The 243793-nt window shown below is 37.5% G+C and overlaps 2 protein-coding genes across 3 annotated transcripts; both read left to right on the forward strand.

Annotated features, from left to right (window-relative positions):
• Positions 1 to 34118: 34118 nt before the first annotated feature.
• Positions 34119 to 208513, forward strand: CRIM1 (cysteine rich transmembrane BMP regulator 1). Its single transcript, XM_071575406.1, has 17 exons — positions 34119 to 34818; positions 48541 to 48714; positions 119802 to 120044; positions 126297 to 126417; positions 141233 to 141354; positions 156218 to 156400; positions 159002 to 159199; positions 169508 to 169636; positions 181281 to 181437; positions 187969 to 188090; positions 191948 to 192157; positions 195901 to 196116; positions 197941 to 198162; positions 202300 to 202494; positions 203473 to 203595; positions 204980 to 205167; positions 205580 to 208513. Exons 1-17 carry the CDS (start codon positions 34470 to 34472, stop codon positions 205754 to 205756), a joined length of 3129 nt encoding a protein of 1042 aa, XP_071431507.1. The 5' UTR covers positions 34119 to 34469; the 3' UTR covers positions 205757 to 208513.
• Positions 208514 to 210703: 2190 nt separating this feature from the next.
• FEZ2 (fasciculation and elongation protein zeta 2) lies at positions 210704 to 238122 on the forward strand. 2 transcript variants are annotated; one of them, XM_071575419.1, is made up of 9 exons: positions 210704 to 210986; positions 212433 to 212541; positions 215539 to 215655; positions 216607 to 216751; positions 220239 to 220507; positions 223240 to 223320; positions 227312 to 227387; positions 229627 to 229692; positions 235903 to 238122. In XM_071575419.1, exons 1-9 carry the CDS (start codon positions 210754 to 210756, stop codon positions 235917 to 235919), a joined length of 1113 nt encoding a protein of 370 aa, XP_071431520.1. In that variant the 5' UTR covers positions 210704 to 210753; the 3' UTR covers positions 235920 to 238122. The 2 variants fall into 2 exon arrangements, with proteins under 2 accessions (XP_071431520.1, XP_071431527.1); XM_071575426.1 differs by lacking the exon at positions 223240 to 223320.
• Positions 238123 to 243793: the final 5671 nt, after the last annotated feature.

Genomic DNA, 243793 nt, shown 5'->3' on the forward strand with positions numbered 1-243793 from the left:
AGACTGAGGGCTCACCTCCACATGAATGGAGAATTTCTTAACCCCTACCTACCAGTTAATCCAAATCCCCCCAAATAGGTTAACAGCATTTCTAGCAGTGGATAAGGGTGTGGTAAGACATCAGACTCAGGCTAGACACCATTCCTCTTGAAGTCATGAGGGAGAAAGGAGACCATAAAAACAAGAACTTCTAAGGTTTACTCTCTGGATGCATTTTATTCCTGTATTCAAATTACAAGCTGATATATGTTTTCATTCATTGGTATGACATTAGCTGTGCAGTAGATACAAATATAGACACAATACCTGTGTAGATAATAGCCCACTCACAGCTGAGTAGCTACCTCTTAACATGCAGACTCTTGCCCCCATTTTCCACCTCTTTGATCCCTGAAAATATTTACCTTACACTGAAAGCCAAAACCTCCTTCTACCTAACTAAACTAACAGCTGCACAAATTTCTGAAAAACAGCTCCAAAACTTTTTCTACATAAAAAAAAATAAACCCCAACCTGATCTGTTTAGTAAGGGCTATACTCTATAAACTTGCTTTCTCTGTTTATGGATCTGTTTCCTTCTGGAATGCATCTGCTTGCTTCATAGTAAAGGGCTTCTGTGTGATGAATCATTCACATATATGCCTGTCCTGCATGCAAATTGCATGCTGAGCTGTATCAAAAATCGGCTTAACACTTTAGATCAGCAGCTGGAAGTTTGGGTCTGACTGGGAGCTTCTCAACACTTCATACTTTGGCCTGTGTAATTTTTGTTGTTTGAAGACAAATTTTTGAACTACTACAGAGAAAAAGAAGAGAAAAAGGAAAAAGAAATCACTGAAGTATGAAAAAACAGCACACTTAAGTTAGCAAACTGGCTTCAAATAACTAAAAGGGTTGTCGCTGCATTCTGAGCAGAAATGCCCATGTCCATCAAACGATCTTAGGTCCAGGTGCCTGAAAACAAGATTTTATCAGCTCAATTAGCAAAAAAATAATCCCTGAAGTGGCTGAGAGACTGACTGAAATTCTCTGCGTTTCGCAGTAGACATAAAGGGAAAGAAAACAGAGATGTACCAGGAAACATGGAGGAGAATTGGCACAAGGGGTGGTTATTTTTGGTGGTTACAACAGAATTCCTGCTACCAATTTACACTTCGAATTGACTCATATAAATAAAAAGCATTCATGCAGTTCATCTGTCATGTGCGCCATGTGGCTGTGCTGTCAATTTTGTCTACGGCAGGGATTAGACTGGGACGCCTCCAGGAGCAGTACTGATCTCTCACTCACACTAAGCAGTAAGTAGCTTGCTATCAATAGTCAAGCAAACCATGTTTTACCTTCATTTATCACAGCATGGTTCAGCCAGGAATTGCAGGTTTCAACAAAAGCGAGTAATTTTACCAGTAAGGCACACACAAACTCAAGATGCCCTTCACCGCTCTCAAAATATCTTGTTTTCCTGGATCGCGTCCATAGCCTGTATGTCAGTGGTAGATGTGGTCTAGCTGAAGAGACTGTCAGATCCAAAGCATAAAGTGGGGGGTTCAATATACGTATTTATGTTGAACCTGCCTTTCCTTCATTTCCATGTAAATTTGCGGCATTCCGGGTGTAGTTCGGAGCCAGCTGTGCTCGCGTTCGCGGCACCGCCGCTCCCCAAGGCACCCGTGGGGCCATAAACTGTAGAATCAGGGCACACCCCGTGCGCCACAAGACTTTGCTACGAAGAGCCTAGAAAAATCCAGCGGGGCTGATGGAAAAAGTCCGGCCTGGGCTCGGCCTCCCACCCAGCTGAACAAGCGGCCGATACGGCGGGAGCAGGGCCGGCTCTGCCCCAAGGTCAGCTAATCGGGGCACCATGAAAAGGAACCCGCGGCGGCCGCGGCGCTGCCCCCGCACAGCGCGGCACGGCCCGCGCCCCCTGGCGGCGTCCCGTGGCGCAGCCGCCACTTGCACGGGCCGGGGACACCGAGCCCGGGCGGGAGCGCGGCGGGACGGAACGGGACGGGATAGGACGGGACGGGACGGGACGGGACGGGGACAGGGACGAGGCAGGACCGGACGGGAATGGAACGCGCTGCTCGGGGTCGCCGGAAAGCGGAGTGGGAGCAGGACCGGCTCCCGCTTTACGGGGGTGGAAGCGACTGACTAATCCTGTCCAGGACCTGCTGCCTGAGGGCCGGCCCGCGTAGTCTTCTCTGCCCTCAGGCCCCGCTGTCTCCACAGTCCTGCTGTGCATCCCAGATCTTCTCTCTTGTGTAGGAACAGTTCATTTAGATGAATTTTCTCAAGCACAGTCGTTGGCAGGCTTCAGAGCAAATGGGCAGTCCAGTTAAATCCCTTGATGCTGTGTCCTTTTTATTGCAGCAGACCTGCAATGCTAAACCTTGTGTGATCATGGCCCCCCTCAGCCCTCGCGCAGTGTGCCTTGCTCCCGGGTGGGGTGTCCTGGGAGTGCTTGCTAGTCCAGGGTGTCCCATGAGTTCAGTGGTGGCTTCCCTGGCCTGCGACCCAAACCGCAAGGGCTCTCTGAGCTTCACCAGTTGTTTGTCTTTGGGACAGGGAAGCCCCTCCATGATGCTGTGTGAACACATTCTCAAACCCAAATGTAATTCTTTATAGCAAGAAAATTGCATTTGTGTGTAAGCAGGATAAGCAGAGTGTTTAAATAGACTTCTTTCAAAGAACTCTGCTTAATCTTCTGAATAAATCATTTCAGAGAATAACAGTAACAAGCTATTCATTTTAGTATCAAAATACCAAGAATGTATTTTAAACCAGCTCTTTTTTCTGTCCCAGGAAATGACCAGCCTACCTCCTTTTTTAAATACTATTTTTATAACTCCCGGTGGCCTGGATTCAGGATGGAGTTAATATTTTTCTCCATGACGCAGTAGGCAGAACATGCTGAAACTTTATGAAGCCACAAGTGTATTCTCTATGATAAACAAAAACAAACTAAAAAAAAATCTCTTAAGAGCTCTGCAACTCATATGGCTTTCACCATCTGGCACACAGTCCTGGCACACTGTAAATCTTTGCAAGTGCTATCTCCTTTACAGACCCTTATACATAAAACCCATATGCCAGAGGCTCATAGAGGCCAGCCCCTCAAGCTGCAGGCATCACATAGTGGTGTGAGAGGAAGACAAAACTTTTGTAGCATTTCAGATGGAAAAAAAATCCATCACCTCAAACCGTAACAGTATGGACACTGACAGTGAGGAAACTTTCAGTCATGATTCCTTTCTTTAGAAATGTCACCAATCACACTCAGCACAGAGCGCTGGGAGTTGAGCAAAGGCAAAACAGGAGAGGGGGATTGAATGTTGAGTGCCTTAAAGACAATTCCAGGGTTATCTCTGGAAAAAATTAAAACAACTCGCATTGAGACATTTAGTAATACAAGATATCAAGGTTACATTTGATGAATACCAACCCTAATGACAAATATACTCTGTGTAAATCCAAGCTCCATGACTTTTGGCAAGGATATAAGCCAGCAGCTCAAAAGTCCTGGCACAGAATATCACCATGCCCATAAATTTCCACCGGCACAAATACATCTGTTAAATCATTCCTCTATGCTTCCCTCCAATATATAAAGTCGTAAGTGTTGACCACTTCATCCCCAAGCTCTGTCATAGGCCATACCTGACCTGCCCAGCACAAAGGAACTGGAGCCCTGAGGAAGCTCTGAACAGCTTCCCTGAAGCAGTATGTCTCTTGCCCAGCATCTGAAAGCACACTGAAAAGCCAAAGGCCCTTAAAAAGTTAGATCATGCTGAATAAGGACTGTCCTTATGGATTAGTACTGAATTTTGATGCCAGAAGGCATAATCAGGTCTAACCCTATGAATAATACACATGTAGTAATGGGTGCAGCTCATCTGTTCTCTAGATTCAGAATCTTTTTGATCTGCTAAAAATGAGGCTGATGAAGATACAGTATGTCTGCATCTTCCCCAGAACTTGTTTGCTTTCTCTGAGGAGCCATCACCATTTCTGACCTGAACTGGAGAAGCAGTAGAAGTGTAGTAGGGTAATCACAAATTATTTCATTGGGGCATTTTGCCCAAATATTGAGGTTACACAGGAGCACTTTCTAATAGCATCACTGATGAAGGAACATCCTATTTAGACTGCTGCTGCTGTGACTAGATTATCCTGGAAGGTGGAGAATGACCAAGGGGGTTTCTACACAAATCAGCCTAATGTCTGAACACACTCAGAGGATTATACAACTTAAAGAGTACATTAAGGGTGAAGTATAGTAAGAAAAAAAAAATAATCCAATCTGGAAAAACAGTGTTTGTTCTCTATTCATGCATCCACTTAAAATTTGAAATTAGTTACATTTTTGTTCTTGGATAATTAGATAACTTCATCTCTCCTTTGCATAAATGCAAAACATTATTAGAATTCCTACCATAATAGTGCCAGCAGCAACTTTCATAGCCATTCATGGCCATTTTCTCTGACTAAGGGCTGTACCAAGAGAAGAGGAAGAAAGCACCTTTTCTTCATATGCCATCCAGTGACTTTTAACCCAATGTGCATTCTCCACTATACACAATATTCAAGTACAGCAGCTCTACCAACATTTTGGTACTGTTGTAATATTTTTATTGAAAAGATAAAGAGATTTTTAAATAGATAAAGAGATTTTTAATTTGATAAAACACTAAAGTTTGCCTGGTTGTAAATATAATGCTAGAGCAGTAGTAAAAGAGTTTGGTTATGGTGTATTTTTCATATTCTTAAATTATTAATTGTTATTCGATTATAGGAATTGATTCTTCTTACTATAGCAGCTGAAAACTCTGTCATATGCTAAGATTTCACTATACCAGGAACCATGCCATGGGAAAAAAGAGGGAAAAAATAGCCCATTCCCCAAAGCCTTTAAATTTAAGGGTACATACAGCAAGTCCCTTGTAGCAGAGGGGTTACAAACTGGGAAGATCAAGAAACAGTAGAGCCAGCTTTGATCAATATGATGGATTGACAAGCATTGAGACAATCTAGCTGCCCTCAAGAGGTTTGCAGAAAATTTTGCATAGGAGAGTTTTAAGAAAGTGTTTACAGGCAGATGACATGCTAACTTTGCTTAGGTTCACAGGTAGAATCTTTGGCCTTCTCACTACATGAAAAGCAGACTCAGAAAGGCATATTCCAAAATGTTAATGGGTGGATGATATATGCTAGAATCCTAACGTGACAGCAAGTGGAGGCAAGATCTTAAAGCTGATCTAAAGAGATGAGTGGGAGAAACAATGTGGGAGGAAGCCTGAGTGGGAAGAGGGGGACACTGCTCTGTAGAGATTGAAGAACAGGGAGGCCATGTGTTGATGCACAGGAAGAGATGAGTCTGTCAAAGACAGGAATGAGAAAACCAGTCTTTGCAGGAGAATTTTCAATGAATCTCCTTCCTTTTATCAAGTTTAGAGGGGAAAAAAGATGTAGTTTTGAGATATAGCATGTTTTTCACAAGGTAGGAAGAAACTGCCTGTTGCAGACACTATAATGGAAAAATCTGTAGGATTTAAGCACAGCACTACAGCACAGCTCCAGAGAAGCCTGAGTACAATGGTGTTATTTATTGTCTAGGAAAATCATTTTGGGTAAGGATGGAGGATTACATCTGGGCCTGAATACAAGAAGGTTTTAAGAGGTTTTGTTGGGAGTATGATAAGTGGAATCTCTTTTTCTATTAAGTGTTAAACTACCATTTCTGTTATAAATAGGAAAATATATGTATCATATAATTTTGACAGTAATATCTACCTATGGTAGAGAGCACCATGGTCAAGTGAGTGAGTGAAATCAGGGACAATAGCTGAGGAAGTAAGAGGAGGTAAATATGATTCTGGACCTTATGTCCAACAGATGTTGTGGAAACTGCAGTGAAAAAATATTCTATATATCCCTTGTCATTTAAAATTATTAAGCAAGAAAAGTGAATGAAAGCCCAAGTCAGAGTTGGCTGAGAGATTTCATATCATCAGCATTTTTTATTGAAGTGAGGAAACCAAAGGCTGTCTGTTCAGATCATCTTTTTAGGCATCTTGTTTAAGTTCAATTTCATGATGAATTTAAGCTTATCTAAAAACAGCTTGATGATGAGATGCATGGTCCAGCTCTCATCACATTTCAGCTGCTTCTTTTCCATATACCAAGGTAAACAAGTTTAAAGTTAACCTTGGAAGAACATCACTATTTTTAAGCAATATTAGTGGATTGACCTGATCTTCCCATGACTGAAAAGGTCACAATAGCTAATGAAATGGAGTGTACAGAAATTATTAGTTCTGGGTGCGCTGGAGAGGGGAAATACAGAACAGCATAAAAACAGCATTAGAGCAACTTTAAAACAGTAATACTAGAGAGTCAAAACTTGTGTCAAAAGTAGGTGCTCTGAATGATGATTAGAAGTCTCTAGGTCTTCTAGGCTTTCTGCATTTCTCACCATTCTTCAATGATTTTACATTAGATGAAAAAAATTGCATATATAAAAATAATAGGAAAAATGTCATATTCCATGATTTACCATTTTTCTTGGTAAAAAAAATTGCCACTGTTTTTCTTCCACATTTTTCAGTTCTTACATTCCACAGAAATGCAGCCCTATTCAACATTAATTATGTAGTTCAGATTGTGGGGGATTCAAAGGCTGTAGCAAACTTTCACTTTTGAGGAATTTCTCTATCCTTTTTTTATTTGTAAATTTGGAAAAATACAGTGTTTTAGTCTGAACAATTGAGTTTGCTTTGTTTTTTCCAAAATATCATAAAAAATTCAAGTTGTTCATGTCTTCTCTGTTCTTGTACTTGTTTCGTCATTGGTGTTTTTCCACATAAATAATTTTGAGCTTGTGCCTAATACTGTAATCATTAAAAAAAAACCAAAACAAAAACAAAACCAAGCCATAAACAAAAAAAAAAGCCCCATTATGTAGCAAATAAAAGTTTGGCAGGATATTGTTGCAAAAACTCTGCAATTATTCCATGACACATTTAAAAAAAAAAGCAAATAATAAATACAGACCCAGCACATATTTTCTGGGAATATTTTGCCATTGAAATTTACTGACATTCATGTTTGCTGAACTTTAAAAGTGCAGGCTTAAGCTCATAGAAGTAGACTTTAGACCATTCATTATTTTATTAATACCTGTTTTCATGCTTATCCAATCAGGTAACATGAATAATGTGTGATTTATCATGCTTACACAATTAAGCAAACCAGCTCATAGTTTACATATCTAATAATGACACTTGAGCATAAGTGATTTTAAAAGTGCATTGAATGCATTCCCACTGTGGGTGATTCGGGGAAGACACTGTTATGTGTTGTGGATAAATCTCAAGGAAAATAATTACATTTTTTACTTTAATTAAATGTTTATCTCCAGCAAAATGACACTGAACTGATTTTAGTTGTATCCATAAATGCCAGTGAGGAAAAGCATTGTCTTTTTAGACATATTTTATCTCCTCTGATTTGCTCTCTAATCTTCATTCCTTTTCCTCCTCCTTTTCCCACTCATTTACTGCTACATATCCAACTATTGAGATCTAAAGTATGTTGCCCATAGTTTCCATTATGACTTTATATCACATGGTATTTTTTGTATCTTTCATATCAACATGTCTTAACCCTGTCAAGGTTTCATAAGAAAACATGACATCATAAAAAAAGACTATCTAAATTTAGAAATAGGAAATCAAGTGGGGGAAAAAAACTTGAGAAAACTAAACAAGGGCTTCTATTGCAGTAATCGTACTGAAAATTGTGCAACATATCCATTCTTAATGAAACAATATGCTGAACAGATCTGTTCTAATGATACAAGTGTACACAATATCTTTCCTATTTTAGGAATCCACGCAACATCTAAAAAAAGATGTTTGAAAATCAAACAAATAGAGTATGTAACTTTAAGCTATGCAATTATAAAGAAAAGTGAATTAAAATAGAACTGCTGAAACAATTCAAACTTTCAACAAAATTTATTAGAACAATTAATATATTCAGACAATACAAGCAACTTTGTTGTGAATTCTGTGCAGAATGAGAACTGTTAAAGAGCAAAACCAAAAGGGCATGATCATCCTTGTCATGAGCTGAAACTAAGCATAGATGCAGCTCTGGCTTTGCCTTTGCTGTTGTGATTCTTTTAGTGGCTCTGGAGGTACAAAAGACACTGTTAGACATCATCTCATAACTTCTGCCCTGTTTTATCTGGGGGCTTAGCATATATCAGAATATCCTGTATCCCATTTCCAGAGGCCCATATTAATCCTTAGAGGCCTCCTGTTCAGGAAAGTTAACTTTAAGCACATGCTTAATCAGTTTCCTGAATCAAAACCTAGAAAATCGAGTTTGTTAGTGCAATTTATAATAGATTTTGTTCACATATTTTTATCATACTAGTAGAAACAATTCACCTTGATGCCTTTATCCTTTTTAATAATTGATATTCTCATCTCATATTTTTACTATCCTACATTAAGTGTGAAGATTTCCTACTGAAGTTATAAAATAACCCTTCTGAAATATATGGGAAAGGAAACACCCCAACAATACATTTGCTAAAATTATGCTGATTCTGCTCTGACATTCTCCAAAGATAATGAGATACAGTTACCTTCCTATTTCTTACAACTTTAGTTATTAATGAGGCTGAGGTAGTTTTTTTTCTGATAAATCTTCATGTGTATATTTACAAGAAATCAATAGCTAACAAAAAAAAAAAAGACTTTTTATTTTTAAAGGACATTAATTTTCATGTAGTGCTTATGATGTGATTCTTGGGTCTGTCCTGTGAAGGCCCAGGAGCTGGACTTCGATGATCCTAGTGGGTCCCTTCCAACTCAAAATATTCTGTGATTCTGAAATTCTGTAATATTCGACCCACTCTATTAGACTAAGACGACCATCTATGAATAGAATTAGCTCTATTACCTAGAATTTATGACATATGGTAGGATATAGTGCAGCTATCCCATGATATGAGGTGTTGTGTAAGCAGTGTTTGCATTACTTTAAAAGAAAAAGGGTTCATCTAAATATAAAGCAGTCTCATAAAATTATCTCGTTGGTCTCTGAAGTTCTGATCACTTTATTATGCTTAATCCTTTCATACTTAAGAAAAATTGCATCCTTTAAACAGTATATAAGAAATATACTTCTTTTTGTAAAGAAATTCTTGGCTGTCAAACTTTGTAAAAAGCAGCAATTCATCATACTTCATCCACAGCATCTGTCACTGAATTTGGCTCTTTTCTACTTACTCAAATGTGAGAAATATTTCCACAGGCCTACATTTTATAGAGTTGACATGCCAAAAGTTCACTGACCACACTGTCATCTTCATAATAGCTTTGTTTGCTAGTTAGTTGTTTCTGAGTGCACTTATTCAAAAGGATTTTGAAGCTGCTGATGTGTTGTATTTGGTTCTTTTGAAATGCTGAAAACAGTGTCTTATTATGTTTTGCTTTTAGCTTACCTTTGTAACCAGTTCTAATTGTTTAATTTACTCATGCTCTTTTAAGGTGGACAGCAGAAAAATCCTCTCTTTTCAAATTATCTGAAAATTATCCTTCTGTCAAATGTCATTACATCAAATTATTAAAAAAATAGGTTTTTATTGCAACTAAAATTACAGCTGTGAGGTTCTTGCACTCAGGTGGAACTTAAGAGTTCAGGGCTTGGCCAAGGCTTCTCTGCCCAGCATTGGTCACGTCTCTCCATCTTCTTGCACCTAAGTTTATCCTTTGTAAAATGGAAAAAAGTAGCTCACCTCTTCTTCCCCTCCCTTGTGCACTACTGGAATTTTATGCAATGAGGATCGAGAGAATTCACTAATTATACAAGTAGAACCACAATTTGTGAACAAAACTTAACAGATTTGTGATTTTAAGACTAAGAGTACTACCACTGAGACACTTCCTATGTGACCTATCTTTTCACAGTTTTTAGGACTAGTCACAAAAATGTAAAGATTACTGTGGTATCTTTGCAATTAGGTTGCATTTTTGCTATTAAATTGCCTTTTTGTTCCTATTTTTAAGAAAGACTTAGAGACAGATCTTGACTTAGCATGATAATAGGCAAGACAGAACAAAAAGAAACTGGATTTCCCTTTGTATTATGCCATTCTGAATCCAGGCAGAAGGTTAGATCTAGCCTACCTTTTTATGACACTGAAAATGATACATGTTTATATCTAAATATCAGGTGCACTTTTCTTCAGCTGTCAGTTAGACCTTTTTCTGTTGTTAAAAGATTTGGCAGTTTGCAACTATTAAAAACAGTTTGCAAGGGATATTGTTGCCCTTGGCTGAGTTTTGCATTTTAGCTGTATCTCTATTTTAAACCTCTGTATTTTCCATGTCACATGAATTGTCAAGGGTTATCTTTCAGAAGAATGGACAACAGCCTTCACTACAAGCATATAGAGTATAACTATTTTCCCAATATGCTGTTTATGTATTTTATATATTTGCTTAATGTTTACTTAAATGCACATAAAAGAAAATATTACCTGCCTGTTGCATCCATAAAAAATAGACTATAAAATCATCACAAAAATGAAAGTAGAATGATAAAGTATTCTTTGTATATTCACACCAGCAGCAAAATGTAGAAATAACCTAAATATTGAATATTCCCAGAGCTAAAATTTTCAAATAAAGGACAACTCATGCTGTTCAACATTTCTCATTTTAAAGTAGCATGCCTTGTAGGAGAACAAATAAATCTAAACTATTTCGGTTTGGACAGAAAATGAATTCTGATTTGCAGACACCTTCTCAGTAATTTCTATTCTTAGCAGCAGCAGAATTTCTGAGTACCTCTATGACTTACGTTATCTGATACATAATATTTCTGAGAAGTTTTTGAGGGGGTGGGATGAATTCCCACATGAAGAGACCATGGGTATGCAAGTATTTGCTCCAACTGTAATGCTGTAAGTTTCCTCTAGAAGAGGAGTGTCTAAAGTTAAAAAAAGTCTTTCTATTTAATTGAGATAAACTAGGCCTATCGATTGATCTGAAATAATGAATTTCTGTTTGAAAAATATGCACTATCTGCATTTATATCTTGTTTAAATAAGATTTAAAGTGATTCTTCTGATTCTTCTCCTTCTCACATTTGTTGTAAAGCCCATACAATGGAAAAGAATCATGTCTTGTTCTGATAAAATACCTGTGATTCTCTGTGTTTGCATGAGTAAATTTTACATAAATGTTTACATTTCCAAGAAATAACTAATTACAAAATATGCTTAAAAGATTTCTCCAAGTCTTTTACTTTCTAATATGTTATACTCTTGGTAGAAAGATAATTCTCAGTGTTTGAATATCTAAACCAATATCTGTAAGCATCAAGTATGAAGTTAACTCCAGTTAGGATTACAACCTTCCCACTGGGTAGTCATTAGAAAGTTGTTCTTTCTGGTTCCTATGTAAATATCTAGGTTGGATTCCTAATAAAAATTCTGTGAACTTTAGCTGAAACAAAAATAACAGAACTATTTGAGGTTTGTTACAGTCACTTCTATATCCAGCTGACCTTGTCCCAATTTAGCTTTGTTTCCTTTTTCTGTGTGGCTTCTCGGAAATTGCTTTGTAAACAAAATCTACTCAGAGGGTCAAATCCTGAACATCTTACTCTGATAAAACCTCTATCTAGCTCTGTAATGCAAAAAAATTGTCTTTGCTCTCCTCATTTTTTCAGGATCGGAGCTAAAGTATAACAGCTAAGCCAATGAGAACCTAGAACAAATTAGGATTTATTGAACATAGTTAATTTTTGCCAAACAAAGATTCATGAAAGTGGAAAAAATTCTACCAGTTCAAACATACAGGAATCTTAATAGTAAATAATGATGGTATATTTAACATTAAGAATAGAGGAGTGGGGAGGAGTGGGTTTAAGAGGTGGAAAAATTTGGGGGAGGAGGAGGGGCTTTAAGATGTAGCAAACTAATTTTACCTGAGAAGATAATATTGACTTCAGCAAAGTATTTTCATTTCAGACTATATGTCAAGGACTAGACTACACTTTTAAAAAGCAAGTCCAGAGCACTTTTTCTAGGTTTTCATCCTGAGATGAGAGGGGAGGAAAGGGGTAGTGCACATGTTGCTTCCCTCCTCCATAGGAGAAGGTTACGTTGTCCAGTTTTTAGCAATGGACTGGGCTGTAAAGCAAGATCAGCACAACTCTGTGCCTCTTTGCCCCTTTGTGCCCCATACTGGGAGCATGTACTACTTGTGTTACCTACCTGGTAACACTGAGAAAATCATTCATTTGGGTTGGGTTTTTTTTTCTCTTTCTTACAGTTTCTTGCTCTTCCTCAGGTTCTCTATTCTAATTATCTTGACCTTTTTTGTAAAGTGTTTTAAAATGTTTATCAAAAATGCTACATTGTTTATATTCATTTTTAATTGAAACAATAGGAAACATTTGCAGGATCACTGGCAATTTCTACAGCTGTTTTGGTTTTAAGTAGATTGACAGTCTGTTCCATGGGGATCAAGGATGTATCAGCAAAGTTTAAACTTCTGTCCCTGTTTCTCGAACATGTTAAAAATTTATATTCTGCTCTGGTAAACTAAAAGCATCTCAAAAATTACATCTCGAAAAAACTCATAAAGCGGAATTTGCCCAGGGACATAATATACATTTATTGTGAAATACTGTAATAAAAATCAGAAGGCTTAATTTGTAGCTACCATTGCATTGTGAGCATTTTGTAAGCAGAAGATAGACTTCTAACTGATAATTTCCATGTAAATTCTTCTGATCACGTAAGTGGTCACAATATCCAAGCACAAATCCTCCTGTGTGCAGTCCTGGCCCCTGTAAGTGTTGCAATACTCTATTAATGCAGTTGATTGCTAAGCCTCAAATGCTGCTACTCGGTATACCACCAGTGGCAAAGGATAGATCTTTCACAGCCTGAGGAAGGCACAGCAAATGAAGCACTCCCCAGTGCAGACCTGGGCTGCACTAACCTCCACAGTTGCATAGGTGGACTGTACAAACTCAGTACCTGTCCTTGGCCTTTCTCAAGTCATCTGCATGCTATGGTACAAAAAAAGAATTCTGAGTATAGCATAATGCGTCTGTGAAAGTCATACTTTGCAAACCTTTTCTCTGTCTCCTGTTGTTCTCAGAAACATGGAGGGAAATATAGCTTTTTTCATCCTTCTCACTCTATGCAGAGTAATAAACTCCTAAGTCTTAGAGAAATAGCCACAGGATTAAGACAAGAAGGATCTGTGGGCCAGTATGTCATGCTCATCTATACTTATGTTTGTTTCTTCTAGTAGTAGAGTTGTTGATGATTTGTGGGACTATCAACAAATGCTAAACTGAATGTTACTCCTGCTGAGGTAAATGTTAATGCTACCATAAGGAGAGCAGGTGCCAAGAACTTGTGAAACAGGTGCTACAAAATATATTGCTAAATTTGGAAGAGATTTTTGGATACCACCTACATGGCAGAGTTTGCAGTGTTCATTTCAAACTCTAAACATTCATCTTGCGGAAACCCCCCACAAAAAAGTATTTTGAGAGGAAGTCAGCAGCAGGGTAGATACACAGTCATAAAAACATGGCAACAATTTCATAAGATGGTACACTAGTAGATGAACAATAAAGCACTTATTCAGCATATAAAATTCTGCATTTTTCATTTTATGATCAGAAAAATATTTGCAAGAAAAACACTGACATAGTTAGAGTTTTGAAAAATTACCATCTTCAGCAGCCAGTAGGACATGAGCCTCAAACTCTAAATAGTGGGAGAGAAATATGGCATAAATTAGGCATATAAATTAGCCAAATTAAGGTTACACAAGATGTTATATGCACAGAATTAATGACGCCCATGGCAGAATTTAGTCAGAAAGTTTAAGTGAGAAGGTTTGAGACTTTTACCAGTAAGTCTTCAACTCTACTGACCATATAGAACTTATGTTCTCAAAGGTCTGCAATGCGGACAATTCCACCTGGATGTTCCTTAGATTGGCACATTCATCTGTCTTATTTCAGAATTGTTCTTTCTGTCTTTCAAAATAATCATGATGGTGATGGTAGAGCTTTACAAAACATTGGTTTTTGAGAAGCAAAGATGACTGAACATTTGCACAAATACTTCTTTACTTTTCACTCATTTTTCTTTTGCGTTTAAGTTAAAATATAATATCTGCAGAAGATAAATATAAAAAGAATTTGTTGACATTGGCAAAGACATAGGCAATTGTAATGACAAGGACTATGCAATGTTAACTTTGAATACTAGCACTAATTCCATCTAAAATACAGCTATTTCAATATTACTTACTGCATAATGGAGAAATACGGTGGAATTTAGACTTTTATATTTATGTAGTGTTATAATATATTCTCAATAATTAATTATTAATGAAATTCATCTAAAAAACTGTAAGGATCAAATTCCTCCCAGAATAACTGAAGCAAGGTCAATTCCAATGGTCAGTTTGATCCAGTATGCTTACTATTGCTTCTGCAACAGTCTTTTTGAAAATGCAGTCTTGAAGGATGGAAAGAATGAAGAAGAATTTAAAAAGACCACAAGGTCTAACACTATGAATTCTTCCTTTCCATTCTCTGGCTTGTTTAAGAACTCTTTCCTTGTTCTTAGAAGTGCATTCCCCAGAAATTAAGTAAAATCATTCCCTATTTTGCTTACCAGAGTGCAGAGGGAACCCAGCCAAGGTATGTTCCCGTTCTGCTCCAGCTTACAAAGCAAGTCTTAATTCTTGATGGAGTCAACTGCTCCCAAAGGCATGTAGCAGTACCATAAATATTTCAAATACCAACTCTATGCTGGGAAGCTCCAGGAGGCATTGGGGTCTCAGTGGAACAAGATGCCTCCCCTGGGAAGTCATGAGGTTGTGTAATGCTGAGTTGTGTTTACAGGGATAACCAAGCTTCCTGTGTTGCTTATTAAAACTTAGAATACTTCTTGTTCCTTTTAAATCTACATTTGTGGTTTCTTATTAACTGTTCCTTTAGCATATTATCAAAGTCTGATGATACAAAGTCCAGCGTGTGCATTCCTTTACTTTTAGTCCAGTTTCCACAGGAATGTGTCTTGCAACTGTAGCATTTGTAAGCCTTCAGGTCACCTGTTTGCCAGCCCCTAGTAAATCTGGTAGCTACTTTTCCCAAATTCAAGGAGCTAGAAGACTTATCTGCATACATTTCCTACAAGTCTCATGAAAAATAACTGGACTTGGACACTGGGGAGTGTAGTGGGTTGACCTTGGCTGAATGCTAGATGCCCACTCTGCCACTCTGTCACTCCCCTTCCAAGCCGGAAAAGGGGAGAGAGAATAAGGTGGAAAACAACTTGTGGGTTGGGCTAAGTCAGTTTACTAAAGCAAAAAGCAAAAGCTTGCACGCACAGAAGCAAACCAAAAAATAACAAGGTTTATTCTCTGCTTCCCATCTACAGCAATGCCCAGCCACTTTCCCCTAAGCAGGGCTTCAGCACATGTAATGGCTTCTTAGCAGGCAGCCGTTATGAACAATGAATGTCCCCTTTCCTGCTCCTTTCCTTAGCTTTTATATCTGAGCTGATGTCATATGGTATGGAGCATCCCTTTGGTCAGTTTGGGTCAGCTGGGCTGGTTGTGCCCCCTTCCAGGATTTTGCCCTTGACTGGGTGAGGGATGTTACAGTGCTGATGCTGTGCCAGCACTGCTCAGCAGTAGCCAAAAACATTGGTGAGTTATCAACACCCTTCAAGCTACCAATGCAAAGCACAGCACTGTGAGGACTGCTATGGGGAAATGAACTCCAGCTCAGCCAGACCCAATACATGGTGATACAGACATTGCTGTACTGGCAGCAATGGCTGCAGTGTGAGTGCAGTCATGGTTAGGCATAAGAGAGTCCACATGGAAATTCAGCCTCAGAAACAAATAATATAAAATTGCATTTCATTATTTCCACTGCTTCTGGAACTACTTGATTTAGGTAATATATCTACAGTGAAAAATCAGATGGCAGTAATATCTTTGTTAATTTATGGATCATTAGCAATTTTTTATACTAATGTATATTAACAGAAAGACATATCGATCACCTGATCCAGCTCCCATCAACATCAAAGGAATCTTTTCGCTGAGTTAAGTGGGAACTGGACTAGACCCATGCATAGTATTATATCATAAATAATTATAATAGAAACATTTTAGAACAACATTATTTTGAAAATACTCAAAAGTGGAAACAAAAGGAAGATTTTAATCTGGTTTTAAATGCTGTGGTAGATTTCACTTATATAAACAGCAGAATAAAATAGAAATACAAATTCATATTCATAAAGGCATAAATGAGTGTACCATAAGTGCAAGTAATGTTCACTTCCTTCACTATTCCTGCAACTTTATTATATTTTGGAAATGAAACTTTCCATTATGCTAGTTCTTGTTCAGTTGCATTCTGCTTACAGAGGTGGCTTTCACTGAAGTACAGGATGGCCAAAGTTATTCTGCTGGATGGAAAATTAATGTATATGAGGTATGGGATTCCATGACTTCTTTTTTTAAAACATCTATATAAATTAACATGAAAATTTTCAGAAAACTTGGCTTTCTTGGATTCATGGAAGTCCTACAGAGGCTTTGGTAAATGCCTCCATTGAGGAAATATTTCATATCCTCCAGTAGACTGCTATTCCACCCAAGAGAGCATTCACATGCTTTTGAACCTAAGTTAAGAAGCTATTAACTGTCCAGATTAATCCTGCATGGAAAAATCTTGCATGGGGAAATGGAAATTCCATGGCAAACTCTTAGTAGAGTTTCTGTTGTATTGTTCTTTTAGGGATAAAGAAGTATTGTGTTCCCACAGAATGATCAGTGGGCTCAGTCCAATGGGCTGTCACTGAATTCATAAGGGTCTCGGAGCAGCAATCACACTTAAAACTTCTTTGTCTTCTGATTGCATTTTGGATCTCCATCTCCCAAAATCTGTACTATCAAGTTTTTTCTCTCTTGTTGTGACTTTCACAGAAACAAGATTCTGAAAGTGACTGAAATTTATATAGTTTAAATGTGCTCATGGCAAAGCTAATGTTAGTTAAGAACTCCTACTGGTAGGTCTAGGTCTTTGGTTTTGCTTCTTGTCAAAGGAAATCTTCAGGCCTCTGAAAAAGCATCCAAAATAGGAGGAAGTTCCTGAAAACAAAACACTTTTTCCATGCATAGGATTTGTCTTGGTGTTGTGTTTTTTTGCTGGTAGAAAGTGATTATACTTCTTAAGAGTGCATTAAGCTACTCACCATTGTATCTGTACATATGTGTGCTCACCTAATACTTTTTAACAGGAAAAAAAAAGAAAAATATTTAAATACAAGTTATAGGAATAATTTTCTGTTCTGGAATGTGCCCTGACTGGATCCTGAATTAATAGCAGGGCAAGTGTGTAAGTTAGCCCTTCTCTCCCATATTCTGGTCTTCTTGCCTCTGTGAAAACAAGGCACATACATAGGCCAGAGTCTCCTGAACTGGATAATCATGGGTACCTGGTAGCACTCAAGTAAACCTTGATAGAGCCTGACTGTCTTAGAAGACTAGATCCTGAATTCAAATTACTACAAGCATATAGGGTTTTACACAAAGTGAATTCACGACCTATGTACATTTGAAAATCTAAACTGTGCCTTATTTAAGTCAGATGGGATGTAGATTCTTCAATAGGATTTCTGAACTTAAGTGCCTTAATTAGCCAAGACACTTCAGAAAAGTTTAGATATCATTACCCTGCTAGTGCACTTTTTTCAATCTTTTACTGAATAAATTTTTCATTCCCCTGCCTGTGATACAACTACGGGCTGTGAAGTCTCAGAAGAAAGAAATCTTAAAATTCAATATCCATTAATAACAATATTAATTTTGGTGTTAATTAAATAGGACAGAGAGCAGGATATACTGTCAATGAAACTGTTACTCTATGGTAAAAAAGCAGATCATGACACACACCTGCAATTCTGTTTCTTATGCAAAGATGAATTATTGATAAGAGGTATTTTGTTTCTAAAAGCTGGAGATACTATTGATGATTTTAAAAGAACACTTAGTATGTTTCAGTTCAGTGGATTTTGAATCACTATGTACCCTAATAGATCTTTTTCTTCAGAAACCTAAATATAAACTAAAGTTTTGTAAACTGTCAGGCACTGACAGACCCTGCTTCCGGTTTGGATAATGTATTTTCTTTTCAACAATCCTTGTACTAAAATTGGTAGTTTGACTCCTTTTTTCTTAACTGGTTTTGTCCTATATAGGCCAACTCATTGCCCAAAATATTTTTGGATTATGATTTCTTCAGCAAAATGTCTTTGAAATTTTTTTTGTAAATACAACATAAATTAACTTCATTATTCTTAAAATTAAGCATTAATATATTTTCTACACACTGTTTTAGATTACTGTAGTAACCATGCTATTGAAAGGAAGGAAGAAAAACATGCTCCTACTTCTGTTTGTTTCTTGAAATAAAAATAGAACTGTTTTATTTATGTTTTTAACATTTTCCAGACAAGCTCAGCTTGCTAAATGACATGTATAAAATTATATTAGTAAAAAAGAAAAATTAGGTATTTTGCTGAAAGTGTGAGTATATGAGAGGTCTAGCCTAAGAGAAACTTGTCAACTGATTGGCGATTTTAGTTGAGACTCAATTTGTTGAGAGAAAAGGCTTAGTATGGGAAGGTCACAAAATATGCTGAGTTGGAAGGCACCCACAAAGATCATTGACCCCAACCCTTAGCCCTGCACGTGACCATCCCTAGAAGTCACACCATGTGCCTGAGAGTATCAACAAAACACTTCTTGAACTCTGTCAGGCTCGCTGCTGTGTACACTTCCCTGGGCAGACTGTTTCAGTGTCCAACCACCCTCTGGGTGAAGAACCTTTTTCTAATATCCAACCTAAACCTCCCCTGACAAAACTTCACAACATTTCCTTGAGTCCTGTCACTGGTAATCACAGAGAAGAGATCTGCATCTGCCCCTCCTCTTCCCCTCATGAAGAACTTGTAGACTGCAATGAGGTCTCCCCTCAGTCTCCTCTTCTCCAGACTGAACAGGCCAAGTGTCCTCAGCTACTCGTCACACGGCTTCCCCTGAAGGCCTCTCACCATCTTCATTGTCCTCCTTTGGACACTCTCTAATAGTTAAGATCTTTCCTATACTGTGACACCCAAAACTGCACACAATATTCAAGGTGAGGTTACCACAGTGCAGAGCAGAGCAGGACAATCCCCACCACTGACCAGCTGCCAATGATGTGACTGATGCCCCACCAGACATGGTGGGCCCTCTTGGCTGTCAGGGTACTCCTGACCCACATTTGATTTCCCATCAACCAGGACCTGCAGGTCACTTTCCATGGCACTGCTTTCCAGCCTCTAATGCCCCAGCCTGTACAAACATCCAGAATTGCCCCTTCCCAGGTGCAGAATCTGGCATAAGTGGACTCCTTGTGTTGCAGTAATTCTGTGAAGTTCTTTTTATAAGGAGATCACCATGTCCTCAAAGAACTGAAGAGGACAGCATGCCAATCAGTGCTTAGGAAACAGACCACTGCACTACAGTTTAGTTTACTCCAAAAGTGTCAGAAAAAGAGAAGACTGTAAAGGAGACCTGTCTTGCCACAAAAGAATACAGTAGAGTAAGTGGATGAAATTATTACCAACACAGCAAGAAATCAGACTGCATTAAATTAGTTAACTATGTCTATGAGTAGCTTTCAACAACTAACTCTACAGATGATTGATCAAGAAAGATTATGTGAATGATCATTTTTCTGAAGAAGGCAGAAATAGAAATGGAGTGCTATAAATTCTGGATTTATTCTGAGTAGCAATAATTCTGTAAGTATTCTAATGAAAAAAGAGCTTTACCTGGATATTAGGAATATAATGCAGTACAGTTTTTTGTTTGTAGAGAATCCTCTTATATTCCTACCTTTTGGTAATATTTTGTTTAAGAATCTTGTTTACTATAATTCAGAGTTTGTTTGCCACCATTTAGACTTACTGTAGTGGTTTTGGTGCAAAGGAACTGACATTACTCATTAATAATATTCTGGGATGATGTCACCAAAGCATACAGAAACTGGTCACTAGTTCAGTTTGAATTTGCAAAGTAATTTTAGCAGAAATGTTTTTAAAGTATCAAAAACTAATAATTGACATATCTACAAAACAAATTGTTTCAGAATATCAGTGTTTATGTATGTGGCAGAAAAGTCAAAGAAAAGAAGGGCTACATCATCCAGATGACAAATGGCTATGCATGCTGCACTCCAGCTTCTTGAGAAATTTTAAAGTACTGTTACTGAAGAGTTGCACTATCCCTTCACTGTTCCCTAATATGCTATGAATGAGGCTTTCTTAAAGTCTTTAACTGATACTGTTCATTGTGAGAGCCCTATGTAGAAAAAGAGGGGCATAGAGAGAATATAGTCGTTGGTGGCTGGCAAAGACATGAAACATATGGGCTCAAAATGTTGTGCTTAAATTCAAAGTGGAAGTGTCTCCATCTAAAGAGATGGAGGATCTGCCCAGAGTCATCTCTGCTGAGCTGTGGCCATGCTGCTTGGGAAGGAGGATAATACAGCTTCAAGTCCTCTCAGGTGAAGAAAGGGTCTCCTCACTCTTCCCTCCTTTCTGGCCTGCCTGATTTGAGGAGAAGCCCTGTCAGTGATACCTCTAAGAATCTAATTATCCATCACCCTGACTTTTATGTGTGTGTACCTAAAAATTGAAATACTTTAGAAATGGCAAGCTAATGAATAAATGCTACCAAGATATATCAGCTTTGTGATTTTCCTAGTGTGGGGGAATTGGGTTCAATTCAATTTTCTGGATTTTAATTTTGGTGACAATAAATAAAAATATTCAAATGGCCTTATTGTCTGTGTAATTGATTTGACAGCTAAACAAAAAACCACCACAAACCAAAAGCCAAAAATAAACAGAAGAAAACCACCACAAAGAGTCTTTGCCCCCCAAACAAGGTTCTTTGTGTAATGCAGCAGAAATGAGTGTCACTCTTCAAAGACAAACTCTTTCAGATTGTATTGAATAATTCATTTTCTGTTTTCTGACTGAATTTCATAACAGTTGGTTGGCTTGTCAAGAATCCATGTGATCATGTAGAGCACATTTGGATACATGTAAAGATGTTCAACTTTCTCATCTGTGTTGCTGGGGTATGAAAATTGTCTCATTATCCATCAGATTTCCAGCTGATATTTGCTGATGGATGGTCACAGAGACACAGTATTATTACTGCCATACCTCCTGCACCTTAAAAGACTTTTGTTACTACATTTGCTGCAGTTCGCTTTTGTATAAAATGAAGAGACTTCATTTTCTACTAAAAATGTCATCTGTTGAGCACATATGTTTCTATTCCCAAGAACTTGGATAATTGAATTATATTATCTGTTACAAAGTGTGCTTCATACAAACACTGGTATTTGAAAAAAAATTTTAACTAATACTGAACTTTAATGCATGTCATAAATTGTCAAATTTTCCCAGACAGAATATGCTGGTTTTGACTGATGTGATATGGGTAGATTTATGTGAAATGATAATTTAGTCTATTAACTACCACTTTTGCCAACTGGCAACATTCACTCTCTACCTTTTTTGTTTGTTATGTATTTGGCACCCGTGGATGCTGTATACCAGAACTTACGTTCAGTCTCTCTTCTGAGCTAGTGTTCTTCATTTACTGTTATATCCTTTGCCTATTGCCTCAATTTCTTTACTAAGGTTACAATTTCAGACTGTGCTTCAAATACTTCCAGAAGTCTTTTAGTGAACTTACATATAACAGAGTTAACTCAAACAAGAAATGAGCTCTGTTAAATATCCAAAATATAGAAATACTTTTCAGAGGTTCCTACCCCCCCCCAGGTTCAATATAGATTCAATTTCATAGGACTGTGTGAATAGAGATAGCTACAATTCTATGAAATGTGTAGAAAATGTGTGTTTCTGAACCTGCTTATCAGAAACCTCTTCACACCTCTACATACTTGCCTATCAGAAACCTTCCTCCACATTTAAAAGTAAAATAAAAGTAGAAAGAAAAATAATAAAGAATAAAGAGGAAGGGGAAGGGGAAGTGGGGAGAGGAGGAATGGAATGGAATGGGAGGGGTAGGGGAAGGAAAAGGGAAAGCAATTAAAGCCAGGATGCTAAAGACCAAGGCTGACTATTTGCAGAGGTAAGAAGTGTCTTAGAGCTGCAAAGGCAGCTTACAGATGGCTCCCCTAAGTGTTTAAGTTTCATTACTTTATACAGCATACCTCCCTGTATTTTAGAGAGATTTTGTCTGCATTTATTAATGCTTCTCTAAGGCCACTCCAGAGTTCCAGCCAATTAAAGAAGGGTTTGCAGATGTTGTGTCCAAAAGTTTCAGTACCTGACAGAGTAGACTAGGGACCAGTGGTACCCTGAAGTGTGAAGGTAGTAACTGTGCTACCCAAACAGGACAAAATCACCAGGTACCAACTTCCCTGTCATATCTTGCCTATATGATGCAACAATGTCCAGTCCTCCTCTTCCACCACTGCCAGTCCTTTCCTTCACCAGCACTGCCTCTAACTATATTTAAAGCAACAAAGAATTCAAACTAACATGCAGCTGTGACAGAAAACAGCCTTTATTGAAGTTCAGCATTTGCTAGTAGCCCATAGAAATTACCTTCTTTTCTTATAATAGACTGAGATTATTTTTATTTATATTTGCTGATTTTTCAGTCTTTGTATTTGGGATATTTTAACTGTAGATTTTTAACCCTTATATATCCTAAAGAAAGACCTACAAATATACAGAGATTTAGAAACAGCACTTAGACTAGCATTAACAATGGCCACTTCAGTGTGATTTTTAATGATCCTGGTGACTTTGCTGTTGTTCTAGCAATAGTAATAAAGAGAAAGGAAGTGTTCTACACACGGTGTAGCTGTCAAAGAAGCAGAAAAATGCATCTCAATTGAGTCCTAGAACTACTAAAGAACCCTTTCTCTGCCCCCCTTCACTAAATATATTGACAATTTCTGATTTCCTTTAGGTTTTACCCAGCAGTAAAAGTCATCAATTACCTGTCCCACCTGAGAGAAACTGCCAGCACATGGTAGCACTTGAGCTTTCATCTGACTCATCTGAAATTCATGCCACAACAAGAAACAGCAGTCATCTGCACTGTTCTCAAATTTTTGAAAAAGCTCATTTTATTGTCCCGGTGTACCTTTGTATTGATTGAAATTAATGAAAGCTCTGAACTATAGAACATAGGAAAGTGATTGAGAAAACAGGCAGAAATAAAGAAGTCTTTTGAAATGAAGGAAGGGTACATGATTGCTCTGGTTTAAACTCCTAACAGTATTTTCAGACAATACGGTTGCAATTTAATCAAATATTTCCATATCAGATATGAAGTACCTTGTAGAGACCTCCTGAGAAGGGAAAAAAACAGCCCTATCTGCTTCTGAATGGTCTTAAATACAATGCTGAAGAAGAATCTGAGATCAAATGAACACTATTCCCTAGTGAATATTTTCCCCAGCAGAAGGTTTAAATAGAGAGACACCCTTTGGCATTTAAAGGACTGTAATTTAAAGGACAACTGGCTGGTTTAACCTTTTACATGTCACAACTGTTAAATGGATGAGACTATTGATAGACAAATGTATAACAGGAAAAGAACGACCAAAAAATTGACCTCTATAGCTTATAAGAAACAATAACTAATGTTCTCACATCTGAGAACTGGAAATACCCTGACAATATTCTAAATGTTGATTCTTCCTGAGTAAGCAGTCTTATTTTTTCTAAGTGTCCTATTTTTTCTACATATGCTATCAATATTGTCATGGTTACGGTCCAGTTAAATTATTAATACGTATGTACAAAAATTCTGAGACCTGTCAGATTTAGAAAGAAACTAGGCATTACAGCCCTTGCACATTGCTTCTGTGCCATAAAAACAAACAAACAAACAAACAAACAAACAGGTGCAACACTGAGAAAAAAGGAGAAATCAGAACCATAGTTGAGTGAAGATTTATGTATTTCATATAAGTAATAATTATCCAGAACTTTATGAACTTAATTAGAGCATTTTTGCCAGTTTTGATAGATGTTCTGTCCTTTAGTTATGTGTATAAAGTTCTTGTAATGGAAAGTTAGTTTCAGTGGGGTTTAGGAGCAAGGTAAGTGAAGATTTTTCTATTAAAAATATGGTAATCAGACAGTTATAAACTAAACTCTTTTTGTCACTAATAAGTTTAAATCTCATTTACTAAAAATTGCATTTGAATAGCAAAAAGACAAAGCATGGAATATAAGCTAAGATGTCCATTTGAATTATTCATGGTGATCTGGAAAAAGTAATCGGTACAGAGAGAACTATAAATATCCAAGAAATATTCCTTTTGATAATTTTCACTTTTCTTTGCCTATTTTGTAAAAAAAAAAAAAAAAAACACCAAGAACAATAACACAAACAAAAAAACAAAACAAAACAAACCCCCAAAACTAAACCAATCCTTTTCTTACAATAAATATAAAATATCAAAGATATTATGAAATATTTTTAATATAAATACCCAGATGGACATGAAATACTGAATAATTATGATTTTTTTAAGCTTCAGCTTGAATTAAAAAAAACCTTAAACTATTTATTAAATTATTTATTAATTAAACTAAATTATTAACTAAAAATACCTTATCTTAAAATTTGTATCTCAAAATTGTTATATTAAGAATAAATACACACAGAACTTTTAGAATTAAGAGTTCATTAGTGTATTTTATTTTATTCATTCTAAAAGTTTCTCTGTAAAATATATTACATGATTCTAATTGCATCACTTAAACTGAAACAAGGACCTCGTTTTCTTGTTTAAAAGGGGGAAAAAACCCAAAACCAAATCAAAGAAACAAAAAAACCTCACTAAAGCTGTAAGTTGAGAGATAAGAAAATGTTATTAAAAAAATAATGTATTGGTACCTTGATCTGCTGGAGTTTAGGACGTATTGGATGACCAAAATAAGAAAGTGATTCAAGATGATTTCGCCTTACTTGATGCTGAATATAAAAAATGAATCAGAAGGTGTAGGGAGGATGTGGACTTTACTTACATTACACTGCCAGCTGTTCAGAGTCTCTTTCATCTAAGTCAGGAGAACTGTAAATTGTTCTCTTCCTGATCACCCACTCATGTTCTTGAGACAGTATCAGTGGATTTATCCCAATAAAATCTACTACAAGGAGTAATATGACAACAGGACTGGAGCAGCACTCTAATCTCAATCTGACCACAAGATCAGATTGAAGGCTGAGGAAAACATTTCCAAAATGCAAGTCAAGATGGTGACACTGCTACAGTTTCTCAAGATGGGCTGTAGCTGAGACAATATGAAAAAACTGTATATGACCTGTACCGTAGTCACAAGTGTGATCTGTTTGCTGCTTGCAAATCTATTAATGAAAAATCACCTGCCTAATCAAATTAGCTGGACAGTAAAAAATACCTTTTTTACTCCTGTTCTGCATTGCTGTGGCAAGTCAGGCAGGAAAAGAGTAACAGCAAATCTTTCTCCCTGTTACTAAGTTAAGAAAACTAGGAGCCCTGTAGCAGTGTTTCTGGTAGAAATCAAAGATTAGCTTGTGAGAGTTGATTAACTCTTTTTTTTTTTCAAATTTGTCACCTAAAGTCTCTGTATTTTCTTTTCTGAAAGGAAAAGGGGAAAAAAAAGGAGAGAGAAAAATCATCAGTCAAGCACCCAAGTGAATACATTAATTATATTAAACCTTACAGAGTCTTTCAGAACTATCATAAGTTAAAGCATGTTAAAACCTACCTGCTTAATCTACCTATTCACTCTAGAGCCTAGTTAACCTGGGGGCAGGTTATAAAAGGCTGTAATCAGCTGTGGGGGCTAGACCAACTAACTAGGAAAGGAAGTGGGAATTGTTGCTTGAATATAATCATATGTTAAAGCATGATCATAGTGCCTCATAAATAAGGCATTTCCTAGAATGGGAGATCTGCTTCAGATCAAAAGCAATGATGAGAAGAGAACCCTTCTGCTTTAAAGAGGATTGTGTAGTAGGCTCTTGACATTAATCCCCTATATATTAAGAGGGAAGGACTGGGAGAACAATACCAACGATATATCGTGGTTTTATTCTTTTACATTTAGGAAGTGATAGAATTTGAAACGTCTAGGAAACTGGTAATATATTGCAAGTTCCTACCAATGGTAGGATACTATTCTCCATAGCTGCAACCAACCCATATTTCCTCTGGTTTGAGAAAATTTTTGTTGTCTGCCTATTCTCTACTAGTCTGTAGTAATCAAACCATCCTCTTTCCCACCGTTCTTAGTGCTGAGTCTGCGCTTTAGGGCCTGTTTACTTTCACCATCACTTTTCATGTAAAATGATAATTTGTGAAGCAGAAGTGTTTTGAGAAGCAAGAGATGGCTGTGTTCTCTTCCTAACTGTGTTGCTGACCCTGCTACAATCAAGTGGTCTTACCTTTCTGCTTCTTTGCTTAACCCTCATCCAAGTCCCTAAATTTAATATTCCATAATTGTAAAGATAAATGCTGTTCAAAACATTGGGTATAAAGCTACATTAATTTGCTTCTTTCAGCCAAGCTGGACCAGAAAATCTGCTGAACATGTCTCACTGCAGACTGAAAGAAAAGGTGCACAAACTTGTGTGATGTTGAGTATCTTCTGGTTTAGGACAACTGCATTAATACTTGTTGAAACCTACCACAATATGCAGACTTGTAACATCTCTCAATCTACTTAGCAATTTACAAGATGAGTTACCATTTTTTTTTATTTTGTACAGAAAAAAACCCTAGAAGTTAGCAAATAGTTATTGCTAATCAGCCATGGAAGGTCAATTAATATCATGACATAAATAAGAAAATATTAACAGAAATAAAACTCAGTAATGAATAAGTAAGGCCTAGATATCCTTGAAAAAAATACAGTAATTTGTGGGGGTTTACCCTAAAATATTTTAAAAACTAACACAGACTAAACAATTGTTATGAATAATAATCCCTAGTGCCTTGTTCTCTCACTGTAACCATACCCTAAGAACTGTAGACATATAAGGTATGTAAGCTGTGCATGGCTCTAAACAAGCTGTTAAAAAACTAAGCAGTTAGGCTGTCTACTAATTATCCATCAAGAAAAATTAAGAAGCTCAAACAATTAATAGAAATACTGGTTTACTCTGGGAAAATGTCTCTGCTTTACTCTCATAAGCAACATTATCTTCCTAGGATTGGTGGATGAACTAGCAAAATCTGATTTCCTCAACACACCTGGTAGACACCAGAAGGTAAACTTCTTCATTTGGCATGTGTGAAGTTGTTGCAATCCGAATGGCCATTCAGATTGTCCTAAACATTTTTGACAACACACATCATCATCTGCAGAATTTGAGAAGGAGATTATAGACATAAATTGGAAGCAAGTCAGTAGTAATAGGTGCATTTTATGGCCAGTGATATTTTTCAGCATTAAAATCTAGAGCAAGCTAGAAAAAACACTGGAAAATTGCTGTGATTTCTTTGAATGAAAGCTTCTATCCAGCTTTAATAAAGACATCAAAAATAGTTTTCATTTGCTAAATAAGTAAATGGCCAGGTTCAGATTGTCCTAATAACTTCTGGTATCTGTGAGTTCCAGCAGGCAGAAAACAGCCAGAATATGCAACGGTGCTTGAAAATGTTATAGAAACATTGTCAGAAAACTCACCGTGGTTTATAAAGCCCTCTTGTCATAAAGCGGGATCAGCTATAGGTGCCTCTCCATCAACTGCTGATGGCTTGTCTGGGCTATCGATTAACAGCACTGCAAGACCAGAGACTCCTGAAAGGCTCAGAATGAGCCAGCTCACATTCGTGAGCAGAAGAGTTGTGTTGTGTTGGCAAGACTGATGCCCTGACTGGCTCCACACCCACCAAGTCCCCACACTCCGCCATCACCAATGTCACCAGACCATTCCTTTCTCCATTGCATTCTCATAGTGTGATCCCAAAGGCGATCTTGCATTCATCCTGTACTGCCTGGGGATTTGAGGTAGGCTTGTGTTTGGGGGGTTTGAGGGCTTTTCTTTCCCTTTTCACGTTACTCTTAATCATCCAGAGTGATGTGTGAATCATCCACACATATGAATGTACCTGATAAGCGAAATTTCTTTAATGCAGAAGATATATTTTGGAGGTATTTTATAGGTATAAGCCTTCTAGAAATAGAAAAGGGGGAGGTCTTCATTGTCATTGGCATTATTATAAATCTTTGTTCAGTGGTTGCCACTCATAATTCAACAACCTTCCTTTCAGCATTTGATTGAGCTGAAGAACAGAGGACAAGCCATTTTGCCCCTGTTTGAATCAGTCATTTGAAGAGTTTCAAGTTCAGACAAGTTTTGATGAGTTTGAACTGAAATAGAGAGTATTACAGCTGGGCCCTGACTTACCTTGCTAAGCAGCTACCCACCAGCTTTGTCTGAACCTACCAGCTTCAGCCTCTCCTTCAGGAGTTCCAAAGTGTGTTCAGAATAGGAAGTACCTTGCCCAGAACTCTAAGAACTTCCTGTGGACCTACAAAGCTAGGGAATTAGCTATGACAAACCCTAGTTCACACTCAGAGTATCCCTGATCCTATTTGATCTCATCTATTTTATACTGCAGCTATTGATACACTGCAAATTGCATTGAAATAAAAGCAGTATTTTGAGATTTATATTTTAACATTTAAAATCTTATCAGTATGCAGCACTATAAAGAGGATTATGGATGATGATCTAACCCACCTACTTTTCTGATGGACAGATTTTTTGTAATAAAAATGCAAATAATCCCTACAATGGCATATGAGAATGACTTCTACTTTTCTTCTGTAAAGTGACAGCAAATTGTCTTTCTTTGCTAAGTGTGCTTATTTGTTAAGAATATTTCCTTCATGCTAAAGAAGCTAAAACCAATGTGACCTTGAGCATGATCAATTTAAATACAACACAACATTTCTAGATATAGCAGTTATTTCTCCCAATGCGCTCCTGATAGATAGCCTCTAACAGATATTGACTCCCTCGTTCCTCAACCTTGCAATTTTAAAGTTACATATATTCTAACATGTTAAGATCTGAAAAACTTCTTAGGTCGAATGCAAAATTTGGTGATTTACGTGCAATGTGAAGTACTATACCTGTAAATGGCCATTCCTATTCATTTATAATTTTATTAATATATAGCTTCTAAATTTGAGAAAAAACATTCACAAGTAAATCAGTCATGCAATTGTATTTTAAAATTGCCTATGCAGTTGCTCTGAGGCTGTGAAAAACAGAGGTCCTTTTACCTCTGTGTTCCATATGAGCAATCAAAGATGGATTAGGAGGAAGGTACAAATAATTCTGCCTGTTAGTTATTCCAGACTTGAATTTTGAACTACTGAGCTGTCCCAAGCTAAAGATTCGACTGAGAGGAAAAGCTTACAGGGCTGAAAAAAAGCCCCCCTGAGACTTCCTAATGGGATATTTATTTCTTATGAAATGGTTCAAAACAATTCATAAAAGTATTGTTTCTATTAAAATGAATTCTTAGATTCACTTTCCCAATTTCCCACCATTTTCCATTTAAGGGTTTTGGAACACCTTTCAGCTACTAATGTAATAAGCCCATTGTATCTCTGTGAAGATGAAATTATTCTCATGTGGTTTAGACTGATTCAGCACAGCTTGGATTAGTGGCAGGTTTCATCTTGATCCTTTTTTTTTTTTTCTGGTAGTGGAGATTGCTCATGTGTATAACCTGTTTACGAAAGAGTTTATGTCAAGAGACTGCGATAAAGGAGACATAAATGATCCTAACAGACTAAAGAATAAAAAAGAAATTTAATGTGAAGCAAAGACACAGTGAGGCACAGAACAGAAACAAAGCATTTGTGCAGGGAAGAAAAAAAGTACAACTTTGGTATTAAAACACCAATGTTCCCAAATTTCAAATATATATAGGGAGCTATCAGTATATATTAGCACAGTGGAAATAGTCTTTTAAACTGAAACAGGGACATTTTGATGCTTTAATTAGTGTAAGGGGAGGGAGAGAGATGTTTTTACTTTTTGTAGCAAAAATGTTGTCTTCACCTATGTCATAAATTGTCATTATTTTGAGTATCAGACTTACTTGAGATTTATTCTGAACACCTATTTCTCACATAGGGACATTTACCAGTAAGAAGGGAAGTGAGTCAGGACTGAGGAATCAGTGAAAGGTGTAGTAGTTTTCTCATAGCACTGTGTGGTTTCACAAAAGCTTCACATTCCATGATGACCAAGAAAGCTATACAGCTCCACTCAATTACTGCCACGACTTCATACAGCCTAGATGTGGCTTTGATACAACACTAACATTACAGGAAAACAAGCCCAGGAAATTTCAGCTGTTACAGCCTGTTTATCAGAATGCTTTTCTTCCTCACACAGTTGTATTCAGATTATTTACTGACCTGTTACTAGGGGAAATAAGGAGCTGGATTTCATTTTAGTAGCTGAATCCAGTTACTCCCAAGCTATTTGGATCAGTGAATTCTTAATAAATCAAAAAGAAGGTAGAAGCAGGGATAAGTGTATTTTCCAGTAAGGATCCTTCATCGCTTCTTTCTGGGGAAAGCAGAGATACTCGCTTTCCCTGTAAAGTCATCAGATATCAGATTTGCTGATTTCCAAGGAGTATCTCACTTTCCCTATGGGCTCTTCTCAGGTTTGGGGCAGGAGAATTCTCTACTTTTCTTGTTGAACCTGTGCCACTATACAATGAAGTATGGGGCCAGAAAATGGAAACACGAGCACAAGCATGAAGTTTGTGACTTACACCTAAAGGGCAAGGCATCATGAGACAAGAACCCTAAATTTTGGTCCTTGTTCCATAAATATTTCCATATTTTGCTCCCTTACATGCAGCTATCACTGGACAAACTGGATGAATCAGGGTACTAATGCGGTTCACAGCTGAAGCCTCTCTGACTTGGCAGTCAGCTCAAAAGTTTGCTCTTTTTTTCTCAGGGCCCTACAACATTCTTATCTAAGCTGTCCATAGCTTTCCTCTTCATCTGTTTTTGTACTGCTTCTAGCACTTCTTTGTTCGTTCCCACACAAGCAGACAGGCACAGTAGGTCCAGTGAATTCTTTGTGCATTGAATATACTGCACATCAGTACAGTACATGACTGGTAGGTCTGGCATGTCTGGGAAATATTGAACTGCCTGAGCATGCAATCCAACATGTCTGGGATTTCTATGCTGTCTATGTTCACAAGTCCTGGAAAAATACCGACATATTTTTCATAGACCAATTCATTTTTCCACATGAGGGGATTAATACACTGTAATCAGTTCACTTTTTATCTTTTGATATACTAAGCTTACTAAATTCAAGCCTCTGATCGTGTATTGTATTGTATAGCATCCTCTGTAGCACTAAAATCACTACTGCGATTCCCTTCTGCACCATCTCGGGTTTGCAAACAGTGTTTTAAAAATACAGTCGCAGGAACTTTACGCCTCATTCAAAAAGCAATCTCGGCGATGCTATACATAGAAGGCAAAACCCCTTCATGCGCCCCGTCAGTAAAAGACATGACAAAAAGACAGTGTTTCCAGTACATAGGAAACAGTATGTTTTTACAAACTGCTCTCATCCAAATCACAGTGGGTTTTTTGGTGGAAACTTCTGGTGAACCAAAAGTACTCTGACCCCTGCAGGTGCTTCAGCAAACTGACACGAGAAAGCTGAGCACGAGGGAAGCAAGAACCTGTATTTTTGAGGAAACGGCACAAAATTTCTTGCTTGGTGTGTTGCTTCATCCAGGAGTATCATCCATTTGCCATAACATTGAGAATTTGAGTGCTTGTCTAATATGACCTTCAGGGTGCTTTCCAGACATACTGCTTTCTAGAATTCAGGAACACACAATATTTTTGGTTTTCTCAAAAGATACATTTGGTTTGTTTATGCCAAACATAACACCTTCGGGGACATCAGCTTGACATTTACTTTGCAAATCTGCTAAAACGTATATCACAATATTAGTTCTAGTACCATTGCCCAGTAGATCGCTGTTTGTCCATTCATTGTTATGTTACCTAAATGACCCTAATCCATGTAATGTATACTGTATTGGTAGTGTTTTATCACAATAATGGAGTTTCAGTGAAAAACAGACCAATGTCTTGCAAACTATTAGGGCTCTTGAATAATAATCACCTGCAACTTAGTTTAAGTTCCGAATGGATCATAATACAGCCTGCTATTCTTCTATGATAAAAACATTATTTTTAAAAATAGACAAATATGGAAAAGCTTTATTTTTCAACATCACGTTACATGGCTGCACAGTTTCCATTAGCAATGGGCCTGTGCTAGTAGTACAGAACATCTCCTACTAGTAGGTATTTAGGCTGGAGTGAACAACAGTGAATTACAGTGGTTTTAAAACACCAAAAAGGTCTGCTAGTTCTGACAAAGCTTTACACTACAGTTTCTTCTCTTCCTCGTGACGGCTTGTCCTTTGCCTTGTCAATGGGGAGCTTTGCCGTGCAATAGCAGCTCCTTGGCTGACAAGAGGACTGGCTCTTTCTGCCAAAGTGGATGAGCGTGTGGGACCCGAGAAACTGTAAAACCCATACCATAGCCTCCTCCATAATAACCTATATTTAGTTTCCAAAACCTCTTTCCCGAATCGCTGGCAAGGGTACGCGCAACCTAAGCCTTCCATCCTCAGCACCCTGCAGCTGACACAACCCACCTGCGGAGCCAATGGCTTCATCCTCTGGACGGCCACAGCTCCGCGCATTCCTGACCGCGGGATGCGTTGTTTCCAGAGCTGCCTTCGCACTTTGGGCAGGGCAGGACACGGCCCCAGCAGGTCCTGCTCTAAAATTATACCGAGGGGCTGCCCTGAGCAGCCAACTACCTCTCGTTTCCCTGCCGCCTCCTCCGCCTAGTCGCTGCCGCGCGCGGTTACCGAGCAGACACGGCAGCGACTTGTCCTTCAGTAACACCGTTCCGCCGCCGAGCGCTGCCTCCTGCCGGCGCTCCGGGGCCCCGCCGCCGCCACCGCACCGCCCGCCGCCGCCCTCGGCCCGCGCAGCCCCAGCGCACCGGGCGGCGCACCCGCGGCTGCCCGGCCGGCTCGGGGCAGCGACGGGAGCCGCTCGGCAGGGAGACCGGCAGAGGGACCGGCCGGCAGGCGCGGGCGCCTCTCGCCCGTATACCGGTGAAGACCACCCGCCGGCCCGAGTGCGGCTTTCGGTGCTGAGCTCGACGGGCGAGCCGCGGCACCGCCGCTTGTTTACAAGCGGGCGGAGGGGCGGCCCGGGACAGCACTCGGGGCGGCGGGGCAGCCCCTCCCACCCCCGCGGAGCGGGTCTGCCCCGGCTCCGCCGCGCCCACGGGGCACCCGGGGCTCGGCTGCGGGGACGGGGCGGGCACCGCGCGGTTCTCTCCTCCCGTGGCGCCGCTCCCTATCCCGGATCCCCGCGCCCCTCGAAGGGGCAGGAGGAGGAAGAGGAGGAGGCTCTGGCCGCCGGGCACGGCGAGGCCCCTTTCGCGATTCCCCCCAGCGTCGCGCTGCTGTAGCTGCGCCCTTCGCGGGGCCCTCTCCTTCCCCGCCCCCGGTGTCCCCCGGGCCGCCGCCAGTCCGTCCCCGCGGTCTGGCGCCGCCGCCTCGCTCCGCTCCGCGCCTGCAGCCCCGGGAGGGGGAGGGGAGGGGAGGGTAGCGCAGGGGGAGGCGGCGGCGGCCGCTGTGGGGCCCAGGCTGCTCCTCGGCTCCGCTGCGCCTCTTCCAGCCCCGGCTCTGGGGCTGCGGGGGGGCGGGAAGGGAGGGGGTGGTGCCAGCATGGGCAGCGACCAATGAGAAGGTGCGAACGGGCAGCTGGGGCGGGGCGAGGACGATCACCGCCCAATGGGGGAAGGGCAGAGGGCGCACTCGGAGCGGGGCGAGACTCAGGCAGGAGGCGAGTCGGGACTCGGCAGCGAGCGGGACGCGGCACCAGCGGTAGCCGCTGCAGCCGGGGCTCACTCGCAGCCGCTCGCACGGACGGCGCCGCGGGACTGGGAGCCGGTGGGCGAGGGACGAACGGACTGAGGGGTGCCGCTTGCCGGAGAGGGCAGCGGGCGGAGCCGCCGCCCGGATAAGTTTGGCCGAAGCGACCGCCGCCGAGAGAGGAAACTTTCCTCGGGGGGCCGGAGGCGGGGGCGGCGGGAAGGAGCCGCGGCACGCTTGAGTCCGCCGCCCGGCGAGGGGGCTTCCGAGAGGCTCCCCCCGGCCCAGGCCGGGCTGCGGCGGCTGGGATGTACCTGGCAGCGGTCTCGGCGGGGAGGAGACGCCCGGGCGGAGACGGCTGGCACCTGGCGGCGGCGGGGTGGCTGTTCCTGCTGGCCCTGCTGCTGGGCGAGTCGGGGACGCGGGCGCTCGTCTGCTTACCCTGCGACGAATCCAAATGCGAAGAGCCGAAGAACTGCCCCGGTAGCATCGTGCTAGGGATCTGCGGTTGCTGTTTCATGTGCGCTAGGCAAAGGAACGAGAGCTGCGGGGGAGTCTATGGGCTGCACGGGGCTTGCGACCGGGGCTTGCGCTGTGTCATCCGACCGCCGCTCAACGGAGACTCCATCACCGAGTACGAAGTAGGCGTCTGCGAAGGTGAGAGGCGGCGGGACATCACCCATCCTTCTATCCATCCCCCGAGGTGGGGGTAGCCGGTGGGCGGCGGGAAGGGAAGGAGGGCGCACCGGCGTCTAAGACGTCTTAGACGCCGGTGCGCCCTCCTTCGCTTCCCGCTGCCCGCCTGTCCCATCTGCGACCGTGTCTTTTAACCCTCCCTGCCTGAAAAACAAACAAACAAAAAACCCCAAACCAACCAAAAAAAGCCTACTTAGAAGTTTTAATTTTCTTACCCTGAACTTTAAGGCTCTAGCAGTTCCCCCTTCCCATAGAGCGTTACTGGTTTGCTAATAGCTTATACCAGCTACTGGTGCCCAACTCAAATTCCTTGATAAAGGACTCGGGAAGGGTTTGGCAGATGGAGATCGACGGAGATCAGTCGTGCACACATGATGCCTGTTCCGGATTCCCTCCTCTGTAAGGAAGCAACAAAGGCTGATCATCTGTTGTAAAGTTTTCCTTCCTGTTCCTGTCACTTAATATCTCCCCGCCTGTCCTGCTCGGTATATGATGAAAAGAGGTGTCTTTTTCCCTGCTGGAGCATCAAGAGGGTGAAAGAAATACCCACGGCAGAACTCCTCTCAAAGTCACTTCAGCTCCCTGCTGGATGCTTGTGAGGTGATGAATTGGTATGAAATGTAAAAGGAGTTCACTTCCACTTCAAATCTTTTTACGTATCAGTGTGTTTAAGATTCATTTTTTTCGTATGTTATAATTTAACAAAAGGCCAGAGGCAAATTTTTAGTCTCTCTTTCTCGTGTACCTCCAGTTCCCTTTTCTCCCAAGTTGAGGGAAAACATGGCGCTGTAAAGAGATTACAAATAACCAGTAGTTTAGGATATGTATAAATGTATATGTGACTTGGAGCGGGAGCTTCGACAGTTCTGGAAAAGGAAAAGGAGGCGGTCTCTTCTCTGCGGGTAGAGGGCAGTAGAAAGTCCAGAGAGGTGGTGAGGCAGCATCTGTCCAAAAAACCTGCCTTTACAATGATGCACTATTTTGAGAAAACTAAACTCGGTCATTTTTACTGAGCAGCTGACCTTTGCCATGGCTTTCATTATTAGTTTAAAACTCCATTTGCCTCCATAAGAAATAAATTGCAAACCACGGCAGAGCAACGCAGTGTGTCTTGCCTGTGCTACAACCAATGCCATCGGCCTCAGCAGCTGAGGAAGGATGAGCTCCAGGGTTAAAAGCAGTTTTGCTAAACAATTTAAAATGGCCTTAAACTATTTTGAAGACTTTGGTTGAGACCGTGTTGCTGAATATGTACATCGTTATAGTCTCTCTCTCTTATTTTTAAGGTGTATTGGAAAAGTTTTCAGAAATAGAAAAGTTACAACCAAAGGTACTTTTAAAACTTACCTGACTTTGAAGGAGATTCTCTTGTGTGTTTTCAAGTAAAAGCTTGGCTAAAACAGCTTTCCCCTTCCCCATGGTTAAAGGAGCTAAAAGCCTGCAGTCATTAAATGCCGTAATGTTTGAACTCCCTTACTGTATCGCAGTATGGACGTCTCTGGCAGTTTAGGAGTATTTCATTCCTTTGAAGTGATGCAATCTGTACGTTGCTGTAGTTCATAACACGTCCCATTTACTGTTGAAAATAGTATGAAGCATTTGTTGGCAAGATTGCATTTCAATTAGTGTTGTGGTTAGGAACTAGTTCCAGCTGTCACTATAGGAATAGTCAGGGAGATAACTTATCTATTTAATTTTCATTTTCATTAATTAAAAGCAACTGAGCTGAACTGTCAGCTTAATAAATAGTCCTGGGATACCTATTACTGTATTGTCAGGAAACTTCCTCATTCTAAGGAACAGAAGTAATGTGCTTCATGGTGCGTGTTGTGCACATGAAGTGACAGCAAGGATGAAAGGGGACTTGTACTGCTTCTGATCACAAAAATGAGGTTGAATAGCTGGGTTTTTTTTGATCATGATGACCAAATCAGTTGTGCAGCTTACAGGCACACGTGCAACAGGCTAGGGTGGTGATGCTTGATGGGTGAGCGGCTCTAAGCCCTGCCTTTATCCATTAACAGAACAAAGACTGCTTTTTTTGTTGTTGTCTAGTGGGAGTGCAAACCCTTGCCTACCACAGTTCAGGCAGGGGGAAATGGAAGTGTCTTACAGAACTGTGTGAATAGAAATTGGTGGTTTTGCTCTTCTTGTCTCTAGCCTTTTTTTCACGGCCGTTTTTTACACTGAAATGACCCCTACTGGCTACAGTTATAAGCATGGGTTTTGTGTCAGTTTTGAAGCTTCATCAGTATCTTGTTTCAGCGTATCAATGCATACTAGGCTACAGAAAACTTTGAGATCTGGAATAGCAACAGGTAGAAATAGCTGTCTGGTAACTTAGTATTTAATGCACTTGACAAAAGTGAGTTTTATAACACCTGACGGAGGAGCATCTGTGGCATCTGTTACTGGTAACTTCTCTTTCTGAAATTACAAATGGACTATGCTTTGTTAAAGCATGTTTATTCATGAAATCTGTTGCTGATTCCCACGTGCTGGGGTTTTGTTGTGTTTTGGGGTTTTTTTGTTTGGTTTGGGTTTTGTTGTGTTTTTTGTTTCTTTGTTTGTTTTCCTTTATCCTTCTAAAACCTGAAGGAAGTTCTTGTTTATTTCACCACCTTAACTATTCACATCTCTGTGCGGTTCTAAGGCTCCATTTGTGTCATTATCCTGAAGCAGGTAAATGCCTTTCCTGAATGCAGTTATACCCTTAATAAATAATTCTGAGGTCAGCTTCCCCTGGTGCTGGTGGCTACCCCTCCTGAAGGGCATTCTTGAGAGACTTTGCAGACCCCCAGCCTCTGTTGGCTTTATAGGGGTGCTGCTGGATTGGTTTGATGAGATTTTGAGAGCCTACAACCCTTTCCAAAGAGTCTTAGCATTGGGAAATTTTGAATGCAAGGTAGGAGCTGCCCTTGCTCTCTGCCTTTGAAGGTAGTCCTAGAGCCACCATTGAATATGTCTGAAATTCTCCAGAAACACCTTAGCCTTGGCCTCTACAGTAGTGCAGCTGGATAGGGCTCTGGCTTCCTGGGGGATCAGAGAGCCTTGAAAAAGTCCTGCCAAAGAAGACTAGTTACTTTGTGAAGGCATGTCTTGTGATGACTCTCTTGTTTCACCTTCCATGTTTCCCTGGTTTCCGGTGCTGTTAGATGAAGGGGCATAGGTTGCTTTGCTAAACTCATCAAAGGCATGACAATAGCATATAACATAACACCGAAAATGAGTTGAAATTATTTTTAACTCAGTAATAGAAATATAAGGTTTCGTAATGTATTTGAAATGCTTAGTTAACAAAACTCCTAGTCTCATTGTGTTAAGTTTCTTCTAGGATATACTTCCATATAAATTAGCCTCTGGGTACACATTGAAAAAAGGTATTTCTGTGCCAGTAGCTTACGAATAATATCTAGTACCTTGCTGGGATTTGCTTATTGTTTTGTTTTTAGTTGGGTTTGGTTTTTTGTTTCGGGGTTTTTTGGGGTTTGGGGTTTTTTTTGTTTATTTGTTTGTTTGGTTTGGTTTTGGGTTTTTTTTCCTGGCAGAATGGGAGATACAGTTATTACTGTATTCCTTTTGCTTACTGTAGGTAGTTTAAGGCTTGCCTTAAATACTTGAGCTTGTCTGCCTGGTGCATAACTTCTGAACTGGGGCTCCCTTGGGACCAGGAGAAAGCTGCTGTAGCAGATTTTAGCAAGTATCAGGAAGTATGTAGGTTAATCTAGGACAATGACAGAAGCTTGCCTTACTGTGTTTAGTCCTAGTCTCATTTACTGAACTGCGTCTCTGAGATCTAGAAGCATTACAGTCTGTCTGACTCCTTGTTGAGGCAAGCTGAGAGAGCTTGGATGTGTCTGTCATCCCTTTCCCCACCTTTAAGCCTGCCGTGGACTGGTTTATCTCACTTAGAACTATGTGAAGGCACAATATATTGTATGTAACCAAAGCTCAGTGAAATTCGAGCTAGTGAGAAGAAAGGAAACTTTGAAAACCTATTTTTTTTCCAAAATTTGGAAGAGGAAAGCTAAGTTTGTTTTCCTGCTGTAAGAATAACTTGCTTACAGACTTGATAATATTTTTATCACAAGTAGTGCTGATACTTGTAACTTCTGTAGCTAGTATCCTTGGGAGAACCTTGTTTTCAGTCCTGTGCTCTCTATCTAATGGATCAATGGACCCAAAGCCCTCAACTTGATGCTTTGTCTCCAGACAGACTTACATACAACATGCTTGGCTTCTTGCCTGTGATGTGGTTCAGACCCCTAAAAATCAGGCAGTATTTTGCTTTTAGTGCAAGTTACTGAAGTTTAAGTAATTTAGAAATGGCATGTGGGTAACCCAGTTGTTTATATCTGTTTGGACTAGAAGAGCATTGCCCAGATTTCTTAACTTTTTGTTTTGTTGTGTTTTTGTTTGGTTTGGTTTTTTTTTCCCTTACTGTGTTATGTAGTGAATGGCTGGAGAAGTATCCAAGTGTCTTTGATGTCCACGTGTGCACAAAGAACTTCTTCCAGTAAATCAAGTGTTAGAACTGACGATCCAGTTGGGGACTTCATCAGTATTAAGTAGTGCACCAAATGGTTGTTGGCATGAAGACAGTCAAAACACATTGTTCAAAATGCTGTCAGCAATCCAGACTATCAGGGAAACAAATGGAAAAATTATTCATATTGTCAACAAAAAAGAAAATTATCAGAAAAAAAAATTTAACTTGTGAAACCGGACTGGGAAGCAGTTCTTTGATTGTGAATGTTCAGCTTCTGATATGCTAGTCTTGATCAAATTTAATGGACCCCTTCCCTTACTGCCCCCCAGAAAACACTTCCTATGATATGAGGAAGGATCTTGATGCAGGAATTGGTAGGCTTTTGCTGTTCTGGAGCTTTAATTTTGCTGATGTCATTTCCTTAAACAATTAGTTTAAAACAAGAAATCTCACTGTGGATAGTCTGGATTAATAAATATTTTAACTTCTGTTGGAGAGATATTTTGGTTTTATTCATTTTTACATTTTAAAACCTTGCATAAGCATCCCCTGCTAATGTGAATTTTTCCACACAGAAAGTGGTTATTTCATCAGGTTCCCCAAAATCATGCTGCTTATAAAAATTTCTTTTTTTAAGGTACCTTGAAACTCGCCCCTAGGCATGTTTGCTGGTTTAAGTACCCTCTAGCTGATTCAAGGATTCTTGCATCATTTAACTTCTTGCCTAGTACTTAGTCAAGCAAAATGTCATTTAACTGACAGGCATATTATGTAATAATTAATCCATTAATATAGTTCAAAAATGCTTTCCTCTTCCCTTCCTTTGTGCCCCCCTCAAGCATTCTTCATCTCAATAAGTAAAGTTTGTAGCATCTTGCAGACAGAACCAAATGTTTCTCTGTTGTAATGGATTGAATACTTTGTAGAGGTGACCTATTAAATGTCTCTTGTGACTTTTAAACTGCTTTCATTTGAGAATGCATTTAATCCACAGGGAATGTAAACTTGGAAATGGTGAACCCAGGGTTTTGCCTGAGATATTGTGTGGCACCAGTTGTGTAGTCTTAGAATACTGGAGTTTGGAAGATGACTGACACTAGCATAGAAAGCTTGTGTATATGAAGAAACTTACCAACATAAACTAAGATGGGAAGATAACTTTGTCTAAAGGATATCTAGATTAAATTCCACATAAGCATAGGGATTAAAAGATGGTCCCTGAGGGAGCTCTTGTCTGAACAGACTAGTTTGGCCTTGTCTGGGAAGGGGAGGGAAAGTAAGCCCTTAGTAATGTTTTGAGATGAATGGAAGCAGTTCACACCTTTACCAGAGGCAATGTTCAGTCCCTAGCAGCATTCACTGGGTATACGGGGCACTTAACTTCAGAAACTGCAAATCATGTTAACACCTTGTGGGTCATGAATGTACAAGTCTTTAATAGGAAAGCAAACGGGAACACAGGGGTTGTGGACAGGAGGAAAAGTACTGGCTCACAGGCATGCACCAATTCCCATGTTCTTACTCATTTCCTAAACTTTAAGCCTTACATAGCCAGCTACCCTGATATTGTTAGGCTTCAGCTGTTTGGTTATGGTTTTTTTGCTGTTGTTGTTGTTTTCTTTCATATTGTTTTTAATTAGTGAAAAAGCTAACAAGTGTAATGTTTCTAAATCCAAGAAAGCCCATTTTGTTGGGTCACTTACCGTTGTAATGAATTACACTTGTGTTTTGCTGCAGGCTGTGGGGTACTCTCCTCAGAGTTTTTTCAGACAGGTTGGATGTGAGCATGTTGGAGGTATTTCTTCCCCTCGCTGATGGGCTGTTGATAAAAAGCTGAGGTCATACTGATTACACGTGCTAACTTAAAATGTGCTGCTTTCATAATATAAACACCAAACTTGATGTCTATCTCTTAAGTTTTAGAAAAATAAAAAAGCCTAGAAGCTAATTCTATATCCAAGGTAGAGTTTTTCCTGTAGTCTCCTATGACTCAGAAATTGGGTGCAATTCTTCTGAAACATTCTGAAACATGAACATGCAATTCTTCTCAAACAGTGATGTTGCATTAATGAGTGGGGGGAAAGGTGGCAAAATATTTAAGATACTGGGTTTCTTCTAATAGTGTGGAGTGTTCTTGCTATAGGTTGCTTAATTCATAGCCTTGTTCCAGAATTTCCCTTTGGAAAAACTTTTCCTACTCCTGTCAGTTTTGCCTCTGCCTAGCAGCTGCAGCAATCTGCCAGCCAACTACTTGTTTGCAGTGAAGCTGGTGCGTGCTGCTGTACATGCAGACCTCTTAAGTGTGTGGGTGCAGAGTGCAACTTGAAAAAAAAATGGAGTTTTAACCTCCTTTGGAAAATGGTTGTGAAGGTTTGGCTCTTTTCTGAGGCCTTAGCAATTATTTTTTGTAAAGACTTTTCTAGAGCTAGGGGAAAAATCTTCTACAACAGCTGAAATGACGGCTGTTCGTGCTCGTTCTAATCAGGGGAGTACTGGAAGAGGCTCTCTCTGATCAATTAAACCCTGGGACACTGTGTAGTATTTTTAGTCAGCTACTTACAAACAAAACATGGTTCTGGTCATAGGTTTAAAATAATTATTTGTAAGGCTTTTTTCAGCTGTGTAACTATGTAGGGGTCAGACTTTGAAACTAATGATTTGTCATTTCAGACTATCTTTGGAGAAGGAAAGCTATTGGAAGTACCATTCAGTTTTGTTGTGAGGACCCCCAATAGTGAAAGTCATAAAGAAAACAAAAGCCAAACTAAACACACTTTTCCTTACTCTGCCGACCACCCCCATCAGCACTTTCCTTCCATCCCTCCCCCTGCCACCCCAAAAAGTAAAAAAAAGACAGGCAAGGTACTTGGAGAACTAAAATATTCCAGACAGTGTGGGGAAGGGAAAACTTTAAAACCTGAAATAGTTATCCACATCACATGCTTCACTTAACATTTCCATTTATCTCCTTGCCTTCCTCGAGGCTTCTGTGAAGTTTCTGATAATTGAGTGGAAAGCTGGTCTGTTTAAATACTTTGTGCATTCCTTAGTATGAAATAACTGTCTTGAGACACATGCAGAGCTGCTGCAGTGAAAATATTTCTTGTTACACTGGGGATTTGATCACCTGAGATACATGCTCTATTTTGGATAAGATAAAGCAGGCAGTCAGATTTTAAACAAGCCTTACGTGTATGTGTTCCTGAGGTATCTAAATGTTATGGTGCAGTTTTGCTTTCTAACTTTGACTAGAAATTTTCTCAGGAGGCTGCTAAACCCTTTTGTACTGCTGTACATTCCACATGAAGACTTGGCCTTGGAAAGCAGACCCTTTCAGAAGGTGAAAAAAATGCTTTCTCACAAAACTCTCAGCTGTGTGTCTTACCATAAAAGTTTCTGCTGGCTGTTGTCCTTGATTCATGTCTTCAGTGAAGGAATAAGTTTCAAGAGAGGAAAGGATTGAAGCCAGTATATGAGCTCAAACTCACTTCAAGGCTAGTCTTCCTTTCTGCTGCTTTTCAAGGTCTGGGGCTGGGTTTCAAGCATTCTTTAGTGGTGATTAGTCATTTCTATTGTTCAGCTCCTCCAAAACATGAATTTCCTTTCCATCTTTCTTTTTTCCTGTTCAAAGAGAAGCCAAAGCCTACTGGCAAGAAGCATTTCCTTTTTTTATTTTAGCAAGTCTGTAGGATCCTTTCAGAGTCTCATACCATCTTAATGAATACCACTGATTTGAAAATGCTGTTGTGTATACCAGTGTGGAGTGGCAGGGCTCAGACCTTGGGTCTAGTTTGATGGAGGAGCTTTTGAAAGGTTCCCCCTCCACCGGTTCCCAGAGCGCAGCACCAGTCTCAGTAAGGATTGTTTGTGTCACTGTGAAATCTTTCTTCTCCTTCAAATGCAGGATCTAAAAGGATGCAAGAGTCTGTAAGATGTGACTTGAACTGTTTTGCTTTCAGATCAGCAACGTCTCTACTCTTTCATCATCCTGAGAGCTACCTGTCATGCTAAAGGAAAGGTGGAAATAGCTGAGTAACATGCTGCAGTTAAATGTAAATTATGAGAGTTCACCCAATTCATCCCAGTTAAATTACAGTGCAAGGGTGGGGGGTAAACATAAGATTATTGTGGGTGCAGTGCTTGTATATTACTTTTCAACAGTGATATTTTAGTAACCATTTCAGTGTGTTGTTTTCTGGTTTGAGGTGTTGCATTATCTTTATTAACAGGATAACAGTGTTATGTTTTCCAAACAATAGCTGATATTCCTTAAATGCCCACAAAGAAAGAGAAGGGCTGGGACAGGACACAAAAGAGAAGTTTCTGTGCTGGGCAGAAGGAATTGAGAACTTGAAAGAGGAGAAGGCAATAGTTTAAGGAATGGAGAAGGAGTCTTTGAAAAGGTCTGTCCTTGTACTTTTAGCTTGCACCTGTTTTGAGATGATCCTTTGCATATGGAGATAGTAAACTATAGTGAGGTCCTGTGTGCCTTAAAAATAAGTGTCAAAGTTAGTTTCTCAGTTTCATGCTCTTTTGAAAACACAAGCAGTTCTTCAGGTGAAGAAGATGAATACTTCAATTGTGAGAATCATGCCTTGCATGGTCCTGTGTTGTGAAAGCTGGTATGTAGGATTTAGTATGAAAGAAGTGATGGAATGCTGCTTACCAGAGATAAATTTCTCAGACTGTTTCCCAGACTGGACCTGTTTAAGTACCTCTTGTTCATGCCTTAATCCTCCTCCCTACTTTAGATGCATGCTATGACAGGACTTGGGAGTTCAGCACCGCAGAGAAGTACATGAATTTTTAGCAAGCTGAAACATTTGCTTTGCAGAAAGACAGTGATTACAGGAATGCTAGAAGAAAATGGAAAAATGTTTGGAATTAATGTGAAGTCTCCACTCCCGTGGCTTCCTTAGGGTATGAAAGCATACTTAGGAGACTTAAAAAAGGTATTATGTCCAGGACTTAACTTTGATCTGAGTAAATGCAGAACTACATTATTACCTGAAAAGGGAACTTGTCTGAATGAATTGGAAAGAGTGGGAATCTGCATGCAGATAGAAATTATTTGAAAGAGAAATGACTTTGAAGCTGTAGTTACCAGCCTACTGGGAGTGTTTGAACTGCTCTGCAAATGTATGATTGTATAACAAGAGTCCAGTGACAACTCAGGGCTGCTAGAAAGTATGGCCCTTCCCTTTTTGCCCCTACCTGATCATTCTGGCACAATGAGATGGTGAAAATCGCAGCTAAACAAAGATCAGTTTGAATGCAAACTAGCAGTTTACATAGGCTTCTTTTCAGCTGGATTGCTTCTAAAAACTCAAGAATGTTAAACACCTACTTGATTTTTGTATTTTTAGGTATACTAGAAGTCAGCTAAGAGACAAGATATGCATACCAAGGCTTGACAGGCTCAGATTCTTACATTTGGGTTTTGTCAGCCCTGCTTGCAGAGAAGTAAAGCTTTCACAAATCATTATATCTCAGTTTATTCCTTCACATCATTCAGATTTCTGAGAGGTAGGCATGAAAGACAGGTATCCTGAAGAGGAAGACATAGAGGACATGAAGCAGAGCATGCAGGAAAATGTTTGTGTTGCAGCCTGGAATAGTCCATGAACTGTCCCAGGTCTCAAATCACTGGTGTGTAAAAGTTTGGCTTTTGAAATAGTTCACAGGGCCTAGGTTATATGTTTTGTTCAAGACATTATTCCACTGTCATTTGAAATATTGCTGACCTCTGAAGGACTAAGCTTGCTCTACTGGGTCGTGATTTATCTGCATCAAGGACAGCACTAGATGCTTTTGCATCAAGTAACCAAAGCTTTGAATTGAAGTGAGACACTTGATCTGTCCCTGTAACTCGTGTGAATGTTTTTATCTAGTTAGTTGTACTTCCTGTTCCAAGGAATTTTGTTCTGCCTATACCGATGTGACATCTGAAGGTTTCTTCTAAGTGGTAAATGATACATGCATAAAAGAAGAAAATCAGCTAGCAAAAGAAGTCTTAAGTGTGCATGAAAATTCATTCCAGACTTTGCATTGATTTACTAAACTAAAATAAGCTCCTATTACATTTTTGTTCCTTCATTTAGAAACAAGATTTCCATCAATGAACTTGTGTGAAGAGCAGGCTGCTAGATGATGTGCAGGCTAAAACTGGATTTGCATTCTTCCTGTCTGAATGTAACTTTTTTGTATTCACCCTGAGTAACGAAAAATACGTTGTTTCAAGATTCAGAAGACGTTACAAGTATAGGCTGCAAGTATTACTGAGGGATTTCTCTTCCATGTTCTCAATGGCTACTGAGCTAATTTTTGAAGTGTGTGGCACTGAAGACTTTAGGTGCAGCTAGTACTGGGCCATGTGGTCATTGTGTACTGCCTTTTTTGGAAAGTCATGAGAAGCAGCAGGTGTACTATCAACCATTAACCTGTCCTGGAAATCAGGGTGGGTAGTGCCGTGGTGTGCAGTGCATCTGCATCGAGGTGTTCTGCTATAGATATAAAGGACAACTGCTCTCTGTGCTGAGTGGGTCCCACCTTACGTGGGGTGAGCAGCTTTTGTGTGACAGGGATCCTGCTGATCTGTCAGCCTTGAGAAGATCTAGTAATGAAATACCACAGGGCAAAGTGTCACAAACACTCTGAACTGGTTTGCTAGAAGAGCACCAAGCTCATCAGCATCTGAGTGCTCTGTCTGCAATGCAGTAAGCTGGGAGGCTTGGAACTGTGGGGGCAAGAGCACACGCACTGCCTCTGGTCTGGCAGCTGCCAGGGCAGGCTGGGCTCCTGTCCTGCACCAGGGGTCTGGGAGGAGAGCCCATCTGTCAGAAACAGGGAGCAACTCAACCCCCTTTGTTTGATCTGGATGAAGCTGTGGTTCATGTGGTTACAGAGTTTGAATCGACGAGTCTTGGACCGCAGGTGTAGCTTTTGTTCTTGTTGTTACATGGATAACTGCTGTGATTTCTAAAATACAAGTTGTCCAGGCTGTATTCCGGCTTCTCAAAAACAGGATGTATTATTGTTCTTCAAATTCTCAGGACTTTTTTTTTTCCTTCTGCGTGCATGGCCTCCTCACAATGAAAGTGTCCCAGGCACTACTGGAGAGGCATCTTCTAATGAAAGAATTTTAATAGTTTCTCTTCAGGGACTTCTGTACTTCCTTTGACTTTCATTGATGCAGTTGCTATATGGGATGATAGGCGAACGTTAACTAAAAAAAAAAAGAAATTACTTCCTGAGGTTGATGGCCACTCTTCCTTTGCTATATTTATAGAGTAGAAGAGCCATGAGGTTCCCATGGAAATTCCCATCTTTATGTCTAAAATTGACCTTGTTATTTATCAGTGCTTTATTTGAGCAGGATACTTTGCCAGCTCATAGTAGAAAGCAAGCAGTTGGCTGTACAGGGAAAAATATACCTGTGAGAATCTGCTGTGACACCTCCTGTATATCATGTACAGTATTGAAATGATAAACAGCTCTTTCAAGGTGGTGGATTTTTATTTTACCCAAAACAGGAAAAACTGCAGGTTAGCAGATATTCTGCACATTTCTGAATGAACAGTACTTACATGCCAACCTCAGCATATGTGTGTATATACTATTATTTGCTGTCAGTTTTCAGACTTCGATTGAGCATCAGACTACTGAAAAACAAACAATTTGCATTTGGCTGTGGCCTCTCATACTGGAGGACAGCTTTTGATAATCCCAACAGCAGCAAAAACCCTACCCTTCATAACTTGAAGATGGTTTTACTTTTTTGAAGTATTTCTTGATGGTCTGTGTATTGGAAACTTGCTTGTTGATAGTATATAAAGTTGGGGTGAACTATTTAGAATATACCATGTGAGTGCTGTTGTTGAATCTAAGGACATAAAGATGGAAAATATTTGTTTATTTTGTCATTACTAGAAGTCAGTGGATTCTGTGACTAATTTGTAGTACTTCTTTAATAGACAGACAAGCTTGGAAAATTATCTGGTGCTCTATAGTGAAGAATACCTCATGCCTAGTTTTGTTTTTTAGTCTCACATAAAAAGCATGTGAGGGGACAAGGGGGAATGGCTTTAAACTGAAAGGGAGTGGGCTTAGATTAGATATTAGAAAGAAATTCTTTACTGTGAGAGAGGTGCAGCACTAGAACAGATTGCCCAGAGAAGCTGTGGATTCACCATCCCTGGAGTATTCAAGGCCTGGTTGGATGGGGCTTTGAACAACCTGGTCTAGTGGAAGGTGTCCCTGCCCATGGCAGAGGCAGTGGAGCTGGGTGGGTCTTATGTCCCTTACAATCCAGGGTGTTCTATGATTCTGTCTTGCTTGAACTTCTGTGTTGGTGGGATGCTGCTGTATGTGTACTTGACCCAAGGAAACAGATCTTGTAGAACTGGTAATCTTGCTGAAATTCTGGATCAATTGGATTTATATCTCTTTCTGAAGAAAAAATAAAAAAGAAAAATCTTGTTGCATGTAGCCTCCTAAAAGGAAAATGGACAGTTTTATAGTGGGAACATCAGTTACAGACATCTGATAGGATTGATTTGAAAGACACAGTTACTTGAGCAGAGAGACTCATTCTGGCCCAACTATCCCCAACCCCTTGACAGCAAGGAGTGCAGTGTGCTTGATCAATTCTCCTAGAATATGTATGATAATCCAGGACTGCTGGAAAACTCACCTTTGGTCATGCAATAGAATCAGAAGCCTGGCATCTTGCAGCATTTTTGTAATAAAAAGTTATCTCTGTGGAATGAATTCTATGTGATGCACTTTTTAATCATCTTTTAAAATACTCTAGGACTCAATTTGTACTTCTCTAACAGCTGCAGATTCTGTCCAGTGTTCTCACTTCCATTATAAATATAACTGTCTGCAAAAGTTACTTCTGTTAGAATAACACTCATTTGTACTACAGCTATGCATTTCCCTGAGATGACATAGTTTTTCATAGATGGAAGTAAACAATGCCAGTTGCTGTAGCAAAATGGGCAGTAGATTAGCTGTGAAACATGGTATTTGGCAAATCCCACCACTTAGATTAATCTATTATTGTTTTAATCTGTTATCTTCTATCTGACATTATGTTGAACTTGATCTGAATCGCACACAACTCCAAAGCAGCTGAATTTATGTACTCCAGCTGAAATCCAATAGTGAGCGAGTTTGTTTGTTTATTTTAGATGAAAACTGGGATGATGATCAGCTTCTTGGATTTGAACCATGCAATGAAAACCTTATAACAGGTTGTAACATAATCAACGGGAAATGCGAATGTGACACCATTCGGACCTGTAATAATCCATTTGAATTTCCAAGCCGGGATGCTTGTCTGTCGGCATTAAAAAGGATTGAAGGTAAGCACGTGTCTTCAGTAACTCTGAGTTAGCAATTTTTTCTGTGCAGTTAATGAAAAACTAGAGTCTAGTTTAATATGTTTTAGGATGATTTGTGTAGTTTCAGATACACATGGTCCTGTACTTTTCAGAAAACAGGTGTGTTTTAAAGGAAGATAGTACCTCAGTAAGCTTGGCATTCCAAATGCTTAAGTTTAAGGAAGGAAGAAACTAATCCTTTGTGATTTGTGTGCTATGATGTTTGTAGATTTTAAGACTAAATGGTTCTGTTTGTAGTTTGTGGTAGCTACTTTTGCATACCTTTAGCTGTAAAGCAGTGTGGAATACTCTCTTTAGATGTATTGATGTGACTGAACCATGAATAAATGCAGTGGATTTTAATAGTAAAGGTCTAGAAAAAAAAGAGGTATTGATTATACTTACATCTTTTATTCCATGAATGCATGAATTGCTGTTTTCTTTAAGTTTACATAATGTAATATTACCTTAATGCTCGTATTTTACAGTGTATAAGTTCCTTTTATTAGGTTTTCATTAGGCCCCAAATGTTTGTTTCTTCATACATTCATGTTTGTTTTGATTTTTATCTTATTGTTGCATATGGCTGAACTGGAAAAGAGTTGGCTCAAATATATCCAGTTAGAATTAAATTTCCATGGTGTATTTCTGTGATTGTTTTGAACAGTTACCAAAGGAGTGATATTGGACCCTTTCCATAATGCTGTAATTACTGTTTATTCTCCAAAATGCTCAGGAACATGCAAAAGTTGAGTAGTGGTGTGGATATGCTTAAATAGTCTACTTTAATGTTTAAAAAGTCATATTGAAGAAGTGATTGCATTTATAGGCTACTGAACATAGTTAAAGTTACTAACTTTGAGTTAAGGAAGCAGGATATGATGTCATCTGTCATATTTCTTTTGTGTTAAGAAAATTGTTTTCAAGCTACAAGCTTTAAACAAGGAGATCTTGTGAGAAACTGCGGAAACATACTCATGATCATTGGTCATGATGTTGCTCACTAAAGGCGTACAAGTGCTTTGTGTGGGGTTTTTGTGGGGTTTTTGTAGTTCTAGGAAGAGCAGAGGCAGAACCTTTGGTCTTTTCTTGCTGTAGTAGTGGGCACTAGCATTATGGGTTCTGAAGAATTCTTACTCACCAGTTCTTTTTTAACTTGTGAATAGGTGACTAAGTGTGTAGTAGTTCAGCGGGACTGTATTGGCATGATAATTCACCATGTGTTTAACTCGCTATGAAAATCTGCTGTGGGTTGCCTTGTCATACTTTGCGGCCTTGGAAGAGATGGTCTTAGTTTGTGGAAAGGTATAGCTAAAGCAGGTTGATTATTGAGCCATTTGCAGTCTCTTGTTTCAGCTAAGTTTCCATTTAAAAAAAGAATAGCATTTCATACTTAGCCGTGAGGTAACGATATTCTACATAAACTAGTATAAGATCCAGTTATTTTTTCAGAGATGTAATTCTTTTCTTTTAATTTGTGGGTTTTTTGTTGTTTGTTTTATTTCCTTCGGGAGTGGAGAAAGTGTTATTCCTAAGTCAGACTACAGAGCATCAGTAGAAGTGTTTAGGGCCTGTTGACTTTTTAATCTTTCTCAGTTGTAAAGGATACCTGATGCAAGTATTGAAACAACAATGGTACCCTTAAATACCAGAAATCTGGCAGTTACAATTTCAGTGTTATGAAAGTCCAGCTTTTACTCATGAGTGTGAATTTGCATTTGCATCCTTAAACTATCAAATTGTACCACTGAGTGACGTTGGAAATTAAATCCATTTGTATTTCCTAATAGATGGGCCAAAGTCATAATATAACTTTGATTTCTGCATTTGACAGATGTAGTCTGTCAAATATGCCTACTGTGTCTTATACTGTAAATGTTTTTTCCCCTCTTTCTCCAGCTAGGATTGGTAATTTAATGCTAAGTGCTAATGGAAGTTGTTTCTTTAAGTGCATTATTTCTTGTTTTGGTAATTAAAACCAAAGTAATGCTTCATCCTGTACCTAACTTAACGGAAAGAAGAATAACTTTTTTCCACTAGTGCTTGCCACGTCCCTGTTTGCTAAGCAAGCCAAGTCTCTTAGGTAAAATGGAATAGGCACTTTTGTGTGTCTAAGCCAGCATTTGCTGTTTGAATATTTCAGGCTTTCAAAGTTTAACAGTCTGAAAGTGGAATTTATCCACTTAGAAAGTCCACCTGAAACATGATTTAGGAAGTATGCAAACCAGAGGGCTCTCTGAGCATGTTAAAAAATAAAGAAATCTTTCAGTTTCTTTAAGGCATGCTAAATCTTAAACTGTAGTGTCATGTTAAAAGGGATGATTCATAAGATCTGTTAAATATGTCAAATTAAGATTTTTCTGAAATCCAAAGTACTGATGTATACTTCACTCTTGTGGCTTGTCTGTTAAAGATAATAGCAGGAAGATTTGAAAGTAGTAATTTAAATCTTTAAATACTCTAATAGAATCTGTTGCCATGGAAAGTGGGACCAAGGGAGGATAGTCTAACTTCCCTCTCCTCACCACACTTTACATGGATAATTAAATACACAGTGTGATTAAAAAGACACAAATTGAGCACCTGACTGATGAGCACTGTAATCAGAATTTCTGAAGAAAACTGAAAGACGAAAGTACCATCTAAGCAGCCTGTTCACGTGTTTTCTTCTTTGAGGATATAACAATTGAAAATAAGACTTTTGATATTCATTATTTGTGTATCATTCACATGTTGATGAACATTCATAATACAGCTGGAGGAAGGGAAAGGACTTAAGCCCATCCTGCTGAGTGGAAAAGTGGGTAAGATAGCTAGGTAGCTTTCCTTCTAATTGTGAAGATAGTTGGGAAGGAGGAAGGCACTTCCTATCAAGGGAACCTTTTTTTTTTATGGCAATATTGTTGTTAAAGGCACAGCTGAAATAAATTTATAATTTTGCAGACTATGTGACAAATTGGAACCTAGAAAATTAGTATAGCCCCCTTTCTTTTCTTGGAATTCTTTGTCATTTCCTTGAAAGATAGAAAGGTGCAGCTGGTCTGTCCCAACCATACTAAGTATACATACATCCATTCCCAGGAGGTGCTGGGGGTAATGTGTAGTGTTACTTCTATCAACCTGCACAGCTCACTGAAAGCCTGCAGATAAGGAGTCTGTTCTGTAAATATAACCTGACAAATAACAAACAGTGAGCTGAAATCTGGAGTCCCATTTCCAGACATGAATGTGTTAAGGACTTGGGATTTTTGCATATACTTCATTTTCTTGTCTTTTTGTACTTACACCTTTTCTTTCAAAGATCCTTTCCAGTCATCTTACATCTTTATCTAGTTTGTCTCATACTTAAGCTTTTCAGGCTGTATGTGGTCTTCCCTTCTGGGCTTGATGTCAGTTCTAGCTTTTTTTACTCTGCTAACCCAATGCTTTCTCTTGTTAGCTTCATGTAGGATCTTTCTTGACTTGTTGTCTTGTGTCTACCTTCCTTCCTGGCATCCTCATGTTTCATTCTACCTCTACCTTTCTCTGTCTCCCTTTCTTGCTTTCTTTGCCTACATATTGCATTCTGTTTTCATTTAAAGCAACGCTTTCTGTCCTTCCTGAAATCAGGCTGCATGGGCTCTGATGTCATGTTGTTTAGATGTCATTGACAGGGCCTAAATCCATGTTCTTTATTTTGTCTTCCTGAGTCTTGCTCTACCCTGTTTTGGGGAAGCTTTTTAATCTCTACTCAAATGTATGAAACCTATATAAGGGTGTCGATGTCCATTTGGAAGAAAGTATGGCGAGGTTCAAGTGCAGTCCCAGTAATACAGGCACCAAAGGCAGTTGTCATCCCCACCCCTTGCCCTTGTTTTCCTGGGAAAGAGTAAGATTAAATACATTTGAAAGGATTGGTTTTGGAATAGAACTTGGTAGCTAACTTGTGTCTAATTTTCATGTAGTCATGCTGCAAATATTCAGAGAGTTGTCACTTAAGTAAATTAGCAGATAGCATAAAGCATTTTTGTACCTTAGAGGTCTCTTCCAACTCAATTACCAGGCTTGAAGTGCTTGTTTCTCTGCCTGGACCATCAGTGACTTTTTGTAGAGAAGGTTTATATAGAGAACATGAACCATCCTGCTACGAGGAAATGCACACATTTAGGGTTATAAAGAAACTGTCTGGAAAAGCTATTGCATGCCATAATAATAATAGTAATAATAGACTCCTGTGTTGGGGTGAGGTTTTCTGTTATTGTTGAAAATGCTTTTGCTTATTGTCTTGATGAGTGCCTGCTCTGATATGGTTCAGGAAATCCTGTGTTCTTGAGCTTGGAAAGCTTGTTTCTACTCAGGAGACTGCTAATGATGGCAACTTGGTTGAACTTGCATTGCTGGAGTGGACTGTGAAAATTATGGCCAGAGGTTGGAAAGCAATGAGATGCCTGCTGTCCACTGAGCCACACGAACAGGCTCATAAACTGCATCTATACATTCTTGCAGTCATGATCGGCAAAGAATTAGCTGCAGATGTTTGATATACTGGCGATTGTGGTTGAGGGAAGTAGAGAAGGAACTAATTTTCTTTTCATTGAGATAAATTTGTAGGGCATTGATAAGAAGTAGCATTGAAAACTTGTAATGGAATGTCAGTCCAGTTAGCCCAGAATCTAGTTTCAAAGGCTGTATTTCAGTTCTGGTCTTCTGCTTTCTCTCCCTTTCCACCTGACTCTGGCACCAATTCAGATAGCCCAGCAAAGCTTCAAAGAACAGGAACCTAAGTATGTTGTTCAGCCTGATCCTCCTCTTCTGTGCTGTCACGAACTGCTTCTTCAGAGGCATCATCAGGTCTGCAATGATAGCTGTTCTGGCAGAAGACTTTTTTTTTAAGAAGTGAACTATCTCCTCCTCTCTCTGGAAAGTGCAGGGAAAGTTATGGATGACCAGGGGAAAGCTGTGGGTCAGAGGAGGCATCCAGTCCTTCAGGAGATGTGTTGTACTTAAGGCTGGGTTCTCTTCAACTGGATTTACTAAAAACTTCAGTCTGCAGGTTCTTTCAGAGGTGTTTGCTTTGATAATACCAGGTACTGATGTAACACAGAAAAACATGTTTTCCAGAGAGAGCGTAAGTGCCACCAGTCATAGCAACGATGATGGCTTTGTCTTACAGGTTCTCTTGGTGTACACTTGAGCTCTAAGAGGTGAAACAAGTTGACTTTATCAGTTGTACTCTACCAAAACCATAAGCATTTTCCATATCAAGTTAAACCCAGTCTTTATTCAGAATAATTGTGAAGGATAGAATTTATACTTTTTTTGGATGAAAGAAGTGATTAATGTTCTAGGTAAATAAACCCTTCTCCTGCATCTCTATCTTCATGTAAAACCTGCTGCTGATACTAAGTTATTAAAACTGTTGTTTTAAGGGTTGCTTCTTGGTTACTGGCTTGCACCTCTCTGAGATTACTCACTGCTGTCCGTCATAGGTGAAAGGAAAAGGCCTTTTAAAGTTGTTGGTATCTATTAAGCTCATTTATTGCAACACACTCCTTGCATTCCATTATTTTTTTTACATGTAACTGAATAACTTTATGCTGACAAATGTTGCAATACCTGTTAGACCAGTCCTGGAATAACAAATATGAGAAGGTAATTTTATTCTAAATGCATGTTTGGTTGTTGTTAATCTGACTTTGTGTTAAACTTCACTTGTGTGGTCTTAATGGCCGTATTGAAAAACTAGAACACAATAGATTCTATGCTGATTTATCAAGCAAGGAGGGGAGTGAAATACTTTCAAATGTGCTTAATCTGATATGCTTTCCATTCTCCTTGCACAACAATTAACGTATGTTTTTGCTCAAATAACTGAACTTTGAAGGTTGGCGTGTGTTTGCAATAAGGAATGCAGTTGTGGCAGAGATCCAGATTTTACCCTTGAACATGCTTGTGAGAGCCAAGTCAGTGCATTTGAAGGCAAAATTTCACATAAAACAGAGGAAAGCAGCAGTGTAGCTTTTGGGCTTTTTTCCTGAATGCATAGAGACAGAAATACAAAACATTTAATATTGTAATATAGCTTTTGGGCTTCTTTCCTGAATGCATAGAGACAGAAGAAAAAAAAACATTTAATATGGAAGTAACATGGATAAGGAATATTAATATGAACTTAAATATACAAAGAAATTTAAAAAAAACCCCAAAAGATAAGAGAATTTTATCATTAATTGACAAGAGAATTTTGTGACAGTGGCACAACTCACATTGCAGTTGCTTTCACAGCATGGCAGCACAGTGTTAAATTTGCAGGACTTGTCACTTTTCAGATGCCAGTTCCTTAGAGAACTGCTCCCTGATCAAGGAAGTGGGATCTTTTTCTAATGTATCGGCTCTTTTAGCATGTCCTCTTTTCAAGACAAGTTGTCACACAGGCAACATCTGTACCATGATATTTCAAGCTAACCAGAGAAAAACCTTGTAGAAGTTTCAGAAAGATATGAAAAGGGAAAACTGACTTCCATATTTCTGTATTGATGTAGCTGGATACCTAATTTTAGGCTTAATTAGATTATGAGTAATGCAGTTTGTATTAATGGGGGGAAAGCTGCATTGCAGGAGGGAAGGTTAAATAAAGAGCACAAAACTGAGCAGCTGGGTAAAAAACCTGAAAGTGTTAGCATTACAAAAATGACTTACAATTGTGACTAATGCTATACCTTCTGTATTTTAACTTGCCATTTTATGTAAATGTGCAGTGTTTTTACTGTGTAGTAGCTAAGCCTTGCTGTGCTTCACTTGCTCCTGTGAGCTTCTGTACAGGTGCCACACCTGCCTTTCCTTCTACTACATACAAATCCTCAGGTATGTAATGCTCATGGAGAGGGTACTGGATCTTCAATTTGTGACAGTTCAGTTGCCTTCAAACTTCACTTTTCAAAATTACTGTGGACAAAAGTGTAACATTAACTGTAGGCCCTGGAACAGGACAATGTGACAAATGCATCCTTACAATGCTAGCAGTCAGATGTGGATGGTCAAAGCAGGGTTGTTCCTAGAGACAAAGGAGCATTCTTCTTGACTTTTTCTGTTTCAAATACTTACCTGCATTCATCTGAAACTAAATACAAGATAACTGATTGTACTTGGAGCCTCTACGAGAGCAGGAAAAGAACAAGACAGGTATCTTACAGGTGGTGAGCTTGCTCTTGATTAATTCAGTGCTTCCCAAATGCTTTTTTTTTTCCCATGTTAGCAAATAGGCTGTGCTGAAGTATGTCTGCTTTAACTGTAGAGGCAAGTTTTAATGCATGCTTGACCTTCTGTTCAAGTTGAGGAAGAGAGTGAAAATGGAGCAGGTGACTTTTAGCAGAACACTTCCAGATGCAGTGTTGATTTTAAGGATCAAAAGTTATCTACATGTGACAGAAGAGACCTGAGCAAAGATCTCAAACTGAATGGTGTGTAAACATTAGGTTAATGTTGCATAGTTGCAGGAAGCTATATTCCTGTGGCTGGGTCATAGGTCTTGTTTTGACAGGGCAAGTCTTGTTTGGATATATGCAGAATTGATGGTGACAGAGATAACTGAGCGTTGAATGAATATATCCAATGATAGTGGTGTCAATGATATACAGGTCAATTTGACAATTTATAGTATGATGGTTATGTTTCTATAAATAATAAGAAACAGTTTATTGTAAAATGAAGTTGATTTGTTTGTTTGTTTGAGCACCTTCAGTAACTTCACAGTTGTCTCTTTAAATGAATGATATACCAGTATTTTGTGATTCTGAATGGTTGTATAGTATAGTGACAGGTTATTTTAGCTCTTTGTCTCCAAATTTAGACCTTGAAGTTGTTGCGATGTTTTCTAAACAGAACAAATTCTGTGCAGCTTCCACATCATCAGACTGATTTTTCTTTGCAATAGAATGAAGCATTACCAGAAAAAGTGTTTCTCTCTAAAATGGATGGATGGAAACCAGAATCAAAGCAAGATCCTGTGAACCAGTTTGGGTTTTAGAAAAACTCTGTTGAAATTGAATTATCCCCTTCAGATGGGAGAGGAAAGGAGCAAAAGAGCAGTGTTTCTGGAAAGCTTCCCTTAGTTGTACTTCAGAATACACTGCAGATAGGATACTTAATAAGCTTGGTTTGTCCTGGCAACTTCTAAGTAGTGCAAGAATACTCATATTGCTGTTCCAACAGTACTCTTTTCAAGATGCATGAAAATTTAACTCAGTCCAACTTAAACAGTACAAAAATGCGGATGAGCCCATTTGTCTGTATTCACTACTAGAAGACTGAATACTTCTTCCTCTCCATGTCCAAAAGCACTTTCTAATTAATACAGTAATAAAAGATGTCCCTATGAAATAATGTGGAAATTTAAAGCTTTTGGTCCGTTAGAAATATTATTAATATTTGCAATGGAGTTGTGTAAGAAAACAAAATTATTCCCCTACCAAATGTGTTTGGTTAGTTGTTTTGCTGAATTTTGGTTTTAATTACTATTGCAATACTTAGTGTTCTGCACATTAGCTTACATAATATAGGACTTGATATGCTCTTCACTGATGGCTTTTCTATGCTGGTAAATGCACGAGAATTTTATTTCCTGGTCAAACTTTTGGTGTCAGGCTGAGCTACTGCCTCCACTGCCTTCAACCCAAGGTTCCGTTCAGGACCGCTGCAAGCAGTGGTGCTGATGTGCAGAGAAGGAGTTTCTAGTTTGCTTCCACGTTCATCAGGAGTGCATCAAAGACTTCAATGCAGTAACCTTGGGGAAATAATGTTGTAATCGGAATACTGTCCTGGATCTATCATGGAGTTGTGCGTTGAGCATTTGCACCATTTGCTTTGTTGGTTGGTCTGGTTTAGTGTGTGTTGTGAATCATTTCAAGTAGAAGACTTGGGCTGCTTCTGTTCCTATTCCTTCATTCCATTTTTGTTATCTACTTTGAGCAACCTTGGGAGTGGGATGTTTTGTCTGAGACCATTTTTATTTCTTAGAATTGGCAAAGTTTCCTTCTATATCAAGTGAATACCTCATCAGGTCTTGCTGGGAGGCACCTCTCTAGTAAACTGTCCTTTTATTATTAATGGGTGTGAATGTTTATCTGACAGAGGTAAACCTTTGGAGAAGAGCATTACTGTTATAGCAATTAAAAAATTATGTTTGAATCCCTTTTAGTTGTGTGGCTAACGACTTCTCATCTTCCTGAGGGGTTGGATAGAACTTTTTTTTTTGTTTGTGTGACTTTACATTATTAAACTTTCTTTTCCAAGTTACTAAGTTAGTAGCATTAAATCTGGCTGGATGCCATGTGACAAGTCCATAGTCTATCCTTCCCTTTTGAAAAAGAGGGGGCAGAAGGAGGGGGAAAGTGCAAAACCATTTCAGGTTTTCCTGTGGTCATGACTGGTTCAGTCTAATTAGCTGTAATCTCTCACTGACAGCCTGTTCTAATGATCTAGGAAGTTTTATTCTGAGCTTGTTCCTTCTGTTTGTGCTTTACTCTGCCCTTTTAGGTTCAATATGGGCAGGTGTTGCTTGATTGCACCCTATTGACTCCCAGAAGAAAATTCTGCATAAAACTTACTAAAAAAAAATCTCTTAAAAAGACGTCCAAGAAGATTTTTCTCACCCTTTATGGAGGGGTGTTATCAGGGCTACAGCTGACAGAATAAGCAAACATCCAAATGTCTGTTTAAGAGTATGGAAACCACCTAGTTGTAAATGAGCTTTTCAGGACTAAGTTCCACCTCTCCTGGTGAAACTGCAGTGAGATGGTACTCTTGCCACTGTCCTTGTGTGCTTGTCCTGAATGTCCTTTATGGATGCTTAAAAATAAAATACCTGCTCTCCAAATACTGGAGCATCTGTCCATCACTGTCAGTATATAGTTTTTGGGCATGTGTTTGCATTTTTAGTTACTGCTAAAGAATTCATCTACACAAATACTTGGGGAGAGCATGGGTCTTTTTTATGTGAAGTCTGACCTTGAGGTTGAATGGACTTCTCAAAAGAAAACCTAGCTAAAGTAATTTCTAGCCTTAGTGCTGATGAAAAATAGCTCTACCCCTTCCTGAATTCCTGCATATATACCCTGTTGTTCTGGACTGCTTCTAGTGTTCTGTGTTCAAAGAATTTTTAAAGTTCTTGCTGTACAAATCCAAGAAAACCTTTCCTCATTCATCAAGTAACTAATAGGATGTACACTAAATAGCTTGTCTAGAATCAGATGTTATGTAAATTCTGCCTTTCTGTCCAGAGAAGGTAAAGCTTTCAATAACTCTTAGCTTCAATTAAGAAGAGAAAAATGGTACTTTTGCATGTTTTAGAGACATGTAATAATTGTTGTCATAGTGACAAACCAATGTATATAATTTAAGGTGCTAGAATTGAAAATACTTGTCAGATACATATGCCAAAATCGCAGCTTTTATAAATGACTGCACTGATAATGTAAGATGTTAAACATGTTTGGCACTGGCATATAACTTCAGAAGGACAAAGAAAACACTCTATTTAAAACAAACAAGCATAAAACCCCCCCAAACTCCTAAACTGGAAATTCAAATCTGCTTTTGACCCCTTGTTAGGAGGTGCAGTCGTCATATACAGCAGTAGAGGAAATGCCTGACATTCTATCTGCGTGAGCTGTGGCTTCCAGCCCTTTTGGCAGACTTACATGTGTAGGTCTGATGTCTTTTCTTCTCAGTTGTCATTGCAGGCTTCTTACAGAACTGAATAGGGAACAAAGTACTGCCAAAAGCAACATGTTTCATCCTTCTGATTTGGGTCTTTCTGTAATATGTATTAATTGCTTTGTGGGAGTTTGGAACACAAGTTCCTAAACTCTTGTTCATTTTAAGAAGCCAGGATAGAATACTAGTATCAAGATTTTACAACTTGAGTAAAAATAATGTTTTAAAAAAAACTAATCTGGATGCTTTTGAAAAAAACCACTTCAAACATCAAAAATTGTTGAATAAACTTGTGACTGAAATACCATGCTAGAATGATGGATAGAAAACAAGATGTAAAATAAGTCTGTTAAACAGAATTTTCTAGTTATTGTGCTGCTATAGTTTATGGGAAGTATGGGTATTCCTTACCTGGGTAGATCATATGTGACAGAAAACTAAAATAACAATCTTGATGCTGTTGCTTTTCAGAAGTCTTGCACTTTGTTACTGCCATGTCAGCCATAGAGTTAGAATATGTGCTTTAGTCAGTGACATTATTCTGGGCATCCAGTCCTTACCAGAGTGTAAGCCTCTGCTTTCACCTTACAATAACTGGGTACCTTCTGCTGGGTCTTTGATGTCCTGGAACATACAAATACTGAGTAGAAGGACAAACAGCTTGACCTGGAACTCACCTGCTAGATCTAGAGAGCTATTGGGAGTTAAATGCTGTCAATATCCTTGAACTGGATCTGTCCCTGAACAAGGTGCTGGCAGCAGCCAAGTCATGGGTAAGAAGAACAGAGTAAGGCAGGACTCCTCATCCCAGCTTTGCTAGAAGCTGAAAACTCCAAGTGAGTCAAGCAAGGTCAAACAAACTGTGGTGTGAAGGGTGTAGGTGGGTGTGAAGGAGGGGTTTGGGGTGGGGATATGGGGGCAGAGAGGGAATGAAAAAGGAAAGAAATACCCATCTGTATTTTCCTGGACATTTTCTAGTGGTGGAGAGTTAAAATGTTTAATGGATCAGGAAGGTAATGCTGTTTGCGTGACACTAAGTGTGCTAAGCCATAAACCATGCATTTTAGGAAAGTAGATTTTTGGGAGAACTTACAAGTAACTGAGAGTGGATGGGACTCGGAGCCTGACTCAAGGGTTGTACATGGGTAGCAGGATTCTATTCAATATAAAGAAATGGGTAACCTGACTGGTTTATTGATAGGTCTGGCACTCTTGGGAAACATGACACACATAACACCTAATGAATGAGTCTGTGGTGCATGAGAAAATTGTTGCCTTTATCAGCATCTGAAGGGTGTAAATTTAGAACTTTTTATTACTGCATAAACTTATTCTAACTTTATCAAGATTTTTTTTTTGGAAGTGTGTTTACTTAGTCATCTTCAAAACTCTGTAGCATGTTACTGAGATTCCCAAACCAGGTCTAGAGGAGCTAGCACTATGTAAAGGGTCATTGATACTGTCTGAGAACAGCTTACTGTCTCCTTGCCATTCTGTTTCAACAAGCTGTTTATTGAAATGAAGGATAAATAAGGACTCAACCTCTAATTAACAGTCCCTTATGAGGGTTGTCCTATATGAGAGGCTCTGCTTTACTACTCTATTCTGCAGGTTGCTTAGGTTGCAGATGAGTTTTGACAGAGCTTTTCAGTACTGATGTGAAGTGAGACTGTGTGGAACTTGAAAACTGACATAAAGCTCTATTTTCACTATAACATCCCTAACTTCTTTTGAATGACTCTGTAATGTTCCAGTAATGTGAGTAGCTCTTTTAGTCATAGAGCAAACTGTGAGTGCTTACAGTAGAAAGCCTTACACTTTCTGTACACCACTTTCAGTTTGGTTCAGGAAGCAGCTGCAGACAGATGTCTGTGTTTGATTTTTACTCAGTTCTGCATTTGTGGAGCATTGCTTTGCTGATGCATTTATTCCAATAAACTCTATTTTCCTTCTCTATCCTAGGGAGTATTGCTATGAAAGCTACTAGCTCGTTGATGAGGGAAAGAGAGTTTTGCTTTCTAGAAGAAATCTAGTCTGTCTTTACAGCTGCAATCCACAACTTTCATCACTGTGGTCAAACATGGTTTCACATCACGACACAGCTGCACCTCTTTTCATCACTGTGGTAGTTCTCACTTGCTTGATACTTTACACAACTGAAATTCAGATCTGTGGAATATGGAGCAAGAAATGAAATTTCCTGAAATCGTCTCTTACTTTTTCATAAAACTCCAGCAGAGATCTGTGAGTCATTGCTAGGTCTGCAGGATTGGCTCACCTGTGTATCTCCCCTTACGGATAAAATTGTCATAGGCTACAGTTAAGGAACTTTCTAGGGAGTATAGGGATTGCTATGAAATTGGAGGAAAAAAATTGAAAAGACAAAGGAAAAATGGCATAAAAGGTAAGACTCACAACTGTGTCATGCTTGTGGTCTTGCTTATGTGTTGGGGTTTGGTTTTTTTGTCCTTAGTTTTGTAGTTTGGTGGGGCATTTGGTTTTATTTTGTTGATGAGGTTCCTTGTTGTGGTTTCTTTAGTGTTTTGGTTTTGTTCTTCTGGACTGAAACTGAAATATCTGAACCTATCTATTTTTCACTAAGGTATTTGTAGTCAATACAGACCAGAAGTCCTCATGGCTTACCAGGGTTACAAAACTGGCAAATGGGAGCTGGAGCCTAAAGCATCTGTGGGGGTATAGCCTAGTAAGAATATGAGATCACTTTAAATTTCTTTGTTAATACTCCCACAGAGGAAGTATATCTGTCTTGTATGAAAAAGAATTGTTTGTTGCCTGGTTACATCTATGTAAGGTGTGTTCTTTGAATGTGCCTTTGATAAAACTTCTTTTCTTAAAAATAATTAAAAAAGCAGTGAGCTTCTTTCTGCTTTGTAGTACAGTAGTTTTGACCCCTCCTGCCTAAATTGAATGAATTGATACTTCCTTCTCATCTGTGTTTTGTGTAAACAAAGACTGACCTAGTTTAGGCATTAAAATGCTTCTTGCTTTGAATCCCAAGTGGAAAAGGGGGCTTTTGAGTTTATGGCCTGGCAAAAAGTGGGGTTTCTGCTAGCTGTTGCAGAAGGAGTTCGTGCCTTTATACTCCTGTGTCCCCTCTCCCTGTTGCCATGACATGACATGCTGTGTGTCCATGCTGTGAACTGGGCAGGGGAATCCCTTGAGCTGTTGGGGCCAGCAAAGATTCTCATTGACAAACTGCAATGCAGACAGTGTTGTGAAGAAATGAGGCTATTATCATGCTGCCGCTTTTGTCTATCAGTCTCTGCATTTCCCTGTTTCCTGCCCATGATTACTTTTGAGATTTATCAGATTTGAGCAGTTCTGACAAAGGGGTAAGGATTTTCAGGTCTGCAAGTATTGAAAATGGGCAGGTGACTGAGAGAGACTATATAACATGAAATCAACATCAGTATTAGGCAGCAGAGAATCTATAGGAGCTGGAGGACTGATGAAGAGAAATACTATGACTACTTGAACAGCTAGAAAAGCTTCTGTTGAAAGTCATCTTGAGTGCTACAGCATGCAATTCTGAAATGAAGATGTAAAGAACCAGTCTTAGTAATTTCGGTGCTAGTGTTCTCTAACCTAAGCTGTGCTGTTAAATGCTTCTAGTTAAAAAAGGAAAAAAAAAGAAAAAAAGCTAATAATAATATGGTAGATACAGTAATTTCAGGCTCTAGATGCCACTAGGTGGCAGAACTCCTGCATCTATTCTGTGGATTTCTTTCCATGTCTTTATTTTTCATCTGAGTGTATTGAAAATACTTTTCAGCTTTAGTGTAATGAGAATAGACATCAGTAAGGATGCTTACATGTTATCCTAATTGGGGTCATGTTGGCTGTTATTGTGGGAAACACAGAGGACTTGCAATACATTCTCCTTTCTTGTTCTGATTGGTACCCTTTCTAAAAAGCCTGTTACTCAAAGTAGTTGCTTGCATTTTGGTGTCAACGCATAACTCTTCTTTCCCTGTTTCTTGGTTCTGTTGTTACTAGATGAGATATCAGGAGACAACAAAGTGATGTTTAACAGGAATTCTTTGTAAAGAATGCAGTGGCAGAAGGGTGGAGATGGTGAATGTTTAACCTATGGTAGAAGATATGAATTTTAGGTGTTAAAAACTGTGTTTTGGAGGGACTCATTTCTATTGGTGAGATGCTTGAATAATTATCACTTAGAAACAAATGTATCTTGAAGAATACCAGTTAATGATCATTTTTAATAAAGTTCCCGTTCTCACTGCTAGTCTTTGATTGCAATGTACTTGTCATCCACTCATGTGGGAGATTATTTTAACTTCATTTTATTGCTGTTTTGACTTACAGAGCAGCTGAGAACAGTCCAAGAATAGGGTCATTCATTGCCTGTCTTTATTTCCTAGTAGAGATCTATGTAGGTTGTGGGTGTGCAGACATGATAAATGCTGCAATTATTATGTATGTTTCCATATTGTATTAACTGTTGTTGAGCCCTCATTTAGCATTAGGGGATACAATGTGACCAAGCCAGGAGACATCCCACGTCTTTGTTATCTACTTCCTGAGCACTCCATCTCTTTTAATGGAGGCTTCTATGAATGAATGCTGATAGATACTGAATGATGACTCTAAACACAGTGTGGATTTGTTTCTTTAGGTGCTGGATTTTTAGAAACATCTAGGTATTTCTGTTTGGAGTATTAAAACTTAAGTGTCAGATTTCAAAGCAACTTGATTAGGGTTTACAAAGAGCGTTAGAATCACTTAACAGAATGTGATAGCTACTCTAAATTTGGTATACAGTTGGTGCTGTGCTGCATGAGGGCAACTGAACACAGATATTTCTGATCACCTATAAAAAAATGTGACAGCATACCAGCTTATTCCATTTGTTGGGTAAATATTGTTTGTTTTATAACTTTATTTTGCTCTTCTGCAATAATCACATGAATGACAATGACCTTTTCAATGTAGAGTCTTGGAGGAATGGTACAAGTCTCTTATTTCTTAGCAAGTCCAAATAAAAGTTCAAATGTGAAAGGCTTTTTCCCACTTAAATTTTCTTTCAGTGCTATAATCAGCTGTGCAGAGTCTTTGTATTCCTTCACCTTTCTACTACATATGCTATATCTGCTCCTAATTATCTTTTCCCCAGCTACCCTGCATTAAATCAGTTCTCTCCTCTGATGAACTTCCTGGACATGCCCACACCTCATGAATACATAATTTCTTCCTTTATCCTCTGTGGATCTGCTCTGAACACTTGGTCAGGAAATGCAAGTGCTATTGCAGCCACTCTTGAGCTCTTCAGTATCACTTTGGGGACATTATACCGATGTTTAGGAACTTGTGTTCTTGGTGGTGGTAGATGTAACTCTCATTCTAGTCTGGATAGGGTTGGTTTGGTTTTGGTTTTGTTTAGTTGGGTGGTTTTGTGTTTTTTGATTTTGGCTTTTTGGTTGTCATTTTTGTTTTGTTTTAGTTTGGGGGTTTTTTTTAAGAGAAGATTTTGCACTCTCAGATGCAGGCATCGTGGCCTTGCTTAATAATCTCTTCACTGGTGCATGTGTCTGAAGCTAGTTTGTCTTTACCATTCCTTTAAAATTACTGGTGTTTAACTGAAAAGTCTTTGTGAAATGTGTATAGGAACGTTGAAGGAAGTACTGTGAAGGAAAGAAATTCAGCTAAAAAGGTAGTTTTCAGGAAGGTGCAACTTTGGCTCTAGGTTTGTTTATTATAGAAAGGTAAGTTGAAATAACAACCCCAAATACCAAAAAGTCATCTGTTCTTAATTTAAATGTATTTTTAAAATCACACTATGCTGACAGAAATGCCTGAAGCGTCTTGGTGTTCAGAGTTAAATGTAAAGTCTCTCTCTTGCGTCCTGTTCATGTCATCAGCTCCATTTAATTGCTACCTACAAACCAATACTACAGAGATTATTCAACAGGCTTTATTTGTGGTGTAAAAGTTATGAGTATTTATGCATAATATGCTTCCAATTCCTCACCTCAAGTTATTATTTTATAACATCATATAGTATTTTGAAGATGATATTTCTTGAAAGTTTGGTGTTGTTTTTTTACCAGTTTGATTTTTTAAATTTTAATTAGAATTTGACATTTCTTTTAAAATCGTGCATGGAAAGCAATCTTCCTTTCAGAAAGAAATTTGTTGACTCTGTGCTTTCCTGTGCCATATTGAAAATAGCTGATGTTTGGACTGTGACAACTTGAGGGTTCCAACGAATGACATCTGTGTGATGTGTGGTGATCTTACTAGTGTCATTTTGGACAGTGAAAGCCTAGCATACTAAACTGGTGATCCAAATGAGTTTGTACTGAGTAGATGAGCAGTGATGCCTGGATGTAGCATCCCAGCTTTCTTTACAGTCTGGAATTGATAGTGACTTCTGATGAAGCTATTGCAGTGAGGTAGAAAATAAACTTTTTAAGCAAGCTTTGCCAGACTTCAGATGTAGAAGAGCTCAGTGTTGGTGAAGGGTGTTATTAAAAAACCCTCACAAATTTAGCAGGCATGTGGAGACACTGAAAATACTACAATTCAAAAGATAGCTGTGGAGTATGCATTAAGAACAGCACTATTAGGGATAAAGGTGTGTTTCTGTCCTGTTGATGAGATGATGATTTCTACTGAAGAGATGTTCCCCTTCGTCACAAAAGTCTTACATGGGGTCCTGATGAGTTCTTGTCTGAGAGTGGAGCTGGAAATCCACCTTGCAGGAAAATACGTTGTATAACCCATCAGCCTTTGGTTATATTAGGCTTTGTTTTGGAGTATGTGAAACACTGTATGGTGTCCACCTGTGAGACTGGGTGACATGCTTGCATGAAAAGAGGCTTGTCTTTAGAACACTGTTTTGTCCTGATGTACAGGGTTGTACTGAGACTGATTGAGTGCAGTGAGCTTTATTTAGAAATTCCTGAAATAATGATCCTTTTATCTTTCTGAAACAAGATGCAGAAAGGACTGACTGCTGGTTTGTATGTCCAAATTGTGTCTGTGGTTCAGTTTAGTTTTCTGCCAACTTCTGTGTGAAGAAATTTATTTTCATTCTTGCAGTTCTTTTTCCATTTCACAATAGATGTAATTGCTGACTGGGTTGCAAGTGTTTTAATTCTGCAATGTAGCTTGATGTGAGATATTCCTTTTCTGCTTATTTATGAGAGTGTGTTTGAGTAGCAATGCACTGGTCTGGTGTATCTTGTGCCCCTTAGGGACCTCAGTGACCCTGGGCTGTTGGTTTCAAAGTACTGTGACTGCCTTGCTGAGAAGCTAAGCAGTAAAGTTCTCTAGGGAGGTCACACTGGATTAAGTGAATTAGATTTGGACTGTGCAGCCAGTGGTTCTTACCAGCTCCAGCATGATCCTTTTTAGCAGGTGGATTAAGTCTATCAGCTCTGCAGTCCCTGGCTTCCATCAGTCTTGAGGCTGTGGATTCATTGGCACTGGAGAAGGTAAGTCCCTTAAAAGGGAATTTTATTTGGAATCAAACCCCCTCATCAAACTCAGCATCACTTTCAGTTGGTTTTTGAGGAAGTAACTGTCAGAGTCAGTGCCGTGTATTTAGAATTTTATCACTAATACTGTACATGCCAAGTTATCGTAACTTGGATCATAACTCTCGCAGAGAAGTGTTTTCTCAGCTTGACTTTTTGAGGCTGATGAAGTTCTGCTGGATCCAAGGGGATCACAGAGTGCTCAAGGGCAGTACTGTAGGTACTTCCTCCCATGGTCCTGCTGTGCTCTGTCTGGCCAGGGAGGGAGACAAAGAACAGGCTGCAGTTACTGGCAGTAAGCATCTGCAAAAACTACCAACAGACATTTGTCGTTCATCTTGCTCTGTGGTAGTGAGGCTGCAGCTGGTACAGAGGACAAATGAGCCAAGCAAAAACCATGCCTTCTAAATGTTGTGAAACTCTTCTTGTTTGTACGAAGGCGTTCAACACCTTTCTTGAAAGTGATGGTAGAATTTCTTTCACATGTTATAGGTGGTTGTTGCCTTCACTGCCGCATTAAGACTTGATGAAAGGAATGTTAAATGTATGTATGTCTTATTTGTGAAAACATAAGCTATCTCTTTTTTGATCAGGTCCTACATATTTCTGTCTGTTGCTTAAAACTTTCTAAACGGACTGTGCCCAAAAATGATAAAATGATTGAGACTTCTGCTATCTGTGGCTTTAGAAGGTATTTACAGTTCTTACTGTTCTGCAGTGAATGTTGTATAGAAGTGGTAGGAAAGATGACCACTGTCTGGGCCAATTCACTCACCTGCTCCCACTTGAGGTCTTGGCCACACAGGAATTCAAATGCATTTCAGTTTTTGATTCTTAATCTATAGAAATTGGAATAGCAACTACAAGAAGGAAGGGTACTAAGAAAATAATTATGGAACAAGAATTTAAAAATTGAGAAAGAGGGATAAGTGTAAAAAAATTGTTCCTGACTTGCTTTCTAGGCATTCATAATAGGAGATTTGGGGTTTCTCATGCACGCAGGGTTGAAGCTTCTCTGCAGAAGACACTGAATTTTTGTCTTGCCATATTTCCAGCCTTTTTGCCTGTAAAACAAGTGCTGAATCGTGAGAAAGTGTTCTCTGGAAATTATGATGTTGGTGCACTGTAGTCTTCACTACTGAACCTTCTGTTGTAGCAAATATGAGTTATTATAACCTATGTTACATTGTAGGTAGCTTGATTTGTAAACTTCCTCTTCTTTAGTGAAGAAACATGATAGTCACTGAATCTCCTCTGGTTTTCTTGTTCATTTTATCCATTGCATTTTTCTGCCTGTAGTCACTTTTCTTTTACATACTAACATTTGTATTGACTTTTTCTCAGTTATTTAAGGACGCTTTATATTCTTACATTTTCCTTAATTCACCTCTAGCGTTAACATTTTAGGGAGAAGTTCATTGTTCTCGATAATAAAATCTTTTCTCTTCTAGTCAAGACATCTGCTTTGTTCTGTGCTGTATTCTGCCAGAAACAGTCAATATTCCCACATCAATATTATGCTAAAATTGCTACTTGCTAATTGCATGTGGAAGTACAGGATAAGTTTATATTACTGTTTATCATACCTTTATTTCTACAGTTTCATGTTTAAGGGAAAAAAAAATTAAATGTGATTTTAGAGGTTAGTAATGAAAATTTAAAAGTTATGTTTAGTTATATTAAAAAAAAAATCCCCAAACACCCCAATACAAACAACAACAAAAACAACCAACAGTTGGGGAAGGTAGCAGAAGGAACAACGACTGTCCTTTTCTTTCAGTTTCTTCCTTATAGAAAAGAGATGGAGTCTAAACTGCATTAACTCCCAATATTTTACTAGTGCATAGTTGTGTTTAGATTCTCTACTATTATGCAACCTGCCTGTCTGCCACTTAGATTTAATTAAAAAAAATAGTGAAGAAAAAAAACAAGAATAAAGGAAATTTGCTTTTTGAAGTTCCAGGTTATATGAAAAACAGGTTACCCTTCCTAGGTCAGCAGACCCGTAACAAACATCATGAAACCAAGTGCTCGGAGAGCTTCCTGATGTTTAAATATGGTGGAAATTTCCTTAGGTGCAGTCTACAGCCGAGAAGCAACCTGGTTCTCAGGCTTTTCAGCATGCCTGTCCTTTTAACATGAAGATGAGTAACAAACAGAAGCATTCAAAATTGACTACTTGCTAATTCTCTTTAATTCTTGTATGAAACATTTCATCCTTAAGATTGGATTTTGAAAATAACTTTATTAATAATTGTGAGAGACTGCAGAGTACGTTAGCTTTTCTAATCACTTTTGGCATATAAACTATTTGATTTGAACATTGAATAAATCTCAATTTTTGTCTAAAACTTATTTTGTCTAAATAGTTCCCCTCCTTCCTTTCCCCACACACTGTGGACGTGTCTTTGCCAGTATTAGTATTCATCTGTAGTATTTCTACCACTGAAATCTTTTTCCTCTGATATATTTGTACAGACATAATTATTTTTCATAATTGCACATTCATCAACGTTACTATTATATTGTGCTCCCATTAGTTCTTAGTACCCAATACTGATTTTTATTTCATTTAATATTGGGAGTTTTCTAATTGTTTTTTGTTATAGCATACCAATGATTTTATGTACTAAGAATCCTTTTTGGTTTATGTATTTGTGTATATACTGTATATGATTTCAGATTATCTGTTCTTTTATTCTTGTCAACTGATATATTGCTGACTGAATTCTAAAATGTCAATTTTAAATAGTATCTTAAGTCTCACTTAAAAAACAACAACAAAAAAAAGACTCTGTGTCCCTGTAAGAGTTGAAAAGCAACACTAAAATATTTTTGGAGTAATATGCTATTGTGCTCAGCCTCATTCCTGTCTCTGCATTGCCTGCCTGTTGCCTTTTACTTCCAAAGCTGGTGGTACAGGTAAACACTTCAAAGATTGAGGAAGAGGATGCACTTGAGCTCCCTTCAAAGCACTTTAGAGAGGAAGTACAACTGACTCATCAGTGAAATTGTCTATACAGCAAATGCTGGTAAGTGTACTAAATGAACTGGAAAAAAATTGTCTATGATCTTTTAATTTTAACAGTCCTGTAATAGGACTAAAATGTTTAGATGAAAATGTTATGTTTGCTTTTCACGTTGAATGATGCTAAATTAATCATCCTGTTTTTAATAAATCTCTTCTCTTGTCTTGGATCTACAATTGTCCATTTCTTTCAGATAATACAGGAAATTACTTTCCCTAGGCTGCTGCCTTTCTTGAGTGGCTTTCTTCCTTTCAGTATATTTTCCTGTTCCTTTCACAGTAAGAATATTTCTCAGCAGCAGCTCTACTGATCCACATATGATCTTAAAGCATTACTTTTTTGGTGGAGGAGGAAAATGTCCATGGAAGCACATATGAAATTGTCTTAGATCTGCCTTAAATCTTGCTGACCATTTGTTAACAATATTGAGTGTTTGTTATACTCAAACTGTTTTAAATCCTTTTGTAATCAGATTTACTTTGTCTCTCGAGAATGTGGGGATACATGATCTGATAATAGCTAGGTCAGTGTCAGCTGAGTAAATTGTAACTGCTCTTGTCCACATGCTTAGTTTAGCGCAAATGCAAATTAAAATTTATAAATTTAGATGGAATTTGCATTTGGGACAGAGCGAGCACCCTTATTTCTTGTCACAGATTAGCTGATAAAAGCTAGCTTTTTAATGCAAGGTAATATTAACATAGTTTAGATAATATGTTTGTGTCCTTGGTATCATCGGCAGTGGAAATTTAAAATTTGACTATCCATCTTTGATTATCCATCTTTGATTTCTGCTCTCATGTTTGCTTTATACAGTACTGCTGCTCTAAAATAAAAATATTTTTTGTAAGCCCAAGAGACCCCTTCAGTAATAAAATAGATTTTTGTAACTTATGTTAGGAAAACTTTCTATGTGGTATTTCCTAGAAACATTTGCACAGGCATTTTTCAATGCTTTTGATTTTGTTTGTTCTGAATTAATCTTCCCTGCCCTCCCCTGACCTCCTGCCTGCAAGGTTCTTAATACACTTTTTCTTTGGTTAATTCTGTTGATTTTAAAGGTCTTCAGACCTATACTTCTGAGTAGCTTCTGATTTTAGATGCTCATGTCATTGACTGAAAAGTTTTGTGCAAGTTATGCTTAGACCACTATTGATTGTGTCCTGGTGAGACATAGAATTTTGGTACACTTTAGTTTTTTCTTTTCTTTTTTGGGCAGAAGGTGCACATGGTAGGCTGTCCATCAGTGGAGGCTGGAATCATAGTTTCCCTGCAATGTTTTTAAACATGGTTCTTCATGGCTTGAGTTGACTGTATTTTAAGCAAATCACTGCTTGCTTATCTTACAGTCTTTGCTTACATTAATGAAAGCAAAAATGCCTTCTGAAATACTAGTTGTCTCCTCAGCCTTACAGCTATTGAGCACCCTCAATAGCATTTCACTTGGTTCAGACTTTTTTCTGGTGCTGTCATCCCTGGTAAAGCTTTTCTGTATTGTAGTTACTTATGTAGCTAATAGTGAACCTCAAGAAGCAAACAGACTTTCTCAGACAATTTTTTGTTAAAAATCAATGGGAACATGTTAACTCCAGTAAGGACTGAAGTAAATGCCATGCTGTCTCATGGTATTATTTTGGAGTTAAAGGCTTCCATTACTCATTAGTTTTAACTACAAGACAGCAAAATTCAAAGAACAGAGAACTTAAAACCTTCTGTTTGAATATTGAGAGGCACATGCTACTTCACAAAAGCTCACTGTTATGAACTGCTTCTGTTTGAAGATGAAGAGTGATATTAGACAAGTGTCAATGTGTGTATGTGCTTTAATGTTGTATAAAGGGACTGGAAACTGAAATGGGATAGAGTCAGAAATGCAATAATGCCTGTTGATGGAATCTTTGATAAAGAAAGAAACAGGCAGTGGCCTGACCAGGAATTGGATGGTTTACATATGAAAACAGAATAAAGGAATTGAATAGATGATACGGTTGACAGCTTAAGGTCTGGGTGAGCATCAAAGAGGAGTGGTTGAGGTGTGGTGGTAGCTGGTGTGGTGCACAGGAAGGTTTAGGAATGGCAGTAATAAAAGAGATGTTATCAATATAACTGAAGAAGATAACAGAGAAAACGTGTAAATTATGTGCAGCTTTAAACAGAAGAAAAGGGAGAAGGTGAAGAAGGCAGTCACTAAATAAGATCCTAACTGTAGATGTAACTAGGTGAGGATAAGACGGTCTTGAGAAGACTGCAAGGAGCTTGTGCTGCTTGAGAGCAGTTGAGAAGAATGCTTGTCACTGAATGGAAGAGTGTCACTCTTCTTAAGGAAAATTGTCTTACTCGATGAGATAAATCTGGCAGGGAAAGTACAGAAGATACAACTGAGCAAAGTGAAGAGTATTAATTTTCTGAGGCAGAAAGGTCAGCTGTGGTTTGGAATTTAAGGGCTCTCTTTGCTTTTGATTTTGACAGAAACATGACATCTAACAGAAGCAAGTGATATTACCATCCTGGAAAGTCATTGTAGTGTTAAATACCTGTTGAAGGGCTTTTGGCATCCTGGTCGTTTAGAAATGTGTTCAGAGAACCTTCCGTAAGAGAGATACTTTGTAGAGGCAAAGTGCAGTCTGTCAGGGCGAAAAACCACAGTATTGCCCACTTACAAGCTTGTTTTCCAGGGTCAACACTATGTGTGTAGAAATACTCATTGAGTTATTGTAAATAATTTTATACTGGGGGTGGGCAGGGAGTGGAGTAGCACTTAAAGCAGCTATTAGAAGCATTGGTTAGGTGTTTGTCTGAAGGTGTTTCCTGCACTGCTCCAGTGTTTCTCATATAGTACTACTGTGTCCAGATTTTTGAACGCATAGGGTGGGTTAAGCTTTAGTGCCCTGGGGTATTTTTTTTAAGCAGCTGGGCTTCATGCTTAATGTGATGTTTTATTCAGCTTTGAATTCTTGGAGGTATTCAGCTTCTGGCTTCAGACTGGGAACTTTTCACTCTTCTTCCATCCTGGCTAATTCCACATGTAAACGTTCTCCGTTTTCTATAGGGATGTTGGCTGTGTTTGAATGGCAGGAAGATAGGGTACACTTGTCTGTTTATTTTGGTCTTACACAAACTAAAAGTTTGTTTCATTCCCCATTTAATATACTTTCTAGTTTTCCTTTGCCATTTTTTTTCAGCTTGTATTTTGCTGGTAAAGGTGTTACCATAATTTTGGTTGTGTTTTTTTTTTTAAGCACTGTCTGAAAAATACAGATGCCCAAATGTAGGCATCTGACTCCAGTTTTGCAGAGAAATGAAACTGTAACATTTTTATAGAGTCATAGAATGGTTTGGGTTGGACTGGACCTTCAGACCAATCCCCCTGCCATGGGCAGGGAGACCTTCCACTAGGCCACTTTGCACAAAGTCCCGTTCAGCCTGGCATGGGACCCTTCCAGGGATGGGAGATCCACAACTTCTCTAGCCAACCAGTTCCAGTGCCTCAGCACCCTCTGAGTAAATAATTTCTTCCTAATTTCTAATCTAAACCTATTCTCAGTTTAAAGCCGTTACCTCCTGCCCTGTCTCTACATGCCTTGTAAATAGTTCCTCTCTATCTTTCATGTAGACACTCTTTAGGTACTGGAAGGTTGCAATCAGGTCCCACTGAAACCTTCTCTTTTCCAGATTAAACAAAAACAGTTCTTTCAGCCTTTCTTCACATGATTGGTACTCCATCCCACTAATTATCTTTGTGGCCCTTCTCTGGACTTGGTCCAACAGGCCAATGTCCTTTAAGTGCTGGGGACCCCAGATCTGGACACAGCACTCCAGGTGGAGTCTCACAAAAGCAGAAGGGCAGAATCACCCCCCTCAACCTGCTGGCCATGTCACTTTTATTGCAGCCAAGAATATGATTTGCTTTCTGGACTGCAAGTGCACACTGCCAGCCCATGTCCAGCCTCTCATCCACTGGCAACCACAAGTCCCTCCTGGGAGGGCTGCTCTAAGTCTGTTCATCCCCCAGCCTGTGTTGGCACCAGAGGTTTCCCCAATCCAGGTACAGCACCTTGCACTTGGCCTTGTTGAACCTCTTATGATGCCCATGGGCTCACTTCTCAGGCTAACATTTTGATTTACCCCTGTGAGTATACCCTCCAGGAATACTCCTTGGATATCTGTAAAGAAGAGACTCCATTCCTTCAACTTTCTCTCCTCACTTGGGATGTTGTCTGAGCCATGTTTACCTTAAGTGTAGTGAGCCTATTGGGTGGCTCAAGTCAATAACTCAAACAGAAACAGCTTCACTAAGGTGATTTTATTTGGCGTACAGGATGTTTTCTGTGGTTTAATTTATTTTATCAAATAATGACAATTTTTCTCATTTACTATTTTTTTCTTATTTCACCTCTTTTTCCTAGGTAGCTGTAGTTGCTGAATCCTTAGAACTGCATGTAACATGCTGTACTGAACTAAAATAGAAAAACCTATTTTTTGAGGTTTTTGACTTATAGTTTCTGTAGTGTAAACGGTAATATTCTGATAATAAACTGTGACTGTCCTTGAAAACTTTATATCATTTCCAGGATCAGTGGGTTATTTCCAATTGTCAGCTCCTAAAAGTGGCAATTTCAAAAACTTTATGTAGGGAACCTTCCTTGTAAAGGAAGTTAGCACCAGGGAAAGGTGAACCTCAAATAGGTGAATGATCTCATTCTTGTTTTTTTTTCACATCACTTTATGTGTCATGACATCAACCTCTTGTTTGAAGCTAAGATTTTATACCTCCAAGTTCCACAAAGATTGAGTTTCAACTGTGATAATGCCAATAGGTTTGGCAGCTGAGATGTCTGTCACTTTTACCTCAAAATAAATCCCACATGTTTTTTGAAAAAGCAGTTGTAATACTTGGAAAAGACATGTTAGAGGCATGAAATCTTATGACAACTTTGTCATGTGTCCTTGTTTTAGACAGGTAAATTGTCTTATAGCAGCTCACACAGTTCCTAAAACCAGTGTTTTGCACTAGTCATTACACTTCATATTCCTCCTCTTCAAAGACTTCTGAGAATAGATAATTTTTTTCCTTCTGTACAAAGATTAGATAAATTTTACAGATACTTTCCTAAATTCTGGCAAAAGGAATAGATAACATGCTTGTCCAGGCCATTTTTAAAAAGTTAAGTGCATATAGTGCATGTAATGCAATCAAAGAATGTACTGATATACAGGTACAGACAGAATAACGGTCTAAAATGGATTATATACATCAATCCCTTGTGCACTCTGTCTCTGGATGTTGCATATGCAGAGAAACTGAAGTTCTTTCATATCCTTTGTCTTTAGAAAACACTAGACAATATAGGTAAATACTGCAGATAGTTGGAGAGGTTTTTTGCTTGCTAGCATATGGTCTTGCCATGGAAAAAGCAGGAAGTGTCTGTAACAGCAATGAAATCCTATTCCTGTGTAACCTGCTATGCCCCATTAAGCTTCATTGGTCCTCCTAGTGTTTAGACTGCATGGGTTTGGATGGATGCCTCGAGTGTGCATTTGGCCTCCAGTAACTGCTTATAGCCATCTTTCTCTTCTTTCTGATTTCTTTAGCAGAGATTCCTATTTAAGAAATGTGTGGCAGGAGAGAAAAAGAGAAATCAACAAGCCATTACTTCCCTCCAGCCTCCTAATGCCTCAAGTAGCTACTTTCCTTAGGTATCCCTACTATGGAAATGTGGCTGAGATAGAAGTACACAACTGGTACTTCCCTAATGACCTTGATTGATAATTCTTTTGCTTCCTGGTAGGTGGGAGCCATAACGCTTAGCGTAAGGACTCTATTGTAGGCTGAAGGAAGAGGAAGACTGCAACAAACGGGACAACTGGTAAGTAATGCTGTTCCCCCTCCCATAACAGTCCTCAACAATATATGGCGATTGTTTTGGAAAAAATAATTGATTGTAGATGAAACTGTCTGTTCCTGAGGCTTTCCAGAAAACTTTCTATATTACCTAGTAAAATATTTTAAACTTTCAGGGAATCAGAGTAGCTAAGAATAGATGAGTGCAAAGGGCAGTCCCAATATGAGAGGCTTTAGAGTAGCAGAATTTCCAAGCTCTAGCATAGTTCTGGATTAAAAGCACTCAAATATAATGTTAGGAAGCATATTAGAGATAGAAAGTTCACCCTCAGCAAAAATTATCTGTTAGATGAAAGACCCTAGTTTGCCCGTAAAAGGAGTAAAGGCAATGCAAAGCTAAGTCTGTGTTTTGTCATTTTGATGTTGCAGGCAAATCTGTTCATTAATTGATTGCCTCTAATATGTGTTCAGGATTATGTGTTTCACTCCAGTACCCTTTTAAAATCTTTAAGATTTCTGGGTGATGGTATGATAGGCTTTGAGGATAGACTAATTGGTGTTTGTGTATTGGTATCAGTAAAGCCCATAGCACATGTGTTTGTAACCAGAGGAAGAGGAGCCTGAAGTAGTGACAGCTACCCATGTTGTCCATCTGTACTTGGACAAAATGAGTGGTACCACTTAAATGCAGTATCTGTTCCCCTTTGTATAGCCATGCAGAGCAGGTGACTTCTCGGTGCTGTGTAATGAAAATGATTCTTGACTTCTCAATGCTGTGTGATGAAAACAATGAATTTTATGTACAGCATCAACGCTGAACCTCTTTTTGGTGTTGATTTTCAACAGAAAGTGCAGGAGTGTCATTATTTTACTAGAGCCAGTGATAAAAATTACTGGAAAGATTTCAGGAATTGCCCTGATTGTTCTTGTCCCCTGAGTAAGTTTTATAAGGCATTGGAAGACAATGATAGCACATAGGGAAAAATCTGGTCACAGTAACCTGCAGACATTACTGTGTATCACAAGTAAATTTTGCAGGTGTAATCACAACAGTACATTGTGGAATGCTCATTCATCTAACAGTTTGCCATCCTTCTGAGTAAGCAATGGGTTGGGTGAATTTGTGTTTTCAGAATGGAAGCCTCCAGAAGGCCTTAGACAGGGTTAGTAAGGTAGTTATACTGACAAAGAAATCTTCTTACGCAGGTAATTTTTTACAGTATTTGCTGAATTTACGTGATGATTAAAAAGATGCTATGAATGAAGCAGGGGTACAGATGAATTACAAATGCAGTAACACATGAATTTGCCTTAGGACCTGGAGTATGCAAGGATAAATTATTCCTTCCTACAGGATAGAGTAAAAGATTGTTATGAATTAAAAATGCTCTCCCTTGCAGTTTTTAGCAGTACTTTAACAAGAATGGGACACATCAGAGGATTAGACACAGCTGGTTTGTTACTGGGCTCTTTGTTAAATATGTGAATATAAACTAATTTTATAATCTTTGCAAATATCAAACTTTGTATGACCTCTGGTTAAATTGAAGCATTACCTTCATAGAGAGAATTTTACTTTAAAAATTCGTTGATAATTCATAATTTAATACTTCCCTTGGTTTTGTCATCAGCTTTTTGCAAGCTAATTTTGACAACATTACTGTGCTGTCACAGATTTCCACCTTTATTGCTTTGAAAGCATATTAGTGTCTTAAAACTGTATTAATGCTTAATCTGACTTAACTTCAGCTTTGGATATTAGTAGTCTGGTAGCTCAACAAGCATAGAAAGGCAGAATATATCAAGTTTTCTGTAAGTGACAGGGTTCCTTCTAAGCCCATGGAAATACAAATACTCTTTCTGCTCCAATTTCTTAATCTGAAAAACAAGTATGTATCTCTGTAGAGCTTAGTAAGAATTAGACAGTGCTCATCTATTTTAGTATCTTTAGTAACCAAGGTAGCTGAGGCTAAAGGGCCGCGCTTGCTGAGATTTTAAAGAGAAATAGAGTTATCCCACAGTTGATTTTAGTGGACAGTTTCATTTTAGTGAGGTTATTGGAGCTGAAAAGAAAATAGTGAATTAGTACTGAGAACTTCTTGGAGCTATTAAAAGTCATAAGTGTTTAACTTCTATATGTGTTCAGATGCTGGGAAGGAGAAGGAAATACTTTAGCTACGTGTGTCAGATGAAAGGTGTGCTAAAGACTGGCTTTAAGCCCTTAGTTTGCTGGAAGTCACAGAGAGACCCTTTCACAAACAATTTGTTTCTTGCACTAATGCTACAGGGAGGATGTCCAGTAGTAGTTCTAGCTAGAAACATCTTTGGCTTCTGCTTTGATATATCTAGTTAGCACCCATACCTTCCTACCACTTCTGACTGGGAGTAAAAGGCCTGATATTCAGCCTCAAGAAGAAGCAAACACTATCAGTGCAAGACAGGTCCTTCTTGTTTTGGAAAAACTGAATTTCCCCACTCTGGCAACAGCTGTTTTTCTTCTCAAAGGAACTATATGGCTATAATGATTAACTTCTACTTGTATGTGAAATTTCCTATATGAAGATAATCAAAAGACATTAACTATGGTATAGCGCACGGTGTGATATGGAAGTGCCATAGTTACTGATGCGCCACTATGTGGACAGGGAGCCATTATCCATCTGACTGAAAACTGATAGCTTTTAGGTGATTATAGCTAATGGTAGTTGTTAAAAGTTGCATATGGACCTTAAAGAGAAAGAAAATCCTCCCAAGACCAGAAATTGTTTTAAATGTGTATCATGCTCAGACTGAGGGACAAAACACAACTGGTTAGTTAAGGAAAAAGTTCTAGAATTAAGGATAAACAGTTTTTCAGAAAAGATACTTAAAAACAGTTGTTGAGTGTTATGGAACCAGAGGTGCTGCAATGTGAATTAAGAAGAACTCAGAAAAACCCAAACGTGAAATCTTCAGTGATGACACAAGCAGCCAGCTTCCTAAGAAACCAGAAATGCCCACTGTAACAAATACATTGGGCTGAAACAACATTTTGTTCAAGAAAAATCTGGCACATAACACAGAAGATTGTTTAGAGCTAAGAAGTAAAAGTAGCTGAAGTAATGCATTTTCAAGGTGTAATGTTTGCAGGCTACTTCCCAGGCACACAGATTTTCCATATGTTGAACTGGAGTGACACTTTCTGCAGTTTATGTCCCTGCTGTGCTCTTCCTCCTGCTGGGCAATTCTCTGAAGAGTTGTGCACTGCCTTCTTTGTAGCTGCCAGTCAGGCACATGGAATCAGCATTTAGAGGAGCACTGCCAGTGAAAAGTCACCTGCTGTCATCAGGGCTGTGACCATCGTGCCTTAAGGCTGGTAGTCTAGCACATTATTCACTCACCTGTCCATTTCTGCCTTGTTTGGATATAATGGTGGGGGGATCCACATTTAAAGACTAATTATTAAAGTCAAGGTAAATGACATCCACTGCTCGCCCCTCATCCACCAAACCAGATATTTTGTGATAGGCAGTGATGAGGCATAATTCAATCAGTCATGGCTGTTCCAAGTCACTTATTTCATATACCTAGAAGTGGCTTCCACAGTGGCTTATTCCATATTCTTCTTGGGGACGCAGGAATTCTGTAAATCTAGTTTGCTCTTAGTCGTGTCCATCTTTTACCTTTCGCTGTCCTGACATAGTCCTTGATCCTCACAAATGCACAGTGGCATAGACCCAGAAGGGCTGACAGTAGACCTTATGGGGAAGGATTGAGGCAAAGGAGACAGGCATACAGTAAATCAGCTTTTCCCATATATTTTTATTGCTAGGTCGTCGTTCCTTTGGGTACCTGCTCTTGCTTTCCTTTATTTTTTCTTTTCTTTTTGTTTTGTTTTGTTATCAGTGTAGTCAGCAGAAGTCCTTGTGGCTTTTACCCTCACTACCAGTTTCAAATATAGCCCAGGTTTGGCATTCTTAATTTCATCCTGGAGCTTCTGCGCAGTGTCACTGTATTACTCCCAAGTAGCCCAACTCCGCTTACACTTTATTTTGAGTTTGCATACAGCCAGGAATTTCTCCTTCAAGATGTATAAGGGAAAGGTTGGTTTTACTTTAGCTGTTCACAGATTTATCATGTACTGAATATTTGAACACAGTAGACTGAGAAAAACCTTTTTTACAAGGACCACAAATTCAAAGAAATATTTGCAGGAGTGGGGTTAGCTTTCTTTCAGGTATGCAAAATGCAGAAAAGAGGCTTTTCCAAAACTCAGCATTGAAGTTTAAATTAAAAGCATAATTGTCTGTCTTTGTTCCCAAGATATTGTGATATCACCTGTTCCTTGATAAGTTCTATGGAGAAAAGTATTCATGGGCAAAGTAACATAAGAGCTTTAGAAAAGCAACATTTGATAAATTTTATCTGTAAAACTTTAGAAAAAAGCTTAAAAAAAGAAAAAAGCCAGACAACAAGCATTTGAGAGTTACTTGCTTAGTAGCAGTCCCAATTGAATTGGGTTTTGGCACTGAAAAGAAATTGGGTTTATTCCTGTACAGTTGTGAAAATCTACAAAAGAAAATAACAATGGTTGTCTATAATTTTAAGTCTCTTTTCATGCTTTCCTAGTAAATTCAAGCATTCAGAAAGATTTAATAACTGTTTTGAACAGAAAATGTGCTATACACTGTGAAGGCCCTCAAGAGAGTGACCTTCTGCCTGGGTCTGTGACTAATAAACACTGCAGGGCAGAGCAGCACTTGGCCACAGTCAGTTCCTCAGCAGAAGTTTCTGATCAAAGCACCTTTGTGAGGTTTCTCCTGTGGAGATTTCTCACCTTGTTTGTAGACTTGAGGGAAGGATTTGTTGCCTTGTAGCTTTTCTGCCTGTTGATTTTTGCATTGACTTGGTGATCTATAGCTTCGTCATGGTTTTTGTTGGCTATAGTTTTTCATACTTGTTTTGTTAAATAGGTGGTGGGAGTTGTATATGTTGTTCATGTGTAGTATAATATTAAGCAGTATAGAATGGGTGGCAAGAACATTGAGTTTGTTTACTTTAATCTTGGTGTTTTCATAATGTTGACAATTATTCACGTTGCTCTTGGGGAATATTGAAAAATTAACATTTGCTTAATGTAAACTTATTAATATAATAAAGCAGCACTTCAGTTGCACCACAAGCTGAAATAGTAGAGGTATTGGAGAATGGGGGAAGTATAATAAAGGACAATACTAAAAGCTGGAATATTGAGTGTTGGAGTACCAGTATATTAGAGTATTACATCATATTGATAGAGTAAGCTTTTGTGTTGCAGTCAGTGTTCTGGAAATGGTAATAAAAAGCATGTGTATTAAAGCTTCCACATGATTATGAATTGTGCAAGAACTAAAGTATGTTATGTGTAGCCAGAGAAACTAGCAACGTGTAACAGGCTCTTCACAGAAAATTTCCGTCCATACTGTTTATATTTTAGAGGGAGGCATAAGAGGAAGAAATCTGAAATAATTACAGGGAGGAGGGAAGACTAAAACCTGATCAGTTAATGAACTGATGTAATGACTGAAAGTCTCTTGGGATACAGCTGCAAGGGCATACTGAAACTAGGTCATTTGATGATCTCTTTAAATAGCTGTTACATACTTGAGCAGCATTAAGAGATCTTCCCTGAAGCTCTTCAGAGAATCAAGGTTTCCATCTTCCTTCCTTTATTAGTTCTTTCTATTTCCAAATATATATACTTTGCATCTATTCATATTGAGAGTTCTTAAATAGACATTTTAGGTCTGAAAACTCAATTGTTGAAACTTCATGTATCTCCTACTCTTTATAATCAGTCTCTTTAGTGATCTCTGCACAGAGGTGTATATGGAAACTTCTGCAGTTTCAGAACTCCCTGTTTTTAAAATGTATGTCTGAATGTAGGTATCAGTCATATTTTTAGGATGTGAAGGAACAGTTTATGCCTTTTAAATCTTTTTGATTTGGACTGTAACAGAACCAGATCTAGCAGTAACGTACAGGGAAATAATGTTCTGGAAACCACATCATTTAGGGAAATTTGGCACTTTATTTTTACTGTGTCCGTAAAATTTAGTTTGTCATGCAATTGCATTCATTAGTTAGAAATTCTTACTTCTGTGGTTTCCTAAGAGGAGCTTTTGAGAGCTTAATTGGTAATTCATTGTTTTAAAATCATATTCCAATTCTTAGTTTCTAAATTGTTTTAAGGATATTTATGAATTAAAGGAGAAAAATATTCAGCAGCAAGTGTCTTTGGGACAACAAGCCAAGAAGCAATGGAGAAAATGCTTAGGATTAATTTTAAGGATTCTACCACTAAGTTGCTAATCACATCAGCTTTCACCTTATGCTACAGTACAAATGTGGGGAATATAGTGCCTCCTGTTACAGGTTTGACTCTGAAATAGGAGAAATTAATAGAACACAGGCACCTGCTTCCTGGATATTACTCTAAAATAAGAGGATTACAGTATTTATAAAGACATTCTGAAAGGTCTTACATTTGGAGCAGTAATTTCAATAGGATTATTAATTATGCCTGATCTCCTAAGTAATTTTAATCTGTAGAATTCAGCATACTTTAGGTTACAGCATTTTCCAACACCTGATTCTTGTACCTTAAGCCTGAAGATACCACCCGATCTGACTTCCAGTTTAAAATTACAAATATAATTTTAGCCAGTGAAACTTAGTTTAAGATTAATAGCAAGATGATTCATAGGTAATAACCAGTGAAAATACTCAAATGTAGTACACACCCTAAACCATAGCACTCTTTTTCTTACTCTTTCCCAAAGAAACTTCAAATTGAAATTCAGACTTTGCTCTAAGATGAAAATGGGCATTCAAGCTAGTTGTTTTCAGATTATATAATAAAACTAAGGTTGCTGGATAAAAAATTTCATGTATATAATGTTAAAACTTGACCTCAGAATAATTTCACTCTTTGGGGAAGAGAAGCAAGGATGCTTTCTGTACTTGCTGTAATGGATTTGCCGATTTGGATGCCTTGAGGTAGAACTGCCCTGTTCTGTGCTTATTGTAAGTCTCCCAAAATACCTAAATTTTCACTTTAAAAATAGGTTATTTAAGAGTAAAAAATACTAACTTAAGTCAAGAACTTGCATCTGCTTTGGTGAAATGTTAACATTAATGGTTTAAAATCAGAATTGTCTATTCTGTCTTCCAGAGATTTGCTTTCCAACCAGTTTTCACAGGCTTCCTGAGTCACAGCAAGCTTTTCCAAATCCCCACCTAGACCTTGGGAAGATCCTTTTGTCTTTTTCACATCTATGGCTTGTTTGTTCACCTATTGTCTGTCTTCTCAGGGCTCTCCTATGCATTGGGATCCTGGGCTTGGTGTGTCTCTGCCTCCCTGCTGTCTCATTCTGGGACTGCAGCAGCTTCCCCTGGCTGGGTATGGTTAGCTGCCTCCAGGGAAAGGGATGCTTTTTCCATCTTTTCATAAGATCTCTCCTGAAAGGGTTCAACAGCCTGGATAAAGCAAACATGCAATCTTCTTCACGGCTATTCACCAAATACTCAGTTTTTACTTAATTGAAGAATAACACAATCAGCACTGAGTACTAAAAGTGTGTCCCTGAGTACGATGGTCTGCTCTGGAGATACCCATGCGCATTCTGGCGTACTTGACTTTGAAACGGGAAGAGCATAGCTGTCTTAATGAGCACTTGGCAGGTTATTCTGTAATCTGCTGTCTTTCATTTCTCTCCGGTGTGTCTGTATGGGAACCTGGCAGAATTCTCCAGTGACCACAGTCTGCCGTATCTCACTGCAGTAGCCCCACAGCACTCCAGCTTATGGTTCGCCACAGAGTAGTTGCTTTGTGGTGAACCATAGGAAGTCTGACTTGAGACCATTGCCAGCTGCTGTTTCCAGTGCTGGTACAGCTTCAGAGGCAGGACGGAGGCAGCACTATTGCAGGGTGGTACAGATAATAAGGCCAAGGAAATGACATAAATGTAAAAATCAGTTATCTAAAATAAACCACATCTTTTTCCATTACAATTTTTCACTACAGCTTTGTAATAATAATCCATTCCCAAATGTTCTATTTCTGAAAGGTGTTTTACTTTCACAAGGAATTAGCATCTTCAGCCAAAACTTTAATTTTCCCTGTGGCTATTAAATATGAGATGAAGTCTCCACCAGTCTCTTCTGTGCTGAGGACTTCTGTTCTCTTCATTGGGCATAGTCAACCATTCTGGTCTCCTGCCCTGTCATCTATCGTCGTTTATCAAAGTGCATGCTTACCAGCTGGTTTGGGTTGACAGCTTAATTTTACTGAAATTTAGCTGATGTGACTATACTGGAATCTTGAATTACAGAAGGCAACAATTTTAATATTAAGTCATCAGCATAGTTTAGTGCTGCAGTCATATGCTCATGAATAGTTCTTTCACTTTGCTTTACCCACAGAATGTATTAAAAATGGTTATTTGTTGTTGTGAGTTGTAGTATTTGAGTAAAGCAGTTAAATAGCTTGATGAATGTGGCTAGTAATAAAACCAGACTGCATTTGGTTGTGGGTTTGAGGGAGCGTTGCTTTTTCTTTTCTTTTTTTTCTTTTGAAGGACATTATCATAATGTATGCTTGGATGAACAGCTCAAATTGCATTGTGGGCTAAAGACATTAAAAACAAAATACTTTTCTGTCCAAATTATACAGAAAGTAAGCAAAGGGTATCAACAAATATGTAACTGCAAAGAGTCAGTGAAAATTTGGTTAGCATGGAGGCTAGCATTGGAAATGTAGTATTGCTAAAATCTGTATTTGGCATCACAGCAAGAGCTTAAGGACAATGACACTGTTGGACAGTCTAGTAATCTGAGGGTGACAGCTGCACTTTGTTTTGTGAGAGTGGCCACTTGTCCTTCAGCCTCCCTGTAACTGTCATTTTACTTTTTCTGGTTTTCCTTACATTAAGGTTGCAGTGAGATAGGATTAACATATTTGGATAATTATGCTATTTTATTATTAAGCAGTGAGCAAATACAAGTAATTGTAAAGCAGACTGTTTTTGCAGGACAGTGAGCTAAACCTTGGCTTAGGTATTGGTATTAGATGTGCATTCTCCTTGTTTCCTTTTTTTTATTTGTTTTTAGTGCATAGTTTTCTTCAGTTCTGTTAATACATTTTGGGGAAACTAAGAAAAATCAATATTTCAGAGCCAATTTTTTTGTTTGTTAATCAGTTTAAGAACCTTACTGATCTTAACTAGCTTCTGCTCTTAGGAAAAAGTTTCTAGATGTGTCTGTAACTTTTTTTTTAGAACTGGAAAAGTTAGCTCTACGTTGTAAGACATCTTCAGTGTGCTTAGTGTACAAAGAGAAGTCTTATGGTTATTTTTCTTATTCTTCTGTAACAGGAGAAAAGATCCCATTAAATGGAGTGAGCACATGGATTTGGAAGGTGAAGGTATGACAGGTCTAGAAACCTGCAAGCTACAGCTTAGAAAAAAATTGCATTAATGTTAAGGCTGGTAAAACTTTTTTTTTCTTTTCCCCAATAAGATCTTTCTAGAGAAGCTCATGAAGCATCGGCTGGATGAGCAGATAGTGACATAAAAACTGACTGAATGGCTGGGTCTGCAGAGATCAGTGGGTCTGAGCATAGATGGAGTCTGGCAACTGGTGTACCCAGGAGTCAGTGCTGGAACTAGTCCTGTTGAACATATTCATTAATGATTCAATGGTGGTCCAAAGTGTACGTTCAGCAAATTTGTTAATGACACAGACTTGGGTGGAATGGCTGGTACACCAGAAGGTTATGCTGCCATCCGTGAGGACCTCAGTAGGCTGAGACATGGGCTGGCAGGAGCATCACTCATGAAGATCAACAAAGAGGAGCGCTAAGAGTTCTGCATCTGAAGAGGAAAAAGCCTGGGTGGCAGTATATGCTGGAGGCTGCCCAGCTGGAAAGCAGCTTGGCAGAAAAGGCTGGCTGTCCTGATGACTGTGAGCTAGCACTATGCCCTTGCAGCAAAGAAGGCTGATGGTGTCCTAGGACTTCATTAGAGTGTTGCCCTCAGGTGAAGGGACATGATCCTTGCACATTACTCAAACCTGATGGGGCCATACCTGGAGTGCTGTGTCCGGGTCTGGCCTTTCCAGTATTAGAAAGCCATGGACATAGCAGAATGTTCATCAAAGAGTACAAAGACTATTAGTGACTATAACATTTCTTCCATAAGGAAAGGCTTGAGAGAGCTGTAACTGTTCTGCCTGTAGAAGAGAAGCCTCAGGGAGGTCTCTACACTGTATAGAAATACCTGAAGGGAGGGTATAAAGAAGATGGAGCCACACTCTTTCCAGTAGTGCCCAGTGACAGGAGCAGAGATAATGTTACACACTGAAACACAGAAGGTTCCCTCTGAGCATGAGGAAACACTTTTTCCACTGTCAGGGTGACCAAGCGCTGGCACAGGTTAACCAAAGAGTTGGTGGATTCTCCACCCTTAGAAATACGTGGAAGCCATCTAGGTGGGATCTTGGGCAGCCAGCTCAGGATGGCCCTGCTTGAGCAAGGAGGTTGCATCAGATGACCTCCTGAAGTTCTGTCCTGGCTGAATTATTCTGTGACAGGTGAACTGGGACACTGCAATTGCATAAAAACTTTTTTTTTAAATAAAAATAAAAATGGGCCTTGTAGAAAGGTACTTAACTGTCACAGTTTGTAATGTGATTTTTATTTGAAATTTTTCACCAAATTGAAGATGTTTTTATTATATGTATGGAATAGTTGAGTAAGATTCTGGGACTTGAATTGTTCAGGTTTGAAATTCAGACCTTGTGTATTTCTGTCTTCTTAATTCAAATAAAACAATACTACTTGTCAGTATCTGTGAGGAAAGCATGTGCTGCAAAAAACCACTTTTCCTCATATAGGAGTATTTCAGCAATGCACATTCCTGCCGTGTAGACACAAAGCTGTTCTATGGAAAAAAAATTCTTTATTAAAATAAAAAGTCTATTTGCAAGGGCTTTTATTCTCTCCACCAGAACTGTGAACTACGGTATAGGTCTTCAAGGAACAGGATGTGTAATATGTCTATTGTTTAGCTGAAAAAGATGGAGTGTTTACTGCAGGGAAAACTTTCTAGGGTAGGCATGTAAGACAGGAAGGCACTGCTGGATCATGCTATTCTTGTCTTCGAATGTAAGTCTAATGACTGTTGTCAACTTTTAAAATAAAGTTTTAAGGGTTTTGCTTTTTTTCAGAGAATTGTAGATGAATAGATGTAACATCCAATTCAGAAATTACTCTTCATGGTTTCTTACCTCATATCCAACATACTTTAGTGTGTACTCTTCCTACATTTTGACCAGGTTTGAATTTCAAAGTCCAGTTGAGACATTCTTGTTTTGTTTCAGAACTGTAGAAGTAACCATGAATCTCAAGAAATCCGGTCTTAAAAAAAAATATTACAAATGATTGTTTTCTTTACATGTATTGATCTTTGGGGAAAGGAAAAAGTCCAACAAATGTTGATGTCCAAAGTGAAGTTTCCTAAGCAACTATGTTCCAAGGAAATACGTCATAGTAAGGGCAAGAAATTTTTTTGTTGTTCTAATTCTGGGATTTTGTACCTTCTTCCTGCTACTTTTCATCAGTGTCCTACTTTGCCTGAGCAATCTTGTGGTGTTTTTCTGGTTCACTGAGAGGGCTTAGCACTCTGACAGTATGAAAATCCTGACTTGCACACTAGGCTAAACCTAAACTTTCTGTTGATATAATGATAGCTGCTTTAAGTTCAAAAATATGAAAGATACTGTAGAGCTCATTAGGCTGATCACCACTGCCCCATGTAATTCGTGGAGCTAATTTAAAACAAAGGAAATCTTGAAAAGTTACAGTGTTTCTATTTTTCAAAATGTTTTTAATGTCACACTGACTCAATCCAACATTACAACTTCAGCAGGTCAAAAATAATGTTTTATTGTGTGAAAAGTGCCTTCAACACAATTGTTTGTGAACTGTCAGCCCCAAAGCCTCATTGAGGAAGGTGTGCAAATCAAATTGTGTGCTGTCTTTGTGTGCTACTGGCAGCATGTAGGTATGGCCAGACTTCGTAAACACAGATTTGGGCAGGGCTCTCCCCACGTGGGTGTGCCCTTCCAGCCTGCACAGTGAATTTTTTAGGTGAGGCACAGCGTGTGCAGAACTGGCCTTACCCATTAACTCCTCAGGTTCATCTGCCACCGCCGAGTGAGGTTGGACAGTGACAGTGAAGTCCTCAGGACTAGAATCTACAGCCCCCAGTATTCCCAGCAGGTCTCCCATCCAAGTACTAACCGGGCCTGACCCTGCTTATCTTCCCAGATCTGACAGGCTCGGGCATCAGAGGCATTTAACTGCCTGCTGGCAGTATAACCTTAAAGCGTGTGGTGAAGTGATCATCTGCCACTTGTCTGTGTTACAATATTTGGAGATTGACAAAGCTGAATCACTTAAGGAGGGCACTTGAACTTATTTCTGTGCTTGAAGTAAAAGGCATTCAAAAAGCAACCTTGTAGAAGAGCCATAAAGAGTTTAAAGCTGCCCCTTCAAACAGCAGTAGGAGCAGTTTCAAAAGTGTTTCCAGTATGGAGATTTTCTTTCCTCTGCTGGCTGAACAGCTTCATCTCCTCTTACCCCTCTTCCAGCTGTCTGTCCAGACCAGCCTCTCCTGACCCCTCCACCAATGTCTCTTCTACCCTGTAGCTCTTACCTTCTCCCATACTCTTCTGTACTTAGCATAAACCAAGTTCATAAATAAAAAATTACAACTTTATCTCTTCTCTCTGCTTCTAGATTGTTAGAACAATCTCTGCATAGTAAAGTATGGTGTCTAGAGCACTGCAGCATGCTTTCAGCCTTGGCATGGTTATTAGCATACAAACAGGCTTAGTATAAAAATTCCTGTTAATAAAAGAAATGAGCAACAGATCAAACTTTTTTAGTGTGTTTTGTTCTTGCATCATACTCTATTTTACCACATCTGTATCTGAAGGAAAGCCCCAAAAACCTATGCATAGTAAAATATAGGGATACTTCTGTTCTTTGAGAGGGTTGAAGCTGTTACAGGGCTATCTCGATGAGATTAGTTTCTGATAGGTGTGATTGGGTTACATTCTGTGCTCGTTTTAGTGTGTCAAAAGTATGTATTTGTTTCATTGTGGTTAATAGGAAAAAGGAGGAATATAATCCCGGTCACCAAAGCTCTGAAATGCCTCTGCATATATCCAGACCTATCCATAGTGTTATTTAAGCACAGGGCAATTGGATTCATAGTTCAGATGCTTCAGCTGCATGCCATACACTGAATGTGTTTAGGGGATACATAACTCATGGCCATTGTTACACAAATTTCTGCTGTATTTTATGTTTTTCTGGATCTTTTTGCATCTTTTCTGGCACCTGCACTCAGCAAAAAGATACATGGTATGTAATTAACAGCTAAACCTATAATTGTCTACCAACTATTCTAGAAAGGCAAAGAAGTATTGAATTTAAAAAGCTAACAACAACAACCAACCAATAAAAACCCCAAACAAAGAAAAACCAACCCCAGCTACCTCATCTCTCCAAAACTGACCCCAAACCCAACAACAAAGAAGCCACCTTTTCTGGGTTTCTCTTTCTCAGGTCACTGGGTAATGGCAATAATCAGACAGTGACTTTATTCCTTCTTACTGATTGCCTTTTAGGAGTTTATTTTCCTGTACTTTAAACTCTGTCCTTATTTGACTGAAATTGGCAACGAGTTTAAAAGCTCTCAGGCAGAGGTGCTAGCTGATTACATAAGCTTGGGAAACTTGAATAAAAAAGGATCAACTTGCTTTTAGCACTGGCAAGAAATGCCAGTATTGCTTTTCTTCTCTCATTTCCTTGAAGAAATCCAAGCTGACATTGCTGAAATGTGATGTTTTTTCTCCTTAATAGGAAAGCCTGTGGATGAAATACAAAGACTTATGGGTTAAAGGGCTAGGTTTGCCAGTTAGAGGCAATCAAAATATGAGTTTAAAGGTAAATGGTAAAAAGTGCTAATTAGATTACATCATTAGAAATTCTGACTAAACCAGACTTTCAGTGCTACCTTATTTTGTTGTTTTTTGGGGCGTGGGGGGGTGGGGGTGGGGAGGTGTCTGCATATGATCTTTGAACATAATGTGTTTTTTATTTTAAAACTTTGAGAAATATATATGGTACTTGAGATTTGGTTTCAAAGAAAACTAGATATGGACATCTGAAATGTGTTTGAAATCAGGTGTTGAAGGGTCAATGTGTTGAATGGGCTTGCAGATCTAGTAACTGGATGGCAAACAATACAAACAGGCTATTTTAAGACCTTTTTTTAATGAAATAGGCCAATGCTGCTTTAAAAAATAAAATTACATTAAAAATCTCTTGGGTGCAGTTATCTTGACATTTCCAAAAAACGAATGGTTTCCATTTGCAAAAGAAAGCAACTGCTGTGGACTATCCAGACTGAAGAAAAGGTAGGGAGTCTGTAATAGGCGAGGATACTGCATTAGTATCTTGAGAATATGAAGCAGATATTTATTACTGTTTCCAGTGTTATATGTGGGGCAAACCTCTCCCGAGTAATGCACCAAGTAGCGAAAATAAGAGGAAAACCGCAAAAATCAAACAAATGGGGAAAAAAGTATATCTGAACAGGAGTCAGTGCTAAATTAAAATAACCCTGATAAATTACAGTGAAGAAAACCTAGCTTTTGTTCACATGGAACATATATTTACTCAAGCTATCTCAAGATAGAAGAAACAGATGAACCTGCTCCAGAAAGGTTGAAACACGCCTTTTCTGATGACAGTCAATGCAAATCTCAAATGGAGTGTATCCAGGCACTTGAGAAACACTCCAACCAGGGCGCTGCAAGGCCAGCTGCTCGCACATGCACTGGGGCTCCTGCCTTGCAGAGGGAACTGGCACTTCCAGAGGGCAGTTGTTCTTTGAGAGTGGATTAGAGTTTGTACAGTTGTAAATGCCTTCATTCTGCCTCCTGTTTCTCTTGTATTTTACAGTTGCCTGTTTGTTGGATCTGAGAGGTAATTAGTAATTTAAAAGATTACTTGGTTTCATAACTGAATTTGCATTCCTGGGATTCTGAAATTGCAGGAACCTATTCATGTAAAAATGCCTTTGTGTTAATTCTAAATAGCTCTATGAATGTGAGACCTTACCGGTTTTACAACTGTAGTCTTTAAACAAATAACTCATCTGTCTTCAATGTGATTAATTATTTTAAACATCTAGGGTGAAATTAATTGTCAAAGGTGATTAAGAGGTTTTTATCTAATATTTTTTCAATACGAAATTTAGAATTTAATTAAGATGTTGCTAGCCTGCTGTCTTTTACAAGAAAGAAAATATTCTCTTTGTATACTTGATTAATTAACAGTAGTTATTGGTAATAGATCTACTGAAGGCTTATATTGTAGTGCAGACAAAAAAGATGAGTAGTTGAGTTTGTAATTTTTTGTGTTTAAACCAAGTGGTGTAAACAAACTCTACGTTCCTTGTCATAGAGCTTAGACTGGCAACTTCGTGTATCTTTTGATTATTGATAGATATCAAGGCCCAGGCTGAGATAGTATGCTGTAATGGGTGTCACTGTAATTTTCTTCTGATATAATAGGAATTTGGAAATTGGGGAGAAATATTTATATGAACAAATACCACTTGCCTTTCCCCTAAATCCGAGTTTTTTTTAGATACAGCTTGTGTGCTCTTATTTAAGTTTTGTACTAGAAGATAAGTAATTGCAAAGACATTATTGCTTTGCTGCAGATTGACATGAATGTGGAAATACTAGTATATGAAATACTGATTTAATTTATTGTAAGCAGGTTTCTTGTGGTTTCCTCTAGTTAGCTTGTATCTGTTGTTCTTGAAGTTGGTTTGTGTATAAATTGAATTTCTCATATAGCTCTTCATAGTTTGAAGATTTCCAGGAATTTCTTTGGGATAAAACCTTTCATTTTATTAAAAACACTCTAGACAATAGTTTCTAAGCTTGGGTTATATGATGTGATTTCCTATAAAGTTTCAAATATATTTTCTTAGAATTTAGAATCCGGTGAGCTTCACCTATCTCAGCTTCCTTCGATTCAATCTTACGTTTTGTTCCATTTTGTTTGTAGGTGCTCTCCCCACTTTCCTGGTTGCACAGCGGGACTTTTCCCACTGCTGCTGATGCCCTAAATGGTGTTCTTGCAGGAGGAGCAGCCTCAGCCATTCTGTAGGTGAGTAGAGGCCATTGGGATGGAGGCCTGGACAGTAGTGCCTCTCCTCTTACCTGTTCCCCTTCTCCTCTTCCCAGGCAGCCTGTGAATTCTCCTCAACCTTTACTTATATGGCATGCAACTCTTGCATTTCCTTCCAGTTTACAGGCATGGTAGAGGTCTTTTGATGAACACTTTCATCAGGAAAAAGACTCTTGATAGGCTCCTAGTTATGTGGTTATCAGACTGTGCCTTTCTGCAGTGTCTGGTTAGTCTGTTAACTGCCCTGAGGAAGAATCATCCCTTCCCATGGGCCTCTCAGTGTCTGTGGTTCCTTCCTTCCATCAGTAATCTTGATAACAAAGTTAAAAGACCACTAAGTCGTGGCTTCAATGTATTCTGGTGCTTCCTCTGTTTCTTCCTTTTGTCAGTCTGTCTCTGCCGAAATTCTGAGTCCTACTTTGTTAGTAGGAACTGGTGGAGTGGTGCAGGACTACTACTTAAAAATGGGTGAAGGAAGAACAAGCAAAACTTCATAGGTCTTTTTGTTGGTGTTGGGTTTGGCTTTGGAGTTTTTTTTTCCCATTAGGGTTCCTGTGATCTGTACAGTTTTGGAGATCACTAGCTAAAAGAAGATCATAGATTATAAAACATTGTATTTAGTTCTGCCCCTGTTTAAAGATCAGTTTCCTATCTTTTGTCTGAACTAGTTCAACATGGTACTTAATGACTGATCACAAAGTTTTTCTTGTTGGTTGAAGTGGTTCTTGGAAATGGTGATTGATTCAACGAGTTAGACAAGTTTTCAAGCTAACAAGTTTTTGCTTTCCTAAAATGATGGGATTAAGTCACCTTCACGCTGAGTGTTACTTGGTTAGCTAGTAGCTCCATTTAGGATTTGCATAGTGCTGTCTTTAAGATAAACCACTGTAGTTCAAAAGCTATATAGTAGCTGTTAGTACTAAATGAGCATCTGAGGGGTTCATATACTCAAGATTTAGTGACAATAATCTGTTAAAGCATTTAGTCCTTGAGTTTGTGGACCAGCACTAGATAATAATTTGTGGCAACTGCAAAGCTTTCTAAGTGAGAGTCTAAAGAAAGTGCTAGTAAAAGGACTGTTGCCATTCCTCAACATCTTCCATTATTTAAAATGAGCACCTCGTGTCTACAAAAAAATGTGTGAGCAAGCAAAGTAGAACAAGAGAAGACTTCTGAAGTACTTTGAGGTGGAGAAGGCTTTCATGGTACCTGCATAAGTATTTTGTTTTGCCTTATAGAAAGATGATTTTTTTTTAAGACTAGATTATTTATTAGAATCCTTATTCTTTTGCCTAACTAAATACTACTCAATTTTGAGTACTCAGCATTTGATTTAAATACTATTTCCTGGAATTCCATATGATATACAAAACTGTGGTCAGCTGAGGTAGACTTAGAAAATCCTTACTCAGGGCAATGTAGGAAATGTTAAATTCTGATTAAAAATGAATGTATTGTTTACAAAAAGAGATTAATCTTTTTCATGTTAATTTGTAGCTTTTTTCATTTCAAGTTGTAGATGATATGACAAGAAATTTTTTCCTCTGTTTCTTGAAGCTTTTTATGGCCAATGTTTCTTTAGCTCTGGCTTACCATCATACATTACTTCTTGTTATCCTTTACTTTTTTTCTGTACTTAATGTTGGTATGAAAAATCCTTCTGGAAAAAATAATATCATTTAACTTGTACTTTTTGAACTGTTTTCCAATACAGTGTTAAGTAATGTACTGTTTTTGTTGTATTAATGCATTAGAAAATACAGGAGGTTAAAAATGTCAGTTACTGATATCATCTCAGGTGGCAAATTGTAACTGTATTTGGACATGCTGGTGTCTTGTTCTTTCAGTAATGTCTGCAGAGAGCTGGAACACTGTTTTACAAGGATAACAATGAGTGGGATAGTGTTATTGTCTAAATGGTAGCTTACATTTTTACATTTTTATGTTTGTTTTGCATGTCTTTGGATTAAAACAGTCTATAATACAAGTTGGAAAGTAAATGTTGTCTGTACTCAAATTGTTATTTTTTTCATCCTTTTCATCAGTCTTTTTGGTAGATACAGTTTTACAACTTGCACCTCTCTGTGTGTTTCATCTGCTGTTGAGGCAAAGCCACTCATTAATTTGACAGTGGGAGATTCAAGCTGAAATAGACAGAATTTAGATGGAATATCTAAGTTCATTTTGTCTGTGATTTTATTAATACCTGCACACTACCTCCCACATTAATGAAAGAAATCCTTGGTACTCAAGCATATGTTATTACTGATTCTGGGTAACTGAATTATATTTTAGATAGGTACAAGATTTGAGCTGTGTAGGGGAGCAAGTACTGTTATGTATTAAAACTGACATGGTCAATGCACAAATGCTACATCCACATAGTGAATGTAGCTATTTGGTGTCTGAGAAAGGAATCCTCTCTGTGTTAAAAAGTGTCTGATGCAAAGATTTTTGGAATTCCACTGCACAATTATGTCCCTTTGCTCTGTGAGGAAAGATCTTCACAACATGAAGCTACACACTACACGTTTGTCAGAAAAGTATCTTGAAAATGTTTTTCATCTGAAGACTGAAGGTGGTATAAAAATTACCTTTGATGCATATGTATTCAATCCCACTGTAAAAAACTGATCAGACAGGGAAATGGAAGGTGTGTGCTTACAGTTATTTGCAGCACTTGACTTCTCTTGAAGCAACAGAAGCGATTTATGTGGCAGGAAAATTGATAGTGGGCAGGTGGCCAGAACTGCTTTGGCTTGCTGAGACACCACTGAGGACCAAGAGGCTGACCGAGTCCAGCTTAGGATTGTTTTGGGGATGTAAATGAGCAAACAGCCCTGCCAGCTTTCCTCTGCTCCACGTGAAGCCCTGGTGCTGGCTGCCTGCAGCAGTGTGGGCGGTCGGACGCCTTCCCTGGCACTGCCTTCAGGTAGAGATCTGCACTGTGGCGTTAATCCCCCTCTGTTTACTCTGCCTTGCAGTAAGGGAGGATTTTCGTGTTTACTGCATCAGTGAATAAAAGCCATTTACACAGTATGATACTCCTCAACTTCATCACTTCCCCCACTCCTTTAAAATTCTCCCAAACTAGGTTTTTGTTGGTAGCACAAGAGCTTTTGTTGTTGTTTTGAGCTTCAGGAGAAGCTGTGTCAGTCTCTTTAGCTGCCCAGCTAAACTGGACTGTCTGATATTCTTGTAAGCTCTGCATCTTTTATATTGCTATCATCATTAAAAATTGCAGATCTTAATTTGAATAATTCTTCTCCTACATGTGCTTTTGTGGCCGAGTTCATTCCTTGTTTGGTTCTGGCAATAACATTTAATGGAGAAAGCATATCCTTGAGGCAGGCATGCTAAATGCAGCTGAGGGTTGCTTAGAGAGTGAAGCAGTCCTCGACCCACTTGCGGTTCTGTTTTGATGTGTTCTTGATTGATGACTTCCAGCATGTTCCTCAGCACCACACTCTGTGACAGACTGAACAACACGTCAACTTTTTTCCATTACCTGCATCTTTTATTTCTTAGCTTCATGTGGCTTCTGTGGTCCTGTTGGTCCTGTGAAATGGCCAAACTCAGTTTGCTCAGTGAACGCCTGTGGTCAGTGCCAGTGATTCTCATATCCAGCTTTGGTGGTTCGAAGATGAGGGTTATTCTCAGTCTTTGCCGTGTTCTGCAGTTGTACCGTACCTCACAATCTCTCAAACATAACTAACTTTTTACATAGTTGTTGTTTCTCTGATTAACTCTTCTATCTTCAGACAAACTGAGTATTTGTTTACTTGTAGCCTCTTTCAGTGGTGCCACCTGAGGGCTGTATTCTTGTAGGCTCAATGCAACAACAAACGACATTTCTTTTGAATACAGTAGAGCTTTTTTGATTGATCTTGATGTGTGTTTCTTTTCTCATCCACATTTGTGGTGATGCAGAGAAATGAGAATATGATTGAAGATATTTCAATACTATAGAAGTATCTATTTCAAAAGGACAGTAGCGTTTTTTTTCTGGAGATATAGCTCTAGTAGCTCCTTTTTTGCCCAGTGACCTTTATGCTTCTGATTTACAGTTAACAATGGTAAACAGGACAAAACCCCACCTATCCGTTTCATAACTGCTATTAGTAGGAGCAGTATGAATAATATTGTAGCAAATGCAATAATTATTTTAATGAGTGGGTTATTCAGAATGCCATAATGAAGGGGGGTTGTTCATTCATGTGTGTATATATGTATATAACAACATAAACTAAACCTATGGACCTATCTGACTAAAATTGCATCATATGATGTAGCACTGTTTTGACCTGCTTTCAGCTGCTTCCTGAAAGCCTTTGTTTTTGTAGTGTGAACTTCAGGGATGTAAGAGGCTGCTGATGCAGAATACTGGATTTGTGTGTGTGTATTTGACAGGGGAGAGAAGGGTCTTTTTAGGGTAAGCGGCATAGTTTGTTGTTTGGGACTTTTAGCTTCTTTGTTTGGAAATCTTCCTACATTTGAATTCTTAAAAACAGCTTAGTAATCCATTGCTTCTCTATCTTTTAGATGAAAAACTGGATCTCAAATGCTGTGCATAGTTTAGCATGGTCAGAAATATCCGAGACAAATATTTGTAGTTAAAAAAATGCATGGCTGATGATAATGGAACAGAGGTGGTGTTCATTTTGTATTCCCCAAAGTTTATCTAAGTCTTAAACTAGCAATACAGCAATTGTACTTTTTTTGTTGTAATCAATGATATTTAACTTCCTTTATTGCAGAATAATATTAAGGCAGATGTCTTTATATGTAATGAAGCTGCTATATAGTGATGCTGAAGGGACTATGTATCCAGGATTAAATAATCTTATCTAACAAACCATGGGCATTTCCAATTGTCTGAACCTTATGTTTGTATAAACGTATTGACAATTTTATTCATTAAAAAGTGTCTCAAAATAAGATTTAATAATTTCTTTACTTTCTCTCCACTTTGTAATACAGAGTAGAATATTAAGCGTTGTTTATGTGTAATAATATTTTTTTAGAGCTTGAAGTAGTAAAATATTTTTCCAGGAGACTTTACATTGCATGCACATTTCTACTTATATTTTCTTTGATCTTAAATATGAAGAGGTGTTACTGGTTATGCATATGAATATTAAATAATTTTAAAGGTTTGATTTTTATAATTAATGAGAAAATTATTTGCAAAAATTATTAAACTAAGCTAATTTTGCAGCATGAGAAAGGTAATTCTAGGACAAAATTAATATCTGAAGCAAAATTTTAAAAAATCATATTTAATCTGAATCAGCTTTTAAACCTAACTTTTTTCTTCTGCTGTTTATATTCACTATTCCTTATGATTGGAAATTAAAAAGAAAAGACTATCTTGTTTGAAATACTCATTATGAAAATCACTAATTTTGTTTGACATTAAGATGGTAAATTCTGGTATGAGCTTGGAAACTTAATTCAAGTACACTAATTTTGTTATTCCCATGTCCACAGGAACTCTAGTGCTGTGTCTATGTGATCTTTATAGCCTCTGTTACTGGAAACAGCAAAGATGGAAATTGTGTGCACATGGTGTAAAATCCTGCCAATTTTCTGGGGTCTATGTAGTCATTCTGCTGTTTGCTTGTTAGTGTTCTAGAAGGTATTTCCATACATTTTTCTTTTGTAATAAAAACTCAAAATTTTACTGTCTGGTATTTGGGCAAAGCCTTCGTAGTCATCATTCTTGTGTATTGTGTTTTTATTTTTTCAAAGATATTGCTGTGCTTTATACTTCATTGGATTATGCAGTTTACTTCTGCATTCATACGTGTGTGTAGTTGCTTCAATTATATTGTGCCTGTTACAGTAACTAAATCTATAATTTGATGGAGAGGATGCATTCAGTCTTTAGGTAGACTCTTTCCTTTTCAGTGCTACAAATCTGTTTTCTTGAAATCTGATGCAATTAGGTTGAAAGCATGCCTTTTTTTTCCAATTTGTACTTCCAAGCATCTTATTTTTGAGCACTGCTTCTCTATTTGTTCTTTTCTTACAGCATATTTTCTTGAGTCAGCAATGATGACACTTCAACTCTAACAGGTTTGGGCTGGAACCCAGAGCAAGAAACTACAGTATTTAAAAAAATTAATAAAGAAAAATCACAGCAGACAGCAAATGACACAATTTTTTATCTTAGAGTTTGGTGCAAGCTAGGAGTGTAAATTTACAATTTTGAACTTGTTAGAGTGTGACTGCCTGTGTGTATTCTTCTGTCCTATGATCACTGTGGCCCGGCTTGTAATGTTTGAGGTAAAGTCCTTACAGTTAACTTACTTTTACTTTTGAAGAGCACAGTGTTTATTTCCACCACTGATGGAATACCTCAGGTGCAGTATGTAATCTTAACATCTCGGTTTTGTTTGTAATAGTTATAACTTTTTTCTGTCAATAAAGAGTTCTTCAGGATTTCATTCCACATCATTTTGTGCTGTTCTGTGAAAATGTCATTGTATGAAACCTGAATTGATGTTCACTGTTCTTTTGCTGACATTTTGCTCAAGTTTTGAGGAGAAGAAATGTTCAGTTGCAGACCTGCCTAGTTTCAGTTTGTTGCTGAACCAATATGGTAATTATAAAGTTCTTACTGAAAGCATAACATTTTAATACACTTGTCTCAGGAGTGGTCCATATGTGTAAACAACATGGATAGTTCTGATGATACCAATGAAATCGAGAGAACCAGCAACAACTAAAGTTGCCTGAATATTAGGGGATTATGACATTAGGGCATTTATGTGGTTGGGTTTAGGTACAACCATGCTGTGTGGAACAATATGCAAGTGAACTGTGTGTTTAGTTCTCCATGTTAGTGACTCAGTCAGGATCCTGTTTTATATCAAGTAGCAGATGCAAATTTGCTGTCACTAGCCCTCTCAGTTATGGTACTGTCTCTGAAAGGTATTTAGACAATTGTTGGCTTTTGTCTGTCTGTTGTTTGATTGTGTGTGTCAAATCTGCTTTCAAGCTAAGGATGAGTTATAGTTTTTTTGTTTCTGCACATATGCCTTTAAACCTTGGCAAATATATCACTTAAAAGTCATAAGGTGGCAGATGAGGCATGTTTCTTTCTGCTGTTTCTTTTTGTGGGCATTGTATGGTATAGGACAAAAAGACTATCAAAGCTGCACTGGTCATTGCTCTACTCTTCCATTCTTGGTGGCATTTCCCATGTGAGAGAGGTAGGGAAGGGAGCGAGTTATGACTGGTGTTGAGATAATTTAGCAATTTAAATATTTTCATCTTTAAATGTGTAGTGTATTGCTGGACTTCAAACATGTAGGTTGAAGTGGTTTTTACCGCATCTGCTTCTTGATGGTTTAAAACCAAAGTAAGAACAACAAAGTGCAATCCCAGAGCAAATAATCAGTTTAGGATTTTTTCTTTGAGGGTTTTTAATTAAGTGTATTGTAATTTTCATTATTTAATAAAACAAACCTAGAAAAACTCAAACCAACGAAAGCTTCCTGCAGCAGTTTCTCAGAACTCTACCTCAGATTTAACTTTGACATTGATGATTTTTCTACTTGGGGATAACTGGTAGGGTAAATCTGTATTCGTTATACTCCTTCTTTTATTAGCTCTCTCTTTAGTTTTTGATATATCTGTCAAAGTAGACGTTGGTTGTAGTTGGCCAGGATATAAACCATGAAGAAAATGTTTGCAAAGGTTCAGTAGAGATTTAAGAAAAAAAACTTTCCAATAGTTCTCTGAGGATTCAGTGTGCTTTTGGACTTGAGAAGGCAAAGGAGGATTTCATGCAGTCTCCTATCTCTGTCAGGTATAAGGATTGAAAGCAAGGGCAGACTTTTGGGCTCTTACTTCTCCACTCACACTTGGACAATGTGTGGAAGGAGGTTGTTTGAACTAAATGGAATAGGAATGAGATCTGAAGAAGGAGAGGGAAGAGTAAGGAAGAGAGAGAGGACTAGGAAATCAAACAGAAGGTGGCTGGAAATGAGGAAAACAGGAGGAATTCAGAAAGGAAGAACTAGAACAGATAGGAGAATAATAAGGATTGGTGTTCGAAGAGATGGGAAGGAAGATCTATGAAGGTTTGTGTCTTTGTACCTTCAGTCTCTGCAGATCCAAACTCACAATAATTGACAGATTTCATGTGTTTACTGTTTACTTATCAAGTAAGTTAGGTCTTGACTCACTGTAATGTTGTCCAGATAGAAATTCATAACTTGCTCTATCTTGCAAAGTAGTATCTTTAGAAAATATTTGAAAGCATTGTAAATTTGTGGTGAGACTAATAAACACTCTTCCTATTCATGAATTAATACAGTTGCAAATGATGCAAATTTATATTCTGTTCTGAAAATAAATGCAACTTTCAAAAAGAAATGTTGGCTCAAGAATCCTTGAATTCGTGGGGTACATGTAAAGTTACAATCAGAAGTAATGCATTTTGTATTTTATATGTTTTTAGAAATCTTCCTGTTTCTGTCATGGACTAAAATGTTTCTGCATTTATTATTTACTAGGCAACAGTAGTGGGGCTTGGAAATACATAAACTAACATGGATAGAGTTGATCTGGAAGCTGAGTTGGCAGAGAAAACATTCCTCTACTAGAAACAAAATGGTATCTAACTAAGTTCTAATTTTCTTTGAATATCTGTGAATAACCAGAGAGGGTTAATCTCTTAAAAACATGTATTTCAGCGTGAGTAAAGCTGTAACCTGCCTGTGCATTCAGTACGATGCAACCTTGCAAACGAAGTTCTGGTGTTACCTTTAGAATGGGATAAAGTTCATTTTCTCCATAATAGCTTATCGGGGGGTATGTTTTGGATTTGTGATGAAATAGTGTTGATAACTGGTATTTACTGGTATTTTAGTAGTTGACACAGTGTCAGGGCCTTTTCTGCTTCTCATGCTGCCCCACCAGCAAGTCGTCTAGGGGTGCACAAAGAACTGGGAGGGGATATCGCTGGGACAGCTGACACGAACTGCCCAAATGGATATTCCACACCTCATACCACATCATACTCAGCAACAAGACATGGGAAGAAGGGGGTAGGTTTGCCAGCACTGCCATTTCTGCAGGAGTAGCTAGAGATCAGTTAGTTGGCTGTTGATGAGCAATCGTAGGGCTTTTTGAACCATTTGTGAGGGTTTTGCTTTGTATTTCTTTGAGGAGCTTTTATTTTTCTCTCTTTTTTTTTTTAATGAAGCTGGTTTTATCTCAACCCTTGAGTTTTTGTACTTTTGTCCTTCCAGTTCTCTCCCCATTCCACTGGTGGGTGGGCAGTGAGCCAGCGGCTGCGTGGCACTTAAACTGCCTACTGGGATTAAACTGTGACAGAACTTCAGTTCATTTAGGAAAGTTTATGAAAATGAAGCCTTGAAAGGTCTGGTTGATTGCTGGACATTTCAAGTTAATGTGAAGTGGTAATCTAGACTCTCACATGGCTTCAAAATCTGTCAGTTACGTGTTGTGTCAATTGCTCTATATGTGCTTTGAGAGTTTGCTTGTGTGTTTGAAGACTTCACCATATTTATGTTAAGTTTGACAGTTTACTTCTGTGTTTCACTTTGACTTATTCTGAAATCTGAAGTATTACAGGAATCTATTTGTTTGATACTACTGCTCATGAAATTGAATCACTCTGGTGAAGCTGAGACTGCAGTGAGTCTGCTCCAGTTAAAATCTCTCCACACAGACATATGCTATAAGATGACGTTTAGGTATTGCTTAATGTGCAAAGTGTTTATTTTTAATATACAAGATTCTAGTGTCTTGTCAATATGTCCTCAGTAAATTTTCTTTCAAAGTCCAAGCACTATTTATTTTTTGCTTAAAAAATAAAAAAAAAAATTTGCAAGTACTTCTAATTTTAAAAGGGAAGAGAAGAGGTTCCAGTGTTCTTGTTCTTCAGCAGTGCATTACCTGTTTAATCTTGCTCAGTATACAGATCTGAATCTAATGTATGTGTAAAAATAAAAATATATTAATACATTAGTTCTTACATACTCTAATAATGTATTAATATATATATAAAGAAAACCAATACTTGAAATATCTGAAACGGAGGTATTAAAAATTTACCAAAATAATTTTCATTTTCCACCTTCGTAAAATAGATCATTATTTTTATCTAATTGTAACGTGATAGTGTTCTTGAAGCACAGAAGTGATGTAGCTGTAGCATCTCAGCCTTGTTAGCATAACAAATGTCACCAACTTACTGCTGGCAACTGTGCAACTTTGGTTTATTTAAAGATGATCACTACACTGCTATGTTTTGTAATAATAACTGCATCCACTATGGGAGCATCCATGTGACTAGTATTACAGGGCAACACAAAGCTGTGATTACAAGTATGAATGCAAGTGTGTTTGTTTTATTCCTGTGTTTGTCGCAACCAAGTCTTGGCAAAGGGCTTTGTAGTAGAAATGAAGATTGTTTTTTACTGGAAGTCTTGCTCTCTTATGTTGGGCTCTTAGAAGAGAAGAAAAAGTTACTGTAGGCTAGTCATTTTTGTAGTTAAATGTGGTGTTGGTATAAATGATACATATCTTTCTAGTTATTCTGTGTTGTCATTTTGACTTACCACAACATGTGTGGTAAACCTCAGTGTAATCAAAAGGTTTGTGGTAGCTTAGCGGGTTGTTAGTGAAGATGGGTGTGTTTAGATAGAAAAATGTAACCTGTTGTATCAAAGTTGGTATGTTGGGACATGCCTTCTACTTGACCTATATAAACAAGGCTGTAGTCTTTTCAGACTTGTCTGGACAAGAGGGGACATCTGAAGAAGGGCTGCATTGACTGAGTGAAGATGAAGGAGACAACTCTTAGGCTATGCTAACCTCTTAGGTCTCAGGCTTTTAGTTTGGAAGCAGATGAGTTTCCAGAATAATTTAAGTCTATATTAAATATTTGGGGGAAAATTTGACTTGGAGTTTGAGGGGAAGTATATTATTGCTTCTTTTCAGTTGTTATTCAGTACAGATATTTCCCCTGCACCCCATGCTCAAATACTAGAAATAGCAATGCTGAGATTGAGAGGGAAGGTAGTCATAACTCACCCTAATGCTTCTGGCACTATCCCCTTAAGTAAAATCAAGCCGTCATATTGAATAACATATGTAAACTCTAGAAGGAAGCTTATTGTCACATTACTGTCCATATAGCTTTCTCTTAACTAACAAATTAAGCTAAAGGCAAAATTAGTATTTGAATCAAGGGCAGAAAAGGGCATCTGATCTGACTATGTGGAGACTGTATTGCAAACCAAAACTGTGAAGGCTGGGTGACAAACTGTTAGACAGGATTGTTTCTTTCATAGCCCAAAGAAACTGAAGTTCCTAATAAAAATAAGGAGAAATAAGAAATACTTTTCTGTGAAATAGAGCAGTGAACAAAGTGTAGTACTCTGAAAATTTCCTCTTGCTTATTTAGGATTTGTCTACTACAGGTAAAGTTGAAATGAGGTCATAATTTAAGAGATAGGAGCATATAAATTCCTCACTGCAGTAGTAATTTGCAGGCAAAATTAATTTCTATTTTTTGCAATGTGTAAGCCTGTGCTACTCCTGAACGTTTGAACAGCTTTAGGAGACATAACTGAGATAGAGGGAGGATAAAAACTGAATCCAAGATCAAAATTACATGTCTTTGAACTTCCATTATCACATTTGTTGATCATAAACGTCTAGCTCCAAAATAAAATAATTAATGATTTTGAAGTTTCTATTTGGCCGGTGCCAATTATGGGATGGAAAATCTTCCTTAAAATGTTTTACTGATAAGTAAAATGCCACACTGAGGCAACACATTACTCATTGCAGAGACTTTTTGCCCTCCTGAGAACTTAAGCAGGGAAGAAGCGTGCCTGTCAGAGTCAGGAGCAGTGATTTATCGTGACAGAGCAGCCCGCGGATCGCGAGTCAGCAGTGTGCCCTGGCGGTGAAGGCGCCCAACTGCAGCCCGCGGGCAGGAGCGCAGCAGCAGAGCCCGGATGGGCGCGTTAACGCCTCCTATACGGCACAGGGGCAGTTTTGGCATCCCTAATGCAATAAGGATGCTGGAGTAGGAGGCTAGGGAACACGATCTACAGGCAGGAGACAGTTCAGTCTAAAGTAAAGGGATGAGCGGAAGGGACTTTGTTACTGTCTTAGGCTGCCTCGTGTTTGGTTATAGAGATGTAGCTGGCTGCTACACCAAGGTGTACAGTGGAAGGGTGAGAAGTATCAGACATCAACTATAATAAGGAACATACCAGTTAGATGGTGGGATGTGCTTTGTGACAGTCATCACATGGATGCACAAGCTTTACCAGAAAGTAAGTGGAATTGCCATCCTCAGGGTTGTCCAAACTCATCTGGGCCTGAGTAGCTGACTAGCATCAGCCTTGCTCAGAGTCAGGATGGAACCAGATGACCTCAAGATGTCCATTTGACCTGGAATTACCCCGCAGTTGGCAGACTTGTAAAGGATAGATCCTCACTAAAAGTGATGGAGGGTCTCAGGCTTGCTTTTACAGTTCTGAAATTACATATCCTAGGGAAAATGCTCCAAAATTTTACTTAGTAACACCATTCTTGAGAGCAGTTCTGTACTGCTTATTACCTGCTAGGGTTTGTTTTTCTCTTTCTCTGTATGATGTCAGTTAGAACAGATAGTTTCTGTGAGAGATTAATACATTACCTGCTTCTTACTCTGCAGTTGGTTTCACTGCTGTTTATATTTTCTATATCTTCAGCCCTAGGATGCATTTGAGACAGCTTGAAAATTTACTCCATAGAGTAAAACACTGCTGGGACAGTGTTAGCTCTCCTACCTTCTCTTTGAAGCAGCTGCCTTCTGAAAAAAAATTGTTCAGAAACAATTAACTGAAGTGTGTTTTCTTCCATTCTTGTTTTGTTCAATCAGAATAATTTTATTCTAGCAAACTGTCTTAACTGCATATGCTCAGGGTTAAGGGTTAATTTAAAGAAGAAAAATGGATACATCATACTTCAGTTTAGTCTGAATTTTCACCACCAAAACCTGGGTGAACTGAAGTTTCTTTGCGAAACAGCAATTCAGAACAACTTGCCAGTGACTGATTAGTGATATGCATTTGATAGTACTTTGTGTTGCCTTCTTTTCAGCTGAATCTAGTCAAGGATGAATACTCAAATGCAATTTTTTCTGTTGAAGTAAAAACTTGGCCTTTTTTTCCTTGAATATTAAGGGGAGGGCATGCATATGGTAAGAGATGAAGAGTAAAATTTGTGACTTTGTTCTGCTGTACTTCAATTACTCTTTTATGCTGATGAAATTCTGGAGGTCTGCTTCAGATGGCATGCAGGTGACAGAACTGACATACTTGCATCCTATTTTACCATTATTGAGGTATCAATATTACTTAATCTTGTCTTTCCTGCATACTTCTATTGCAGAGACTTCTGATAAATCTTAATAAATCTTGATCCAGATTTCCATGAAAGCAAGTATTTATTCTATCTTGAGAAAGCGCATTCATTGCATAGATTGGAAGAAAGATTAGAGGAGAATTTTTGATTATCAGCAGTAATACTCAGTGGTATGTTATGCACCTTATTCTTTTTGTTGAAAAAAAATGTGTGCATTTTGAGTTGTGCTAATGAAAAGTCTCCTTTAAAGCTCATCTTATTAATACTGCTTTCATTAACAATTAGCACCTCCAACTGCTTTAGCTAAAGAGTTTCGAGAGGAGAGAAGCATTTTTCATTCTTTCTCATTTCTTTCTGTTGCTGAGGGTTTATAGTGAGAACTACTATTCACTGAGGTGTACCATTGGAGGAGACACCTCATCATGTAATACTAGATTTATTTTGTCTTTATCCAGCCAAATGGGGGGATAACAATCCTTTGTTTGAGATGGACAAGCATCAGTGTCCATTGCTTTTGCTTTCTGCTGTTATTTCGTTGAACAGGCTTTCCTGATGTCCTGGTTCCAGCCAAGTCAGTGTTAGGGTTTTTGTGGTGGCTGTGAGGGGGCATGGCCAGGACATGGAGGTTATTCTGTACCACCTGAAATCATTGCTGAGGTTGTGGGGAAAATAGACTCTTCCAGGGAGAAGAGGTTTCTTCTGGTCAAGAAAAGGCAGTGGAGGGAGTTGTCCGATATTGTTTGTTACTGAGTTTTTTTCTATGTGAATCTTTTCTTATAACTTTTGTTATTAATATTGTTGCTGTTACTGTTAGTTTTCTTACCTCATTGCTGTTTCCAGTAAATTGTTATTATCTTTGCCTTGTATGCCTCCAATGGGAGGGGGAGCGGTGGTGTGGTTTTTAGTGGGAGTATTAAATTGGACAATACCATTCCTAAGCCACAACACCTGGTTAGCACTGCTCAGGCTTTGCTGACTTCTGCAATGCCAGTTCTCAGCTTGGTCTATATAAAAGAACTAGTTCTTAACCTTGGGATTTCTTAAATGTATTTTGTGATTTGTATACGATGACTGCAGTATTGTGGTTGTAAGGACCATTGCATCTTTTGAGATATAATTTCCTAGTGTTTGCTCGTAACCTCAACTCTTTTCTTCATTTATTTTTATTAGTCTGGTTCAAGAATTAGAATTATTTTGCTCACAACAGTTCCCAATTAAAATTCTGGCCTTGCTGCTCATGTTACCTCCTGGAGTGTGAGGTAGGATGGCTGTCATTGTAACATGAGAATGTACAGTCAGTCCCTTCCTCAGGGCATTCAGTAGTTAGTGTTCAAAACTGCATTTTTCATCTTCCTGCTTTAGAGTTTTTCCAGGTTTGGCAAGGAGTCTGTCCTCACCAAATACATCATTGGTGGCTCTCTACTGTTTTGAAGATTAATCACTTTTGTGAATTAGACACCATCTTTATACTTGAGCAATTTATTAATAAGCCAGTATGTCTTGTCTCTGATCTCTGAGCCATATATTCTGTAAACTAACATGTTTGCTGCAAACTTTTATATGTAGGATTAACATACATGGATCATGTCCAATTTTGTACCGTGAGCTGTAATGTGTTTGAGCTAAAATCGGCTTTGAGGGTGACTGAATCCCAAATCTCTGCAAGGGGTGCCATCATGGGAATCTTATTGGAAATAATCCTAAATTGCTTCACTTCACTTATGAAGTGCAACAGTATCTACAGTTTATTGGCAATAACTTCTGTCACTGTGCATGATGTTCCACAAAGGTATGTTACCTGCATTTTAGTGCTTGTAAATTTAGTCTGCATCCAAGGCTTAGTCAAACTGCACTAAGAAATTATGCTAATTTAAAACTTCTGCATCTGAACTTCCTAGTTTGTTCTTTTTCTAGTTGTGTCATGGAAGTTGGCAAGCGAAATGCCACAAATATGCTTTTCTTTGGTGTTTAGAAGAAAACAATATTTTGTTTGAAGATAGATTGTTATACAAATGAAGCATGTTGCTGTGTATTGTATTGATGGAGATGTATAATAAGAAAGATATGTCAGAAAAGATGTTAACTAAGTAGCTTTTGAGGTTTGCTTTAAAGAAGGCATAAACAATAACTGAATAGCTTAAGAGGAAATGAAGAAGAGTAAGAAGCAGAGAGTAAAACATCAGAAAAAATGTCTAAGCCGGGCTAATTTGTGATACTCTTTGATAGTTTATGATTTAAAAAAATAATCCTAACTATACACTTGGGGAAAACTGCATTACTGTACTTACAGTCTTGTAGATAATTCCACTGTAAGCTGCTCCTGGGAACAAACTTTCCAGATATTTAACACACAACTTTATGCCTCAAATGAGATCAGAAACTGAATCTAATTAAAGAATGTTGCAGCCAACAACATTCTGAAATTGAGAGATTATTTTTATATATTTGGCATAGGATTGTTGGTCTCTTTCCAGACTCACTGTCTTTTGTTTGTAATAAAAGGTGTTGGCTTTCACCCAGCTTGAAACAGAGGGGTCCAAGTTTAATGACTACTGCAGTCAGCGAAATACTTGTACTAGTGTTAACAGTAGCTCAGTACTGTGTAAACTCTGACTATGTTTTTTTGTAGTTTTGGCATTTAATTCCCTCTGTGGGATGTTGCTGCTTTGAGGGAGAATAAGGGATGCTGCAAGAGGGTTATGATATCTAGTAGCATTTAATGGATGATGAATGTGATACTTTAATTGGTATCATCAAATATTTTGTTTATGTACCTGCATAGCCCTGTGCAGGCACTTGTTCAGTGACTATTTGAGGAATAAAAACTGTGCATATTGCAATATTCTCAGTTTGTCTTAAAGTGATCTGGTTTCTTACATTGAGTTTTGTGTGACAGTATTGCAGAGTGGAACAACGTGTTTGTCCTTTCCATACTGTGGTTCCTGGTGGTCTTTAGTCCACCAGGAGGGCTGGTTATGAATGCATGTATGTATGTATTGTGTACACACCACCACCCACCACCTCCAAAATGTATAGACATTTCTGGTTTGGATACTGCTGTAGTTTGAAAGCAGGACAAGTAAGGTGGTTCTCACATTTCCAGTTCTTATTTTTCTAATCAGTTCTCAAAAACTTCTGGCAAAACAGTTGGGCAGCTGTCTTCTCAAGCTTCAGCTTTCTAGATCTTAGACTAAAATTAAAATTTCTTGGACTTCTTTTGTCTTTTCATGTTGTTTTTTTGCCCAATAGATAGTTTGGTTTTCTTTTTTTCTTTTGTGTGAATGAAAGCTAGGCAAAAGCAGAAACCCGTCCAAACTAGCACTGAAAACAGGTGTTGCAAGCAGGAATTTGGAACTCAACAGAATTCATTGTGTGATGTTTAAATGCTTTATTTATTTCTCATAGTGCACATGTTCTTTGGAGTCAAGAAAGCTTATTTCCTATTGTAATTACTTATTCCATATTTTTACGTGGAATATAAGTCATTGCATCCAGTATAAGAACCAAAGAACAGAGTGCTTTAATTTCTTTTACAGCTGAGTCTTCTGATATGCTGCCTGTTTCCGCATTTTGCACCTTCTGTGTCAGATATGGCAGTTTATTAGAAGACTTTGTCTTTGGAGAAAAGATAATGTATTGTCTGGGATATCCACCATTTCTGTATTCAGTGAAATGCACTTAACTAGAGTTTTGTTAAGTGTCATTTCTATGCAAAATATAAATCTGGTAAAAACTGATATCTACTTTTCTGAAGGACTAAGCTATTTAAATTCCTTCACGTTGACAATTTTTCTTGTAAATGGAATTGTTGTAAAAAGCTTATAGAATCTCTACAGTGCAAGGCACCAAGAATTTTTACATCAGAATTCGCTGTGTCAGTATAGGTTTCACCTAAATTATAAGGTCCACTTTTGCTTTGCTATTATAATTTTTGTTATTGGTAGAGGTTTTTTTCTGTTGCTCAAAAATAATATATAGAAATTTTGTGCAATAACTATGCATGTTTGCTAACTGATGAATTGCAAAGGAACAGTTATAGTAGTTGATATTAATATTTATACTAGGGATACTATTTTAGCAGAAATGTTAATGTTAAAAAAAAAAAGAAAAATGGAAAAAATCAGGAAGCTCTCTGGTTATATAGAAAATCTTATATAATAAAAATATGTTTAAATTCTAAATTTAGAGAAGGTATTTTGAAGAACTTACAAGAGGCCAAGCCAGAGGAGTGAAGAGAGATGAACCATAGCAGTGAAAGTATGAAAATGTCATGAAACATGGGCATTGGCCTTCACCATTGGAAGCAATCACTTTCTGTTTGCCTAAAAGACAGAGCCTGTGTTTCTCTTTGTAGTTTCTGATATCTGTGGTATAAATGCCTTCCTGACATCTGATCCCGTCAGGTCTCGGAAGCTAAGCAGGGTCAGCCCCGGATTAGTACTTGGATGGGAGACCTCCTGGGAAATGCCGGGTGCTGTAGGTTCTAGTCCTGAGGACTTCACTGTCACTGTCCAAGCTCGCTCGGCCATGGCAGATGAACCTCAGGACTTAAACGGTGGGGCCAGTTCTGCGCACGCTGAGCCTCACCTAAAATCCACTGTGCAGGCTGGAAGGGCACACCCATGTGGGGAGAGCCCTGCCCAAATCTTTGTTCGCGAAGCCGAGCCACACACACACACACACTTCTAGGTATCTTAGGTTTGTAAAGAGAAGAACAAAATGTTGAACAGAGGTGATTTTTGTGATGATTATGCATCTTAAGTGTTTTTGTGAATTTTAAAAATATATGGTTAAGCTTCTAAGAAACATCCAGAGGTTAAACTGGTAAGAAATAAACAGAGGTTCTTTGAACATAATAGCTAGGGAAACTAGTTTGCATAAAGAAGTTTACTTGCCAGAAGTATCTTAAGACATTTAGGTCCTTGTATTGCTGTGTATGGGCTTGACTTTTTTTGTTGTTTTTATTTTAACATTAGAAGATATCAGAGAGAACTAAAAGAAAAGTTATCTTAAATTTATTTTATTAACAAAACAAAACTCTGAAGCGCAGACAGGAGTTGATTCAATTCTACTGAGAAAAAAAAATGCATTTCTTTACCTATCAAACCCTTTATTTCTAAGTTAATGTTTACAATTCAGTTGTAATATAGCTCTAAAAAACTTGTCCTACTTGCTGTTCAGTCTTGATTGCTAACTTTATATGTCTGTGAATTCTTATTCATGTTTTTATTTTTATTGTATTTTGCATTTATTGCAAATGCAAGTGTTTTCTGTGTCCTCATCATGCTTATGTTTTCAGACTTTGATTAGGGAGCAAGCTATTTGAGACTACTATTTTGGGTGTGATATGTGGTAAAGCAGCTTGGTATTCTTTACATCCTGAGCTGCCTCCAGAGGTTTGTCCTTTGTGAGGTATGCAGTATGTCCTCAAATTAAATCCATTTCTCCCTGTCAAAGATGTGCATTGCAGTACTTCTCCTTTGGTGACTACTTTTGATTGTTTCTCCAGATATCAACTAGCTTATACTGTTTTCTTAAGTTGTATGAAGTAGAATTGTTCCAAATACTTGGATTTTATCATCATTTTGGTACTCATTCAGCATTACCTTTGGTTTTGCAACTGGATATACTGTTCTAATAAAAAATGATTTCTGCTTTAGGTAGATTTACTACTGGTGTACGTTTTTGTAAGTCATTGAAGTACATGCAATTTATACTAATTATAAACTTAGTGTTTTCGGTTTTAGTTTACTTCCAAAGTGATTCGGCATTCTTTAAAGTCTTGCTACTGTAGCTGAGCTCACCTCATTACTGTTTACATAGTCTTCATTTCTTTGGAAATTTCAATTGATTTGCCAAGATAATGATTGAGCAATAGTAAGAGTAGTACCATTCATCCAGCATAATAGCCTCTCTTATAAAGAAATCACAATGCACAGTGTTATTCCAGCCATGACATTATTGAAAACACTTTTTAATTTTATTTTTTTTTATAAGTGAAGCCACGCAGCTGTAAATGTGACTGCAGATAGTTAGCTATTTGCTCTTCTCTTCAACTAACTTCAGAAGGATTTTCACCGCTGAAGTTTAAAGGTGCTTTATTTCTATTGAAAGCAGTGCAGTTAGCAACAGAATGGACCCTGTCCCTGAGATGGCACACCTTCCCCTGTGTTCTGTGCAGTGGGCTGGGTTCATGTTCATTGTATACAGTTCTATTAGCTAATGTTATCCATTATGGATTTGGAATAACTTGGTGTCCAGCTCATACATATTCATTGAAAGCAGGTTTTGAATGGCGTGAAGTAAAAGTTTGAGTTTTCAAGACCTGACCATTTTCAAGCTTAAAAGAGGAATGCTGTGAGCTGGGAGTTCTGATTGCAAATGCAACTACTGCCACAAAAGTTACTGGGTTTATAGAACTTGCATTTGCATTTAGATGCGAGTGTGACAGATACTCATTGGGTCTGTTAAATCTTTCTTTGGAAGACAGCAGTTTGGGCTCAGGATTGTTTGCAATTCTGGTGTGGATTTTGTTTGCCTGTTTGTTTTCTTCTGAGTTATCACTTTTCTTTTTAATATTTTCAGGAAATGGAATTATAGCCTTGTAATAGCTTTGCTGTCCAAATGGGATTGTTGTTTTGAGTGGTGTAACCTTTGTTTCTGGTTATTTAATCCGTGAAATGGAAAGTCTTTGGCAAATCTGTAGTGAATACCATGTTGCAAAGATGTATATCAGTGCCTGCATGTTTCATAAAACTGGTATCTATGACTGTCTTTTTATGTGTGACTTTTTTTAACCCAAGTTAGTTGCAGGCTGTTGTTACATTGCAGGAAGATGAGGCTGCAATGTGGGTGAGACAGATTGTCCCACTATGTAGTACATAAAACCCAGAATGCTGGAAAGTGTAGCAAGACTTGTTTAGCAAACAGAATGGATTTTAAATAAAGTTCAGTTTTAGGTAAAAGGTCAGGGTCTAGTTCCTTCCTTTTTTTATTTGTGGCAGTTCATCCGTATGCAGTACTGTGCATATTGTATATGTAAGGTAATCTCATTTTTTAATCTACTATAACTGCCCTTTTGATTCTCTAAAATCCTTTTGGGTATTTCGCATTCCGATATCGATCCCTGTCTGTCTGACTGCTTCAGCTAGGTAATCATTTTTCTTGTTTATCCCTAATCCTTTTAATATTTCCTTCCTGCCACTGTATAACAGTACAGTATGCCTATTGTTTGGAATGTATTTGAAAGACTGTACACTAAAAGTGGCTGTATTTTAGCCTAGATTTCACAAAAATGGTTTACAGTGAAACAAAATACAAAGCTGAACAACATGTGCCTTCAAAGCATGAATGCCAACCGTAGTGCATTGCTCTGCTTAGTCATGCAAAATGTTCACCTTGATGAACCGTATTCTATTTTGAACTGCTATGAAAAATTAAATAAGAAGCTGGCTATTTGAAAACACTTCTTATTCTGTGTTCTTTCCAGGGACCTAAAAAAAAAATGTGTTTCTTCTATCTTCTGTGTATGTACATATAGGTATGTATATGCATACATATTAAAGACTTGGTTTTAAAGCAGCAGCTGAAGAACAGCTTAAATATCTCAATGGAAGCATTTGGACCTGAGTCTCTGATAGTTTTCTTCAACCCCCTCCTCCAATAAAGCATTCTGTTCTCGTTGCTATGGTGACTGAGTAACAGCATCACACAAAGTTTTAACAACATGATAAAAATCCCTCTCTGAAATGGTTTTCTGAGAAGCATGAATCTGTTCTATTTCACCTGAAGAATGAGCAGAAGATCCTCCCACTGATCTTGGGGCTTTTCTTTTCTATTTCTCCCACACTAGATTATACCTTAAGATCCTTTCACTGTACTTTAACTGCTCTGCTTTTCTCATTAAATAAACTTGGCATATACTTTCTATGCATGTCAAAGCAGAGTTTGCAAACGTAATTAAGGAAAAAAATTTTATACAGAGGTGAAAGCAAAGTGTTTAATTTTTTTTCAGGAGCCATTTTTATTTCTGTCCTAATTTGGTATGAACAAAGGTGGGGTTGAGAGGAAGAGGGGTGTATGCTTGATTGGGTTTTGTCACAACTGTTCTACTTCAATAAAATAAACAAAAACCTCTGAGACCTGGACTTCCTATATTCAGTGACTGTCTTAATAAAAACATATCTAGTTAGTACCCAGTTTGAGTATTGCATAAACCTTTCAGGAAGGTAAAGAAGCTGCTTTCTCTCACAGAAAGCATTGCTTGCAACACAACAACTTATTAACTTGCCATTATACCTCCATAAAACTTTGTATGGTCATAAAAACTTTGTATGGTCATCGGTAACATAGTTTTATAAATACATATTAATTTTTTGATAAGGAGAAACTTTGTGAAAATTCTGTCTTTATGGCTGTTGCTTTATGATGGACTCTTTCTAAAATTATTGGAAAGAGAAAAAAAATCTGTATCTTGTTGGGTTTTTTTATTATTCTATCCTTTGAAGATTGTTCTTCCCGCCCTCATGCAATTTATAACAAATAGACTCTGGTTGTAATGAAAAGTCGGTTTGAATGCTGTTGTGCCTTGACTTCTGAAATGTTCAACTTTTGTGTACACTTCTGAGATGGAAATGCAAATTTTTTGAGACATCCTGATCTTTTAAGTGAATGATCACTGTTTTAATAATAAAGCACAGAGTACATTGTAACTTAGGGAGCTATTATTTTTCAGTTATACATTGTAAATTAGGTTATCCTTGGTAATTATAGGTTGTCCTCTGTTGTACATTTGATAACAGCAGGTTCTTTTTGCGGGCTATTTGCAAAGTAACAGCAAGTAAGCCTGAACCCTTCAGATCTGTAGAAAGTAAAGTTTGTCTTGAAATGCAAAGTTGGTACCATTTGTAATTTATACCTAAAAGTAGCACTGTCACTATTCAGCTGAAGAACTTTAGATTAAATGACCTGTAGAACAGCCTTTTAGAGCAGGGATTAAGTTTGTTTTTGAATATTGGAGTCTTATTTGGAATTCATCTAAATGACAGTTTTCCTGTTTGGATTGTGTTCATTTCATTAAAATATTGTATTTCAAGATACATTTCTGAATTTCTTAAAAAATTCTACATCTCAGAATAGATGGTTTGTAAAAGCTTGATTGATCCAGACTCTGTCTGTGTAGAGAGTCTTAGTTGGCTCTGAGGTGTCAGGGATACCAGAACACTTCCAGCTTCCATGGTGTTTGATGAAAGGTTATAAAGGGAATGTGTCCCACAGAGAAACCTCATCAGAAAACCCACTGGTAGTTTCTGTTCTTTGTGTAGCTATTTGAAATGCTGCTTTTTTTGAGCTCAAAGGCAGTGTTTGCAGCCAACTAAGTTTTTCTTAGTGGGTTGGAGGTTATCAGTTCAGACTTGTACAAGAAGCTTGATGGGTGCATCCCTGGCAAGTGATTGTTCTCCTTGTCGATGATGGCACTTTTTTTAAAGGAGAGACTGAAATGTGATCAAGTTGTATATGGTTTTTCATTCCATTTCCTCATTTTGAGCAAGACTTTTGACACTGTTTTGCACAATATCCTCATAGGCAAACTCCAGACTGGAGTGGACTGGTGTGGACAGTGAGGTGGATTGAGAACTCGCTGAAAAGAAGATCCCAGAGGGTCATAATCAGTGGCACAGGGTCTAGTTGGAGACCTGTCACTAGTGGTGTCCTCCAAGGGTTGATCCTGGGTCCAGTATTATTTTACTTCCTCATCAACCACTGGGATGGACGGGCAGATGCCTCCTCAGCAAGTTCACTGATAATACAAAGCTGGGGGGAGTACCTGATGCCCCAGAGAGCTGTTCAGCCCCTTCAGAAGGACCTCAACAGGTTGGAGAGATGGGCAGAGAAGAACCTTCTGAAATTCCACAAAGGCCAATGCAGGATCCTCTGCACCTGGTGAGGAATAACCCCCTGCACCAGTACAGGCTGGGGGCTGACCTGCTGGAAAGCAGCTCTGAGGAGAAGGACCTGGGGTCCTGATGGTCAAGAAGCTGTCCATGAGCCAGCAGTGTGCCCTGGTGGCCAAGAAGGCCAATGGTATCCTGGGCTGCATTAGGAAGAGCATTGCCAGCAGGTATGGGGAGGTGATCCTGCCCCTCTACTCAGCCCTGGTGAGGCACATCTGGAGTGCTGTGTCCAGTCTTGGGCTCCTCAGTACAAAAGATACATAGAGCACCTGGATTGGGTTCAGTGGAGGGCAACAAAGATGGTGAAGGGACTGGAGCATCTTGAGGAAAGGCTGAGAGATCTGGGCCTGTTCAGCCTCAAGAAGAGACACTGAGAGGAGACCTCATCAATGTTTATAAGTATCTGAAGGGAGGGTGTCAAGAGGATAGAGCCAGGCTGTTCTCAGTGGTGCTGAATAGTAGGACAAGGGGCAACAGGCAGAAGTTTAACAGACAATTCCACCTGAACATGGGGAAGAACTTCTTTAGTGTGTGTGTGTCTGACCAAGCACTGGAACAGATTGCTAAAAGAGCTGTTGCACAATCTTGTACAATGTGCTTGAGTATGACCCTGCTTGAGCAGCAAGGTTGGACCAGATGACCCACTGTGGTCCCTTCCAACCTGTACTGGGATTCTGTGATTAACTGTTTGATTCTGAAAATCAAACAGCAAAAGTGTGTACAACTTCTCACTTCAGTAAATTAATTGGTGAATCATATAAGCAATTTCTTGCCTTTCTAAATCAGTAAACTTATTAAACGAGATCTATCACCCACTTCAGGTGTAGAGATAGAACAATCTTTTGTAAACATACATTTTAATTTGTAACCTCTTAGTTACAAAAGCAGCAATTGATATAAAAATTTTACTGTCTTTGTGTTGTATGAAGTTGCTGTGAAGGAATCTGCACTGTGAATGAGGGGAATTGGACACATTCTTGCAGTGTAATCTGTGTGTTAAGATGTCTTATTGTTCAGGGATAAGTATATATTTGCTATATTAGTTTATTTCATAGTAAGTCCATATATAGTCCCATATTTAGTTCTCCCTTTCCTTAAAAGTCTAATTCTTTAGGTTCAATACACTGCTTTGAAAAGTGAAGTTCTCCTGTTTCTGGGCACACATAGTATTTATTTATATTACTTATTATCAAAATAAGCATAATAAAATGGAGTTTAAGTCCTGATGCCTTGTTTGACTTCAAAGACACTAGTTCGAAGATCCTGCCCTGTGCAATAGGCAGTAGCTTAAAACAACAACTAGGAGACAGGTCAGTGCTATGTGTCTGTTTGACAGAGAAGCAGTAGGTTGTTGTCTATCTACCTTGGTCTGTTGAGAAGCTGATGTAAAATAATCTTGTGTATAAAAGGGGAAAATAGCAGAAATGTCACTGGTGAGTGGCTTCACAGTTGCTTTTTGTGGAATGTAGCTTGCTGTGACTGCCTTTCTGTCTTTTGAGGCCATTGATGTGTTTTTAATTATTTTGTTCTTTTGTGTTCCTTTTGTAAGGGCTAGAAGTGTTTGTTAATAAATGAAAAAGAGCTATTAAAAGAGTTCTTCTTGTTTGATGAAATCTTAAATAGCTCTATGTAATGGAATTAAATCATGAATCCAGCTAAAGCAGTGACATTTATGGCTGTATTAATGTTTGTAATTTCTTTTGAGAACAAATTAAATTTTGATGCCTTCTTCGATGAAGTATGAAAAGGTAAACAAATTTAGTATAATGAATCCCTGTGGATAGAGATCCTACAATTTGCTGAGATAACAAGAAGGAAAACCTTGAAACTTTTCTGAATAGGTTGCTTAAAAGTAATGTCTTTTATTGAAACCTGGTATCAAAATGGAGCTCACATCAGCTTTTACTGAAATGCAGTAAAACTGAACTCCCATCTTCTTATATTGCAGTTCCAGGCTCGGGATGCAGTTATTGATGGTGGCTGATTAAAGTTTTAACTAGCATATAGTGATGCTACACCTGGAGCTGCTGGAACTTTATGTTTCAGATAAAGATTATGTTAAAAATATGAAGTATGGACTCTATAAGTAAACACTTCGTGTACTGCTGACCACATATTATTTCAACCAGTAGCTCCTTTCCATAAAGGAAAACAACATCTAAATCAAGAACCAAATCATGACATGCAGAAAGTTTCTTAACCTGCTTTTGACTCTGCTATAGGCTGGAGTTTGGCTGGAGTGGGCTGAAAGACAACTGTCTGTTGCTGATCTGGCTTGGGTTAACATATTTGACTTTCCTGTTGCTGAGTGGCATTTTCATACTGGAAAGGGAATGTTTCAACATGGTACATAGTTTGAGAGGTAATTTGGAAGCACAATATTTACATGAGTATTAGTAGGGAATTATTAGTAGGGTTTTGTTTGTCTATTTTTCAGGAATATGAAGTACAAAAGTAATAGTGACACTGGACTAAAAATGAAACCTTTAGTTTGTGTTCTAAATATTGTACTGGTGTTATGTTACCTGGTTTGAAAACATACATTTGCAAGATGGTGGTTATGTTTAAACCATTTCCTCAGGAAGGAATACTGGGTTTATCTTAGAGTCCTATTGCATTCTATTACCATTAACTACATTGAGCAAAATAACATGGAAAATACTATCAAAGGTAATAATTCCAAAACACTGAGTGAAAATTTCATTCAAAAATACTTGTCATGGTTCTCTATTTTAAATTTCTCCTGCTTATGATTTGTCTTACATGTTGATATCCTGGTTTTCATATGTTTGTTAGGTGATCTTTCCAACTCCAACAGTAGGCTTTGCATAGGTCTTCAAAATAGAGAGTCCTGAACAATCAGAAACCCGAGTTTGGCATGCATTTCTGGCAAAACTTGCCTTTCTGAAAGTTGGCCAAATTGGTCAAACACAGTTTTGATTGTATTTGACCCATTGTATTGGTGAAATTTTATCTATATTGTTTGAATTTGACCAATCGTATTGGTTCAATACAAGCAGTCCCTGAGGAAATGCTTATCTTCATATAGATACATGTATTTATCTAAATGCAGTTAAGTAAAAAATAGTAGTTAAACTTTTTAAAATATGTACAATATAAAGTCTTTCATGAGAGAGACTTCATGAGGATAGGATTTTCTGTTAGTCATGAAAGTCAGAAGATTGCTGGATGCATAATGCTAGGGCAGATAAAGTAATGAACAGTGTGAATTTAAGGGTCTATCTTGAGTACAGGTAATCTGTCAGGAGTCTTATGAATACTGCAGCACTTCTATCGCTTCCCTGTGCATGTTGAACAACACGTAGTGGAAAACAAAAATAATTTTAAAAGCTAAAATGTCAAACCTTTTATTACATCCATAAACTAAAGACTATCAATGAAATACTGAAGCTAGTATATTATCTATTATTTATACAGCTTTCTTCAGTGAACCTCTGTAACCAGTAATGTTCAGTCTGAACAATGTGTTTAATAAAGCAAATAAGAATCTGAACATTAAAGTAGGTTTCAGAGAACCATTGGTCTTACAAATGTTATTTAAAGTTTAAGGCAACATACGTATCTAATCAAGGCTGTTTCAAAGATAGATGGAAATAGTGGAATTTTTAACTATAAGAAAAGAGTTATGATGCTATCTGGTAGCACATTTAAGTTAGTTTGCTACTTGTAAGAAAAAATATAAACTACTTGTACATAGAGGAATCATAGCATATCCTGAGTTGGAGGGGACCCACAAGGATCATCATCAAACCTCCTCATCACCATAGTCAAACTTGTCTCTTAGTATTCAAGCAGCTGAAATACATCAGAACAATGCTTCTAATGTGAATATGGGAGCTTGTACAGGAAAAATCCCCTTCTGCTAATGTAGAGACTCTCCAAATATCTTAGGTGTTGAACTTTTAGTTAGGTTTTTGAATATGTGAAAGCTAGATCCACGTTAATAAATCAGTCAATTAAAATCAGTTGTTCATAATGGCAAGTCTTGGGAAACTGAAGCTATAGGTGTGAACTTCAGGGCTGACATGATATGACAAGTTGTTTCTAAATGTTCTGGCTAACTGTGTAGCTTCACAGTTCTTCTTGAGGCTGTGTGGGTTCGGCAGTCATGCACATTGCAGAAATTAGAATTCTGTAGTTTTTTTAAGTGTATTCCATAATTTTTACTATCAGTTCAGCAGCAGCTGTTTCCTTTTCTTTTTTATTGTTTCAGGGGGAGGGAGAAGAAAGAGAGTTTAACTGAGTTCATGTTTAGAGCTTCAGTACATTGTTTTACTGAAACATATGGCATGCTGATTTTTCTCTCCCTTTCAGAAGAGAAACCTGATTGCTCTAAGGCCCGCTGTGAAGTCCAGTTTTCTCCTCGCTGTCCAGAAGATTCCATCCTGATTGAAGGCTATGCTCCTCCTGGTGAATGCTGTCCGCTCCCAAGCCGTTGTGTGTGTAATCCTGCAGGCTGCTTGAGGAAGGTTTGCCAACCCGGCTATTTGAATATATTGGTTTCTAAGGCGTCAGGAAAGCCAGGGGAATGCTGTGATCTCTATGAATGCAAACCAGGTAAAAGTAGACACAATTTCTTTTCCAATTTACAATTTTTTCTGTCTGACAAATAAAGTAATTTATATAATTGTGTCTAATAAAGCCTATGTAGCCTCTTAAGTTCTCCTGATTCTTGAAAATTAAAAAATATTAAATGTGGCTGATGCCCATTAAAAAAATAAGATAAAAAAGATGATAAATTTTACCTTTTTTTTTCCTTTTAGACATTAATTTAAGCTGAGCAGCAAGGGAAAAGTAACCTAGTAAGAATGTTGTATTTCTGTGAATGCTACTAGTGCATGTGACATACTTTATATACTGATTAGATTATATGAAGGTTTTTCATAGTAGTATGCACTGTGCATGGACAGGGAATTATGAATTCTGTCTTAAGACTTCTCTAGATTAACAAGTGATGACCCTTAAAAGCTGGAGAGCAAAAATATTATGGAGAAGCATACTGAAAAACTTTACAACATTTTCGTTATTTACCCATCTTCCATTGCATAAGAACAGAGATCACCCTTTCTTGTGATTTATTATTCCAATTGAGGTGGAAGATGTAATACACTCTTTGATCCAGGCTTTGATAAAGATAAATAATAAAAATAGAGAGCTGAAAGCAGACATATAAAATGATATAATCCAAAAGCTTATATGCAAACAGATTTGAGTATGCTTAAATTCTGCTTTTCCTGTGCTTGTTTAACATTTTCTTAAATCTTGTACAGTCTTTGAATCTTACAGTGCTTGTCTTTGTGGGTTTTTCCCTAGTATCCAGTGCAAATCTGACTATGTGGAAATTTAAGCAAACTTTTTTGTTCCCTGTCCTGAGTAATTGGTAAACAAGTCTTTACTATAATTTTTGCCCTGGAACATTTTGTGAACCTTCGGCTTCTTTCATCTAGAATTAGCTGTAATTTCTTATGACACAGCTTCTTTGAAATCATCCCTTTTGTTTCCCTTCTATAAGTTTTTCTTCCATTTTATCCGCGTGTCCTTAAAATGTGGTATCTGAGAACAGACTAATATTTTGGGAGATTCTTCATCAGCACTAAATACTGTAAAATAATTGTTTTCTAAATCTCATGCAAAATTCTAAATAAGATTTATTAGTTTTACAATGGTTATTTCTAGTTGGTGAAACGCTGTGATGCCAGGATCTTTCTGTCGTGTGACTGCTACTGAACCTCTGTATTTTTACATTTTAATTCTTCCTATATATATTTAGTTATGCCTTTTTGTCTTGCTGACTTAGAATTTTTTGTCTTTTTCAAAGTAAATGGTAGCCCTGATCATGTCCTCCCAACTGTTACTCCAATTCCCATCTTGTAGTTTGCAAATAAGTCCATCCAAACTTACCTGTGGAGGTTACTTCATGAGGGCTGTTTTCACTTGTTACAGAATCTTCAAACTGAATATGATTGCCTATCACGTTAGTGAATTTAAGTAACTGTGTGTATGTTGTTTTCTGAAATGGTGTATTTTTCACTTTAGGGAGTTCAGGAGGTCAAGGTACGTGGGACTGGAAAAATGAAGATGCATAGTAGGAGGGTAGTAGAGTAGAGGCTTTGAAGACATTATGAAGGGAAACTAATGGGATTTTAGGCAAGCATAGACCTTTGCAAATGGGGGATAGAAATTGACAGATCTGGAATAAACATTTTGTATTCAGAGTTTGACTTGGTATCCTGAAGAATTGTAGGAAGGAGGAGTTGGAGAGGAACTGAACTATATGAATTATAACTGAAATGCCATGTTGCTGGAAAAAAATGGGATAGTGAACAGTATAAGACCTGACAGGTAGGTGTTCATGCTGAGTTTGGGGATGATGTCACCAGTTGTGCTGATTATGGCAACAAGTAGATGGAGTTTACATGTCAAAGAGAAAAATGTTTTCCATTTTTTGCTACAGATCTAAAAACTTCAGTTCTGTGAATAGTGCTGCCAGAATGCTCTTCCTGCACCTCTGTGTCTGCTTGACCAGCCTCAGTAGGGGTTTTGCACCAGCAAGGGCTTTCTGGTGGAAACAAATTGCCAGAAGCTGGGAAGACTGCTTCCTGTGATGGCAGTGCTGCCTTATGCCAAGATAAAGTGCTTCAGCAATTAAAGCCTAAATTCTGTTAATTTTTGTTCCTTAAATAAGATATCACTGCTCTCTGTTTTACTATGGCATTTGAGTTGGGAGCCTTGTGCTGAGACCTGCATATGTTCAAATGCTGTGATTGGTGAGTTACTGAAGGAAAAATAGAAGATAGTGTTTCCTTAACACTATATGCTAGAATAAAAATATTTTTTTTATTTTGAGATCCACTTCCTTTTCTGACTCTTTTACTTTAGGAGTAAAATTAAAGGCATTGGTATTCAGTTAAAATAAACAGTGAAGAAACTTAGTAGCTTAGTCATACTTGTCTATGGATTGTCTGATTTGTCCAAATTTGGACAAATACTTGTCCAGATTAATTTGTCTTAATTGTTCTTACCTGCTGCTCCACCAAGCATCTCATCACAGTTGTGGTACCTAGTGAAAACAACTATGTAATGGTTACTGTTTTGCCAGGGTTGCAAAGCTCAGAGGTGAGGTAACACATGTCTGGTGCCATAGGCAACCTCCTTTATTCCTATAAGCTGTGTATAACTGCGTTCATGAGCACTGAGTTTAGTGAATGTGTATTGGAGTTAGTTTTAGCTGGGAGTTAATTCTTAAAACGAATTAAAAGTAAAAAATTCTTAAACATAGTCTGAATGAGCAATCTTAAATGGAGCTGCATAATGTGTTAGCAGTAAAAACAAAAATAACCTGAAGCAAGATTTGTGGGAGTAGATGTGCCTCTTTGACTAATAAACTAAACTACTGTGAACAGTGGTGTTTTTAAAATCATGTTTGTTTATTTAAAGATTGAGTCAAAATCTATTTAAAATGTATTTTTCTCAAGTGGTGATAGGACCTCTAGCTCACAGTTCTGAATAAAGCAAGCTAAATAGTTTACTTTAGCAGTTGTCCAAAAGATGTTTGTTACACCTTTATTGATAGCTTTTGTTGTTGTATATGGTGCAAAAGAGAGTGTCATCTTTTAGTTTCTGACATCATTCCCGGTATTGGGAAATGTCTGTCATGCTAGACATAATCTGTGTTGAAAAGACCACTCATTGGTTATTCTTCTAGAAGTCTTTCTGGCAGAGCTTTCATTTACTTACCTCCAGCATGGCCTGAAAATTAGTCTTTTTTTCTCATACTAAATACTGGTTTAAACACAATTGTAAAGAAAATGTTATTGTTCAGCTTTCTTCTTTGAAGAATTCTGTGCAGTCAGAGCTTGATGGAAAGTCTGAGATCAGCAGCAGGATTTAGTAGGTAGTGTGTACTAACGCACGGGAAGGTGACTTGAGCTCCACCTTGGTACAGCTTCAGCATTGAAAATCAGGTCTGGATCCTTCACAGTCTTGCACTTAAAGACAAGGGTCAGCAAAATCAATTTTTTATGTCATCAAGTTATAAAGTTATAGCTGAGAGAAAAGGAATTCTAGAATAATTTTTCTCTTGATCTCTGTTGCTTGCATTCTGTTTTATTGGATGCTTTGTTAGAAGCTGATGTTGAGAGAACTTGAGATAAGAGTGGGGAAAGGACTGAAGAAAATGAATAGGAAAGAATTACACATACAATTCCAATGGAGCTGAAGAAATGGCTTTTAAGTTGACAGTGATGGTGAGGGAGGAAAAAAAATCAGCATATATGGGGGTCCATGTTGGAAAATACCTGGGATAGGACATTTAAGGAAGTGATTCAGGCAGTGATACAACTTCTTTGAAAATCCAGGAATGCCATCTGTTATGGCTATATGTATATATTCTGAAATGTCAAGGAATATATAAAGGGTAATGCCTTGTCATAGAGAAATACTTTCATGTGTCATTTCTACTTCTCCCTGGGCAGAAAGCGTAACTATCATTATCATATGTAGCTTTGTTGCATTATTCTTGAGGAACCAGTTGAAATGCATATGAACTGAAAGCAAAGGATGTTCTGTGATGCTTCTCAGCTGCTGTAGAAGCAGACCGTATATCCTTGAACTGAACTCTCAGAAATCTGCAATTTCTGAAGTCTTAGTCTATGTGGAGCCACTGTGTTGGCATCAGGGATGCGAGTGCTGACTTGCTACTGGACCATTACATGCATAAATAGTTATTTAGATCCTGCCACCTAAACTGTGCATTCTATTAGTTGACAAGCCAGCATAATATGTCAGAGTGAAACTCAATAAACTTAAAACTTAATTTACTGTATTAACGTATTCTACTAGAAAGCTATTTTCACCTAGGTGTTATCAGGTTCATGATCAGAGAGACCTTTGGTTTTGTAGTCTCTAAAGGAGGTGGCACAATATTGGGGATCTGTCAGGGTCTGCAACCATGGCAGGGTATCTGCTACATTCTTGTAGAAAAATTGGTAATTCTGAGATGCTTCTGTATAAAAGTTCAGTGTGTGAGAAAATTCTTGAAGACTTACAAGCGAAGATTGATTGGTTGCATCTTGACTGGTAAGAAATTAAAACATATATGAGTTCTTGAAGATACATATTTCTCAAACTATATATTTAAATCTTAAGATTTCTAGGATAAAAAAAATATTTTTTTAGCTTATAAGAAAATATATAATAACAACTTATAATAAACCTGTTCATGAAATGTACATGTGATACTTACTGGAATTAAAATAAGACATGAAAAGAAAACGAGTAGTTCAGTAGCAAGTGTTTGCAGTCTTATTTTTTAGGACAGTAGTGCACCTAATCTGGGAGATGTCTTTTTAAGCAATGAAGAATCCAGTTATAGATTGTTCTGAAACCTTACAATATTTTCAGCTTATCTATAAGTTTGTCTCAATACTTTTTCCAGTTTGAGAAACCTGTGTAAATCTGAAAGTAGAAGCTTTTTCCTTTCAAGTATTTTTCATCTCTTATCTCTCTTCATCACTCTCCTGTGAGGAAAGTATGAGAGATGAGACTTCACCTCTTCAATGCATATGAATGCCTGAAGGGGTTGTAAGGACAGAGCCAAGTTCTTTTAAGTGGTGCCCATTGACAGAACCAGAGGGGCAAGGGGCACACACTGAAATGCAGGAGGTTCCCTCTGAACATAAGAAAGCACTTTTTCGTCATGAGGATGACTGAGAACTGACTCAGGCTGTCCAGAGAGGTAGTGGAGTCTCCATCCTTGAAATATTGAAAAGCCATCTGGGCACAGTCCTGAGCAGCCAGATCTACATGGCCTGGGCCTGGGAACCTCCTAGAGGTCCTGTACTACTTCAGCCATTTTATGAGTAACAATAAAATAATAAAGAAAAGAAAATTCTATTTGAGAGCTCTTGATTTGGTGTTTGTAATTTTTCTTAAGTTTGTAGTTTTTAAATGTAGACTGTTCAGGCTACTTTTAGGTATTAGTGAGCTATTTATTATCACACTGTAACCACTGAAATGGAGATGTGCTGAGCAGATGTAATTCTGAGACTGATGTCTCATTATGTCTGATTCAGTTATTATTGACATGTACTGCTGAGCATCAAGCTGGAAAAACATAGGACCAGAAGACAGGCCTTTGAAGGTTATCAGCTCTTACAAGAAGTGTGGTGCAGCATTGCTGTGTTGCTTTAGTACTTCAGTAAGCAGGTGGGATAGTGTCAATATTGAAGTTTAATCAATAATCAGGGATATTGCACTGTATAATTTTCAGTCTGATGCCATTCCTGCTTACTCATTCAGAAGGTAGCTCCCTTTAAGAGGGAATATGTTTTATTCTATACTTAGTATAACCATGATAAGCAAATAGATAATACCTGAGCTAGTATCATTTGTTAACGTGGGAGATTTAGGACCAAATAAGAAAAATATGTGTTTCAGCTTTCCTGAGTATGACAATGAATTGTTTGCTGTTTCAAAAGCTGTGGGAAATATATATTGTCAGTAACCTAGGTATTTCTAGTAACTAATATTATTCACAGGTGTAACAATTGTTTAAGGTTGCCAGTTGAACATTTATTAATTTTTTATTAACTAATATTAGTTCAGTTGTTTCCTGAGTCAAAAATTTTAGAAAGTGAATCTTAAAGAGAAAGGAAGTCTTTTAGTAATGTTAGCTAGCAAGCATGCATTCGTTGGATAATTTTTCTGACTTAAAAGGCTGATGAGTAAGTCATTGCTTATGAGGAAGTAATTTTCAAAAAGCTTCTAAAGCATAAGTAATAGAAATTTTCTTCTTCCTTTCCTCCATAGTGTTCAGTGTGGATTGCAGCACAGTTGAATGTCCTCCTGTTCAACAAGTCGTTTGCCCCCTCGATAGCTACGAAACCCAAGTCAGGCTGACGGCTGATGGCTGCTGTACTCTGCCCACAAGGTTGGTGTCTTGATGGCTCAGTATTTTTAACTTGTTCTCTACAATTCAAGTGCTACTATAAATACAGGATAATAACACATACTTCTGTGGCAATAAACATTAACACAGAATGAAAGACATATGAAGTAAGTTAAAGATTTATCAGTCTGATGGAAATATAGAATCTGTCTTTTTGAAGCAGAAAAAAAAATCTAAGTGCAAATGAATGAAGCTGATTTTTGCTAAAACTGTTTAAGGAGTTTGTGTCTCTAGACTGACTTTCAGTTAGTTCAATTAACTTTGTAAAAATAAATACTTCTGAGAAACTTCTGAATGTGTTTAATGGTAAGGAATTGAATGATGACGATGATAGAAGATACGCCAGAAAAAATTCTATGTAGTTAAAGGAAAAAAAAATCTTATTTTTCTGTATGTGGAAGACCACTGTAAGAAGCTGAAAGATGGTGGCTATCTGGAACTGTAGGGGAACAGAAATTTCAAGTATTTGAAAGTCTGGAGGTGGTTTTGTTCCTCAATTATGCACCACTATTTGAGGTTCAGTTTTTACAGCAAATTTCCTGAAACCTGATTCAGCAATATGCCAAATACATACAAATTCAAGCAAAAAGTAACATCAATTAAAGTATTTTAGACCAAAAAAGTATTTTTTGTAGATATAACTAGTTAGTTTACTTAGTATGAAGGTTTTCACTCCATAGAATATTACCCTATTCGCAGTCCCTTATGTAAAGTAGTGATACACTTGCAAAGAATTTAAAAAGTAGAAAATGGCAAAGGTTGTGTAATCATGGATATTCTCTGTTGGGTACCCTTTGGGTGCACATTTAATATGGTGACTTCTTTAAAATCATTGTTTCCGTGACATATGAAGGTCTCTTATTGCATGGAGATTTAAAAACATATTTATTTTAAAAAATTAAGGCATGAAAAGAGATGTGAAAAATATCACATGGTGCACTAATCCTAGCTACTAAAATTTGAAAATATATTTCTAAACTTGACAAATTTTATTTGTAATTGTAGAATACACATAGTAGTCTGATACTTAACAATAATTACTACCCTTAGTGAATATTACAAATGTTCTTTCATTCAGAGTTGTTTCCTTTTATTTTCTTGTTTTCTGAATTTTGGACCAGAATGAATTCTCAGTATCCTCCCTTTATTCTTTAACATATTTTCTGTAAATTTCCTAGGAATTGCAGTGATGCCATATTAGTTGGGAGCTGACCCAGCTAGTTGGGATTGCACAGAAGGCTGTACATTTTATATAGTCATCATACTGGCATTGTTGCAAACACAGTTCGGCATGTTCAAGACAACTAGAACAATACTAAGCATGGTATCCAAAAGATAGATTATAAAGTCAAAGAATCCATCTCAGATTAATATTTCATAAATTTATAGTTTAGATTAACACTCAGAAACCTTGATATGATAGAAAGATTAATGGTACATTTTCACTTCTGAATTTGTTTCAACTTGCAGGATGACAAAGTGTTATATAGGGCAAATTATTTTTATTTCACGGAAGTAAAATTGTGTTCTATTTTTGTACAGTTTAATATAACTTGTGGTTTGATTTTTCTAGTGTTGGGGTGGGGGGAATGAAAAATATCTGCTTTATTCTTTGTCAATGATAACTTCAGTGTTCCTTCTATCAGGGAACATAAAATACCAAGAAAATGTACTTGAGAAAAATGACCAGTTGGAAATATTTTCTATTTCTAGCACACACACGGGAACTGACCTTAAATAAAACACCTAGAACAAACATGTACTTGAAAGAGTCTTTTTATTTCTTTGAGAATGTTTAAAAATGAAGTCAGTTGGTTTGCTGGGTGTTAACTGTAACTCCTGTCTGAAGTGTTCTTGTTCATGTGTGTGGTAATTGAGTGATGAAACCAGTATTCTCGTCTCCTGCACACAAAGACCCCAATTGTACAAGCAGGCTTACAGTGTGTGAATTACTAGATCATTGTGAATTCTTGAAACCTCTTGGAAACAAATTGTGGTGCATTACTGGGATCAGGGTTTAACAAGAGATCAGAGCTGGGTAAGATGAGTACTTAGCTCCTGGAGTCTTATGATCTGATCTTATGATCAGAGCTTTTTTTGTGTTAATACCTCTGCTCTCCTTGATGTGTAAAATTGCAAAAAAAACCCATTAGCATAACCTAGTGTCACTGTAGGCAGGTAGAAACAATTACAGCTGTCTTGTACTCCTCATGTAGTTTTTAATTTCGTGGCTCAGTCTTTGTTGCTGCATGTTGTTATTATGTGGGTTGCTATTTGGATTGACTTAATTCATCACAGCAATAATACACTTTTTAATGGAGTAGGGGAGAAGGAAAGAAGGATGACTGAATCTGGCAGCAATAAGATCATATAAATGCTTTACATTTTGTCTGCCTGCTAGAAATACGTTATTTTGATTTTGATATACTGCTGTGCTTCTTAAGGAGGACAGTGGTGTGGTCATCATTCATGTGATGTAAGTAAAGATATTACTTGAAGGGAGAGTAAAGGAACATAGACATAGGAATAATCAGAAAAGAAACCTTATGAGAAGGTTAGAGGGAAGAGAAGTGTATGCATGAAAAGAAAGAAAGCAGAAGGGAAACAAACTGCAGTTACTTGGAACATGAAAATCAAACCATTTGAATTCAGCTTCGTTTTCTCAGATTTGAGGAAACATTGGAGTTTTATATTTGAAGGGTCTCTGTAAGACTTACATGTTGGAATTACAGAAAAAGTCAATTAAACCACAGATTTATGGATGAATGTGTCTACACTGGGAAGAGGAGCTATTTTTCCTTAATTCTGGAATTTCTTACTTTAGTGTTACACTGATTTCTAATGCAGTGGTTCAAACAGAACAGCCTACTGATTTGGCATCAACACCAAAATACCAGTTGCTTCAGCTTTCATCAGGTTGTTATGAGACAATTACCTTAAATTTCCAGCTAGTATGTTAGGAAAGCTAAATGTTAGGAAAACAGGTATTATGTTAGGAAAGCTTAGAAAAGTCTGTCTCTGGTCTTGGTAAAGATGCTCCCTTCTCCAAGGAGTTTATTGAATAAAAAATGTATTAGAGCTCTTACAGAAAACATGTTATCACAGTTTTGTTAATGTAAGTTTGTTCTCTCCTATTACAAAGTTAAATGAAGAGTGATCACTATAAAGTATACAGAATCTGTTATCTTCAGATATTTCCAGTTGTTCTGTTGTGAATGAAATTTCTTCAGATTTTCAGATTCTTTTGAGAATTTATTTGTAAGTGCAAAAATATTTATCAAAATATGTTTAATTTTTTTATCTATGAAAAATGAAGAGTAACAACAGGAGCTGATTTCAGTGATTTATACTGGCTTATATCTTTATTGCTCACATAGTTTTGTACATTTTTTGTAGGATTTTCTACAGCAAAGTAAATGGAATGTTTAGATAGCTTTACACCAAATAGTTTTGAGTTATCCCTTTTTTTCTTTGTGACTGTTCTCAGAATAATTTGGAAGTTTAGTCTTACTAGTCTTTACCAGGTCTCCACTTTTGCTGTAGTTTTATATCCCTTTTTCTGTGCTGTCACCTGTTACAGATTTGGCACTTTCAAGATTCATTCAGTGCTCTGTTCTCACAGGTATTTTGCACATGCACCCCTCCCTCTGCCCAGGTATTCTTGGTCAGTCTTTTAATAAAACCAGATAAACAAAGAAAACTCAATAGAGAATAGAAAGATATTTGTATCATGCCGATATTAAAAAGAGCCAAAAGTTAAGTAATAAGTAAGTTCTGAGAAAAATAGTGGGAAAACTGGTAGAGGATTGAATTAAGGATTAAAAGATGTAATTATAGCTAGAAACAAGTGATACTGTTTTGACAGAAGCAGTTTATGGAATCTGATTTTGCCTCTTGAGGACACTAAGCTTGCCATAAAAATTTGACTGTCAGAGTGCCTTCCTTTTCAGTTTCATTCTTCCATAGCCACTAGTCCTTTTCTTTGTATTGGATTCTAACTTTAAAAAACAAACAAACTAACAACAACTAGGACTTTTTAATTAATATTGTCTCACAAGGTTTACTGTATAAAATGGAATTGTATCCCTTTCCCCAAACTACTTAACACTGAAGAACATTTCCCACACCTCTCCTCCCTCAGAGTTTGCAAGTGAATCAGTCTCAATGAGTCCATGTAGTTGTCCTTTACATCCTGAGATGAATTCTTGCAGTGTGCACATGGTGGTTTCAATATCTTACTGATAATATAGGACATAGTAATATCCTTCTGAGATGAGAGAAGCATCCAGGAGTACATTCACTAAATCCCAACTTTGCTTGACATACTTTTTTCAAAAGCTCACACTATAAGCCTGAATATATTCTAGAATAGAAAAAGTTCAGAAATAATTGATGTATGTTTATCTATCAACATTTTCAGTGGTTTATTTTCTGCCTGAGTTAGGTTCTAAAAAAAAGGCAGTTTCAAGAAAGCTGTGGTGGGACAAGGAGAAAAAAAAGCACTTGTAAATTAAGCCTTACAGAAGCAGAAGACAAGTTACAGAGAGATTTAGAGACCAGTGAACTGCTTAATAAATCTAAAGTAGAAAGGGATACAAGTCATGATGACTGTTTCATATGTTGGAAGAGTGATTAAGAGCAAGTCTTGCAATATTGGAGCTCAAAAGGCTTGTGCTTGATGGATGAGCAAACGAAGACTCTTTGAATTGGATCATTTCACTACCACTTAGTTACAGATAACTGGATGGCATTACAAATGCAAACCTCTCAATTGGCTCAACTAGCATGAAGGAGTAGGATTATAGTTGCATGGTTTAAAAGAAAACGTCTGAAAAAATTTCTCAAATGAATTAGTCATAGAACCTTTTTTCCTCGTTTGCATAGGCTTTTCCCTGTTGTTTTTTAACTTGTATGTAGCTAAAATGTCTGTCTGGGCCTGCTGTGAATGGCAATGCCACAGTCTGGGCTTCAGTATGGTAAAGAAGTGAAATGTGCTTGACCAGCAAGTCCAAGTGTTAGTTCTCTGGACAATATAATAAAATACTGTTTAACATTGTCATCACTACTCAGTCCCACTGGAGGGTCTGAGGGGCAATTTATATGTGCATTTTGTTTTTCCCAAGCATTAAAGTTTTATTTAGAAAAAGCCCAGTTTTTCCCTCCAACCCACCTCAAATTCTTAAATACTCGCATTCTTATACAGCTCATGAAAATGAGTAATACTTTGATTTACCAGGAAATATTTTTTTACCTAAAGTTTAATTTAAGCTGTATTTGGATAGAAGTTGAATATAACTTAGATCAGTACAAAAATAGATTTTATTTTCATATTTAATTACCTTTCAGTGTATGAAGTAGTAGGAAAATGAGTAAATTATGAAAACATGCCTCACTTTGAGAATCTTCTGTTAAGAAAACACTTTTTCATTTGTATTAAAATATTTTTAGCATGAGTGTGCTTTATTTAGCAGTTCTAAAGATGTTAAAGGTAGGTAGTGGTTGCAAAAATCACACCTCTTTTAGAAGTCATAGAAATTTCTTTCTGATTAGTGTAGTGATGGGTCAGGGGATAATGGCTTTAAACTGAAAGAGGGTAGATTGAGGTTAGACATTAGGAAGAAATTATTCACCATGAGGGTGGTGAGACACTGGAACAAATTTCTCAAAGATGTGGATGCCCTATCCCTGGAAGTGTTCAAAACCAGTTTGAGTGGGGCTGTGGACAACATGATCTAGTGGAAGGTGTCCCTGCCCATGGCAGGGAATTGGAACTGGGTGATCTTTAAGATCCCTTCCCAAGCTATTCTATTTTATTATCCCTTATCTACTTTTTCCAGTAGGCACTTGCTTTTAATGGACTTTATCCCCCTTTATGACACTTGGGCCTGTTGTCATTGTATCATGTATTGTGTCCACAACCTGTCAGAGCATTAGACTTACCAGCAAATGTTCTGTATTTCGTGTCCCAGCAGTGTCTAGGGACTCTAATGGCAGCTACACATAAACCAGCACAGTTCTTTTCTTCTCGTTTTATGGCAGCCACCAGGATCATAACTGAGAAATCTGTAGTTGTAAATTTCCTTTTAAGGTATTACTAACTATATTTGCATTATATTTGAGAGCACCCATACACAACTAGTTGTTTTTCTTCTGACAGCATCTGTAGAGGTGCCCTCTGAGTCTGTGGTTAACTTTACATCTATCCTATTTAGTAGGAAGGGTAGTGTATTTCTATTAATTCTTTGTAGCTGTTTGGCTGTTCCAGATCTTTTCTGCGTCATTCTTGGTGATTCTCACATTTTTTTCTACATGTTTTCTTAGGTCTTTCTGGCTTTGGAAGACCTTGATTTTATGATAAGTTGTTTGGATGTTCCATACAGGATTCACTGCTTTGATTTCCTTGAACTTCTTTAGAGGGCAGTCATGATTTTCCAGGAAGTATAACTTTTTTCCTCATTTCCCCCTGTACCAGTCACCTCTCTTAAGGAACTTTCTCTGATACAGAGGTTTCCCTTGTATTTGTTCTAGACTTTTAGATCCTTCTCCTCCACCCATCTCATCCTCAAGAATTGGTATCCAAGAGAAAGTGGTTGTGGATCCCAGTTTTTTTAAAGGAAGGTTCAGCTGGAACTGGTAAGATTAAAAAAGAATCCAAGCACTTGTATCTTCCTGAAATTTCTATGCAGGGATTGACTTCTGAGTAACTTGGGTAGCTGGACCAAATGTTCTGCAGAAGCTTTGCTATGCCTTCAATTCTTTCATCAGCTTCTTAGAAACTCTGGTTTCTATCCATCATGGCCAACTTGAGCAAGTTGTTCCTCCTCTACTTTAGCAGATCACTTTGCCATCTCAAGTGCATCTGACCATCATGGTATAACACTTTGTGTTGAATTGAAGTCTCTGTTCCTTATTGAAGTGGCAGGTTTATATTGAAGGAAAGCTCTACAATGGTGCCGGTTAAACCCATCCTCTGTCAAGTTTAGGCTTTTGATTGTTTTGACAGCTGATTAACAGAACAATGCAATTTTATGAAGTTTTGTAATATCTGGAAGTAGGTAAGGCATTTTCAGTTTAGGCATTTTCATTTTAGTGTTTAAAATCCTCCAAAGTTGGAAAAAGGCAAATACCTTCCCTGGGAAAACCATTTTGCTTCATCCAGGACTGCTGAGAAAGTGGTGTTCAGTCCTGTTTACAGACTATACTGTACTGAATATCCACAAAGAGCAAGGATAACAGGGCATGTATGCAACCATTATAAGGTGACCCATGTTTCATGTCTGTCTTCTCCATGGTGTCTTCAGAAGAGGGAATGAATTGCTGAATTCAGAGTTCAGGCATTCCCCTTCTTTCTTACTACAGCTGCCTCAGGAATTCCTAGATTTTCTCAGTGTGATGGTTAATGCTGCCTTGGCATTAAGCCTCACAATGTGATTGTTTTGGCTAGCAACCGTATTTTTCTGAAGTCCACAAATGAGGAAAAGATAAGTTGGTTGGTTGCTTGGTTTTTTAAAGCCATCTTAATAAAACTTGAACAGAAGCCCTTGAAACACAAGATATTTCTGGAGCCTGATTGCTGTCTTCTGAGTGTCAGAGATCTCAGACAAGGAGAGGAAACATGAGAACGTTTGCAGAAGAAATAGCATGTAAATCTTTTGCAGAAGTTGTAAGATATTGTAAATACAGAGGTCCCTGCTTGCATCTTTTATAAGATCAGATTTTTGTGCCTGTATGATCTGTTAAAAATACACATGTGTAGTCTTCCACCAACTCCTAGAAAGTACTGAATTGGAAAACCTTAAAGACAATGTTACCTGAAGGAAGCAGCACATTTCCCAAGAGCAAAACAAAAAAAAAGTATTTCTACAGGGGGAGGAAGTATTGATGATAGCTATGCAAGCAGTTTCCTTTTTTATGTATAAGTTGTTATGAAAAATTATATGTAGTATTTTAATCTGATTGTGTGGTGAGGTAATGGCATATTTTACTCCTCCAATGTGAAACTTTTAAAATGAAATTTCAAGCCAGATAAAGTGACTTTTAATTATTTCTACTTATAGATGGTGTTTTATGCTTGGAATTATAATGAGATTGTAGTATCTGTAGAATTTGGTTTTGTTTCCATTCTTGATAAGCAAGCTAATGTTTGAACTCTTTCAATTTATAATAAGCTGGTAGACATATCTTTCTGCTATAATTTTTTATTTTCACTTGTCAGACTAACAATGTGTGCACCTTGATCACACTGCATATTGTTTTTCCTTCTTCCCCTGAGACTTCCCACTGTGTTTTGTTTTGTTTCTTTTACTTAATCAGCTATTAACTTGTTTGGAAATTGAATAGGTGATTTAGATGAGAATAATTTCTGACTTGAACAGGCAAATTTCTGTTTGTATCACAGAGATCAATAAGGTCTTTGACAGTTGTCTTCCAACTGACAACTGCACAGATGTCTGGGGAGACTCATACACATTTAAAAAGCAGTAGAATTATATATATTGTATTTTAAAAGGGAAGTAGGTGGGGGAATTTCCCAGCAGTTTCCAGTGGTACTCAGAGCAGATGATAATATCAGCATTATTATTGAGGTTATATCAAAAGAGTTTGGAGTTGTGTTTCCTCTAGAAAACACAGGAAGCATCATGTCAGAATTCAGCTACAAATTGCTGCTTCTTTTTTCCTTTTCAATTAATTGAATAAGTAAAAAGTGGAACTGAAGGTTATGGACCATTTTATAATAATAAGTCATTCTCACTACTCTTCTTTGAAATGTCATGGGTGAATTTCAGTCTTGTTTCTAAAAAGGCATTACAGTTCTTGCCTACACAGTTCCCACTACATGGAAAAGGTCTCATTAATTGAGTGGAGCTGTTTGGTCTCAAAAACATTTAGATTTTGGAGCAAACTTCTGGCTTTGTTTTTATTCAAGGTCAGGTTGAATGGGACTCTGAGCAACCTGATCTAGCAACCTGCTCGTTTCTAGGGGTGGGGTTTGACTATATGACCTTTAAAGGTTCTTTTCCAACACAGACTATTCTATGATTATCTTTCCTAAACTCATACAGAATTGCCTCCAGGGATACAAGAAAGGTGTTTAAAATAGCACGAATGGCATGAAAAAACTAAACAAGAAATAATTAGTAGGGTTAGGGTTTTTATCCTTTTGAAGAGGAGAGAGTGGGCATGAAATTAAACAGTCAAATAAATTAAACAATAATATGTTTGGGGGAGATTGGAGGGGATTTTGCTTTTTTGTTGTTGTTTTTCGGGGTTACTTTGCTTTGCTTATGGCAAAGCTATCCCTGATGGCTTTGTTTCAGGGAGATATATCATTCAGGAGCAAGTTTGGAGTTACAGGAAAAATGAGGTTAATGAATTACTTATAAAACTATTATCTGTAAGTGATTTTTGAACCTCAAGACCTTAGGAATTGTGTTTTATTTGTAAGAGGATCAGGTATTTATAATGCCTTATTAAAAAGTAATGAAATAAGAAAAGAAATAGCTTTTCACAGTAGTAGAAAATATTTGTATAACAATTAATACCTTATTTTTAATTTTGAAATATTTGTTATATTACAAAGGTTGAGACTAATAAGAGAAGAGTAGAGTAACTGAGGTACAGAAGTGTAAAAACTACAGTGGAAAACACCAGCTGATATGGCAAAATATGAGAAAAGTACAGATTTGACTGGTTTATACTGTGCTTTATTTCCTGTACTGGTGAATTCAAAAGGGTCTGTCCATATATCAGCATACTTGAAAAAATCATACATTGAAAAGTCAGTGCACTTGGCCAGTGGTTGTACAGGCTCCATAGCATGATTCTTTCGTGTCTATCCTCCTTTTCTGTCTCATCCCTCAGGGAAACAGATGAATTGATTTCATATTAATCAAAGGATGAAATCAAGTCTTTTAGCCAAATGAACTTTAATAAGCCTTGGAAAGATTGTAATCTGCTTGATGTAAGTGGTTTTTTTCAATGCCTTCCCTTGCTTAGTATCTGTTTCCTATTTTCTAATGTTAATAATATGCAAAAACATTCCCTTGCATGATATCTTTAATTAAAACTGAAATAGTGATCCTGAACTTGAGTGAAAACTCTCCAGTTTGTGTACCTGAAGATTAGTAAAATTCTAGAGTTTGTTTTCCGAGACTAGCATTTGTTTAATTCCTTAAGCTACGTGTGGCTTGACCAGTTAAAGCTCATCATCTTGTTTATTTAACTTACATTGTGACTTCAGGTGTGAGTAAGGTGCAAATAATCCTTCACTGATTTCATGAGACTGCTGTGTTAGTATTTCATTGTGCTGTATCATCATCACTTATGCCCTGTGCTAGACGACAGAAGGAAGGGTCTTGCAGTTAAACTCTTTTATTTGCCACTTTTGAACTTTGGTAATGCTGAGAGTTCTCTTCTGAAAAGTCCTTGTTTCACAGTATCCTAAAGTGTTATTTTATAACAGATGTGTGGAAGTTTTCTCTACTACATTTGAGTAGTACAAGTGCTAATAACGTCAATGCAAATTGTATTAGATTGCTGCAAGGGGTAAAAAAAACAGACCATGATAAACTCTCCACAGGAATATGATGTATGTTTCAAGGAATGTTTTTCTCTAGTCTCTGATTTAGACTTTGATTTTATTTTGATCTTCAAAATAAATATCCCACTCCAACCTTGCCATTCACTGGTACTAAATCTTTTTTTTCCAGGGTACTTGTTCCTATTTTCATAGTCATTATACCTTGTGCCTGGAGTACTCTTTTGATCCTACCATCAAAATGGCATTTCTGAGACTAACCAAGCCCTTCTCTCTTTAAATCTGTTTAGTAATAGAAGCAAATGAACCAAGATAATTGGATTTGAAGTAAAAGTTGTCATTTACAAGTATTCAATTTGATTTTTTTTTCTGTCTTTTTCCTTTTCCTTTTTGCACTTTTGGGAACATAAAGAAAAAAGCAAAGGCTTTAAAGGAAAAAAAACAAACAAGGAAAACCAAACCAAAACAACCCCAGCACCAGCACCCCTCAAAAATATATTTAACAAGTAATGAAATTATTTATCTTCTGAAGAACTTAAAACCTGAATTTAAAAATCAGACCATATGTATATTACTGAAGGAGTCACCTTCCTTAATCTGCAAAGCATTGGTGAATGAACACCATCTCATTTCTGTTATGGAAGTTTGCCTCACTCAGTTGTTAATTTTTCTGGAATTATTATTGGGTTGTTTTGGGGGTTTGTGATTTTTTGTTTTGTTTTTCTTTGTTTGTTTGACCTGAGGAAGCAGAACTTTACCAGTCAGGTTGACTGTGGATTTTTAAAATGTCAGTGCAGTGAACTCCATTCTTGGGATTCTTGGTTCCTTCCAGGCCATACCACCTCCTTTTCAGGGTGCACTCCCTGAACTCTCAGACGTAATTGTTTGATTATTCTCTTTTGTCTTTCTGGGGCCTCTTATTGGAAATATTGTACTCTCGTACAAGACTATTCTGCCTTGTTAAAAGAACTTGTTCTTCTTGGCTTGACTTGAGTGCTGTTACAGTAATAACATCCCAAGAGGCACATTTCCTTAGACCCTCTGCTAAGATGTGTGAGGGGCAACTATCGAGTGCTATTTTCTTGGTACCTCAAGTACAGCCCGTCCCTTTTTTCTTGGAACTTTCGGATGCCATCATGCCATTTGATGTTGCAGTGGTGTTCCTGCAGGCTGTGTAAAGGGAGAAAGTGGCATATGACTCAATCTTCTCTCTGGGAAGGTTTCCTTGTAGCAACTTCTGTGGTGTGTGTTTTCCTTAGGCAAGCTGCAGTTAGAGAGGGAGCACTTCAGAAGCAACATTGTACCTTATTGAACAGCAGTCTGAACAGACTTCACAGGCTTAACTCAAACTGACCTGCTAAACTTCTTCAAACCTCATGTTCCATTATCAAGGGTAAGTTATACACATGTGGATAGCTGTCTGTGACAGAGCACAGAGCTGGACTGCAGCTTCTCGTCCGTCTGTCCCTCTGTTCCAAAAAGCACTTCAGAAAAATCTAGTTCTATAAAACCCATCTTGCTGTCTTACTGAGAATGGGCTCACTTATTCCAAATTTCCAGATGTTGTTTTCACAGTGTGACAGTCATGCTCAGCTATCAGAATTCCTTGGGTTTCTTTCTGACAGACTTCTGTCTCCAAAAGAGTTTTCCATGCTATTGCCTGGACAATGGTCAAAGGTTTTCCTAGCAGAGCTGGCTGAAAAGAATGCAGACTATTTAAAAGTCCATCTGAGATAATTTGCTACTTTGACATTCTCCTATGCATGGATTATTTTTTAACCAAATGGGAAGTCAATTTGTAAGATTTTGGAGTGTGAGGTTGTGTTTGCTTCCACTGTGAGTATACAAAACTTTCATTGGTCTGAATAGAAGGGAGTCATTGCTGCAGAAAGCAACACTGGCTCCTATCAGTCCTCTAAATATCTCTTTCAGCCCTTTTTATGGAAGATTGTCCTATCATAAGTTATTTAATGTGGTGATTCATATTTTCTGGTTGTTCAGTTTTGTGTTCTGAGGGCTTCGTGTAAGACATTGACTGGGAAAAAAATGAGAGGGGAAAAGTAAAAGTTATTAATCTAATCATATATTATCCTGCAACTCTTATTGGTGACAGTGAATGTGAGACAAAGAATCAAGTAGATACAGACATGTCTGAGAAAGCTCATTGTGAAGGCAATAGAGCTAGAAGTTGTAATTTTGGCTCATAAGACATGAAAAATCAACGTCCACAACTGTATTTTCATCACGTGTGCCATTTTCTCTGTGGAAGTTTGATCTACCTATGTTCCTGGAGGTTATCTGGATATTGAATATACAGTGATTGAAGTGAAACTTAGTATTATTTTTCAGGCTTTTAATACTGCTTTCAGATTGTGTCTGTATTTTTTTTGTGATACATATTTAAAAAGATAGTTTTTCTTTCTTCATTAGTAATGTGTAGGCATTTATTTCTGTGTCTCATTCTTCTTGGAAGGGAAAAGCATCTTTCAAATCAATGTCTGCTAGATGGGTTAAGGTACAAATTCCATGAACCTGACAGTGCTTATTATTCTTTTTCATTGATTACTAGAGGTTACCTTTTTTCTTCCTCTCCCTTCCCCACCACCCCCCTCCAACTTCATGCACTATTGGGACAGCAAAAGTGAGAGATATTAATCATCTTAAAGGGAAGCTGCTGTCACAAATCCTTTAGATTTTTTGATCACATGTAGTAGAAGCCTTAAGGCCTTTTTTTCCTTCTGTGTCTCTGAAGGCAAACAGAATACCTTAAAGAAAATAATTAGATCCCCCCCTTTGCTCATACTTACAAATAAATTAAAAAAATGTCAAAAGCAAATATTTGATAATTAAAACTTTGGTTTCAGTAATCTCACTTTTTGTTGGTTTAGTCCATTATCCTTTACTGTTACGATAAGCACAATATTATTAAAAAAAGGCCTTGAAATGCCTTCTTTAAACCTGTTACTATACTGTAGTATGTATATGCACATAGAATTAAATTACTTCACTCTATCTTGACATATTTAGTGTTATTTGCAAAATGTGATACAATTAATACTGTTTTTTTCAAGGACTTATTTATCTCTTTATAGTAACATGTTTCTGTCATACAATATTTTAGGAATCATTTTCAATTTTTTTATAAAAGTTTAATAAAATTTCTGTGAGATTCCTTGACTTGTTTTTCCTGCAAAGTTCCTTTTGAGTAATACCTTATAGTGGAGAATATAACAATTTTATCAAACACTGATGAAGTTAAAGGGGGACATATTAAAACCCTGTCTGTTGAGAGGTGGTTCTTCCTCTTTCTTTGAATGCTGATCCAAGATGAAGTGGCTGCTGGGCAATTAAGGAGTCATGCATGGCAGAGGAGAACCAAGCTTACTGCTTTTTGAGCATAAAGAATAAGCAAATGCATTAAGAACTGATAATGCTTTTTACTACGGGATGTTCTAATGTCGGGGTTATCTTGGGTTACTTAAAATATTTGAAATAGTTATTAAGAAGTAGAGTTCTTACTTCTCTAACTCATAATTGCAGGATCTTCTGCTGAGTTCCTTGTTTCCATTAGTAATTCATGTGTATTTATAGTATGCTAAATCAATCTATAGGGGATTTTTTACAAAATATTTTGATTTGCAATTGAAAAATTTAAGTACTATTCCATGAAGTTTCTCAGCTGTGATGTTTGCATGTTTCTCTTTCTTTGTTTTTTCTTGCATTTTATTATAGAATCACTGCTGCTTTCACTATAGTTTGCCCATTGTTCGGGGCAAGAACTCTGTTAAATGCAAACTAATCAAAAGCCTTAAGTGTTTGACTTTTAAACTGTTATGTTAATCATAAAGCAAAGAATCTGGAAACAAATGTGACTATTGTTTATCCAAATTTGATAACTTCCAGTTCTTCAGGCTGTTTTCTTAAATAAGCAACTAAATACCACTTACATGGAGAAAACACTCTTTTGTAGAATGGTCCAAAACTAGCCACAGTATTTAATGTACCCGGAACTACAGTTTTCTACATTTTTACACCATCTTCTTGTTTGCTTGACCACCAAGCAGAGTTTGATAGTTAAAAGAAATCTGTCAGGTTGATAAGCTATATTAGTTGTTGATTTAATAAAAGATGATTCTAAGATGCAAATATGCCAAAGCTTGAAGCTGTGCTCTGACTTTCCATATTTCTCTTGCTTATCCTTTCACTCCGTATGTGGCTTCATTTATTTATGGGATTTTACTTGCTGTTCTTTGGTTTCAGATGCGAGTGTCTCACTGGTTTATGTGGTTTCCCCATGTGCGAGGCTGGCTCCGTTCCTCAGATAGTCTCACGTGGAGATGGAACACCCGGCAAGTGCTGTGATGTCTTTGAGTGTGTCAATGGTACGTGAAACTTTCTCTTGCACCTGGGAAATGCTAGATATTGGTTATTTTTATTATGTTGTCAAGATCTAAGAGAAATAATTTTTTGAGGTTCATTCAGTAAGAAGGAACTGGAAGTTCAGGTGGGATGGGAAACTGTCATTTGTGGGTTGCCATGCTTCTTTAATTTCTAAAACACTTCGCAGTGAATCAGGGAATTACAGTTTTAGCAAGACTCCCTAAATACATGTTTTTCATGTAATCTTTTGCCAGTAACAAACCCTAGAGTCCTTCTAGAAGTGAAATTTTGTTAACCATTGCAACTTTCTGTTGAAGCATTGTAAATGAAAGTGTGCTGTTTAGATATGGCGTTCACTTTAAGAATCAATTGCAGAGTAATTTTTAACACAACTCTACAACCTTTAGAAATTTTAAGTCAGTGTAGGAATATATTTATTCTCATTCTTTGCTTCCCAGTCTAAACGTTTAGAAAATGTTTAAAAACTATGAATTTGTTATGAGAGGGATTGTATCTCAGGACTCCCCTAAGCTAAATACATAGAACTGCATATATGCTATAGAGGTTGAGTTGTGAAGAAACTTGATATTTGACTTTTGGTAAGGTGAAAAGTACTCTTGAAGTGCTGCGTGCTCGGAAAATTTCTAAGCATAAAAAATTACAAATTGGTGCAATATTTATTAATATTTATTCAGCAATACTTGAGCTTGTTTAGTGGTGTGTGTATCATATGTTTGAAACAGCCTTTATTTTACAGTCCTCATTGGATATGCATATAAATATACAGAGAGAGAGAGACAGAGATTTCTCCTGGAGAATGTTTGTGATATTTACACATAGTAACATTTTAAATACTGAAATGCTGACTCAAAAATAATAGTATATATATAATGGCATATTATGTATAAAAATGAGGTTTAGCTTTCAGATTATTTCACTATTTGGGATAAGATTGCATAAAGGCAACATACCTTATTTTTGTTTATATACTGCCTTAGTATATTTCATATACTAAAGCAATACTCATCTTCCTTTTGTTTCACATTTATTCCATTCTGTTAATCATAGAATAATAGAATCATAGAATCGATTGGCTTGGAAAAGACCTCCAAGATCATCGAGTCCAACCCTTGGTCCAACTCCAGTCCATTTACCAGATCATGGCACTCAGCGCCACGTCCAATCTCAGTTTAAAAATGAATCCACCACCTCTCTGGGCAGACCATTCCAATGCCTGATTACTCTCTGGAAAGAATTTTTTTCTGATCTCCAACTTAAATTTCCCCTCGCAGGGCTTAAGCCCGTGCCCCCTTGTCCTATTGCTGAGTGCCTGGGAGAAGAGACCAGCCCCCACCTGGCTATAACTTCCCTTCAGGTAGTTCTAGACAGTGCTGAGGTCACCTCTGAGCCTCCTCTTCTGCAGGCTAAACAACTCCAGCTCCCTCAGCCTCTCCCCACAGGGCTTGTGCTCCAGTCACTTCACCAGCCTTGTTGCTCTTCTCTGAACTCACTCCAGCACCTCAATATCCTTTCTGAACTGAGGGGCCCAGAACTGAACACAGTACTCAAGGTGTGGCCTCACCAATGCAGAGTACAGGGGAAGGATCACTTCCCTGGTCCTGCTGGCCACGCTATTTTTGATACAGGACAGGATCCCATTGGCCTTCTTGGCCACCTGGGCACACTGTTGGCTCATGTTGAGCTTCCTGTCAATTAGTACTCCAAGGTCCCTTTCTGCCTGGCTGCTCTCCAGCCACTCTGTGCCCAGCCTGTAGCGCTGCAGGGGGTTGTTGTGGCCAAAGTGCAGGACCCGGCACTTGGCCTTATTGAACTTCATCCCATTGGAATCAGCCCATCTCTCAAGTCTATCCAGATCCCTCTGCAGAGCCCTCCTGCCTTCCAGCAGATCGACACTCCCTCCCAGCTTGGTGTCATCAGCAAATTTGCTGATGATGGACTCAATCCCCTCATCTAAATCATCAATAAAGATGTTAAACAGGACTGGACCCAACACAGACCCCTGGGGAACACCACTGGTGACTGGCCGCCAGCTGGATGCAGCTCCATTCACCAGCACTCTCTGGGCCTGACCCTCCAGCCAGCTCTTAATCCAGGAGAGGGTACACTTGTCCAGGCCATGGGCTACCAGCTTTTTCAGGAGTATATTATGGGAGACAGTATCAAAGGCCTTGCTGAAGTCCAGATAGACCACAGGCACAGCCTTCCCCTCCTCCACCAGGTGGGTCACCTGATCGTAGAAAGAGATCAGGTTGGTCAGACAGGACCTGCCCCTCCTAAACCCATGCTGGCTGGGTCTAATCCCTTGTCCACCCTGAAGGTGCTGTGTGATTGCACTCAGGATGAACTGCTCCATAACCCTGCCAGGCACAGAGGTCAGGCTGACAGGCCTGTAGTTGCCAGGGTCCTGCTTGCAGCCCTTTTTGTGGATTGGGGTGACATTCGCCAACCTCCAATCATCTGGGACCTCCCCAGAGAGCCAGGACTGTTGGAAGATGATGGAGAGCGGTTTGGCAAGCTCTTCTGCCAGCTCCTTCATCACCCTGGGATGGATCCCATCTAGTCCCATAGACTTGTTAGGATCCAGTTGGCTCAGTAAGTCAGTAACTATTTCCTCCTGGAATACAGGAGGGGTATTCAGCTCCCTCTCCCTGTCCACCAGCTCCAGAGGCCAGTTGTCTTGAGGGCCACCTGTCTAACTGGTGAAAACTGATGCAAAGTAGGTGTTAAGTACCTCAGCCTTCTCCTCATCTTCCTTAACTATATTTCCCTCCAAGTCCAACAGAGAATGGAGGTTTTCCTTGCCCCTCCTTTTGTTATTAATGTATTTATAAAAGGACTTTTTGTTATCCCTAACTGAAATAGCCAAATTTACTTCAAATTCCACTTTTCTTTCCCTAATTTTTTTCCTGCATGACCTAGCTCTGTCTGTAAATTCTTCGTAAGTAGCCAGCCCTTTTTTCCATAGTCTGTAAACTTTCTTTTTATCCCTGATTTCTTGCAGAATCTCCCTATTTAACCAAGCTGGCCGTCCTCCCCTCCATTTCTAAGTCTGCTTTAACTGTGTGACACACCTCAATGCAATGTTGGATTCAGAATTTACTTTAGTAGTTTGAATAAGAAATGGAAAGCCAATATGATGTCTTTCCTGGTGTGAAACAGTCTCAAAAGTACAAACCACCTTGCTAATTGTTTCTCTTCAGTTTGCATATTATTGTGGGTTCTGCTAACAACATTGTTGCAGTATATATTGTAGCAGGTGTCAGATGGAGCTGTTTAAATTGCCCACTTTTTTTGTCCTTAGTTATCTTCATGTTCTGTTTCTAAGGAGAAGTTGTATTCATTTTTCCTTGGTAACTGAATTTGAACTGTCTTAATGCTGTTGCCCTGTGCATCACTGCCTTATTGCTCACTATAACTCACTCCAAACATTCAAGCTGCTTCCGGGTCAGGATTCCTTTTTTGCCTCTCAGGCTTTCCCATTCCTGATCTTCTCCTTGGTAGCCTTTGAATAAAGAGTAAATTGGAAGTAAAAGTAGGAGTTTTTCAAGGGAAGTTGATGCCACAGTGGAAAACAGAAATGCCAAAATGGATAAAAAAGGAAGGTTTGTCTTGTATATGTCCTTAAAAATCAGTATTAATGTATTACAGGCCAGCATAAAAATCATCTTTTATTAAGTTCCTCTTAAAAAAATTAATTCTGAGAAACCTGGCCAGAAAAGTTAAATACTTTTTTATAAAAGAACATTTGTCATTTTACTACTTAATGCTACAATCAGATTTTTAAAAATAATGCTGTATGGTGTAAACTTACAGGTGCAGTTATTAATGATGCTTCATTTTGGACAGAGGAAATAGTTACAAGCCTGAAGATGACAAATATTTTTAGTAACAATCTGTAAGCAACTGTGAAACTATTAATGAGTGTGTGACATTTGTATTGTGTGGTAGATCATTGGTAAAGAGGACAAATGATCTGCATTGCTTTATAATTTGGGTTTTTTTCAAAAACATTTTAGGATGTTTAGATGGTTCTTATTTCAGGGAGACAAATACTAGAAATAAGTCCTCTAAACCCTGTAAATTTCTAGAAAATTAATTCTGACAAGAACTTCTGGTTATAAATGTCTAAGGCAATGACAAACTGATAAACTCTGTGTCTGTGTGTATGTGTCTGTGTGTGTGTCTGTGTGTAATAAATCCCTACCATTATTTTGATCAGTTTACAATGAAGACAGGGGCAAAATGTTTTTGTGAAACTGATAGTTGAATGTAATACCCAGTTGTGGTTTTAAGGTGTCTTGAAATACTAACAAGTGCAGAAGAGATACAGTCAATGTTAGTAACAGATGGAGAAAATATAGTGATAGGCTTAAATCAATTTCTTCACTTCATTGAAAAAGTTGCCATCAAAGTAAGGAGAGTCAAATCTGTAAGATCTGGGACATGCTGTTCTCAGCAGTGAGGGTTAGTTGTTGGCACAAACTGCCAGGAAGATGCTAAATTCCTTATCTTCAGCCTTTCCAATTAGGATTAGATGCCTTTTTTTAAAGAGTGTGTTTTAATCAAATGCAAGTTAATGGGTTTATAAATGGTAAATGAGGAGGTTGTGTAATCAGCATTACCAACAAGTTCAATTAGTTATTTCTGTGTTTGAAAACTTCTAAAACAGGCAAGAGGATGGAATAAGAAGGACATGTTCACACCCCCATTAGTATAGTTTTCCTGTTGCTGCAACGTCTATTGGATGTTACAAGTAAATAATTCTTTTGGTGGTCGGGGGAGCAGTCAGGAAGGTTAGTGATCATCATTGCCTTAAAATAAAGGTATGCACTATGAGTATGTAGACTGCAAAAAATCCAGTCTGTATATTTAGGTAACCCTGATGATAGACAGAATGTTAAAGCAGGCCAGACTTCTGCAATATTTATTGCAAGTATGTGCTCATGTGATAGATGTAGAGTTGCCTGTTCAAAGTATGGGGAGGCTGTCTTTGCTGCTAGGAAAGAGTTCTGCTCTTGTTGTGGAACAGCCGTGGCCACTGTTGAGGGGACAGCTAATGGCAGCAGAATAGGTGTCATGCAGGGACTCTGAAGTTTGTTCCCTCTGTTGTTTGTCAGCAATTTTAGGACAGATCAGTTATTATTTCAGTAATGTTTTTCCTTGATTTAATATAAAACTGATTTAGAAGCTCCATAGTATATCTGTAGATTTTGTGTGATTATCTTTGTTAAACATACACATTGTCTCAAACTAGCTTTTGGTTAGTGTGTCTTAGAAAAGCATGTGAAAGAAATTTCTGCAGTAATTACTCTTTTTGCAGATTTTAGAGTTGTTGTTCCTGTTTGATTATAAATAACAGCAGAAGTCAATACACTAATCATTATTTTCCTCCTTCATCTTCATGATAGGTGTGTTCTTATGCTTCACATCATGTTCAATCTGCTGTTTCTCATGGTTTATTCTATAATTATATAGACATGATTAATCAACAAGATATCATTTATTCCTGCTTGAAAATGGTCCTGATATTTTGATTTAATTGGAGCTTGTTGTTGAGTACCTACTGTCTGTGCTTGTTCAATCTTTCATAGGTCAAACTTCTTTTTGGATTTTTTTATACAAAAATATAATTTTGAAAGTGCTGAGAGCAACTTTCTTATTGGTGACAAGAAAAAAGTAGACTACAGAGGTCTGATCCTCCTAGTAGTTCATTTTAATCATCATAAACGTATGCAGATATCAGAGTATTTTACATAAAACTATTACATTAACTAACATAAAGTTGTACTTTTTAAAAGACTGCTGTGTTTAAAAGATTTCATTATTACAGTTAATGCACAGGTCTTACTGTCATGAGCATGTGGTTCTTGTTCCAAAGGTAAGTACATTTTAAAGTCAATTTTAAGGCATACATAGATTCTTTCATTTTCAAGGGAAGAATCTGTAAATAAAATCATTGTGTTGTTAAATGGTGGTAAGAATCAAACCAAAGTTCCCTTTGGATACAATAAAGTTCCATGTTGGGATTTATGTAGGATGACTGTTTCAGCCATCCCAGAGCATACTCTGCCTGGTCTTTGGATGGCAAAATGATAGCTCAGACAACAATGATGGCTACAACGTTGTTATTTCTTTTTGCTCCTCTTTCCTTACCAAAGGAAATGTGTTTACTCTTTAATTTGTAAATTGAACCTTACAACTCTGTAGAATTCTTCGCAAACACTGATTTAAAATGCAATAGTGATATGATTTTGTCAGTTATCTGTGCTTCGAAGATGACTGGCTTTTTCTGCTAATCTTACGTTCTTGATGACCCTCAGAGTGAGCAGTTTGTGCATCGTAACAGAATTTCAGCCTGAAGGAGACGAAGCATGAATTGCTAAATTTAAATCTCTGGCTGCCATAAAGTAGTGTAACTAGAGTTATAGCTGGTACAGCTGTATACATCACTGCTTGTTGCATATGGGAATCAGAGATTAGTGTAGTGGTGTTCAGTAGTGAAGTTTTCAGGAAAGAGCTACATCCGTAGTCAAATGTGTAAGTGTGAAGTAGATACAGAGGAAATAAGGCAACATGAGAAATCTATAGCCATCCAAAATATATCTTAATATATGAAACTGAAACTTAATATATGAAACTGAAAAATTAGGTTTTGCCTGTTTTGTGGTTCCAGTGCCTTGTAACACAGTGCACATTTCAGGGAGAGCGAGAGTGACTATTGCTTTGTTTAAAGGCAGGTTATTCCAGTTGCCATAAAGTTTATGCACTGCTTTCCATCTGGAGAATAATAGAGAGTATATGATAGATATTTGAGGGAAATTGAGCAAGAGATTCCCAAGGTGCAATCTTACACAAAATCCTACATTTTACAGAAGCTAATTCAAGGTTTCTTCTGATCCACCCAAAATATATTGCTCACCAGGACTTCTGTCTGCTAATCCTGATGTGCTGCTTTTTCTTATGGGGAAGCTTGTAAAAAAAGAATGGATTCAGCATTAAATTACAAGGATCAACAAGTGAATCTAAAGAGATTGAAAGCTGCACGTGCAGCAAGAGTACAAGTTTGCAGCAAGAGAGTATCCAGACTTGCCTGTTCTCTAATTAGGTATTGATGTTTGGGTCTCTTGAATGTAGGTTGCACTATGCTGACTGTGAGCTCTGCCTTAGAAATTTGAGAGACCAATTAGCACCCATCCTGCTGCTGCTGCCGCCTTCTGTCAGTCAGGGCTTTCACTTCTCAGTAAGTTTCCTTGAAAACAACTGCTACTTTAAAAGGATTGTTGATTGCTTTATGAAATATGATTAATTGTATGTGTGCTAGTGGTCCTCATTAGTATGTCCATGTGGTCCAAGGTCAAGGGGACCAGGCTGCTTTCTGCCATAGCCATTTGTGAGCAGTGATTTTAGAGTCCAGCTGTGCTAAGAGTGCCTGTGGAGCTCTAGTTCCAATTCCTTTTCCCTGAGGGGTGAGGTGTGGACTTTCGTTGCCCTCTCCATTGAAGATGAGACTACATGATGCATGCATGAAAATCTCTGTCATTGATCTTGAAAAGAACAGATCACACCTTCCCCTGGGACTTAAGACTTTGACCCTTTCTATTCTGCTGTTTCAGGGTACACTGCTGATCACACAGTAGTATAGAAGTGGTCTCCTACATCAGTAAGATCGTTCACTTGACATGACACATACTCTGCATTTTATAACTGCTTCTCTGATTTTTTTTCTCATTTGAGAAGATGAACTGACACTGACATAAAGGAGATATTTATCTTTTCTCTATAACTTGTGGCTTTTTTCACACTTGCATCTCTATACAGTGATATTACATTGGAGGAAAGGTTAAAAACCCTCTTTAATCACACTTTTTTTCACCTGCTGGTGCAATTACTACTCACAGCAATTGCAGGTCCTTTGTTAATCTCATGATGTGGAAAAGGATAAAGGTCATTCCATTATTTCTGAAAGGAAGTGAGAATGGCCTGTTTCAAAAGGGAGCATCAATAAGTGCTGAAGGTATTTGATGGGGAATATAGGGTCAGCAAGGAATTCACTGAAGAAGGAAGAATGGAGCACAAGTGAAGCACCTAACAGCCACCATCCAATTACCATGGAGCTCCTATTATTTATTGCATCAGTTTTGATAGTCTTTATATTACACTTTCACTAAACTTAAAATTTTATGTGTGTTCTTAAGAAATAAGGATTTCACCAAGGTAACAGAGTCTGTCCAAGAGCAGAGAATTGACTATAGTCCTAATACTGATTAAACAGTACTGCATATTTCTCTCTGGCCATCCAAAACCACAGATTTTTGTGGTAAACTTTAAATAGACAGCTGCTTGATAAATAAGATGCAAAATACAGCTTGTGAAGAGCAAAACGTATCAATTTTTTGGTACAGAATAAAAAAAAATATTAACTTTAAAGGAAGATAATCTGACACCAAAAAGGTAGGGGGATTTAGTTGTTGTAGGCTGAGGTTTTGGGTTTGGGTTTTATTGTTTTTTATTCAGTCAGAACATTTGAAAGGTATTTGAAAATCATGGCTAATCACCAGTCACAGCAGTATGAGAATTTGGTGTAGTATAATGAAAAAGCAGGTCAGTCTGCCAAACAGTGTTTCAGGTCCTCTGAGCCTGTATTATACTTGCCATAGTCAAACTGGGAGAAGTATGTGAAACAGTGCAAGTCATTACCAGTTACATTTGAAACAGGAGGGAAAATGAAAATGCAGAAAACTGAAGACCAGTCAACCCAAAACTCCTATGAAAAAATATTCCAGCTGTAGATGCATATAAGTAAATACAATGTAAATAAATAAATAAAAGAGGACCAGAGTGATTGTTGGGGCCACAGCTGGATGTGAAACCAAACTCAAAGCTCTATGGGGGTGTTCACTGTGAATGGGGGAGGTTGGTCAGTGGGAAGTAGGGACTAAGCTTTTAAAAAACAAAGTTATTTTTGTAACTTAAAAAGGACAAAGTCTAACTCACTTCTTTTGTATTGGTTAATTGGAAAAAGGTGCTAGATAGATTCTGTGAACTGATGATATGTATAAAGAATATTAGATGTCAAATGATACAGTTCTGTTTGATTTTAAAAGTTAAGAAGAAAAAAAGTAAATACTTTGATAAAGTAGTAATGTTTTTTTTCCCAAAGTGAATTGTCTTGGTAAGCTATATCTTCAGTGATGTTCTGGCTCAGATATTTCTAGATGCTTAAACTTGGGCCAAGTTGCCACCACTTTGGAGGACAAGGTTAGAATTCAGTATTTATTTCAAAGTATGGAAGAAATAGTTAGGCCTCATAAAATGTCAAACCACAGCCTTCTGTTACAGGTTTGGAGATTTTTTTTTCCCAGCAATTTTTAACTTCTCTTATGCACTAGAGGCTTATCACAGATGTGCTGGCAATGAATGATGGGCTATGCCCAATACCTTTTACTGGTATTGAAATTGTTTCAGTTGCCTGTGCCCCCCTTCATGTGCCTAGGGCTAAACTCATCACTTGTATTTTCTCATGTGATGAACTGACAGAGGCCACTGGGATTTAAACACATTCCTCTGTTATGAAGAATATGTCTTGTTTCCAAGAATCATTTGGCAATTTCTTCAAGAAAATCTGTCACTCTTTGGGGTTTTAGAGCACAGCCACCACCCTTTGTGCCTCCAGCTCCTCCTCTGGCTGTCCTGGTGTTTTTTCTGTGGTAGGACTGTAACCTACTGAAAGATGTTAAAAAGTAGCAATGCTTAGTGTCCAGAAGGAGTAGAGGGGGATAACTTTGAGGAAAGCTAAAGTAAACAACCTTCTGTGGAGAGAAAGGACTTCACACAACAAACCTATGAGATTTAGAGTGAAGACATTTTGTTACACATAGCACACAGTTTATATAAGGTTAGAACTACAGCTTATTGGCTAAAAAGAGTTACACACCACCACGCTAGAAACTTTAATTGGTTAAGCCCCGTATCTCACAAGTCCAATGTTTTGGAGAACTTATCCTAGATGTTTTCAAGAACCTCTCCGGTGTGCTGTGAGAAACCTGAGGAGCTCCCACGAGAAACCTCTGGGGAGTAGCTAGCTCCTCCAAGCAGCTGTGACTTCTTTATTCTTAGCTGCCTTCAGTCTCACAGGGTCTTCTATAGATCTGAATTGCTCACTTGTGGTTTTACTGTACCAACAGAAAGCCAGAGAAATAAACATTGAAAATCATGACCTTATGATGAAAAATTAAAATTGAAAGAAAGTTGTGCATTTTATTTGTAAGAGAATATGTAGATAGGACACCCTGAGATGTCCTAAGGATGAGCCCTCTTGGCAAGAAATCTGCATATTGGAGGATAGAAAAAAACAGTAGGACATGAGACCTTGAAAATGGGAAATGTCATGAAATCGGAAACTTCCTTTCTGTTTGTTTGCTGTTTCAACCTGAATTACCCCTTCTGTGATCTTTGCTTAGTTACAGCAATTGAAACAGTGGAATTGTTTAGTAGGTAGGCTGCAGTTTCTCCACTGCTAGTGGTTTTAAAGAAAATGGGATGTATCAGGTAGAGCTGAACTTGGTTTCCCTCAGCTTCCCAAGTATCTTTTAATATCTTTTACAGACTGCAGGTGCCACAAAATAGTATTTCATTCCTTTGAGCTGTACAAGTATAAATGCATGCAAAAATAATTGCATTGATTTACAAATAATAGTTTGTAAACAGTTTGTTTTATTTTTGGTCTCTGTTTCTGGATGACTTTTTCAGAAGATGCAGGACCAAAAGGACTTTCAGAACACCCTTGTAATTGTGTTAATAGGGAATACACAGCACTAAGCAGTACAACCTGAAGATTAAGAACCCAAAAAGTTTTTTTCTATTTAGTTTGTTTTAATATGCTTGCAAGGAAGCAACAGCATACAGTCTGTTATCCTGGAACATTGTTACGGGCCAGTTCCAAAGAAATGTGTCCTTCTCCTTGTTTTAAACTCTCTATCAGTGCAGCTTTTGAAAAATGGAAAACTTTTCCATGTTTTGTTTATATCAATGCAGGATTCAAGTTTATCAGTTTCCTTCCCTTTCATTTAATGGAAAGTTCACAGCACTTGCCCTAGTTCCTTCCAAGGCTCTGGGACAAATACTTCTTTATGCTGAAGGAACATCTGAAGTGCTGGAATCATGAACCTTTTAATCTTTTAAACAGCAGAAAATTGTTTTGAATGTTGCTTCCGCTTCAGGAGAGCTGGAATTTCTGATACTACAAAAGAAAAGGCCCCAATTTGCCTACAGACAGCTGATGCCTGAAGCATCTCATGTGCCTAGTGTAACTGTGTGCAGAATTGCTGCCTTGCAAAGGGTGGCTTCCCAAACTTGCAAGTGTTTCTAAGCTATTCCAACTCAGTATCAGAAGTTTTGCTTTGGACTAGTTCAGCCAATAGAACTGTATTTCATTAGATTTAAATGTAGAAGGTAAAATACCTTAGAAAAGTAATTTGGTAAAAAACATTGTGTTCATTTGGAGGTCAGATGAGTGACAGAGATCTTGAGAAATAATGGTAGTTTGTGTAGTGTGAGGCTGTGGGGTTTACTGCAACACTGACTTTTAGGGTTCTCGCTCCCGGAAAAAAGACTGTGGCCATGAGATCTGTAGAGATAAATTTGTGTCAGAACTATTTCTCATTTAACTCTGTAGTAGGAACTTTAAGGCCAAATTAAGTCCATCTTATTCATGCTTGACTTGATATAAGAGCAGAGATGTAATGTCATTGGTCTTTCCCCAACCGGTATAAACTCTTTTGTTCTGGGAAGCATCTGCTCTGTTTCTTTCACAGGAGGGCATTAGTATGTCGGTGCTTGGCCTGGATCAATCTGGTATTACTGGCTTATTTGAGAGCTAGCAGACACTGAATTTATGTTCACAAATCCATGGCCTGTGTCTCATGCCCACTGCTTTGTTGTGGTAATCTGCATCAGAAATGGGATTTGGAGTCCCAGATATGTTTAACTGCTTTGTGCTATGAAGTTTGATCAATTTAAATAACTTTGCGATGCAGTGAAGCTTGAAGAGTCCTACCTGTAATTTTCTCCTTATTAGCAGAACAATGAATTTGTATTTACTGGCCTCTAAGAAAATATGCATTTATTTAGTGTTAGCTTTATGCTCTTTCATTCCTTTGTGACTGTCATATGTAGATCAATAAGGCAATAAAATTAGCGCTTTAAAAAACCACAAACTAGAGAATCTTTCAGCATATTGTAGTGGAAGGAGTGCATCATTGTGATTTCACTGTGTGTTGCTCACTCTTTCATTAGGCTTCCACTTGGAGTATCTGAATCTAGGGATCTTTATTTAGTGCTAGTTTTGGCTTGACTCAGTCTCAAGACTGGAGTCTTATATATGGTTCTAACAAAAGTTATCCATGACTTGAAGCTGGATGTATAAGCTTGGGTCTATAGTTTAGACTGAATGTATAAGCTACCATAAACTTGGATGGTAAAAGTACACATCTAGTGAAAATCTATGGTGGTTTTCACTGTAAGAATAAAAGATCCTTTCTGGATTTGCAGTTACTTGCTTAGTCTTGTTTGGACATTTAAAAATGAATGATAATTCATTAAAGATGACATTTCTACTTCTATTTAGGCATAAATTCATATCTACTGTTCAGGGTGGGGGGGAACAGTAAAAATCTGGAAAGCTGCAATGAAAACATTGAAACTAGAAGCAAATGGATTAAAGGCCTTTTCAGTTGTGTTGACATTTTTTCCTTTTTGGAGAAAGTTTTTAAACTAACAGCTTGAGCTACATAAACTTGAAATATCTCTCAAGTGTTTGTTTATGTGAATTACTTTCTAATGAGGTCATAGCTGTTTTCCTGGATACAGTGGAATTTCCTCTTCTTACTTATTTTTTATGCTGGTTTCTACATTATCCCTTAAAGACAGAACAGGCATATAAAAATCAAACATCGTTCAGGATACTTCTAAGTTTCACCTCTAATGCTTTATGACTATATCAAATGACTCAAGGTTGGAGCTCAGTATAAATGTATATGGAAATAAGTACTTGAAATGCTTTAGAGTTTTAAAGAAAACCAATATCAGTGTCAAGAATAATTCAGATGTAAAGTTTTTAGCTCCTAAAAGTTAAGAGAATGGGGTTGGCCAAAAGGAGTCTGCAAATACTGAATTTTTATTTGAATATATTTCATTTCCAGTGTGAGATTGATCACTAAGCAAAAAAAGAAAAATCATCTGACCACAAAGTGTGCAGTTTTCAGTCCTGTGTAGCCAGGTATTACATCTGTAAGGGAATAGTCTTTTTCATCTATTCTAAAGAAATCAGAAACATGGGCAATTATCCTTTCTTTCCTTTTCTGTGTTTGCTTCATATGCAATGAAACATGGTAGTTTTATCTACAGTTTGGTAACGTTGTTGCTGAAATAAATAGTTTCCTCTTTGCAGAACCTTTGGCTTTTCAGACTGCTAGATTTGTAGGTTCTGAAAAAATACATTGGTTAACTAGATTCTGCTTTACTTCAGGTGGCTGTTTTCAGGTGTCTTGAACTAGTATCATAGGAGGCCAAAAGGTTTATTCTGAAGTGGGAAAGAGGGAGGAGGCTTAAGTCATTGAGTAATATAATGATGATTCTGTGAAGTCATGATTTCCTAATGACTAATGTGGAGTATTAGGGTTGAACATAAATTCGGAGCATTTTTTCTACAGTGTCTTGAGTGACATTGATTCAGCCCTGGGCTGTGGAGCTGCAGTGTCGGGGGGTGGGGGTGGGGGGGATGGGGGTGGGGGACAGGATCAGCTGAACTGGTTGAATAGAGTGTGTTTTGCTCTGGCAATAGGTGGTGGGGGTGGGGGAAAGTTCATGTGTGTGGGGTAACTGCGAGGTCAAAAGCCCTAAGAAGGTCTTATGATATATTCATGATGTGTGTGTAGATCTGTTTCATAATCTGGAACAAAATCTCTTCAGTATTAAAAAAAAAAAAAAAAAGCTGATTAAATCTGCAAACTGTTTCACTGGTTTAGTTAGCATCTTTTTTTTCCTCTTTTTTTTTCATGTTCACCAAGTAAATAGACAATGTCCTTCATAAAGTACTTCTGAATTTTTAGAGGCTAGTAGTTTCCCACAAAGTTTGGATTTAATTCTGTGTCAAGGCTGTGCTGTAGACAGAAGCATACAAGAAATAGCTGTCTTATGTTTTTGAAATACTGAAGTGATTATGTAAATATTATTACAACCGAGTTTATGTTTTGTGGGAAGTATAGTTGTGAGATGGCTATTACAACTTGAACAAAGAAGTGTTCAGTTCTGCCTAACAGATCACACAGTCACAAAATATTTGTTGGTTGTTTTTTTTTAACCTGTCGATTGGACAGCTTTAGTGCAATTTATACCTGGGTGGCAAGTTCTGCAGAAAGGAAGATTACACTTAAGAGACATGAGGAACTGTCTTCTTAAAACAGAAAAATCTATTGTTTCATGTGCTGAAATTTGAAGTTGCTTCAGGCTCATCCAGAATGAAAAATATTTAACATCTATGAAGAAATACCAGTGCTATAACCTTCCTTCAGGATTTTAGTTTTTAAAATTGAGATTTCTAGTTGTAGTTAATTGCTCTGAAAGTAATTTTGAATAACATTTTATATTTTTTCCATTGTTGAAACAGACAATAAAATATGCCATGTTCCTAAAAATAAAATAATAAAACAAGATTGTAGTTGAGTTTTAAAAATGAAAGAAAAATCAGCTGTGCCTTTTATATCTGTTTTTGTCAGTAACAACATGAGGTTAACTATTTGCTGTTTAAAAGTATCTGTAAAATACTTTTTTATTTTCTTCTTTCAGAAGTGAAACCAACTTGCATATTTAACAGCATGGAATATTATGATGGAGACATGTTTCGAATGGATGCGTGTCGATTTTGTCGATGCCAGGGTGGAGTCTCTATTTGTTTCTCTGCCCAGTGTGGTGAGCTACACTGTGACAGGTACTATGTGCCAGAAGGGGAGTGCTGCCCAGTGTGTGAAGGTACAGTATCTTTTTAATTTTGTTTGCTTTTAATTCTAATTTTTTTATTTGTCTCTCCAGTGGAATTGAGCAAACAAGGGCTTTTGTTCTTACAAAGTTTGTAGATACCTCCTTAATTCAATTTATTTCTACATTTTTACTGTGGCTGAGTGTGCTGTTTTGTTCTTTACAGTGCTTCTCCGACATTGATATCTGCCCTTTCTATACAGAGCTGTTTGGCTTTCCTTTCCCTTCTGCATTAGAACTTCCTTAAACATGGTTAGGTGTGAGGGGATTTTTGGGGGGCCTTCCTCACAAAGGACATAAAAAGCTGTTTCTAATTTCTGCACTAAGCATTTGGACAGACATCACCAGAGCAACAGTTGTGTCCATGAGACACATTTCCATTTCTTTGCAACCTGCTTTTTTTTTTGCGGTTCAGCTACAGCAATTCACCCACCTTCTCTTTTCTACAATTACAGCAAAAAAAAATGAATCTGATTTCAGGTTTTTTCTCTTCCTTCTTTGCCCCACTGACAATCTTCTTCTCTGCTTGAGAGGCCTACAGTCCTCCTAAAGAGGTCTCTGTGTGAAATTCCATGTTGGCCCTCTTGCTTATATTAGAAAGTATTGGAGGCGACTTCTGCCAGAATGCAACCAGGATTCCAGCAGAATAACATGGCACTGGTGTTCTACCCCTGGATCTTGCCCCAGGGGGGTTCACATTATTGCTACCACATAGCCAAAGGGCTGTGAAGCACTCTTAATCCCTTTGTTTAAATGTGCATTTAGGAATAGATTCTCAATAAGTGAAATCAGCTGAAAATCTCATAAATCCTCCTCCTCAGAGGAGAATCTAATAATTAAAAAAGAATGTTCTGATCCCTTTCTTAACAACCTAAATTGACAAGGTAAGTCTTCTAAATGGACAGAATATATACTTAACAGTCCACCCATTCTTGCTTTTCTAGTTGTTGAAGAGGTGACATTTTTTTTTCTATCTGCTCTTCTTCTGTTGTTTCTTTCATGACTGATTTTTAAGGTGATTCATTGTTTCCTACTAATGTTTAGTTGATGATCAAAATATAAAGCTTTCTTCTTTTCTGTAAGAATTCTAAAATGGCAAATGACAAATTCGATGTGAATCATGTAGTACAGGCACAAAACCTTCTTGTCTTAAATCCAGGAGGAATTCTTTCTCAAAGTCCTGTAGGATATATCAGCATTAGGATATGTAATTTGCTGGACTCAGTTTACAGCTTTAAACACTACTGACCTTTTAAGGATAGCAGGAACTTTGTGCTTTGAGTTGCATAGAAGATTATTGCAAATAGCACAAGTCTTATATGGCTTTCCTGTGCTTTCTCTGTATTCCTCTGTTAATCAGAATATTGTATATAAGTTGAATGATAACATTTACTTCATTTGTTTCTGTATGATTTGATTTTTGTCTAGGACAAAATAGTTATTTACAGATGCAAGGTAATCCTAAAACACGGAAGCTGCAAGGTTAAGAGTTGTGGGAACATTTTAATTTTCGCAAACATCTGATTTTTGGCTTAACCCATTTTACTAAAATATCACTACAGTTCAGGATGGGGTAGAATTTGTGAGCAGTTCCACTCCAAATATTCCAGTGTGTCATAAAGTGCCTTATAATAAGGCAACAGCTACTAGCACTGCTATGGGTTTTATCTATGCTCAAAAGGCATTGCCATTCTTCCAGAGGGGAGTGATGAAACTTCAGAGAAATAATCCAGGTTTCATTCAGTCCTATTTTTCCTTTAGATATGACATCTTAACTCTCCCAAATCCTTTAAACTTAACACTCTTGGAAAATTAACTTAAGAGTAAATAATTTGTGCTTATTTGATATCTGCTAAAAAATCTTTTCAGTTTTATCTATTGTTCTTAATATATTAAATTTGCTTTATTGTGTAATTTGTGTTATAACTTGCTTTGAAAACTTTACCTAGTTATTGTCCATCCTGAGATACTTAATGTTTAAGCCTGACAGTTATCTTTTTATGGGCCACCATGATAAGTTGTATACATTCACATAATGTATATATTCTTTTTACTAGTAGTATTAGCATAAAGTTGCATTTCTGGAGTAATACTATTTCTGAAGAGTAAAAGCTGCTTTTGTTTCAAGTCATGGATTTGCCTATAGAAAATTCCATTATTTAACTGCATGAAACTTGAAATCTTACATAAGTATGTTCCCTAAAATTACATTATTTAAATACTGAAATCTTCATTTGATTGCTAACACATAAGTGGGTCTTGTGACTTTCAAGGGGAAAAAACTTCAACTGAAATGAAATTGAAAACTGAGCCAGATTGTCTGTTCAGAAAAACTAGTATATCTCCAAAACTGTGATGAGGTGTAGCTTAAGGCAATCTTCTTGTTCCAGCAAGAAATGTGCCAGAGGTCTCATCTTTGCTCGTAGTATAAAGTAGTGATACAGTGCTGACACAAGTCATTCCAATGGCTCATTTAGGTGTTTTCAGTTTCCTTCAGAAAGCTGGAACAAAAAAGGAATCAGTAGATCTAAGATCCATCTTGGTCCGAAGAACAAAACATTAAGCCTTGTTCTCTTCCAACTCCTCTCATTTCAGACCCACTTTATCCAGTAAATAACCCTGCTGGCTGTTATGCCAATGGTCAGATCCAAGCTCACGGAGACCGCTGGCGAGAGGATGACTGCACTTTCTGCCAGTGCATCAATGGAGATCCACACTGCGTTGCAACAGCATGTGGGCAGAGCTGTCTAAACCCTGTTAAAGTCCCCGGGGAGTGCTGCCCAGTGTGTGAAGGTAAGATTGGTATTTCCTCTTATTTTGCTTTGGTCTGTCGTGACTGCTTCTTACCTGGTGATTCTCAGTTTACTTTAAAATTCTGATGGATTGAAGTAGATGGTACAGCATTGCCTGGTGATTGAATAAACTACTGAGGGCAGAAAACATCAGCATCATTTAACTACACCTGTATGTGGCCATCCCTGATACTGTTTTGGCCCAAAAGAATGTATTAGGGGATTGTTGAAGATCAGCAGTATTCACTAGTGTTGCTCTGAGCTTTGCTTATAGATTATTAATAAATATAGGAGAAGTTAGGAGATCAATATTTTCATTGGTTGGTATTACTGTTAATTACTCCTAGTTTCTTCTTCATCAGTGTCACTTAGTTGAAGCTAAAAACCTTCTGCACAACATAGTTTGTTATTGGACATAATTATTTCAGAGAAACTTATAAAAGGTGATATTATCTGTGAGATAGATTAATTTTTAAAGTTTAAAATTATACTGTCATTCATTTGTGGAAGTACATGTATATGGTATAACTCACTGTTTAATCTAGAGCCATCTTCACAGTATACAAACATTCCTGGGTGCCCAGAGAGCTGCTACTTAAGTTTTTGCTGTTCCATCACTGGTAAAACAAAATTATTTTTGTGTATCTGCATGTGTCTCAGGGCCCTTCTTGTTTTGCAGTAACCATCCAGGTAAGTTCACTGGGATACTTTTTTAGGATGAATTTGATTACCATAAGGTTTTTTTTACAGGAGCTCTTTAATTCCAAAATTCACATCATGAGGTATGAAGAAGATATCTGATAATGTGTGATTCTTCATGAGTGCTGAATCAGAATAGTTATTAAATAGTAGTTCTTCAGCAGAAATTTGGTGATTAAGGGGAAGAAGTTGAATATGGATTAATAGGGCCTTGAGAAGGCAAACACTACACCGGAGTTTGCAAAACCTGAAGTAATCATTTTTGCTCTTTTCTGTGGGAAAGTATGTCCCTGGCTGACATAGTAGACCCTTGGTTCTTCTCTGTGCATTGTTCCTATGATAAGGATGGAAGCTGGAAAGAGTTGAAGAGCCATGAGCACAGTCCAAAATTTGCAAAACATGTCCTAGGAAGACAGACTGAGTGAAAATTGGGTTGGTGTAGCTTAAAATGAATTGATGAAGTCAGAGTGACAAGATAGCAGTCCGCATGAGCCTAAAAGGTTGTTGCAAAGAAAAAGGTGGGACAAGAATGGAATTGCATTACAAGAGGGAAGATGTGCTTCAGATAAGGCAGAAAGTTGTTGAAGAAAACAAAATTCCTCAGGTGGCATGTCATGACTAAGGTTGTCTTTTTGATGTGTTCAGGGCATGGCAGTTGTATTTTCAGCCTCAGTGAAGAGAGATTTGTTCAGGAAATTGCTTACATAACTGAAAGCAGTAATAGTAAGTCACGTGTAGCTTTCAGTGTTTATGCAAGTGATGGCTGTGGCTCACCAATGTATAGCTCAATATAGAATTGCTTTTCTTTTTTAACTAAACATCAAAGGGACCAAAACCCTTTTGGCAAGACATCTTGTTAGGATATGTCACTTCTTGCCAGCTATCAGACACAGCAATGACCATGATCTTTGCAAGGGGTGTATTGATAAAAGCCTGATGTATGAGGCAGGGGCTGGCTGCTTTGAGGTGGCTGTTTTCACAGGGAGAGAGACAGAAAGCAAGGGTCACAGAAAAGGCAATGAAGCTGGAGACAGAGGCACATTGAAGCAGTTTGGTGTGGAGGGGAGCAGCTTCCTTCATCACTGGGTCAATCCCCAAACCCAAGCTCTTCAGTTAACACAGCTTTTTAAGGCAAGCACATCCTTTCACTGGTGAGAACTGGGAAAAGCAGGTCCATCTCATTCTGTGGATCCAACACAAGGAATTAGTTTTAAGCTTCTGATGGATGCTTCTATATAGCTTCTATAGCTGCTGTAATGATATTGGTCCTTTGGGATTTGCCTCTGTTTGTTTAATCTATTATCTATTTAGTTTGTTTTCTCTTTCTTTGTTTAATAGACTGTCTTCATTAAGAGCCAAGGCTTAGGTAATCAGACTGGCCCTCTATATTTTCCCCATGGCATTAGAGCCAATGCACAAGAAAGTCTCAGAAAGAACATGGTTCTACAGATTTAATGAAGACAGACAGCTAGGCAGAGAGGAGAAAGTGGTTTTTCAAGTGCCAAAAGGGACTGCAAAATTTTGCTATGTGCTCACACTTCTTTTGGCTCAGATGTTCTTCCCAGGGGCTGGTCTGGGTTCCTGTTGTCTTGGAGCTGACCAGATCCATTAGCAATCATCTGCAGGTAGCACTGCTGCATACAGAGCTGCTTGCTTCTGTGCTGGGTTAACAACTGTTTACTTTCTAAATAGTATAGCAATAGCAATTTCTTTTTTAATGAATTTTACCAAAAAAAAGGGGAATATAGCATATGAATATATAATAACATATGAATAATACTAAATAAGCTACAGTAATAGAAATAATCAGGTTTCCCTCAGGCCATCTGCATCTGTGGACAGCCATCTGCAAATAGGAATAATAGCTGTGTTCACGGCAAGTAAATATTGGGTAATATAATATGAAAATACCTAAATTTTTTCCTTTTTTTCTTTTTTTTTTTAATAAATACAGATGTTCAGTACTGGCATTTGTGCCAAAAATGTGCCCCATAGGAAAGTTTATGGATGCTTCTGTTCCCTTGCATCTCCCAGAGGCTCAGGGTATTCATAGGGAAAGCTAATACGCAGTAATTGGCTATCTCATGATATGTCCTTCTGCGTGAGAGCCCTCAGGTACAGGTGGCAGGGTGCCAGCATAAGCCATGAATGAGAAATTAAGTGTTAAACAAAATCCCCTCAGAGGATTTTCATGAATAAGGCCCACATTACTTTGCTGTCATTATGGCTGACACTTTATCTTTACAAAAAGAAATTAACATTTTCATCAATAAAGGGCTCCAAACTCTAGCTGAGCTGTAATTCAGTTCAGTTCCTTTAGCGTGTCCAGCACTTCATTAAGTAAAAACAAGCAGCAGGCTCCAGTGAAAAGAAATTTGATTCATTCAGAATGAAGTCAGTGGTAGTGAGCAGTGCTCACTGACACAGGATTTGGGCCCAGGGTTCTCCTTAAAGCATGAAGTATAACTTATTTTTCGGCAGCAGCGCTGTAGCTCTCAAACCAGCCTTTTCATCAAAGTCAATTAGGGGTTGCAAATGCCAAGCTATAGAGAATTGGGCTTACTTTTGCCAGATCATGATTTACTATAGTGATTCTAGACAAGACAGCTGAGCTCATTGAACCACACCATCCAGACTATAATGAAACTCACTGCCAATGAAAGTCAATGAAGACTATGCTGCTATGAAATAACATTTTCATGGGTTTCAGTGATTCAATGTTGAGTTCAGTGGAAGACTGCTGAAAGAATAAATAACCAAAGAATCCTAATGAATATATACATCAATGCAGCTAAGGATGTCTCACTTAAAAAGAACCTCATGGATCCTCTAATTCTTTTCAGTGCCTTCATTCATAGTGCTTTCATCTGTGCATTCATAGATTTGCCCCAGATGTACACTAATTTAGTGTTTGCTCTGTCTTCACTGACTAACAATAACTGAATGGCCTTCTTAATGTATTTGGACATTTCTTGATAGGCTTAATTGATTTTGCTTTAGCAAAGGTGGTTCTCTCTTAGTCTTATTCCACCTAAAATTGTCAAAAAAAATTCTTACAAGCATTAAAATAGATTTGAAGACTCTGTAAGTCTGCTAAACTGAAAACTGAAAGAATTGATTACAGCAGAAAAAAGGTTTAACTTCACATCTTGGGAGTAGAAAGTATGTATTTTGATTGCATTGCTGCAAGAAAGATACACACACACCCATGCACCTTTGGTTCATTGGGGTCTTCTTCATATTGCAGCAATAAAAAGTCTTTCATTATAATCGTTATTTTGAAGGAAAAATCCATATTTTAGTAGTTCCAGATTGACAGTATGAATAAAATCTGAGACAAAAGGCTGCTGAACTGAACTATGTGTTTGGAAGCATTAATGAATGTATTTTCAGAGTTACTTGTGACATTAGAAAATTGTACCATCTCCAGTCCTTGCATACATTTTATAAATTGTTATGTGATGCTGAATTGTTGAACCCTGATAGTTAACAGAGATAACTAAATGCTGGGGGAAAAATTTCCTGCAAGGCATTAGGTATTTCAAACCCCGGAAGGAAATTCTTCAGCCCAGGACTCGGGACTGATGTTTTTCATGTAATGAACTGGAGGGGCGGGGAAGGCTGGAATGCAAACTATGAGGATGGAAAACATTTAGTCACTCTTGGAATGATATGAATGTTTTTACAGGAAGCTTAAGTAAACACCCATGCTGCTGCTTAGTAGGCTGCAGTTAACTTTTTTGGACAGTAGACAAAATTCAAACAAGTATGCAGTCTCGAATGAAAGGCTGTTCAGCAGCACACCCTTCAGGACCAGTTTTTAGCCAGTTCTCACTTACAGCATTAGGTAAAAAGCTAGACTAGTGTTCAGTTTGGGGGTTTGTTGGGGTTTTTTTTGTTCTTTTTTTTGGTTTTATGGTAAATGCACTGATGCTGTATTTCTTTAAGTCAGTTGTTGCTGGTTTCACAGGTGGTTTGAAACAACTTAATTCTTTTAAAGGTAATCTGTGTTATAAAATACTACAGAAGAGGGAGCCATTTCACTTTCCCCAAACACGGGCATGTTCTTTATTATTCACATTGAAGGTCTTTTTCCTTGTTTAGAACATGATTTTGATGAATTTTTCTTTCCCCCCGCAGAAGAGCTTTTCATTTAATGCTCCAAATGAGATACTGAACATTCTAAAATCCTATTCTGTTCAGCTTATTCAGAAGAAATATTGTACATAAAAAAAAACCAAACAAAAACCTACTTAGAATGCAATAGTTGCTTCCCTACTTAAAAACAATTTTGTAAAACCATGATGTAGGTAGTTCCCTCACATGGTATTACTGAAAGTGTGAAACAAAACCTGTCTGGAGTTAAAATATTGCATTCCAAATGAAACAAAAAAGATTTGGCTTTCATGTAATAATAATAATAATAATAATAATAATAATAATAAAAATACCTTGCCAAGAGGTAAAGCATGGGTAATATATTAACTTAAAGGATTGTGTAATAAAAAAAGAGACTGATTAAATAGGGTTATGCATGCCACTAAATAATACTTCCCAGAGAATTGCTGTTAAAAACACCTGGAAGAAATTTTGCTTCCTGAATAAAAGCTAGTTTTTAAGTCATGAAATAGATTTCACAGAGATGGTGTTAGGCAAATGTACTTACATTGCAGGAGGAAGGTAGTCAGTCATTGGCTAAAGCATAGAGAAATCATCAGAAATTGAAATGTTTGTCTTTGGATTTCATTTCCTTGTTGAGGATCTATCAAGGATATTGCTGCTTTCACTGGAAATGTCCTGAGAATATGTGAAAGTGAAATTCATGAAGTCATGCAAGTTGGAAAGGACCACTAGAGATTTTCTAGTACTACCTCCTGATCAAAGCAGGTCCAGTGACACAAACCAAAACTGAGCACTCGGTGCTATCATAATATATGTGGCTTTGCAGTAGAGCAGATACATATAGTGCGTCTTTGTTTCCTGATATGAATTTGATGGCCAGAGTTCAGGTTGTGAAGAACTAAGAGTATGATTGGAACATGGGTATAATTATTCCTTCTGGTACAATGCTTATTAAGGATTTTTTTAGTTCTATTTTGTATAATTTTGATGTTAATTTTAATGACATCACCAAGAGAATGGGTTTAACACTCAGATAAACAGTAGAGGTCAACAAGGTTGCAATAAATTGTCTGATATTTTTCTCCTTGTTTTTATTTGTTTTCCAGGGCTTCATCAATCAGTGGTATATTTTAGTTTTGTTTTTTTTTTTTTGATAACTTCAACTGATCAAACTGTGTATATAATAAAATTCTAATCTGGAGAAACAAATTTTCCCTGAAACATGGGTGCATCAGTTTCTTTCCGTATCTGAATCCTTAGCTGAGCATTATCTTAGAACCTCAATATTTATCAAAGTATAACAAGATATATATATATATAAAGCACAGTACTTGACCAGATTGACCATCCTGTGTTCTTGTGTGTGTTTATACAGTAGTTCACATTTTTAACAGAAGAAAATGTCTGCTTTTTGTAATACAAGTTGTGTCACATCGCTCAGGAGAAGTGGGAGGTCTCAGAAATCAAAAAAGAGGGGACTGAGGATTGGTTTTGCTCATATTATGAAAGTATTCTGGATAGAAAAATACCAGTGAAAATAGTCCACCTTGACAATTTCTTTTCTTCTCTTTTTTTTTCCTTTTTTTACTGACAGCCGTTTTGTGTGTTGGTGTTGCTAATCTGTGTTCCTTAAGGACAAAGCCAGCTCCAGGCATTACTTGTATGTCACCATATTACCTTCTTTCTCTGTAAAAGCACAGTTCAGTTTCAAGCTGGAATCGATAAGATTCAGGGGTTTGATCACATAGTGTAGTATTTTTCAGTGGACTAGTTAGACTGATGGACCACCAGCAGCTGAAATACCCACTGTGGATTTTAAAATTGTTGTTTTTAAGTAAATGGTGGGGTAAAAAATTAATTCAGATAATTTTATTAACCTCTCAGCAAGTGAATTAATAATCTTCTGCACTAAAATTCATCATAGAAAGTATCAGGTTCAGAGATATATTGAAGCAAGGTGTACTAATAGGAATCTGCATTAACCTTATATAGAAGCACTTGACATCAGAAAAATCTGTGCTTTATTAAATAATCCATTGTTTTCATCCAGACTCTCTTCAGTCCCCTTCTCACTGTTTTCTTCTCTCTTTCTTTCTATGGTATAGTTGTATCGTTGATAAAGCACACAGGCAGAAACGTCACTCGTTTTTCCCACCCATTGTCTGTGCATTTGCGCACTGGATCTTTCTTCTGCCGTTTCTCCCAAGAGCAGCAGTGAAAGCCCAGTTCAGCTCATGCGGTGGGACATGCTTTTTCAAGCTTAGCTACAGCTTGCCTATTCAAATAGCCAGAAGTCTGGCATAGCAGAACTGGTTTTATTTGTTGAGTCTTGTCTAGTGAAGTGAAAAGGGCTGATTTTTTTTCCTGGCTGCATTTTTGCACATGTGGGGGCAGGGAATGAAATTTTTTCTTTTGTCCTCTACTTGCAGCTCATTGAGAAGCAGGCATGCATATAAAATTACTGTATCTCAGGGCTTACCTTTAGGGAGAGGAGGGAGAAAAAACAGATTTGTAAGATTGTCTGGAAATGCTGAGGATGCTGAAAGCAAGCCCAAAAAATGAAAAATAACAGAATAAAACACAATTAATAGGAGACTAACAAAACCCTTTCATATTAATAAAACAACAGTTTAATTTCATTCCTTGTATGAAATACCACATTATGGAGTGTATCAAGCACACAAAAAATTGTTAGGTGTGTCTAAGGCACAAAACACTGAGGTATAGTTTTGCAAGTCACTACAAAAATCATATAACAAATACCAACTCTATTTCCTAGATACTGAATTATACCTGCAATTAAAGGGAAATTATCTTGAGGAGTCAACTTCAGTGATGGGGGGTAAAACACAATCCTCTTTCTCTCTAGGTTTAGTTTACACCCAAGTGGATCAATGAATACTAACTAACCTGCATTTCAAATTTCAGTAAGGTTTTCTGGGGGTTTTTAAGCTGCACACTTTACCTCATGTTCTGCAGTCAGATGGTAAAGCTACAGCCTCCTTCAGATCTCGGGTTTGTGTTACTGTCTGTGAACTTTGCTTTGGATAGCATTAATGATTCATATTGTTTGTAGTGGTTTTAACTACCTGTGAGTATAAGCATTGCTTTGGCTTTTTTGTCATTTGGAGTGTAGGGTTTGGGCTGGCTGACCAGTAACCTGAATGTAGCTTTAGGGTAACTCTTGCATTCTGGTCTTTTGTTTAGGATATTTTCATTAGAGAATGGAGTGAGGTAGGAGAGAAGTTTTTCACAATGGTCACCAGATGCTAAAAATTGGTTTGATTGCAAAGCTAGTTTATATACTCAGAGGCCTAAACAGGTGGGATTAATGAAGTTTCTGGAATATATTATGTTATTGGTATATAGCAATATATTCATGATTCCTAAAATAATGGTTTGTTGAAGTTGCAAATGTTAAGTGTTAGACACAAATGTGATTTAGTCAGATAGTTTGCTCAATGAACTTGGAAACAAATACAAAAATTTCACTGAGCTTAAAAGAAGTTGGGTTTGGAAATCCATGGATTTTAAAATACATTGCTCATGGTTACTATTCTACACTACATGTGCAAACTCAGAGCTGTGAAATGAAGAATTCACAGAAATCCATCTTTTGACCTCCAACCTACTGATTTATATTAAACTCTTACAAAAAAGTGGGAAAATTCTAATTTAAATTAGAATAAATTTGAGGGGTCTAGGGAGACATGGATGCCATTACACAGACTTCCAGCTTGTATATGAACAAAGCTGTTTTATATATTTATAAAGTGTATTTCTACTTTCCTACAAAAATTATGCAAGCAGCAGAATTCGAATGTTACTTTGAAACTTTCAGCAAAGTGAGTAATCTGAACCATGACCTCTGAGATAAGTTTAAAGTTCTTTAACTTCACTGTAGTGTCTTTAATGTAGTTTTTTCCCTCCAAACTCTGGTTAGCTGACCTAATTTGAAAAGGATTAAATATGTTCATCGGCTGTATAAACTTGTCCTGGGTACAGCAGGGCTGGGGAGAGGCTGCGAAAGCTGAAAATTCTGAAAGACAATGAAAGCAGAAAAGCTCGTTCTTGTAATAGGATAATTTTCACTTGACTGGAAGGCATGGGTGCAAAGTCAACCTGCTGGACATTTAACCAACAGCCAGAGAAATCAGTATTTTCGTTAATAGCGTACACTTCTAAAAACTTAATCAATGTTGAGTAATATTTTACGCTTACTCTGACAGTAAAGACTAGCTGCCTGTAAGCAAGAATAGCAAAATCTGTGATTTGAGGATGAGACATGGCAAGAAGTGGCCACCTCCAGTCCATATAATTTCTCCATATTTTCACAATTTATCAATACATGTATTGATTTTTTTTAAATTTAATTTCCTCTAAGTCTTCATTTCTTGAAATGAAAAAACAGGATACACTCATACAATTGAAACGGCAAAATGAAAGTTCACGGTTCTTTAGAAGTCATGTATTTTTTATTTCCTGAGTGCTTTTTATAATGTTAATAATGCTCATAACTATAAATTCATTGGCTCTTCAGTGCCTGAGTTCTATGAAAAACACAAGCTAGACAAAATTAGTCTCACAGAGCAAAAATTCATTCAGAAAAGATAGATGTTTCTTTCCTTCTGTATCCTCTTTTATGATGTTAGTTTTGAGGTTCCTTGTTATTTCCGTGGGTCTTTGGATATTGTTTTATTCTAACAACTTTGTGTACTAGAACACGTTAATATCTCTGGCTGCCCAGTATATCAAAACAAATCTCATACTCCAACATATTTAAATGATGTCAAAAAATAAGTATTATACTTTTTATAAGTAACATCTAATTGGCAAGAATATCCTCAACTTAGAAAACATAATCTGGCACTGCAAAGTGTACTGTAAGAAGTGAGGTTTTCAATGAATAGACATATTAAATAGTTTCCAGAGATCTTTTACATGCAGTGAATCTTACATTCCCTTTCAGTATCCAGAGTCTCTTCTGCTATAAATTTCAGTAAAAGTGATCTTAGTCACACAGAGAACTATTTGACAACTGAGTCACGTCCTTTGATGTGCAGCTTGGTAGTATCAATCAATTGAGCTTCAGAAAAAGCTCTGTTCGGTTTCTGAAGCAAAAAAAAAGCTGCATGATGCTTTGGTGAAATACCTTTGGAGAAAAGTGGGCAAGATAAATATTTTACACTCAGTTTCAAACTGCATATGCAGGAAAGCTGATTTCATAGTGGTGGGGGGAAGGGGGAAAAGTAGTACCTCTTTCCACTTTCAATACTTCAAAAATTTACTGCAGCTTCATACTGTTCATGTTGAGTGTACATCACTTCAAAACAAGGTCTGTTTCTTGAATTCTTTCAGAAATACCAAGAATATTTATCAGAAATAAAATGAATTAAAACTATTCACTACTGCATTGTGCATGGATTTTTGTGAGCTTAATTAAAATATTCAAAGAATCTCAAATTTATTTATTTTTTTTTATCCCCAGAACCAACTTATATCACAATAGGTCCACCCACCTGTGAGGTTTTGGTGAACTGCACTTTGACTGAAAAAGACTGTATCTACAGCTTCAAGCTGGACCAAAATGGGTGTCGCATTTGTCAGTGCAAAACCAGTGAGTAAGCAAAAATACAGTGGCTTCTACCTCTTATATCAAGCTGTATGTAAAAATGCTAGTATGCTGGGGTTTTTCATTCATAATGTTGACTCTATGTTGTGTTAGTGTGTATGTGCTTTATGGCTGCTCATCTGTAAAGAACAGACTCCTGAATTCTGATATTGCTTCCGTGCTTAAAAGTGTTTGGAAGAGTAAGCGGAGTGTTGGACTTGAGGTAAAAAATTTTCCTTTGGGTAGAAAAGGTAATAATTTGGCACTTAATATTCATTCAGACTTTGAGAAGTCTCATTAGACTTCCACATTTTATTTTCTTCTGTGTATGTAAAGAGTTTCAAGAGCATCTAGGTTTCTGCACTTCCAAAACTCCTATTGCTAAATAGCCTATTTTCAACTTAGTTTTTTTCATCAAAACTGAGATTTTGAGGATAAATGTTTGAAAATTATGTACCTGGGGGTGGGTGTTTGTATATATACAAGCATATCCATATTTAAATTTGTTTCTATAACATATATCAATATATCTTCAGTTAACATTTATGTAGCTTTTAACATCTGTTTCTTCCCCAAGGAATATCATTGTGCCTTGTGAGAACTTTGTGTGTATCAGCAAAAATGTATTTTCTGTTTGCGTTTCCTGAAGAGTTCAATGTTTACAGAAGAAACATAAAGCAATATCAAGTTGGTTTTTGGAATAGGCCAACAAAGGACACCTGTGGAGTACTAGTCTCAGCTGCCAACCCAGCCTAGGACTGGATCTAAACTCTCATTTTTAATGTTATTGTATTTTGCAGCTTCCTTGTAGCATCTAAGTCTTCTACAACTAAAATATTACTGCATTCACTTCCTTTGATCTCAATCCACTATTCACAGACACTTACTAAACCAATATGATTAATTTAAGGGTCCTCGGTGGTAGAAACGGTGAAAATAAAACTCTTAATTGCTAGAAACTAAAGAGTTTTAGGATTGGATTAGTGTTTTGCTAAAGGAGCAAGAAAAGGGGAGTCCTGGCTTTTTTTTTTCCCCCATGGGGAAATGTGCATTTTTTATTTCCGTAATACATAAAACATCTCAATAAAAGTAAATATATGGTAAACAATCATTTATCATGGTAATACTGAAATAATACCTTTGATTAAAAGTTGTATTCATGGAAAGACATCTTTCCATAGATTACATCCAATCTATCACATACATGCCTTAGTTAGTCTTCCGAAGGACAAAATTAGAAATGTTTAGTTCTACTTTTACTGCTGCAATTTGATTTTCCTTCTCCTTATATTATTATTAATTTGACTGGGGAGTTAGACACAAACAAGATGGATATACATGGCAAATTTCATCATCTATACCTGTGCATGCAGTCTTCTCTTCCAGTTTGCTGCACAGAAGATACATCACTCCAAAGGATCATTTCTTTTATCCTGAATTACCAGACTGACATATGTACACATACCACATCCCAGAAAGTCTCTGTTCTTGCCTGGAGTATTTCTTATTAAATAGTGCTTAAGAACCCATTCAAGAGAATTCTTTTCTTGCCAGATTTCCTTGAAATTATTTTCATGGTACACTAGCAAACTGTCCAGAGCAAACTTAATAGTATCATTTATCTCTCTTTTTTTTTTTTTTCACTTAAATAATGTTACTAGTAGATTGCTTAAAAATCTCAGTCATTGAGCAAGCAGAAGCCTTTATTTTCTAAAGAAATTAAGAAAAATAACAGCTTGGAAGTCTTCATCATTCAGTGGTTATCAATCAGAATGACAGAAATTGAATTTTCCTGTCAAGTAATGTCTCTTGCTTGCAAGCCTCTGGACAAATGAGTGTGCAAGATATGAGGAGAAAGGAGGTTTAGGTCAAATATGCTGAAAATGTACTGCACTAATTCTCTGCTTTCTGAGATCCTATGTACTTTGATGTTTAGTTGCCTCTTGGCTCTCTTAGGAATGTGACAACATGTATTACCTTTAGCTCATGTTGACTCCTGTGGACTTTTGGGAGTATCTCTGCCTTTCTACTGCACCCGCTCGTTCTTTTGCTGGTCTGAGCTGCTCAGCAGAGCCAGAGTTAATGTGCCTGAATAAAGGAGGCCCCCTGCCCTCCATTACCATTTAAAGTCATCATATCCTATTTCTACTAATCTCTTTACAATAAAGTTTCATTTTTTTGCTAATTCTTCTTTAGATATCTCTGCTTTATTGTGATTTCAAGTTTATCAAGCCTGCTTCAAGACAGCTACAGAATGTGAAGGACAAAGAAAGCAAATAATAACATTTCTGGAATATAATATTAATAGAAGTAGTTTACTTGTCTTTTATCCTTTTTCCTGTTTTTTCAGTGAGTGCAAAAACATGCTGTAGCAGCATACAGTAAAAACGTATGTCCTGTAAAGTAAAATAAAATATTAAAAACATAACAAAGCCAGACTACAATTGTAAGAAAGGAGAGCAAAAAACTATAGTGAGTGAAAAGTGAACATAGATAGATATGGGAAGAAAGTTCCAATGAGTAGAGTTGGAACCAAAACCACAAATGATGAAGGAGAAAGTATCATCATGCTGACCAGAAATGTATAGAAGCCAAACTAGCACTATGTGACAATAAAAGGTAAAAAGTATAATCAAAGATTTAATAAGAACCACTGCAGAAGACCAAGAATACAACTAAAACAAGTAGGAAAAACTTGAAATACATTATCAAAAAGAAAGGAATCAACCAAAAGAAAAAGATTATATAAGATGATACAAGAACAAAAAAAAACAAACAAAAAAGAAAGTATATAAGAAAATACTGTTGTTTATAGTGTGCAGCAATTGTTTTTTTCATGTCCAGGGCCTTGCTTAGACTAGTTCTCTTCCTAGGGAGAACTGGAGTGATTAAAATCTTTAGGAGGAGGAGTACCTTGGGATAAGTCTTTGTGGGAGACCAGTGATTGGCTATTTCTGAGATAGTGTTCCTGTTGCTCCAAGGAGGACTAACAGGCACATTGAATAATGCCTGCTGATTACAGTAACAGAGGATTTAAAATCTGGTAGTTGCTGCTGGATGCTAAGTCATTCTTCAGTGAGAGTCTGCAGTGAGGGCCTTGTCTGTTCCCTGTATTAGATTAATGGAAAAGAAAAACCCTTTAAAATCAATCCTGTGACTGAGACTACAGTGTTTTACCCCAAATGAAATGAATTGAAGGACTCTTCAGGGTATAACTCTGAGCATATATGACTTTAGTATTTTTTTAACCTTTCAAATCTTACTAAAGTTGAAGTGGAGCACTGCTGTCAATTTTAAAAATTCTTTGCTTCATTTAGAAGTCTTACCTTTGCAGTTACAAGATGCAACTGTCATCTGGTTTCATTAATTCCAGACCATTTATGGAGAGTTGCAATTGTAGAAGGCTGAGATGAGTTGTTTTCCCTGCAGGTTGTAATGCATCATCATCCACTTCGTGCCATGGTCTCTTTTGTCTGTCAAAATATTCAATCACTATTCAAAAATTAGAACTCTTGGTATATTATATGTTTGCACAGTTCTCTAGAGATGAAACCACCCCTTCCCCAAAACACATTCTATCAATATATACGGAATTTTTTTTTCCTTTGGAGTGTTGATATCTTTTCCTTAACTGAGAAGAAAATATTTTCTACTGTGGAGTTAAAAAGGAGGTGGTATCATTCACTCTTTACTAGCAAGCACCTGAGGCATGGACTTTGGGTTAGTTGTGGAGACATTCAAAGGTAGGACAGGAGCGTTTGAGATAAATTAGGTAGGTGCAACTACAGGGTGTCTATAAATAGCAACAATTAGGGCTCTGAAAAAGTGTATAAAGTGATGACTGGAAAAAGCCGAAGAAAAGCTTTGCAGGGACTGTTAATGAGAGAACATACCTCAGCTCCTCTTTTCCATGTGTTAATCCTTTAATAAATAGAGTTTGGGATGGGTTTTTTAACCTTTCACTATTCTAGCCAAATTTTGAGTATTTCATCCCTGTATTCCAGTAAATAATCCATACTCAGACATGTTCTAAGCACTTAAAATCCCTCAGTGTTAACTTCATCCATTTAAATAAACATGTTTTATGTTTATTTTTATATCAAACTAAGGTGAGACAAATAACTGCACACTAATCACACAATATGTACACTTCAGACACTGCAAAATTACTGGAAATATTAAAATAAAATATAAATTATGTAAGACTTTTCTATTTTATTGCCAATTATTTTCCAATGTTACTTTGATTTAGCAACAAATACCACAGAAAATAAAATTATAAAATAAATCATAGTCCAGGTAGTCTCCCTTAGTGCAAGGAGAGTGCATCTTGGATTTTTTGAATAATTTTGTAGACAGAAAAAGGATCTTACTCTTCTGCAGTAATGTGAAAGGGAATAGCTATTCCATATGAGACCTCAGCTAATGAAATACAGTTGTGGAAAATTTGGAATGAAGCATGTTTACTAAAAATTTAAGACTTAGATCAGGAAAAAGTACATATTCCAAGTAGAACAGAAATATTAACTCTAAGTATGCATGTGCAGGATAGTGGGAGTGCTCCCTGAAGAGGATGGAATTACAATGAACTATGCATGCCAAACAAATATTATCGCTCTTCTCGCTGGAATAAAAGTCTTTGGCAGGATCTCTGAAAATGACAATACATTGGGTTTAGTAATGCTTTAGTACAATAGGAGGGGATAAGAACTTCACTTGACTTATGAGGGAAGAAAAAGAAAAAACAAAACCAATGTGCTGGAAGCTTGATCATTCTTCAGTAATTCCACCGTTGAGATATCACTGCTACAATTCCATTTTCATGAATTCAAGTGTTATATGTGAATCCTAGAGTTGTTTAGGGCAAGTATCCAAGCCATTAATTTGCTTCAATGGACTCATGAGATGATTTTTTTAAACAGGGTTTTCTAGCATCAAAGCCCAGTCCCTTCATTTTTATCCAGCTTTTGTGAATCGTGAGTTAATTCTAACAGCAGGAGGGAGGGTTAGTGTGGATCTGTGGAGGCAATATATTCAGAGAATTCCAGTTACTGATAAGTAACCTAGTTTTCTCCTTCATAAATTTGCCTCCCCAGATCCCCACCCCTGAAGATTAACCAGCAGTAGCAATCCACACCGAGAGGACGGCTGAGGAGTGCTTAATTATAAAGGTACTGTGAAACAGTTCTCCTGATATGATCTAGCCTCAGCGTCAAGAAAATAATGCTGGTAAAGGTATGTAGCTAGCTTTGTGTAGCCACAGTACAAATTTTCAGAGATGGACACCAACCTAAGCCAAGTGGAACTACTTCTCACATATCTATTAATATTCTCTGGCAGTATTTTTTCATCTCTGAATTAGAGGACTAAAAACAAATAAAAAAAAAAACTGAAAGTTTTTAAACGTAGAATGCATTTTCAAAAGTTTTTGGAAAGAGATGAATTTCAGCCTTTGCAGTACAAATATCAGTGTGTCCATATGTAAAATAATATATTGGAGAAACATAAATGTCCCAGTTTAACCACTTACAGCTTTTTATATACCATACATACATTGAAAGAAAGTAAGTCTTTTCTTTTAAGAGCTGGAATTACAATCAACCTATTAGAAGTTCAAACAGAGGACATTTTTTAGAGCTAAACATGCAATTCATGGAATTGATTTTTTTTTTTACTTTTTGGTTTGTTTTTTGGGCAATATTTTATAACACTCCAAATATTCAAAGGTGTGAGCAGAGGACGTGACAGGCTAAAATCACAAATAAATCATGCATGCAATGGCTTGAAATTAGGCAAGGTCTTATGATTCCTTTTGAGATAAATTGCCTCTGAGATACCATATCTGAGAAGAAGAGGTTGCATTTTATCTGAAATATTCCACTGCTAAGTGAATTATCCCACATGCAAAGATTGCTAACATTGCATACGATGGGACAAAATGTTGTTAATGTCTTCTTTGCGGGGTCAGCCCTGGACTAGAGTAGGTCAAATCAGTATATCAGCTGCTCTTGCATGCTGATTTTTAAACATATTTTTCTTTCCTTCAGCAGACAGGGACTTGGTTTTACAGATACTGAACAGCCTTTCAAAAGAAGAGTTGATGTTAGTGTTGACAGTAAGATACTTAGTGGAAAAGAGTTTTAAAACACCACATAGTTCATGTGTATCATGCTGTGTAGAGCCTCACCATATCTTGATTAATCATCTGTTCCTAAGACAAGACAGTCTTCTACAGAAAAGGTTGTCCCATCCCCATGTCCCAGATTCCCCTTAAACATGCTCTTTTGAAAAATATTTGTTTTAATATATGTGTATGAAAGTGTCTGTAAGCAGGTGAAGAAAGTAGGGGAAATAAATCACTATATTTAAAAGGAGTTTAGGGCCAATGGTGACCAGGCTTAAAACCCTTGCCAGTATCTGTTTGTTTGTTTGTTAATAATGTTTTTTTTCTGAAGACCCATTCATCTTCAGCTGTTCTTTCTGCTTGTATTTTTTGCAGCAGCATTATATTAAATTGATCTGAATTAATCCAATAATTTGAAATTTTCATATTCAAGTCAGCATATAACATGTTAAATTTTTACAAACAGTAGAACAAAGTATTTGCTAGAACTACAGTCTTTATAGGGCTCAAAGTCTATAAGCGGTAGCTTTTGCCAGTATAGTGAGGACTAGAGAAGACTGTGAATTACCAACTGGATTTGTTGTTGTTGGACATTTGCATTTGTGGTTTCACATGGCAAAGAAAACTATATGATTGTGTTGTATGGGCTGGTTTCAAAGCTTTAAGTATTCAGTGCATGTTTGTCCTCAAGTAAGCATTAGTTCCTAGCAGGAGACTATTTAATAATGTCATTGGTTAAGGACAAACAGCCTTTCTGTGTTTATTGTTGTAGCCTTCTACTGTATATAATTCCTTCAGCATTTTATGTCATATTTCACACTAAAAAGCCAAGTATTTGTGGTAAAAATACAGTTCTATTAACCTGAGACATTCAGGAACACATTCATCTTTTTCTCATGTCATGTCTCATCAGTATCGTTCTGAGATCAGCCAATATCCTGTGTCTGAACTCTGTTGCATAAATCCTTGTTTATTCCCTATGGATGGCACAACCTTGTATGTTTTCAGTTATTACATTTCAACCCAATAATATTTGATCCACATAAGCCCTCCTACTACCTTGTTTAGACAGGTTGTTTTCTGTATTGGAAGTACCTCATTGACATTTCATGTTTCATAAGGAAAATTAATGGACATGTTTCTGCTCATTATGTAGAACTCTACTCTCCAGCCAGATGTTTCCCTGAGCAGCACAATGAGAGACATTTTCCCTTTAATTGATTTCCTGTTCATCATTTTGTGTCTGTTTTAGTCTTCTTCCTCCTATCAAACCATCAGTTCAGCTCCCAAGGTGATGTCACTATAACTAATCAGTCAGGAAAAAATAAATAGCTTGTACTGTGTGATCAGAAGCTTGATGCCATTCTGTTAGAGTTGAAGTGATGTGCAAGTGTGTAATGCAGTTCTGCCAGACTCTGAACAGGAGTTTTCTTCTGTATTAGCTTATAAAATGTTTCCTATCCCCTCATTTCAGCCTGTCCTTATACACTTTTGAAGCAGTTGTTAGGCCGGTTAGGGCTGAATCTCTTCTCCGCAAATACATTCCATTATTTGGGATTCAGTTTGCTTACGAATTTTACCTAAGCAGAGTTGGAAAACACCCTCAAATGAGCAACCCCTAACATTTTGCCATAATAAATTTCCTCAGTTCGCTGCAGTTGACTTTCATGAGCTATATCTCCTTGTTCTTTAGTATTTGACACTGGAAAGGCAAAGTCTTAGCAGAAAATCTGGTTTTACTTACGCTTTCGTAATAAATCTGTGATTATTTTAGTAATGATTAAAGCTATAGGTACAGCTATAGAAAGATTTTCTGGATGACAGTTGTGTATACTGAATTTGATCCACATTTGAATATTCAAGTTTGCAATCTTTTTCTCTTTTTCTTCTTTCTCTGGTAGCTACATTCTGCTTTGTGACATTGATGGTTCACTTCATTTTCCGGAAAAAATACCCGGCTTAAAATGCTGGGCTAGGCTTTTCAACAGGCCTGTGCCGCAAACATAAGCTGTGTATGTGTACCACATGGTATTTCATTTTGAAACTACCTGTAGTTGTCATGTTTTTAATAATGTTTCAGTAGGAAAAATTTAGATGGTTTGATATAAAGCTGACCAGAATTCCCTTTCTGATTTTCATGTCACTAAATTTCTTCATAGTGATTTTTTTTCAAAAACTATTTAAAATCTATTTCTACAGCTTGTACTCTCATGCTATCACAAATTTAAGTGTGCTAACATATTAATTTCATTAACAACCATCTTCTCTGAAACATATTTTTTACCATCTTATTAGAAAGACTGTCAGCAGAGGTCTATGGAGATTATTCTGATTACCTCATGTAGCATTGACATAACACTAGTAATGCCATATGTGAACAGTTGTCTGCATTGACTTCAACAAACTTTCCCTTTAGGTTTGACATAGCCAGAAATTTCACGCTTTTTCATTTATTCTCCACTGTCCGTTCCTGAGTGGTGGTGATTAGTCATCCATCCCAGGGCTCTGAAGAGCTTTTCTTTCTTGGCCACTTAAAAAGTGAAAATTCTTTTGAGGATAACTCACTATGTAAAGGATTCAGAAAGAAAGATATTGCCTTGAGACTGGATCTTCTGCTTAGTATGTCAAGCAAAACTATTTGAGTTTTAAGTATATTTAACATCTTAAGCTACTTGGGATAAGACACTGTCTTCCTGCTTGCATAGCACTATCCTAGACACCTTAACCCTTTCAATAAAGTATATTAACTTTGCATGTAACAAACTTGTTTTGCATTTCTGAAAAGCAATTTCACTAACCAAATCAAAGCTATGGGGTTCTGAGGCACCATTATTTTGCCATCTTCTATAATTTCATATTCAAACTTGAGTGTTGCACTTTGATAGCTCTCCTTAGCAGATAAAATGGAGACAAATAAGATTAAAAAGATGACAACTAAAAAAGTGCCCTTGTTTCTGGTTTTTTAGGTATTTTTTTATTGTTATTTAGACCTCTTCCTTTCACTTTTTTAAGATGCCTATTCATTTCTCCCATGCCTTTGCATTTGTACCTTCTTGTTTCTTAGCCTGTCTTCATGAGCCTGATATTTATGGACAGCCAGCTAAACATTTCCTCTCCATGATAAAGTATGCTCCAGAAAATGAATGGTTCTGATTGATTCAACGTGCATAATTCCAGGATTATTCACCGATCAGTTCTGAGTATCTGCATAACTTAGATTATATCAAAGATCATATAACTGGAGTTAATTATTTTTGGAGATTTTCCAGTGTACTTTTCCATACATTCTTCATAAAGTTCAAGCCTAACTTTAAAAATTACAACTACCTTATAAAGTCTTGCATAATGAAAAGTTCAGTTAATTTCATTATCACTGCATGGGAATAATTCTGTATAAACATCCTAGTATTAAAATCTCACAAATGAAAGATAAATTCTCATTATTTTTACTTGATTCAAGGAAAGTCTTTATATTACACATACATCCCTCCTTACCAGAGAAAAATATCACAGTTTCCTCTGCATTATCATAGAATCATAGAATTGATTGGGTTGGAAAAGACCTCCAGGATCATCAAGTCCAACCCTTGGTCCAACTCCAGTCCGTTTACCAGATCATGGCACTCAGTGCCACGTCCAATCTCAGTTTAAAAACCTCCAGGGATGGTGAATCCACCACCTCTCTGGGCAGCCCATTCCAATGCCTGATTACTCTCTCTGTGAAGAATTTTTTTCTGATCTCCAACTTAAATTTCCCCTCGCAGAGCTTAAGCCCGTGCCCCCTTATCCTATCGCTGAGTGCCTGGGAGAATTATAATGTTTGAATATCAGCATTAGTAGCTACATATTAAAATCTAGTATTTTTAATTTATTGACCTCAATCCTTCAAAAATGTGTAAATCTCCCTGAAGATCTTTCTATGTGTGTTTTTGTCTGAATAAAGCAAGAATCTGAGATAAGGGTTACCATTCCTGTACAAATTCTTAAATCTTGTGGCATCAATACTCTGCTTACAGACACAATCTCTAGAAGTTATGAAAGGATCTGGCATTTTTCTGTGTTCTGAATGGAAAAAAAAACCCTAACTTGTATGCCCAAATTCCACCACAGAAGCAGGCAGTGAATTTGCCAGTTTTCTCTGAGGCTTTGGTCTGAGACAGTAAAAAACATGCCTTCTTTACAAAACGAGCATTAACCTGGTAGAATAGGTAAGGAAACACTTAGCCGTCTGATTAAGTATTTTGCAGTCTTAAATGCAACATTACAAAAACAAAAGTGAAAACGTCCAAGTAAAGCTAAGATTCCTTCTGTGGTCTGCCTTCAGTTTATTACTATGTTAGAGATGTGAAGATTGTCTTTACATTTCAGACTCGCAGAAGTAAGGAACAGAATAAATCAAGTGATCTCCTCTTTTGAAAAACACTTTTCCTAAATGTCCATACCTCTAAAGGAAAGTGGTCTTCAGAGCTCAAATGAGGAGCAAATCTAACAGAGCACTCTTCAACTGACCTTTCTACCTCCAGCAATTTGTTAAGGTGTGGATGCTTCCACTGGACACCAGCCATCCTTTAAATGTCATGCTTAAAGTCAGCCCTTTGGATATCACCCATCATATTCTCCTGTTGAAGAATATTAGTTATATGTCCCTCTTTTTCTATTTTGATCTCACTTTGGCTGTTGTAATAACAGTCATTTCTTTCCCTTGTATTTTGCATCCTTAGTGTAAAAATCCCCATAATTTTCTGTTTCTGCTTACCTCTGCAATCAGTGTATGAACTTTGTATCCCACAGTATGGTGAGGGGTCTTTTTGGCATTTCTTCTTCCAAGAAAAACAAAAAGAAGCTGATCAGTCTCAAAATAGTAAATTCCAATGAGAGTGGATATAATTACTGTAATTTATCTCTGTACTTCAAACAATTCAGAACTTTATGCCACAAGAGGCTAATAAAACTTGGTAGTGGACTTCAAGAGACAGACCTTTTAGTCTAGATCACATCTTAGGCTATTAGAGTTATATTTTTAAAAAGCTGATCTTAATCACTATATAGTTGACAGGAAGTGTAAAGAATAGAAGTTGTGAATATATACCACCCTTTCAGTTCTATTTAAAATAAGTAGGGAAAAATAACCTTGCTCTATAATGAACAGAAACCTGTTAAACAAACCCATTTAATGTGTTGCAAGTATACTTACTTTAAATGTGTAACTAAAAGCCAACAGAGTCATGAACGTGTGACTCCAATGGCTGTGCATCTGTTTGTAAAATCCACATTAGTTTATCGTACCGGGTGGTACTCCCCAAGTTCCTGAGGGGAACTGAAGAAATTCTGTGGTGTCTGTTCATACAGTTTGGGTCATTACTGGACAATTCTGTCAAATATTTTAAAAACAGGAGAGTCTGAAGGTAAGACTTATCAATTCTAAAAAAGTTACAAAGTAAAAGAGAACAGAAGATTTAGTCTGCTAAAGATGTGTTTCATATGAACAGTTTTCATGTTGTGATAACCTGCATGTGTCCTTCGCAGGGGAGGAGCTGTGCACTGGCCTCATTTCAGGCTGTTCCTTGGACTGTTCCTTCGGCTTCCAGACTGACATCCACAACTGTGAGATCTGTCAGTGTCGACCGCGGCCCAAGAAGTGCAAACCCATTGTATGTGACAAGTACTGTCCCTTTGGATACTTGTACGTATTCTCATTCTGAAAGTGTATTTAATACAGTCCCTGTCCATACTGAAAATATGCAAAAATCCAGGCACATGTACTTGTGTTTACTTTGTGACTAAGCAGAGGGAAATGCAGGAAAACAGAAATGTTGTTACTTGATGTGACATTACCATATTTTTCAAAATGGATTTTGATCAACATATTAAGAAACAGCAACTCAAAAAACAGGAGCAGGTTATAAAAGCAAATCAGTGCTTAAATGTTTTTGAAGAATTTGATAAAATGAGAAAGCTACTTAAAAGTAACACCTCTTGCATGTAGCTTTTTGAAATTGATAACCTGTCATTTTATAGCCCATTTATTTTATTCAAATTATTATCTAACATTTCAAATTTCTTTTAATGTTGATATGGCAGCAGACTAGTTTTAGTGAGACATTTCTGATAATTACTTTACAGGATTTGTGAAGAATAATACTATCTAAATTTCTGTATCTGTGGTGGAGATCTTTCTCCATAAAAGTAAATATTTGTTGTATTTATTAGATTGTGGAGCAGATGGTGAAAACTGAGCAGATCTTTTGTCACAGAAATTTCTTAGTAGTTAGTCTGGTGACTTCTATATATATTTTACTAAAACATTTTATTTTTCATGGATCCATTCCATGTTACTGCCTACTTTTATAGTAGTTTGAGCTATACCTCATGATAGCATATCTTCAGATAATGTTCATATGCAGTGTATTTTTTTAGGATTTTTAATGAATTTTACTATATTTACAACTCCTAGTGTTTGATACTAAATACTCCATTAATTTCTGGTTCATTTCAGAGTTCTGTTTGACCCTTGTTCATAAATGCAGCAGGTTTTTATAACAGCAATCTTTTGTGTCGTGTGTCCTTCTCTTAGTATGCTAAGTAGTAGATGAGAGAGGAAAAGCAAGAATTTTAAAGAGTTAATAAATGTTGACTTCAAGAGTAGCTGAGGGTTATTTTCAGTTTTGCAAGTGAGAGAAAGGAGAGCAGGAAGGATGTTACAGAAAAACAGGGTCAGTTTTGTCTTCCCAGAACTTTTGCCCAGCAGCTTCAAAGGCAAGGATGGCTGATGATGGGTAGCAGAACAAAAGAAACATAAAAGGTTGAGCAGAAATAATGTCTGGTTAGATAGGTTAATATTGCTTAAGTAAGTATCAAAGAAGTGAAGTCAATTAAAACAAGTACAAAGTATGCAGAATTGTTTAAAAAGCATCTGGGGAGAGTGAAGCCATGCCAGTGAACAGCACAAAATTCAGTTCTCTTAAAGCTGGGAGACAAAGAGATAAATGTCTTTAGGGTGTCTGAAACTGTGAGCACTCTGCAATGGAATCAGCAGGAAGGGTGCCTGGAATGAAACAACAGCAATAGAGGAATACAACTTAAAACTGTATTCGTGAATTTCCTGGGAATCGCCATGTAGTCCTCTTATGCTGTAACTGTTTCACATGGGGCACTGAAATCCTTTGCACTAGCTTACATTTGATTTTGAACTTTGGCAAAGAGAAAAAATCTGAATAATGGCCATCATAAATTTACTTGCTATTTGCAACAAAGATGGAATCCATCTTTTTTTTTCCACAATATATAATGCATCTTCAGTAGATAGTACAGGGTGTGACTTTGGTGGTCTCCAGACTGTATATGTGAACATATATTTTTATTTGTTTTATATTTGTGTTTTAAAAATTAATGTCCATTAACAGTAGTCTGTTACTGGTTATTTTTTCAAATAGTTTTATAACCTGACATAGCAACAGATTAATTGGATGTGGTATTTTAAGGGCACACTAAGACTGTTAGATTTTTGAGTTTATGCTGTTTCCATATCATTGCTCTTAATATACAACCTGTATCAAGGTCAATTACTTAAATCTATCAGAACAGAATCTGAGAAGACTGTTTTCATCCACATGCTCAAGGATGTGAATGTGTTTGCATAATAGCAGAGGCAGGTGGTATGCACTACAAACTTTTTTACTGTTTACTTAGTGTGATTAAGTATTGTTCTGTTTGAAAGGAAAAGCTTTTCTTTTTAGTTTTAACATTACCAGTGCATAAATAAATCATTTATTTCAAGGCTACTTGCTTTAACCTATTCAAAAGTTTTAATACGAGAAAAATCATTAAATAAGATCTATTTAATGTCTTTTGTCATTGTGGTTTTGGACTCAAACTGACATACCATGAATATATTCTTGAACCAAAGTCTAGGTGTTTTCTTTGTGTTGTTTGACTCCACTCTATTCCTTGACTTTTCTGTAGTAACTAAAGCAGTCAAAATTGTTTCTCCTTTTGGTTTCTTTCAGTTCACTTTTACTGGTTTTCTTCACTGGCAGTCTCAGTGTAGATGTCATTTAGCAAAGTCTTTTACTATTAATGTGTTTGTGCAAACATGTTTACTGTTACAGTCTTTTAGTTTATTGTGTAATACCTAAATCCTACTTAGGAAGAAATACTCTCTTTCACATAATGACTGTGTTTGTCTGGTTAGGTTATATTAGACTGTACTTTTTGTTTAGAGGAAAGTAGACAGTATTTTTACAACTTTAAATAGAACATTAGAGACCTTAATAACCTGTGGTGAACTGAATATTGTTTTACCTTTAAAATTCTGAATCTTCAGGTAAAAGAAAATATTCTTTGAAGATAAATTAAGACATTAAATCTTCATTCCTGGGCCTGTGCTCTAGGTGTGTGTGACTGGCAGTAAGGTTCTTGATTTAAGTCCACTTTGTTAGTGACCAGACCATTTATAACTGCTGAACATTGAGTAAAGATGCAATCCTTACTTCTGCTTGTGTATGTTTTTAACTCTGAAACTTCTGATTTTTGTTTTAGTTTCTTAAGCAAAGGTTTATCCATACCATTGTCTTCTACAATTTAGTACTTACTGTTGTTACTTTTGCAGTGAAGTTGGCTGTTCCCTGTGAACTGATTTATTTAATGAATTAATGAACTTTAATTCAGAAATTTGTTTCTTAGTTTGAGAGCTCTGACTTTCATGGGCTCTCATAAACTGTGACTTGACAGGTTTTCTGAAGAAAGTTTTAAACAAAGATGAGAAATATCCTTACATGTTATTGGAACATGACCTTCAGATTGCAGTATGTTTGATATTAAGGGTTACACTCTGACACACCAGTATAAATCATCAATAACACCTTTTTGAACAACAACAAAAGATCTGAAATAACACTATTGGCCTTCTCTTGTTGCAATTCAGGTGAGATGTACCTGCTTTACTTTGAAAGACCTTAGGGAAGAAATTACTAAAAATGAGAAAAATAAGAACCCAAGAATGGAGCCTAATATACTTTGCACCTTAATAAAACAATTTTCTGTGTTTGAGTGCAATTCTCTTGACTTGAGAACCCCTTAGTTTATGTGATCTGTGAGTATCATCCGGCTGACACCTAAGCACTTATGGTGGTTATTGTTAATAAAGTTGTGGTATGTGTCAATAGCAATCTAAGTGATTGTATGGAGAAATCTAAAAGTGTCCCTGCTGTCTTCTTCAATGTGGACATACCTGAAGCTTTTATTAATGCTGTCTATCTGCTGAGAAATGGTTCAGTCTTCTGGATCAAAATCAAAGAGGACTGAGGAGGAAAAAAGTTAGATGATTCTAGCTTCGTGTGGAGAAATTGATTACGTCATTTATTTCATTGGGAATCTTTCTTGTAATAAAGAACTGATGTCTTGGTTTCTGAGAAGGATAGGAAAAAGGTCCATGAGAATTGTCTGTGAGATGCAAGAACACTTTAATCACAGAGATGTTTAGTCCTAGGTCCAACTATTTTTCAGTGTCAATCATGTATCAGGGAAAATCTACTTAAGGATACAAATTTCAGGCTCAAATCCCAGTGATTTTTCTAAACTCGTAAAGGAAGAAGCCATTATATAAGAAATTGTGTGATACTGTCACATGGGAGTAAGAAAAAGTTTGAAAAATAGTAAGGTTTATGAAGTTGAAGAAGGGAATAGGAAGGCTTTATTCCCTAGATTTACTAGTCTTACTTTGTACATCTAAAAAAGACTAAAATTACAAAGTAATACACTTCAAAATGCAAACCCAACGCTTCTGAAATGGAAGGTATCTGCAATTTAGTAGAAAAGAATAAAAATTGTCATCAGGTTAAAGTTAAAAAGCATAAATATTGAATCTTGCAATTTGCAACTATTCATTTCAAGTCCTAGACGTGGAAAAATGACACCTTGATCAGACATTGACTCACAGCGTATGAGATCTGCCATTAACTCACCGAGTAGCACACCTGGACCATTAGTAACTTGCCCAGGCACTCCCAGTCTCAGACATGCTGTCTGCCCCATTGCACCGTGTCCCATTCAGAGGACTTGTGGGAGATTGGTGAAACCATCACACAGGTCAGGACTTCTCCACGGACTAGCACAGAACCACAGTTTATCTATATATAGAAAGCATTAAAAAAAAATCATACTGTTCAGCCTCTTCATCTTGTAAAGAGAAGTACTTCTTAGTCTGTAATATCACACATTGCAGATCTCTGTATGTGTTTTCTGTACTTAGATAAGCTGAAACACACTCTTCTCTCTCTTCTTTTTTTTTACTAAAGTGTCCAAAAAACAGTTTTATTAGAAAGTCTATGAGAACTGTGTAGCTAAAGCATTTTAGTAATGACAGCACATTTTAGTGGGCATAGTATGGTAGTTGTGAGTACGATAAAGATGTTTCAAAAACATGTTGATTCCAAGCTGATTGCCAGTGGTTTTGGGAACCCTGTATTTGGGATGATCTTTCCAATACATTTTTGTACACCTGAAAAAATTATGAACTTTAACCTTTTTAAGCTAATTGGAAAATATTCTTCAATTTAAATTCTGGGTTTACATGTAGAATATGATTTAATTATGCACAGTGCTTGGCTGATATTTTTAAATTATGAAGGTTTAATAAAGTCTTCAGATAATTTAATTTTTTTTAAATGGGAAATGAGCACCCTAATTTTGTCATTCTCTACAAAAATCCATTATAATTGCACTAAATGAAATTAATATCATTTAAAGATAACTATATATGGAACTGAATGTCGTAGATAGGGCTAAAATTGTGGCAAGAACTACTTTAGAATCATTGCACTTGAAGTCTTACTTTGATGCTAAAATTATTTAGATTTGCAGTTGTATAGTATATTTATTAAGTTTACTGCAACTTTGCCAAATTCTTTTTTTAAAATAATAGGGTGTATTTGACTTCCAAGCTTATAATGATCATTAAAAACATGGGATGTAAATCAAGACAAATCACTGTTTTAATATGAAATTTTAGTGACAAATAGGAAATAAAAGAAAGAAGTATTAAAAGAAAGGTATATTAGAGAGTAAGTTAAGGGGTAACCAAAATGTTTATGTTTTGGGGGTTTTTTAAGGCTGTCAAAGGTTAGCAATTGGAAATACTGAGTTTGTGCATCTCTTAAGAAATCAAAACCTTTTCATAATTGTCCAGAAAAAAACCCAACAACCTGCTAAAGAGCTTACTGTTTGAAAGCTCTACACATTAATGGAAAGAAGCATTTCTTTTGTTGGGATAGGAAGACAGAAAGCCTTCCATTCTCCATCCTACTGTGTTCTCAGCTTTTTAACTAAAAATTAAATAAAGCTTGCTACAGCTTCAAGTTAGGCTTTCTAGAGATCTACATAATTTATTTCTCCTCTACCCTTCTAGATCATATTCTGCAACTTCCCATGTCTTTTCTTTGTTTAGTATATCTGTGCCTAAAGTTTGAATGGTATTATCTGTCTTCCTGTACAAAAGGCAAGGAAATATTCAGTACAGGACCTCTAAAGCAGCATTTTTATGGTGCTGGGAGGGTGTGGTGCTAGGCAGTGCTCTAGATTCCTGTCTAGCTTCATCAGGAAGTTTTGGAAGCACTTGAATTCTTCATTCCCTATACACTGTCTCCTGAAAATTTCACTGGTTTTTCTATTTCAAAATACATTACTATGTGTTAGCTACTTTTTATATGAGTTACTGGCATCCCACATGCCAGTTTTCAAGTGAGCTTTTGGTCTGCTTATTTAATGTTTTCAGAAATCTCTCTATAGTTTTAATATGCCACATAAGAAACCTACTGTAAGTTACCTGTTGTTGGAGAAAAAAAGTTACCAGTCATAAAAATGGTAAATATAACAGAATCCAACCTACCCCTTCAACATCACAGTTGTAGAAGTTTTTCTTTCCATTTTTTCACTTGAAAAAAGACTGGATCATCAAAAGTTGTAAGCCCATACATTTGCATTATCTGCTGTGGCTTGAAAGTACCAAATGCAGAGATTTTGCCAGTCATGTGGAGGGAGCACATGCCAGGGATGGAGACCTGTACACCCCATAGAACCACTGAATCTAAGGGTGACAATTAATAATTTTCCTTACTTACCAGTTACTTCTTTAGGGGATGCTTTTGCTTTAAAGATCATGGCATGTAGGTATTTCAAGTGACTTGCTGACCTTTTGCAAATTATTTTGGTCATGTAGGAAGAACAAGCATGGCTGTGAAATCTGTCGGTGTAAGAAGTGCCCAGACCTGCCTTGTGGTAAAATCTGTCCAATGGGCTTCCAGCAGAACAGTCACGGCTGTGTTATCTGCAAGTGCAGAGGTACGTGCAAGGGCATTACCACCTCTAATTACAACTTGTTTTCAAAGCAGTTGGAAACTAGAGCAAAAGAAAAGGAATACTGTGCAGAATGTGTACAAATTGAAATACGGTAACTGATGGGGGAGTCAAGGGGTTGTATTGTTTTGCTGGTGTTTATTATCTGTATGCATCATGGCTTCAACAGAAAGCCTCAGTTCTGCTTTCATCTCTCATTACCAAATCACAAAAAGTTTGTTATCATATAAAAGTTGGATCGGGCTCTTAATAAGCAACTGCTAGAAATAAGCTAGTTGAGGGCATTTTTTTCAGTAGTGATGTTTATCTTGGCTTCCTCACAATGGTCTTTTCTTTGCAAACAAGTTTTGGATTTGATAGCTGTCCTGTATGTTACCTTAACTGGAGTGCTGTTTCTTGGACACTTTTCAGGCAATCTTAATGAACAATAAGTAGAGAGAGCACTTATCCAGGAGAAAGGACCTGGTATTCTTATGCTAAAAATTTCACACACTCCACATACCAAACCTGTAACTACCAAATTCAAGGTGGATAATGACATCAGATGTTCCTGAGTTGTCTGCTTTATACTTGTGCTGCTTTTAGCATGTCTATTTTTTAAGATATTTTTAGGTCCTGTTTTGTATTAGTCTGGATATCAGACTTCCTTCATTGCTCATTTCCATGTTTTGCATTTAGTAATTTTTGTTTGTGCTCAGTCTGTCTCTGATCCTAACTGCCCTTTCATGCTTGTCTTCTTTGATTCTTACTTGTGTGTTTACTTACTTGCTATAGTCAAGTAAGTTTGATTACTTTCCCATTGCTTTGTGTAGTGACTCTATTCTTAATATTTTTAGCAGCTATTTCTTTTGCATTTCAAAAACAATTACAAAATGTAATAGGACAAGCTAGGGGAACACAGCACTGGAAGAAAGTGTATGAGTTCTTGACGTCACTTTCTTGTAGCTGAAGGCAAACATGCAGGCATATAAAGCAGAAATATTCCACATTATCTTTTCTCTACATGACACAATACACTACAGACAGTTATAACAAAACTTTAAGACTTTAAGCAAAATGAAAGTTTAAATGTTATAAATGTACTTTGCAGATATGAGAAGCAGCGAGAGATTTCACTGACATAAGCTACAAATATCACTTTCACTAGAAATTAAAATTTTAAAAATTGAATAAGGAAGGGTAGCTGCTGAATGGCATCCCATTGAGATAATTCTTATCACTCAGCTTGTCATTCATCTCCATGTTCACAATCAGAACACTTTTCCTGACTGTTGTGATGCTGTGATGGAATATACAGTGTTCTCTTAGGTGTACCATAATTGCATCCCAGACTATAAACAGGTGCAATTCTTTGGTCACTAATTATGTGTGTGCAGATTTTTAAGTGCTTTTCTTAACAAGGATGGATTTTAAAACTTGTTCAAATATTTTGCGAAATTAAATTGATCCCTCTGTAAGTAGTATTTATTGTTGTGATGGTCATAAAGATACCAAGCCATGAGCATATATCACTTCAACAACTCTTCACCATCCCTTAGCAATTTGTCAAAGAATAATAAGAGCAATCACCTGTATGTTCTGGGAAAAATTTGAGTACTTGCTAAAATTTTGACCCAAAATCCCTAAGAGGAAGGTATGGGTAAGTCCTCTGCCTGTAAATTACTTCTACTTTCTAAATTGCTTCTCCCAGAAATAGCTTACGCCATGATTAATAGAAGTTGATCCGTAGAAGTAGAGGGCTGAGGTAGTCCTCTGGAAAACTGAGAGTCTATTTCTTTGCCTTCACATAAAATAGAGTGTATCTGGGTAATCCTTAACAGATGTTTGTCTAAGATGTAATTTATTAAGAATCTCCACTTTTCAAAAGAAAACAAGAAAGAAAACAGAAAAAAAACAAGCAAACCTCTCTAAAATAATCTTTTCCTGTGGTTAGCAATATATGATATTTTAAAATAAATTTTCTACAATTACTGTCTACCTTTATACACATTGAATGGTTAACTTCTTGTCCTAAACTTAGCAGACATGTGAACACCTAAGCACCTTTCCCTTTCGAATTCTTGCAGTGTTTAAGGGGTTGCAACTGGAGACTTCTAAACAATTTTTTGTGGAGAGGTGCATTTCTAAGTCAAATAAACCCAGTTACCATGATTTTTCATCACTGTTCAAAAAATTGATACTGTACTTTAGCAGTAATAAAATCTGCAAACTAGAGAGCAGTAGTGCTGCATTTAAATTTACAGTGCTCCTGTACTTCTGTCTTAGATTGAACTTGCCTTCTTTGCAACCTTATCACCTTACAGACCCATTTTACCTTGTGAACTACTACATCTCAGATCACTTCAACCATACCTTTAGTTAGTCAGTTACTCACATTTTGTATTTAGGCATTATATTTCTTCAAGTATTAGCTTTTGTACTAGTTGGAATTAAAAGCTGAAAAGTGAAAACAATCTCAGTTTGTGAACTTAATCTTGAATGATTGCCTATATATTTCCTGTGTTTCTCAAAATTTCAAAGTATACTGTAGAATGTATCAGGAAAAAGGTTTAATTATATCTGATACTTCTTTTAGGGGAAGGGGAAGGGTATTATCATCTAGGACTTCCAAGTGTCAATAATCACTTTAATGTACAGCAATATTCAGTGAAATTAATTCAAATTGAAATTTATATAATCTGATGCTAAAGTATAGAAGTGTAGTACCTGAATGTAATTTATTTTATAGAATTTCTGCTCAGGCAATAGAATGAAGACTGTTATAAGAAGTATTTTATCCTTGTACAGCATTTCTTTTTAATTCACAAAATGTATACTAATGTAATTTCCATGTATTGGCTTCCTATTCTGATGCCTCAAACTAACTTTATACCATCTGCTTGTTAGACCACTTTTGATAGATCTGCCACAGCTGAAGAAGTGCTGACCTACATGTTAGTGTGCTTAAAAGTCAATAAGCAAAAATAACTGAAAAGAAAAAACACCAACTAAAATTACATATAAACATTGCTACTTTTCATCATTCTTTTTATAAGAAAATGAGGTACATAATACAAAATACCTTATATATATATGTGTCAGCAGAACATGGTTGACATATCACTGGAAATAAGTCAGTTCACTGACAAATTGATCCTAAATCCTTCATCATAATAATGATGTTGGTGAGGAAGCATTGAGCTCTAAATTCCCTGTGCTGATTAACAAAGAATATACTGAGGCTGAATCCTTCAGCACTTAAATACTCCTTAAGATACCAATGAGGCTTTATCCTCCCTAGATCAACTGCTTGTGTGTTCTGATGGAATGCAAGTAATACAACGGTCCAAGCTGCTGTATTCTCATCTCAGCAAAAGCTAAACAAAATGAGGGATAAAATTCTCACAGGGAGTACTTTATATGCAATATTTCCAGTATCTACCATTATCCTGTTAGCACTTGTTTGTAATTTTATGTCATTCATAGGACCATCTGTAGCTCTTGTAAATGCTTTTATATTCTCCTCGCTATCAGATACCAACATTATAGATAATCTAATATCCTGTGATATTTAAATATTTCATTTTAAATATGCTTTGCACTTTCTCCTATTTCCCTCTATTGCATTTCAACAGAAAGAAGTAATTATATTTTCCAAGGAAATACATTCTATTACATGCTATCATCCCCTTCAGTATACCTTTTAATTGCTTCCTGTGTGTTGTTGCTTTATTTCTAAGTGTAAATGATAGAACTTGGTCTTATATGTGCTTTAAAAATAAATGCAATCCAGGAATGAGGTTGGTGTGTTTCTTCCTAAATATGCTTATCAGGATATCTAATTTTTCTTTTATTTTGTGCAGAGGCAACAGCTTCTCTTATGCCTCCTGTTAAAACAGGATCTTGCCTGTCAATGGATGGGCGCCGACATGAGAACGAGGAGAGTTGGCATGATGGCTGCAGGGAATGCTACTGCCACAATGGACGGGAAATGTGTGCCCTGATCACCTGCCCCGTTCCTAATTGTGGCAACCCCACCATACATCCAGGGCAGTGTTGTCCTTCATGTCCAGGTAACATGATTTCTTCTATGTGATTTGTAATCGAATTTCATTTAACATGTGTTTCATAATATATGAAAATAATCTCAGGCCTCATTCAGTAGTAGGTAGATGTAAAGGTTTCTATGCCCAAATATAACCTGATGAGTTGCTGTCATGAAGATCTCAGCTATGAAAAATAGAAACTTCAATATTTAAAGCATAGCATGTTGTGGGTTCTAACATGTAATCTTTGGCACACTGGAATTTTTAAACAAGTAAAAGTTTCTAGTTGTCACCTATAATAGCAAATATTATGATAAGCCATTACATTTTCTGGTTTTGATTTTAAAGTGCAGTTTTATAAGAATTTATCTCATTCTGTGTTTCACAACCCCTCAAAGGCATACACAAACAGGTGTCATAAGTAATTGGACATTACGATTCTCTGTTTTTAGCAAAGCATCCTGTAGATAATTTCAATGCTGTAGATTATTTCAATGGAAGACAAGTAAAATTCACGTTGCATTCCAATACAATTTTAATAAGTGTTAATATGAAAAACATCTATGAAAAAGTGAGGATAGAGTGTAAGATTAATGCCCTCTGTTTTCAGAACTATTCTACAGCATTTTATATGCCAAATAGATTAATTTGTAATACAGTAATATTGTCTATGACTTTATTGGAAGTCATGTTACTAGTGGGAACAGTGAAATTCATGAAACTTCTTTGAATAGCAAAACAGTAAGACAGCACTGACAGAATATAAACAATTGAATTGTTTCAAATTCTTTGAAAAGAACAGGAAATCCTAAGGGCAAAATAAACAGCCAGATACTCTCTGAAAGTGACAGAGAAGAGTGCATCCTTCCTATGACCTAAGATAACTGATCTCTTTTGATTGCTAAGACAAATGGTGATTTCCAATCCAGTTCACAACTTTGTGGTAACTGGAAAAATACAGTCCCCAGAGAGATGCAAGTCTCCAAAAGGTTTTTGTGTCTTTCAGCCTTTTCACAAGGATTTGTGTGGTGTTTTAGGGGATGGTATATTTCATGTAGATGGGCACAGGTTAGCATGTCAGTCTTGCATTAGATAAACACTCAAGCTTCAAAATTTTGAATGTAGGATAGTTGTTCCAGTTCCATCAGTTCTGTTGTTATGTCCCAAAGATTCATTCCTGACTTCATTCTACTATCAACATACTTGTGCTTATTGACTTACCAATCAGAACACTTCAGAGCACTCAAAAGAATAATGTTAATTTTGGTCTTTCGGCTGCACCACCAGCTAGTTCCTTTGTATGTGGAGAATGAGTTTGGGTAAATTTATTCATAAGCCTAATGTTCAATTTGTGGAAGAAAGATCAGTACAAGATTAGCAGTACCTATCGTCTCACACTATGTATTTCTTGTAGATGAGATCAGCGTTTGATTCTGAGCTTCAGTAATGTTGGTCCCTTGTATAAAAGAGCAGTTCCCTACACAACAGTGTCCATTCCTTTGAGAGAGTGTGTCTGCATAGGTTTTGCTGTCTGACATTGTTCCTGCTCTCAAGACACTGGTCACCTAACTTCTGTGTTAGCAAAGTCATGCTTGGTGGAAACTCTTACAGTGCTAGGGCAGACACAGCATTTTAAAGTGATTACACACATAAGTATATGAATAAGGCCAAATTAGTCTCAGTGTGGCTGAGGTCTTATATTTGTTAGAAATGTAATTACAATTTTATTTTGCAATATATCAATCCCCCACGGATGATGTTATATAAGTATCATGGCTTTCAATAGATAGGAATGCAGTTTGAAATTGAGAGACTATGAGCGTGTCACTCAAATGTATTTGTCATAAGGATATTGAAATAACTAGCAGTCCTCTTGTGCTGAGTTTTGAATTGCACTGTTAACCTATCAGTAGGGTAGAGGCAGCTCTCAGAGGTCATTTTTCAGACTGAAAAAAATTGTGGTTACATTCACTTCCGTACTTAGTTTTCAACAGAGCAAGGGATACCTTAAGTACTACAATGTTCCTTATAACCACGTTTCTAAAAATTAAGAGGTTTAAATGCATTGTCACAATGCTTGTGAAAATCTCCAGGTTTCCTGTAAGATTTAGAAAGCCATTAATTGCTAGTGTTTTGCAGAACCATGCTGTGCAGAAGGTGTGTGTGTTTGACTAGGTGCTCCTTCAGGTTAGTAATAGTAAGTTTGCAATAGTAGTTGCAAATTGGTAGCAATGCACTTACAAGTGATACATCATTATCAGCACTGTTAAGGAGGCAGTAGGCAATAGCATACATACAGTGGGGCTATCTGGTTATGCTTTTTTGATTAGGAACACTATATGAGCTGTAGCAAAACAGGCCTGTGACTTTGCAGAGAACTAAATGCAAAGCAGATGACTCAGAAATTTTCTGGAAAAAAAATTAGCATTGCCTTTGCCACGGTGAGTTAGGATGTCATTCCATAAAATGTAATACATTGTTACAGCTCAAATAAAATCACACAGTGACAAGGCAGCAGACTAGCAATCTCATTTCAGGTAAATGCTGCTGAATCATATATGTGGTTCATAAATATAAGCGGTTGGCAAAGCGTAGCATAAGCACATCAGTGAAAGATAAAATAATTCCCTGAAAGAAAAGCATGAGTACTTTGTGAATAAAATAAGATCAGCCAGTCAGCTTCCTTGAGTTCTACTGATCATTCTCCAGAAATGAAAGCAAACAAATGAGTTGTGTGTCTTCTATGTGGCAGTGTCATGGAGTGTTCTACAAACGCTGTTCTCCAGATAAGTACAGCAGTGCTGAAGTGTGAAGAGAAGCCATGGGTACTTTGAGAGCTTTGGCCTGCCTAAATAACTAAAGGAGCTGCTGTCCACTTTTCTCTCCTTAACCAAGATATTTGGATGATGTTCACATTAGACATCAATATAATTAAGGAAGAGAGAGGGACCTTCAGAAAGTAGTTTAGAGATGTAGTATATTGAGGAAGTCACTTTCTCTTCCCCTCCATTCATAGCACAGGAAACATGAAGCAGTTCAGTTCTTAACACAGGTAGCCAACTTAGCTGTCTAATGTTAAATGGATTGAATTGAGGCTGAAGGACGTCACGTATTACTGGACTTATTCCACCAGTGTTAAGTGCTTACATGTTTTTAGGGGGTTGGCTGAGAAATTCTGTTTTTCTTTTCTGGTGGGTTGGGTTTTTTTTAATTTGTTTGTGTGGGATTCTGGAGGGGTTGGCTTGTTTAGTTGGATTTTTTAATGTAGCATCAAATGATAGAGACACGTATCTGTCAGGAAACTTAACTTGAACCTGGACTTCCTAAATCCCAAAGGAGAAGAATACTTATCCATCCTTTCAGGAATTTCACTGATGCTAATATTTAGCAGTTAAGAAACTACCTGATCAGTAGAATTTTTACAGTTTTCTCTTGGAATTTGTACATCACAGGTTGGTTTGATTTTTGTTTCTGAAATGACAAGAACACTTGAAGTTATCTCAGATTTACATTAACTAGTCTTTATTCAGAATGATTCTCAAATTGTTTCTTTTTTATCTTTTCCCCATTTTCCATGAGATGCAGATGACATAAAGTCAAAAGAGCATCATCAAGAATAATCTCTAGATGGCTTTGTTATGTATTTTCAATAATAATATTATTGAAGCATATTTTCAATAATAACAGATATTCTTAATCTTCAGTGCAGTTGTTAATTATTAGAGTCATGGTTGATTTTTTTCCTGTCTTCCAATTCTGTTTTTTCCCAGATGAAATAATCATGCAAAAGCCAGAGCTCACCAGTCCATCGATCTGTCATGCTCCTGGCGGGGAATACTTTGTAGAAGGAGAGACATGGAACATTGATTCTTGCACACAATGTACATGCCACAGTGGACGTGTCCTGTGTGAGACTGAAGTCTGTCCACCTCTTCTTTGTCAAAACCCCACCCGCACGCAGGACTCCTGCTGTCCACAGTGCCCAGGTATGTGCTGACAACCAGCTCTCATCAGAGCCCTTCCTTGCTCTGAGAATGTATGACATTTCAGCATGAGAATCTTTCTGTTTGTGTACAGTTGGTTGTTGTGATGCCTTTGTTCTAAGCAGTGTGGAGAGCCTGCAGTCCTCTAATTCAAATGCAAAACCTGACTGTGTGCAGGAGAGATCTTATTTATAAAGAGGAGCTGTGGCCCTGAACTTTGAACATCTTTGAAGGCAATCTAATAATGCAAGGGTTGTGTGAGAACCAGAATCCCTACTTGGAAGGTTTATGCACTGGAAATATGCACTTGTTTATGGAGACATGCAGGCTTAGAGAAACTTGGAAAGCAGTCAAAATGTTAGGTAGATACAGGCTCATTTCTCTTCCTTTCTACATGCCTTGTTTCTATGATCTATTTTATTACTACCTTGTCTGTTTAGGGTTTGGTCTCAAAAATACTTCTGTTTGCTTTTAGCTTCACGTGGTATGATTTAAGAGTGACTTGAAGGCAGCTGCATAGTATCAAAGCATTCCAGGCCAGCAGGTGTGCCAGATTCCTCCTAGATTGCCTCACAGTGTCAAGAAGATAACAGGATTTGCTTTCCCCCAAAGAAAGATATTCATTTATAAATGAACATGAATTCCTATTTTACACAGGAAATGGGGGAGTTTATTTCAGTGGAAATTTATTACAAACCTGTGAATTGTATGTAAACTCCCTGAGAATATGTGTCTTTACTAAAAACAAAATGTAATAATTTCACTTTATGAAAGAAGAAAAGTTAGGTTTTGCTGTTACATTTTGCTACAGGGTGTTGGTCTGGGTGTGGGGGTTTTTTTCCTGACAAAATATTTTCAGTACAGTTCTGACAAAATATTTTCAGCCAGTTCTTCTACCTTCCATTTTCATCATTATTAATAACAGCAGACATTTGCTTAATTTCAAAATACTGTTTTGGAAGAGCTGATCTCTCCTCACTGGCTATATAATGAGCTCAGTCTCACAGATTAATGCAATTAGATTAAGAACCTGATCTGAAGGCTCTTATGAATCCATTCTTTTTTCCTCTTCTCATTTTTTTTGTATTTTATCTGTGCATACAGTCCTCTTTCTTAATCCATAACGTCTGTTAAGGTACAGCTTCATTTTAGGAATATGTCTCCTCTATGGGCAGGCATGAGAATTAAAGGAAACCCATAGGCATCAGGCTGCAGCCCAATCAAATTCCATTTGTTCCTCAACAGCTAATAATTAGCTCATCTAAGTCCACTACTGAAGGCAACAGCAGCATAATAGCTTTTCACTTGGCATCATTTTAAGATTTGGACTGACATGGTAGAAGCTGGGAGTCAAGTTTTAAATAGAAAATTTAGTCTCTCTTGTGTAAGACAAATTCCTATATTCCATGCAATTCAGAGCATTCAGAGTGGCTTTCTGAGGGACTGATTCTGATGGAGATTATTTTTCAGTTTGCTGTCCTTTTTTCAATGTTTTTTTTCTTTTATTTTCTCTTTCCTTTTTCTTTTTTCCTCTTTTTTCTTTTTTATTTCTTTTTTTCCCCTTATTTATTTTTTCCTTTTTTTCTTCGAGTAAACTCAATAAAGTTCTACATAGGCCTTATGCTAGAGGACATCATGAGGTCCTCATCACATGTAAGGACTGAAGACACATGAGGCTCTGTGTTTCTAGTTCTTCTGAAGCAGTGAAGCAGTCAGCCAACATGTTAGGATTCCATTGTGTTCTTCAAGAGTGAACCCTTTGTTAAGGAAGTATGGGAGAAGTTAGCCACTGTGAGTTAAATATCTTAAATCTGTTTATATTTACAGATGAGCCTCTTCAGCCCACCTCATCAAGCAATGAGAGCATGCCCAGTTATTGCAAAAATGATGAAGGAGATATTTTTCTGACAGCTGAGTCCTGGAAGCCCAATGTCTGCACTAGCTGCATTTGTATGGATGGTGTGATTAGATGCTACTCTGAGTCTTGCCCACCAGTATCCTGCGAGAGACCTGTTTTGAGAAAGGGACAGTGTTGTCCGTACTGTATTGGTGAGCAAATAAAAGTAGTTAACTGCCTGTTCCTTTCTTGCAAATATGACGTTTCATGTTTTCCCTGGTTTGGAGAGATAGTTTGTGCCTTCAGTTGAAGTGGAGAGTGAAATCTGCATAGGGAGCTTTGAGAATCAGGATTTGTGGTTTTTTTTAGTTAGAGATATACGTGTAATTTGCCTACAAACTTGAGGGGACATCCTCCTGAAATCTTGGTAATACACCTTATTAGAGGAAGACATTACACAAAAATTGTTCTTTTTAAAGGAAGATCTACCAGGTAACACATATGTTATGTGAAGATTTATGTGATAACATGAGGAAAACATGAATTACAATGGCAGAAGATAACCTGAAGCATTATGAAATTCCACAGACTGGAGAACTGTTAATAAGGCATCTAAATTAAAATACAGGCAAAAAAATGGAAGTTCCTTAAGGATAATATCTTTGATAAAAGAATAGGGGGAAAATTGGTGGTTTAAGTATCAAAAACACAGAAACAGTTAAGGGCCATGCACTGGTTTTGGATTTGGAGCTGAAGTAAATGGTGGATGCTGTAGATAGTGAAAATTGCCAGGCATTTTTGAAGTTGCAGAATTTGATATTACTGATCACTTTTTCATTGAATGTTGAAATATTTATTTGAAGATGGCTTTATTCTCTGAGTTCACAGTAAGTACAAAGGCTGTAGAATGGAAGCTGCTGATAAAGAAAAATTGGATAATGTACTTACTGAAATTAAGTCTTTGTAGCATTGTTGGAAAGCATTCAGAGCTTACTTACCTTCATTTCCAAAAGTAGCAGGGGGAGACACAGTAGACAAGAATTCTATAAAAAAGAATATAGTAAAACTGATGGGCTTTAAATATTCATTTGAAAATGTGAATCAACTTGGCCATTTACAAACAATACAGTTCTCCTTTGGAAAGATGTCAGAAAGATTGTGAAGTACTTTCAGATAAACTGTCTTTAATAATAGGTAATATAGTTTTATACAACACAAAAGGAATTTCATGAAAGAATCCCTGAAAAAGTAACAAGGTATCCAAAATTGGGTTGTATGCTTAGATTTCTGATGAGGCCATTTTCAGGGGAAAGTACTATGCTATCCTATTACTGTTTCTTCTCATGGCTTGCATAAAAAATGGAGAGAATTTAGTTTCTTTGACAAATATCTGCAGGCTCTTCTTCCAGTGATTGATTTTGAACCATAAAAATATTTTTAATTCTGTAAACATTTTAACATTAAAAAAAACTACAGAGTGTATGCAAAGCTGGCCAATCAAACCAGTGGAGTCTGAACATGAGCCTTAGTACTGTGCTAGGGAATGCTTTGGGTGAGGAAGGGACTAGTGCCCTTCTTTAAAAATGAAACCTTTAAAAATTTTTGCTCACAACTTACATGACAGGTTTGCAAATATATACACACAACATGTAGATATAGCTTTAACTAATTGACTCCTTTATAATATTGCAAATACTTAAATGTGTGAGCTATAAAAGCTTAATGATTTTTTTTAGTAGCAACTGATCAACAATACAAAATACAGAAGCCAGATTTTAATTAATGTTCAGATAGGAAGATTTTCAATGGTTATACCTTTTATTGATCCAGGTTGTACTATGTTTTGTGGTCAAAATAACTGAAATTCATGGGAACTCTACCTTTTTTTATGGTTTCTATGAGCTATATACTCTTGCATGTAAGATTAGTCAGGTCACACACTTAATTTTTGTTTTCCTGGGTCTTACTGGTCCACTCTTTATTTCTTGAGAACTGTGAAGCACATCTTTGTACATATTCTTCCTTACTATTTTCATGTGATAGTTGATAGAATGTTTAGAATCATAGAATCATTTAGGTTGGAAAATACCTTTAAGATCATCGAGTCCAACTGTTAACCCAGCACTGACAAGTTCACCACTAGATCACATCCCCAGGTGCTGTGTCTACACATCTTTTAAGTACCTCCAGGGTTGGTGGCTCAATCACTTCCCTGGGCATAGGCAAACTCTGTGGAAACAGGCCTTCTTTATTTCTTGGAATTTCAAAACTTATGCAGGGTTTTAACACTCTATTTTATTCTACTTCTTTCTGGATCCAGTTTGTATAAATTCAAATTCAAAATTTTACAGGCCTTGTATACTTTGTTGTTTGAATCCTCAAATTAATCCTGTGTATTTAACATTCTTTTTCTTGCAAAGAAAGATTAATTTGGAAAGATAACCTTCTAGTTAGAGAGGATAAAGGGATATCTGTTTCATTAGAGACAAGATCAGTCTTCTGCAGAAAACAGAGCAACGACTTTCTGTTTACCAGATGAGACTGATTTTCTTGTATAGCTAGAGGAAATTTGAGAAAAGCAGGTAGAGCTAGACACAATATTCTGAACTGCATTTTTGTATGTATCTTTTTTACTGCAAGTCTCATTTCCACTGTCCTTGAGCACCTGTTGGTGGTGTGGCCTTCATCTTCATCCTTGTTTATACTTGCATAGGGATGGACACCAAAACAGGAGATAAACATGGGATAATACTTAATTAGGACTTAATCTCTTGAGGTTCAAAGGTACAACACTGCTATTGTGATTTTACCCATGTTTATTCTTCTAAAAAATATTTACTATATTAAATTTTGATGTGTTCCTTACAAACTTGCAAAAGCCTGAGCAAGGTAAAGGACTTTTCCAGACAAACCAGCTGCTGAATTGAAGGTGTCCTGAGCAGAGCAAGGTAGCACTTTGGGAGAAAATCAGCTGTGAGTGCACAGCTTTAGGTCTGCATAGGTAATGTGCAGGAGAGGAGAGTTGGTGCTGTGTGCCTCATTCTTGTCCCCAGCCACACCTACTTGCTGACTAACACAGGGCTCCACTGGCTCTGTGTCAGCTTGCACATCATCTGGGAAAGAACCTATTGTGCTTTCTGCACCTTTTCTTCCCATGCTTCCTTTCCCATGTCCACTTAACATTTACTTATTAAGATCTACTTGGAATGGTTGGGACCCATACTTACAGCCATGGAAGCCATGGAATACCTATATCTCTGGAACCCATTCTGCTTTTCAGATAATTCTATTAGTATTTTCATGGCAGTAGTTCATGCTGGTCATCTTCTGCATTTGAATGTACTCTATCGAGATCTCCTGCAGCAATCTGCTGACCGCTAACCTTGTTACTCCAGATTATGTCAGTCTATTATGTTGTCACTAATTAAAACCTTTACTAATAGCCAAATTATTTAATAAGGCTTTCTATTTATATTTGAGAGGTAATTCTAATTGACATTTAAATATGCAGTATGTGGGAATGTTAAAACAGAATTTATCTGATGGTTTAAGAAGTGTGTGATTCCATTCTGTCACATCATGCATATGCTTAACGTGCAAATTCATGTCATAAGCAAGTTTCATCATAATAATTTTTACCTCTAAAGAATAAAGGTAGTAAGAAGCTAAGATGAAAATGAGGTGCTACTTGGCTTTTGGAGCTTCTGCTTTGTGTTTTTATTTTGATTATCTATAAATAAAGTGCAACAGCAGCAAAAAGCATCCTAGGCTAAGCAACTCATTACTGCCTTCTCAGTGAAATAGAAGGTGTACTGCATACCACCTGAAAGGCTTGCATAGGAAGCAACATTAAAAATGGTGTACTGAATGCTTAGGCAGAAAGATCACGCTGATTTCCACTTTATATAATACTGAGCTTGAATAAATGTACTGAATTTAGTTATTGCTCTTTTCCTGGGGTTGACACAGTTGCAGGGAATGATCAGATTCCCTTCAAATGTGTTTTACCGTAATAAATAGTCTAAGCACTTCTAGTTATTTCAGGTGAGAGTTGCTTCGTCCTTCTTGGAGTCCTGCCTAATTTGTTTTTTCAAGTATTTCAGATCAACTTCATCTTTCTCAATCCTTAGTAATTAGAAATGTAGGTAGTTCGGGGGGTTTTTCTTAGTTTAACAGGATTTACTAGGAGGCAAGGAGGAAAAGGAGTAGTTGCCAGTCTGAAACAGTCAAACATAAAAGAATCAGTTTTTCTTTGTAGCGATTGTTTCACTTTCGTGTGTAGGGAAGAAATCAGTTTTGTGTGCAATTGGCTTTTACTGCATGATCACACCACTGTTTTCCTTCAACAGAAGATACAGTTCCAAAGAAAGTAGTCTGCCACTTCAGTGGAAAAACATACGCAGATGAGGAACGCTGGGACATTGATAGCTGCACACACTGCTACTGCCTGCAGGGTCAGACTCTCTGCTCCACTGTCAGCTGCCCACCTCTCCCTTGTGCTGAACCCATCAATGTGGAGGGAAGCTGCTGTCCCATGTGTCCAGGTAATGTGATGTGACAACACAGCTTATTGTGATGCTGGTTTACCAGGACTAATAATAAGGGGTTTTAAATTAGTTTTTGAATGTCACTCCATGTTTGAACAGTACCACAAAGACAACAGTTTTAGACTTCAGGAAAATTAATATTCTTAACAGATAGGCACATTGCACAAAGACATAGTTTGAATTTCACTTATTCTGAGAACTGTGAACTCAAAAATTGGTTGCTTCCCCCTGCTTTGTCTTTTCACAAGGTTATGGAAATATATTAATGAAGTGAGAAAATTAATATCCTTACATCTCTGCAGGTTATGTCACATGATTAATATTTCTGTCCTTTCTGAGTCTCTTCTTTATTTTTCAACTATCACATTGCTTTATTTATCACTTTGACTTGGCTTAAAAGCAATATGAAATTTTCTTGGTGATGGGCACAAGGGACATAAGAATTGCAACTGTTTTTTAATGTGAGTCCTGACATGCTTCTGCACAAGTTTGCTCATATTATTCAGTCAGCTGGTAACTAATTCTGACAGAACAAATGGGAAGTTTCAGCGGGACCACCTCTTGCAATTCCCCTGCTATGAGGATTAAAATAAAGGAAGGAAGGAAACTAACAGTGACTTTACATATCAGCTGGGAATATGTAGCGTTCCCTTTATATTTTTTTTTTGTTTAATACCACAGAGAAGAAGCCTGTAGTAAAGTGTGTATTCTGAAATGCTATTTTCAAAAGCAGATTTGTCCCCAACACTCCATCATCCCATTCACATCAGGATAATGATAATGGCAGCAGGCATGTATCCTGTATACAGTATGAAACAAGCTTTAAACAAAATTCCAGACTAATAATGATGAAAATGCTGAAACAATTCATAGGACAAAGAACTGCAGATGGCCAAGCATAATTCCTGAATTAAAAGCAGCACTGAGAAGTTAAGCAGCCCGTAATTTGTGAAACATGTTTATCTCATTTCACAGAGATGTATGTACCTGAACCCACCAACATCCCCATTGAGAAGACAAATCATCGAGGAGATGTTGAACTAGAACTACCAAACTGGCCAACACCAAGTGAAAATGACATAATCCATATTCACAGAGGTAAGATCTGACATAAACTGGGATAACAGGCCTCTTTATTCCCCATGTTTTCGTGCATCTACTTGTTCTATTCAGGTAGCATATATATAATGCTTTGAAAAGGTTCAGAAAGAAATATCTAGGAATATTCTTCAGTGCATAAGTCTTACATTCATTTTGCTTTGAGTAAAAATGAGTCAGTCTATTGCATTATGTTTATGAAATTTGGTCTCATTATCATTCTGACTTCCACATGGAAGAAACATTTGTGTTGGTATGATGGAGTTCTATAAAATTAAGAATATGATAAAATGATGAATGACAAGAAATTCTGCAATGTCTTTTCTGATTAAAAAACTAGAAAGACGACCACTGAAGTTGATAAACCTTCACTTGATCTGTTTCATATTCTTCTGTTGATAACAAAGATGGAAAACATGTACCACAGCTTAACATATAGGCAAATGTCAGAGCTTAAAAAAACTCTCACCTCAAGTATAATGGCACAGAGCTAATAAAGTTGTCCAAGGATGTAAATGCATCTTTTCTTTAAAACTGCACTGTAATCATTATTCCAGGGTAGAGGGCACACTCTATGACACAGTCTTTAACCTTTTCTAATTGAAGGACAACCTAAACTTGTATGTTGGGTTTTTTTTAACTCTGAGCATGATCTCGTAGTATACTATTGTTTGGAGAAACGATGCATGAAATTTAACTGCTTCACAAAGTTCTAAGCTTACACTCTCATATTCACAGCATTTTCATTTCTCTCAGGCATTAGCATCTTTTAACTATCCTGACATGGGATTATAAACACACACTGCAAACTATGTGAAATTCTTTATATGTCATTGAAAGTTACCATTCTTTGCTGTTACACACAAAACTTGTTACAGTCTAGTAGACTGCCAGCAGTCTGTTTTCACGGGCTGAGTAGTGCAAATATTGTACTATGGTCTCAACAGATGAGACAGTGAACACATTGTAATTGTCCTACCAGTTTTTAAAAGTACAAAAAAAAAAGGATTTTAAGACTCAAGTTTTCCTCAGCATAAAAACACAGTCTGATTTATTTTACAAGTGGGAATTTGGTTGTGATCAGATAAGATGAGGCAAACAAAACTGAGCTAAGAGGTTCTTGTCAGACTTACTCCTTATTGTGCTTTAGAGTGAATGCTATTTTCCTCTCTTTTTGATGGCCTTTTCCTGACTAATGTAGTCACTATAAAAGATGCTAACTTTCGGTTGTTCTAATTTATATAAATAAGGTGACATTTCAGGAGAGAAAAGTCCAAATTCATATGAGTGATAAGATGTACAACTGAGACTTTTAGAATAACATTCTTCATCATGGCCAAGGCTGATTTATAATAGCTCACAAATGCTCACACTTGCCTTGCAGACATGAACCATCTCCAGGGAGAGTACCGAAGTGGCAGTGGGCCGCATCCCAGTGAAGATGCCTCCGGTAGCTCTGTTGCCTTGGTGACAATTCCAATCATGATAGCGCTGTTACTGATCATCATCCTCCTGCTCATCAATCAGAAAAAGCAGTGGATTCCGGTGTCCTGCTACAAAGCTCCAACAAAGGTGCTGTGTTTTAGTCTATTTCCAGACTTTCACATTTTTTGGAAACCAGAAACAAAACATTGTTGAAAATGTTCAGCAATAAAGAGGCTGTTAAAGTCTTGGAAACAAGTTGCTCCACATCTGGGTCAGCAAGGTTAAGCCCTTGTGTGGTGCAAGACTAACAGAGAACAATTTAACCAGCCCAGCTGGGATACAACAATACCAGAGCTCCATTCAGAAGATGAAAAATGGTGATTCTGAGGAAAGTGCTGGTCTCCTGCTGTGTCTGGCATAAGCATTTACCAAGTTTAGCAAAAGTCCAGACTCTTTAATTAGTTTTGTTTTATTTTGTTTTACACTTATGGGCTTTTAAATTATGTGTGGAATACAAAAATTGTTTAATTGACTGAGAATTTCCTTTCTTTTTTTACAGCCTTCTTGCCTAAACAATCAGCTGGTGTATGTGGACTGCAAGAAAGGTACCATGGTCCAGGTGGACAGTTCTCAGAGGATGCTAAGAATTGCAGACCCAGATTCAAGATACAGTGGATTTTACAGCATGCAGAAACAGAACAACCTACAGGCAGATAATTTCTATCAAACAGTTTGAAGAATTGCACCCTTACCAAGGATTAAGAAAGAAAGAGAGAGAGAGAGAGAGAGAGAAAGAGACAGTCTGCTATTAAAATAAAACTAGAATTGTGCACTTGATTAGTGGATTGTATTGGATTTGTGACTACATGTACAGCTCTAAGACCTTACTGGGATGAGCTCTGACTCCTGCAATGTGCCAGAAAAAGCATTCCCACTTTTCCTTGAGATAACTGACCAAGTGTTTTCTTAGAACCAAAGTTTTAAAACTTGTTAAGATGTATTTGCTTGTAACATAGCTATAGAGGTTTTTTGGGAGGGGAAATCAGGGGCTAGGGATAGACAATGAGGTAAAAGGAAGCTTCATAGAAGAAAAGCTGGTCATGCTTGGCTGGAGAAGAAAATAAACTGCCGAGCAGCAGGATAGTGGTTTTCCTTGTTGCTCTGAAATTGCATCTGTTGCACCAAAAGCCTAACCCAGATGAAAAAAAATATGAAAAAGGTCTGATTTTTTTTTCCAGCTGTTGCTACAGTAATATACTCCTAGAACAGAATTTGTCACATCACAGGTGTGGTGTAGCTGCAAATATTTTTCTATATGATGAGAAGCTGCAGTAGTTAATGAAATAGCAAGGAAAAGATTATAGCAGAAAATAAAGGGTGGGTTTATTAAGGATGTATAAAATTATACCTTGTGCTGCTTTTTGTTTTTATTTTTATTTTCTTCAAAGCTGATTGGCTAGATTAGCCAGACTTCAGCAGAGTTAGCAAATGACTGAGGCCTAAGTAATTCCTGATATGAGCACTGGATCTTTTGACAGCAGTATTGAAGGAAGGAAGGAAAAGTCAAGAACACCATGCAGTTCCAGGGGCTTTTGTTTGTTTGTTTTGTCTCTTGTGGTTTTGTTTTGTTAATTTGTATCAATCTCTGGTTGTTCATACAGGAGAAGGAAAAATATTTTTGTTGGACAAAGCTCTTGCTTTCAAGAGAGTAAAAAAGAGACTGTTTTAAGGTTGTTGTTTTTCCTGTTGATGTTCTTATTTACTGGTATGCAGATTTAGAAACTACTTCCATGCTAGGAAGCTGCTTAATTTTAATTGTATATTACTCAAGCACCTTTTTTGAAGCTCAGAAAAAAAAGGAGATCATGCTTCTTTAAACTTTAGCATTATAGGAATATTTATGTAAATATAATTATGCTAAAACAACAAAAAGTATTTGTATGTTTGTGTATATATATGTATATACAAATGCATGTAGGTATACATACGTATAAATATGTGCATGTGTATATACTATACATATATATACTGTATATATAAAATACTATGTATACAGTATATATTTTTTCTATTTTTTTTCTTGTTGAATGTATTTTTATCTGAGAGAGATTTTACCCAGAGCAGAAACAGATAACAGGCATTCCATATCAATGCTTAATCGCTTGTGAGTTTAGAAAAGACAAGAAAAGAGCATCTCATTCTACCTACAGTTTGATTTGATTTGATTTGATTTGAATTGATTTGATTTGATTTGAAAGTGTTTGTGTGTGTGCGCGTGTGTGTGTGTGCACTCTTGTGTTGGCGTGTGTACAGTACGTGCACGATTATAGCAGTAAGCGTTGCTCTTGCTACTTGCTACATTTCAGGGTGTTTCTTATTTTTCTTTTCCTGCTTAGCCTTAAAAAGGCTTTTTAATGAATGCATTGGCTAGAGACACTGATGACAATATACATGCAGCACTAATCAGCTCCATAAAATAACACCATCAGCTCCTGGATTTTGTTTGTTTGGGGTTTTTTCTTTCTTTCTCTTTTTTTTTTCTTCAAACAATTGTTTGAAACAACTACTGGAATATTGTCCACATTAAGCTGGAAGTTTGTTGTAGCTTGCCTCATTTATAACTCTGACTGTATAATACAATGTTAACTTTCCAAACAGGTCTTGGCACTTTTATACTAATTACCCATTTGTGCATTGCCTTTTTTCTTTTACAAATGCTTCTCATAAGAGACACAGATACCCAGTATGCTTAATGTGAAAAGAAAATGTATTTTTTGTAAAGGAACTCTCAAGTATTGTTGTAAATACTTGGTCAGAGGTTGCTGAACTTTAAAACTGAAAAAAAAACCTAATTTATTATTATAATGACCTAATTTATTAATCTGAAGATTAACAATTTTTTTTTGTTTTAGAATATCAAAAAGGTGTTCTAGCTGTTTGCATCAAAGAAAAAAAATAGGTTTATCATTAAGGGTCAACATTTTTTCTGCTTATATAACTTCAGTTTCTAACCACCAATAAGAAAAAATGTAGTCTCCCCAGTGTTTTGTACTCAATCTGATATTGAAACAGAGATGTTTCTGTCCAGTTACTGCAGAGATTTTGTCAAGACAAAACATCTATTCCTTGCATAAGAGTAAGCAGTCTTTATCCAGAAATTGTAAATGCTTGCTTTTGTTTTACAATCAAGGCCATATTCTGAAAATATTAGCAGGATATAGGACATGGTGTAAAATGTTTTTTATTATTATTATTTTATTATTATTATTTTAAAGATATGATTTATCCTATGTGCTGTATCCATTACACTCTTTTACTTTGGTTCCTGTTGTGCTCTTGTAAGAGAAATGCAGATATAATTTTCTGAAAAATAGATGCATATGTGGCACTCGGAGTGCACTGCGGTTCAGCAGATTGCTTGTTTACTTTTTTAACTGTAAGGCGGTTTCTTGTAATTTGGCTCTTGGCAGCACAATAAAAAATTTTAAACCTATTGATGAGTATTTTCTTACATGTTTGTATTTATTACTTCATACAGTAGCCCTTGAAACATTAGTTTATAGATTGATATTATGGTGGGTAGGAATTCATGTTATTGTCGTGCTGACCTGACCTCAGAATGTGCTGTGGATAAATACCAATTTGCAGTTAGAGTAAGTTCTGCACATTATACTAAAGAATTTTCACATTAGAGAGCTTTGTGGAATTCAAAATAGTTTCAGCATACAGTAAAGATGAATCTCTGAAATGTCAAGTTAGGCCTTTGCCCTGCCATGGAGTTCACGTGGTCTAGTCGTACCTGTTGGAAAGCCATGATTATCATACGGGACTCTGACACACAGTCCTGTAAAAAGTGTGTGGACTCAGAATTTGTACTTCATGGACTTCCTGAGCCACAGATAATTTATCTATTAGCCGATAATGGTTTTTTTTTTCTTCTAGTAATTTTCAAGTTAATGGACTTGATGTAAAGCTCTGGTATGTAACTTCCTGAGGCAAGGTGGTTTTCAGCTTAACTATTTGCTCTGTGAAAAACCTACTCCTTTTCTTTCTTTACACCCACTCTTCTAATAGTTTTGCTTAATATCCCTGACACTTCATTCAAAGCAGCAGTAGATCAGTATCTATATGCCACCTATTTAGAGACCTGTATCTTGTCTCCATTTCTTCTTAAAAAGCCCAAGATACGCTTCTTTGGGAACACTTCCCTACCTTAGGACCCACCTTGCCATTCCTTATACTTCTCATTCATTTTACTTCCAAATACATCCTTTTAAGATGAAGGGTAAGGGAGCTAAGAATGTCCACATTGTTCAAGCATGGTATTCCCTGGATCTAGCATTGTATTTACTGTTTGGATTGCTGCTGACCGCTGAGTCAATGTTCTTGCAGCGCTAGATGCAATAATCCAAAATGCCCAAGTACTAACAGTGACTGCAAAGCCCATAATTGACTTTGACTAGGATAGATCAGCATTTACGTACATCCCTTTACATTTACATATGCTGAATTTCATCTCCCTTGCTAAGTACCTGTTTCGGCACTTTTGCTCCTTCCCAAGGCTCAGGCTGTGGAAGACTTATGTTTTCTAGAAGAGCATCTTCAAACTCTGCAAACATTTTTTTTTATCAGAATAAAACAGAAAACATCACTGAACCAATGTATGAAACAGTGGTGTATTCATATTTGAACACTCAGAGTAGTCCTGGCCTCCTTTGCCTTACTCACAACGTCTGAAAGGATCGTATTTGGAATGCAAATATACGCTAGGGTTTGTCAGCTGGAAAAAGCTGTAGCTGAGTTGGATAGGATGCAAATCCTTTAAATCACATCAGTGGCACATGGGTGCTTAACAAGGAACGTGTTTCCACACGTTTCTTTCCAAACATCAAGTAGGAAGTAAAAAAACTTAACGGAGCCTCAAAGCAAATTCAGGAAGTGAGGTGTTAAAAACCTCCTGGTGTGTACTGTGGGATTATCAAAAGTTTACAGTGGCTAAAAAAAAAAATTACATAAAAAGAGCCCATCATAAGTCATTGCACATAAAGGCACAATATAAAGCTGGCAAAGGACGTGCACGGGAGTGACGATCCTGGAAAGAATATAAAGTGTGTCCAAAGTTTAGTTTCGGATGTACTAGGTGGCTGAACGGAGGCAGAAATTATAGTGACAAAGCCACGCACCGGGTTATAATGAAACTACTGCAAATACTCCTTCCGCGGGTACTCGGTGAACTTTAAGTCCCTTCCAACCCAAACCATTCTGTGCTTTCCCCCTTCCGCCCCATGAGCTACCCCTGCTCGGAGCGGGGACTGTCAGTACAGACCCAGACCCCGACCTGCCGGTGCTGTGTCGCGGCCGCGCCCCGGTGGCTCGGCCGGGCTCGGTGGCGCGTCCCTGCCCGCGGTGCCGGGATGGGCTCGGCTTCCCCCGCCCCGGCCGAGCCCCGGTGCCGAGATGGGTTGGGCTCTCCCCCGGCCGGGCCCCGGTGCCGGGTTGGGCTCGGATCTCTTCTCCCCTAGCCGGGCCGCGGTGCCGGGTTAGACTCGACTCTCCTCTCCCCCAGCCGGGCCCCGGTGCCGAGATGGGTTCGGCTCCACCCCGGTCGGGCCCGGGTGTCCCGCCGGCCCCGCCCGCCACCGCCGCCGCTGCGCGCCCGCCCCGAGCCGGGGGAGGCGCCGGGAGCGCGCAGGGCCGGGAGCGCGCGGCCGCGTCCCCGCTGCGGTGGCGGCGATGGCGGCGGCGGCCTCGCAGCGGGACCCGGGGGACTGGCAGGACTTCTCGGGATTCCAGCCCTCCACGGGCAGCGGCCCCGAGGCCGCCCGCGACAAGGGCGGCTGGGGCGCCGCGGATCTCGGCGCGAAGCTGTCGCTGTGCTTCGAGCCCCCGCAGGCCCGGGCTGGCGGCGGCGACAGCCGCGTTCCGCTGCGGCCGCTCACGGAGCAGAGCGCGCTGCAGGACGACGAGTGAGTGCGGGCCGGGGGACGCGGAGCGGGGCGGTCGGGGAGCAGGGCCCGGCGGGGACGGCGCGGCCCGCCAGCGCTGCCCTGCGAAAGCGCTGCCCCTGGCCCGGCGAGCCCCGGCAGCGCCTGTGGGCTGCGGCAGCCGAGCCTCTCCCCGCCCCCGGGGCTGCAGCTGCGGCCGTCGGGCCCGGCAGAGAGACGCGTTCGGCCTCCGCGGCGCGGGGTTGGCATCGAGCCCTCCGACTTCATCCCGCTGACGGCCGGGGCAGCTGGGTGTGGGCAGCACAGAGCCTGTAACCCAGCCAGAGTAACGAGAAGTACCCGCTCTGAAGTGCAGTGACCGGAGGTAGTATTTGTTCAGCTTCTTGAAAAGTGCCCACTGTCTCAGTGCAGAAGGCAGATGAAAAACAGAATCTCTGCTGCAACCATGATAATTGGGGTTTTTTTTCCCCGTGAGCAATAGAGGCTTTCTGATTCATGCTACTTTCCAGTTTATAACATTATTTTGCAAGTATTTATACTTATTTTATAGTAAATTCAGTCAGCTTATCTTCATTAAAAATACTGCAGTTTTACTTTAATGTAACAGAATTGTATGTCTTGCTCTAAGAGAAGAAAATAAAAGTCTGTCAACTAGAGACTGTGAAATAAACAGTGAGGTAAGTTCAGAGAAATGTGAATCACTTTGGGCTATGATGAAGCTCTGTCTGCCCTTCTCTGTGTGTCTCTGTTATTCCTCTGACCTCCTCTGAGCCTTAGCTGGGCAACTGCTGCAAACATCCACCCCCTGCACAGTGCCTGGAGGCCGCCTGGTTGGGCGACAGGAGCAGCAGCCTCCTCGCAGGGCTGCTCTCTTTAAAGTCTAAACTGTTTTACTGGGGTATGTGCAAGCAATCCTCTGATACTACCACTGTGGGAACAGTTAAGACTGACAGAGTGGTGGGCTGAGCTCAGTAGGAGTGCTTCTGGATAAAACTAAATCCTTTCCATATTTTAGTATATTTTGTGCATGTTCATTGTTCTGTGATAAATGGAAAGGAAAAAAAAAGCCTCAGAATTTGCTGCTTGGCCTCTGCTAATTGCATATGCTAATGTGCAAAAGGAAAACAGGACCAGCAAGGAATTTATAGCTCTGTTCAAATTTCATTGAAGGAAGGGTTCATCCACCCCAAAAGAAGATTTTGAGAAAGATTATATAATTAGTATGGAACCTGTCTCTTCATTTATTCTTTTATTTCACTTCTGTGCATACATTGTTTAAAAAGGGAGATAGATTATGTTTATCAAAAAACATCTTCAAAACTAAAAATGTCAGTGACTTGCACATCAGTTTAGGGTGGAAAATACAGTTACTGATAAAGATACATGATCATTAGGAATATGTTTATTGCTAATCAATTGTTGGTTGTTCTAAGGTCATTGTTTTTGTTTCGTTTTTTCTCTCTCCAGGATTTGGAATGCTTTGACTGATAATTATGGTAATGTGATGCCAGTTGACTGGAAATCTTCCCACACCAGAGCTTTGCACTTGCCAACACTGAATCTTTCAGAAAAAGGGGTAAGTTCTGATCAGCAGAAGTACTCTCTTTGGATCTTTTGTACTCAGCAAGGAAATGAAACTATTTGCATTTGTATAAAAGAGTGTTGTTATTAAATGGCTGAAAATATTTTTAGTGCTTGCCATGATACATGAGAGGTTTTTAAAACAAAAAAACCCCTAACAATTGTTAATGTATTTTTGCATCTCCTTGGGTTGGAATAATTCAGGGTTAGTTTTAGATGAATCTTCATTAGAGCCAGAGCATGATAGAAAAATGTAAAATGAGAAAGTGCTTCACATAAAATCTTTCTGCTATCTGGTTCATGTTGAACACTGGTCTTGGTAAGGAAGGAAGAAAGGCAGGGGTACTCTGATTTAGTAAATCCAGTGTGGACTTTTTTAATTTCATCTCACTCTGCAGTCAGGTGGCTTTTTTAACAGGAAAGGTGGCCCAGGAGACAGTGAAGTGCAAGAATTTGTTTTGTTTTCCTTGACTGACAGTTAGAATAGTTGTTTGGGGAGGGAAAAGGGAATTAAGAGCTTCAGAGAGGTTTGTAGAAAGTGTTGTCCTCTAGCTCTTAAAAGTGGATTAAAACATTTCATGAAGAAAAGCCAGGAGGAATTCCCATCTCACCGGTCTTCTGAGGGAATGAGTAGCTTATCTTTTAAACATAGTGACATTGAGTTATGTGGTAAAAATATCTGTATGTGTAACCTGAGAATAGGGTAATACTTTGACTTCAGCCATTATTAGATAACTAGAGATGCTTTTTACTGTAACAGGAGCAAAGATTGTTCTGCTGAAGAGAATACTTGTGGTTCAACAGGGGAAGGTGCCAATTTAGAACTCAGTTTATTGACTTGAGTCTGATGATTGTGTTTATTCTAATTTTTATTAGAGTGCTTGTTCAGATTTTCTAAGTGGTTTTAGTGGTTTTAGATTTTAAGTAAAAATACAACCCACCATGCTGTGACCTTGTGTCAATGAAAAATGGACTGGAAGATTAATGGATTTCTTGATAAGGACTTAAGTATAATTTTTTTTTAAAAGTTTCATATAGCTTTTTTAAGTTATTTGCAGGAAGTTAAGAAGAAAGTACGTGAGAAAGAGCAAAGTGTTGTTGCTGGATTAGAAAGAGTCTTAGATATGCTGCCAGAAGAGAGAAAACCAGTTTATGGATTAAATATATCTCAAGTTTTTTCAGCTTTCACTCCACCTGGCATGCCTTCTGATGTGTAAAGCCTGTCTGTTTGGGAGTGTTTGACATACTTTTATTCTGCTTCTTAGTGTTCAGCAGTATTTCTGGATATGTGATAGCACATACGGACCAGCTAGCAGCTTGCTTTAACTTTCTTACAATGAATGCTAACAGCTAAGCAACACTTCCAGGATGCATTTGAAGCTAATAATATGCTGTGGGAATTGTGCTTAAAGCATTTTTCTTCTGTTTTAGTGGGAAAAAAGGTAAGGTGAAATAAGGGTGATTCGTCTGGTCTTAGTTGCTTCACATCACAGATATGTGCACACTTTTGCACATCTCTGACAGTGAAGGAAGGAGCTGGGTGGAAGTGTTGTACACAGGGGTACAAGGAGCAGGATTGCACAATTGCTTGTTTGTTTTATTTTTCCTAGATTGCTTTAAACGGGTCATTCCCTGGTAGAGTGAGGTCAGAAAGAGGCATAGATTGTGGCTGTGTGGAAAGCCAGGTGTTCTTTTAGAGGCTACAGATGATGCCATTTTATGTGGTTTATTAGCCTAAATTATCAGAATGTATCCTGATAGTCTCTCATATTTCTGAAGATGTTGGAAGGGGAAGCCGATCCACTTGATAAACTTACCTTTGATTACTGTCCCGTCGTTGTTTTCATAATGTACATACATGGAAAAATATTTGAGGACTGCTGATGTTAAACAGTGTCAAACTAGGGTATGTCTGTGTAGTAGGTGAAGAGAGAGTCTTAGTGGAGACTTGTCACTGCATGGTTATTGTAAGTCAGATTCTGGAAAAAGATTGGGCATTTGACTTTATTCTCAGGGCTGAAGAAATGTAAATAGTATGTTTTCCCCTACAGATGAACTATCTGGGGATATTGGTTGCAGCTTCAAAATGAACCTGAAAACTCTTAAGTTTTCTGAAGAAACTGGGAAAATTGAAGGAATTACAACAAAAATTGAAAACCGATACAGGGAGAGCAAGGACTTTATACAGCCAGTCATAATGCTTGTAAATTAGCCCAAAAACCAGTTGAAGCAATTGAGCTCAAAGCGTCAAAGACTAAGGATTTCCCCTGTGGGGGCTTTTCTCGGTTGGTTTGGCTGCAATCTAGTAATAGATGAAGTGCAGGAAAGAAACTATCAACTTTGTAAATAAACTAGGATATATCACTGTGTGAGAGTAAAATATACCTGACTAATTAAGGAGGGGACTTAAGTCTTCTGTTTTACTATATGTGTATCTTTGGTGTTGAAGGATAAGTATGATGTGATGGTAAATGTATGGGAACAGTGTTACTTCTCTTTCTTTTTGAAAAGACCTTGAGATATTCACCAATGTATTTCTTAAATAATCTGGGGTAATATTCTGATACCAACTTTCACTATCAACTCTTCTCAACTTTTTTCCATGTCTTTTATTATGTGACATAGTAAAACTGTTACATAATATAGGCAGGTTTTTCACCCCACACTGACAAGTGTCATTCTTCAGTTAAAATTTAAATATCTGTGTTGGATTGACAGCCTTCCATGTAGACACCTGCGTGTCAGTGTGTATATGGTCTTCATATGCTGAGATTACTTAAAGCCTTTAAAGAGGGACAGCTATTGTAGCTTTCTCCAGTTGCAGTTTTGATTTCATTTTCCAAGTTATTTGACAGCAAGAATTATTGATACCATTATTATGGGCAAGGAATCTGTTTCATTGTTAAAATTCATAATTGTTTTTATATGTACATGTATTTTCATTTGTTTGTGTATATATAGTCATATAAATATACCTTTTCATACTTTTCAGGTAAATGATAACTTGAACCTTGACCTGTCAGATGATGAAGAGCTGAGAGAACAGTTGGATATGCATTCTATCATTGTTTCTTGCATCAATGAAGAACCACTTTTCACAGCAGAGCAGGTAAAATGTTCAACAAAGACCATGTTGTTGGTGTAGTATGTTCTTTTAGTCTGTTATTTTTTTTGTTCTTCTTGCTCTTCGCTGTAGCCAAGCTTCTTGCTTGTTCTTTATATAGGGTTGTAATAATGTGTGAGCTATTCCATCATTCAGATTTGAAATGTGTTCCAGTACTTCAGGTGAGGTTGATAGTCCAGGGTCTTTGAAATCTTTATACATGTGTTACCATGAATTAGTCAGAAATGCTATTAAATATATGTGTTACAAAGCAAAATACTTTCGGAATCCTAGTGGTAGAGAAGACTTTATAGCTTTCCAACATGATTGTATGGCAATTCATAGCTTCACATGGCTTTATTGTTAGCAGGAATTCTTTAACATTTTGCCTAACATGAGAGCAGATCAATGTTTCTGCTGTTAAGCTTTCAGATTACTTAGTGTCTAAAGGCTTCAGTTCCAAACCCATGGATTTATTTCAACTATCTTGAAAATTGCCCTTCCGCGTAAGGGTAACAACTATCTATTAAGATCCTGCTTTAGTAAGCAAACACAATAATATATTTTCTTGTTTTTTAAATGGTTACCTGTGAACTCTGATAAACATGGTTATTAGTAGTATGGGAGACAGGAGTGCTTGAACTGCCTCAGCTCTTTTTTACTCTGAAGGGGATCTCAGCTCAGGAAAGATGCTCCAGCTCACCTCTTTAATTCCATTTGCTTAAGCAGAATCATGTGTACCTTCATATAGAAATAACCACATAGTTTCAGCACGCTGCTTGTTATGTGATAACCAGTTTACCATGACAAGGTATGGTTATTCTCAGGGAGCGCGGTTGGGAAGGAACTGTTAGTATGATTTTGTTGATTCTTTTCCATCTGGTCTTAGTTTCATCAAATTGCAGGCTGTTTCTCTTCATGCAGGGAGGTTTTCATAAGGGTTTTCATTTTTCAAAGGTGATTGAAGAAATAGAGGAAATGATGCAGGAATCGCCTGATCCAGAAGATGATGAAACACCCACCCAATCAGATCGTCTCTCTATACTTTCCCAGGAAATTCAGACTCTCAAGAGATCCAGTACAAACAACAGCTATGAAGAGAGTAAGTGATACTTATTTAGTGTATTGCCCTTATGCTTATTGAAAATAGTTTAAAGGGTAAGTTTGCCATGTGTTTAATTCATAGCAAGTCCTTATCTGCATTTCAAAATATTTTCAAAATACCCTGAGAGAATAGCCTAGATTTGGAGGACTTAACGTTTGTCGACTTTCATAACTAAGAACTAAAATAAAACGTTATAGAATTTCAATTTAAAGCAAATACTCTGAAGGTTGGCAGTGTTTATTTGGTACTGTTTCAGTCACTGCAACATGTCTTGATAGACAGTAAGACAAAAATAAGGCGACCATTGCTTTTTATCCCCATAAGGACCAAGCATATTCTTCAGTCCTCCCCTTCCATTTTTCTTCATAAAGCTTAAAAGTTAAAGAAATCCTTTGTATCTTCTTCTACTCAAATGAAATCATCTGCAAAGGAGAAATTACATGTACAGTTTAATTGTAGTAGGTTGAATTGTATGTAAAAGAAACCTGTGGCTAACCAGTTTCACAGTGGAAAGTTTTGTTTAATTTGTGCATTTATCAAAGTCAATTCTAGGAGGTGGTAGAGGCACAAAGAATGTAGAAGATCATTACACTTTTGTCCCTCTTACAAAGTTTGGTGCTTTCTTTCCTGTAGTCTGGGTCATCAGTATAAACTTTAGAAGATTCAGAAAACTGGCCATCCTCTTGTGGCATCACTTAACAGTTTCTGCTACATTCCAGATTTATGGAGGACATACCGTTTTAATGGTTGGACTCTTAACTGTCTCAACACATAAATTTAAGGGATGTGAAAGCAAAATGTATTGTGTTCAGCAGGGCTTCCTGCTTTCCTGTCAGTTCCGTATGTCATCAGGTTTGGAACTGATCAACCTTGCTTGCTATTTCATATCATTTTTATTTTGCTCTGTCTCAGGAGTCCGTCTTCTGTTGCATCTTTATGGTTTAAAGGTCAGTCTCAACCAAACTGTGCCTTGAGTTACTTAGATAATTTAACTTTGCCTCACCAGTTCCTCAGAATCTGCTTTCATGTCTTTCAGGTCACTATTTTATTGAAAGCTCTTGCTACCATTTTTCAGTGTGGGAAGGTGCTTCAGTATTGGTCTGCATCTCTCTGACATTTTTGCAGATTTTTCCTAGAAACTGTCTGGCTTTTATGAAATATATCATAGGTGTTTGTGTTCAGGATTTCAAGCAGGATATCAAAGCCTGTATTTAGTTTTTTCTTGTGTAGGAAATGACATGTATTAAGGCAGTCCAAAAATAAAACTCTGGTTACACAAGTGAGTTCTTTAGCCGGCATATCTAAGTTAGTCAGTGTAGTGTTCTGTATTTGAATTCCTCTGCCTTCACTCATCTGCATTAGCAGAGTATTTCCTACGTAGCCCTTTGTAAACTTTGATAATGACAACTGATCTTTCATAAACAAGTCAGGACTGCAGGTGTGTAGCCTGCACCTATGCTTTTGGAATAATTGTTTCTGGGACTGTGAAGCTGGTTCTTAAGTGTTGGGACTCACACGTGCTCTCTCAGTACTGTGTTACGGTGTTTGAACAGAAGTTAAGGCTGAGCTACTCTGAAAGACTGTGGCTCCTTGACAGAGCATTGTCTTTAACAGGTTTCATTTCCTTTTCTTTAGTTAAATAAGTGATAACGAGCTTTCTCCAGTCAATTTTCCCTGCTGTAATTTAAGAGAAAATTTCACTTATTACTCTTGATGCTTCTAAGAGCTATGCTTTTTTTGTAGTTTGTGGCCTTATTTGTATGTTTCAACACTTGCCTGTTTTCCCTTGCAAGAATTTTTAGACATGGTATTTAGTAGGCTAATTTTATGAAACTAAATAATTGCAAATATCTATGCAGTGTCCTTAAATAGATTGTATCTGTCAGTGTGATTAAAATTATGTTCTTTGACATAGCAAGTGCTGGGACTTACTGACTTCCTGAGTGTGTCAGACTTAAATTGGAACAGAAAGCAGTCCTCAAAGAATGTGCTCACTTCTTTTTCATAGAATTGACTGGGTTGGAAAAGATCTCCAAGATTATCAAGTCCAACCCTTGGTCCAACTCCAGTCCCTTTACCAGATCATGGCACTCAGTGCCACATCCAATCTCAGTTTAAAAACCTCCAGGGATGGGGAATCCACCACCTCTCTGGGCAGGCCCTTCCAATGCATGATTACTCTCTCTGGAAAGAATTTTTTTCTGATCTCCAACTTCAATTTCCCCTGGCAGAGCTTAAGCCTGTGCCCCCTTGTCCTATTGCTGAGTGCCTGGGAGAAGAGACCAGCCCCCACCTGGCTAGAACTTCCCTTCAGGTAGTTCTAGACAGTGATGAGGTCACCTCTGAGCCTCCTCTTCTCCAGGCTAAACAACCCCAGCTCCCTCAGCCTCTCCCCATAGGGCTTGTGCTCCAGTCCCTTCACCAACCTTGTAGCTCTTCTCTGGACCCGCTCCAGCCCCTCAATATCTTTCCTGAACTGAGGGGCCCAGAACTGAACACAGTACTCAAGGTGTGGCCTCACCAACGCAGAGTACAGGGGAAGGATCACTTCCCTGGTCCTGCTGGCCACGCTAGTTTTGATACAGGCCAGGATCCCATTGGCCTTCTTGGCCACCTGGGCACACTGTTGGCTCATGTTGAGCTTCCTGTCAATTAGTACCCCCAGGTCCCTGTCTGCCTGGCTGCTCTCCAAGCAAGCCTCAGAACATCATCTTGGTCATAGTTTCACTATCTGTAGCACATGACCCAATACTGCCTTTAAAACGCAAACCTGGATGTTTTTTCTTTCCTTTCAAACTGACATTTTACAAGCTTCTCATTTTAGCTTTGACCGGTTCAGTCTCATACGTTCTCAAAACTGTTACTGTTTATTTTTGATTGAAATGATGTATCAGCTAATATTGATCTAGGTTTTTGTTTCAGGCGATACAAGGCCATGGAAAATTCAGAGGATTTTGTCAGTTTTTCTGCTAAATGCATCTAAAAATATTACCATAAAATTTGGGACAAGTCGTTTTTTATATGCGTGCATACCTTAGCTGTATCCCCAAGATTTTCTTGCTCATAAAATACAATTTCTCTATTACTATAGGTGAAAAAATCCAGGGATTCCAGAAATACCAAAGTTTAGATAGTCATGTCAGAAAATAGGAAGGCCTTTTACTTTGAACACTGAGTGCACATAGAAAGTAACAGTTAGCAGTGATGTCAGAAGTTTAGCACTTACTTCAGCTTCCTTAGCTACCAACACTTCATATTTGCAGATTATCTCAGATTTCTCAGAAGAAGTTTAACTGCCTTCTTGTTGCTAATCTTGTTGCCTCTGGGATGTGTTTATTCCTCTAGGAATGTTGTTATGTTCTATTTAGTCTTAAATTGAATTTTTTGTTATAAGAATTTCAGAGTACTTTTTTAATTGTAATTCCCACAAGTGTTCTCATACTTAAAATCTTGACAAATTATTTTTTATATGAAATGTTTATAGGAGTAAAGAGGTTGTCTGTTGCTGAATTAAATGAACTCCTAGAAGAAATTGAAACGGCTATTAAGGATTATTCTGAGGAACTGGTACAGCAGCTGGCTCTACGAGATGAGTTGGAGTTTGAGAAGGAAGTGAAAAACAGCTTCATTTCTGTCCTCATTGAAGTACAAAACAAACAGCGAGAACACAAAGAAACTGCAAAGAAGAAAAAGAAGCTGAAAAATGGTAGTCCTCAAAATGGCAAACCAGAAAGAGGTCATATGCCTGGAACAGTAAGAAAATTTTTATAGTTCTTTATACATTTAATTTTTTTTTTGTTTTTTTGCCATATGGGGACTAGTAGTCCTAGATTATATCAAGATCCCTGGTGCACCTACCTCTGTGCCTTTCTTTGCAAACAAGGCTTAGGCACTTCCTACTGAGAATTTTTTTTTCACAAAGTTATAAAACATTTTCATCTTCCATACTCAGAAAAAGACTTTTTTAACTGTTTGCAGTTTAGCCTGGAACTGGCATAGCTTTCTTGCAGAAAATGCTTTGTTTGGATGTACTGCTCTGTGTTCTATTGTGAGCAGGCAAACTCATTTATCTGTTTGGTTCCACTATATGAATTTTAGTATGTGTGTACCACTGGTAGTCTTGTGGAAAATTCAGTGTTATTGTTGGTGTAGTCATACAGGTATTTATTGATTGTGTTGCATTTTAGGTAAGAAAAAAGTGAAAGTCTTACCCCAGATTTCTTAGCCTGTGGCAGAGTTTCTGCATCCAACAAGAGACAGGGATGTACTGCGGGTGTACAAAGTGGGGATAATTTGTTTATTCTTCACGGAACATAGCTGCAAACGGAAAAATGTCTTTCAAACACAGTTCAATAAGAGGAGTCAAAAAACAAAAGAAATTAAGTTATTAGCTTGTCAATACATTTTTTTCTTTCTTATCTAACTAGTATAATTTTAAATTACTGAAGTGACATATTAATGTTTGAATTTTTCAGTGCCTCCTATAGGATGCAAAAAATGTACTTTTGTGGATCTTGGCTAAATCCCAGACAGAATGCTTCAGTTTGACATCAGAAGGTTTTGGGGTTTGCTTTTCAAATACAAGGAATGAACATTTATAATGAAATATTAATACTTCAGAATCTATTTCTAAACTCACAAGAATAAGATAGCTGTGATATAACCTAAATGGGGCTCTGATCTTCCCTGTATAATGAAAAATTTATGTGTGTAGCTCAATGTTAATGAAACCCTAAGAAAAAGTATGTGTCTGGAAAACCATACAAAATTGTCATCCCTGTACAAGAGCACAGTGAAAATTCCTTCTTGGTTCTCAGTCATGGAAAACCAAAAAGGGATATTCTGCCTAGAAAGAAGAATACTTGTTTTATTTTGAAACTTGAGTCAAGTGATTCATAAGCTATTCTGGTTAGTTTTAAGATTAGAAATGTGAACAATGCTTACAAGTGTAACTGTATGTGGGCCTAGTATAAGACATTTTCATATTTGGTTGCTTCAAGATTCCAGTGTGTCAGGTTGCTTTGCAAGAGAGACTGAACAGACTAACCCAGCAGTAAGACTGTAGGCTGTGTATGTGTGATGCCTTTGAAAATTGCTTTCACTATCACCAAATACAGATTTGAGAGCCCTATCCCAGAAGGAGGTGCAAGTTTCCTCCCTTCAGCACTCCTTTTGTTTTCTTTTTAAGAAAGTGCTGAGACTGTGCATACAGATATTATGTTCAAGAGTGGGTTTCCATTAACAAATAATTTATAAATTAGTAATTTTATTAACTGTAATGAAATCTCATTTAAATGCAAATTTTGGAAGTAGAGTTACATTTCCATACTCTAAAACAAAGAAATCTCCTGTAGATACTATAATAGGATTTAAAAGAAAATAGATTTTTTAATTTTTGCCCTTGATGCAGTCTTTGGATAAATCACTTCCTTAGAGTTCTTCTAAACTTTTACCTCTCTCGCAATGGTGAACAGGGGAGCAATTAAAAATAGTCTGGCCTTGAAGATACCAGTTCCCTTTAGTGGGATTTCTTAAAAGGGTTAAGATGGCTTTGGTAACATTTATGTCTTTACTGACCTCATTGTGCTTTAGAAAGCAAATGGATACTGTATTCCAGCACATTTTATTCCCCCTCCCATAAATACACACATTCAGATAAACATGCTGAGGTGTGCTCATCTTACTTCCCTGTGTCAGCAGCATGCCATTTTCTTCTTTTATTTTCTTGGCAGTTGCTTATTTTCATATTGCATGCTAAATGTCAAAATTATTTTGATTTTTTTTCTTAATTTTATTTTACTTGTCTTCTCCAGCAAGCAAAAAGGATTACAGAGTTCAAAGAAAAAAAACTGTAGTTCGATTGTATACTATTTTTTCTTTACTTCGATTCCACTATTCCATGTAATGGAGCTTGAAGTCAACAGGAGTGTGTCATTAACTAATTGTTAATATGTTTTATCTTTTTACAGAACAGGGGGAATTATAATTGTTGCTTCAGTGGTGGAAAAGGAAGCATGAAAGAATAAACCATTTTTAAAGAGGTGGAGCTTAAAATTGCTGCCTCTGAACAGTTTTTCTAGTAGGTCCTTAAAATGTGAAAAATTGGTATCAACAGTGTCTTTAAATGTATATTGTTCAAAACAGAAGTTAGAGGAGATTTTACCGTGAACTGAACTTTAAAAAATGCTATTTTTTACATTCCAAAAGGAAACAGCCTTAAAAGGCAAGTCTTGATTACAAGGTGTGCAGTGTGAAGATTTTGTTTGAATAAGTTTTAATGTAGAAATGCTGCTTAACTGCCATTATAAGGTGTTTTAATTATAAAAATAAAGCCGAAGAATCAAGAAATAGAAATGTGCTGAAATACATCTTAGAGCTTGTCTTTGTCATTTGTCTTTCATAGTCTTGATAAATGCTGATTAATAGTCCTCTGAACTTTTCTCTGTCCCTTTTTTTTCTTTCTGCTGTGTTTTCACTACTTTTAGCGCTTCAGCATGGAAGGGATCTCAAATGTCATACAGAATGGCTTCCGCCACACGTTTGGAAATTCCAGTGGAGAGAAACAGGTGCTGGGCTATCTTCTCACTTTTTTCTCATTCTTTGCCTGCACTTTCGGGGGCTGAGATCTTGAAACTTGACAGTAGTTGAAGATAGATGCTGAGACAGGAAAAATCAGGATAAAATGTTGGAATCTCTGCCCGTTTCCTGCCTCAGGACTGATCAGCCTCCAGTCTCTTTCTCTCCTCAGCAGCACCAGAGAGTCAGGACTTGATACCCTGATGCACTGAGCTAATAACCTGTATCTCTTACCCCAGACTAAAAGTGTTTTGGCATCGTGCACGCTTCAGATACTTTGCATGTCTGTAAAAATCTAATACCCAGTCAAGGAATATGTATCAGTTTAGAGGGTTTCAACTTTCAGCAATAAGGATTTGGATAACACCTCCAACTGAAAAAATTACTCTGTTTTCTTTTTTCTTTAAATGTTCAGAGCTGGTATATCTAAAAACAGAGTAACACACCTGGCAAATGCATAAGTTGTACTGGATGTCTCTTGCCTTTGAAAACTGCATGATTTTAAAAGTAGCCAAACGTGTGCAATGCAGATTGCTGATTTATAATACATGAACCATAGATAAGTTTGTGTCTTTTCCTTGGCTATTTAAATGTTGGAATGTAGAGCACAGAGACACAGCTGCAGTGTGTTATCATTGCAATGCTGTGTGTCCTTCAGAAGCAAGATTCTTATGCCTTATTTCAAAGTAGGACTTGCCTGTTTGTTTCAGTACTGTAGTATGTATTTTATTAAATGCATTCTGTATTTTAGTAAACTCAATGCTTACACTATTATTTAGTCTGTTGGTACACATTACAAAATATTGGTATTTCACATTATTTAAGGCATACCCACCCATTATAGTTTATGCAGTTGTGTCAAAGGAGTGCATTAGAGATATTTATTTTTTTTTCCTGGTGAGAAGCCCATTGAGGCAATAAATTGCCTGGTAGTTTAGAAGTCAAGGCTGATTAGGCTTTTGTCTGGAAGATGAGTGTTGTATCCTTCAGGGGAGTTTGGGAGGTAAAGCAACTCTGAAGTCATTCCAGAAGCATGAGGTTAGAAATCATGGACTTACCCACTTTCTCATGCAAGGGGTATGTGTGAGAGTTTATGAATACATCATTCCAGATATTTGTGATCAAAAAAAAAATGCAAAGACAGACAATTTTTTGTGTATCTTGGGAGGCAGAAGTTCCTAGGCATAATGGCACAACATAAAGTTTATGACAAGTTCAAACAGTTATTTCAGAACTCTTCAGTCTTTAAGTTTGATAGTATTTACCACCTTCTACTACCCTCTGATTGTGAGTACTTCCTTTTTTTAAACTTTAGTTCTTTTTTCTGTATGTTTGAGACTTAGGTGAAAATTCCTTGGAGTTTTTCAGTACTGAAAGATAAACTTCCAATGGGCATTTCCTGTTCCCATCTGATACTGCAGTTGGGGGGGAAAAAAAACCAACACTCAACTGCGTAAAAGCCATTGAAATGTTGGTAGCTCTTTCTGTGATCATATTTCCAGAAGAAAATTCAAGATAGTCATCTTAATTTTGATTTTCAGGCATATCAGACACTTTTTATGGGTGATTACAAATTGCAATGGGAATTGCAGCTTATCATGTTGTCAAATCTGCTTCAGAAATTTACAGGCCACAGTAGTTTTAATACTTGGTCATGTCAGTCAGCTACACTTCAGTCCCTTTTTCATCCTTTTCATAATATGTTATCCTTCACACAGCAATTTGTGAAATGAGTTTTTTATTGTGCTATTATAGAAACTGATTGTTGCAGCTGCAAAGTATTGATGAGAAATATAATTATTTCTGGCAACTAAGAAAGAAATTACTTTTTCTTTTTTTTTAATTATTACTATTAGAGAGAAAAGTGGTAGGTGGAGTTTACAGGAGCAGGAGAACAGGGATAATTGGTATTTGGTCCAGTGAAATATGTCCTAGTAGTTTATTATCTCGGTAAAGGGTAGAATGTCTCTTAGTTCTGGAGGCTGGAAAAGACAGAGATCTGATTTCTGAGTTAGTAGATCGACTTTCATCTCTGACATTTGCAGATTCAACAGCCTTATATCCAGCTATTGATTCTGATCTTTTCATTAAGTGGACAGTTCTCTACTGGTACTTGTTTGTTACATCTCCTGGAAAAGAAATTGTAAATTGACTGTTTCCTAAGAAGCATTGCATGCTTTACTCTGCTGTGTTGAGTGGATGTAAAAAAATGCATTTTTTCTTCAAAAAGGGAGGGAGAAAAGCACTCTGTGTTTGCAGAAGGTCTTGGTGAGGAGTTAGTACATCCTGTATAATTGGTTCCCTTAAGTGACACTGAACTGGGTCTGTCTGGCTTTTAGGCAGATGACGTGGTTGAGTGTGAGGTGAGTGATCCTGCTGAAAACATGGCAATGGCTGTAGCTGTTTGACAACACTCAATCTCCTTCTGCTAAGTAAACTTCTTCACCAGTCTGAGTTACACTTGACTCTCACTGAAGTTTTGTTACTGGGAGAGAAGACCTTTTACCTTGTAGATAAGGTGTTTTCAGCATGTTGCAAGGGGAACTGCATAGATCACAGGTTGAATGAGAGACAGGGCGTTACTTTGCCTACTGCCTTGTAGTTGTTAACTCAGAATAAAGTTCCTGTTAAATTCTTACAAATTGAATTGAGGGAGGTTTTGGGAAGCTTTTCCTTTGGAGAAAATTACAGTGATTTCAGTGCTTTTGAAATGCTGACCTCTTAAAAAAGGATATGAATTCATACAAGCTGCACAGTAAGATGTCACCTAAAATGTATTTAGTAAAAGAGAATAGGGTTGCTTCAGGAATTTGAAAATTAGTCTTGTTTGCCCTGCAGGTATGAAAATCTTGAAAGGTTTGAGAATTTTTTTCCTTTTTTTTAAAGCAGAGAATAATTAAGTATTTCAGTAAAAAAATGTTAGTTGGTTTAAAGCAATCTTAGCACACTCAACTATTAAAACTGATACTTTAAATAAAGTTCCAAATAGTGGGGCCTTATGTTTCATTAGGCTTGCCTTGTTCTTTTTGGTTGGAATTGTATAGCAGCATAAGATGAAAGCTGTCTGTTTTCACTTCCACCTAACTGTGGGACAGCCTACTTTTCTTCATGGAGTCCTTTCACAAAGGACTAGATCACCTTTGGAGCTGGGACTGGGCAGTGCTCTTTGATCTGTCTAAGTCCTTGGATTGTTTCATGTTCTCAGTAAGAGTTAACCGGTCACTGAGAAAATCTTACAGCTGTTTTGAGGCTGTTCAAACAAAGCATATGCTGAGTTTGAAGATTTTTTAATTTTTTTTCCCCAGATGCTTCTTACCACACTTCTACAAACCTGAATGCCTTACTTAAGGATCCCCAACTGCCTGTATGAGTTGTGCTCTGGAATTCTTTAATTAGGTGATTGTTCTTAGTTTCCCAAGTTACTTGGAGGCAACATCTGTATTTGCCTGGAAAGGGTGTTTTTATATGTGCTTTCTGGAAAGAAAGAATTACTTTCTGATTTTAGATACAACTCATGATGCCTGCTTGATCTTTATATTGTTTCTTAAGAGCGAGTTTGAAAATTGTTCATCTGCATTTATAGTGTTGCTTTAGGGAAGGTTGTTCTTTGAGCTATTTTTTGATTCTAGGAAGTACTTTAAATATATGAAGGACTTCCAGAGGGAGAAAAGGAAAGAGTTTGTTACTGGTGTGCATAGGCTTCAAGGAAGAAGTCTAGCAGAGACACTGTACTATAAACAACTCCATTGTTTTTAAATACTTTCTTTGTAGTGTTTAGCTGCATAGCTTCTAAAGTGACCACATAATTTGGAGAAAAAAAATAGAAGTTGGCTTCTGTGATAAAAGCGATAGAATTTTAATCTTGTAAAATAAGATTTTTTCTGGCAATCAATTTCCGTTACTACAATTTTTGCAAAATAAAATGCAAGCAACAAAGTTGCATGAAAGGACTTTCAAGTAACTCTGTTTTTCTTTTGACAGTATTTAACAACCGTCATTCCTTATGAGAAGAAAAACGGACCGCCATCAGTTGAAGATCTTCAAACATTAACCAAAAGTGAGCATATGAAGTTCCCCCACTGATCCTTTCCTCTTTGTATTTCCAATTGCAGTTGCTCAAAACCAATGAATCCCTAGTTATCTCTTCAGCTTTACCCTATGCCATGTATGCAAAGTTGCCTGACATTTAACCATACATTTTGGCCAGCTTTATCTGAGCCTTCATGGTACAATTGTTCTCTAGCTGTTCACTGAAACCCTGAAAGCTGGAAAATTGCATGTATCAGAAAGTAAAGGTTCTCATATGATTTCAACATCTGGGCCTTATGGAAAATACTGCATGTCGTGTAATTTGGCAATACTGTCTTGTAGTGCCTGATATACCCCTGTGTGTTTAAAGCTGTGCTTTATTGAGGTTATTGTAATAACTTTGAAAAATTGAAGTGGATGTCATGACACTGATGAGTAGTTGCATAATAGTAGTGCTTGATTGCCTTTAAAATACCCTTCTCTCTGTGTTTTTGGTGGGGGGTTTTTTGTTGTTAGTACATTTTGATAATTAAGAATTGCAAACCAAAGAAGAGTTTTGGCAATGCTTTGAATTCCCCATTCTTCACATGTTTTTAGGCCAGATCCTCAAAATTATTTGTAAGTTCTAAGTTCTCTGGTTGTGGGTTTTTTTTAAATTCTAATTTGTAAGAAAAAACAAGGTTAAATTTTAAAATTAAAAATTTAAAATTAAAAAATTACATATTAAGGCGACTTAATACAGCAGAGCATCTCTAGGAGTTAATGGCATCTCCTTCATTTGAGGTTTGTACAAACAGTTTAAAAATAGATGGTAGAGTGCGTCAATGTATTTGATCAGATCTCACTGCAGGGCTTTGGATCTGCCTGTGTCATAAGGTGATTTTCAGCAGCTCAGTTCTGTGATTCCACAGGTAGGTGAGATGGGAAAGGCTTGTTTGTTGTTTTCCTGGAAAGAGAAAATAAACAATGTATAAATTCTGGAATAAATAAAATATTTAAGCAGGAACTACATTACTTTTTTTTTCCACAGTAGGTGCTCTTAGCTGTTAATTCTTACTTATTTTGTGACAAACAGATTTCTCATTTTGTGTCTATTCCTGCAGTGAAATATTCCCCTCTTGCCATATTTAAATTTCACTTGAAAATATTAAGCAGAGAGGGGTTAAAGCCTCCTGGAATAATTTTGTGTTGTTTGACAATTTATTAACAAAATATCTTGTACAAATGCATCATAAAGAGTATTAACAGTAGTGACTTCTGTGGGCTGGATGTGGCTGGAACTTGATTCTGTGACTCAGTTTCAGGTTTCTGACTCACTCTCTGCTGCTAGAAAGTAGAGGAGGTGTTTAGGGTTGTTCAGTTGGGTTTTCTTTCAAAGCTATGTTTTACTCCAGAGTTATGAACACTAATGTCTGTCTTCAACATAAAAATTGATATAAAATACTTGTTATAATTAGTTTAGAGTCTCATATGAGGAATTTGAAGTTTATTAAATATTGCTATACAGTATAATCCTGTATTTTTGATTCTTTCAGTCATGTTCAGAGAACTTTATAAAATACTGTCATTGTTTTTCTTTATGGAGTAACGGGCAAGCTTATAAATGTCAAGTTGAGCTTGTCTGTTTTTCCTTCTTCAGAAATAGGCCAGATGGACAAGATTGACTTCATAAATGTCACAAAAATGACATCTTGGCATTATTAATGCCAAATTCAGTCATGTATTTAAGATTTTTCTAAGTTACAGCAGCTATCACCATTTCAGGGAGGAAAAAAACCACCATTAATATTTTCATAGAATAATTCACATCAGCGTTTCTCTAAAAGAGTGTCATTATTTCATTATGTGAGGTGAAGATCAAAGATACTAAGTAATAGAGCATACTTTTTTGGCCTGAGATTTCTAGCCCATCAGTAGTTGTTAGCACATTTTAGTTTTGAATATGATGACTTTATCCTGGTGAGATTTTTTTTATAGGGAAGAGGTGCTTTTTGTTGTTGTTATGTCTAATGACATCTTACTGTAACAAACACATGAAATGGGACTCTTAGATCCATGTACTGGGGAGCGGGAGCTCAGTGAGAATTGCACAAGTTAAATGTGGAGGTGTGATGTGTCTCATTGTATCTCCTAGTATTTCAAACAAGAGTTTTCTTATTAATCTGCTAATAATATCTCTTTGACTAGTTGAAACAGCTCCATTGTATTTCTTTTAAGTGTTGTGTTTCATTTATTACTAAATATCTGATTTACTTATTTCATTGTAGTTCTGCATGCCATGAAAGAAGATAGTGAGAAAGTGCCAAGCTTGTTAACAGACTATATTTTAAAGGGTGAGTATGTTTCTTAGCAGGGCATTTATTTTAGTCTAAATTAATTTAATGTACATGTAAGGTGTATTTGAAAAGAATGTTCCTACAGCATTCATGAATTATGTTGCCTTTCTATCAAACACAGCTCTCATTTACATTTTATTTTGTTCAAGGTTTCTGAGCATAAAGTTTATAAATAAAACATGTTTATTTTGTTTGTGATAGTATAATACAGCCAAGCATGCAGTGTATAGTCAAACAGGTGAACAACATCAACAAGAGCAAAGAAATCTGACCTATGAAATTAAATGAGTATGGTTAAAAACTTCTGTTGTATAGGTTTTTCAGAACCAGAACTGAACCTGCCCATGGTAATAACACATTTACTATATGAAGTGCTTATAGCTTCATTTTAAGTGGTAACTATTACTTACTTTACTTTTTATACCTTCTCCATGTTTCTGTATGAGTCATTTATTTTCCAGTCTTCTGCATTGCTTATATTAATAGAATGTCAGACATTGAAAGTCACTGCTTGCTTTAGCTTTAAGGAGTTGTTCCAGGTGGTTTCACAGATATTTGACAGTACTTTCAGCTTTAAGTTATGGATGAAGGGAAGTTCTAGCCAGGTGGGGGTTGGTCTCTTCTCCCAGGCACTCAGCAACAGGACAAGGGGGCACGGGCTCAAGCTCTGCCAGGGGAAATTGAAGTTGGAGATCAGAAAAAAATTCTTTCCAGAGAGAGTAATCAGGCATTGGAATGGCCTGCCCAGAGAGGTGGTGGATTCACCATCCCTGGAGGTTTTTAAACTGAGATTGGATGTGGCACTGAGTGCCATGATCTAGTTAAACAGACTGGAGTGGACCAAGGGTTGGACTTGATGATCTTGGAGGTCTTTTCCAACCCAGTCAATTCTATGATTCTATCATGATTCCATGACATGTAGTGTACTCTTACTTCAGAAAGTCTGAAAACAACCTTTCAGCATTCTAAAAGCTACGACAGACTTCCTGTTGGAACAGTTAATTTCTAAGTTTTATGCAGGGTTACTACCACATACAATAAGAATACAAAGATCCTTTCAGTTGATTCCTTTGATTTCTCCGTTGTTTACTTACCCTTTCTAAAAATTCTTCTTAAATTAGACAGATGTATTTGCTTGTGAGCTGAGCCATGTGGGATCAAGGTCAAGTTTTTTTTAATGGTGATAGCGCTTTACTTCTGTGAAAAACAATATTTGACGAAAAGAGGATGAACTGTTGTCAGAAATTGAAACTGTTTGCTCTTCGTAATACATCTAGTAGAAAGTGACTGGATTTAATAGGGCTCTTTATAGTGTCTGCTCCTTATTTTAGATGTAGCTGTCCAGAAAAACTTTGAGATTACTAGAGTGCTGAGATGAAACTGGCTGCCTAGGGAAATGGAGCAATCTTCTGCAAAGAAGGTTTATAGATTACCTGAACATATGATAGGATGGTCCATGAAGCTTTAACTGAAGTTCCTTCCTGCCTCTGCATGCTTGTGACTTAAAAATCAGCAGGGAAGTTCTATTAGCTAGAAGCAACAATTACAAAAACATCATGCATATGCAAGCACTGTTATCTGTAAATTGTAACACACAAATGATGGGAATATAAAGAGTAATCACTCACATCACTCACACTGAAAGGAAAAGGCAATTGCCCCTCATTTACCATTTCCTTAGTGAACAGAACCAAGCCTTTCTTCATCCTAGGTGGGTCTGTGTACACTGTGGCGAGTACAAGCTAGTGAGCACAGAATTTTACTCTTCAGTGTAACTGTTACTGAGCTTCAGGTGCTATGTTGACATTATGTTAAATATTTATAACAGCCCACAGTGTTACATTGTAATGGACATTTTTCATGTGGAATAGGCGAAGTCTTCCAGTTGTTTCTGAAGTTGTAACATTTTTCTCTCTTTCTGCCACTAAAACTTCTGGCCTGACTCCTCAGTGAGGCTTTCATGGCACAAAATACTCCCAGCCACCTACCTATCCATTGTCTGGAAATTACTTTTAAAGCTTGTTAAAGGGAGATTAGGTGAATTCTTTACCATCATCTAGATGAACTTTCCACTTTTGTACTTGATATTCCAACCTAGTCCTTAAATTACAAAATAAAAGCAGTGACTTACTTTTTGAAGAGTCTGCTCTCTTCACAGTAAAGATTAAAAATGTCTTGGTGAGGTAAAAATCTTTATGAAGGTTTAGGGGTTTGAGTTTGTATTCCGAAAGAAGTTCTTCATCCAGTGGTAATAATCCATATGGTATAGTGGTAATTGTATTCATTTTGCTTTTTTTTACTCTCTGATCCAGCTGTTGTCCTACACTGAATGGATTTAATTGCTTAAGCTTTAATAAAGAAATTAAATTTTGATATGTGTGAATTATATCACCAAAGATACTTTGTTCTGTTGAAATCTGTTACCTGCTTGTTCCTTTGAGGATCATTTTTCCCAGTCTTTCAATAAAAAAAAACAGACCATGTATTACATGTCACAGTTGGATATGTGTAGCTTTATGGAAAATCTGGTTACTTTGTCATTTGTCTGCAGAAGTAAAACCTTCTTTCAGGCTTTATATTCTATTTTAGAGAGCAAAGGGAAGAAATTCTTAAAAGTAAGCCCTTAATGATTTTTTTTAAAGCAGCACTGTCTTGTTATTCTATGTTATAGAAAAAGTTGGAGCATACAGTCTTATGTGGGTGTTAGAGATGTCCACAGAAGTATTAATAAAGTTGCCCAGATACTGCTGGTCACTGTTGAAAAGTTATTTACATTGTTTAGAAGCAAGAGCTGAAGAAAAAATATCAGGAAAAAGATTATTTTAACAATTGCCACATTATTGTTGGCACAATGTAATAGGGAAAATAAAAAAAACAATGCTGTGAGCCTGGAAAGGTAAATGGAACTGTAAGGTTGAGCAGTAAGTGTTGATGTAGCAAGAAATCTTACCACATTACTGGTGTTCTGATAAAAAAGCCCCACCAAAAGTCAGTGAATATATTCTCTTTGAATTCAAAGTGTTTTGCAGAATTCACTATCTTGAATAACTTGAATTTAAAGGCCAAAATAATTCTGAAATTTGGATCATGTAGGAAGATGTGCAAAGTTGCCTTCCATCTGCATTGTCTAATACTCACTATCTTCATTTAAGAAGAGTTGAATAGGTTTGTTTGGGCAAGAGCTGGAGCATGGAATTGGAACCTGAGGGAAAATTCTGCAGCCAGATCTGCTATTGACCTTCCATGGAGCATTCTTGAACCTTTTTTTTTCATAACCACCTAATGCTTCTGAAATGCTGCCAATAGAAATCCTCAAAACATGGGATATGCAAATCCAGTATAATGAAGAAGTAACAAAACCCAGTGAAACTTAATGCATTTCATGTTAGGGGAAAAAAAACCACACGCATTTCTCAATAAGTTATTAGGTTTGAAATTATTTCCGATGTTGCTTTTTTTAAAGCATCCTCTTTTCCCAATTTCTACCGCCCCCTTGTGTCCCATAAGATGTTAAAAGTATCATTATTTTTGTCCTCATCCTTAAGTCCCTCTTTGCAGGGGTCAGTTAGCTCTTTCCTGGATCTTTTCCATAGGGAATGTCTCTTCACAGGTAAGTGCCCCAAAGCCAGACCAAGTACGTATTCTGTGTGAAGTCAGGTCCCGTGTTTCCTTCTCTTGTTCATGTTGCTGTTACTGCAGCCTAAATTATTTTCAAGGGGACTTTTTCCATTTGTTGGGTTCTCTTTGTTTTTACTTTTCAGTGAACATTTCTATCCTAAACTTAACAGTAATCAAAGGGACTTAGTCTTTTGCTTTGCAAATAAATTGTAGTTCTTCTCCCACCAGTGTATGATTCATGTAATATTTTAATATTTTATATATTTAGAATGAAAACAGATGGTAACATGAAATTGATCAGTGTTTGCAGTTGTACTTAATTTTTTCTAAATGAATTTTAGTAAATCAATATTGTTACTATATTTTATCACTAGGGGTCATGAAGTAGAAACTGAGATTTGAAAGAGGGTGGGGCAGTGAATTTGCTGACAGGGAAAGAAATACCAAATCAAGACTGAAATTCTTTATCATAGAAGGCACACTTCTGGACTGAGGCTGGCAGCTTAGTAAGGTCACTGTATTTAAATGCTGTTTATACTCATCTTTCTACTGACCTTTTTTGATGGCTTAACAAATACAATGTGCTTTGAAAATACTGTGCTCATTTCCACTGAAAGACCTACATAAGCAAGTGAGCAGCAAAGTTTATTGTACACAAGTTAATTTCATACCTTGTAGCTGCATTATTTTTAGGTTTTGCAACATTAATAGGAACCAACCATGTCCTTAGATGAAAGCGTGTTTGTATGGACTATGCACATGGAATTTTCAGTTTGTTTTCAAAGAAGCTTTCAGTCTCTCTTGCATGCATAATGTAATGACTTTTTGCATTATGGTTTATTTCCTAAGCACAATAATGCAACAAGTAGTAGCATATGTAGTCCTTGTAGCATGCAAGTTTAGATTGCTTTCTGAAGGAAATGCCTCTGTGCAGTTGTCTGTCCCTTCAATCTCACAAATAATAATTGCCAATTTCAAGTCCACAAGACAGAAGTGTTGCAGGAGTAGCTCTGTTTCATAAATACTGTAGGGAACAGTATCTAGGTAGAAGGTCTGAAACTGCTATTTGTATTGAGCTGATGGCCCTTGCTTTGAAAAATCAACACCCACTTGGCCAGATCAGTCTGGCGTGTTCACCTACTTGAATGCGCGTACAGTGGCTCCTGGCATTTTGGGGCATGAGAATGAGAGAACAATGTGGGGAGGTCTTGCTGGGGTGGAGTTCATAGTAGATTTAAAGTAGAAGCTGAGAATGGCATCATGGGGAGAGGAATTACCTTGTTTTGTTGCTATGTGGGTAATGAATATCTGCTAAAATCTGCAGGAAGCAAGAGTTCTTTAGTTTAGCTACTTCTGGAATAAATCAGTGATATATATGAAATGCCTGTAGGTATACACAGAATTAAGGTATTAGGGATAGGTTGTCTGGTATCACATCTAGACACATTTCAAGACTATTAGTATGTACTTTCAGTTTTTACAAAATGTAAAAATTTAACTTGGCGTACAAGGATAATTTTTGAACATAATATACTACCAATATTATACACAAAATGAATAAATTATTCTCTGTACCTTTTCATGTTTAATATTTTCCTTAATTACAAAACAGAAATAGGTGTAAATAATTGGGACATTCTTGAAACATAACTATTATATAACAGTATATAAGTATGTATTTATAGCTGAATGCCTTTGAAATCGAATGTGTCATTACAGTAAACTGTTACAAGATGTATTTATTGCTAAGCCTTGTGTTATTTTCCTTAACAGTCTTGTCCTTAAACAGTAATTGTGACGTAAAAATACAGTGCTACAAATAATATGCTATACATTACTACGTAGTAAAATGCATGAAATGTCTAGTATTGGTTTTTTTTCTGAATGTAAATGTCATGAAAGCAGAATCATTTTCCATCCTTACCCTTTCATATGTGTTCTTTCAAGTAAAAACTTAAAAAAAAAATTTTGTTTTCATAACGCAAGAATTTACGCCCTGTTCTATTTTTTAATTTTGCAAATATTTTGGATAATGAGAACATTTATTTTCTTGACTTTGAAGTTTTTGTTTCATTGTTAGACCTGACTTCTTTATTTGCTTTTGTGTTGTGCTAGCATTGGTTTGAAAGCTGGATTGCTCCGAGGTTTGTGTCTTATGTTGAAACAGGAATGAGAAACACGTGAAGGACATGTCTTACCTTCCCACTGTGTGATGCCAGTACACGCACCAGAATTAGAAAGTAGACTTAGAATCTCAAATTGTTAGTGCATATATTTAAAAGATAACTGCATGTGTCACCTGTTATTTAATGTTCTGTTTTCTGATAGAACACTTAAAAAAGCACTGTTTTAAGACATGACCTTTGGTTAACTCATTTCTGGATAGTTAGTTGAAGATAGTGGGTTGTGTCACCTAACTACCTTTTGAGAGAGAATGATAACTTAATTGCCAGTTTCAAAAGATTTCTATATTTTATTGTGTTACTAATAGGGTAGAATCCAATATTTAAATATTTAATAATATATTACATTTTTATGCAGACCAACTTCACTGATGTTTATCAAGGTGTGTTTGTGGTTCTTTTGCAGTTCTGTGTCCTACATGAAGAGGGCTGCCTTTCAGAATTAGCCATGCTCCTTTCTGTGCTGAGAAGCTTTCTGTGGATATAACTCACAGTATTTTTTCATTTGGCACTATACCTAAAACAGTATGCATTTACCTTCTCTGTGTGTGCGTGGATTTTCTGATCCTGCAGTAAGTCGTCTGGGCATGACAACTCATCCATTTTAACTTAATAGTGCAATGAACTGGAGCAGGGAACAAACATTGTACAGTTTTACTTGCATTGTTCAGACTTTTTAAAGTCTATTTTTACATTGTATAGCATGTAGTAAATCCTCCTGCACATTTTGTTGTTGGAAGGAAAAGTAAACTTTGAATAATGTAAATAAAATAAGCCACATTTTAACATATTTAAAAGCGTCCTTAGTTTCTGTAGCAAAGGTGAAAAAAAGGATCATAGTCAGACTTAGAATTAAGGATTCAAATGAGTTCTCCAGGACACACTCCAGAACAGTATTGGTAAAAGTCAGCAATCAACACTTCTTTGAAAACAATAACATTGAACTACACAACAGTATTGTTCACAGATTAACAAATCCAGATGCTTTGGTATGGCATAAATAATTGTGTGTTACCTATTCTTAAACATTCAAATAATGTAACATTTCATATTTGGTTTTATTTTAATTCTTAATATTCACGTGGCTTGCATATGTTCCCATGTTGCTGCTATAATTTTACAGGTTTTAATAAGTGTTTGATCTTAATGAAATTGCTTCAATGTAGAAACATTTTAAAAGGCAGTATCTTTTTAAAAATACATGTACAGTTTGAATAACTTGCACCTGGCTTCCAAGTTAGTATTATTTTGAGACGTTTGTTGTTGTGTATCTAAATTTTACTACCAACCTCTCTTGTAAATTGTATTCATTGTATTCTCTGTGATGATGTATCTGCATTCAAACAGATGAGAATGTATTTTGCAAATCCTGTAAAAGAAACATACCCCAGAATCTCAACATTAAATACTTGTCACAAGTGATTTTGTCAGTCTTAAACATTATACTGAAATGTAAGAAGTACTAATTAAAAAAAAAAAAAAGGAACTATTTTCTAAGTTGAATTCCTACTCATTCTACACCCAGATTTATATACTGAATATCTAAAAGCACTGGAATGTAAGGTTCTAAAGAGATAAACATGTGTTCTCTCTGAACAGTTTTTTCCATTTAAAGTCTTCAGGGGTATTTTTTAATGAAAGAGAAATTTGTTTCTGAATACTTTGCAATCACTTTAATGCTCAGTTTTATCATCATCACCAAATACTATTTTCACCAGTAAACATACTCAGTTTAAAAATAGTTTTCATAATGCTTTTTTCTTTTTTTTTTTAAAGGCCTCAGAATTTTTGTCTTTTGTGCCTTTTTCAGACTGTAAATTTTTCAGTTCAAAATTCTTTTTTTCCCTCTCCCCCACTTGACCACTACAGCATTCTTGCCAGCCTGCTCAGGAATAAATAGATCCTCTGCATAAGTGTGTCATACATGAAGAAGTCTTTTTATTGCTGAATTTTAATTCTTTTGTGGTTTATCTAAAAAGAAAGATGCCATTTATTTGTGCAGCTGATGTGTTGTGAACTCATTATGGCATGTTTTTTGTGTAGAAATTCTTAATGTTGATCTTGACTGTTGATGCCTAGAAATTGGCAAAGGGAATGACCCTGCTTTATTTTTAAAAAAAGGTACATGTGGAACCCATTGTGTTTCCATATGAGATCTATTCAGAGGTGCTTCAATCTCCTGTTGAGACTTGAAGTGACAAGATGGAACAAAACATACCCAAAAACAAACAAACCCAAACAATATCAAACAAACAAACCCACAACAATTAAGGGGAAAACAACAAAAAAGAGCAACAAAAACACTTTTGACAAAGTTTGTGTTATTTGTAGCAAATCTCGGATGACATGAAATAATGAAAAAATGAAAAGTCATGAAATACTGAAAATAATGAAACTGGAAAGAAATCTCAATACTAAAGAAACAGCTTTAGTGAGCTAAGCACCTGCTTGTGTATTTCATACCCCTCATCAAACTGAACAACATTTCATTATGGAAAGTACCTGTTTACCTTGTATGCAGTAAACAACAGCTGCCAAAGGTGGCAAATATTATATGTATACCTATATATGTACATAAAAAAACTAGATCTCAAAACATTTGAATAAAAAGAACCATGCAAATCTGCTTTTCTGGTGTACTTTGTCTTTTCTATTGTGCGTCTTTTTTCCAGATTCATTACTGAATCTTGGATTCTTCCAGGGAGATGGGTTTCATTGTTCTTTTTAGTTTTAGCATGTGACAGCTCTAAACAGCCACCCAAAACCGGTAACTGACAGATAACTTACCAGAGATTTGGTTAAAATACATTTTTTACCAAAATCCGTTCCATGTTTGATGTGAAGAGTCCTGGAAACAAAGTCCCCCCAAACTCATTGAATTTTAAGGTACCTGTGTTATTTTATCACTTGCTTTGATAGCTTTTTTTCTTTTTTTTTCTTTTTTTTTCCCTCTTTTTTTTTTTTTATCTAAGCCTTTTTCTATGTTTCAGCTATTTCATTTGAAGTTTATTGGCTTGCTGGGCAGAGTTGAATTTTGAGTCAGGGCCTGTGAACAGTATGTCATAGGTTGTTAAGGGTCCTAGAATTATGTTTTCTTGATTAAGGAAAGAAACTGGAAAACCATGCCAGTTCCCTTCTGGTGAAAGATAATGATTTAGCTGGACTCTCAGCTGGTGTGGGATATCACTGATGACATCTGCTGTTGACAGTGCCAGGTAATTGTAGCCTTTAACTTGGAGTGGGTGTTTACTGTAGCTGTTCACATCATTTTTGCTTCCAGAATATGTTACCTTGGGCTTCTTTCCACATGCTGGTCACTTGGAAGCTGTAGCTAGACCAGAAAGGGCACTGTGTGCTTGGTGACAGTGTTGATAATCAGGCATGTGTCTGCACAGCATCTTTCACAGCAGCTGCCTCCTCATTTCCAAAGGGACAGTTTAAGATATAGGTTTGAACTGAAGCTGTAGATGGTGCAGAGCCTGTAGCAGGAAGTCTGCTTCTCCAGCTCTGGCATCCCTAGGCAGTAGAGATCAGCGGCCTCACTTAAAACAGCATCTACCCCATTTTGCTGGGAAGGGCCTATTGGCAAAGCTTTCTGGTGAAGCAACTCCTGGCTTTGATGCACCCAATCCAGAACCTGCTGACTCTGCTTGTCATTCTGCAGTGTATTGTTCTTTTGGCCAATGGTGGCATCAATTCCCATTTTTAAAACTTCACATGAACATCCAAGTTATCCCAGGTTACGAAGACACATCAAAAAACTCTAAAACTGTCATCCAGTAAAAATGAAGCAACAAAATGGATATTGAGTCAATAATTCTTGAAGAAACTATATGAACTGGGAGATCTAGTTATTGAATTTTGTTGCTGCAGGGGTTTTTTTCTCCTTTATAATCTGCAAATGTTGGATAGAAGCCTCTCTTTGTACTTAATGCTAATTTATACAACACATAATTTTCTTGTTCGTTTTCCAACCCATCTTTGTGTTTGGGTTTTATGTTAACTTTATGTAATAAATATTCATTTTAATTTTCTGCAGCATTGCATGCAAATTTATGAATTCAAGTTCATATTTTTAGGAAACAACATGTTACAACTTTGCCTGAATACAGTAGGGATTAAAAACTCAGCAAAGAAGGTAAAATGTTTGGATTTTCTTGATCAGTAAGATGTTTGGCAAGAGCCCCAATTTCTTCAAAACTATGGAAAGCAAATTCAGATCCTACATCTGTTTCTGTCGATATGCAATCCTGCACAGTCCTGTGGTCCCCTGATGATACTCAGTGGACTGATCAATTCAAATAAACCAATCCAGATTTTCTCACTGACTGCATTTTTGGCCTTCAGGAATATTTCATTCCCTAGCTCAAGCAGGCTGGTCTACTGGAAGTCTTTGAAGTGCAATGGCAGTATTGCTGTTAAAATGTCAGTTCATTTTTTCTGCAGACAAATCTTTGACTGCTCACAGGAATATTTCTCCTTCTGCTTGTATTGCCTGCACAAGAAAACTAGTCATGCAAAGTAAGCCCCATATAGATCATGCTGCTTATCATTGTATTTTGAAACCTGGGTTTGGAAGATTCCTAAATTAGGATGGAATTCCCTAAAACACCTTACAGCTGTTTATTTTATCATGAAAAAACATCGCAGTATTACCTACCATGACCTCTTTCCAACCTGAGAGACAGAAATTTTCCTTGAGATTAACTTGAAAAATGCAGAACTTCTGTCACTCTCATTCCCAGAAGAAGCGGAACTTGTCTGCTAGGGATAGCATGAAAATAGTTGAGTCTCCTTTCTTCTACATTCTTCTGTTGTCAATGCATAGAGCAAACAGTTCTATCAGTGTGATCCAAACCTCACTGTCAGCAGAAACACTGAGCTTTTTCCTAAAATTGAACAATTGCTCATTTTAACTGCATATCTTAAAGGATATGATAAAAGATTGATTGCTGCATTAGCACTGGATACTGAAGGAGGGTCTTGCAGATCGATCCACTGCACTGTCCAGTTGTGACAGCTTCAGTAGGACAGGGCCCTTACCATCCTTAAGATCTCTCTAGGGCATTTTGGCCATGAGGGATACACAGAGAGGTCTTTTTTTCTGATTCTATTGCCTTTCCAATATTCCATTGCATTTTATACTGCTCTGAACTGACTTGAGAAGTTGTAGTAAAGTATGACTTTGCTGGCTTGGAACAGTAATGTGTTGAAATTTAGGGTAAAAATAGAGTAAGATCCCATAGCCTTCAGGGTAATTTTAAGAGCCCTGTATCTAGTCACACATGGTTGGGTTAGCAAACTATTAGTGATTGTTCCTTGCCATGTACCCTTTGACATAAACTCATAGTGACATTTTCTTTTAAAAAGTTGAACAGCTCTCTTGGCTGTCTAGAGACAATTCTGCATTCTTACAAATGGCTCCCAGAAAAAAAGTTGACCTATAAGCAGATTTATTTTCAAAGAAAACCTCAGAGTTTTGGAAAAAGTATGAACACAGAATAGATTTCAACAGACTTTCTATTAATATTATCCCTAAACAATTCACATGTTTTAGTAGCTAGAGCAGTACAGGGAACATGAGAATACACCATGCAGACCATACCTTTAGCATTTTTTATAGAAGCTTTGTTCCCTGGAACTGAAAAACAATACTCACAACTGAAAGCAATAATCAAGTTAACGCAAGGTGTTAGAAGATCAGGAGACAGCTGTGTTCTTTGCCACGATGGAAGAGCTCAGGAGCAAGTGGAGATCTCCTGCAGATGGATAAACCTGAGAAGGTAAGACCAGATACACAATGTTGCCAACACAGTGGCTTACTGACTCAGGAGATGAAACAGTACCAAGTGGAAGGTTCTTTCTGGCCTGTGTTTCCTGAGCAGTTTTGAATCCCACAGTGGTCAACTTTCCCTGCTTCTACCCATGTTCTTTCTGCCCCTTCTTTTGTTTGTGGTCCTTCATATGCCTGCTCCTCCCCATTTGCCCATTTACCACTTTTGTGATAATCCTTGCTTCATACCTCAGTAATAGGAACACAATGGGCCCATTGTCCTTCCCCACTACTCCAGTGGGGTTTTTTTCCCCCTTTCCCCAGCATGGAGGCTCTTCATTTGTGGATGCCTCTTCTCCTTTTTAAATATCCCTCATAACCTATGTAGTTGAGACTCATACCTTTGAAGAGGGGAAGTTGTGTTTGAGTAAGCAGAGAAGCATCTTAGAAACCTAGCAGTATATCTTGGGTGGTGCTGGCAAAACTGATGGCAAACAAGGAGTTGCAGGGCTGGCTGTGCTGTGCACAGAAAGGCACTGTCAGAAGCAGAAACAGCACTTAGTGTGAGGCTAATGAGCAGAAACTGTCTGTTGCGAGCTGTTGAGTCCCATTTGGTCTTAGCTGGTTTAAGTTGGTTTATTTGTGGAGTCTTACAGTCCAGCTTCCAGTTATCAGGATGTTAAAGGGACTTGGTGGTTTTTCTGCCTGCTCTATCATCATGTGCTAGGGGGAAAACAAGGTTGCACTGCATATACGTCTGTGGGGCACAGTCCTACTGTGCTCTCTAAATGCCTTCTCATCACCTTTGCACAGACCTCAGTTCAGAGATGATGCACATCATACCAACCTTCCTAGTGTCTACCTGTCCTTTAGGTTTAACAATCCAGCTGAATGCCTTTCCTCCTGAGGTCTTATGCACCGCAGGTGAAGTTAACAGGAGATAGGTGATATTTAGTCTGCTGTGAATTGAACCTGGACTCCCACAGGAACCTGGTATCTGCAGAGTGGAAGAGTATCTAGCTGCCACTGCTCTTGGAAATTGGGGCAGTCACAATCTGGCATCAGAAGGCAGGACTCCTACTGGTATTCTTCATGCTTGTGAATTGTTTCTGGTGGTGTCTAAAGGTTTGTGTTATGAAACAGTGGGAGCAGAGTCTAGTTGCAGAGTGTACAGGAGTCGTGCAGAGGTTGCTAAATAGTGTTGTGAATCCTTCAGTATGTTGCTTTATGGTTTCTTTAACAAGTGAATAGGATTGTGCCTGTGAGGGACATGAGTGTGGAGAGTGTCTTGCTAGAGGAGACTGGGGGTGCCTAGGTTCAAAGAGTCTGGGGGTCCACTCTATCCCAGGGCCCATTCCAAGGGTGCAGCACAGTCTGATACAGGACACAGCCTTGCATAGGATGCCAGCTAGTTTTCAGTCCCTGTAAAGTCCTTGGTTCTCTAACAAGAATATAGTTCTAGAAACTGGGTCTCATTATGGCCATGTTTGTCAGGGCCTGCAGAGTCTCAGGCCCCTTGAAAACTCTCTTCTTCTCCCTTTTCCAGTCAGTTTTGGTGTCTCAATCCCACATCATGTTTAGTCTTGGCCAAGGGTGATATTTAAATGCCACACCTCAACCACAGTGCCACACCTGGCGTTCTGCAAAGTGCAGCTTCTCCAGGATTGCATGATCACCATACTGTTTCAGAGAGTTCAAGTTTTCATAGAATCACAGAATATCCTGAGTTGGAAAAGACCCACAAAGATCATCAAATTCCAACTCCTGGCCCTGCACAGGACAGCCCCAAGAATCACACCATGTGCCTGAAAACATTGTCCAAACATTTCTAGAACTCCGGTAGGCTTGGTGCTATGACTGTTTCCCTGAGGAGTCTATTCCAGTGCCCAACCATACTCTGGGTGAAGAACCTTTTCCTCATATCCAGCCTAAACCTCCCCAGCACAGCTTCATGCCATTTCTTCAGGTCCTGTTATTGGTCACCAGAGAAGAGATTGGTGCCTGTCCCTCCACTTCCCCTCATGAGGGAGTTGTAGACTGTGATGTCTTCCCCTCAATCTCCTCTTCTCTAGGCTGAATAGACCAAGTGATGCCAACCACTCCTTGTAAGACTTCTCTAGACCCTTTACCATCTTTGTGGTCCTTCTCTGAATGCTCTCTAGTAGCTTTATATTTTTGTTGTATCCTGGCACCTACAACTGCACACAGAATTCAAGGTGAGGTCACACCAGCACAGAGTGGAACAGTCATCTGCCTTGACTGGCCAACAATGCTTTTTCTGGTGCCCCCACCAGGATACAGTTGGCCCTCCTAGCTGCCAGGGCACTGCTCACTCAGATTCAACTTGCCATCGACCAGGACACCCAAGTCCCTTTCTGTGGCAGTGCTCTCCAGCCTCTCACTCCTCAGTCTGCCTGTACACCCAGGGTTGCCCTGTGCCATGTGCAGAATCTGGCACTTGTCTTTGTTAAACTTCATATGGTTGATGATTGCCCAGCCCTTCAATTTGTCTAGGATTCCCTGT

Source organism: Pithys albifrons, chromosome 2, assembly GCF_047495875.1.
Source record: "Pithys albifrons albifrons isolate INPA30051 chromosome 2, PitAlb_v1, whole genome shotgun sequence".
NCBI classification, from domain to species: domain Eukaryota; kingdom Metazoa; phylum Chordata; class Aves; order Passeriformes; family Thamnophilidae; genus Pithys; species Pithys albifrons.

Coding starts and splice junctions, on each gene's coding strand:
- CRIM1 (XM_071575406.1), top strand. CDS start 34,470: ATGTACCTGGCAGCGGTCTCGGCGGGGAGGAGACGCCCGGGCGGAGAC. Junction 156,401..159,001: donor GTGCTGCCCAGTGTGTGAAG/GTACAGTATCTT, acceptor CTCTCATTTCAG/ACCCACTTTATCCAGTAAAT. Junction 203,596..204,979: donor CATAATCCATATTCACAGAG/GTAAGATCTGAC, acceptor CTTGCCTTGCAG/ACATGAACCATCTCCAGGGA.
- FEZ2 (XM_071575419.1), top strand. CDS start 210,754: ATGGCGGCGGCGGCCTCGCAGCGGGACCCGGGGGACTGGCAGGACTTC. Junction 215,656..216,606: donor CACTTTTCACAGCAGAGCAG/GTAAAATGTTCA, acceptor CATTTTTCAAAG/GTGATTGAAGAAATAGAGGA. Junction 227,388..229,626: donor TCTTCAAACATTAACCAAAA/GTGAGCATATGA, acceptor ATTTCATTGTAG/TTCTGCATGCCATGAAAGAA.